Source organism: Microtus oregoni, unplaced genomic scaffold, assembly GCF_018167655.1.
Source record: "Microtus oregoni isolate MIOR12 unplaced genomic scaffold, Mior012 000012F_ref0000307, whole genome shotgun sequence".
NCBI classification, from domain to species: domain Eukaryota; kingdom Metazoa; phylum Chordata; class Mammalia; order Rodentia; family Cricetidae; genus Microtus; species Microtus oregoni.
The window spans coordinates 53,854,798-54,136,617 of record NW_024543071.1 but is presented as its reverse complement, the minus strand read 5'-3'; the positions used below and the strand labels follow the sequence as shown (position 1 = coordinate 54,136,617).

Genomic DNA, 281,820 nt, shown 5'->3' with positions numbered 1-281,820 from the left:
TCTTCCTGCCTCTGCCTCCTGCCTTTTGGGATTACAAGCATGCATCACCAAGCCCTACATTTTCTTCTTACTTCTGTTTATTTGTGTGCCCGAGAGCGCCACAGCAGGCCCGAGGAGGTCAGAGGGCAGCTTGCAGGAGCTGGTTCTTTTCTTCCACTATGCGAACCCCAGGGCAAACTCAGGTGGTCAGGCTTGGCCACAGGTACCTTTACTCCCTGAGCCATCTCACCAGCCTGGCTTTTTAGTTTTGAAGATGTTCCGGTAAACTTTCTTAAGCTTAATCTATAAAAAGACTAACAGCCTAATAGAAGACCAGGCAGAGTGACGGGGCAGGTGAGACAAAAAGGAAGTGCGAAACTCTCAGCACTGGAAAAAGAAATGTGAATTAAGGGCCTGGGCCTGGCTCAGAGGCAGGCCACTTGCTCAGCAAGCACAGGACTCTGGGTTCCTTCCTGGTACCATAAGCACACGAATGAATAACTAATTGAAATGCAAATTAAAATTGTCCATAGCATCATATGCCTATAGTTCCAGCATTTGGGAAGCTGAAACAGGGGGATAGTGAGTTTAAGGCTAGCCTGGGCTATAAGCAGGGCATAGTGTCAAAACAAAAAGACCCCAAGGTCCGTTATTCATTCCTCAGAACATTTGGGCACCTGCTATATTTTGCTAGGAATGCTGGGAATGGAACCAACTGCCTTGTATGTGCTTCACCAACATTCCACCGCGGAGCTACCCAGTCCCTTGGTACCCATCCTTTCTGAGACTGTACTCTCATATCTCGCTTCAGGGGATCAGAAAAGGGCCAGTCGCCACAGAGAGTCAACGGCTAACTTCCTGCATCCTTCACAGGTACGCACAAAGAGGGTTAGGCATCATCTCTAAGGCTGCAGCTAAGCTCAATACGAGAATGAACAGAACATGTGGGGCAGATGGCGTCCTCTCTCTCCCTCCCCACTTACGTGCTTGTAGAGGTCAGAGGTCAACTTCAGGAGCTGGCCACCTTCTTTTTGAAGACAGGGTCTCTTGCTGGCCAGGAGCTCACCAATGAGGCTAGGTTGGCTGGCTGGCAAGCCTGGGATCCTCTTCCTTCTCACGAGTGCTGGGGTTATATGAGCACACCACCACATCTGGCTCTCTGCCTTGGTGCTGGGGCTCGCGCACTGACACAGCCTGTCCTTTACAGAGGGAGCCATCGCCAAAGCCTCCAGATGGCAGTCACTAAGGGACCACATTCAATAAGTCAGAGGCCTACACAGGACACAGACACTGGCCTTTCTTCAGATGAGAGGGGCCTCCTCTTGCCTACCTGCCTTGACCCTGGAGAGTGACTGTCCTTGTCTTTGGATTCACACTGCAACATCTCCCTGCCTGACTCTCAAGCCCCTCAGAGGCAATTATGGCACCTGCATCTGGGTGTCTGGCGGTCTCAGCGAGTCACAGGCATGCACCAGCTGCACACCCACACTTATTGGCAAGCACGCATACACCAGCACCTCCATGCACCCACATCTCCTTTTAGGCTGGCCTCTTCCGACAGTCTAAGAAAGAGGGTAACTTGGTAGACACATTCTTCTGCACATGGCCTGAGAGTCCATGGTATCCAGGGGCCTGAGGTGAAGACCCTCCTGCTGTGGGGAGCAAGTCAATTGTGGTAAAATAAAGTCATAGGAGGGGACACTCTTGGCAACCAGTAAATCAAACTGAATGACAGGAAGCTGTGTTTACTAAAGGGAAGAGGCTTCAAGATCTGCAAGTAAATTCAAGATGAAACTGGGGGGGGGGGGGTTTGGAGAGATGGCTCAGAGATTAAGAGCACTGACTGTTCTTCCATAGGTCCTGAGTTCAATTCCCAGCAACCCACATGGTGGCTCCCAACCATCTATACTGACATCTGGTGCCCTCTTCTGGCCTGCAGGCATACATGGAGGCTGAACACTGTGTACATAGTAAATAAATAATTAAAAAAAAAAAAGATGAAACTGGGAGCCAGCCAGCTCAGGACAAGAAACCATTTCAAGATTCTATGATTTTGGCTAGGTATGGTGGTATATGCTCACCTGTAATCCCAGTACTCTGGAGGCAGAGGCAGGCTAATCTCTGAGTTCAAGACCAGCTTGATCTTCATAGAGAGTTGCAAGACCCTGCCTCAAAAATAAATTAATTAATTAAACTAAAAAATTAAAGACAATGAAATACAGCCATTTACTTATTTCTTTTCTGTTTTCAATTTGGGGCTTTTCTTCCCCTACAATGAGTACTTCATTTTACAATTTAAAATTCTGATAAAGAAGCTTGGCAGACCAAGCGTGTGACTCGAGAATTCCGAGAGGCGAGGCAGGAGAAGTGCTGCAAGCTGAAGGCCAGCCTGGGCTACATAAATAGAAACACTTTGTCTTTGACAAATAGCATAAGGCCAGCCTGAGCTACAGAAATAGAAACACTTTGTCTTTAATAGATAGCATAAGCTCAGGGCAGGACGCTGGCGATTAGTGCTGCCGAGGCTGGGTATAGACTGACCCTGAGCAGGAATCAGGGAGTGCATACTGCGTGCTAGAAACTCAACTCAGGAGGTCTCAGTGTGTCACATTGGGTGGGTTTGGAACTGCATTGGGACTCCCTGAGTTCCACACAGGGCTAGGGAGCCTTCTCACTCTCTGCAGGGTAAACACCCAGGTGGCTGGTTCCTTCAGCAGTCTGGTTGACCTTGGCCCCTGGGCTACTGACACCCCTTACACCCCCCACTCCCACAGGCCCCAGCTATCTGGCTTGGCCTACCTTCTCTCCCCCTCCCCCAGCACAGGTCGTCTGGATTCCCATTAAGTGGCTTGCAAGGGAAATGCATTTAAGGGACAAGGCAAACAGGTGTCTCTAATTTAACCTGGGTGGAGCGTGGTCTGGGCAGCTCCAGGCCACTCTCACTTCCACTGGCCACAGGGAACAGTCACCCCAGCTCTCACTTCCCTCTGTAGTGCTAGGGCTGGTCCCATTTTCTGGGGAAATGATTAGCTTATCTGGAGGCCAATTAGTTCCTGGCCAGCTCCCTCTCCCACAAGTTCTGTAGGGTCAAAGGGCCCGAGGCCTCAGTAAGGTTCAAGATACATCCTGGGGCGGAGAATGCTGCCAGTCCCATAGAGGCTTCAAGGAAACCAGGAAGCTAGGGTCATCAGTCTATCTGGGGGGGGGGTGGTCCTAAGAGATGAAACATGTGACCTCAAGGTTGGACTTTGGTGACTATTTACCAGCTGGGAAAGACTACAGCAATCTAGTCATAGTGAGAGGGACTCCCACCAACAGCACAGCTCACGCAGGCTGATCAGGAGCTGTGGTTACTCAACTGATGAATGGAAAAATTAAATGTGGTATGCCCATTCAGATGGAATTTTACTCAGCCATAAGAAGGACATGTACCACAACACACACAAACAATCACGTTATAGGGTCCCACTTACATGAAATGTCCAGAAGAGATAAATCCTTATTTTTCAGTTCAACACAAAATAGATTAGTGGCTGCCCAGGATTGGGATCTGGGGACTAGTGGCTGCCAGGGACTGGGAGTTGGGGGACTAGTAGCTTTTTGAATGGAAAAGATTTAGAGAGAACATTCTGGACTAGGATTTTGACAAGGATTATAGCACCCTGTTTGTATATCCCAAACCACTGGATTGTGTGTCTCCAAATGACTTCTTATGATATGAGTCACGTCATTGAAGGCTTGAAAACTGAGGCCTTACATTGATAGAATACTAATATACGGGCTGGAGAGATGGCTCAGAGGTTAAGAGCATTGCCTGCTCTTCCAAAGATCCTGAGTTCAATTCCCAGCAACCACATGGTGGCTCACAACCATCTGTAATGAAGCCTGGTGCCCTCTTCTGGCCTGCAGGCATACACACAGACAGAATATTGTATACATAATAAATAAATAAATATTAAAAAATATTTTAAAAAAAGAATACTAATATACAACAAAGATGAGCACAAAGAGCTAAGCGGAGCTGCATGGTAAGAAGTCTCACTGTCACCCCATTTGCCTCCAAGGAGGCTGACGCTGTAGCCTCTGTGTTGGGCCCTGCTGGCCCAGCATGGCAGGTGGACCAGAGCCTGCCCACTCTAGAGGGCCAGGACTAGTCTGGTTGGGCCCTACCTTCCCTTCAGGTCTCTAAAGCATAACTTCCCACAAAGACAGGAAGAGGAGACCAGAAGATGCTCGAGTGGAGGGAACAGAAGGAAGGAATGCTCAGAGTCAGGGTGTGGAGTGAGGCCCTGAAGGCAGGCATAGCAGAGCTCAGCAGATGTGCGGACACAGCCTGGGAAGAGGTCCAGGCCCTAGAGCAGCACCAGCTCACAAAGATGCCACCTGAAGCCAGTCATACAGGGGGCTGCTGTCACTCTGTTGAAATTCTCTGCTGGGCAGTGGTGGTGCACACCTTTAATCCCAGAAGCAGAGGCAGGAGGATCTCTGAGTTCAAGGCCAGCCTGGTCTACTGAGTGAGTTCCAGGACACCAGGGGTACACAGAGAAACACAATCTCAAAAAAAAAAAGGAATAAAAAGAAATCTCTCTCTCTCTCTCTCTCTCTCTCTCTCTCTCTCCTGTCTCTCCTGTCTCTCCCCAGTGGCTTGCTGTAATTTTCTGCCATTCCCTTTGCTCACTTCCCCGAATACTGAGACCTGTCACTGAGGCTCTGCAGAGGGGTCTTCCTTACCCACCCACTCTGCTCATCCCCCTCCAGTCCATTACCCTGTCTTGATTTTCTCCACAGATGTTAAAACTGCTACCTACAACTATGCCACCGTACCATGTTGGTGTGTATCCTCCATCTCTACCACTAAATTCCAAGGGCCTGTGGGTGATAACCTGCTCTCTGTAGAAGCCATAGCTCATCACTTTTTGTTTTATTTTGGTTATTACTTTTTAAAAAATGAGTGTCTACATGTGTGTATGTGCACTGTGTGTGTGTTTGGTGACCAGAGAGGCCAGAAGAGGGCGTCTTTGGAACTGAAATTACAAGAGCCCGTGAGCTATCAAATGGCTTCTGGGGCCCCTCTGACACTCCTAGCCTCTGCTCTATGTCTTCACATGTTTCTCTGGGACAGCAATCACTACTAACCTTCCCTTTGCTGGGTACTGGGGGGAAGGGCCAGAGGAAAGCAGAGTGGGGCCATTGACCTGAAGGTGGCCAGCAGGGAAGGGCATCTTCACAGGACAGTTGCACTCTCTGGCAGGAGCACTGGGGAACAGGAAAAGCCTCATGGATTCCAAGTTTCTTTCGCCACATTTATTGGCAGCCCTGGGTTGGTTATCCTTGTGACATCGTCACTGTCCTCGTTGGACCTGGTGACGTTGGCTAAACAAATACTACCTCCGCTGTTGACTCAAAACGTGTACAGCGGCTCAAAGTTCAAATTCAGGGGGACTCTGAGGATGTAGGGAAAGCACTGAGTACTGGGATTACAACATTCTTTATTATGGGATAGAGTTCCCTCAAAACTATGTCCCAGAGCCAAGTTCCCAAAAACCTCACACACTTAAATGGAAACCTACTGAGGGCTGCCAATGGAAAAGGAGGCTGGGGAGACTGACCATGGAGCGGTCAGTGGGGCCTATGAGAATTCCCTGTAGTTTGTATTAAGTGAGATAATTAGGGTTGAGATGTGGCTTGGCCTACTCTGTGTAAGACCTTGTCTTTCAGCCCTGGTACTGCAAAAAAAATAAATAACACAATACGAGGGCTGTGGCAGCTCACCTGCCTAGCATGCACTTATCAGCTTAACTTCTTTTCATTGTTCTCAAACTTGTTACTGCCAATGATAACCTTGAGCTTCCCGCTGGAGTCACAGATTCGCATCACCATACCTGCTTCATGTGATTCAGGGGATGGAGTCCAGGACTTTGTGCAAGCTAGACTGGTACTCTAACCCCGAGCTACATCCCTGGCTCTGGTTTGTTTGTTTCTTTAGATTTTTTTTTTTTAAATTACATGTGCGGGAGGGTATGTACACATAAATGCAGGTGCCTAAGGAAGCCAGAAGAGGGCCTCAGAGCTCCAGAAACTGGAGTTATCAATGTTTGTGATCCTCTCCACACTGGGCGCTGGGAACCAAACTTTGGTCCTAGACAAGAGCAGTGCTCACTCTTAGCAGCTGAGTCACTTTCTCCAACCCTGTTTTTGTTTGTTTGTTTTCCACAGGTTCATACTGTAGCCCAGGCTGACCTCCAATTCATACGTGATTCTTCTGTCGCAGTTTCCCAAGTGCTGGGATTATAGATGCGAGCCACCACAGAGGGCAAGCATCTGTCCTGGACAGCTGGCACAGTCTAAAACTAAGAATGTGGAACATAACCAGAAGAGCTTGAGAAAAGTTATTCTAGCTTTGCGCCCAGTTCCTGAGATATTTTCAGCGCTCAGGGAGTTTAGGTTAGGGCCGAAACTTCCCCGCCCCCCCCCCCCCCCCCGGGCGCGCGTACGTGGGGGTGGGGTAGGGTGTTGGGGGGTGTTCTTTAAGCTCTTTATTAATAGCCACCTCGGGAACTACAGTCCCTGGAGCAGAGTCTAGTGGGGACAGAGTTAAAGGAAAAGGAGGTTCCCATAGCATAAACCAGTTGCAGGCGGTTCTGACTCATTACCGTACCTCCCCTGGGCACAGGTACGCGAAGAGGCGCCTAGGCGCTCCTACTGACGAAGTCCCCGCCCCTGTTCCTGCCCCGCCCGGCCTGCAGGTGGCACCGGGGCCCACGGTCAAGGCCGTAGAGCCTTCCGGACAGACAGGGCACAGGGCCAATCCAGACAGACGCAAAGCAGGACGCCGAAAAGGGAGGAAGTGTCCTTGGGGAGGGGACCGGTTAGCGCTGGGGTTCTAGGGAGAGGAGGAAGGGCATTTAAGGTGAGTGTGACAGTCTGTGCGCGGTAAAGGAGCTTTAAGAAGGGAGCAGCAGGAGGTGTCTAGAGCCACAAGGGCAGACGCAGCAGATAGCAGTGCAGGGCCTAGACACCTGCCTTCTAGGGCGGAGAAGAGCGCCTTCTCCAGCAAGCCTCAACAACAATAATGATAGTGAGAATAATGCCGAAGAAAATAAGTTCTTCCCCCTTCACCACTTTAGGCCAGGTGGATGGAAGAAAGTGTTTCCAGATAGCACCTCGGTAGGTGCCCCCCGCATGTCACACTTGACATCTGCTTTCACTCCCAGAAACAGGTGTTCAGAGAAGGGTGTTTAAGAAGGCCCACGGCATGTGGGTGTGGGGTGTCCCGAAATGTCCTTTGGAGGCCGGTTCAGTTAAGTCACAGCAGAACTGTGTGGCCAAATGAAATACCCCGATTAGCTTCGAGTCACTTCACAGAAACTAATCAAAACCCGTGAAGTTACACACAACAATCTCCAGAACTCTTAAAACAATGGGGATGGGGGCGTGCTGAGACACAGCAACGGTTACCCACAGTTGGGGGCGGGATCAAAGGGGAACTTTCATTTTCTCTGCTGAACCTTTCCGTGGTAACACAGGGAAAGATGGAGGCAAACCAGTCTTCCATGACCAGGAGTGCTTTTCTTCAATTTTCCTTCTTCAGTGTATTTATAGAGCGGTTGTTATACGCCGGGCCTGAATCTGCAGCCTGGGAGGGCGCCCCACCTGGCGGGTAGAGCTCCCTGCCGGGGCTGGCCCGACTTCTCCCAGCCGCAGCGCACCCTGCAACCTTCGCCCCTAAGTGCTGCCAGGTGGTCCCTCCGCAGAGGCCACTCCGCACCAGGTTCCAATCACTTCTGGTCTGGCACCTATTAGTTGTAGGTGTCCAAAGAGTAATTCTATTCTATTGCTTTTTGCTGCTGAAAATCGAGGACTTTATACAGGACAGGCATGCACCACACCATAAGCCCAGATCCTAATTGTCCCATAGATGAGATTTTTTTTTTAACCCAGATGATTTTATTCCAGGTAACCTGAGTGTGTTGGCCTCTGGAGCCAATCTGCTCTAGGATGAGAAACATCTATCACTCAGGCTTGGGACTTGGGCTTCTTCACTCCGCGATGGCAAACTATTCCCCGCCAAGCTCCTGTCTTGTTTTTGTTTGTTTGGTGGGGGGTGGAGGGGAAGGTCGGGGCAAGAACTGCAGGCGTGTAGAGAAATTCATATGCCGATGCATATATGCCGCGAGTGTAAACCAAGCGTGATGCAAAGAACATTTATGGGCATGGCCCTATCTAATGAGTTAGCCCCTTTTGCAGAAGAAGAAACAGGGCTTCAAGGTTAAGGAATGCTGTCCTAGAACTGTTGTGGGCAACCGCGGGTGCTAGCCTCAGTTTCCTCACTGGACTCCTCCCCGTAGCCCCGCCCCGCCCAGGTCCCGCCCCGTCCCGCCCGCGCCGCAGCCCGGCCCAGCTCAGCCAATCACCCGTGGCGCGCGTCTGTACGCTTGGCCTCGCCCGCCCCGGCCAGGACTCCGCTCGCTCATTCCGCTGCCGGCGTCCGCAGACTCGGTAAGGCAGTGCTTGGGTAGCGATGTGGCATCGCCCTAGACCGGGCGCGGGTGTCATCTGTGGGAGCGCGGAGGGGGATACAGACTGTGTCCACGGGGTTCGCGGGAGCTGCGCGTTGGAGAGGCAGAGGGCACCCCCTCCCCCGCGAAATGACCGGTCTAGGGATCCCGAAGTGGGAGAAAGGATGCTTGGTCCCCGGACTGGGCAGGATGCCTTCGCCAGGGACGCGTGGTGGGGCCTCGGCTCCTCGTGTCCCTCTCCACGGTGGAGACTGCGCATGGGTTTGAGGTCCTCAGAGCACCCTGACGGATGCTCTGAATTAGGCATGACTTCTTGGTCCCTGTCCAGTATGGACGTCAAATCCCTTTACGTCCCATTCCACTCCCCACTCCATTGGTGGCTAGGAGCAAGTGTGGAAGCCAAGCTCTTTCCCAGTCCCATCCCACTCGCCACTCTGCAGGTGGATTGTTCCTGGGGGGTCCCCGAGGGTCGGGCGCGGCAGCAGGAAGGATGCTCGGCCTAGGAATTTGGCAGGTGGCCGGTGCCCCCTCCCCGCTTGGGTCCCCGCAGTGCAGCCGTCGGGACACGCCCTTGGCATTGAGACTCAAGTGTTGAGCACCCCTCCCTCTTGTTTAGCGCGGGGTTCAAGGGCAGGTGGGTGCCCAGAGATTGCCCAAGGTCGCGCAGGGACCGGAGCTTGGAGGGGGGCCACGTGACCAGGCCTGAGAGAACTTGGCCAGGGACAGCCCGACGTTGAGGTCTGGGCAGCCCCTAGAACCGCTTGGCTGTATTCTAACAGCTGATTCCTTTCGTTTTCTTCGTCTTCATATTGTGAATCCGAGTCTTGCTTTCTTTAATGCCACAGAAAACAGATGAATGCTCACTTTTTGAAGGAGTTAAAAAGTTCTTAGTGTGAACCAGGCTGGATATAGATCAAGCTGAGTACTCTCATCTCCGGGCTGACTCTCTCAGCTCCTTTCTGTTCCGTGCATTTAAATAGTTGTCCAAGGACACATTTTAGTTGGGAACTGCTAACTCTGGAAGTTTGTAAATAAAATTAAAGTGAGTTTAGAAGCCTTTCGGAACGTATTGAGTTACAGCGTTTTCTCGCACAGGCGTCTGGTTTCTGGTCATTCCTGATATTCAAGCGTGTTTATCTCTGTCAAAACCACAAGCCAAATGAGTAAAATACAGCTTTGGCCTTTCATTTGTGCCTGCAAGCATACATTCCCTCCCCCCATCTTTCTAGTCAGTCGACTAAGCTCAGTGAGGACGTAAATCTGACTGTGGTGTAGGGGACAGTGCAGAACAGTAGGTAGGATTGGGCACCAGCTGCATTCCGAGTCTCGCTGGCCTGGCTTTGTCACAGCATCAAGAGCCCTTTTGTTATGAGAATTAACTACGACACCTCGCTAGACTTAAATACTTGAATATTTTTCTTTTATCTATTTATTACTTTTTTTGAGATGGGGTCTGGCCTGGAACCCCTGTTCTCCTTCCTGCACACGCCCCCCTCCCAAGTGCTGTGATTTCAGGCGTGTATCACCACGCCCGGCTTTGAACTCCGTCTTAGTCTTAACCGTCTGTGGAATCAAACCCGGGTCAGGTTTTGTATCAAAATTGGCCGAAGCGGCTACTTGCACAAGACAAAACCTTTCGAGTTTGAGCTAGAAAGCCACCTGACTGCAGATGAGGGAGAGAAACGCCTCCCTCCCGCCGCCGCTGGGCTTGGCCAGGACCCAGTCGTCACCGAACGGGCAGGCATGGTTCTCCCGGGATTTTGGGGCGCTCGTTGGAGGTTACTCAACCCTGATTCCTCTTGCCCATTTTACCCATTCATAAAAGCAATGTAAGTTTTACGATTTTTTTTTTTTTGGCTTGGGTTTCTCTGAAACCCTTGGAGGCACAGTGTTTTCAGATTGTTTTGTTGCAAGCGACTTCTGTCGTCGGACAAAACGGGTCGGTGATTCCCAGGGCGGCGCGCGCCTGCTAGCTCCGGAAGGCCTGCGTGGGCTCGGCTGGTGGAACAGGATCCGAGCGCCCCGGACGCGCCAGCACGGGGGCGGGGCTCTCGTAACCTTTCCCCTACTTTTCTCAGCCGCCACGTGACCCCGCAGCGGTGGGGGAAGGGGCGGGGCGGGAAGCCGCGGTTGTTAATGCCCTTCCCTTCCCCAGCGCCTTGAACTTGCATTCTTGGTCTCCAGGCGCCCGGAGGCCCGGGACGCCCCCGTACTTTGACCGTTTGCAGGTTTTGTTTTGTCGGAAAATATGTTTAGTAACCCTGCATAGATGTTGACGGGTAGGCCAAAGTCCTGCAGCTGGTGGAAGCCTGCACTGAATTAAGTTAGAATAAATGGTAGTCCAAGGTGAATCGTTTTAAAGTGTGCTTAGCAGAAGTCCAGTCCCCTAAGGAGGGAGGGTCGCTTGAATCCGGGAGTTCAAGGACGGCCTGGGATCCTACAAAGATTCACCCCCAGCTCAGGGAAGAAGGAGGGGAGTTAAACCGGAGGCGCGCCTAGCAGGCTGAGAAAAGGATTACTACACACTCTTGAATTAATGCCAATTTAAGCTTTTATTGTAAGAACTTTTGTTGTCAGGAAAATAAGCCTGCTGCCAAACCTGACGACCTGAGTGAGTTCGATCTCTGAACTTGCAAGGTGAAAATTATCCCAACTTCCGCACACGTTCTGTAGTGTGTGGTGTGTGTGTAAGTATGCATATATATATATATGTACGTTCCACTGCCATAAGTAAATGTGAGATGCAATGCCAGCATATTGTGTTAAAAAAGCGGAAATAGGGATGCCGTGTGATCGCCGGCCTACCTACTTGGTAGCAGGTGCCGAGACCCCCCCTCCCCCCGTGAGCAGTTTCTTTAGGACTGTGATGCCTGTACACCCACCATCTAGCACTTGGGAAGGGGATAGGGGAGAGCAGGGCCAGTTACACGACCAGGGCGTTGGAGTCCTGAGTGGGATACACAAGAACTGGTTTCTGAGCCAAACCTAGGCTATGCAGAGTTTTTGTTGGTTTGTTTTGTTTTGTTCTGTTCTTAATTTCTTACCTAACACAAGGAGTAAGTTCCACTTGTTGATTTCAAATATTTGTTGTCTTTTGTACCCTTCACCTTGAGCCCCATACAAATATTGCGGCAGACATCGGGTCCCCGCGGGCCCTGGGCTAAGGCCAGCTTTGCCTTGTTTAGGTAATGTGGCAGCCTGGTTCTGGGAAGTGCCCACCTTTGCCCTTTTTGTGCGAGTTGTTCTGACCTTCAGGGATGTTTTTCCAAAGTTAATAACAGAGAGCAGGCTGCCTTTTGAGGGGCCCAACACCTGGGTAACTGCCACTTGGAAGGTTGGGAAACAGTGGCTGCTGCCCGTACCTCTGAGGAGTGGCAACCCATGCTGCACACAGACCCATTTAGATAAGGTGGATTGGCATGGTTGAAAACATCCGTAATCCCAGTGGGTGCTGAGGCAGGAAGATTGCCTTGAATTCTAGGGCTATATTGTGAGACCTTCTCTCAAAAAACAAAATGAAAACAAACAAACCCAAAATAGCAGAGCCAGGTTTAGTAGTCCATGCCTATAAGCCCAGCTCTTAGGAGGTGGAGGCAGAAAATTAGGACTTTAAGATTAGCCTCGGTGACATAACTATTTTGGGACTAGCCTGGACATCATAAAACCCTGTCTCTAAAACAAGGAAATAAAAAAATACTATGTTGTACAGTGGTGTTGGTGGCTTGTGACCCTTAGGAACACAGGAGTCCTCTTGCCTCTGTCCCCTTGTCCAAGTGTGACTGGAGCTGAGTCTGTTGCTTCTGTTTCTTGAGTCCCCCCAGAATTAGCTCTCCCTGCTGTCTTCTCGACCCTGACCCCGAGCAGCCATGCCGGTACTTACTGAGGGAAGGAAGTACAGAAGTTGGGATGCCTTTGTCCCCTGGACTGACTCAGCTATTGATATTACCTTAAGAGGGTGGGGGTCCTTTGGGAGTTTCACTGGTCATACCGCTAGAAGTCCATGCTTGGGAGGCAGGGGTCAGAGGAAGTGGTGGGGCCCCTGCCTTAGTTCACTTCCTCCATGTTGTTCCGCACCTGATCCAGCATCCTAACACTGTCCAAGGCTCCCTTTAGGGTTCCCTTGGCTTTGGGTAAAGCCATGAATAGAGAATTCAACACGCCTTGTTATGAAGCTCTGAAAGGACATTGAGTAACTCCCCACACCTCTACCCACCTTGAAACGGAGTCTGTGTAGTCCTGGCTAGCCTGAAACTCACTCTGTAGATCAGGCTGTCTGGCTGATCCTCTTACCTCCACCTCAGGCCTCTACGAAACTGATTGGTTTATTAAAGCATTCACCCTAGCTTCCCAGCAGCGGCCCCTGGCGTGCTCTTTGGAAGGTCCACTTCCCAGTTTGTTGAGCACAACCCATTCATTGTGTCCTGTGGGCCAGTGAAGGTATCTGAAAAGAAAGGAATGAACTGCCCAGGTTAGTCAGTCAGTCAGAAGAGAGGCTGAGGCGTTGGTGTATGTGGGGTGGGGTGGGGTGAAGAGCGAGGACAGACACTTCCTTGAAGGATTTGTGTTGACCGTACAAGCTCCTGCTGGAATGGAAGAATGTGGTGCTGAACGAAAGATCCGGCGCTAGCTGCACGCGGGCATCCTTCAGTGCGCGGGAGCTGGAGTGCTGTGTGGCTTGGTGTTAATACAGTGTACGAGAGGATGATGTCTGTCCCTGAGAGACAGATGTGGAAGTGAACCCACATCTGTGTTGTAACCGTTTTCTGAGCATGGCCCTTAGTGGTGACTGTCACGTCATACGTGCAGACCGAGACTGACCGGGACGAGGTAGGAGCACGCCCGGGTGTTCATCTCCTCTGTAGGAAGGCAGCGCCGATGCCTGCTCTCCTGCATCCCCTGACTCCCAGGAGATTCCAATAAGGAGTTAGACCTCAGTCTCAGCACTTGGGTGGCGCAAGCAGGCAGGTCTCCAAGTTTGACGCAGCTTTGTCTTCCAAGAGTGTGTCCTATGCACAATCTCGAACTTACCACAGAGAAACCCTGACTCGAAAAACCAAAAAAAAAAAAAAAAAAAAAAAAAAAGAAGAAGAAAGGATTTCTTTTATTTTGTTTTTGAGACAGGGTCATCCTTTGTAGTCCTACCTGGCCCGGAATTTGCTATGTAGGCCATGCCAATCTTGGAATTCACAAAGATCCACCTGCCTTTACGCCCCCAGTGCTGGGATTAAAGTGCACCACGACACATAATAGGGTTTTAATTTTTTTTATTACTTTTAAATTTATGAGTGCTGGTGCCTCTGGAGACATCGTCTCCCCTGGGGCTGGAGACAGATGCTTGTAAGATGCTTTCTGTGAGGACTGGAAGCCATGCTCGGGTCATCCGAGGAGCCGCGTGCACTCTCCCTGCCTTGTCCCCCAAGTGAAAACATTATACATCCCGTAGAAAGTGAACTTCGGAGGCTAAATTTGGCTCTTTCCCTGGGACTGATGAAGTGGAATGCCATCTTCTCTGTGACCCTGGGTGGTTTTAGTGCGACCCCGTGATTGCGAGGAAGACCACAGGCCTTCAGAGGCCATTGTAGTGCTGAGGTACAGCATCCAGTAGATTGAATTGACTCAACATGTCTTATTTTTCCTCCCCCCACCCTTTTTTGAGACTGGCTGCAAGGTTTGTTGGGTGTGTGTGTGTGGGATTCAGCACAGGGGAAGCTCTCAGGAGTGCAGATCCAGGGGACCACAGTTGATGATACATTTGCACCCCGAGCCATCGGGGATGAGCCACTTCTCAGCTTCAGTGTCTTCAGTCCATCTGCATTAAACTTGAAGACCCACTTCTTTGAGATGTGGTTCCTCTGGCAGCCAGGGAACTCAGAACTTGGCCCCTCGAAGGACCTCCGTCACACCTCTCTACTTGTAGTTTGATGAGCATGCACGTGCTGACCTAGGAAGTGTGAACCCCGGCCACTGTGCCCTGGGGACTTCTCAAAGGCACCACATACCTCTCTGGAGCTGAGGTTGGGGACCTCAGAGGCATGAATATCCACAAGAAACCTGCCTCGAGGGTCCCTTAGGGCAACGTATACACGACAGGCTTCTTCAGCTACCGGGAGGGCTGCTACCTGCAGCCATTGTGTGACAGACCCTCCATTCTTAATGACGTAGAGCCGAAGTCAGTGAAGGTCCTTAAGTATAGGCTTGTGCACAGAAGAGGAGCGGCACTCGGAAGGAAGCGAGACTAGACACATCTGCACATGGAGGGTTGCTGTGAGGCCCACTGCCATTTGCAGTATTTTTTTTTTTTTTGAGATTTCTCTTGTTGGAGGTGGTAGCACATGCTGTAATACCAGGACTATAAGCAAAGGAAAGAGGATCTCTGTGAGTTCAAAGCCAAGCAGCCAGGGCTACATAGTGAGAAGTTGTCTTTAGAAAAAAAAGATTAATTTTAGTTATGTATTTGTGTGTGGGGGAACCACTTGAGGGCAGTGGCCGCTGAGTCCGAAGAGAAGGTAGACTGCACTAGAGCTGGAATTAGGGGTTCGAGGTAACCCGTGTGGATGCTGGAAACTGAGCTCAGGTCTTCTGCAAGCAGCACAGATTCTTAACCCCTAAGCCATGTCTCCAGCCCTACCTAACAGCATTTTTTTTTTTTACCTGGAGGTGGCTCGTGGCGTGTGACCCCTACCCCTGTAAATCGGGACATTTGTAAATATAGCTTCTAGATGCTGGGATTTTCTGGGATTGCTATTAGACAGGTGTTTTGATTGTTGCTGTGTTCTGCATTGCTTGTATTGCAGCTGTCAGGGTGCTGAGGTGACGAACATGCATGGGAGGTGCAGAGCAGCCCCAGAGATTAGGGAACATTTGTGGGATACATACAATATCTTGGTATGAGGAGAGGTTCTGAGCTCCTTGAGCTGATAGATGCACTCCCCTCCCTGGCAGTCAGAGCTCACACGGGCGTTCTGTGCTGGCAAGACTGGATCTAGGTGCTGTGTTTCAGAACGAATGGGCTGTACTGTTAGCCTTGTCAACATGTGTTTCCCTTGTTATTAAACAAGTTTAACTGTTTTTTGTGGTGGGGCAGGTGTGCACATGTATGTGCATGTGTGCGTGTGCATGTGTGCACTTGTGTGCCACCTGTAGGTCAGAGGACAGCTTGGGGTAATTGGCTCCCTCCCTCTCCTGTGTGGGTCTCTTGAGGACTGAACTCATGTTGTTTGGTTTCTCCTGCTGAACCATCTCACCGGTTTCCTTTATTATTCTATCTGTCTGTCTATTTATTTTATTGAGACAGTGTCTCACGTAGCCTAGGCTGGCCGTGTAGCCAAGGATGCCTTTGAATTTATGATTCTCTTGTCTTCACCTCCCAAGTGCTGGAGTTAGAAGTGTTCATCATGTCCAGCTTGAATTTTTGCAGTGTATGACAGATGAGAGTGCTGTTGGTTTATTTTTTGAGAGATGTAGATTGAATGATGACTGAAAATTTACTTTTTTTACCATCCAGATACTAACCAGGCCTGACACTGCTTAGATTTTGAGATCAGACCTTTCAAAATGTCATGGCCATAACCCAAAATTCGTTTCCTAACCTGACCTGAACAGCCGAGTCCAGCCCGTCAGTGTGAGTGGCACATGGTGATATCAGTGTCTCACTGTGGGACGACACCTGTGGCCGCTTTAGAGCTTGCATACAGGAATGCTCAGCCATGAATTCAGGGTACAGCTTTTCCCAGTGAGGAGGACCCTTGCTGTGGTTCATCTCCGACCACACATGCCCCAAGGGAAAAAAGCTGTCATAATCTGGTAGCCAGAGTGACTGAGTTTGCAAGGTGAAGTCTCTGAAGCAGAGGGGGCTAGTGTCTTGGTCCGGAGCTGGAATCCGGTCTTCTGAGGCGCACCAAGTCGATGCCTTGGGCCCTGCTGTCTCTTCTGCATGTGCTCATTTCCACTCTTGTCCAGGCTCCCGCCAGACCAGTGGCTTCTTCCATCAGAGGACATAGCCTAAGGCCCTTACCAGGAGGGAGTTGTGCTGAACTCCCCGGCCTCAGGAACTGTGAGGCGCGTAAATCTTTATAAGATGTAAATCAGCTCTTCTGTTGCCGCCACTGAAATGTACTGAGACATTCCTTGGCTTTCCTTGTTCCCCAGATCCCCAGGAAGCACAAGGTGCACATGTCCCATTCATTCTAAGCCACTTCTTCTGGATATATCAGCCATGTGAGGGTTTAAGTCCTTTTTATTTTTGATGTGTGTGTGCGTGTACTCCAGAGGCGTGTACTCCAGAGGCGTGCACTCCAGAGGCATGTACTCCAGAGGCGTGCACTCCAGAGGCATGTACTCCAGAGGCGTGTACTCCAGAGGCGTGTACTCCAGAGGCGTGCACTCCAGAGGCATGTACTCCCACAGCCAGTGTTGTCTTCAGTTGTTCTTCAGCTGTTTTGAGGCAGTTTCTCTGTATAGCCCCGATGATTGGCCTAGAACTCACTCTGTAGCCCAGACTGGCCTCAAACTCACAGAGATCCGCCCGCCCGCCTCTGCCTCCTGAGTGCTGGGATTAAAGGTGTGCGCCACCGCGCTCAGCCTAAGTTGGAGCCATATCTGTTCAGTAGAGGGGAACATTCCCATGAGTTGCAGGTGATAAGAGACCCTACTGGCAGATCTTTGGGGCCTTCCAGGGACAAGGCTCAGGGCTCCTCAGCCTGGTGCTGTTCCTGGTGAGGGATGCCTGCCATGTTCCTAGACCTGGAATCCTGCTAAGCTGTCTCTTCCTGTGGGTAACCCTTTCTCTAAGGATTTCCAGCAGTTGTTTACTGCCAGGTGAGATGGACAGCTGCTGAGGGATTAGCTGGAGGCAGAGCTTGCTCTTCCGTGCCAGGTGAATTATGAAATTCTGGTGGGCAGCTAAGCCATACTGAGAGTTAGCCTGTTTGTAATAAGTGAGTTTTCCTGCTGGCTGCCACCTATCATTTTGGCTACAGCAGTGACATAAGTCGATGTGTGTTGCAACTGCAGGAATCTTAAACTGGTCTTTGCTGTCACCACTGTACCCTGGTAAGTAAGGACATGCCCATTGGCACCGGACCTGGACTAGATTCCTGCTCTGCTGTTGGCTGGCTGTGACCTTAAGTGAGCTTCTGCTGTCTAAGTCTTGTTTTCCTCATTAGTGAATGGGACCTCATGGGTTCATTTCTTAGAGTTAGTTAGAATTTAATGAGTGGATAGCAGTAAAACAAATTAATTAAAATATTTTATCAGGGGCCCTGGTGTTAGGGTCCATGCCTTTAATCCTACTTGGTAGGCAGAGTAAAGTTCATCTCTGCGAGTTCCAGGCAGGGCTACACAGACCCTGTCAAAATAAATAAATAAATAAATAAATAAATAAATAAAGCAACGGAAAAGACAGAGGCTGAGGCTATGGCTCAGTCAGTAAAGTGCTTGCTGAGTTCTGATCCCCAGTACCCACATAAAAAGCCAGGAGCAATGGTGCACATCTGTAATCCCAACACTGGAGACGCAGAGACAGGAAGATCCCTGGGGCTCACTGACTAGCCAGCCTGGTCAAATTAGTGCTCTGTGGGTTCAGTGAGAGACCCCATCTCAACCAATAAGGTGGAGAGTGATAGACACCCAGTTTGGACATGTGTGAACACACATGAACACACACACACAAATTAGGCATTGTTTGGTTTGTGCCATGTGGTTGGGCAAATGGATATCTCCCATTTTCTTTACTATGGAAAACATGAAATGAGCCTGCTTGCCATCTCTGACAGTGAACTGTGAGCCACCGACCTGCGTGTTGTCCTTTCTACCTGTCTACAAACCTATCTGGCTCCCCATCTGTGTGCTGCAGGGCCGTGTTGAAATACTCCCTGGAGCACAAAACCTATTTGCATAATTCAGTTGCTCGGAAGCCTGTCATCCCTGCGCAAGCCTTCCTGTTTGATTTATATGATGAACATGGTTTCCACATTGCAGTTTCTCTGGCATGTGCCAGTTTCTGGCGGTGTACTGGGCCTCTCGTGAACTTTCCCCTCCTTTCTTAGCTGGCTGCCTGCCTAAACCCTGCAGCCCCGGGGAACTACGGGGAGACGGGGATGCTAAGAGGGCTTGGTCTGGGAAGGGAAGTGGGTATTTTTTCTTAGGGTTGGCAGTTTGGTGGCATGGCCAGTGTTAGGGCTCGTGTGCTGACCTCAGAGGTGAAATGCTTTTGTTGTAGAGGTGTTGGCAATGGAGAGAGCGAGCCCAGTGGGCACATCCCACTAGCAAAGCACAGCGCCATTTATTTAGCCAAGGACTGGAGCGCCACTCCAAGCCACGTTATTAAAGTGAAGACAGGCTTAAGTCAGCAAGATGCCTCAGTGGGAAAAGTGCTTGCTGTGCATGCCTGGTGACACCAACCCCGGATCCCACGTACATGTAAGAGTAGAGAAGCGACACGGAGTTGTCCTCTGACCTCCACACACATCCATCGTGCACACACACACACTCACATAATAATAAACAAAACTTTGAGAATGAAGACAGTTTGTCAGTAGCAAGTGAGATGCAGTCTGCAGAGTCCTCAAGATTCAATCAAGAGCATTGAGTAAGATTGGTGTCTCTGAAAGCTTTCAGCGTCTTGGGAGATGATTAAACACAGCTTGGGAAGGGACGCCCTCTGCCAGGAAGCATGGGTGAGTGACCCAGTATGTCCTGAGGCATTGCCAAGGCTTTGGGAATGTGGAGTCAGTAGCTGGCCAAAACTGGGCCCTGTTGGAGGCATGTATTTAGCTAAGTGTGATGAAAGGTGAGAATGGGAATGACCCAAGAAGGGTTGAGGAGATGGATCAGTCAGTAAAGCGCTTGCCTTACAAGCATAAGGACCTGAGAAAGGTCAGGCATGGTAGTGCATGCTTGTAATCCCAGCTTTGGAGGGGTAGACGCAGGAGCATCTCTGGGGCTTGCCGTCAGCCAGCCTAGCCCAATCAGTGAAGCCCCAGGCTGGTGAGAAAATAGTGTGCAATGGCCCCTAAGGAACAATACCTGAGGTTGCATACACACACACTCACACACACTCCGAGGACAATCAGTAGTGGGTAAACGGTGGAGCCACTGGGTCTAGTGTAGATGGAGGTACAGAATTGCAAGCTTGGGGACAGATATACAGTAGACCTGCCGTGAGGTTGGTGGTTTTCCTGCATTTTGGTGTGCCAATAGCAGATTACAGTGAGGGGCTTAGTGACCTGCTACAGCCCTCCTTGGGGGTCCCTCCCCAGCAATGGGGCTGGTACATACATGGTGTTAGGCCTGAGTGTGGGGGCACTTACACGTTCCCAGGCAAGGAGGTTGGCAGGTGGGATGTGGGAGTGGCAATTACCACACTAACGCTGCCACTTGGGGCAGAGGCAAGATCCAGGCCTCGACACCCACTTCTCAGAAATACTGACACCAGATACCACAGCCTAGCCCTCTACCATCAGGATTTTTTGCTTTTGGCATGGTGGATGTGTCTCTGAACATCTTCCTGGCACCTGGGGGTTCTTGCTGCAGCAGCCACCTGCGGTTTGGCCTTAACCAGTTTGAGGACACAGGGCAAGAAGCCACCTTGTGTTAGGAACAGTCCCTGAGGGGACTTTACTTTGTACCGGCCAGACCTGTTTCTGGGGTGGAGCAGTCAGTGTGTTTACCTAGAGGGTGTGTTGCATTCAACTCCCCCCCCCCCACTCTAGTTTAGAATTCTAGTTCAAAGGCTAATGCTAGGTGTGGTGGCAGATACTGTGACCCCAGAGGACAGTCACAAGTTCAAGGCCAGCCTGGTTTAGACACCTTAGGTACAGAATTGTTTTTGCTGAACAACTTGGGAGGGACAGTGAGTGACCGAGGGGAGGTCCAAACCCTCTTTCCTTCCATCCATATATTTTTCTCTCTTATGCTTTCCTTCCCAGTATATGTTCTTGTGGCCCTCTTTGAACTTGGGACGCAGGTGCATGCCCTGCAGTGCAGTTACTTTCCCGTGGTCCTGTGTGTAAACCTTGTGCCCAGGGACACTAGCTCTCCACGCTGGGCTGCGATGGGTTAGAGCAGCCCCCTGTGGGCCAGCTCTTTGTATGTCCCCTCAAACCGCCAGGTTTGAGTGTGTGTGTGTGTGTGTGTGTGTGTGAGAGAGAGAGAGAGAGAGAGAGAGAACATGCAAAGCAGAGCTTCACAGGGCACTTGGGACAGCTCCGGGAGTGACTGTAGACACTAGATAATTGGGAGGGGCAATAAAAAGAAGGGTGTGGGCTGAGGGGCGCTGGTGGGCTGACATGCCTCTTTAAGTCCAGTCTGTATTTCTGGCCTTGAAGCAAGTGTGGATTGCAGAGATCTGATTAGGGACAGGGGTCTGGCTGGCTCCCAAGGTACAGACAGCCGAAGAAGACCCTCCCGTCAGTGGAGACAGAGGTCAGGGGCTAGAGGCCATAGCAGATAATGTGGTAGGCCAGGTTTGAGCCACTGTGACCTGAGGCGGGAAGAAGAAACTGGAAGTGTGGTCTAGTACTGGGAAATCCGTGATTTAGTGCACAGTGTATGGAGCCTGGCAGAGCCCCTCAGCCACCCTGGAGGCCTGCCATGCCCTCTTTGCAACAGCCTTTGGAAGGGAGGAGGAGGCTGCCCAATGCCAGTGGCCTATGTCCAGGCACAGCTGGCCTGCCAGATAGAATGGCTGGGCCAGCTGACCCTGAGGGCCATTCTTCTAGTACGTCAGGGTTCCCAGGTGCTCAGACACAAGGACACAGCCTTAGGACTCAGGCTAGGCAGGGTGTGACCACTGGAAGGGCTTCTGGGAAGGGAGAATAGGAGTCATGGCAGTGGGTGTCCTTAGTAACCAGGCAGAGAGCCATCTGAGGAACAGATTGGCTTTCTATTGGCAGAGGGACGTCAGAGCTGAATACACCTGGTGAAAGGAGATGAGGGGAGGGGCCAAGGGGTGGGTCAGTCAGGGAGAGGCCTGTCCCCAAGCCTAGCCTCTGAGACAAGAACACATTTCTAGAGAAAGAAGAGGAAGGGCTCCTGATGGGCCAAGAGCTTAAGCTCACTTCCTTATGAGGCCAGGGTGCAGCAGGGGAGTAGCCAGACTCCTGAGAGCTGGGATGGGGGCACAAGGGTCAGTATGGCAAAATTTTGGACCTCTTGTACACAAGTTCTCGCATGTACAAATACACACACACACACGGTATACATACACACACGGTGTATACACACACACAGTATGCATACACACGGTATATACATACACACAGTATACACACACAGTATATACACACAGTATACAGACACACAAACATACACATGGTATGCACATACACGGTATACGCACTGTATACATACACACATGGTGTATACACACACACACACACACACACACACACACACACACACGGTAGTAGGTAGCCGCCTGTGGCTGCTCAGACATGAATGTGGAAGAGATGCCCAGAGTTCCAGGGAAGATGTGTGACAGCAATGTCCTGTGTGCGTGAATGTCTGCATGTGTGTCATGTGTATGCAGTGCCCTTGGAACCTAGAAGATGGCATTGGATCCCCTGGAGTTGGAATGAACCACACAGCTTGGGTCCTCTACAAGAACTGTATATACCCTTAACTTAACGTCTCTCCACCCCTTTGATGTAGTCCTATTTTTATATATTTATTCTTATCCTTTTAGGTTGTGTGTGTGTGTGTGTGTGTGATTATGTGCCTATGAATGGAGGTGTCCCTCAGTTCAGAGATGTCCGTTCTCCTTGGAGCCAGATTACAGACAGTTCTGAGCCACCTGATGTGGGTGCTGGGAACAGAACTCTGGACCTCAGCAAGCACATGTATTTGTTCATAACCACCTCTCCATCCCCTGATGCTGTATTCTCGATTAAAAGAGCCAGATAGCCATAGGTCTTGTGTCAGCAAGCAGTGAGTTCATTGCAGGGGCAGGCGCAGAGGCAGGTTCCATACTGACCTGGATGTGCTGTGTTCTATGACTTTGAACATTTGAGGAAGGGTTAGGTTCTGGCCAAGCTCACGGGGCTTTGGGGACACTTCAAGGTCCTTGGGTTTATAAATGTTTTGCTTCCCTACTTGGGACGCGTATGCACCACTCCTTAGCCTCAAGCATCTAGTTGGTTTTCATCCTCCCGGCTGGTCTGGTCACCCCTCTACAACTGCTTTGGGCTGTTGGCATGTTGGATGGCTCTGCCAAGTGTCCCACAGACAAGTCCCCTCGCAGCCACTGTTGAGGGTGGACTTGCTTTTGGTGTTCTACAGAGAGCTATTCATTATCCCACAGTGACTTCACACAGGAGGTGAGGAGGACACAAGGGTGTCCACCACACAGCCATGCAGCAGAGGGTGTGAAAATGTCCCAACATAAATCGGAGAATTACGCATGCGCCACAGCACAGGAGTGGAGGTCAGAGGACAGCCTCAGGAGTTGGTTCTCTTATTCTATCATGTGGGTCCTGTGAATTGAACTTGAGCAGAAAGGCTTGGCAGCAAGCTCCTTTGCCCATTTAGCAATTTTGTTGGTCTAGAATTTTTTTCCTTTTTATTTATTTATTTATTGTAACTTGATTATTGTGGATAGTAATGTCCTATTGAAAGTCAACACCTGAAACACCCTGTCTACAGTTACTTTCCCTCTGAGGAGAAAGGTTGTGTTTCCAGGGACACCAGGAATACTGGCTCAATCAGGGATGATGGAGGGACACCCTGCCCCCGCCCCCAGGTTGATTAGCAGAACTATGATGACTGGATTGGGACTCTCTGTGACTGCTGTTTCTGGGGTGACAAAGCCTCCCAAAGACATCTGTGCCCACCTCTAAAGTAGGGAGCTGCAGGTGGCAGTCTGCCAGGTGTGGGTGTGGTCTCTTGCCCAGGAGGAGGATGGCAGGACTAGCTTGCAGCCTGTGAAGGAACTGGTATCGGCTCAAGACCAAGTTCTTAGCACAAAGGAGATTTATTTGTGCCAGAGGGACAAAGGGCAGGAAATAAGAGACAAAGCCAGGAGACAGGGCAAGGGAGAAGGGGAAGGGGTATTTATCCGGAGGATGGAGGACGGGGCACACAAAGGACTGCCTCCGGATAGAGGGGAGACAGATGTGGCCCATAGAGAGATGACAGTTTATAAAGTTCAAAGGCGAAACCCTGTGTTAGGATGAGGTGTTTAGTTTTGATTGGGTGTGGTTAATTAGGGAAGCTGCAAGGGGGCTTATGATAGTTGGACCTTGGTAGTCAGCTTCAGGAGAAGGAAGTAGCCAGGTATGTGACTAGGCCTTGGTGGCTGGCTGTAGAAGTGTAACCTAATGTATTTTAGCAAGGCAAGGGAATTGGGGAGAAGGGCGAGGCCTGGCAGCACCATGTTTGCCATGCCCAAGCCAGCTAGAGTCCCTTCAGCCTGACCAAAAGATGTAGTTCAGTCTTGCCAGATCTCAGAGTGGTGTGTGTAACAAAACGTTCTCTGGAGTGACACAACACACAGGTGTATTCTCTCCCAGATCGGGATCCCACAACAGACCACCAAAATCTAACTCGGTAGGCCAGTGGCTTTATTGATGTTACCTGAGGAGCAGAAATGACTCAAAGACAGCTGTATCACCGAGGCCCACCCCAGCATGGGTGACAGCTCACAGGCTGGAGAGTGACCATTCTAGGTGCCTTAGTTGGTCTAAACCTCTTCCAGTAAGCTTCGGTGGTTTCTGTTTCTTCCAGTCAGCTGGTCTGGTCTCAGAGTCTTCTTTGTAGCTTGGCTCCTCTGAGTCTTTGGAACAGCTTTGTTCTGTTAGCTCAGAGGGACTCTCAGCTTTTATTGCTTACTCTGGCAGGGAGGAGCCTACTGCATCTCGTCAGTTTCAGGGACTTCCTGAAAGCATTGTGAGTTCTTTCCTTCCTGCTTAAGGAGCTCTTCTGCAGGATGGAATGTTTTGGAGGAAACTGTTACAAGTGGGTGTGTGATGGGGGTGGGGTCTTTAGTTGCAGCAGCTGACTTCCCATCTCCCTGGCTGCTTGCTTCATCCTCCAGTCTCCATTTCATCTGCAGGAGTCTACTGTGTAGTACATGGATGGGGCAGGGGCACTCGACTACTTAGAACCCATGAGAGCTCTGGCACAGCTGCGTTAGATACATTAAGAGTTGTGGGGAAAGCCGGACGGTGGTGGCACACACTTTTAATCCCAGTACTCGGGAGATACAGCCTAGTGAATCTCTGTGAGTTTGAGGCCAGTCTGGTCTACAAGGTGAGCTCCAAAATAGCCAGGACTGTTACACAGAGAAACCCTGTCTCAACCCTCCCCTCCTCCCCCCAAAAAAAGTTGTGGGGAGATCTCAGACGTGCAGAAAAATCAACAGAAATGACTTGTGTGTGGTCATTGCCTGCTTTCCCAAGGTTTCCCAAGGAACCTTTGCCCTCCCCTCCCCATCCCAATCCTAGGTCCCATGAAATCTACACGTGTGTGTGTGCACGTGTGTAGTATGTGTATTTATGTTTCGTGTGTTTTGTGTACATGTAGGTAAGAGGTCAACCTTGGTTATCACAATTCCTTATACCACCCACCTTACTGTTTTTGAGGCAGGGTCTCTCTTTGGCCTGGGCAGATGCCTCAGGAGGCAGGCTGACCAGTGAGCCCAAGGGATCCTCCTGTCTTTGCCTCCCAACAAGTGTGCTCCACCATGCCTGGCTTTTAATGTAGCTGGAACTCAGGTTTTTATGTTTGTGCTGCGGCACTTTCCTGACTGAGCTGTCTGCAGATATTTGGTGTCTACTCTGCCACGTTAGATGATTTCTGAAAAAAAAGAAAAGAAAAAAGAACTTCCTTAGTGCTGGAGGGTGGTGTTCCTGGTGGGAACTGTGATGGGGTGGGCTTCTAAAGCCATCTCATTCCTTCCTGATGTCCCCAGTCCTGTGGCATCAAATGCTTGGGTGTTAAACAGCATTTGTGTTCTATGAAAGGACATTTTTTTCTTTCTTTATTTTCTTTCTTCATGAACGTTCATAGTATGCTCATATGTATGCATGTGTATATGCATTCATATGTGTGCATGTGCATATGGAGGTCAGAGGTCAACTACAAATATTATTTCTTAGCAACTGTCTACTTTTTTCACTTAAAAAGTTTAATTTATTATTACTGTATGTGTATGATGTGTGTGTGAGAGAGAGAGAGAGAATGGGGTAGCATGCATACTATAGTGAGTGTGTGGTAGGCAGCGGACAGCTTTTGAAAGTCAGTTCTTTCCTTTCACCTTTTTTCTTTAATTAAAAGAAATTAGGGGTGTGTGTATGTGTGTATATACATCACATGAATGCAGTGCCCACAGAGGCCACAAGAGGGAATAAGAGATCCTGGAACCAGAGTTATAGGTGGTTGTGAGCTGCTTAAAGTGGGTGCTGGGACCTGAACTTGGGTCTTCTGGAAGAACAGCAAGTACTCTTGATTACTGAATTATCTTTCCAGCCTCTGAGATAGTATTTTTAAATAACAGCCTCATTGAGATGTGTTCTAGCTAGTTTTATGTCAGCTTGACACAGACTGCTGAACCTTGCCAAGACAATGTAAAGTAGTCTTTCAAAATTTCCTGCTTCTAAAAATGATCTGTCAAATATTCTGGGCCTGTAGCTGAAAGTGGATGCCCCAGTGTTTCAGAGAAATGTTGGGTGACTGTCCAGACACCAAGCTGTCTCTGTTATTTCTTACATTTTTCGGAAGTTGCTTGCTTGCACTTCCTGTTTACTTAGGAATATTATTTTCCTTCTCAGGTCTTTGATGGGGTTGAAGACTAGATAGTCACAGTTACTATTCTCTCATATCTTAACTAAGAACACGTCAGGTACTAGGCTCAGATTTTTCAGGATAGGACAGCTATTGGAGTAATCTCTGTAATTTGTCATTTACCTATAATCTGGACATTTAGTATGTTTCCTACCTCACAACTTGTTGCTTATAGTTCCATTTTTGTTTATGTTATTACTCCTCCTTCCTCCTGGACAATATGTGATAATCGTTCTTATTGTGTATAGTTTTATATTAAGTTTAGAACCTTTTTATCTAGACAAAAAGGAAAGTGTAGTGGGTATTTGCTCCACCCATGACCTTGGGCTATCTAGCCTGAATGAAGGTACTTCTTGTCTGTTGATGTGACCTCTCAGAAGGAAGGAGGGAGGGGGCCACTCTACCTCTTGGTGAAGACCGGGTCAGGCAGGTCAGGCAGCTGTGAGGGGTTCCCAGCTTTCCAAGGACTCTGCAACTGGATTTACCATATTCTGTATTTGTGGGTGTATTTCTCCCCTTTCATATCTAAATAAATCCTTGATACACCTTAAACAGATGCACATGGATTTCTTTTTAACCCAGTTTAGAGTCATCCAAAAGGAAAGGACCTCAATGAGAAAATGCCTCCATTAGAGCCATCTGTAAGGCGTTTTCTTATTAGTGATTGATGGGGGAGTGTCTACCTCCTTGTGGATGGTAACAGCCCTGGGCTGGTGACCCTGGATCTATAAGAAGATAGGTCGAGCAAGCAATAGGGATCAAGCCAATAAGCAGCATCCCTCCATGGCCCATGCATCAGCTCCTGCCTCCAGGTTCCTTTCCTGATTGAGTTCTAGTCTGGGCTTCTTTTGGTGTTGTGATATAGAAGTGTAACCAAATAAATCCTCTCCTCCCTAACTTATTTGATAATGGTATTCCATCACAGTAATAGTGACCCTGACTAAGACAATCTGTAACTCACATCAGCAGTTCACCCATCTAAAGTCTGTTTTGGAGATTTTTAATTTACTCACAGCAGTGTGCCACTATCTGTCATTCTGCTTGGCTTGGGAACATTCTTATCAGCCCTAAAGAAACACTCCTTCTTAGCCTTCTCCTTTCCAAGTTCTCTCAGTCCCTGGCAGCTCCAAGCTTTCTATTATTTTTATTTATTTACTTATTTATTTAATTATTTTTGAGACAGGGTTTTTCTGTGTAAAAGCCCTTGCTGTTCTGGAACTCGCTCTGTAAACCAGACTGGCTTTGAACTCAGAGATCTTCCTGCCTCCTGAGTGCTGGGATTAAAGGCATGTGCCATCACTGCCGGGCCGATCTTTCTATTTCTATAGATTTTCCTGTTCTCGATATTTTGTGTAAATGAAATAAGATGACATTTGACTTTCTGGCTTCATGTTGTGCCCTTGCCTTTTTCTCCCAAAGGAGACAGGATCTCATGTAGCTCAGGCTGACTTCTAGCTTACTCTCAAGCCAAAGATGATTTCAACATCTGATCCTCCTGCCGCCCCGGCTCAAGTGCTGGGATGGCAGGCATGTGCCACTGTGCCTGGTTTACGTGGCGCTGGGGTTGGAACCCTGGGCCTTGTGTATGTGAGGTGAACCTTTGTCCCCCTGAGCCATGTCCCCAGACCCTGACGTCATGGTTTCATCTGTGTCATTGCGTGTGTTGGTGCCACTTTCCTTCTTAGGGCCATGTCATGTTCTGGTGTGTGAGTATGTCACAATGTACCTACGTTCTTCCTCCTGTGGAGGGGCCTGGCTGTCATCTCCTCACCTGATGTGGAACCTGCATGTTTCTGTCTATCACGAACATGGCCACTGTGAGCACGCCTGTATAGGTTTAATGTGGACTTGTTTGAGTTGTCTTGGCCAAGGAGAGGAGTTTCTGGGTTCCACGGTTTGGGCATTTATGCTTTGTTTTTTTGGTATATGATCTTTTTGTGTAGCCCAGGCTGGCCTTGAACACACCACCTTGAAGGACCCTTTTGGTGAAAAGATCAGGCCGTCTTCTAACCTGACCCCTTCACGGTTCTACAGCGCAGTGGGGGAAGCCCCTGACTTCTCAGTGTCTTCGCCAGCACCTGTCAATCACTGAATTCCAGCTGTTCCTGGGAGTGGAATGTGCTGGGATTTGATTTGTACTTCCTGGTGGCTTCTGGGAATGGCCTGAGACTGCAATAGCCTATGAAGCCAGCATGGAGGCTGAGACTGACTCATGAACTCTGCCACCAATGCCTGCTTAATGGTTTGACTCAGTGAGGCTGCCTTTGTGAATTGTTTATGCACACCTAAAAAAGCAATAGGGCTGCTTGCTGCCTTGAACCTGTCAGGCCAGATGTGGCCTTCTTTAAGTTAGCAGTTTTTGTCTGTTTGTGACAGGATTTTACATAGACCAGGCTGGTAACTCACTGTGTAGCCAAGGATAACCTTGAACTCCCTATCCTCTTGCCTCTACCTTCCTAGGGCTGAGTTTATAGTCTTGTGCCACCACACCTGGCGGGCTCAGGTGGCTCTGAACATTAAACTCGGGTCACGTGACAGGGACGTTTCATCCTGGAAAGGCCACCATAAGTATTCCCAGGCCTCGTGATTGTCCTGAGACTAGGTTTGGTTTCTGGGCAAATGTGTGGTTCATGACTTTGGATAGAACTGACTGCAGCACTGTGTTTAACCTGCAGTTAACAGCCCCCTCGTGGGCTGAGGAGATGACTCAGTGGGTGAAGAGCGTGCTGAGCAAGCTTGAGGACCTGACTTTGAGCCCCAACATTCATGTAAAATGCTGAGTATAGCAGCGTAGGCCAGTAATTCCAGCTCCGGGGTTGGCAAACGGTGCGAACAGGATACAAGGACTCGGGGATCGCTCCACCTAGCCAGTCTACACTCTCCTCGTTCAGTGAGAGACCCCGCCTCCAGGCAGTAAAGTTGAAAACAGTGGAGGAAGATAGCTGGTGTTGAACTCAGGCCTTGATGCGCAGACAAGGGTACAAACACCCGGGAACATGTGTACTCTCACGTACGCACAACAGGAAAGTCCCCTGATACTTTATTGAGTTTGTTTTTGTTTTTGCAACAAGGACTATCTGTGGCCCAGCCTGGAATTCACCGTTTAACCCAGGCTGGCTTTGAACTTGAAACAATACACCTGACTCACCTTTGAGGTCGCATAAACGATTGGCAGGGCGACCAGTCACAGAATCTGTTTGCCTGGATTGATGCCTGTGATGTGGGCTTCAGGTCTTGTGATAGCTGCGGATATGGGAAGCTTGGCCTGGTGCTGGCTCTGTCGTCAGGAGGGTGCCTGGCTAGCATGCCCTGCCTTCTTCCCTGGCAGTGGATAAAGCAGGCATGTTACAGATATCTGTGATCCCAGCACTTTAGAAGTAGATGGAGGAGGATCTGAAGATCAAGGGAATCCCAAATGCCAGCCTCCTCACCCTGACCGGAGCTGCCTTCCGTGCCTCACCCGGGCTGTGTGTCTCTGAACAAGCATGGGTGGGTAGTCTTGTCGCTTTCTCAGGTGGGGTCGGTGCCCTCCCACGCAGGATGTAAAGGCTCTGGGACTTCTCTTGGGCTCTAAGTTTTGCCCCCTCACCCTTTTGGAGGTCAGAGCAGAGCTCAAAGGCCAGCTTCCAGCTGTGTTGCCCGCCAGCACCATCCTCATTCCTCCCACTTCCCCTGGCTGCTCCACCTAGGTGTCCTTGGTGACACTGTGACATTTCCAGCACAGCAGGTCCACAGGTGAGTTGTCAGCTGCCTGCTCCCCCTCCCACCCCAGGAAGTTGCTCCGTAGAGCACATAGTTCAAGGCTGGAGGGCCCCTTTATCATCATGTCCAACCTATAGGATTCAGGCCTGTTGAGTTGATTATCGTCTTCATCTTTGATGGCACCACTCCGGGCCAGGGCTGTCTGCTTGTTTCCAGAGTGGCATGCTGAGCTTCAGGGTCTCTTGTCTGGCATCTCTTTCTGCACCCTAACTGCTGTGCAGGCATTGGTTGCTCTTTGCCTCCTCTCTGTACCACAAGAGGGCAGAGGGACCAGTTCCCATTTCTTACCAGGGTCTAGGGCCTCACTTCACTGGTATATGGGAGGCAGCCAGCAAATGTTTGTTGAATGAACAAATGATTCACAATTGACAGGGTTTAAATCTACAACTTGGGCTGCTAGATCAAACTGGCCTCTAGCCTGTGGCAATCCTTCTGCCTTATCCTCCTTAGGTCCATGCTACCACACCGAGCTTTGGTTGGTATCTTTGAACTATAGTGACATGTATTGATTTAAAAAGGTTTTTTGCATTGCTGGGGATAGAACCCAGGGCCTCAAACAGGTTAGACAAATGCTTTACCATTGAGTGACACCCCCAATTCTGCTTGTTAATGTCATGTAGCCCAGGCTAGCTTCTAACTTTCAGTATAGCCGAGGATAATTCTGAGCTCCTGATCCTCTTGCCTCCACCTCGAGTGCTGGAATTCCAGGCAAGGACTACCACAGGTAGTATTGGATGTCATGCCCAGGGCATGTGCGAGCTCAGTGGGCACTCCTCCACCTGAGCTACAGCCCTAGAATCCTGTTTGTTGTTGTTGTTGTTTTTTAAAAAAATACACATATTTGAGCTGGAGCGATGGCTCAGTAGTTAAAGAGCACTGGCTGCTCTTCCAAAGGACCCAGGTCCAATTCCCAGCACTCAATGACAGCTCACAACTGTCTGTAACTCCAGTTCCAGGGGATCCAACACTCTCATACAAGCAAACCAATATACGTGAAATAAAAATAAATACATCATTTAAAAATATACATATTTAACATTCGGGGATTTTGTCTGAGTGTTTTGCCTGCATGCATGTATGTGCACCATATGCATGCCATGCCCAGGGAGGCAGAGAGGGTGGAGGATCCTCTGGAGCTGGAGTTACAGATGGCTGTGAGCTACCGTTTATTAAAGTGCTAGGAACCAAACCCAGGTCCTCTGTGAGAACTGCAAGTGCTCTTAACCGCCGAATCCTCTCTCCAGTCCTGAAAGCTTGACAGGTTTATCCGGCCTTGTGGGCTTGTGGAAAGTTACTATATGATAAGAACACCCCCATAAATTAGATTTTATTATTTATATATATAAATATATTTACCTTTATATATATACTTACATATATATATATATGTATATATATACTTACATATATATATATATATGTAAGTATATATATATAGTGCTTTGTAACTAACGGCTTTGGGAAATGGGTTGCACACCTTCAGAAGAGGGGACTTCTCAGGCAGCTGCTGGGGGAGTGAGAGAACCAGGAAGGCAAGAGGTGACTCTTCTGTTGAGTGGGAGTGGGTTGGCTTAGACAGAAGAAGAGAGGGAAAGAGCATATTGTAGTTCCCTTTTGTTTGTTGTTTATGTGTATTAACCTGTTCCGTGTGTTAATGTACATGTGAGTGCAGTACCCGCAGAGGCCAGATGAGGGCCTCAGCTCTCCTGGAGCTGGACTTACAGGTGGCAGTGAGCTGCTTGACTTGGATTCTGGGAATGGGACTCTGGTTCTCTGCAAGAGTGGGAACACTCTTCCAGTCAGCTCTTCTCTCTTTTTTTTTTTTTTTTGTGCTGGTACTCTAACTTGGGCTTTACACATGCTAGTCACTCAGACATAGCCTAGAGATTTTTTATTTTTAAAAATATTTATTTATTTATTATATATTCAATATTCTGTCAGTGTGTATGCCTGAAGGCCAGAAGAGGGCACCAGACGTCATTACAGATGGTTGTGAGCGACCATGTGGTTGCTGGGAACCGAACTCAGGACCTTTGGAAGAGCAGGCAATGTTCCTAACCACTGAGCCATCTCTCCAGGCCTCCTAGAGATTTTTTAAGATTTCCTATAATGAGTGGGGCTGGACAGACTAGCACAGAAGAGGCCATGTTTTGTGCAGGTATGACGAAGGCCCCATACATGGGTGCCTAAGGCAAGTTTGACTTTAGGAATGACCTCAGCGGATCAGGATTAGTTAAGGTCTGTGTAGCTTGTGGGATGATGATGGAGTTGTTATTTTTTTCTTAAGTTTCTTGTTTGTTTTGTTTTGTTTTTGTTCTCATTACTTTGAGACAGGGTTTCTCTGTGTTTTTCTGTGTAGCCCTGGCTGTCTTGGAACTTCCTCATCCTCAGCGATCCACTTGCCTCTGCCTCCTGAGAGCTGAGATTAAAGGCGTGCTCCACCATAGCCCAGTGTAGAAAGTATTTTTATTTATTCTGTATGTTGGGAGAGAGCATGCACTGCACAGTGTGTGAGAAAGCCAGAGGACAACTTTGTGGAACTGGTCCCCTCCTTTCATCTTTGCTTGTGTTCTGGGGTTGAGTTTATCTTGCCAGTCTGGAGGGAAGGGCTTTTCCAGCCCAGTCATCTCATCTCCTGTCGCGAGGTCTTTGTGGCCTTCTCTGACGTTGGGGGTGCAGTAGTCAGGCCCGAAGGTCAGGGTTCAGGGCTGCGGGGACTCGTTTGTTGCTGCTCCTGGAGTTCTCATGACAGCTTCTGGGATGGGCTGTAAGAAGAGTCATCTCCACAGTGCAGGTTGATACATGGCCACCAGTGTCCTTGTTGTGCTGGCTGAGGATGCCTTTGAGAGTGTGGTTCTGTGGGATGTGCAGAGGACATGGGGTGGTGGTAACATGGGCCCACACCGTCACCTTAAGGTTGTACAGAGCTGGACAGGTGAGAAGCGTGGAATGAGGGACAGCAATGGAGATGTATATGAGTCTCTTAAGTCACAGGGTTAAATCTGGATGCTCCATCTGCTGGAGGCGCTGGTTTCTGCTGTCAGGCCTCTCTAAGCCATTTCTGTCCCTGCTCCAGGTACTCAAAGATGGCAGAAGCTCATCAAGCTGTGGCCTTCCAGTTCACTGTCACCCCCGATGGCATCGACCTCCGCCTGAGCCATGAAGCTCTCAAACAGATATGCTTGTCGGGACTGCATTCCTGGAAGAAGAAGTTCATCCGATTCAAGGTTGGTTGGCTGTCCCCTGCAGTGGTTACTGGGACTCAGGGTTGGTTGGCTGTCTTCTGCAGTGCTTGCTAGGGCTCAGGGTTGGTTGGCTGTCCTCTGCAGTGTTTGCTGGGACTCAGATCTGCCTGCCTCTGCTTCCCGAATGCTGGGGTTGAAGGCACATATCACCATGACTAGCTTATTTACTTATTTTTAACTTTTTTAGATAGGGTCTCATTCTAGCCCAAGATGGCCTTGAAATTACAACAGTCATCCTGCCTCAGGCTCCAAAGTGCTGGATTGACGGGGGTAGCAGCACACAGACCTCTGAGAGTCCTGGCTTTTGTGAGACAGGATCTCATGTAATCAGGATGGCCTCAAACAGAATGTGTAATGAGGGATAATTGTGAATTCTTGATCCTTCTACCTCTACCTCCTGAGTGTGGAGATCACAAGTGTGATTTATTTTTCTTTTTAAAAAAGAGATTTATTTTAATTATATGTATCCTTTATTATGGAATACACCTAATTAAAAATAATAATCTGGGTATGGGAGAGTGTATGTTAGTTGCAGGTAACTGGAGAGACCAGAGGCATTGGATCCCCTGGAGCTGGAGTTACAGGTGGTTGCCTGACATGGGTGTTGGGGATTGAACTCAGGTCTTCTATAAGAGCGAGTGTTCTTAACCACAGAGCTGTCTCTAGCTCCAAGAAGGGTTTTTCTTCTTTGTTTGTTTGCCTGTGTGTATATAGTGTGTGTGTATATGTGTGTGTGTGTGTATAGGCCTGACCTTTACATTGGGTGTCTTCCTCTATAACTCTCTACTTTATATATTGAGACTGATCATGAGCTCACTGATCCTGGGTAGTCTAGAGCCTGGTTGATCTAGAGACTGGCTAGTCTATAACCTGGCTGGTCTAGAACCTGGGTAGTATAGAGCCTGGCTGGTCTAGAACCTAACTGGTCTAGAACCTGGGTAGTCTAGAGCCTGGTTGGTCTAGAACCTGGCTGGTCCAGAACCTGGGTAGTATAGAGCCTGGCTGGTCTAGCCAGCTTGCCTCTGGAGTGCTGGGTTACACGTGGGTGCCATTCCTGCCTGGCTTTTGCATTGATTCTAGAGATCTAAACACTGGTCCTTCCTCCAGCTTGTGTGGCAGGTGCTTTACCCCTGAGCTGTCTCTCCAGCCTTGTTTTGCTTTTCTGAGATAGAATCTGACCCTGTAACCCAGGCTGGTCTGTAACTTCAGGCAGTTTTCCTTTCTTTGCCTCTCAAGTTCTGGGAAGACATGTGAGTCCTCACACTGCTTGGAGAATTGCTGTTGTTGAGTTAGGGTCTCACTTGATAGCCCTGGCTACCCTGGAGCTCACTATGGAGACTAGGCTAGACTCAAACTCACAGAGCTCTGTCTGCTTCTGCTTCCCAAGTACTTGGGCTAAATGTGTGTATCTATTAAGAATTAATTTATTATGCTGGGCATGGTGTTCCAGTGCCCTAATCCCAGTACTCAGGAGGCAGAGGCCAGCCTGGTCTACATAGTGAGTTCCAGGACAGCTGGAGCTATGTAGAAAGACCCTGTTTTAAAAGACAAAACACGGAAACAGAAACAAGATAGAATTAATTTGCTGGAAGTTTCAAACAGTCAGCAAAGCAGAGAGAAGGCAGCACTCTCCGCCATGCTTCTCCCGGCTTCCAGAGCTGGCAAAGGCTGGCCAGCTTTGGTCCACACAAGCCTTCTCCCCCAACCTCTCTTCCTTAGACAGAGTTTTGAGTTACCTGGGTGAGATTGCAGCCCTGCCTGATGACCTGAGTTTGACCCAAAGTTCTACCAGCTAGAAAGAGAACTGATTGTCACACACTGTCTTCTGATTTCCACCTTTGCAACATGGTGTCCTTGCATCCACTCATGCACAGTGGATCAATACAGCAGAAATTTTACTTTAAACTTTGTTTTGCTGCCTGGAGGGCTGGAGGCTGAGGAGTTGGCTGACTTCTCTGTAACTCCTGGGTGTCTCAATCAGAGGGCAGGGCATGGAGGCTCATTAAAGAGCAACCTCCAGGATTCCGGAGCACCTACCCAAGCTCAGACAACAACTCCTCCGGCTGTGAGTGTCCCCTGGGGTCACTCTGTCAGTTTGCTTTTGCAATCCCTTCTAGTGTATAATCTCTCCATCTCAGCAACCAGGAAAGCAGCATCAGAAAGGCCCAGAGCAGGGCTGGAGACATGGCTCAGTGGTTGGATAGGGCAAAGGGAATTTTGGAGCTGGGGTCCCTGACTGCCAGATAGTGGCAGACTGGGAGTGGGACCTCATGGTGCCCAGGCTGTCACCATATGGGGATCTGTATGGTAAGTCAGGCCTAGTGTTCCTGCCGACCCTGAGTCCCTCTTGGGGAATCTCCCAGGGTGCATTTGGACTCAGAAGTTGGGAAAGAAGAAGCTGCATGAAGATGAGGCAGTTGTGGCTCCAGGAAGAGTCTCAGCTACTGGGCACTTGGTCCTTGGTAGCCTGCGTGCCATACCTTCTCCCTGCTGCCTGCTGTTCCAGCTGCCCGTTGCCACAGGGCTACTGCAGAGCGCAATGGTGGCCTCAGGAGAGTGGTGCTTACAGCCTGTGTGTCTTTCCAGAATGGCATCATCACTGGTGTGTTCCCGGCGAGTCCCTCCAGCTGGCTTATCGTGGTGGTGGGTGTGATATCATCCATGCATGCCAAAGTGGACCCCTCCCTGGGCATGATCGCAAAGATCAACCAGACCCTGGACACCACGTGAGTAACCGCCTCTCCCCGACCCCCTCCCCACCTCAATATTAGGAAGATGACAGTCCCCTGTTGACTGCCCTGCTTTGGACTCTCCACAAGGCCATTGCTGCCCGGCCACATGGGTTCTCTTCTTTTTCCTGACCTGGTAGTGAAGTCCCTTGGAAGGGTGACCTGTAGACCCGGCCGCCCTCCTCGGGATAGTAGGCTAAGAATGGCCAAGGCCTGAGCCACCTGTGGCAGTCGATGGAGCCAGTGGTGACCTCAGAGGGCTCAGAAGATGGCTCCCAGTGTCTATTCCACTGAAGTTAGTCTGTCCAGTGATCTGGTCCCCTGAACTGACTGCCATTGGCCAACACTTCAGCCTTTGGCCCCTTCAGAGTGGCTTAGATTTCCCAAGGAGGTCCATTTTACCTTGGTTTGGAATTTAGTTTATTATGGGAACTTGAAAGTTGTTGGCATCCTGTTTGGGGACAAGGCCTGAGGTTTTTCTTTCCTTTTTTAATTTTTTTAAGACAGGGTCTCACTGTATAGCTCCAGCTGGCCTAACTCTGTAGACTGGGCTCGAACTCACAGAGATCTACCTGTTGTTGCCTCCTGAGTGCTGGGATTAAAAGTGTGTCCCACGAAACCCAACTTTTAAAAAAGATTTATTTCTTTATATTTATGTATATGAGTGTTTTGTCTCTATGCATGTATGTATGCGTACCTTATGTGCCTGGTACCCTCTGAGGCCAGAGGAAGCTGTTGGATCCCTTAAAACTGGAGTCAGAAACAGTTGTGAGCTGCTTGATATAGAAACTGGACTCAGGTCATCTGTAGGAGCAACAAGTGCTCTTAATCACTGAACCATTTCTCTAGCCACGGAATACTTTTCTTACGGGGTCCTTTGTAGCTGGGGTCTCCTGCTAGATGCTGGACCTGCTCTAGAAGGTATCTAGGGAACTGGGATGGCATGGAGCCTTGGGCCTAATGCATGCTAGGTTCACTCTTACCACTGAACCATACCCCAGCCTCGGGTCACCTCTGGTGGCAGTTCTTCCATGCAAGTCCCTGGCAGCATCTAGGATGGAGGATGTTAGAGTCTCTCAGTGTAGAGTGCCAGGGCACAGGACACCATGGCTCGGTTTCCTTTGCATTGTGACCCCTGCATTTGAACATTTTCTTTTTCTTTTCTGAGACGGGGTCTCAAGTATCCCAGGCTGGTCTCGAGGTGCTATGTCGTATAAGATGACCTTGAACTCTTGATGAACTTCACCCTCCTGCCTCTCCTGGGACTACAGGCATGTACACTGGGTTCAAGCAAGTGGTTTCAGAATTGTCCCTAATTGTCCTGTGCCGCATGTCCTTCACAGCATGTCCTCAGTGGGCTTATAACTGAGAAGCAATATGCGCCAGGTCCTTGCTATGCACTTGGCCTTGTTTTCTAGCCAGGAGTTGCGAAGGGTCCCTACAGTGTTTAGGGTCAGGGCTAAGCTCAGCTGGGAACGTTGAGTTCAGTGCCTTTGGAGGCCAGTTGAGGGCCCTGGGCCCCCTGGAGCTGAGGTTACAGGTTGTTGTGAGCCACTCAACCACGTACGCTGGGAACAGACCTCTGGAAGAGCAGCAAACCCTCCAACCACTGAGCCATGTCTCCAGCCCTGCTCTGAGCCTTTCTGATGCTGCTTTCCTGGTTGCTGAGATGGAGAGATTATACACTAGAAAGGATTGCAAATGCAAACTGACAGAGTGGCCCCAGGGGACACTCACAGCCGGAGGAGTTGGTGTCTGGGCTTGGGTAGGTGCTCCGGAATCCTGGAGGTTGCTCTTTAATGAGCCTCCATGCCCTGCCCTCTGATTGAGACACCCAGGAGTTACAGAGAAGTCAGCCAACTCCTCAGCCTCCAGCCCTCCAGGCAGCATTGGTTATGCCTTTGTAAGCAACCGCAGGAGACCAGATAAAAATGCCTGTTCAGGCCTCCTGCCAAGGGCCTTGTCTGCCTGGGGCCCTGAAGATCCAGCAGGGGCTAGGTTACCAGAAGCAGCTGGTGGATCTGGTCACCGGAGACTGGACTTGTGCAGTCCTACAGGTCCTGAGAGGTGAGGGAAGCCCGCCAACAGCTCAGCGTGCTGCTCTGGGTGCTGAGCTGGCTGCCTAGTTGAAGGTAGCTGCGGGGCTAACAGTTTTGCTTTGCTGTTAACTTGAGCTGTGCCCCAAAGCCGGATTGCACACAGCCGTGCCAGCTACTAAAACCTCGTTTAATCTCAGTGTTTATAAGATTTGTTCCTTTGTCTCTCAGAATCTATTTTCGCAAACTGGGTCATCCCTGGCCCAAATTTAGAAAAGCCAGGTGAAAGGTCAGAGTCCTGCAGCCTGAAGGGTTGTTCTGGAACCATCTTCCCATTGAGGACTGAGCTCTTGTACCCCTAGGCTGCATTTCTGTTTGCTTTGATCTGAAAAGATCGAAGAGATTAAAGACACAGCTAAACTTTGGATGGTTTTTAAGACAGGATCTCTCTGTGTAGTCCTGGATATCCCAAAACTTGCTGTGTAGACCAGGCTAGCTTTGTGAACTCACGGAGATCTGCCTGCCTCTGCGTGTGACACCACACCCAGCTTGGATTAGCTTTTTAATTTTATTCTATGTGTATGTGTGTTTAGCCTACATGTGTGTCTGTGTACCTGGTACTTCGGAGGTCAGAAGAAACCTCAGATCCAGGTGGTTGTGAGCCTCTATGTGGGTGTTGGAAATCGAACCCCAGGTCCTCTGCAAGAGCAGCCAATGCTCTTAACTGATGAGCCGTCTCTCCAGCCCTTTGAATGCTGGGTTTGACCAACTGTGGGAAAATACATTTCAGAGCCGGGCGGTGGTGGCGCACGCCTTTAATCCCAGCATTCGGGAGGCAGAGGCAGGCGGATCTCTGTGAGTTCGAGGCCAGCCTGGTCTACAAGAGCTAGTTCCAGGACAGGAACCAAAAGCTACGGAGAAACCCTGTCTCGAAAAATCAAAAAAAAAAAATATATATATATATACATTTCAGAGCATAAGTGTTTTACCTGAGAAGAAACTTGTCTCTGTCACTTACATGACGTTAAGTTATTGTTTTCCAGTATCAGAACATATATGGTTATGTATACTATTGTTTTGATCATAGACTATCTTTTATTCATCCCTTGACGACAGTTCTGTACATGTCAACAGTATATCTTGACTATACGCATGCCAACTCTCCACACCCACTCTTATATTAAATCCACCAAGTCTAAATAGTGCCCCTGCTGGAGTGTGGCCCGATCCAGCTGGCTTGGCCTGGGTCCACAGCCTCAGCAGAGAGTGTTTCTCAGCTCTCCTCCCCATCCTGCTCTTGCGTCCTTTCTACCTCTTCTTCCTTGATGTCTCTTGAGCCTCGCAGAGGAGGGTGCTAGTTTTTACTTTGCCACTATTTCTCCATTTCCAAAACAACTGCAATAATCCCACAAAATAGCTGCATTTTTGTCTTGGTTTTTCTTTCATAATCAGTGACTTTGTTTTCTTAAGTATTTAAAATCTTTTAAGTTTTCTAGGTTTATTTATTTATTTATTTTTTTTTTTGGTTTATTTATTTTTATGTAGGTTTTTTTTGTTTGATTTGGTTTGATTTGATATGGTTTTGTTTTTAAGACAAGGTCTCACTTTGTAGACCAGGCTGATCTTAAACTCACAGAGATCCACCTGCCTCTGCCTCCAGGATGCTGGGACATTTGAGTTTCTTATGAATAAAACATCTAAAATTATATTTGAGGACGGGGGTGTAGCTCAGGGTTTGAGCCCCTGCCTAGCAAGCATGAAGCCCTGAGTTCAGTTGCAGGCACAGCAGATCCAAGCAAACACAAACAAGGTACGTTTGAGGGGTGGGGAAAGCTTTATAATCTGAAGAAATTGGGCCAGGGTCTTTGTGAGCATCATTTAGCAGTCCCCACCCCCTTGAAGCAGTTGTCATGGTGAGCAGGTCTCTGCCCACAGTGCCCTCTAAGGCTGCAGAAAGTGGTGTTGTTCAGGATGGCTCAAGTCACTATCCGGTCTCTGGCTTTTTCTGTGGGGATGAAAAGCTCACTGCGTTGCCCAGGCTGGTCTCTGGCCTCTGCCTGCACAAGAGAGGCCACTCTGCTGCACCCAGCCAAGGCTGGCCCATTTTGATAGGGACAGAGAATGGCACAAGCACTAGGAGAGTTGCTGGGTCCCTCAGGCTTCCTTCTCTAATGAGCCCAGCTCTGCTTGAAGGTGCTGCAGCCTGCTCTCTGCTGTCCCCGGGAAGGCACTTGGTCCCACTGCATGGTGGTGGTAGCTGTAGCCACCTTCCCACGCTGCCGCTCTAGCTACGTATCTGGTTCATCCCCACAGTGGCCGCATGTCAAGTCAGACGAAGAACATGGTGAGCGGCATCCTCTTCGGCACCGGGCTCTGGGTAGCGGTCATCGTGACTATGCGCTACTCACTGAAGGTGCTGCTCTCCTACCACGGCTGGATGTTCGCAGAGCACGGCAAAATGGGCAGAAGCACCAGGATCTGGATGGTAACTATCGGTCACTAGCTAGAGTGACGTCATCAGAGGAGGCCCCTTGCCTGGTTAGCACTCTGCTCTGCTCTTTGATGTGTGACCTGTCCCCAGCCTCTGGCTGTGGGAGAGCTGTGGCACACTCGGGTGGAGCCCAGGGCTGCTTGCTAATGGTTTCTGGGAGTTCTGCCATCTCTCTGTTCACCTGCTTAGCCTGTAGTTCAGGATGGTTACTGAACCAAAGTGCCACCCACCAGGTCTTTGTAGCCTTGGGCCGTTTTGTAGTCAAGACACTTTTGCTGGCCAGATCACATGATTCACTCTAACCCTTCAGTGTTCTCCATTTCACCCTGACTCTAAGGCCAGGAACCCTCATTTAAGGAAGAGGGTTATTGCCATATGCACAAGCCTTGTCAAATTTTAACTAGTTACGGAGATTTTTTTGTTTTGTTTATAGTTATTGTTTTTTGAGACAAGGTCTCACATCACTCTGGCTGGCCTTGAATTTACTCTGTACCTGGGATAACCTTGAGTTTCTGGTTCTCCTGCCTCCAGCTCAGGCAGCGCCACTATGTCTGGTTTTTACGAGATGCCAGTGATCAAACCCAGAGCTTCATGCGTAGCTTAACTCAGTGAGCTGTCTACCCACTGAGCCATATTTGAAGCTCCAGCTCATTTTTATAAGCTCAGTTTTCTGGGGTGGGGGTGGAGGGTGGCTGTCCAAAGTGGAGATCACTCCTGGGGCTTCCCTCTTTGGCATCAACACCCCCTTCTGCAGTGTGGCCATCACGTGTGCCCCCACCCACAGACGGTCACCACTCTCAGCTTCTTGTCTTCAGTTCTGTTTTTTGGTTTTGTTTTGTTTTTGTTTTATAAAGAAACTAATTTTCTGCTCCCAAGGTTTGTAAATGATTTTAATGAGTCTGGTCCTAGTAAAATTGTCTTTTGAATTGCTTATCCCCGGGGGTCCTTCTTGGTGAAGGGGAAGGAATGGGTCAGCTTGACCTTGACCTACAGGCCAGCACACTCCTCCCATCATCCCCACTTGTGATCTTCTCCTTCAGAGTCCCCTTGCTACCCACCACACACTCAACTCTTTCCCAAACCAGCTTCCACCTTGTCTGTGAGTTTTCTAATGCCTTGAGTAGCAGAACTTAAGTCCTAGATATAGATGGTGTCTGGCGGGCTTAAGCAGTCCTCGTGGCTGATTTTAAACTGAGTCCCAGCACTCCTGAGTGCTGAGAGTCATCACTGTCTACACCTTGAACCCTTAGAGATGTTCTGGTTTTGGTCAGGAGCAGACAGTGGCCTTCTCTACCTGGCCTGCATCGGACTGTAGGAAGTGGCTCCCTCTCCGTGTTGCTTCATCTGATGGACAGGGACACACTGCCTACCCTGGGGATGACTTGAGGGTGGACACCTCAGCTGGCATTACTTCCTATATCCAGAGCTTGCACCAGCCTCAAACCATGAACCTCCCAGGAGGAGGCTGACAGCCGCCTGCAGAGGTGTTGTCAGCTCCAGGGTTCCTGGCCATGGGTGACGGTTGGCAGCCATACCCAAAGCCTCTGTCAGACCTAATTTTGGTTCAGCCCAGTGTTTACTATTTTGGTTTGCCGAGGTCTAATGGTGTAAGTCAGGGAATGGCCCCACCATAAGCACTCAGCCAGTTGTGTGCAGGTGAACCCTGACTTTGACTCTAATATCTGCGTCATCTGTGAAATGTAACTTGTATCTTCAGGCTATGGTCAAGGTCTTCTCAGGCCGAAAGCCCATGCTGTACAGCTTCCAGACATCTCTGCCGCGCCTGCCTGTCCCAGCCGTCAAAGACACCGTGAGCCGGGTAGGTGTGTCTCACCTTTGTGCTGAGATGCCTGAGTCCTTTAGAGCCATTCATCTGGCTAATTGTAACTGTGAATACACTCCTTCCTCTTTATTAGTGGGCGGAGTCTCTGCTGCAGGGTTCCTGTGATAATGCTACCCCACCTCAGAGTGCTTGCCCTGGCTGGACAAGGATTCTGCCATGAGCTATAGCTCCAGCCCTTTGATGTGTAGTTTTTGCATACAAGGTCTTGCTGGGTAACCAACCCACACTGGCTTTGAACATTTTCTTTTTTTATATATAGTTAACTTTATTTATTTATTTATTTGTTTATTTATTTATTGCATGCCAATCCCAGTTCCTCCTTCCTCTTCTCCTCCCACTCCCCCGTTCGTTCCCCCACCTTACTCTTCCCTCCCCCCCCACCTCACCCCCCATCCACTCCTCAGAGCCGGTAAGGCCTTCCTGTTTAGTCAAGTCTGTCCCATCACTTTGTTGAGGCAGGACCAAAGCCCTCGAACATTTTAAGTTTTTTTTTTACTCTTTATGTATAAGTGTTTGACTTTGTGTAGATGTGTACACTGATGCACGCAGTGCCCGCCATATGTATGCAATGCAGTGCTCAAGGAGACCAGAAGAGAACGTTGGATTCCCTGGAACTGGGGTTAAAAACAGTCGTGAGCCATCAAGTGGGTGCTGGCAATAGAACCTGGGTCCTCTGCAGTGCTCTTACCTGCTGAGCTATTCCTCCAGCCCCATGACCTTGGTCCTCTTGCCTTAGCCTCTTGATGCCGACATGGTAGACATATTTTACCATCCATAGCTTGATGTTGTTTTTCTGTCATGGATTAATTGCATCTTAAGTATTTAAAAGGTGCCATATCCCACCTACTGGGGGACGTTTACTTTTGAGTAATGCCTTTATTGAGATGCAGTTTAGGACTGGATGAGCCCCTGTTTAATGTGCGTGCTTCAGGAATTTGAGTGCATCCATTATTTTAAATTGTGGCAAATACATACAAAAGCCACATTTATAATATTTTTTAAAGGCTGGGCATGGTGGTATATGCTATTAATCCCAGCACTCAAGAGGCAGAAGTAAGCAGATCTCTCTGAGTTTGAAGTCCACCTGGTCCACAAAGCTAGTTCTAGACCAGCCAGGGCTACACAGTGAAACCCTGTCTCAAAAAAAAAAAAAAAGAAAGAAAAAAACAAGAGGAGGAAATGAGTTGACGAGATAGTTTTCAATCAGTAAACTGATGCTTGCAACCTTGCAAGCAAAGTCCTAAATTTGATTCATCAGAACCTACAGAAAAATGCCAGGTTTGTGGCACACACTTGTAATCCCTGTCCTGGGGAGTGGAGACAGGAGGATCCCTGTGGCTCAGGGCCCAGCCAGGCTGCTGAAAAACCTGTTTCCAAGGGGTGGGTGGTGTTTGTAAGGATGGCTTCTGAGGGCATGCACCCTCCAAATACCTCTGTTCATGTATGTATCTGTGCATGTGCTTGCATGTGCGCATGCACACACACACATTTTAACTGTTTTCAAGTATAAGTTTATTAAAACTAATTACATCTAGGGCATTGTGCAATTGTGGCCACCATGATTTGTCAGGCTGTTCTGTTGCCTCAAGCAGAAGCCATAGCCATTAGGCAATAACTCCCACGCTCCCTGCCTGTCTGCCAACCTCTGCTCTACTTTCTGTTTCTAGTTCTGCCGAGTCAGGGATTGTGACATGAATGGAGTTACGTAATGGGTGACTCTTGTGGGTTTCCCCACACACACTAGCGTTTATTTTTCTTTGAGGCAGGATCTTACTCTGTAGCCCAGGGTAGCCTTAAACTTGTAATTCTCCTGTCTTAACTTCCCAAAGCAGGATGATTGTAAGACTGACCCTGACCCAGCACGGCTGTGCTGCTTCCCTTTCTGTGGCTGATAACGTTCATTGTGTGGGTAGATGGTGCGGGCTGTGTCGTAAGCAGGAAAGCTGGGACTGTCCATGCACATGTTTTCATGTGGGTGCGGTTGCTGCTTCTGGATGGCAGGTTCCGTGGATGGGACTTTGTGTGGCAGAGAAGCAGAGAGTGACTGTATTGAGCCTGATCTGCTGTTTAGTGGCCACACCTTGGTGTGTTCCGTGGGAGAACACCCATGCTTCGTGCCTTCTGCCTACTTTTCAGAACTGTAAATCAAAAACATACTGGCTTCGGGGAATTACACCTGCCTGCCTGCTACGGTGCAGCGCTCGCCCCAGAGTGTATAGAGCCTCCTCCCCGTTTCCAGATGGATCTCACATTGCTCAGACTGGTCTGGAACCCCTAGAATTTCCTATGTAGCTGAGGATGACCTTAAACTTCGATTCCTCTGCCTCCCGCACCTGAGCGCTGGGACAGCAGGCTAATCCTACAATACTCAGTTCTCTGCAGTGCTGGGGACAGAATCCAGGGCTTTGTGTGTGCAAGGCAAGTGATCTGCCCGCAGAGCCCTGGGAGAGTGCGGCCTTTCTGTTTCAGTGCCCAAGTTGTACTTGGAGTAAGCTTCAGAGGAGCAGCTGGCCCTGCTGAGAAATGGCCCCGCCCCTCATTGTGCAAAGCAGGCCCTAGGGAACACGGCTGTCCCCAGGCTGGTGTTTGTTTTGAGACAAGGTCTCACTATGTAGCCTGGTTGGCCTGGAACTTTTCAGGTAGACCAGTTAAGCCTCTTCTGCCTCCAAAGTGCTGAGATTGCATGTGTCCTACGTCACACCCAGCTCCAGACCTGGTTTCCTTTCTTGACAAATCAGATTTGATGGCAGTTCCACTTCCTGGAACTCACTCAGGTATAGGTGTGAGCTTTCGGGGTTCTTAGAAAACCCAGACATGGGGGCACATGCCTGTCATTCTAGCCCTTGGGAGATAGAGGAAGGAGGAGGATCAGGAGTTCAAGGCCAGCCTCAGCTACCTAGTGAGTTTGAGTCCAAATTAGACTACATGAGACCCTGTCTCAAAAAAAGAAAAAGAAGCCGGGCGGTGGTGGCGCACGCCTTTAATCCCAGCACTGGGGAGGCAGAGGCAGGCGGATCTCTGTGAGTTCGAGGCCAGCCTGGTCTACAAGAGCTAGTTCCAGGACAGGAACAAAAGCTATGGAGAAACCCTGTCTCGAAAAATCCAAAAAAAAAAAAAAAAAAAAAAAGGAAAGAAAAAGACTGTGTGTGAAGTACCCTGTGTGTTTTACCTCGAAACATGTTCAAGGTTTGTGTCTGTCAGTCTGTCTGAACTGAGCATCTAGACTCTGGAACCATGGTCCTGTTTCTGCTCTGCCTGGACACCTGTCTGACCCTCACTGGGCCCGCAGGGCTGTCCTCCCCATCTCAGGGCACCATCATTGAAATAACGGCCAAATAATGGTTGGGAGATGTCTTGATGTCTCCTCCATGAGGGAGAAGTTACCTGGATTTCCGTTCATCTGCAGCAATGTTTAGCCCTGCAAGGGTTGTCTTGTCTGTAGAGAGGGGAGACCGACTCAGGGAAGCTTTCCCAGCCTTTTCTGCCTTGTGTGACTCTCCTGAGGTGTGAAGTGGTCCATGGCTCAGGGGTGGGTGTCTCACTCAGACCGTGTTCTCTCAACTCCAGTACTTGGAATCTGTGAGGCCGCTGATGAAGGAAGGAGACTTCCAACGCATGACAGTGCTGGCCGAGGATTTCGCTGTCAATCTTGGACCCAAATTGCAGTGGTATTTGAAGCTAAAATCCTGGTGGGCCACAAATTATGTAAGTATTTCTGCATATAAATCTTTTCTCATGGATCTTTTCTCAGTGAGCTGTTTCAGTGTGGAAGTTCCCGTTTGGGTACCAGGGCTCACGGAGTATGACGGTAGCTGAGGGCAGCCATACTCATCCCTGAGAACTGTGCACAGAGCTGCTGGCTGCCTTTCCCTCGCACTGAGGATTCTGAGTAGCCTTTGCAGCCCCCTCAGGGCAGGGCTGCTCTGCCCTTGAGCCTCCAGTCCTCACCTGGCAGGTCACAAAAGGCTGTTCCTCCCATAGTGGCCCCGCCACCTCGCCTCTTTCTCTGGTACCTTTTACATCCCAGAGTACCCTTCTGAGTTCCTGGTCAGGGTTCAGATGATGCTGACAGTGGCAACTGTCTGCTGGGAACAGCTGTATGCTGTTGGGCGGGGCAAGAGGGCCTGTTAGGGGTGTGAAACCAAGAGGGGGAGGCCACATGTAAAGAATAACTTTTCGTGGGAGGCAAAGGATTGAAAATAACATCTAGTGAGCCAGACGCAGTGGTACACACCTATAATCCCAGCACTCAGAAGGCAACGGCAGGAGGATTGTGGACTCACACAGTGACTGCACAGTGAGACCTTATCTCAAGAAAAGCTCTTAAATTTAAAAAGTATCTATTTTTATTTATGTATAGGTGCGTAGGTGAATTTATATGTATTACATGCATGTAGTTGCCCGTGGAAACTAGAGGACATTGGATCCCCTGGAACTGGAGTTTTAGGTGGTTTTGAGCTACCCAACATGGGGTCTGAGAGCCAAACTTGGGTTCTCTGCAAGATCAGAACACACTTTTAACTACCAAGCCATCTCTCTAGTCCCTCAAACAAAACTGTAAGGGCTGGAAAGGACACGCAGCTGAGTGCTTGATAATGGTGCACTATGCCCTGGGTTCAGTTCCCAGCACTGCGTCTGTTTTGGTGGCACACACTATTCCCAGGGCTTCAGAGTGAGGCAGGAAGATCAAAGTCCAAGGTCATCTGTGGTTATATAGAGTTCAGGGAGAGCCTGAAATGCACGAGACCCTGCTTCTGGGCTGGGCGGTGGTGGCACAGGCCTTTAATCCCAGCACTCGGGAGGCAGAGGCAGGTGGATCTCTGTGAGTTCGAGACCAGCCTGGTCTACAGAGCTAGTTCCAGGACAGGCTCCAAAGCCACAGAGAAACCCTGTCTCGAAAAACAAACAAACAAAAAAAACCCAAAACAACAACAACAAAAACAAGAGGCCGTAGAGATGACTCAGCAGTTAAGAGCACTTGTTCTTGCAGAAGACCTGAGTTTGATTCCTAGCACCCACATGATAACTCAACAATCATCTATAACCCCAGTGCCAGGGGATCCAACATCCTCTTCTGACCTCAGTAGGTACCAGGCACACACATGCTGCACAGAACATATATGCAGGCAAACACACACATGAAAAAATCCTAGCTGGGTACGGTGGTGCATGCCTTTAATTTCAGTACTCAGAGCCGGGTGGTGGTGGTGCACGCCTTTAATCCCAGCACTCAGGAGGCAGAGGCAGGCGGATCTCTGGGAGTTCGAGGCCAGCCTGGTCTATAAGAGCTAGTTCCAGGACAGGAACCAAAAAGCTACAGAGAAACCCTGTCTCGAAAAAAAAATTCGAGTACTCAGGAGGCAGAGGCAGATGGATCTCTGAGTTCAAGGCCAGCCTGGTCTACAGAGGGAGTTCCAGGACAGCCAGGGTTACATGTCTCAAAAAAGAAAAAAACAATGTAAAAACCACAAATAATAAATAGACAAAAACAAACAGAGAAAGTAGGCAAAAAGAAGCAGAGAAAAGGATCAGACAGAACCAGGCGCTGAGCCTGGGAGGGCAGGACTCCACAAGACTCCCAGGCCATAAGGGGCTGTCATGTTCTGGTTTTAATCATAGGCCAGCTGGACTGCAGCACACCTAGACTCTTGTGTGTGCCCTTTCCCAGGTGTGCACCCCAACACAATGCTCAGCATGGATCGCGAATGGGCATTTGCTGGGTGGCGTTGCAATGGGCACTCTGGAGAGTAAAGACAACACAGGCTGCCTCTGACTTATTGCTGTGGCTCTGGAACGTACCCAGACATCAGGAAGGGGAAGATCAGTCATTGGGGAGATTTGGGGTCATCTGTGTTATTTTATTTCTGCAGTGCTGGGGATGGGACCCGAGGCCTGGGTCAGACAAGCGTGTAGCACTGCACCCCACTTTCAGCCAGGGCACTTTAGCGGTTATGCATTCGGTCTCATGTGGCTCCCAGGCTAGCCTGAAACTTGCTGTGTAGCAGTCTTGAACTGGCTATAGCCTGGAACTCCCCATCCCCCTGCCTGTGTGTGCATCAGTGTCCAGTCCTGTGCCCAGTTCTGTGCAGCGCTAGGGAGCAAGCATTCTAGCAGTTGAACTGCGTCCCCAGCCCGGACCCTTTTTTTCTTTTTAAGTGACTGTGAAATGATGATCTACTGTCTAGCCAGGTCTCCCCTTAAGACCAGTGTGTTTCTCAACTCCGTGTGTCCTCTCTGCTTAAGACAGCTTTGTTTTGGAGCCTGTCATATGCCGGAATCTTCCAGAAAGTTGTACTTCTAGAGCAGGCTGGTCCAGGGAAGGCAGCTTCATGGCTTCTGCTCAGCACTGTCTTGTTTGTGTTTGCTCCGTAGGTGAGCGACTGGTGGGAAGAGTATATCTACCTGCGGGGCCGAGGGCCGCTAATGGTCAACAGCAACTACTACGCTATGGTGAGTGGGTCTTCTGTCCCGCTGCAGCCCAGGTGCCTTCATCGTGCTGGACAGAGCTGCTAGCCGCCTGGGAAAGCTTGGGGTGGATTCCTCTCCTCTTGCTCCTGCCTCTGTTGTCTATTGTCCATGACTTCATGTTGTGTGAAGATCCCACCCGGGGCCCATGTGTTAGATCCCCCTGTGCCTGTGGGATCCCTGCTCTCTACCCAACAGTATGGACACCTTTGTATTGCAAAGCACATTCACAGCAAATAGCACTTGCTTAGTAAGCCCTGTTTGGCCTTGAACCCGGTAGAAAAGATGTACACCACCATGCCCAGCAAAATCCTGCTGACATTTAATAGCCCCAGAACAGATGGAAGCTGGAGTTGTAGTAGAACAGTAACAAATTTAGAGCCTGTGGGACCAGCACTGGGGAGCTGGAGGCAGGGGATCAGGAGTTCAGGGTCATCCTTGGCTACGTATGGAGTTCAAGGCCTTCCTTGGGGCTAGAAAGATGGCAGGTTCAGAGCACTAGATGCTCTTCCAAAGGACCCAGGTTTGATTCCCAGCATACATGTCAGGTGGTTCAGGCCATCTGTAATTCCAGTTGCAGGGGATCTGATGTCCTCTTCTGTTCTCTCTGGGCACCTGCACACACGTACACTTAACCACACAGATATAAAGAAAAAAATTCTGCCAAAACTCACAAATGGACCTGAAACAATAACAAAACTGTCCAAATATGAGAAAAATCAAATAACAATTTATTAAGTTATAAAGTCAGGCATAGTGACACATACCTTTAATCTTCGCTCTCAGGAACCTGAGCGCATAATATAACCTGGTCTCCAAAAACCAGAACCTAAAGCAAATATAGAAAGTGAGGCTGTTATGGTAACTGAGCGGGGCTGTAGGAACACCTTGGTGTCATGGAGGCCTCCACCATGTGTACAAATCACCATGCCATCCCCATGAGCATTCTCTGCTGTCACCCCCTCCCAGGAGATGCTGTACTTCACCCCAACCCACATTCAGGCAGCAAGAGCCGGCAACACTATCCACGCCATGCTGCTGTATCGTCGCAAGCTGGACCGGGAGGAGCTCAAGCCCGTATGTAAACTTTCCTTCAGATCTTTAGAGAGGTGGCTCAGGTGACAAACTGCTAGTGACGCCCAGCCAGATGCTTTGGTGTACTGGTTGGAATCCCAGCACTGGGACCAGAGACAGGCAGATAACTGGGGCTCACTAACAGGCCTAATCAGTGAGAGACTTGAGATGGCTGAGTGCTTGTGTTCAGTTCCTGGGGGATGAGAGGCGTGCTGGTGAACTGCTCAAGAGAACCGTTTCTTTCATAACCTCTGGTGGCTTAAGTGTTTGTCTGTACCCTGGCACAGCTCAGCAGGTCCCTCAGGTGCTACCCCAAGGGACAGCTGGAGATGATGAAGTCAGACTGGGCAGTATGCACAGGAAATAGGCAGCATTTTAATCATTTAAAGTTTTCCTGTGGGATTTTTGCCTTTTGGTTTTAAACACATTTTTATTACAGATTCGTCTTCTGGGAAACACGATTCCGCTCTGCTCTGCCCAGTGGGAGCGACTCTTCAACACCTCCCGTATACCCGGGGAGGAGACAGGTTGGTGGTGCTCACCAGGGCTCCCCCGGGACCCAGAGTTAGTCATTCTGCTGCTCAGAACCAGGAAACATTAGGGAACATTGGGGTAGGATAATCTGCAGGGTGTCGGGGAGGAGGATCCTCAGGATGTGGGGGCAGGAGGATCTGCAGGGTGTACCCTGAGAGCTTGTTTCTGAATGCTCCTCCTCTTGGAATCCCTTTCTCTTTTTGTCGTTGGTCATGGTTTGGGAACAGGATCTCATGTGTTCCAGGATGGACTAAAACAATATATAGTAGAGGATGACCTTGAGTTTCTGCTCCTCTTGCTCCCACTGGGATTACAGGCATGTGCCACCGTGTCTGCAGTATGTTGTGTAGGAATGGAACCGTGGGTTTCATATACACTAGTCAAGAGCACTACCAACTGAACGCCAGCTCCAGCCTGGGTTTCCTTTGTCTTTACTAGGTCTAGACAGTGGGTCAGTTCCAGATTTTAATATTTCTTCAGTTCAGAGTTCCATTCATGGGCATTTTCCCCAGACCTGCTGGAATATTCCCTTGGACATCTTCCTCTGGCCCAGATGCTGGGTTTACTGTAAAATACTCATGACTAAGGAGCTGGATCCTGGCCCAGATTCTTGCTTTTGGCCTCCTGGCCTGGGAAGCATGGTTATATAATCTGCCTTCTAACCTATGACATCTTGGAAAAGAGGGAGAATGGATACAGCTGGTCCCATGCAGGCCTGCAGGGGTCAAGTGTACAGTATTGGTCACCTTATAACATTGTGACGAAATACCTGAGCAAAAACCACTTAGGGGAGAAAAGATTTAGTCTGCCTCATGGTTCCAGAGGCTGTAGTCCATTGTTTCTGGGCGGTGGAAGAGCAAAGCATCATGGGATGCAGGGACATGTGAGGGAGCAGAGCACTTACCTTCTGTCAGCCAGGACACGGAGCAGGAGAAGGGGCCTGGAGTCAAGGATGCCCTTCAGGGCTTGCAAAATGACTCAGCATGGAAGTGTGCCTGTCCCCAAGCCTGGTACTTGTGGTGGAAGGAGAGAACCTCCTCCCACAGGCTGTCCTCTGCCCTCTCCATGCGTACCGTGGCACGCCTGTCCTCACATGTTTGCATCCCCACACAGGATAAATGAGTAAATGTAATTTTTAAAAATTTGAAAGACCCTCTAAAGATGCATGCCACAGAGGACGTCTTGAGTTGGTTCTTTTCTTCACTGTGTTGGGGTCAAGCTAGGCAGCAAATGCTTTTACCTCGCTGGCCCTGCCATGGTCTTTAATAGTAGTGATCATGAATATTAAAATCCCAGCATTCAGAAGGCTGAGGCAGGTGGATCTCTGAGTCCAGCCTGGCCTACACAGTAAGTTCTAGGTCAGCTAAGACTACTTATGAAACCCTGTCTCAAAAACAGAAACAATAATTTATTAAAATGGGCTGTGCCTAGTGGGGTCATATACGCCACATGCTAGTGTCCAGGGCCCTTGCTACTTAGTTGTTCTTCTTTTGAGAGAGGGTCTCGTATTCTAGAACACCCCCATGTAGACCAGGCTGGCCTTCCATTCACGGAGATCCACCTGCCTCTGCCTCCTTAGTGCTGGGATTGAAGGTGTGCACTGCCATAACCAGCCTTTTTGTTGTTAATCCTTTTTAAGTTTCTTCATTGTGTTTGTGCGTATGATTGTGGGAGGGTCACAGCCACACTGCAGTGCTCATGCGCAGCTCAGTGACAGTACCATGGGGCTGACTCACAACTTCGGCATTTACATGGGTTCTGGAGATCAAACCCACATCACCAGGATTGTGCTGCAAGGGATTTTACCCACAAGTCATCTCCCTGCCACCCCACCCCACCCCCGCCTTTTTTTTTTTTTTTGAGACAGGGTCTTATGTAGCCGAGGCTAGCTTCTAACTTGATATGTAGCTAAGACTGGCCTTGGACTACCGATTCTCCCAGGTGGAACACCATCATGCCTGGCTGAAATTTTTCATTGTTTTAAGATTTTTGCTTTTTATTTTTATGTGTCTGTCTCTTTAAATGTATGTGTGAGGTGGCCAGAAGAGGGCACCAGATGCCCTGGAGCTGGAGATATAGGAGGTTGTGAGCCACCTGATGTGGGTATTGTGAACTGATCTCTGGTCCTGTGGAAGAGCAGCAAGTGCTCTTAACCACTGAGCCATCCCTCCATCCCCTGAAACAGCTTTCATGCTGGAAATGTCCACTTTCTTCATCAGAACATTTTCCAGGGTGTCTCTTAAAGAACCACGTGGCCTGGGTGCTTTGGACTCGTGAGCTCTGTGGGAACCGGGTGTTCATTCATAGGGGAGACTGCTGTATTATTTCCCGCTGTCATAAAATACCTGTCCAGCAGCCTATAGAAGCAGGTGTATGGGGCTGGCGGTTCTGGAGACATCGAGTCCATCCCTATCTCAGGGGAGCACAGCAGCAGCAGGCACTGGAGCTAAGAGCTCACGTCCCTCTCCACCCACCGGAAGCACAGGCCACACACTGGGAAGGGTAGGAAGGCTGTGCCCATCCCAAAGGACACTCTAATCCTTCCCAGGTAGCCACCAACAGGGAACCAAGTAGTCAAATGCCCGTGACTTTGGGAAACATCGTTCAAACCACCGTGCCTGTCAGCCTTGTTTCATAGATGAGGAAACTGAGACGGAGGATTGGTTTGGTCAAAGATTGACTCAGTTTGGAATCAAGGACCACACACCTGTGATCCTAGCACTCAGGGGGTAGAGGCCGGAGGATCGGGAGTCCAGGGTCGTCGTTGGCTATCTGTATAGGGAGTTGGAGTCCAGCCTGGGCTACATGAGATCCTCTCTCAAAAAGCCAAACGCTCAGCTCTGAGACTCCCACCAAGGCCTTCTGACTTGCTGTCTCTCCCTTTGTGTCCTCCACCTCAGACACCATCCAGCACATCAAGGACAGCCGGCACATTGTCGTGTACCACAGGGGCCGCTACTTCAAAGTCTGGCTCTACCATGATGGGAGGCTGCTGAGGCCCCGAGAACTGGAGCAACAGATGCAGCACATCCTGGATGACCCCTCAGAGCCGCAGCCCGGGGAAGCCAAGCTGGCCGCCCTCACAGCTGCAGACAGGTGCGTGGCCTTGCAAACCCTTCATGGGTCTGGGTTCCACAGTGCTCCGAGGAGCTCTTGCTGAACAGGGTCCATCCCACGGATACCGGCAGTAGCACCAAAGCAGCCAGAGCACTGTCACGGTGTCACGTCTCACTCCTGGATGTGAGTCACACAGGCAGTGGGATTCAGCACGTGACAGCAGGTCTGTAGCGGTAGGGAATAACACAAGGGCGCTTGGTGTAGCCTTTTGCGTGGGGCTATGGACATACTTGTTAAGGGCCTCAGACTTGATGTATGGCTGAAGCTGGTCTTAAAACTAGGGTCCTCCTGCCTCCACTTCCTACCTGCTTGGATAAAGTCCTGTACCACCAACATCCAGCTAACTTCCTTTATTTCTTGATTTCTCTTTCTGAGGCAAGTGCTCCACCACTGAGCGAGCCCCCAGCCAGGGACTTGCTTTGTATGTTGTACGTGTGTGAGTAGTGTATGTGCGTGCAGGGGATCTTTAGCTATTGCTCTCCGTCTTTTATTTATTTATTTATTTATTTATTTGAGACAAGGTTGCTCCCAGAACCTGGAGTTCACCGATTGGCTATTCTGACAAATCAATGTGCTCTAGGGATCCTCTTGGCTCCACCTCCTCAGTTCTAGGACATGGCAAATGGCCACAGATCCTTAGGCTTCTGAGCTGGCTCCCCCTACCCCTCTTCAGTGAGTGTGTCTTCAAGGCCAGCTCCAAGAGATCCAAGGTGTGAGAAAGAGAAACTGCCGTGTGCCCTGCCTTGTACAGAGTAAGGAGCAGTGGAACAAGAAAGTGGGGAGGGGATTTGACTCTCTGAAGCCAAAAGTAGCGGACATTTCACAAAAGACCGCCTTCCACAGAGCCCCAGAGCTGCTCTGAAGCTGCTGCTGCAGCAGCCAAGGCTAGGGGCCAAACACTTTAATCAGGAGTTGCTCCGGGCACTCAGGAGAAACAGGACTGTGCTGCTTGGCGTTGGGAGCCTGGGACTAAGAAACCTGTTTCATCTCTTGCCTTGAGGGCTAGGGTGCCCTGGGGACATGTGGCATTTGTGGGTGTTAACACACCAATACTTGCCAGAGTGTGGGGTGGAGGCAGGCAATGGAGCTATAGCAGAAGACCTGGAGGCTAAGGACCAAGTGAGGGACCTAGGAACAATGAGAGGAAGCTCCTGCAGGGGTCTTTGAAGGGACATGGGCCTTACACCAATATCAACAGTGCGGTGGGCACAGGATGGTCATCTTGGTAGTATCATGTGATCTGGGTTCAGGGCCAGAAGGTTTCACTTCTTTCCTGCTCCAAAGTAGTTGTGGCCTGTTCTCTGAGCCTCAGGTTTCCTCATCTGAAAGATGGGTTTATAGTGCTGAAGATATCAGTGGACTCATGTCTTCAGAGAGGCTCAAGGCAGAGGCTGGTTCAAGGGCTAGGTCCTTCAGCATTTTTTGTGGCTTCTGCAGGACAGGGAAGGACACCCCTCCCTGGCAGCCGCAGACACAGGCTGGACTACATTCTGAGCATTTATTGTTGATTTAATTAAATTCCCACGGCTAGTCAACTTCTTTGGTATCTGTGCATGTGTGCGTGTGAGTGCGTGTGCGTGCGTGTGTGCGCGCGTGTATGCATGCATGCACATGCTCAAGTATGCACACTTTGGGTGTTGTTCTTCAAGCATTAGCCATCCAAATTGATTTTGGAGACAGAGTTTTTCACCAGCCTGGAGTTTGTCAGTTTGGGTGGCCTGGCTGGCCAGTGAACCCTGAGGAGTGTGACTTTGTCTCCCTAGGCCTGGGATTGTGAGCATGTACTGCCTCACCTGGCTCTTTTACATGGGCTCTGGGGATGAAATTTAGGTTCTCATGCCAACAAGCAAGCACGGCTGTCCACTGACTGAGCCATCTGCCTGCCCAGGGCAACTTTCTTTAGATCCATTTATTTCTTGCCACAGAGTGCCCTGGGCAAAGTGTCGGCAGACCTATTTTGCACGTGGGAAAAATAAGCAGTCCCTGGACGCGGTGGAAAAGGCGGCATTCTTCGTGACATTGGACGAATTGGAGCAGGGTTACAGGGAAGAGGACCCGGAGGCATCCATAGACAGCTACGCCAAGTCTCTACTGCACGGCAAATGTTTTGACAGGTACCCTCTCCCTTTTATCTTCAAGGTTGCTGGGGAATTGTGAGATGTCTCAGGTACGCTTTGGAGCAGCTTCCCCATGTCTGAACCCACCACAAAAGTTGTCCTGTGAAGGCTCTGCTTGCTTCCCTCAGCACACTCGCCCATCCACAGACCAGGCCAGAAGGAGTTGAGATCCCTTCCTTTGCTCGCCCCACCACTCTTCTTAACTGTGCATCACTGGGCTCTCACAGTGCAGAGCGGGGTCAGTCCCGGGAGCTGGCACTGGCCTTGGTTGTTGTTGTGCAGCTGCTGGGGTTCTCCTTCCTGGATCTCCTTTCCAGAGCTGTAAAGTGAGGAGGCGCCTCCCAGGCCTGGCTGGAAGGGGCACGTGCTAGTCCGTGTTATAGTAGTCAGTGCCACTCTGGTCCCAGGACACACATGTTGCATTTTATCTCTGGTACAAGAAGAGATGAATGACTGTGTCCTTTGTGTCCCTTTATTGTCACCTTCCTGGGGTGTAGAAACCTGGAGAACTCACTGTCAGGGGCGGGGAGAAGTCATTGGTCCATGCAGAAACACATATACAGCTTTTGGAGTTTGGTGTCTATGTAAGTCTGGAAGCCATGATCATGCTTTCTTCTGTAGGTGGTTTGACAAGTCCCTCACATTTGTTGTCTTCAAAAACAGCAAGATAGGCATGAACGCAGAGCATTCCTGGGCAGACGCGCCCATCGTGGGCCATCTGTGGGAGGTGAGCCACGCCCTTCTTACCTGTTGCATTGGGGAGCCCAGCCCAGACCCACTTGAACTTGGCTGTATTTGTCTGATTTTCTCTGTATCAGTTACATTTCTTGTCTGTGACCAAATAACCTGAGAAAGGGGGGAAGAGGTTTCTTTCAGCTTAGGCTTTGACGGGACCGGCCCAGTGTGGCAGTGGAATGTGGGGGCTGCTCGCACGCTTCCCAGGGCACCAGGAAGAGCAAGGCCTGCTCCCAGTGATGTCCTCCTCCTAGAGTCCAGAGCATCCAAAGTAGTGCTGCCGGCTGGGGAGCAAGAGTTAAAACACACGAGCCCGTGGGGGACTTCTTACATTCAAACCACAGCACTTAGTTCTTTACTGGTGTTGGTATCATGCAGGAAGTTACAGGCATTTGAGTCTTGGTTTCCTGGAACTTAATGTTCCTTGGGTATAGGCACATGTGATGTCTCTTCATGGAACCAAAACCACACAGTGACTCGGCTCACACAGCTTGGGTTTCTGAAATAACACACTTACTGGTAGACTTCCTGGTTTTCCCACTTACTCTAGTTTGAGGGCAAACAGAAAGACACGTGTGAGTGTGAGATGCAGCACACGCTACACGCTAGGCCGGTATTCCACACCAAGTCTATAGTCCCAGCCAGGTCTCACTAAATTAAACATGTTAGACTTGAACTCACTCAGTTGCCTAGGCTCAGACCTGGAATCCTCCTGCCTCAACCTGTTGAGTATCAGAGATTTATAGGCATTACCACCAGGCCTGACTTAAAGTTTTGGCTTATAAAATGGCAGTGTACAAGTGGCCAGAGAGATGCTAGCAAGGTAAAGCACTTGCCATGAAGGCCTGGTGATCTGAGTTCAGTCTCTGAACAGGAAGGTAGAAGCTGAATGGGTCATGCATGCACTCACACACATCGGAATAATTAAATTAATAATTGAGTGAAAAATTTTAAGGAGATGTATCTTATTGAAAACTTTTGTTTCCTTATTTTTGGTTTTGAGACAGGGTTTCTCTGTAATACAGCCATTATTGTCTTGAAATTCACTTTGTAGACCAGACTGGACTCAAACTCACAGTCTCTGCCTTTCACGTGCTGGGATTAAAAGCATGTACCACCACATCCCAGCTTTTTTTTTTTTAACTTTTTGATGATTTATTTATTTTTATTTTATGTGCATTGGTGTTTTGCCTAAATGTGTGTCTATGTGAGGGTGTCAGGTCCCCTGGAACTGGAGTTATAGATGGTTGTGAGCTGCATGTGGGTGCCTAGAACTGAACCCATGTCCTTTGGAAGAGCAGCCAGTGCTCTTAAACTGTTGAGCCTTCTCTCTAGCCCCAACTAGAAACATTTGTTTATTTTTTTTTTTTTTTTTTTTTTTTTTTTGGTTTTTCGAGACAGGGTTTCTCTGTGGCTTTGGAGCCTGTCCTGGAACTAGCTCTGTAGACCAGGCTGGTCTCGAACTCACAGAGATCCGCCTGCCTCTGCCTCCCGAGTGCTGGGATTAAAGGCGTGCGCCACCACCGCCCGGCGAAACATTTGTTTATTAAAATTACTAAAATCCCTTTAGGGTTACTTGAAGGCCACCACGTCTCTCCCCTGCCCTCTCTCCCAACGCAGCTTTCAGAAACACAGAGGGGGTGTGGGGTACATAACTGGCCCCCTAGAGCCCAGGAGACTGAGGTACGAGGGTCAAGCTTGAGGCCAGTTTGAACTACAAAACAGAGAGGCAGAGAAAAAGAAAAGGAGATTGTCCTTGGGACCAGGGTGCAGGTCTGACATTTCTGCATTGGCTCCCCAGTCAAGTGTCTGTGTCTCAGCAATCAGAAGCACTCTAATGCTGGCACAACTCCCAACAAAGCTTAAATTTTTAGATTTCAGACTAGAGATGTTCTCTCCCTCTCCCTTCCTCTCTCAAGAGTCTCACCAATCCATGGCAATCCTCCTGCCTCAGCCTCCAGAGTGCTGCTGGGAGTACAGCTGTGCACTGCCACACCCAGCTAAGACTTTGTGCCTTAGTTTCTTCTTGCAGTGCTGTACCCAGGATTTCTTTCCCGTGGTGCAAAATCAGCTGCAGAGTGCATGCTGTGTCTTCCTGCTCGTGCACGTGCTCTGCCCTCCTTCTGGAGGAGGAAGGTTTTGTCCCCACCAGGCCCTGATGCCAGCAGAAGTGTGGACTCTGTCAACCCAGAAGGACAGATGCCTCACCTACATTAGCCCCCCCCCCCATGTCCCTGGGAAGTCCTGCACAGCCCAACAGAGGCTGTGCCCATCAGAATATCCCAGGAACACATGCACAGAGCTGTTGTTGGGTCACGGAGATCTCTGGGACCTAGGCAGCTTGCATAAGAGGATAAATGGTGGCATATGCCTGTAATTCCAGCACTCAAGAGGCTGAGACAGGAGGATTACTGAAAACTTGAAGGCAATCAGAGCCACATAGTAAAACAGACAAACAAAACCCCAAAAGCATGGGAATAAAGAGATAAAGAAAGAGAAGTCGAAAAGATAGCCACATAGTCTCTCTGATTTTTAAGGTTTAGTGTGTATATGTGCATATGAGTGCAGTATATGCAGCAGCCAAAAGGGGGCAGCAGATCCGTTGGAGCTGGAGTTACAGATGGCTGTGAGCTGGAGACCAGACCCTAAACTTCTGTCAGAGTAGTGAGCACAGAGGGCACTCTGGGCTGAGTCATCTCCAACCCTCGGGCTAATACTTTAAAGTAAGTCTGATCAAGATAAGGTTAAGGAAGGAAACTCTTAGGCCAAGGATACTAGTAGAATCAGCATTTAGTTTTCTGTCCACGTAATGGAGTGACTAAGGCTCTTAAATGGAGCCCAGGAGCCTGGGAGAGTGCTGGGGACCCGGCTCTCATCCTGAAGGCACAGGGCCACATTGCCACAGGGCTGGTTCTGAGATGTGAAGCAGCATCCAGGGAAATGCCTACGCTTCTCCCGTATTACAGAGGACACCCAAAGGCTGTGCAGGTGGACACTGGAGATGCTGAGGCCGTGACCTGCCGTGTGGTTTAGTGCCACAGTTTTACCCTCCCAGGGCCTGGACTCTAGCTGTCTGGGAGCTTCCTGGTCTCTGCTGTTTTGGGTTTTTAAGATTTATTTTGTGCGGGTTGAACTGAAATGGGCACCCACCACCCACCCAGCTGGTGGGCACTGGGGGAGGTGCTGCCCTTGCTCCCAAGACTGGTCCCAGGTGTGTTCTGTGCTGGGCATGGAGGAGACACTATACTCACTAGGGTTTTCTCTTCCTTTTCTGCTTCTTTCTCCTCAGTATGTCATGGCCACTGACATCTTCCAGTTGTGTTATGCAGAGGATGGACATTGTAGGGGAGACACCAACCCCAACATCCCCAAGCCCACCAGGCTACAGTGGGAGATCCCAGGAGAGGTACGTCCGCTGATCCAGAGACCATCATTCACCTGGGTGGAAGTGCTCAGTCTTCCCATGGTGCTCTTGACGCGGTCCTGAGCTCTGTTGACAGAGAGAAAGCTGTTTGCCGAGAGTATGGGAAGGGCCTGGGCTGCTGAGGGAAATGGGGCTTCAGTTTCCGACTCTGTTTGGATTCCAGCTGTGAAGTCACTGAGCTTTTGTGACTTCCTTAAAGACAGAGATAAAAACATAAGTCACAGGCCGGGCAATGGTGGCACACGCCTTTAATCCCAGTACTCGGGAGGCAGAGGCAGGCGGATCTCTGTGAGTTCGAGACCAGCCTGGTCTACAGAGCTAGTGCCAGGACAGGCTCCAAAGCCACAGAGAAACCCTGTCTCGAAAAACCAAAAAAAAAAAAAAAAAAAAAAAAAAACATAAGTCACAGCTGGGCAGTGGTAATGCAGATCTTTAATCCCAGCACTCAGGAGGCAGAGGCAGGTGGATCTATGTGAGTTCGAGGCTAGCCTGAGCTACAAAATGAGTTCCAGGATAGCCAGGGCTAAACAGAGAAACCCTGTCTTGAAACAGCAACAACAACAAAAACCCTAAGTCATATTGACTTGAAATCCTCTAAGTGGTTTGGGTTTTTTTTTGTTTTGTTTTTGAGAAAGAGTCTCATGTAGCCCAGGCTAGATTGGAGCTTGCTGTGTCCCTGGGGACAGCCTTGAACTTCTGATGCTTCTACTTTTAACCACTCGCGTGCTGGGCTGGCAGGTGTTGACTACACCCTGGGTTTTCTGGCTGTAGGGATGGCACCCTGGACTTTGTACAAGCTAGGCAAGCTCTCTACCTACTGAGCTACGCCCCCCCAGATGTTTATAATTTTTAAAACTTAAAACATTATTGGCTCCCCATATGTACTTTGGGGCTGTGTAAAGGTGGCCTACTTCTGTCATCCCAGCCCCTGTGCTGAGGCAGGAAAACTGCTATGACCTTGTCTCAGAAAACAACATAAGATTCTGAGATGTGGTTTATGCCTGTGAAATTTTATAAGTGTAAGTAATATTATTTTTTAAAGGACAATAAAGGATTTTTTTATAGGAGCCCTGCGAAGAAGGGATGTTATGGTGGGAATTTCTGGGTCCCGAGAAGTACTTTTTTTATGTAGTAAAGTTCTAGATCCAGCGTTCTGAGGTCCCAGGGCAATATGGGATCCATGGAAAAACATGACCTCTGCGGAGAGCCTGGCCTAGGGCTGGAACTGACTAGGCCATGGATTGCTCACTGGGTCTCTTCAATACACTGTATGTTAGAGGTATTGGATTCTTGGCAGAATTGAGAAGACGATGCGGGTATTTCCCAGGTGCCACACAGTTTGGCTACTCAGCATCCCTACCAGGGTGGTCTGTCTCTGAAGCTTCCTGGTAAATCACCATATTCCTGTTTACACAGGGTCACCTGCGTGGCATAGGTTGTGTAGGTTTAGACAGCCGTGCAGTGTCATGTGTCCCCTGTCACAGCATCAGACAGCTGACACTGCTCTAAATAGTTCGTGGCCTCCACCTGCTAACCCCCTCCTGACCTCTGGCAAACACTGATCCCTTTATTGTCCTTTAAAAAATAGTATTATTTCACACATGGAAACAATGTATTCTGATTATATCTATTCCTCCCTCCTCCCTCCAACTCCCCCCTGCGTCCTCCCTGACACATCTCCCTCTCAATTTCATGATGTCTTTATAAGTTTTACTTTTAATTATGCGTGTGCATGCCCTTGTGGGTATATGTATGTGTGTAGAGCCACAAGTAGTTGTGAGTCACCTGATAAGGATGCTGGGAACGGAACTCGAGTCCTCTGCAGAAGCAGTACACATTGCTGAGCCACCTCTCCAGATTCTCTACAAAATAATAACTACAATCCACTGAGTCCACTGATGCTCCCAGTGTGCTCATGGGTATGGGCTGGCCACCGAAGCAGGGAACCTCTCATTGGTCTCACTCCTAAGGAAAAATGACATCACCATCCCCAGCAGCCATGGGTGCCAATAAAGCCTCAACTCAGGCTGGGGCTGCATGAGCCTCTCCCTGCTCCTTGCTGCAGCGTTAACTGGCTGGATCTTGTGCAGGCAGCCACAGCTGCTGTGAGCTCGTGAGTATACCAGTCCTGTTGCAGCCAGAAGACATGTTTTCATGTCCCCCTTTCCCAGAATATCTTCCTCAAAATGACTTGCTTTGTGCAGCAGGCCTACAATTGTTGAAGCTCCCTTGAGTCTCAGGTGGGAAGCCTTTCCCTGTGGAGACCCCAATGGCAAATCAAAGTATGGTCCCACCAATGTCTGAGTTTGTTGGGCTTGCTCATGGAGCCTGGGTGAGTGTTGCTTCCAGGAGCCTATGACCCCAAGAGCAGCTGTGCCAGAAGACGGTCTGACTCAGCTTGCATGATGGCTACCCCATCGCCCCTCACATGGAGTTCTGCTTTCTGGTACCCTTCCATTACCCACATAGCCTAGCATCTTCCAGGGTGACAAGGCTACTTGTGGTTGGGGCAGAATCACATACAAATGACTACTAGAAATGTGAGGGCAATTTGACTATGACATTTGTCACCTAAGTGACCTCCAGTGTTAATTCATCTGATCTGACTGGCTAGGCATGTGTCCCCTTCCTTCATTGCTACTCCTGTTAGCCCCTCCTGAAGCTGCCCACCTCGTCAAAGAAAACCTTCCCCTTAAAGAGTAGGGCCATCATCCTATCAAGGGCACAGAGTAGCTGCCCTCTCTTGCCAGACCCTCCAAACAAGTACCTGGGCATGGGAGAGGGGTTGCCTTGGAAGTTTCTTCCACATAATGCTAGTTGCTCTGATGATGTTGCCTGTCGTGTGTGAAGGACTGTTCTGCACTCTACAGCATTCTCATGCGCCACAGGGGCTGTGGTTTCTGACTGGGTTTCCCCACTGCTCCTGGGGTGAGGTAGAGATGCTGTGCTTTGACTCACAGGGCTTCCAGGTCGCCTTTCCAGAAACAGAATGTGCAATGCACATTTGCAAACTCGGTTCTGTCCTGCCCCGCCCTGTTCTGTTGTGCTTCCCCACTGAGTGGAGCCTCCTCTCCCTGCAGTGTCAGGAGGTCATAGAGACTTCCCTGAGCAGCGCCAGCCTTTTGGCAAATGACGTGGACCTGCATTCCTTCCCATTTGACACCTTTGGCAAAGGGTTGATCAAGAAGTGCCGGACGAGCCCCGATGCCTTCATCCAGCTGGCACTGCAGCTGGCACACTACAGGGTAAGAGAGGATCTGAGCTCATCATGGGCACTCGGGGTTCTCACACACACACACACACATCTGGGCGGTTTCCCTAGTGGGCAGAGGAGGTAGAAAGCCCAGAATGAAGAGCACCTGACACCAAACACCAGCACCTCCCACCCAGGTCTCTTGAGGTACTGAGGCATGGAATGTCACACTGCTGATCACCCTTGGTTTATAGTGACATCCCGCTCAGCATTAGCTTCTGTCATAGACAAGACAGAGTTTGAGACGTCCACACATGAACAGTAAAACCTTAGAGTAGGCTCAGCAGCTTAGAGGACTTGGGTTCAATAGAAGCACTCATACGTCAGCTCACATCATCTGTAACTCCAGTCCTCAGGGATCTAGTGTCCTCTTCTGGCCTCTGGACACCAGGCACATACGTGTTGCTCAGATGTACATGCAGGCAACACACCCAAACACATAACGATTAAATTTTGAATAAAGGGTCGGGGGTGGGGCAGATTCCCTCCTCCTTCCGGCCCCACTCCTGGCCACTTGTCCCTGTAGGCGAAGATGGTCACTGCAGCCTGTCAGCCCTGAACTGTGTTCCCTTCCTTCCTAGGACATGGGCAAGTTCTGCCTCACGTACGAGGCCTCCATGACTCGGCTCTTCCGAGAGGGTAGGACAGAGACTGTGCGCTCCTGCACCACAGAGTCCTGCAACTTCGTCATGGCTATGATGGACCCCACGAAAACGGTAAGGTCATGACGGCTGAACACAGCATGGTGCGTGCTTTCTCGGAAGACCCTAGAAGCTGACCATGAGGCTCTCTATCCCTTCTGTATGTGCCCTTCCATCCGTCTCCCTTCTCCCTCTACCCTCCTTTCCCTGTCTCTCCCCAGCGCCTCATGCAAAGAAACAAAGTATTTAAGAAGCTCAGTGGGGACATGTACAAAGAGAGTATTGTCCACTGAGCTTTTGGGAATAAGATTATTTGTCCTGAGAACCTTCACATGAGGATGGGCACAGCACAGGAACAGGAAACAGACATCCATCACTGGTGTCAGTGGACTTTGACTCTGGGATCTTCCGAGCCTGTTGCTCGCTCTGCCAGGCAAAGCTGGGACTTCCTTGCTCTACCTCTTAGGAGCCCTGTAGTAGCCTTATGAGAATGAAGAAATAGACGCTGGACTGAGATGAATTCAGTCTACTGCTGGCCCCAGCTAGCACATGGCCACATTCACATCTATGCCCAGTTCCCCAAGCTCCTGGATAGGTGCTTGCCACCAGCAGACAATAGGCTACAAGAGAGCTCCAACTAGGACTCTCTTTCCTCTAGAAAAACTCTAGGGTTAGTGCCTTGACATACCTCCGTGTGAAGGGCACATGTTGCTCAGATGATGTTGTAATGTCCAGAAGAACCTTAAAGCAGTGTATGTGTATGTGATTGTGGTGTGTGTGTGGTGTGCATATGTGAGTGTAAACGGAGGCCAGAAGTCAGTGTTAGTGTCTTCCTCCTCATTCTCAGCCTCTTATTTTGAGATGAGGTCTCTCACTGAGTCTGGAGAGACTGCTATTCTGGCTAGACTGGCTGGTCAGCAAGCCCTGAGGAACGAGCTTCGGTCCTTGTGCTTTTGTGCAGCAAGCACACGTCTTCAGTTCCCTGAAGCATCCTATTCGGGTCACATTGAAGCCCTCACAGTACCATTTTAGCAGAATTGCCAAGGAGGGTGACAAAATAAACTGAGGGACAGCTGGGCTTTGGCTACCTCACGGGGGTGTGTACACAGCAGACACCCACACAGGGTGCCCCGGCAGCATCTGGGAAGGGATAATGGGCTGGTGGAGCTCTGTCACGACATCCTGGTCACGGAACCCTGGCACATCCCACAGCCTTTTACAGACCACTGAAGAGAAAGTGGTCTGGCGCACAACAGAACCATGCAAAGCATATCCTTGTCCTGTTGACCCTTAGGCGGAGCAGAGGCTCAAGCTGTTCAAGATAGCTTGCGAGAAGCACCAGCACCTGTACCGCCTCGCCATGACCGGTGCCGGCATCGACCGTCACCTCTTCTGCCTCTATGTGGTGTCCAAGTATCTGGCAGTTGACTCTCCTTTCTTGAAGGAGGTAAGCGCCTGCCCCGGGCTGCACACTCGGCCTGCTTGCCGGAAACATCTGAGTATTGCTCCAGCCTTGCGCATCAGCATGGGTGAAAGGGCAATAGGCCTGTGGAGATGCAAGCTGCAACTTTGGCACCATGTTTCTTCAGCAGCTTGGAAAGGCTGATGTGGGCCCTCCTCGCAGCAGCAACAGGAGCTGAGTGCTGGTGAAATATGGGAAATAATCAGGAAGAGATGAGCACTGAATGTCTGTCAACTTTGTTCCCTGTGCACTCATGTGAGCAAGGGTGCATGCGGAAGCCAGATCGGCTATCTCTAGCATCACCCTCCACCTTACTCCCTTGAGAACTGAACCTCCAGGGTCAGCTCACCAATTTTTTGGCAAGACTGGCAGCCAGCAGTACCATATAGTACCGTTTCTGCCCACACCCAGGACTGGGGTTGCTGGTATCCGTTCTGCTCCATTTGTTGTTGTTGTTGTTTTCTCCATGATGCTAGGGATCTGAACTCGGGTCTTCATGCTTGCACAGGAAACATTCTTACCCACTGAGCCATTTCCCCAGCCCCTCAGTTTTGTTCTTATTGTTTTGTGTGTATGACTATTCTACCCATATGTATATCTGTGTACTGTGCTTAGTGGAGGGCATTGGGTCCCCTGGAGCTGAAGTTACACATGGTTGTTAGTTGTACAGATGTGGGTGCTAAGGACAGAGGTCCTCTGGGAAAGCAGCCAGGGCTCTTAACCAATGAGCCATCTCTCCAACCATCTTTTTTTGGGTTGAGGCAGGATCTCACTATATAGCTCTGGCTACCTTGGAACTCAGTATAAAGACCAGGCAACCCTTGAGCTCACAGAGATGCACCTGCCTCTGCCTCCCAGGTGCTGGGATTAAAGTTGTGTATTACCACACCTGGCTTCATCTTTGTTCTTAATATTTGTGAGTTTAAAATTTTTTTTATTCTTTTTTTATAATTTATTTATTTTTATTTTATCAGCATTGGTGTTTTGCCTGCATGTATGTCTATCTGAGGGTGTCAGATCTTGGAGTTACAGACAGCTGTTAACTGCCATGTGGGTGGTAGGAATTGAACCCGGGTCCTCTGGAAGAGCAGTCAGCACTCTTAACCACAGAGCCATCTCTCCAGCCCCCAGTTTAAAATTTTTTTAAAGTTTGAGATAGGCTCACCATATTGGCCAATATGTTCGCAAATTCCTGTGTTCAGATGATTCTCCTGCCTCAGCATCCTAAGGTAGCCAGGACTAAAGTCATGTGCCGCTACACCCAAATTTTTAAAACTTAGCGTTTTTGTTGTTGTTGTTGGAATTGTTTTTGGGAGGTTGTTGGTTTTTTTGTTTTGAGACAGCATCTCTACGGCCTCAAACACATATGTAGCCAAGGCAGCCTGGACTGAAGACCTCTTTGTCTTCACCTCCTAAGAGCTAGAATTATTGGTGTTCAGCCTGGTTTTCCTGTTCTGTTGAGACAGGATCTCACTTTGTAGCCTAGGCTAGCCTTAAATAGCAATCTTCCTGCCTCAGCCTCCTGAATGTTGGGATTACAGGTATGTATCACCATACTGACTTTGAATAGTGACTGAACAACCAGCTTGGAAAGTCTGTAAGTGGGCTCACAGAAGCTGTCCCAGATCCCACTGACGGTCCTCCACCTCCCGAATGAGAGGTGGTTTGGTCAACGGGAGTGGCTTCCTGCTCACACCCTTCAGGGTCTTTCCTTGTCTCCCTGTTAGGGGTCCTCAGGCAATAAAAAGGAGGGGTGTTCTATACTGCTTTCTGCTGCTGTCTTTAAGTGTCACTCTGAGCACTTGCCACTTGGGGAGGAATGAGTTTATCTGGCTACATTTTTAGGTCACAGCCCATCATGAGGGAAGTCAGGGCTGGAATTTAGCAGAAAGCATGTAGGAACGCTCCTTGCTGGCTTGGGCACAGACTCACATCTAGTTAGCCTTCTCTAAAAATAAAATGTTACATTTATGAGTGTTTTGCCTGTGTATACATATGTCTGTGCATCACGTGTGTTATAGACAGTTGTGAATAACCATGTGGGTGCTAGCAGTCAAATGTGGGTCCTCTGCAAGATCCATGTCTCCTGCCCTCTCCAACTAGATTCTTTGTACAGCTCAAGATACCCTGTCCAGGGAACAGAGCCACCTCCAATGAGCTGGACCTTCCCGCATTAGTTAAGACAGTCTTTCACAGACATGTCCACAAATCAGCTTGACAAAGTTACTTAGTTGAGAATGCTTTATGTCCGTCCCCCCAGGTGATTCTTGGCTATGTCAAGTTGACAGTCACTGCTCACTAGGAGAAGGGGGTGGGAAAGTGTCATTCGGACATTTCTTGCTTTGTCGCAGGTTTTGTCTGAGCCGTGGAGGTTATCCACAAGTCAGACTCCTCAGCAGCAGGTGGAGCTGTTTGACTTTGAGAAAAATCCTGAGTATGTGTCTTGTGGAGGTGGCTTTGGGCCGGTAAGTATAGCCAAGCGCACTCACTAACTTCAAACCCATCCCATTTCCTCAGATCCACTTACTACATAGTCTCAGCTGGCCTTGACCCCACTACGTCAGCCTCTCCAGTGCTGGGATCCAGCAGTGAGGCCCCACTGCTGCCCAGTTTATATTGAGAACATGAAGTCCCCATGCACGTGATCTCATTTCCTAGTGATGACACTGACCTCTGTCTCTGCAGGTTGCTGATGATGGCTATGGTGTTTCATACATTATCGTGGGAGAGAATTTCATCCACTTCCACATTTCTTCCAAGTTCTCTAGCCCTGAGACAGTGAGTATACTGGGAACTCCTTTTCCAGAAATGGGTTAATTTTCGTTTTGGAAGGAGCACATCTTTACAGAAACATTCAGTTGAGGTGTCAACATTTATTAGCTTATTTTCATATAGATAAATTTCACTCATTTGAAAAGCATAAGTTTATTTCGTTTACCTACTTTCATTGGTTAGCAGTGGTCTTAAGTCTTCGTGTATGTGTATGTATGTGTTTCTGTCATTCTCTTTATTTTAAACTCTGTGAACAAGTTCTGGGCTCACATGAACTTGACGCTGTCTGAGGGAGCCCCTGGGAACCTGTTTGATGTCTCTGTAGCATCAGCCATTATGCAGTCAATGCTACAAAAGCTTCTAGTCTGCCAAGCCCCACCAGACACAGAGTTCTTGAGAATATGGTTCAGGAAGCCAGGCATGAGGTGCACACCTATAATCCTAGGAATCCTGTACTCTGAGGAAGCTGAGGCATGAGGGTTGAGAGTCAAAGATAGCCTGGGATATAGAACAGTGACAGGGAGGCCTCAGATCTCATCCATCTGCCCACATAGCAAGTCACCTATGGGCTGTCCCCCTCTGAATGCTCAGGCTGCTTTCCTCACCCTTTCTGTCATTCCCTTAGAGCTCAGAGAGTGGGATGACAGGAGGCTGGACTAATCCAGGGACGGATGATAATGGGAGACTCTCTGCATTCCTTTTTAGTGCCCCCCCCCCCGTGTGTGTGTGTGTGTGTGTGTGTGCATGCATGCGCATGGGTACAGAGAGCACTGGGTATCTATCCTTATCTTTATTCCCTGGAGACGGTCTCTCTATGAACTTGGAGCTACTGTTTGGGCCCAGGCTGTTTGATCAGCAGGTTTCCACAAATCTTGCTGCCTCTGCCCTCATCCCTGGCTGGTTAAGGCCATGCATTGCTTTTACATGGGTGCTGGGGACCCAAACTCAGGTCCTCAGGTTTGCACAAGCATTTTGTCCTCTGAGCCATCCCCCAGCTTCTTTCATTTGACCTTTAAAGACTTGATGCAGTCCATGCTCCTGCCTCAGCCTCAGCTGCTGACATGGTGTTCTGCTCTGTTTCCTTCAGGACTCACACCGCTTTGGGAAACACTTGAAAGACGCCATGGTGGACATTATCACCTTGTTTGGCCTCTCCACCAATTCCAAAAAGTAACCTCCTGAGCCATATGGAAGGAAGACAGACTCTTGTGATACAAACCAAATGAAGAATAGGTGTTGCTCCTGATTGTAGGACAGGCAGAAAATTGCTCTCCTAAGACTCAGTTTTCCTTCCAGAAGGTTTACCGCCTGTCTCCCTAGAACAACAGTAGGCCCCACTGTGAAGTGTGACCCTACTACATCCAGAGATGCCCTGGCTCCTGGAATACTGGGCACAGTCCCCTCAAGTCTTTTGAATCAGCTCCTACTGGATGAAGAGATTAAAATGCTGGTGAATTCCTGGATTATTAGGGTTGTAGCTTCACATGTGTTAGAGGTGACAAGACTTCCTTGGGGGTAACTTATAAATATCTGGGTCTGGAGGGTGCCTGACTCCACCCAGGCAGTGCAAAGGTCACCTTGTCTTCGGAGCCAGTGGACGTAACAGCTAACACACACGTAATGCACTAATGGAATGCTTGGGCCTGGGCCATCATCCCTTTGGGAGTCCACATTTCCAGGAAGGAGGACACCACCTCGTCAATGTCACCATCCTCACACGTCTTCAAAACCCAGTGCCTTAAAGTCGCAAGCCCCTTGGTAAGCGGGGCATTAGAGACTTATTTGTCAAGTCTTTGGGTGGATATGTGAGGATGTGGCTTCCCCTCACGGTTTCCTACATAGGGACGCCTGCCCCTAAGTAAGCACTTCCCCTACCCCAGAAGACCAGGTCCTTCCCTGGTGAGGCAGCAGTGCTGGAGTCTCATTGAGCAGCAGAATAGGCATGCGTCAGCAGCGGGGAGCAAGGGTTCAGGAATCAAACTCTATAGTTGGAGACCAGCTGGAGAATGTGGCTTGGTATATTTGGCAGCTGGTGGCAAGGAGAGTAGGACCCTGGTCACTGACACAGGCAACCAGAAGACACACACCCTAGACATCAATGGGATCACCTTCTAATCCCACCCAGTCAGAGAGGAGACTTGCTCTCAGTTCCATAGAAGATGAGATCGTTTTGGCAACAGACTCAGGGGTCTTGAGCGATGGGTGCTTTGTACCCAAATGCCATCCCTCAGTGGGAGTGCCTTTCTGAAAGCGCCTGATGGCCTGCAAGGCAATTCCATACCAAGTCTCTTTGGACTTTCGTAAACAGAAGCATAACGGATCCCCCCACATCCATACCCTGTCCTGACAAGCTTAGCTACCGGTGTTTTAAATCATGTATTTATTTTTCTGATCACTTCCAATGTGCCCTCTTGCCTGGATGAATTCCTGCCTCTGTGCTAGCAGTAACACAAAAGTCAGGGTGACCAGCCGTGCCAAGAGGTGCAAGCAGAACCGCTTATACATGTCTTACGAATATGTGTGTATAGATTTTGTAATCTAAAAAAATTACACCTAAGAGGGCCAAAGATTTTTTCCTCTTAAAAATGGAACAAAAGGCAGCATAAATACAAAAGCAGAAGCAAGCAGTAGGTCAGAGCCTCCTAAGCTCTGCTGTTCCTGACCACTGACCAACCTTTGTTAGCCCAGGAGCCCTGCTGGTGCCCAAGTGTGACATTCCTCTCTCAGGTTTCCAGTCCTTGCTGCTCCTGAGCAGTTACCAATGCAATTTTCTGTTCCTTATAGGGTGGGCTTTCACTGCGCGCTGAAAGGAGGCAAGACTATGATGTATTTAATTTAATGCGGAACAAAACATAGTCTTACCTACCGCAGCCAAGGTTTGAATTCGGTATCCTAATCTGTCCATTGCCTGTAAATACCATATGCTGTCTGGATATAAATCTTAGAAATGCATGTGTGAATGGAAGTAGCTGACCATTAATAAAACATTAACCCTGTCTACTCCAGCATTTGTCCCTGTCTCCGGTGTCATACTAATCAGCGAGGGTTATATGACAAGTAGTGGCCTCCGAGCAGGCAGTGCGGGGGATACCACTGTGCATATACAGACAGATGGGGGAGGGAGGGAGGGAGGGAGGGAGGGAGGAGGGAGGGAGGGAGGAAGACATAATAGGTAGATAGATAGATATTGATAGATGATAGATAGATAGATAGGCTGGAAGGTGACTTAGAGGTTAAGAGCACTTGCTGTTCTTGCAGGAGACCCAAACTCGCTTTGCAGCATGCATATGGTGGCTTACAACTACCTGTAACTCCAGTTCCAGGGAATTAGGCACCCTTTTCTGGCCTCCTCAATCACTACATTCACATGTATATGTGTGTGCCCACACATACACACTCCCACCCTCTCTAATAATAATAATAATCTTGGGAGAGAGATGAGATATCAAGCTAGGAGGCACTCTTAGCACTGCTTACTGCTTCAAATTCCCTATATGCCAGTCAAGCTTTTAACCCCAACTCTTGGGAGGCAGAGACAGACAGATCTCTGAGTGCCTGGCCAGCCCTGGGCTACCTAGTGAGAACCTGATTAAAATCAAAAACTGGTGGAAATAATGTAAATACTCAAATACAAAATTCTCAAAAGAAAAATATAAAAAAAAGGAACACCACTTTGGGGGCCTCAGTTTCTCCACTGGGGGCAGGACTGATTGATCCCTGGAGAATGGGTCCCTCCAGCCTCCATTCAAGCACACAGAAAGGTCCTGCCCACCAGCCTCAACCCAGGCCTCGCCCATCATGCTCAGGCCCCGCCCACCACGGGGCAGAGCCCGCCCTCCACGACAAGGCCCCGCCTACCACTACCCAGGCTCCTGTCAGCTTGGCCGAGGCCCCACCCACCACAGTCCTGGCCCCGCCCCGTCCCTAACGGTCAACGGCCCGCACAACCTGTCAGGGTAGAGGCCCGCTGGGCGGCCGCGTCGTGTCGCTGCTCTCGGGTCCCCACGACCATGGAGGACGCTCTGCTCGGAGCCATGACGGGCCCTGAAGACGAGCTGGGCGCCGAGCTGTTCGGGCCGGAGCGTGGGTTCACGGACGGGCTGGCGCTGAGCCCCGCGACGGGTGCGGCCGAGCGGGAGGAGCTGCCAGTGCTGGCCGACGCCTACCTGGGCGCCACCGAGCCTGGGGAACAGCTGCTGCGCGCGCTCAGCCCCTCGCCGGGCGCCGAGGTACCGGCCGCCCTGCTCGGCGACTTCCCGGGGCTGCCCGAGCTCCGCACCCCAGACGACGCCGCGCCGCCGCCCGCCTACAGCGTGCACGTGCTGTCGTCGTTACTTCCCGGGGCCCGCGGGCCCGCGCTGTTGCCGTTGAGCGCAGGAGTGCGCGTGATCCCAGTAAGCGCCGGCAGGGGACGCCGTCGCACCGTCTCTCCGCGTGCATTACCCGCCCACCCGCCCCCCTCCCTCGGGGTCTTGTCCCAGACCGCAAGTTCACTGAGAGTCTGCGCGTCCCCGGGTGACACCTGAGTACTCCTCAGTCTCCCTGCCCAGCCTGTTCCCCTTCCGGAACACACACCTGCTTAGCATCACATAGCCAGGGATCAGTCATTCATTCCTGGTCGGTCAGACTTGTGTGTCGCCCCCCCCCCCCAACCCCCGTCCCCGCCCTCACCCGGATGGTGTTAGGGATGGAACCCAGGGTCTTTTGCGTACTCAGCAGATTGTCTTCAGCCTAGTCCTAAAAGTCTGGGTTTGTTTTATTTTATACACGCTTGCTCACACCAAAGACTTTAATTTATTGATGAGTTCACTAATTGATGATTTTTCCACCTTTGTAAAATAAGGGACAGTTCTTCAAACCTATGTAATGGCGTCTGAATGAATGCTACTTCTCAGTCAGCTACTGTTCCTTGAAATTGCTAAGTGGCTGAGAATGACCTTGAACCTGAGTCTCCCCGCCTCTACCTCCTGAGTGCCCAACCACACCCAGTTTATACAATGCTGGGGATCAAACCCAGGGCCTTGTTCAAGCTAGTCAAGCACCCATCCAACTGAGCCACATCCCCAGCCCTTCTTAAAGGAAGCCCAGTACACGTGTTAACCTCCAAGGAACCCAGCTTGGGAAACTGGGTTCCTCATCCAGTCAAGTGTGTCAGGTCTAGAGTAAGCTTTCATGGAATAGTTTTTGAATCTCTGCGGAGATGACAGGAGCCTGGCTTTGTACAGCATAAGTCACAGTAGCTGGAGCTCAGGGTCCAAAACTGCTGTTCCCTGCTTAATTTAAAATTCTCCACAGGAACTTTAGCCCAGCCTTATCCTGAGGCAGAGGCCTCCCCAAGTTTCCTATGTTTCCAGATGCCAGCAGTTCCATTTACCCTAGTGGGAGCTCACCAGGCACCTTGTCTGATGGCCCTCCCCTAAGTGGAACAGGGAAGAAGGTGTGCCACTGTTGAAGACATGCTCTCTTTTAGTGTAATTCAGGTGCTGTAGATTATTGGATGACAAAACACTCTACTTTTTGAAATTTTAGATTTTTAAAAAAATGTGTTTGTCTACATGTGGACATACTGTATTCATGCAGTGCCCACAGAGGCAGAAGACAGTGTCAGATCCCCTGAAGCTGGAGATACCCACAGTTGTGAACCATCTGGTGGGTGCTGGGAACTGAACCCAGATCCTCTTCAAGAGCAACAATTGCTCTTAACTGACGAGCCATCTCTTAAGTCTCTCTTTGAACGTGTTGAGACTATTTTCTGATTCATTATTTTAAAAGAAGATAGGACATAGGTATATTTATCCTTTAAACAAATAGAATTGTTGTTTCTATTCTAGTAACTATTCATAGTAAATCACTAACATCTTTTTGGTAGATCTTTTGGTTTGTTTGTGGTTTTTTGAGGCAGTTTCTTGTAGCCCAGGCTGGCCCTGAGCTTTGTGTACGTGCACATGATCTTGGATTCCTGCTCCCCCACGTGTCTAGCTCAAAGGGCTAGGAGTCCAGGCTTAGGCCAGCTTACATGGATCTTTCTATGGGAATCTCTTTCCTACATGTTCATGCATTTAAGTTTAGTCTACTGTGGAACAAACGGTTCTGATATTTAGTGCTAATGAAGAGACCAGCAATTGTGTTTGTGGGTCCAGGGAAGGTATTTCAGTGAGACTCCAGCAAACTACTCCTGGCAAGTTCCTAAGGCAGCAAGCACGCCCCCCCCAAAAAAAAGAAGTGTAAGTAACCTGCATTTTCATAAAGTTTGAAATGTCTGAGGAAGGCTGTCACTCAAAATCTAGCTGCACTTGGTTGTCTTCTTGAGTCTGATCTAAATTTTGTAACCATTGGGACCTTTCAGCTTTTAAATCCCATTGCTTCTTAGTAAATGTAATTTTGTCATGTTTATTTTATAATTAGATTTATTCATTTGTGTGTGGCTGCATGTGCCACAGTACGCATGTTGAGGTCAGAGAATAGCTTCCAGGAATTGATTTTCTCTACCGTATGTGCCCTGGGGATCAAACTCAGGTCTTCAGGCTTGGTGCAGGTGCTCTTACGTACTGAGCCATCCTGCTGGCCCTGTTTATTTCTTTTTGATGCAGGCTCTCAGTATGTCTCTAACACTAGTCCTCTTCACACCCCATGACCGATGGCTCTCCTCAGAGGCCTTCTTCTGGGGCTGCTCTGATGCTTTACCCCCTTCCTTCCTCACAGGACAACGGTTCTGGTGCTGAGAACCAGGGAAGTCTTTGCTCTGAGGCTGACCCACAGCTCTGACTTCAGTGTTCTGTGCCCTGCCACTGTAGCATGTATCCCTGCACTCGCTGATGTCACCTCGCTTTTCCAGGTTGAAATCAAGGAAGCAGGTAGCAATGTGCCAGGCAGCAACCCCGAAGATGCGGCTTTCCAGACCCCTCTGACTCAAGAATCCTGCTGCAAGTTTCCATCATCCCAGGAGGCAGAGGAAGCTTCCAGCTGCCCCCGGAAGAAAGACTCCAGTCCCATGGTAAGATCCCCGTGGGCCCTGTCACTGACTTGCTAAGTCAATGCTCTTTGTTCATCTACAACGTGAGTCAACTTGAAACCTCCATCTTTCACCTTTCTCCCCCAAGATTCTCATCTCTGCCCCACCTCAGAAAATGAAGTAACGATTGGGACACTGCTGTGCCCCACAGGGGAGTCACCAAAGTCACACTGTCCATGTAAAGTACAGAGTTAGGAAATGAAGTAGGGATAGTCTAGGGACAGCCTAAGTAAGCTTGCAGGATTGGTTGGCCCAAGTCTGTGCTTCTATAGCCTTCCTGCCTGCCTCCAGGTTGCCAGTGACAATAGTGTATAGGGTGTGGAGACTGTGTGTTGTCATTTCCTTCTCCTGCAGCTCTGCAGGCAGCCCTTCTATGCCTGTCTTAGCCATAGGTGGTGTGCGTTGTACTTCTGGAACTGCTCAGGGCATGTGACAGAATCACCAGTGCTTCAGCCGAGCTTGGGCTACACAAGTAGTGCACCCTCAGAGCCTTCAGCAGCTCCTTATGAGGCCTGGTTGAAGACACAGAGGAAATAAAGTCAATGGGCATAAAAACTACCTGTTAGATAACAGCCTGGATCTGTGGCAAGAGGGAACAACCAGCAAATTAAAGCTAATTCTAAGCCGGGCGGTGGTGGCGCACGCCTTTAATCCCAGCACTCGGGAGGCAGAGGCAGGCGGATCTCTGTGAGTTTGAGGCCAGCCTGGTCTACAAGAGCTAGTTCCAGGACAGGAACCAAAAGCTACGGAGAAACCCTGTTTCGAAAAATCAAAAAAAAAAAAAAAAAAAAAGCTAATTCTACAGATGTACTCAGCCCCCAAGGGTCTCAGAGGTGGGAAACTGGGATCCGGGAAAAAGCTCAGTCCCTGTTCATAAGGCTGTGGATTGAAGGCCATCAGAAAGGAATCCCTCTCCACAGGCACATGGTCCTCCAGAGGATACAGTAGAAACCTGTGAGTGTGTAGACATGGCACAGGAATACATGGGGTGGGGCTAGAGAGCAGCAGTTAGTGTAGAGGAAGACATAGAGAACATACCACCTTCTCCCCCTCCCCCCCCCCCCCCCCCGCCCCACATTTAGACCTGCCAGGGGCGAGTCTTCTCAGATTTCCTCTGTTCCTGCTCCAAACTGGAGTCACTTAACCGTCTTCACCATGTGGTTCTAGGTGATCTGTCAGCTGAAAGGAGGTGCCCAGATGCTCTGCATAGACAACTGTGGTGCCAGGGAGCTCAAGGCACTCCATCTGCTTCCTCAGTATGACGACCAGAGCAATTTCCCACAGTCAGGTACCACAGCACACAGGCTGCCCTGGCTCACCCTAGAGGTGGTGAAGAATGGGGTAGTGAATGAGTGTTAGTCTTTGTGTCTAAGAAGGTGAGGAGGCCTAGGAGGAGGCTGTCCCTAGCTGGCCGGCCAATCTAGGCTGCTGACCAAGAGTCCAGTGGACCAGTGAGAGACCCTGCCTCAGAAAAAGACAAACTGGTGGATGGCTACTGCAGGACAGTCCTCCAGCCTCCACAGGCCAGTGCACACACAAGCACCACAGCCCCACACAGACATGCGCAAGCACACACACACACACACACACACACACACACACACACACACACTGACAGTAAAACAGGCCAGTCATGTATTAAACGAGTGCTTGGGCAAACCAGGACAATATCAGTCAGAGAACGGAACACAATCGATCACCATAGCCTAATCTGTCTAGAGCACATTAAATGACTCTCGGTCTTATCTGGCTCCTCCACTGCCTTGCCTTCTAGCAAGTGACAGCTCTCATCATGATGGTTCTGCTTCATTCCTCCACTCAGGGCAGAGGTGGCTCACCTGAAACGTTATCAGCCTACCCGATGGCTCGAGGCTGGGCCACTCACATGTGCTTTAAATGACTGGTGTTTTAATGGAAACAGTCTGTGTGATCAGTAAGGGCCAGCGATCTGTTTCTCTGCTTTCATCATCAGACGTGCCAAGGACTCTCCAGTGACCTGATAGTCACCCAGCCAATTCCTCACACTGACTCCAGAATTAACAAATGACCCCCAAAGGACTCATCCACACACTTTAAAGCTGATGAATGGCTAGAGAAAGATTAAATGATGTGGTCTTGCGCCTGTGTGTAACCAAGCCTGGCCTTGGCAGTGAGCTTCTCTGGGTAAACTCAGGGATCCAAACTGCTATGACAGAAGGTAACCTTCCAACAGTCTCAAGTCAACCAGTCTCTGTAGCCCAGGGCAAAGAGAAGTCTAACACTGTCTCCATACTCCCTCCTTGATCCAAAATGGATCCAATCCACTAGGTTTCCATTGGAAATGTAAAATGCCTCAAGGTGTCCAGTGAATCTACTGTGTCATGTAAGGACATCTTGGCACATGGTTTTGGAAACTGGGTGCTAACATCTTTTCAGTACAGTAGACCTCTGCAATGCTCAGGCTAAACAGGTTTATGATTTTAAAAAAACAGCAAAAAAAATATAAGTTTAAAAATTACAATAACACAAAAGCGTCTATAGAAAAAAAAATCACAAAACCCAGGAATAGTGATGCACATGTGTGACCCAGCCCTGGAAGGTAGAGACAGGAGGACCAAGCTCAAGGATTACATGCATGGTGAGTTGAGTCTGGGCTATATGAGACCCTGACTAAAAGCAAGGGGCAGGAGAGACAGCTTAGCAGTCGAGAGCACTTGCTGCTCATCTGGAGACCCCAGTTCACACCCACTACTCTGGCTCACACACTGCCTATAATCCTGCACTCAGGGAGCTGACACCCTCTTCAGGCTTCTGCACATTGGCATACATACACACACACACACACACACACACACACACATGCATAAATAAAAAATTAAAAACAAAAGGAATAAGATCAGGATAAGCCTTGCCTGTCCATGGTAGACCCACACCTTTGGATGCTTGCTGCCATTTCATGTCAATTTTTTTCTCACAGATCTCCCTAAGCCAATGACAACTTTAGTGGGAAGACTTCTGCCAGTACCAGCAAAATTAAATCTCATCACACAGGTGAGTCATTTAGTACAAAACACACTCGATGTCGTCTCCTGGCATTTTCCTGGCTGCACTTATTTACCTCAGGTTATACAGTTTACAGTGAGAGCCAGCGCTCATGGCACATGCCTATAATTTCAGAAGTTGGGAAGTGGAGATGGGAAGATCAGGAGTTCAAGGTCATCCTCATCTACATAGCAAGTTCTAGAACAGCCAGGGTCACATAGAGCCTTGTCTTAAGAACAACGTCAAATCAATAATAAAATAGTTACTATGTATTTGTCTCTTCATACCTGTGTCAGACACTAAGATGGAAGATCAGTAGTAGGGACATGAGGGACTACAAGGGCAATGGTTGGTCACAGCATTAGCCAGGAGTCCCTTATGCTCCCAATGGCTGGCCCTCCACCTGAACAAACGCAAGCTCAGAGAGTTGTGCTAGCAAAATGTGGGGAGGGAATATAGGATGCCTATAGAATATGAGTGTTCGCAGCTGGGGATGTTTTTGGTCAGGTAGGAAAGGTGTGGGTATAGGGATGGAGTCCAGCTACAAAGTCTAAAAGATAAACAATATTTGCCAGTGAGATTTAAGATATCCAGGTCTCTCTGTTGTTCTGAGAATGTAGTACTTTTGGAATACTTCTAGTCTGGGGACATTTGTAACTGATTTTATTTCCAACTACTTGTTTGTGGACACAAAGTGTTCCAATGACAGTGTCACCAGCCTCCAAGTGGCAACTGTATGCACTACTCCCTAGCTTGTCTTTGCTGGCCCCAGGCCCCACCCCACCCTGACTGTTTTCATCATCCCTATGGTCAGACACTTTGTATCCTGGGGTCCTGGGCCTGGGTCTAGGAATAGCTGTGAGATGGTCTCAGCCTGTGGGCTCAATGTCAGTAGACTTGCTGTGGTTATGAGACCTGGATATGGGATTGTGATATCCACCTGTAGGGGCTGCTACTGACACTTCACACACACACTGAAGAGACCGTTCTTGCTTTTGCCTCTATCCAGGTTGATAATGGAGCTCTCCCATCGACTGTCAGTGGAGCTGCCTTCCCCTCAGGACCCACTATGCAAGGGCCACCCAAAATAGCTCTGGCTGGGTAAGGATTAAAATTGGAAGCCACTCCCTTTAATGCAAGCATCCAGGATGTTGTTGTATAAGATGCACTCCTGCTGCACTCTAGAATTACCTTTGCTGAAGGATCAGTGGTCATCTCCCCTTCCCAGCAGGGTCACTGATCACCTGTGGGTACATCAGTGGTGACTCCTGGCCTCCCCTCCACTGTCTGCTGTCCTGTGCATGGTCCGTGGTCCCCTGGCTGTTGTAGCTCTCTCATGGTTTTTCCTGCACTTGGGTAGTGCCACGCTGTTTCTTGAAGGCTGTCGTTGATACAGTTCACACACGGGCAGCTGCTTATGTGATCATCTTTGCTCCATCATTTCACAGAGCAAGAAGGGGCCTCTCACTGGGCAGAGGGTCTCTTCCTCTTTTGGGCACACTCTGAAATGGGAGTTGGTTTGTATAATGAGTATAATGGTTTGCAGGGCAGGTTTTGTTTTGTTTTAGCTTTTGAGACAGGGTCTCTCTATAGTTCTGGCTATCCTGGAACTCACTATGTAGATTATGCTGGCCTGGAACTCATAGGTCTACCTGCCTCTGCCTCCAAGTGCTGGGAGTGACAGCCTCATGCAGCTCAAACTGACCTAAAACCTGCTATGAAGCAAAGATTGGCCTTGAACTCCTGATCTTTCTGCCTCCCTTTCCTGAGAGTTGGAGTGAAGTCTGTACTCCTCTTCTTTCACATGTTAGGGCACAGGGCCATTTGGAGAGTGGAGCTTACAGCGCTGGCTTGTGAGGCACCAGCTTGTCTGAGTCACTTACTTTCTTGAGTTTCTGCTCACCTGGTCACCTTATACTCTGTGGCTGCTTTCTCTTGTGGATTTCATCAGTGGGGCATTTAGATGAAGGAATTCTGGGAAGTTTAGGTGTGAATGAGCTTCCCCCAGAGTATGGCTTCAATTCTCCCTGGAGCTGTGGATCCCAAATTGGAGTCTCCAGTTCCAGGGTCTGCTGCCTATGGAGGGAACATGGAACAGGACATCCCAGGCATGTCCTCGAACACTATTTTACCTTTCCATAAGCACCAGGGCAGGATGACACGGGAAATACTGCCGTCAGCCACTCCGGAACAATGTAGATGTAGAGGTGGCTGCTGGCGTGCACCAGAAGTGGCAGGTGCTTCACTGACAAAAGGGGAGCACCATATTCAAGTGGTGGCTGTCCGTGAGGTTTCCCAGGCAACAATGGGAGTAGACTGATGGCTGATGATGCCAGTACCTTGTACAAGAATCCCTAGATGATTGGGGTGTAGGAGCCTGAGATCAGGGAGAGTGCCATGCCCAATTTCTCTTTGCTGCTACTTAAGTTGCTATGTCAACTTGACTTGACAGGTCAGGGCTGTTGGCAAAGAGGAGCAGTGTTGCCGAAAAGGAAAAACCACACTCTGGGAAGAAGGTGTGATACTTGGTGTTCCCCTCACTGCTGTCCCAGGGAGAGTGGAGGAGAGCAGAGGGCAGGGAGTGAGATGATGGACGGACGGCGTGTCTTCCAGGAAATAGTGCTGATTTGCCAGGTCAATGGCTTTACTAGTTTCTTTCTTCTGTGTTAGTAGACACCACACCCCACCTCTAATTCTGATTTTCTTATGAAAAGTCCAAAGAAAGTCCCTAAACTGAGTCACCTGTCTTTGTATGCGTGTCCTTATCTCAGGCTGCCTGTGCCTTTCCCTCACAGATACTGTGACTGCTTCGCCAGTGGGGACTTCTGCAACAGCTGCAGCTGCAACAACCTACGCCATGAGCTCGAGCGCTTCAAAGCCATTAAGGTAATGCACTTGACAGAGCTTTACCCGTGTTGTCAGCGAACAGTCTCCAGAGTCCAATTCAGACAAAAGCATAGACAGATGCAGTGACCTGGGTGAGATATAGTGATACCCAGCAACCGGGGTGCTTCAGGGCTGCAGCAGAGTCTGGGATGCTTTGACTCATGAGCAGAGTCTATCTTGGCTCAGGGATCATAATTCTGGGTAGCTCCGTGGAAGGAGGTACAGTGTATTATCACCTGTGGGTGGGAAGCACTTGGTTGAGCCTCATAGACTAAGCTTTCTGTACTGGTATATTATTTGTGTTTTAAGAAATAAAGCTTGCCTGAAGATCAGAGGGCAAAGCAGCCACACTACTCAACCATACAGGCCAGGGAGTGGTAGCACACCCTTAATCCCAGGACTTGGGAGACAGAGGAAGAGGGATCTCTGTTAGATCAAGGCCACCTTGGGCTACACAAGATTGAATCTGTCTTAAAGAGAAACAGCTCATTTGGGATCACACGCTTTTAATCCCAACACTAAGGAGGTGGAGACAGGAGCTATATGGCTGGGCAGAGCGAGGAATATAAAGGGGAAGAGAAAGAAATTCAGTAGCATATGGAGTCTGAGGTTGGTGGAGAGCTTTGCAGGATTGCCCCTTTGTTTGTCTGAGACTTGGTAGCAGTAAGATCTCTCTAGGGCTTGGCTGCTTTGCTTTTCTGATCTTCAAGTTGAACCCCAATATCCATCTCTGGGTTTTTAGTAATCGTTCTACAATTTTCATCCCTCTAGCTTCAGGTACAAAAGGATTGAGACTTTCTCAAGGGGCAATGAAGCTGCTGGCTGACTGCAGGATCCTGCTGCGTATATGCCTTCCTGTGTGCACAAGGACCAGGGAATGGGAGGGATAGCTAGGCTGGGTCTGGCATCTTCTCCAGGGAGACACTTCCAGCTGAGGCCTGAGGGTATCCTGTTCAAGGAAACAAAACTGAACCTTGGTCAGCCTGTCTGGTTTGGTTTCCCTAGAACAACAATCCCCCTCTTGAGTTGCAGATATATCACTTAGAGCTGTCATAGCAATTCCGATATGGTCAGACTCAGAGGACAAAAGAAAATGGCCACACCCTGAGCTTTAGGGCACCAACTGTTGCTTTTTATTTAGCAGGGAGTGTACTCTGTTACTGTGAGATCAGGGCTCGCGTGTGCCAGGGATGGGAGCATGGCTTATGCAGCTAGCTGCTTGAGAAACGATCAGCAGACACTCTGTGGCTACATATTTGCCTAGATGTCACCCAGCTGATGGAAATGAGAGGAAATCCTCACAGACATTTGCCAAGCAAGTTCTTAGCAGCTTCATTCATAACAGACAAAAGCTGCTCCCAAGCCCTCAGCCCATCAGTGGTGGGATGGAGCAACTGCCAGCTGGATGAACAGAATGTCACTCACCACAGGAAAAGACCAATGGTTCCCTCCACTGGAAGGAGTCATGTTGGCCTCACCCTTTTTCTGAGCCATGTACACACCACCTACCTAACACCCCTTAAGCTCCCAAGTTTGTCAACAGAGTGAAATGAGAGACAACATTCATTACAGAGAAAGATGGCTAGGTGTTGGTGTGAGTTGTTCTATGCCATGACCTCACCTGCCTCAAGCAAAGATGTGAGGCATGCTGGGAAAGTGTTTTTACCATGTACTATTCTTATAGTACGTAGGCGTGGCTCTCAAATGCAGAGAAAGGGTTCAGTGCTTCTAGAGCCCTGCTGCACCTCAGTTCTGTGTGTGGCATGGCCGCACAGAAGCCTTGAGACCTCTGGCGTGCCTTGAGGACACAGCTCCCTCAGTGACTTCCCCAGTGTGGCCTTCCCTTTTGTGGAGCCTTACTTCTGGGTTCCACACATTTCCTGATGGTTCCCATGTTCTCTCTTAGGCGTGTCTTGATAGAAATCCCGAAGCTTTTCAACCGAAAATGGGGAAAGGCCGGCTGGGCGTGTCTAAGCTGCGACACAGCAAAGGGTGTAGCTGTAAGCGCTCGGGCTGCCTGAAGAACTACTGCGAGTGCTATGAGGCGAGTGGGCTTCCCATCCTTCCTTCCCAAGGGGAACGGGAGGTGCTGTCAGCTTGATGGGGTCTAGAGTCACCTGGGAAACAGGCCTCTGGCCATACATGTGGGAATTATTTTGAAGTGGGAAGAAAGACCTGGCCATTGTGGGTGGCACCACTCCCTGGCTGGGGTCCTGGACTGTGTAAGTGGAGAGAGGGAGCTGAGCAGCAGCAGCAGCATCCATCACTCTTTGCTTCCTGATTGTGGATCCCATGTGAGCAGCTGCTTCAGGCTCCTATGGTCTTGACTCCCTCCCCTGCTGGATGGTACCCAGGAACTGTGTGCTGAAGAAAGCCCTTTCTCCTTCCAGTTGCTTTTGTTCAGGGTATTTTTATCACAGCAACAGGAAACAAAACTATGACACAATTCTGTTTTTATAGGCAGGTCTCCTAGTTCAGGCTGGCCTGGAACGCAGTCCCTAGCCAAAGATGGTGACCTTGAATGTATCATCCTACAGCCTCCACCTCTAGAGTACTTGCTTTATGGCCATTCTTTAATGCTGCCATGCCTGCTTCCCTCGCTGGTGAACAGCCTCTAGTATTAATCTGAACTAATCTGACCAAGCAGATGGGTGAAGGTAGATGTGAGTGCTGGGTGGCTTGCGGGAGGGGGTACCCTGGTTTCAACAAAGTATTTTCTATCATCAGGCCAAAATCATGTGTTCTTCGATTTGCAAATGCATTGCTTGCAAAAACTATGAAGAAAGCCCAGAGCGAAAACTGCTGATGAGCACACCCCACTATATGGAGGCTGGGGACTTTGAAGGTAACCACCATCTGTCCCCAGCCAAGTTCTCAGGACCTCTAAAACTGAGAAAAAATAGGTAGGTGCTCTGAACAATTAGACTGGAAGTTCTGAGGGAGGCTTAGAAACCACATCTGCATTGGCTGGAGCTCGCAGTGCACACATAACACACACACTGGGCTTCCTTCTTATCTTGGCCTTTCTTTCCCTTTGCCCTGTCTGTGTATTCCTGTTTATACTTACAGGCTCTGCCCAGGCTGTTCACAGGAGTAGTGGTATTCTGATGTCTCTGAATGAGGTCAGAGTCTTGCTCAATCTGTCAACAAATGCTGGGTCCTACCTGTCCCTTCCATATTCCCTTCCTCTTCTCTTTCCTTGTCTCTGTCCATTTTCCAGGCTAAGGATAGAACCTAGGACCCAGGACTTTCTTCTTGAGCTGTGCCAAGCTCACTACTGACCTTTTACTGTGGGCAGCAGTACAGATGTGTTTTGGACACATGCTGAACTCTTAGCGGTAGGGACTGTGGTTGGATGTCTTCCCTTGGGTAGTTTTGAAGCCACACTAATCTTAGTCTCCCAAGGGCTGAGACATCATTTGATCATATATTAGACTTGATTTTCCTATTTAAAAATATTATTCCCAGGGGTTGGGAAGGGTCACTCTATAGGTAAAGGCCTGCTATGCAATCATGAGGACCTAAGTTCAAATCCTAGCTCCCATATAAAAAAATCAGGCTTGATGGCCTATGCTGGTAATCTCAGTACGGGGGTGGGGGGTGGGGATGAAGACACGGTTCCTGACTCATTGACTAGCGAGGCAAGCCAATCGCTGAACTTTATTTAGGTCAATCAGTGAAAGACTCCATTCTTGAAAATCAGGTGGACCTTCTGGGGAGACCATGCAATAGTAAAGCCTTGCTGTGTAAACTGAGAGTGAAGTCTGCGTGGTTGTGGCAGGTGCCTGTAATCCCAATGTATGGGAGGCAAAAACAAAGGATCCCTGACTCAATAATATATATTCGTCTCAAAATATAAAGTCAAGGAATGATCAAGAAAGATACACAGTGTCAACCTCTGGCCTCCACACATGCATGCAATTACACCCATTCATACAAATGCACCATACACTACACATGTACACACATGAACGCACACCCCAAAACCTAAACAACCAAAGGAAGAGCATTCCTTTAAGTGCTGTGCAGGTGGTCATCCAGGTATCACAAATGAGCCAACTTCATTCTGCAAAGCCAAACTCAGGCTTATTTGGTTAAAGATGTGAGATGCACTCTCACCAAGCCTGCATCCTCTGTGATGCTCTCTGCATCATGGGACCAGCCTCCTTTGAGGTTGCTTGAGGGTGTCAGTGTTAGCCCTGCTCATAGGTGGTTGGGTAAGTCTCCCTGCTCTAGAGCTCAAAGAAGAAATGGCCATCCCTAAACAGTCAGCGCAGACCAGGCCAGGACTCTTCAGGGTGTCCAGGGTGAGGTGAACTCATGGTATGCTCACAGATGTGACAGGGGAGTCTCAGAGTCACACAGCACTTTGCAGCTCGTAATGCCCTGCAGACCCCCAGCCTGGCTGTCACACTGTCAGCTCTCCTCTGCTGACTAATGCCGGGGGCTGAGGGCATCTGTACACTATCTGGAAGTCTGACATCACCAAGCCCTGTGTGACCTGTGACTTTGCCACTGAAGCACATGAGCCTCTAGGTCTGTCAGTGGCCTTCACACTGAGACATTTATACTCTGCCAGGGTCCCTATGCTGCTCTCCCAAGCCCGACCCTCACACCTTCTTTTATTTAGTTATTTGCTTCTGGTGTGTTAAAACAACTTATCTCCCTCTAGCCCAAGTGGGGACACAGGCCTGGGCCAGTGGGCTCAGCACAAACAGAGCCCCTTTTATTAGCAGAAAAGCACATGGCACCTTTTTAAAAGATATCTTTTGGCAATTGTATGCTTGTATGGAATGCATTGTAATCATAGTCTTCCTTTGGCTCTCTTTTCCCCACCCCATCCTTGTGACCCTCTTCTTCCGAACTAGTCCTCCTCCTCACTTATATTTTTGATTGTGTGTGTGTGTGTGTGTGTGTGTGTGTGTGTGTGTGTGTGTGAGAGAGAGAGAGAGAGAGAGAGAGAGAGAGAGATTGATTCACTTGTTTTGTGTTTAGTTAGGGCTTCTCACCTGTGTGGAGGGTGTAGCTATTTACTAGGTATGGACCATTTACTACTGGCTACATCCCTGAAGAAAATGTCCCTTTCCCCCAGCAGCCATTAACTGCCAGTTACTCCTCAGAGAGGTCTGGGGCCTCATGAGCCCATCCCCTATCCATGCTGGGATATTGAAAGACAGTACTGTGCAGGATCTTCTGAGATGTTTCCTGGGCCTTGAAGGGGAGGTGGTTTGGGTGTCCCTTCTAGAGACCATTGATCCTTGAACTAGAGTGATTGGGCACTGCCAGGCTGGATGGTAAAGACGCTGAGTGGCTGTGTCTCTCCTCAGGCAGACCTTCTCCTGTATCTCCTGGGAAGTAGTGGAGGCCACATGTGCCTGCCTGCTGGCCCAGGGCGAGGAGGCAGAGCAAGAGCACTGCTCTCCAAGCTTGGCCGAGCAGATGGTCCTGGAGGAGTTCGGAAGGTGCCTGTCACAGATTCTCCACATCGAGTTCAAGTCCAAGGGGCTGAAAATTGAGTAGAGTGCAAGCTGGTAAAGGGGATGCCTGTGGCAAGCCTCAGCTTTGGGGAGTTTGCACCTAGGAAGGTGGTACCACGGGAGGGGCATGAGGCCCCTGTAATATGGCCAGGCCAGCCAACTGTGAGGTCTGAGCCATCCCACTGTGTTGGATCAGCCAGCCTGCTCAAGCCACCCTGAAGTACAGGCAGGCAGATTTGTCCTGGGGGCTGGACACTGGCCCTCTGGGGACCCCCTGCCCTGCGTAAGAAGAGTGGCTTTCTGATTGTTGTTATGTGTTCGCTTTTCAAATCGCTTAGTAGTTTCCCCATTCAAGTTGTTATGAGCCTTTAAGTCTCCAAAGAGCAAGGCTCTGCAGGTACCCCAAGTCACAGATCAGGTGACCAGCAGGGGTCTTCCAGGCCAGGCCTGTGACAGAGAGTTTGGTAAGGGGGTCAGGTGGGAGCTAATTTTTCTGAATTTCTGCTTGAATTGAGAAAGCAGTCTCCTGTCCAACCCTCATCTCCACAATTACTATTACATTGTGCCCAGCAAAACAGTCGCAGTGACCAGCTTGCAGACACCAGCAGGTGAGGTGGGCGATTGTGCCCATGCTTCGCATTCTGTTGTGAGAGTGAACTTTTCCAGATTCCCAGTTGGACCTAGGTTAGTAGTTGAAAATAAAAAAAATTCTCTCTAGACTCCACTGAGACCTTGTCTCTTCATGAGTCTGCGTTCCCTAACAACACTGCTGCTTCATCACTTTGAGAGGCTTAAACCTGGGCATAGCTGGGCGGTGGTGGCACACACCTTTAATTAATCCCAGCACTCAGGAAGGCAGAGGCAGGTGGATCTCTGTGAGTTAGAGGCCAGCCTGGTCTACAGAGCTAGTTCTAGGACAGCCAGAGATACACAGAGAAACCCAGTCTCAAAAAACCAAAAAAAAAAAAAAAAAAAAAAAAAAGAAAGAAAGAAAGAAAGAAATGAAAAGAAGCACCTAGGTACAGACAAGACAGTGGTAGAGGTTGTCTGGGGAGCCAGGAGTTCACTGACAAGAGGGAAAAATGACTGGAGAAGGCTCCACCAGTAAAGTACTTGCTGTGTAAGCTGGAGGACTTGAGTTCAATTCCCAGAACCCATGTTTAAAAACAAACATCCCCCACCCACCCAGCCCACAGCCCACTCCTGCTACAGCCACATAAAAAACAAACAAAGCAAAGCCAGACACAGGCTTGTAATCCCAGCACTGGGGAAGTAGAGACAGGAGTCTCCCTGGGGCTCACTGGTCAGCCATAGCTTAATTGACAAATTCCAGGCAGAAGACACCCTGGCTAAAAAGGCAGCTCCTGAGCTAAAAAGATGCACAGACACACCATGGGGAAAAGATCTAGAGTCAGAAGATGATGCAGAAGAGGGGGTGTAGACAGCTGTGCACTGCTGACCCAGAGACCGGGCTGTCATGGGAATGGCTTCAGGAACCCTCTCCTGGAGGCCTCAGACCAATGGCCTTGCAGGAACCTAGGGCTCAGGAGGCTCTGATGAGTTGGCCAGCTCCTCAGAACTAGAGCAACAGCTTTTTATTAGGGTGCCCCCACCACTGGAGCCAGAAGAGAAGGCTGCATCGTGACAAGATGGCCTCATAAACTCCTGGACCATGTACCAGGATTGCCAGACATTAGGAGGCACTAAGGTAAGGAGGGCTAAGGTGAGGCAAGGCTGGCATAGCTGCAGCTACTGATCTGGAGAATTAGGAGTGGGGCACATTATATCACAGCCCTAGACTGGAGGGAGCAAAGCTAGAAAGATGCCACATAGGACAGGCTTCAGGCTGGGGGCTGACTGGAGCAGCCCAGACGTCATCCTTCTGGGGACTCTTCTGGAGAATAATGTGGCTTGCAGACCCCCTGACAGTGGGCAGGGCCAGCTAGTCTGTCTTGTGTAAGCCTCAGGGTCCAGGTGCTGGCTCAAGTCAGAGTTAAGTGTGAAAGAGGAAGAGTGAGGGGAGCTTGAGAAATGGCTTCTCTCCCAGAGGACATGAGGATAACTCCCAACCACCTGTAGCTCCAGCTCCAGGGCTTCTGGCCTCCAGGGGCATCTGCACACACATGTACATGCTACACACACAGAGAGAATTTTTTTTTTAAAGAGGAAGAGTGAAAACAGGAGGGAAAAGGGTGGGGTAAGGGTTTAGTTCTGGCAGACAATCTTTGCAGCTGTGGCACCTGGACTGGAAGTGGGAGTTGGGTCTGAAACACAGGAGTATATGAGAAGGAGTGGTTAAACCTGGGGACAGCATGTCTGGCATCAGGTAGTGTCTCTTGCAGAAACAGCAAAGTAAGGGTTGCCTTGACCATGAGGTTGGAGTCATCCTTGATTTGGAGCCTCTACGGTCTCCTCTCATCTCTGTGCTGCAAAGGGTACACATAGACAGCCATGTAGACCAGTGCTGACCACCTGTCCTATAGCCAGGAGACACAGAAGGGAAGGCTCAGCTCAGCCTAGCACATGGGTACCGGGCTCTCCTGTCACCTGTGCTCATCTCTGATCTTCTGGTATCTGCTTTCTGCTTAGAGCCAGTTCTCCTCCTGATTCCATAGCCACCATTCCAGGGTGGGGTTGTACCCATTTGTGCCTTTGTTCATGTTTTTAAAGCACACTGGTGAGGATCTAGAGAGATGGCTCAGCAGGTAGACATCTACTGCCAAGCCCGATTATCTGAGTTCAATACCCAAGGTGTGTGTACGTGTGCGTGTGAACATGAGCACACAGATATAATAAATAACCATACTAAGGTAATGGGCTGCAGCACAGAAGACCCAAACAGTCCCAGATACTTGCTAGTCTTTATTGTCACTCCAAACAAAACATCACAGCATCACAGCAGAGAACAGAGGGTTTGCTTGAGGAGTTAGCAGAAGATTCTGCCTAGAGTGACATGGCACAGGTGCTGGTGGGTGTTGTCTCAGGACTGCTCTAGATCTTCTGAGGAGGCGGCCAAAGGGAGGCCAGGCAGGCTGTCGAGGGCCCCAGCCTCTGAATAAGGAAGAATAGCAGTCAGGTAGTTAGTTTGAGAGATAATCTCATGCTAGTACCCATGGAGAGGGGCGAGTTCCCATGGGGACCCTGAACTGGGGATAGCATCCATGTGTCTAACCTCTGTCTGAAGGACTTCCCACTCTTCAAAGAGGGTAGGCATTGGAGTTGTGAAGCTAGTGTCTAACAATACTTTCTGTGTTACAAGATCAAAGCCAACTGGAGGCGGTGATGGCACACACCTTTAATAATCCCTGTACTTGGGAGGCAGAGGCAGGCGAATCTCTGTGAGTTCAAGGCCAGCCTGGTCCACAAGAGCTAGTTCCAGGACAGGCTGAGAAGCTACAGAGAAACCCTGTCTTGAAAAGCCAAAAAACAAACAAACAAAAGCCCAACTGGAAACCCCTGGCAGAGCCAAGGTGCCTCTGCAGAAGCAGTCACCCAGAAATCTGCAGAAAGCCCTAGGAGCTCCCTAGAGGTCTGGGGACCTAGAGTTGAGACTAAGGCTATCAGCTCTCTCACTCCCCCTGCCTGGTTGATTGTTGATTGGTTTTACTTTTTGAAAGACTTCATAGTGCGTGTGTGTGTGTGTGTGTGTGTGTGTGTGTGTGTATGGAGTAGTAGTAGTAGTAGCACATCTTGTGAAACTGGAGTTATGGGTGATTGTAAGCCACCTGACATAGGTACTTGGAACTGACTGAACTGGGGTCCTTTGGAAAACAGCAAGTACTCTCAGGTTCTGAGCAATGTTTCCAAGTGCCACCCCTGCCCCCCCAACCCCTATAGGTTTTATTCTCCTGGCCTTCAGTTTCCTTTGGAAGGGCAGTAGCATGGCCGAATGCTGAGTACGGAAAGAGCTCCCAGAGCCAACCTGCCAAGCACTGTGCTGACAGAATATGGCTTCTCAAGGGCTCGCAGAAAGAACCTGGCCCTGAAAAGCACTATGCCGAAAATAGGGGCCCCCAAAGCTCCACTCCCTTCTCAGTAGTGACATCAGCCTGTTGACCCAGCACAGGACGTTTGAGTGCAATGTACTTGAGTCCTAACATAGGATGTTTACCTGTGGCATTCCATGAAACCCATTCTCATTTTTTTCCTGCCAGGGATGGGTATGCCATGCAGCCCAAGATACAATTTTAGATGGAAAATACTCCCATACCTTTAAGGTGCAGGAAAGTCAGAAACTCCATTATGGTGCGCACAATGTTGCTCTCAGGCAGGGGCCCATCAATGCTGCCTAGACAATGGAGAAGAACAGTGTTCATGGCCTTTTTTTCTTACCACCCTTGTATCACCCATCTGAGGCCAAGGAGGCTGGCTGAAAGCCGGGGGGCATCCCAGGCCATCCAGGGCCTCTCTTGAGAAGTGCAGGGGCCGTGGACCAGCTCTTCCAGAGGCCTCCGTGGTCAGCTCCCTTGTTGGAGCTGCATGCCCCATGACTTTGCTCCCCAGTCTTGGCAGTTGAGAGGTGTGTGAGGCCGCAGGCTCCCAGGTTCTACCCGGCCAGGACCAGCCTCAGGCTGTAACTGGAGGCAGGATAGTGGTAGGTGTAACCGCCGTACCCCACGTGCACATGGGAATCCCAGGAATGACGGGGTGCACATGCAGGGACTCGGGCCTTACCTGGTCTCCCTTCCTCCACTTCCAGTTGTAGCTCCCGCTTGCCTGTGAGGCCATGCTTGTCGCTAAATGATCTGTGGTTGTCAATGGCATCTGTTCACAGACCAGAGAGGGAGAGCCTGCTGTCACTGTGGCTTATCAGCCAGGGGAAGACCACACATGGCTGGCCCAGCAGCATAAAGCCAGTGTGTTGGGGGGCCCAGAAGAGGGAAGCAATGTCTCCAGGGTCCCTGGGTGAGAGTGGTGATCACAGGGAACTGTGCTGATGGCAAGGAGGGTGGGCACAGAGCAGGTGTCTGCAGACAAACAGGTGCCAGGTGCACCTGGGAACCCCAGAGTTGCTGGTTGGTCCCAGAGACAGGAGCTGGCTCCTAGGACAATACCTCCCAGACCGATAACAGAATCTGGGTCTCTTCATCCCTGGAAACTAGAGACTGGAGATGTCTAAAACATGCCCGGATTGTTATTTTCAAAGCCACTCGGTGGGAGTGGGGTGCAGAGAACTGTGGGTGCGGCAGAGCTCCCTAAGAGACAAGGTTGTAGTACAGGAAAGAAATGGCAGCTAATGAGTATTGAGAGATGGCACCCAGAGGCTGGAGGGGGCGACTTAGGAGACAAAATAGGTGACATGGATGAGACTCGGGGCTTCTGGCCACTTAGCCCACCTGCCAAACTAGACAAAAAGACCAGAGAGTTCTTTTCAACAGAGTCAGAGTTCAGGGCTAAGTTCATGGAGTAACTAAATTACCTCGTCTCGGAGCTCCTCCCTGAAGCATTAGCATCCCAGCAGCTCTGGCCTTCAAAATCTGCCACACCTCAGTGGCATCGAAAGTACCTGACACCTGGCTAGTACACAGCATGGATGGCTGCATGAACTTAGCAGTGAGAAAAGTTTTCTATTCTGACTCAAAGTCTTCCTGATAACATTTTTAATATTCTAAAGCCATGGGTCAGTGCCAAGTTCATACCTGTGAGGACCCTGGGAACCAGTCTGTAGGCCACTCCACAGATTGTTGGAGAGCTTCTCAACAATCAGGTGACTACGTGGATCCTGCACAGGGCCCCAGGTAGGTTTGGTCAACCCTATGCCTTGTTTCTCAAAGGATGACCACACACATCTGCAGTATGAACATGTGGCCTCATGCAAACTCGGGCTGGGAAGCACCAGCCCTGCTCCACTGTCCCTTTCACTCTGGTGGACTGGGGATTGGAGTGGATGGGTGGATATTTTGTCTCTTCCCGTGTGTCAGGGGATAGTGAATGGGTACTCAAGATGGACAGGCATCTCCAAGACAGCTGTGCATGTAAATTTGAAAGCCACAACCGCCAAACAACTAACCAGGCAGCTCTCTGAAGGGAACCAGTATCTTCCAACCCAGTCCCCTCCCTTGTCCCCTGGTGATTCCACAGTCCCAAGCAAAATCCCTGTCTCTAGTGGTTACAGGTAACAACACTCACACCACACAGAAATATCAAACTCAGGCCAAGCTTCAACCTCCATCCACCACAGGGTGACAGCATTGGGATGTGATTAATGGATCATTGACACACTTGGGTGATCTGCCCCACCCCACTCCACACAAAGTCCTCCGACTCTAACCCTCTCCAGCCGTGAATGCAGAGAAAGTACTAGTGACACAGAGTGGGACCTGTGCCGGAAGGGACAAGGCTAGTGTTAGTGTAAGCTGCGGGGGTGACAGTGGGGCTGGGACTGGGGAACAGATTTGAGCAAGAAAGAAGCCAGCTCAGGTGGGCCTCCAGGTGGCTCGCTGGCTACTTCAGTTTGTCAGAGTTCCCTTACTGGAGCATAGAGGGCAGCTTCCTTCCGGATGCCGGAAAGTGGAGAGGGTATTAGTGAGACCCAGGGGTCCAGAGAAGGGGTCCAATCAGAACTCCAAGGAGACCTGGAAGACTCACCCAGAAAATTTGAATAAAGCCCCTCGGAGGAGCAAGTCAGTAGAAGAAACTTTTAAAGGAACAGGGGCTGAGGTTAAGTGTGCAGAGCAGTGACAGGTGGTCCCTGGCTGCTCAGGAGGTGTCGGGTGCTGAGTGGGGGCAGTGCAGCTTTCAGAAGTGGAAGGGAAAGGAGGTTCAGACCAGAGCAGGCTCGGAGGCTCTGCCCAGATGAGGCAAAGAGGCTAGGCATTTGGGTTCCCAGGAGGCTGGTGTGGATGACATCAGGAGACCCCAGGAATGAGCTCATCTGCTATGAGTAAGAAGAGTGGAGGCCTGGAGGGGTAAAGCCTTTCAGGGAATGGGAGAGCCCCCCCTTTCCACCACAGCAGGTGTTTTAAGTCGCAGCGGGTTAGGCTAATGGAAACCCACAGTTCCCACAGCCACATGGGAATTCATCTGAGAGTAAACTGGCTATGAGAACAGTGCCTGGCTCCCGGAGCCACACCAGGAGCCATGCAGCCTCAGCAACCCAGCCCAACCACTCACGTGGGCCCAGAAGGTAGCCAGCGCTGTTCAGTGTCCAGCCTCTCTTCTCCTTTGCCTAAAACAGGATGACACAGGTCAGACAGCCTAGGTCCCAGAGCTCAGGAGCAGCATAATCTGTGCATTGTTCTTCAGCCCAGACCAGCACAACACAGAAGCCTGGGCATCCAGGCTGCCAGGGTGACCTTTGGCCTGAGCACACCACTGCATGCACTAATTCCAGGTCCCTTGATGTTCAACCAGAGTAAGGCTCAGCTGAGAAGCCAGGCGACACTTAGTCCTGAGCAGTCTTAGGGCTGAGGGCTGTGCCTCCAGCACTCCCAATCTCCAGGGGAGGTTAGTCTATTTACCGCAGGCTTTGTCCAACAAGTGGGAGACTTTTCCTCGCTGTTTTGTTAAGACAGCACCACTTGTAGCCCAAGTTGGCCTAAAATTCACTAAGTAGGGGAGGCTGTCCTTGAACTTTTGATCTTCCTAAATGCTGGGATTACAAGCCTAGGTCTCTACACCTGGCTAAGAATAGAACCATTTTGAGCCTGTTAGTGTCCAGCTGGTCCTCAGTCCTACTCCTGGGACCCTCCCCACCCTCCAGCAGCTGCAGGGACTCGTCACCCCCCCACTCCCACTCCTGTTGTGGGAGAGAATGAACCATCATTTGCTCCAGGCTGATCCTCTCTGACCCCCTTAGTCCTCAGCACTTACCGGCATCCCAAGCGCCAGAGTTGCTGACAGGGTCGCCAACAGGAGCCAACCTAGCAGGAGGGCGCTGCCTCTGGCCATCTGGAAGAGAAGTGGAGGAGTTGACACCATCTGAGCAGCCCAGCACACGCACATGTCTGGGGGCCACTCGGACTGCGGACAGGAATGCCTTCGGGGTGGGAGAGGCAGGGTGACAACAGGGACAGAGCGGTGAGAAGGGCAAGGACTGGGCGGCCAGTTACCCGAGGTTCGGGTCTGATGCACGCACCTCAGTGGGCGCAGGTACCTTGAGCAGCAGTGGGAACCGGGTGTGGCTGGTCGACGCAGGTCGGGCGTGTCTCGGTCCGGGAGTGGCGTGGCAGACGGGCGAGTCGCTCACCGCATGGCGCAGCGGCGTGAGAAAGCGCGAAGATCCCTCGACGACGTGTCCGCATCAGGAGCAGCGCTGCCGCCGCTATTTATGCCCCGCGGGAGCTGCCGCGTCACTGGCTCAGCGCCGCCTCCTGCGAGTCCCAAGGGCCGCAGTGACAGGAACCCGCTCCTAGGGAGCAAGAGAGGACCACCCCCAGTCCCAGACCATCAGCCGGGCGATCTCTGAATCACAGAGCCCCTCCCCAGTGTTCCACCCCGGTGCTCAAACAAGAGTGACTCTTACACCCCATTTTGAGGCCGGTGAAGAGCCTTACACTCTTTCCCAGGGCTAGGGCTGGAAGGTCCACCCCACAGCCCAAGCGTGACCCGCCACAGTCGGGGCACCTCCTAAGAAACCAAGTCCCCAGGTCCTGCTCCCCACCGGAATGTGACTTCAGCTTCCCCAACCTGTGCCCAGCGACCTCCACTCCTGTTTCACTGGGGCAGGGGCCAGTCATTCAGGGGTGAGGGCAGAGTGGAGGGTGACTGACCACTACACACCCTCCCTCCTGCACCCCAGCATGCTCCTTGGAGCCCACTATTCTGAGCACCCCGTTGAGTGGGCTCTGTTGTAGCTGCGGTTGAGTTCTGCAGAGCCCAGAGTGGAGGGAGCTCCAGGTCAGATTCCTGCTAAGAAGCAGGCAGGGGGCCAGAGCTGCCCTCACCCCAGGGGTTTATCCACCTGTGCAGGCAAGCACACAGGCATGGCCACACACCCTGCAATCACACCTCAGACAGACACAGGGGTAGCAACTCCAGACTCCCAAAATGTGAGATATTTCAAGCAGGTGCAGCCCTATGATGAACGGCACAGCCCTTACGGTCACCTGGCTCAGAAATGGACTCCCCCCCCCCCCCCTCGCATTGTCAGCCAGGTCCCAAGAAGCCTGTAAGCTCAAGAAAGGAGGGTTCTGCTTAACACGAATCCTTTGCTGGAGCAACCAGCAAAGTGTTCACATGAAATAGGTTCACTAGGAATAGCCTGGGGGTGAGGCCTCAGTCCTGAATCCCCTCTCCCTACAATCCCACCTGAGACCCTGGCTGAGCAGAATATGGGGCAAATGGTGTTTGCCAATTCCACATTTCATGTGTCTCCACACTAAGGAGGCTGTGCAGACTCGGGACACCTGTGGAGGGATCGGCTGACCCACATGGACAGGAAGGCCATTAAGTGCAGGAACAGCCTGAATCGGCATGCCTGGGCATGTGTGGCAAGGCACACATGTGGAAGTCAAGGGACAACTTTATACAAATTTGTTCTATCATGTTTACATGTTCTGGATCTCCAGGCTTGTAATGAGAGCGTTTGCCCACTAAGACATCTGGCTGGCTCTCCTTTTAACAAAATGATCCTTTTGTTTTCAGTCACCCTTTGTTTTACAAATGTTCAAAACCAGTAGGCAGACATTACCCTCTGCCCACATCTCCCAAGGTCTCCAGGGAAATCCAACCTCAGGCACACTAGGGTCTGAACACCAGCGAAGGGAGAGGGGTGTGCCTCTCACATTGGCCTCTGAAGGCAGAGTCCCAGTGTGTCTCCCTTGATCAGAAGCTGCTTTGGTAGAGGAGAAGCAGAGTGAGCAAGTGTCTGCCCCAGAACCAATGAGACACAGTGACATCAGCCTGCAGCTCAGCTACCCAGACTAAGGCAGAATGGTGTCTTGAGCCTACAAGCTCAAGGCCAGCCTGAGCAATGCAGTCAGATCCCAACTCAAAAAGTTAAAGAGAGAGAGAGAGAGAGAGAGAGAGAGAGAGAGAGAGAGAAGCCAAGACCACCCACTGGCCATCTCTCCTGTGTGCCTCACAGGGAAACCAGACACCGCCTTAGCAAACACTTGAGTGTCGTGAGTTCATTTCAGGAGGTTTGCAGCAAGGGTGGGGTGGTGTGCACCTGTAACTCAGCATTGGAGTCATAAGGTCATTCTCCACTATACTGGGAGCTTGAGGCCAGCTTGAAATAAATGAGGCCCTGTATTTAAAAAAAAAGAAAAAAAGAAAAAGGAAAAAAAGAAGAAAGGAAGGAAGCTATGTGGAAGACTTGGGCCAGGCTCAAGGCTCACCCTTCGATGCCACTCCCTCCAGGGTGTTTCCACCATTGGGGTGGCCCCCGCTGTCACTGCTCCCCATTTTGGTTGGGTAATGGGTTTCTGTCCAGCTCTTAGACTGTGGCTGGAACCTGCCGGGGAAACACTGGGAGGTGGGAACAGAACAGGGCTGTGGCTTCCCACATCCCTGACAGTCTTGCTCCTACAAATGAGGGCAGGGTGTAGGATAACAGGTCCCCGCTTCCTGGTACATGCTGTGCTGGAACCCACGGCCCCAGTCTAATGGGCTCCTCACGCAGCAATGACCCAATGGAGTCATTGTCAACTCGTCATCTTCAAGGCGGCCCAGCTTGTGGCTAGCAAAATGGGTCACCATTAGAGTAATGGGCACGAAACACAAAGCGTCATTTTCCCACCTGCAAGTCCAGACTTTCTCAGAAGCTGCCGCTGCCACCAAGAAAAAACCCCCAAACCTGAACACCAGAAAGAGGTGGGGGCTCAAGGGCAGTGCCCCACATGGGACTGTGTCAGTAGTGCCCTGCACTGCAGCTGTGGCTCTGAAATCAGAGGGGCCTGCCCCCAGGAGGGTTCCAATCTGGTGCAGACCTAAACATACAACCGCTCTCCAAATAACAACTCAGTCATCATGAGACGTGAATTCAGCTAGACCTAGCTGACGGGCGGGTCTGTCCAGCCAGAGAGGCAGGCACCGCACATCCAAGTGGAGGACTGCAGTGGGCACACCTCTTCCCAGTCTTCCTCTTCCTCCTGCCTGGAATGTGAACCTGTGGGCTGGTGGAAAGCAACCATTTGGGAGCCCAAGGTGATGCCAGACTGAAGGAGCTGTGGTTGCGGGTACCTGAAACAAGGTTCTGTTGCTGTCCACCTCTAGACAAAGCCCACTTTTTATTTCGAGCCCATGCTATCTGGAGTTTTACAGTGGATGCATTTGGAGCTCCTGTGATCAACATCTCTCACAAACACTCCCCAGAAGTCTGACGGATAAATGAACACACACACAAATGAAGAGCAAGCTGTCGTGGGTTCTGGCCATGCTGAGAGGTGGACTCAGGAAAGGAGAGGCTGGGAGGTGCCCCCAGACCGATAAGCACCCCCACACCCCACTGTGATCTCACTATGATTAGAAAAGCAACCAAGGGAATGGCTGAGTGATCTAAACTGACCGACTTACACCCTGAAGATGTCCCTGCCCTTGACTCTCTCTTCCCACGGTTTCTACGGTTCAGGAGTAGACCACAGCCTTAGAATCTCCCAGTGAGGGACTGGGGGTGTGGCTCAGTGGTAGAGTGTCTATCAGGCATCCACAAGCCACATAAATAAAACGTGAAAACAAAACAAAACAAAAATATCATCTTGGGAAAGATTTAACTAAAGTGACATGTCAGCAGACAGGAGTGTGTCATCCTGTGAGTGAGTCTCTGTATTCAGTTGCCGGAGTAACGCTATTACATAGCTTCAAACTATACATGAGAGTTTGCTAACGTCCTCTCCTCAGGCTTATGTTGAAGGCCTGAGGTCTGGCATGCAATCTGAGAAGGGGGAAAGCTTGGGACTATCTGAGAATATTTTGTTTATGTTTTTGTTTTTTAATAATTCATACTGTGGTACTGAGGATTTTTTGTTGAAGAGTTCTATTATTCTAAAGTTTTTGCATTTTTATTTATATTTTTATGTGTATAGGGTTTTTGCCTGAGTGTATGTGGCAAATACATGCAGTGCCTACAGAGGCCAGAAGGTGGAGTCACAGGTGAGTGTGAGCAGCCACAGGGATGCTGGGAATCAAACCTGGGTCCTCTGGAAGTATAGCCCGTGTTCTTAACAGCTGAGCATCTCTTTAGCCTCCAACCGTTTTTCTACCTAAATTCTGGAGTTTTAATTATTTAATTTAATTCATTATTAATGGGGTGCATGTGTGTGCGCGCATGTGTGTGAGTGCATACATGTGTGTGCTAATGTGTACAGGTGTGTACAGGTGAGTGTGCATGCGGAGGTCTGTGGTGCTCCCCAGGAGCTGTCCACCTTTGTTTTATTTTGTTTTGTCTTGAGACTTGGTCTCACTTGCAAATTCGACTCTGCTGACCAGACCCTGATCCCCAAGGTCACCTGGCTGCCCCCCAGTGGTGGGGTTACAAGTGTGCACCATTTGTGCCCAGGAATTTACACAGCTGTTGGGGATGGAATGCTGGCCGCGCAAGGCAGCTGCTTCACTGACTGCATCCTCTCCCCAGCCCCTATTAGTATACATTAATTATGCATACTAATGAGCTTCATTATGACATGTTCATACACGCATATAATGTAGTTGATTATATTTTCCTCCCATTAGAGAATTCTGTCTTTAAAAAGCTTCTGGAAGATGGCGTGCCCACTTTTAAATTTTAAACACCTAGGGCACCCAGCCATGGCAGGGGCGAGCGGTGATGTCCTTTGTGTGGCCTGTGAGGTTCTGGATAGGCATTATGAGGTTGAAAGGAGAGGGCACGGGACATGGGAGGGCCTGGTGAGCCCTGTGTCAGCTTCAGGTGGGACTTCAAGGGCAACACCACTTTCTTGTGAAAACCCACCCGGCACAGTTGCCTCACACAGTGAGGGTTCACTTGCCTCCCTGCCAGCAGGGAGCCCTGAGAGCTGAGCTGCCCTCCCTGGGAACTGCAGAGATGGCCAGATGCAGGCCTCCTCCTGGCAGTCTGGGATTCCACCTGCATCCTGAGGTGACTCACCCAGCTCAGCCTGGAGGAAAGAGCTGCCGATAACCAGGCCACTGCCCACGGTGGGGGTTGAGGGACCAGGTGACTCATCACTAGCCCTGGTCCACTGTATCTGTTTCCTGGCCCTGCGTCAGACAGGCCCACAGCACTGTCAGACCAGATGGGCTCATCTGACTTTTGGGATGTGAGGTCTCTGGAGGGCCGACAGGCTGTGGGGGACGGCTCACCTCTGCCTGAGCTCTGTGGAAGACTCTTCTGCGGTCTTGCTTTGGTCTCCTTCTAAGGGACCCAGCACACTTCAAAGAACTTCAAAGACCCGTATCACCAGCCCTCATTCAGAGTGTGGCCTCCATTTCCTTGAGCCCCAATGTCTGTTCCGCCACTGCCATCCAAAGATGCCAGCTGCCAGACTCTAAGGGCAGCTTCCAGTGGCTGCTTTTATTTTGGCACCCACTTCATTTTCTCCCAGTGGGGTCTCTGGGGTTCCTACCTTGTCTCTTGGTGTCCCTGCATGTCCAGAACCTCAAGGCCTGAGTCACAGCTTCCTATGGGGACAGCAGCATCTGCCTCCTCCCAGCGGGGTTTCGTGAATAGACACTCAGACTAGAGTCACAGCGGGCCCTGTGGGTCTGTGTGACTGGGAAAGAGACCTCTACTGAGGCAGTCCCTGTGTTCATCTGCCCAGTCCTTCTCAGGGACCGCGTCTGCTCACACCTCCCCAGCTCCATGCTCTGACCCTCCTCCTGTCTACAACCATGCCTGGTCCATAGACGGCCATGCCAGTTTCCTAGGGCGGAGGGTGCTATGGGATGTGGAGTTTCCAGTGTCAGATCCAAGGCAATCTAGGACACTATTGGGTAACCTTCTCCACCTACACCGGCCGCTCACGCCTCCCCTCAGCTTGGGAAATGTGCCTTACCAAGTCTCTCTCACAGGACGCTCCTCCCCACCCACTGATCCCACCCTGAGCACCCCAAGTCTCTCTTTCTCAGTCCTTCCTGCTACACAGCACACTGTTCATCTCCCTCCCCACTCCCTGAATGGCTCAGGCACGGTCAGGCATCTACAAGCAGAAAATGTGTCTCTAAACTAGAAATTCAGATAAACAATTTAAAATTTTTTCTTAATTTTTGAAGATGTATTTATTTTCTTTTCATGTGCAATGTGTTCTGCTTGGGTGTGTATACATACACTACATGTTTGCAGTGCCCATGGAGGCCAGAAAAGGGCATGGGGTCCCCTGGAACTGAAGTCACAAACAGTTGGGAGCCACCATGTGGGTAATGGGAATTGAATTCAGGTCCTCTGCAGGAGCCATCTCTCCAGCCCCTAAAAATCAACTTATTCAAGTTCACAAAACACCCTTGTGAGGGTCGGAGGACAGTTTTCAAGAGTTGGTTCTCTCCTCCCACCCAGGAATTGAACTCAGGTCACCAGAGTTGGCAGCAAATGCCTTTCCCTGTTGGGATCTCACCAGCTCAGCAAATGAGAATTTTTGAGCATATATCCCATGCAACACTCGGGACATATGGTCCGAAAGAGGAAGTTCTGGTGATCTGAAGTCTACATGGAACTGGATACCCTACATTTCTGCCTGTCCCCAGGGGAACTCAAAGTTGAACTCTGGGACTCGGGTTAAGAGCACTGACTGCTCTTGCAGAAGACCCAAGTTCAATTCCCGGCACCCACACGGCTGTCTGTGACTCCAGCTCCAGAGGATTCGATGCTCTCTTCTGGCCTCTATGACCACTGTGCAGGTGGGCCACAGATGTAAGGGTAGGCAAAGCATCCATACATGTAAACAAATAAATTAGTTTATTAAGAATAAAAAACCCTGAGCTCTCAAGCCAGGTGTGATGGCCCAGGCATGGTGCTGTGCCCTGATTTTTTTGTTTTGTTTTGTTTTTCAAGTCAGGGTTTCTCTTTGTAACCCTGGCTGTCCTAGAACTCACTCTCTAGACTAGACCAGGCTAGCCTCAAACTCACAGAGATCTGCCTGTCTCTGCCTCCTAAGTACTGGGATTAAAGGTGTGGGCCATCACCACCTGGCACCTTTGATACTTTTGTTTTGTTTTGTTTTTTGAGACAGGGTTTCTCTGTATAACAGTCCTAGCTGTCCTGGAACTCACACTGTAGACCAGGCTGGCCTCGAACTCATAGAGATCTGCCTGTTTCTGCCTCCCAAGTGCTGGAATCTTTAATTCCATCACCAGCCCACTCACCTTTGATACTTTTAAAGAGGAGGAAATAGACGGAATTCTATGAGTTTAAGGCCAGTCTGATTTACATGACAAGTCTGATGCCAGTCAGGGCTCCTTAATGAGACCCTAAGAAAAGGCAAACCAAGCAGCTGATGAACATAGCCAACTAAGCCACGAGCACACGTTAGTAGGAGCCACAGAAAATGGCAGGTCCTGTTGCGATCCTTAAAAAAAAAATAAATCTGGTAGAAAAAAAATGGATATAAGCATTGATTAAGAGCAAATCCAGTCGACGGGCTCTTGGTGCTTAGGGACTCACCCCTGTGATGTACAAACAACCGCATGCATTGTGACCTGGGTGGGGGAATTAAATTCCCAACCCTGTTATTCTATTTGAAGAGTCCAACTGAACTCAACAAGGAAAGGACGTGGCCAATTACTGTCCCCAGGGGCAGCTTTTTCCGGGGAGTCCAGCTGTCCTGCAAGCTGCCCGGATGGCAGCCCCTGCCTGACAGCTGGTCTTGGCCTGCACCATTGCCAGGGAAACTCTGGTGGATGTGGGCAGGAGAGTGCGGAGGAGGTGTCTCAGGAAATGACGCTCAGGAACAGCTGTCAAACCAGCCCAGATACCCAGGGCCGCTGTCCCGGTCCCCGCTCAGCACCCAGGAGGGAACCAGGCAAAGTTCTCCTCACAGAATCCCACTGTTTAGTGAAACTGATTGTCCCCAGACTGTGTGGCAAGCGCTGGGAGCCCATATCTGCCACCCAATGCCTCACCGTCGGGGGTCACTTTAGCTTTTGAGTCAAATAGTTTGTGTGATTTGGTGCTGGCTGGAGACGCGGAACACCACAAGGACAGTCTTCAGGGCCAGCTTTTTCATTCTCCTCCTTGTGGTTGCTTGGGCTTCCTCACCAAGTCAGAGGAAGCGAACGGAGGCCGTCCAAAAGCCAGGCCTGATGAAGGCATCGCTTCTCTTCTGCTGTGTTGGGCAAAGCAGCCGTAGGCTCAGCCTGGGTGTCGGTGTGTACGGTGAGGCCTCTTCTCACAGCAACACTTCAGGTCCCTTTTAGCTTCTGAAACACATAGCTGACCCCACCCTTATTTTGCCTGGGGACCTCAGGAGCTGTTCTCCGCATTGATCAGGTTCACACGTTTTTTCCAGCATTCAAGGCTCTCCCATTCGAGTCAGAACCCATCTTCCTACCCCTCTAGATGCTTTGATCTTCTCACCCCTCAACCCTTGGTCTGCACCCTGAGAAACATCTGTCTTTCTCACCATGGGACTGGAACTAATGCCATCGTATTGACTGGATCACTTTCTTTAAACCAATCACATGACCAAGAGAAGGGTAGATATTGTCAGGGCCAGAGCTGGGATCGGTACTGAGTGCCACAGGGGGTGCTTCCAGGAGGAAGCTGCTCGCCCTGGCTTACACGCATCTAGGAAGGAAGTGAAGATGAGTGGAGAGATGGGCTGGGGGACCAGAGCCTTCGGCTCCGTGCTCTGTGAAGCAATGGAACAGCAAGAGGGCCCGTGGATGTGGTGCATACCTGGGTACCCAGTGGCCTACAGAGACAGGCTGGCTGGTGCTTCAGGGATAAAGTCCAGCATCGCCAGTGCCCACAGGTGCATAATGTGAGCGGCATCTGGTCTGACTCGAAGAATGGGGTGTGTATTTCAGGGTCCGACAGCCAGAGCAAGGCTGGAGCCTCAGTGGTGTTCCCAGCCCTAATGAGGTGTTCCTACAAAGATGAAAGGCCAGCCTGGGCCGTGCAGCCTGCCAGACTCCAGGAGAGTGGCTTTCATGTCCCATCCTCTTTAATCTGGGGAGCAGCTCACAATGGGCCTAAGTGACAGGCTGGGTCTGTCTCTCCGGGCTCCATCTGCCCTGCATGGCCTCGGTTCCTCCTGTGCTTCTTCTGAGGAAGGGGTTGTAGATATTCCTCATCCACCCTTGGGTGACTCATACCCTTTTCTCGCCGCTTTCTCCCTGGTTCTTTAGAACCTTCAAGACCAGGCAACTGCCCTTAACTGCCCTTAGTCCATGGAGCCTCAGAAGGAAGGTCATGTGCCAGCCGGGACACTTAGGGGCCTTCACGCCCCCTGAACACATTGTAGGGGTCACACTACCTACCTTTAGTTGTAGTTTCAGACTAGAAAGTGGGGCCCAGGGAGACACCAGCCATCTCAAAGCCACACCCTGTACAGAGAATAGTCTTGGCCCCATTGGGGAAAGGTTAACTTGAGACTCAAGGATAGGAGGAAGACCTGGGCTAGGCTGAGATCCCGCCCTGTCCTCAGTGTGGATCAAAGGGAAGCTGCGCTGGGGGAAGGCCTGGGGGCTGGTTGGCATTTTCGGAAGGAACCCTGGGTTTCTGCACAGGAGACAGACTTGATTCCAGGTGAGAAGCAGACTTGGTCTAGTTTAGCTGAGTGAACGCAGACAACTTCAGAAGATGCTACCCACATGTATACGTGATGTGTGTGAGGTCTTGGAGGCGCAGTCCCTAGGCCCAGCTATTGCTCTCTATGGGAGAGAGCAGTCCGTGGGCTGAAGCCCTCGACACTCACAAACCCCTGAATCCAGAATGTCTTCATAGTCTCGTGCACTGGGCACTTGTTCCTCAGTTGCTACTGCCACTTTGGAAGGTTCTAGGAACTCTGAGAGGTGGGTTCCAGGTGGGAGGAGACAGACCAGCAGGGGCAGGCTTTTAGGGGACACCTGGCCCTGGTTCTGGCTTCGATTTCTGCTCCATGGTCCACCCACGCCCTGTTGCCTCCCTGCTGTGCTAGACTGAACCCTTTGGACCCCTGAGGCAAACAAGCCCTTCTTCCCTCCAGATGTGTATGCCGGCATTTGTCACATCTCACTGCCGTGATGAGTACTCAGATTCCACTCCTGTCTCCTTCAGCAGTTTATAGGGTCCCTACCCATCCGGGCCTACAAGGAAACTGGCTCTAAGGCAGGTCCCCAAAGTCACAGATCCAAGTCCACCCTGAATAAAGTCCCCTGAGACAGGGACCTTAAGAATGTCTCACACGACTGTGTGCCTGGTGCCCACAGAGGCTAGAAGGGGACATCGGAACTCCTGGAACTGGAGTCACAGATGGGTGGAAGCTACCATGTTGGTGTGGGAACTTCTCTGTGAGAACAGCCAGTGTTCTTAGCTGCTGAACCATCTCTCCCGCCCACAGTCTTTTGTTCCTTTGGACCCATCGTCTTCCAAATGGGTGAGCTTCGTGTCCTCCGGAGCTGAGAGACTTTCTGTCAATTGATGAGTGGCCGCACCCCACCTCAGCCCATCAGAAGACAAGCTGCAGATCACAGACCGGCACTTAAACTCTTAGCTGTGACAAGGGGAGAATTAAATAGCATTTAGCGCCCCTCTGAGAGCAGCAATGGAGTCAGCTGCTGGCATTTTTGGCCTATTAACCAAGAAGAGATTTTGAATTGCCTCCAGAAATCCCCTTTCCCAAGCCACGGTGTTCTTTAAAAGCAGAGTAGGATGCCCCAGCGAAGCAGGAGGAAGAGAGCTGGGTACCAGCTGTGGGGGCCCGTGGGCTGTGGGAAGCCTGGAGCTTCCGTCCTGCAGGCCAGGAGGCCCCACAGGCTGGGCTGGCTGAAGTAGAGAAGGCCACCTCGGTCACTGGTGAAGGTCAGGCTGTCAAAGGACACAATGTGGCCCACCTGTTCATAGTAGGTGTCCATGAAGAGCACAGGAGGTCAGTCCATAGAGTCCAGGAGGGTGGGCTCTGCCTGCTCACAGGCAGGCAGCAGTTGCTCATAGACAGATGTGTAACTGGCTCAGCAGGACCTGGTGGGCAGTGCTGGCCTCAAGAGCCACAGTCTGTTAACAGCTGCAGAGGCTGGTCTGTCTCCGGGGAGGAAAGACTGAGTTGTCTAAGGAAGTGTATTTCCAGAGCAGAAGAGATGGCTCAGTGGGTAAAGGTCCTGGCACCAAACCTGACGACGGGAGTTCGATCACCCAGAGCCACATGGTGGAAGGAGAGAATCGGCTCTGATCTCCACATATGTGCCATGGCATGTGTGTACACATACACACTACACACATGTGCCTACCCATGCCATTGCTCTCACACACGTGTTATGTGTCTGTGCACACTCAGTATTAGCAGACACGCGCCTGCACGCGCATCCCGTTCTTAGACTACACACATCACGATCGTGTGCACTTGGTCGTTTGGCCCAGTGATGTGAGGGTTGCCAGTTGGAAAACTGCAGTTCCGCAGGGGTGTGCTGTGCTGTGCTGTGCTGCATGCCCCTGACCCCTTCCTGCACGCCAGGGTGCTGTGCTGGACACCTCCCTGCATGCCAGAGTGCTGAGGGCTCAGCCTCCCTGAAACCACTGCTGATGCCCATCTGCCGCGGGGCCTGCCTCTCCCCCCTCCCCCGCCCCCGGGCCCAGCTGCTCAGGTAAGCTCTATCCTAGCTGGACTTCAGAGGGAATTAAGGACAACTCTGGTGAGAGACAGCAGGGCCATGTGTGTGAGCTGCAGGCTGAAGGATGCTACAGGCTGGGGACTGAGTGCCACGGGGTCCCCTGGACAGAGGGATGGGTTCAGTTTTCTCTGGTCTCTGTTTCTGCTGTTGGACGTGGGGGTGAGAATTAGGGAAACCGCAGTTGTGTGAACGGCCAGGTCACTCCAGGCTAAACCTGTTGTAGTTGGAGGTGACTTGGGAATTAATTTATGCATGGAACTAGCAGTGAACTGGTGTTCTCGCTCTCTCCATTGTTTTTTTGTTTTTTTTTAATTTTTAAAATTATATTCATTTTCTTATTTTAAATATTTTTTAACTTTGTAATTGGCTTTACATTTATTTATTTTATTTTATGTGTTCTGCCTGAATGTATGTATAGCTGTGCCCTGTGTGCAATGCCTCAGAGGTCAGCAGAGAGCGTCAGATCCCCTGGAACTGTAGTTAGAGATGGTTGTGAACTGCAGCGCCGGTGCTGGGAATTGAACCGGGTTCTTTGGAAGAGCAGCCAGTGCTCTTAGCCACTCACTCCCCTCTCTAGACCATTTATTTATTTGTGCATGCTTGTGCTGCTTGTGGGAGTTGGTTCTCCTTGCAGCATGTGGGCTTGGGATGGAAATCAGGTCATCACGCTTGGTGCAAGTGTTCCTTCCCGCCTACTGAGGATCTTAGGATGTACCGCCATAAGGAAACAGAAAGTGACCTCACACCTCGGCTCTGTGGGCACCAGGACAGCCCAGAGCAGATAATAGGGACAGATCAACCCCACACCACGGCCATGACAGTGACCTAGAAATAGACAAGACTCTGAGGAGCTGGGGAACACCAACGGAGGGTCACAGTGTCCTCCTGGTTCTCCTGACAACTGTGGGACAGCTCATGGAACCATCAAAGCCCATTCCCAATAGCAAGAGACGCAGCCACCCCCGCCAGCCACTGATGACTGTGGTACTCCCCGAGCCTGACCGAGCCCCGCCAGCCACATCAGTGTCACAGAGATTTTGGAAACCGAGCTTTGTAATTTGTAAAAAGATTTCTTTTGTCAAACTGCTTTTGGGAGGATTTGTAAAGAATCAAGTTTTGAGTATAAATATCACCTGGTCAGAGTTTCCAGTAGCTCAGGCTAGCTTCCAACTTGCTCTGTAGCTAAGGATGGCCCTCAGAGGCCAGGAACTTTAGAAACAATAAGTTTCTAAACACAGGTCATTTGTTTTTTTTTTTTTGAACTGAACAAATTTGGTTCCTCCAACAAAGCAAGTCTTTCTTCTTTTCTTCTCACCCTCCCATAGTGTTTTCTTGAAAACAAAAATAAAAACAGTGGTCCCTCAAGACATCACCCACTGCCCCGCTGCTAAACCTGATGACCTGAATTCAATCCTCATAACCCACATGGTAGAAGGAGAGAATTGGTTCCCACACATGTACCATGGCATCTCCAGTTTCCACACATGTACCATGGCATCTCCAGTTCCCACACATGTGCCATGGCATGTGTCTGTATTTTCTCCAAATAAATAATTAAAATTTGTATTGGAAGAAAAGACAGGTTAGTTAACTCTAAGAATCACAAGAAGAAAACAGCAAATCCATGATTGTCCAATTAAAGCAAGCTGTATTTTGGGGCACACCTGGGACTGGCCGGCTGGCTGTCTCATCCTAAGCTGGGATTGGAGAGAGCAGTCCCTGACAGCCTTTGAAGCCCTTTTTACAGGAGAGATAAGGAGTTCACGGGTGAGTCGGCTGCTACACCGTTAGACATAATGAAAGGGAAGGAACACGGGTAAGTGGGGTCGTGTGAATGGGGTCACAAGCTTAATGTGCATCAAGAAACATTTTGCAGTTTACATCAGACCTAAGAACAGGAACTGGATTATAACAGTTATATAAGAGAGCAGTAGGGAGGACTGCATCCGTAGGTGAGAGCTCACCTGAGGTCCTCTGGCAGAGGACTGTAACACTCTCCTCTGACCACTGAGAACCCTCCCCGAACACATGTGTAAGAGCTTACACACGCACCCCAAACACACACACACCCCAAACACACCACACACCCCAAACACACCACACACACATACCCCAAATGCACACCACACACACTACCCCAAACACACACACACCCCAAACACAACCACACACACACATACTCCAAATGCACACCACACACACTACCCCAAACACACACCACACACACTACCCCAAACAGACACACACACATACCAAACACACCACACACACACCAAACACACACCACACATACTACCCCGAACACACGTCATCACACACACACTAAACACACACCACACACACACACACACACACATCCCAGACACATCACACACACACATACCAAACACACCAAACACACACAAATATACGTAAATGAAAATAAAATAAATCTAAAATCTAAGGGTCTTTGATAGACCCCAGGTGAGGAAGACAAAATTGAGAGGGGCCTGGGCACTGGATAGAAGTGGGGTTCTCAGCTTCACAGCAGGACCCAAGCTGAGGACAGCAGTGCCCACCTACTGACCATTCTGGAAACCGAATTTGCTCTAATAAGGAAGCGTGGTTTGATTCTGTGGTGTTTATAGCTAACCAAGTCTCAGGAGATTTTAAATAAAGATCATTTCCTCACCAGCAATGAGTTAGGACCTAGGCTTCCCTTCAAGCCAGACTGCTCCGCATTCTCTCTAAAACAGTGCACACAGCCCGGGGTGCCACCGCAGGCCCCTCTGAACAGCCTGGGGTGCTGCCGCAGGCACCTCTAAACATCCTGGGTTACCACCACAGGCCCCTCTAAACAGCCTGGGGTACCACCACAGGCCCCTCTGAACAGCTCGGGGTGCCGCCAGGCCCCTCTGAATAGCATGGGGTGCCGTCGCAGGCCCCTCTGAACAGCATGGGGTACCACTGCAGGCCCCTACCCAGTACCTGACAGGGGAGGCAAGAGGTTTGTGAATTCAAAGCTAGCCTAGCCTACGTTTGAGACATCATTTCAAACTTCTTATTTTTTCGAGATTTATTTTGTTTTATTTTGTGGGTATTGGCTTTTTGCCTGCATGTATGTCTGTGCACCGCGTGCATGGCTGGTACCCTTGGAAGCCAGAAGGGCAACAGGGGGACTTAAGACTAGAATTACAGACAGTTGTGAGCTGCCATGTGGGTGCTGGGAATTGAACCCTGGTCCTCTGGAAGAACAGTTAATGTTCTTACCTACTGAGCCATCTCTCCAGTCCCCCTGCCCATCTCAAGCTTAATTAAGTAAAATAAAAACAGAGTTAGGTGTTGTAGTGCCTGCTTGTGACCCCAACACTCAGGAGGCTTGCCAGTTCAAGGCCAGTCCAAACTACATATAAAGACCCCATGTCAAGAAAGGGGGTTGGAAGGAGATGGCTCGGGGGGTAAGAGGGTTTGTTGTGCTGTCATGAGGACCTAAGTTCAAATCCTCAATAGTCACAGAAAAAGCTTGTCATGGGAACTGGGGGGGTGGCTCCGTGGGTAGGAACACTTGTTCTTGCCGAGCCCGGGTTCAATTCCCAGCTGCCACAAGGTGGTTCACAGCCATTTCTAGCTCCAATCCAAGGGATCTGATGCCCTCTTCTGACATCCAGGGACACCCGGCGTACATGTGCACATATATGCATGCAGGCAAAACATCCATGCACATTTAACAAAAAAAGCCGGACAGAGCTGTATTCGGGCCTTTAACCCCAGTAGCATGGGGATTGGAGGAGGATTGCTGGGGCTTGCTGCCTGCTAGCCAAGTTCAGCGAGACCTTGACTCAAAGGAACAGGTGGAGAGTGGTGGAGCAGAACACACAGACAAGGCGTGCGTGCGTGCACACACACACATCCGTGTGCTGGCTCACTCTGGTAATCCTTTTCTTTTCTTTTTCTTCTTCTTTTTTTTTTTGAGATAAGGTTTTTCTGTGGCTTTGGAGCCTGTCCTCGAACTCACGCTGTAGACCAGGCTGGCCTCGAACTCACAGAGACCCACCTGCCTCTGCTTCCCGAGTGCTGGGATTAAAGACGTGCGCCACCACCGCCCAGCCCACTCTGGTGATCTTAACAGCGAGGAAGTAGAGACCAAAGGATCAGGAGTTTAAAGCCAGCCTCAGCTACACAGGGAGTCCCAGCCTTAGTTACATGAGATCTTGTCTCAAAATATAAAATTAATATTAAAGGGAAATAAGGCAAAATTGGCTCACAGTGTGAGGAAGGTCCCTCACGCCATCACAGACGGCAGGACAGCAGCGGCATTTGCACGTTTGGACTTGGCTGGTGTGTGTGTGCCTGAGTGCGTGGTTCTGTGTGTAAGGCAGAAGTCTGTGCGTGCTCCTGCGTACCTGTGAGAGCCCCTGTAACGTCACTCTGTGCACAGTGTGTGTGGGCTGTGCTGGCTGTGTGCACCTGCTGGGTGGCTCCAATGACCCTGACCTCATGTCACTCCCTCTGCCCCCTGCCATCCTTTCGATAAGGACCCTGGGTGGTGGCACCCTGCTCACTGTCCCAGCTAGGGCACTTGTTTCCCTGCACAGTGTCCTGGCCCTTGCCTCCGACTCCATCCATGCCCCGTCCTCCTCTCCTGTCTCAGCCACGCTGACAGCTGGGTGACCCCAGCCGCTGTACAGACAGTGCCTGCAAATCAGATTTGATTTATTAGGTTATTGCTGCCCTTTACCAAGCGCGTCACTGTGCCTGGCAGCCTTCTTGATTGAATGACCCACCAGAAATGAGCTTTTCTTAAAGTAGAAGTCCTCCAGCCCCCCGGGGAAGGGACAGAGTGGACTCCAGAGCGTGCACCCTGTTCTGCTCAACAAAGAATGCTGCCCTTCCCATGGGCCACACTGCCCACTTGGTCATGCGTGGTGGGTGAGACAAGGTAGGTCCCTTGGGCTCAGGACACAACACAGAGGAGTCGAGGCCTCCCTGGGAGTGGCCCCCACAGCCCTGGCTCCTCTTGGGCAGTTCCCACTTTCCCTGTCAGAGAGCTGGGTCTCTGGAGAGCTGAGCCGAGGAGCTAAGCCTGCCAGTAGCTGGGAGTGGGTCCTAACTGGGAGGGATACTGAGGATCTGTGAACGGCCTGCAGGGATCCAGAGGCACTGGGAGGAGAGCCATTCAGGTGTTTGGGGGCTCCAGGCTCTGAGATGGCCCTGGTCACGACTTGCAGAGCCTTGCCCCATCAAGCCAGCCCAAGGAAGGGGTTGTGGAGGTTTGAATGAGAATAGCCCCTGCCTTAGTCTCTGTCCTACTGCTGTGAAGAGACACCATGGCCATAGCAACCCTTATTATTTTTTTAACATTTAACTGGGGGCTTGCTTAGAGATTTTATAGGTAAGGCCATCAAACAGGCAGGGAGCATGGTGTCAAGGAGGCAAGTGTGATGCTGGAGAAGCAGCTGAGAGAGCTACATCCTGATCTGCCGAGAGAGAGACAGAGAGACAGAGAGAGAGAGAGAGCGCACCTTGGTCTCACAGGGATTTTGAAATCTCAAATTTTGAAATCACCCCCAGTTACACACATCCTCCAACAAGGTCACATGTCCTAATCCTTCTAATCCATTCAAATGGTTCCACTCCCTGGTGACTAAGCATTCAAGTATCTGAGTCTATGAGGCCATTTTTATTCAAACCACCATATTCAAAACAGCCCCTGTAGGTTCATATGCTTGAACACTTGCTCCCTGGTTGGTGGAACTTCTGGAAGAAGATCAGGAGGTGTGGCCTTGTTGGAGTAGATGTGTCACTGGGAGTGGTATTGAGAGCCATTCCCAGGTGCGCTCTCTGCTTTCCACTTGGATCCAGATGTGCGTGCTCAGCTGCTCCTGGGCCGTGGCTTTGCTCTGTCATCAGGACTCTAACCTCTGAGACCGTGAGCCCCATTATGTGCTGTCTTTTCTGAGTTGCTTTGTCACGCATTGGAACGGGAGCTAGGGCGGAAGTTGGTGCGGGGAGTCGCTGTGACAGGCCTGACCACAGTGTTGTCTGGAGGACTGTGGAGACGCGGAGACTTAGGACTAAGGAAGTAGTTGAATGCTGTTCGTGGGGCTCAATGGGACACCCTCGCGGGAACTTGGGAGACAGCAGGGCCCAGAGCAGTGTGGACCCTCGAGGCCCTGCTAACGTGTCAGCCGGGAACAGTATTAGAAAGTGGACTGGAGCCCATACTCAGGACATTTTGGCAAAGAATAGGTCTAGCCTCTGCCCTTGTCCTAAGAATCTGCCCGAGGCAAAGTTGAAAAGAAATTGGACTAATTTCTTTGTCAGAGGAGAGTTCAGACAGCCTGATAGCAAGGCTGCTGTGAGGTATTAGAGATCACTCTCATGTGGTCTACAGTGGAAAAGAGCAGGTGGGGAGGGGGAGATGCAGACGTCCGGGTTGGAGAGAAAGAGCACAGGGAATAGTAATGATGGAGCCAAGGCCGCGCTGAGAGGGCAGGGGCGAGGAGAGGCCTGGGCTGCCCTGGGAGGGGGCGGGGCTCAGAGCAAGACTTCTCACACATACTCTTACATAGACGTGCACGCGCATGTGCACACACACACACACACACACACACACAGCTAAGCTTCTAACTTGTGGAAAAGAAACCTAAGGAATTTTCTGCTCCTAAAAAAGCCACAGGGCTATCTGCTTGGTTCTTCCAAGTTTCACTGCCAAATCCGGTTAAACCCTGGCAACCTTAAAAAACAAAAACAAAACAAAACCACAATAGAGCTCAGAAGGCTATCAGCAGGCTTGCTCCTTCTCCTGCAGGTAGAAGTCCCACCCAGATGCAGCATTCCCAGGCCTGCAGGCATGCTGGAAACCCATTGGTTGTCACAGCTGGTAACCAGCATTACTAGAGGAGGGTAGACCATCGCTGCCCCCTGCCCTCCAAACTCATCTGCACATATCAATCATGCAGCCGCCAAGAGCCTCCTGCAGGGGCCTGGGACATGCAGGCTCTAGAGGAGTGAGGGTAGACAGGCCTCAGTGCGGGGTCTCTGGGGCTTGTAGCTAGCTCGTCTCTGTATTTTTCTTCTAAAAACTGTGACTCCCCACAGCCAAAGGGTGAAAGGCAATCAGCGTCCTCTGATCCAGCCTACAGAGCTTTCTGAAACCTCATAGGGACATCCTTCTAACCCCACCCTAGGCCTCTGAGCATCCTGTTTCCTCTCTGGGATACCCTTCCAGAGGCCAGTCTTTGGTCTGGTGGCCCCAACACATTAGTTTAGTCTGCAACAAAAATGCCAGAAACTAAGTAGCGTAGGGCTACTTACTACTGAAGGATGAAGTCAAAGTGAGACCTGGCTTTATTCTGAGTCTGCTTCTCCTAGCCTCTCTCTGCATGTTCACTGGCTTGGCCTCTTCTCTGTGGGAGTTGAGGAGAAGGGAGACGACAGCTGTGGCATCATCTCTCAGAAGGGTACTCATCCTGCCAACCCAGGGCCCCACCCTCAAGGCCTCAACTAGCCCAAGGCCTCACCTCTAACATCAGCACTGAGGCTCAGGGCAATGCCCCCTGACGCCCTCCCTGCTCTGACCCCCATCTCCCAGCCTGAGCTCAGCCACTCTTACGCAATCCACGTGGGCTCTATGCTGGGTGTCAGTCTCCTGAAATCATTCTGGGGCCACACGTGGGCCTGCTGGAGGGCAGGTCAGAGCTCACAGCCTCATCAGGAGGCCAACTGGCAGCCCCAGATCTTCCGGGAAAAGGGGTGAAGGGAGAAGCCAGGGATGTGCCCACCCCACGCCTCTCCTGTCTGCAGAGAACAGACTCACCGCTCGCTCTCCAACAAAGGACAGAACCGTCCTCGCAGCGGTGCATAATGGTCTGATTTGTGCTGAAATTATCGGTAATTTGGGCCATTAAGACTGAGTGGTGGCTGGGTTGCTGAACACCGAAGACCAGACCGCAACGTGCCAGGTGCTGTGGCTGCTGTCATATTCGGGCTTTTGCTTTTGTTTCTTCCTATATACCATCTCTGAGATGTGAGCCTCCTCCGCCATAGCCCCACACTCTGTTTTTGTGATTCTGGGAGTTCCAGGGCAGGGCTGGTGGTCGCGCTGAAAGGTGAGACCTGACAGAGACCAGGACAGGACCCCGGTGCCCAGGAGAAGGCTCTGCTCGTTTCATTTGCATTTTTATGTCTTTATTCCCCTCTCCGCGGATAATTTTAATAACGGAAAGTGTTCCAGGCAAGTGGAGATTTATATTTAAATTCGCACTGGCGTCACCTAACAAGATTTGAGCCTCACTTGCAACTATTAAAAACACATTTCAATACCATTTTCCAGAATTATAAACTCGAGCTGAGAAAATTCCAGAGACCTGGCCCTCCCGAGAGTCAGCCAGACTGCCAAGGGAAGTGGCATGGCCCATGCCTCTATTTCATACACACAAAGGGTTCAGGGTGTGATGAGGCCACGGAACCAGCCCGCACGAGCCCTGTATAGCTACCTCCTGACCTGGCTTCAGATTCTCACCTTGTCTGCTGGGGGGCCACATGGGAAGCAGCCATCGGATACCTTTTTTCGGCAGTGTGTTGCAGGCCATGTAGTTACTGTCACAACTTTTGTCTCCCACTAGCGTGTACACAGCCACAGACAGCACAGGTTTGCACAAGTAAGGCGTGTGCCAATAAGACTTGTTGAGGAAAGGCAACCTGCGGGCCTGAGTTGGCTCACGACAGCTCCTGTCCCGCAGACTCCCCCTCTTCACTGCTTTGGCTCTTCAGCATGCCCCTGGGTCCTGACTTGGTTTCTCCTTGTGCTGTGCCTTGCCTTCTCTGCTTAGGCAGCTCCCTCTCTCTCTTCCTGTCTCCCCCACTCCTACTGTCCTTACTCTTACCCACCCACATGCCCACACCCTCTTGCCTCTGACTTTTCTACTTCTAGCTTCTAGTGTCCAAATTTTATATAAAGACCGGGTGATTCTTCTGACCATAACATGTTCCCAAGTGGCCCCTGCGTAGAGGTGAGAGCAGACAAGTGGTTTGGGGTCACCTTCACCTGACAGCCAGTGGGAGCGACTGATTGTCTTGGAGGAGGGGGTGAGGTCTGGCTGTAAAAGACCATTGCGTACCTGGACCCGAATGACCTCTGATGTTAACACACACACACACACACACACCCTCCGCACACAGCTGCCACAGCCCGGTGCCTGCTCAGGCCCAGCAGCTGGGGCTAGCAGGGGTGCCAAGCCCCCTTATTCCACAGTCCCCTGGCCTGCTCCTGGGATCCAGCCTTTCTCTGGGGAGGGTTTCCACGGTAACACCCATTGTTCTTGGCATAGGGTGGTTTGGGGTCAGGTCTTCTGATGGGCACCAAGGGGTTCGAACGTTCAGCCTTTTGAAGAATAGCAAACAGTGTCTGGGCCCAGCCCTGTATGTGGCCAGCTGTGGCTGCCTCTCTGCAGCCTAAGCCCAGTCCTTTAGCCTGCTGGCTCTAGATCCTGCCAGTTTTGAAGCCTGAGGAAGAGAGTAGGGGATCCAGATGGGAGGTGAGGCCCTATGATGAGCCCACCCACTGGGCTGTTTAAGGGGGAGCTGGAGTGTTCACACCTCCATTTGGCTGTTCTCAGTGCAGCCAGGGGCATATCTAAGCTCACAGCTCTTTAGCAATACCGCCCCCACTGGCCATGCTGGGGACTGCAGCCCTTTGCTGGGTATGGCTAGGGAGAGGGGGAGGTCTGGGTTTGTGGGCTCATTTCCTGTGGCTGCTGTGGCAACACCATGGACGGGGTGGCATAAGACAGCGGACTCTTATTCTCTCAGAAGTCCCAAATGTCCGGGTGTCAGGTGTAGATTACCCTGAAGCTGGGCTGGGGAGCTTGTCCTGCCTCCCCCAGCCACTCTGAGGATGCCTGGCCTGGCCTGGAACTCACTCCATAGACCAGACTGACTGGCCTCAAACCCAGAGATCTGCCTGGCTCTCCTCTTGAGTGCTGGGATTAAAGGCATGTGCCATGTGCCACCACGGCCTGTCTGCTTATGGCTACTTTTTCACCTTTCTTTCTTTCTTTCTTTCTTTCTTCCTTCCTTCCTTCCTTCCTTCCTTCTGAAAGACCCTACAGACCCCCTCCTCAAAACCCGCAGCTAGCATGCTCCCGGGGGAACGTCCTGTTTGCTTTAAAAAAAAATTCTCCGGATCAGCAGGCAGCAGCCAGCCTGCTCTCATAAGAACATCCCATGTGCTTGAGAGAGCAGGATGTCTATGAGATAGGAAGACTGCAAGGCAGGATGTCAATAAGATAGGACATCAACAAAAACAGGTTGACTGCAAAACAGGATATCTATAAGATAGGCCAGGCATCCATGCTGAGAGAGGAAACCATTCATGCCCCTGCCTCATTCCGATCGACCGATAACCACGCTTTTGCTTCTGTAAACTTGCTTTTTGCTCTCCCCTATAAAAAGCTCGCCCTCCAGTTGGCAGGTGCGCAAGTCCTCCGAAAGACTTTGCCGCCCACAGGTACCTGTGTTTACTCAATAAACCTCTTGCTAATTGCATCCTGTGGCCTGGTCTCGGAGTGTCCTGGTTCTGGGGTCTTCATCAGAGAGGAAAGGTCCTCTCTGAGGGTCTTTCACTTCCTTCCTTCCTTTTTTTCTTTCTCTTTTATTTTTCGAGACGTGGTTTCTCTGTGTAAACATCCTAGCTGCCCTGCAACTTGCTTTGTAGGCCAGGCTGGCCTTGAACTGAGAGACCCACCTGCCTCTGCCTCCCAAGTACTGGGATTAAAGGGAATTAAAGGTGTGTGCCACCACCACCTGGATACTTATGGTTACTTTCTAATCCCTGCCTGTCCTCCCTGTGACTGTCCTTATCACAAAGTCACAAAGGGACTTCCTTCCAGAGAAGAATACCAGCCATTGTATTAGGACAGCCTAACCACTCCAACCAAAGGGACCCCCACCTTGACTAACCACCTTCACAAAAACTCTGTTTCCATACGAGGACCCTGAGATGGTGAATTCTTCCAGTGTGATTTGATTTGGAGTCACCTAGGAGACACATCTCTGGGCATATCTACAAGTGCATTGCCAGAAGCTTCAGCCAATGAGGGAAAGCCCATCTTTACTTTGTCAGACAGGGTCTCTCATTGGGCCTGAAGGTGCCAGAAGTTTAGCCGTTCTCTAGAGTATCAGCCGATGAACTCCAGCGGTCCTCCTGCCTCCCCACCCTGCCCATGCTAGGATTACACTCCCAGTGTTTTTGCGCAGGGTCTGGGGATCCAACCGAGTTCTTCGTGCTTGTGCCAGGCACCCAGGAACTGTACCAACCAAGCCATCTGTTAGCCCCACCCCCTTTTGTCGATCTAGGGGTTGAACTTGGGATGTCGCACCAGCTAGGCAAGTCCTTCATTACTGAGCTGTGGTGCCAGCCCCTCAGAATCAGAAAGTCTTTCCTTCGGGTCACCCGCTCTCCAGCATGGAACCCACCCTACCCAACCCACCACCCTTTTTTTTCTAGTGGGGGCCAAATGAGATGCTGTGCAGGACCAGCCCCACAGTGGCTGCACCCTTCAGAGGCCGCCCAGGGGAGGCAAACCCGGCAGTTTTCCTTTAAACTGCCCGCAGCATCGCCAGCCCTGGGAGTCTTTGGGCCATCCGGCTTGGAGGGAGGCTGTGGTGTCCTTCTGTTCTGTCTGAAGAATGAGTCACACACTAGCTGTCACAGGAGAGGTGAATGGGGGCACACTGCAGAAAACAGGGTGAAGGTCTGTGCCGGTCGGGCAACTGCTGCCTTGGGCCTGGAAGTATTTTGTACACTGGTGTCTCTGGTTCTCGTTCTTGCTCCCCGTGGCTTCCTCCCATCGGAAGCTGTGCTTCTGGGCTGACATTTGGGACTGGTCACTGCATGTGTTTCCCCAAACTATAGTACCTCCTCAGCCTCCAGGGTCCTCACCTGTGGCATACCCTGTCCCCAACACATGATACCCAAAAATGTCACCAGCAAATTGCTACATTTGTCCAGGTGCAGAATCTAACCCTAGACCAAGTAATGAGGACCTGGCTGTGAACAGGGTGTCTCCTACCCAGTCCCACCTCAGCCTCTCACAGCACCTAAGGCTGGGATCACAGAAGATACAGGTGGCTCCCCTTATGTCTGTGGATCAGAGCACCTCAGAGCCGGGGGGTGTCCTCCTGGAGGGGTCAGTTGCCCTGCCCTGCTTTGGGGAAAATGCATCTTAGTTCAGGTCAGAATGCACAGTAGAGAGGGAACCTGGTCTCCCGAGAGTGTCCTTGGCACTGTCTCCAGCCATTGGTCTGGCAGAGCATCCCTCATCTGGGCACAGCATGGCACTGGCAGCAGACAACTCTATCCCCTGGATTTGGAGCAGCCTGTTTGGTTTTTGGTTTTTTATTTTATGTGCATTGGTGGTTTTGCTTGCACGTAATGTCTGTGTGTGTGTGAGGCGGGGGGGGGGGGGTACCAGATCTCCTGGAACTAGAGTTATAGGCAGTTGTGAGTTGCCATGTTTTTTTTTCATTTTTCTTTATTTCTTTTATTTTAATAGCTTCCCCAAGAATGCTGCGAGAACAAAGCCAGTTGTCTGGGGACTCCTTGTCCCCAACTGTGAGACACAGCCTGATACAACGTGTCTGGACCTGAATGCCACTGCAAGGTGACTTAGTGAAGAGCCATCTGTCTCTGGAACTGCTTTTTCTCCCTCCTAGCAGCCCAGCCAGGTCCTGAAGTGACTTTATACCTTGGCCTGGCAGGGCGGGGGGACCCGGGCTGGCAGAGGTGGGATGCAGCTGGCACAGCATGGGCGGTGGGTCCACAAAGACGCAAGGCTTTTCCTTGTTACCTCTGTCCCCCAGTTCCCCAAACTGACGTCAACTTGCCCTTCACCCCTGTGGTGGAACTGGTTTCAGTAACTATGGCTCTTCAGAATTTCTCGGAGCAGAATTTGGCCAGACCAAGGCTTGAGCTGTGGTCCCCATCATCAGACGAATGCCCTCTTTCGGCAGCATGAGCAGCCACAAGGATGGCTATGACATATGTAGATGATTCCGCCCCCATGCCCTCTGCTGTCCTAGGTTCTGGGGAGCCCTGGGCCAGGAGGGAGCAGGAGAGGTTGGCTGGGAGAAAACATTAATCCCCAGCCCCTGTATTAGGGAGCAGGAGAGGTTGGCTGGAAGAAGGCATGAATCCCCAGCCCCTGTATTAGGCTGCTGTGCCTGGAAGTCACTTGAAAATCCATTTGATAAAAATACATTTTTTCATCTCAACTCAAAAACCCATCTCCACCGCAATGGTGGGAAAAGTGTGGCTACCAATGGGCTATGACAACACAAAGCATCGCTATCACCCCAGGGCACCTAAGGCTGACTAATTCTTCTGCCCCCTCCTGAATGCTAGGCTTACAGCTCCTATCACCACATCTGGTTTCTAAGGTGCTGAGGACGGAACCCAGGGCTTTGTATGGGCGAAGCAGGTGCACTATCAACCGAACTGCATTCCCAGCCTGTTCATTTAGTAACAGGGTCTCTGTCACACACTGGTCTTGAACTTACTCTGTAGCCAAGACTGGCCTTGGACTCCCGATCCGCTTGCCTCCTCTCCCAAGTGCTGGCCTTGCAGGTGAGCGCCACTGTGCTCAATGGCTACTGCCTTTGAGTGACGGTCCAGCATGTCTGGACCCTGTTTCAGGACAGACCGACGATACCACACTCTTCCTTTCTCCCCTTGTGTGGTTAGGACGCCACCTCCACCCACCAAGCATCCATCTTTGTGGCATGATCACTGAGGTCCTCACATGCAGGGAAAGGATCCAGCTGCAATTTGAACAGATGTGGGGTTTAAGGTACACCCACCAGAAGTGTGTGGGGAGAGGACACCCCCAAGAGGAGAGCTGCCAGCAAAAAATGAATCTAGATGGCAAGGCCAGGGTTCAGGTCATATAGGACCCTGGGAAGCTATGGTGAATTGGAGGTATGAAGTTCCATTGAGCACCCAGTGGTCACTGGACTGAAATTTAAGAGGTGTGGAACTTTGTGACACGAGCCAGGATGTCACAGGGGGCCCAGAGTGCGGCATGCAGCTGTCCCATAGGGCCCTCGGGCTGCAACAAGGATGGCGGCGATGGGGGGGATAGCTCAGGAGTGGCCCTTGCTGGAGCAGGGCTGTCACTGGAGGCTGTCAGTCACTGGAGGACACCCCCTCCCCAGAGCAAGCTGAAGAAAAGTGCAGCTGCCTCTGCGAGGTTCTCTTAATGGGCTTAATGCTGCTGAGCTCTGAGGCCAGCCATTGCGCGCGTCCCACGCACAGCTTTGAGGAAGAAGAGAAAGGAGGGTGAACAATGGCTCTCGTCCTCTCCAGCAGAGGAAATAAAGTAGTAGGAAAATAACAGAAATTATTGTGCAACTTTGCTCACCTTTCATTTTTTATACGCCTGCTTTCACGAGTCCCAACAATGTGCCAGGGTCCTGATTAATTTCCGGATAGCGGGACCTTTCTGTGCTCGCTCTAACAAGCCTCTGAGTAATTAGCGTAATGCCATCCCCTGCTCAAATTGCTCCGCTAATGAGGCTGACTGGCAACAGCAGCATTAGCGGTTAGTCACAGGCCTTGGAAGGCCCCCAGTCTCCTTCAGCTTCCTGGGGGAGGGGTGTCACATCTGTTTGCAAATGTGGTTCATGGTCCTCAGGAGAGGGATCCCTGTGCTCTGCGGGGGGGGGGGGGGGAGGGGGGGGATATCAGCAATCAGGGTCTCTTCACAGAGGTGACAACGGAGACCATGCCCTGTGTGCCCTAATTTGCTTTCTGTGGCTCTGATAAAACTCTGGCCAAAAGCAGCTTGGGGAGGAAAGGATTTATTTGGCTTACAGGTTAGAGTCAGCCATCCTGGATTCAGGGAAGCCACACCAGAGACCTGAAGGCAGGAACTGGAGCAGAGACAGTAGAGAAATGCTGCTTTCTGACTTGCTCCCAGGCTAATAGTCAGCTAGGATTTATTTTATATTATTTTATTTTATTGTACTTTATTTTGAGATAGGGGCCTCACTACACAGCCCTGGCTTAGAACTCACAGAGATCTGTCTGCCCCGCCTCCTCTGCTGAGATTAAAGGTGTGTGCTAACATGCCCTGCTTAGCAACCTTTCTTATAAGGCCGAGGCCCACCTACATAGGGACCTACACGGTGGACTGGGCCCTTCTATGTCAGTCAGCCTCAGAGACCTGCCCGTGGGTCAGTCTGAGGGAGGCAATTCTTTAGCTGAGGGCCAGTGTCTCTAGTTTGAAACAATAGAACAAAGCCAGAACAATGTGGGTCTTGAAATTGACTCTAGGGCCCTTAGCACAGGTCAGGACTTGCCTCTCAGTCCAGCCCAGACCCCAGCGGAGGAAATATCATACTAGAGAAAGTGGGTCAAATAGCCAGTTCCCTAGTTCACCAAGAAGCTTTACCCCTGATTCTAGCGTGGAACCCAGGGCCTTGGACATGGTAGGCAAGTGCCTCCACCCCTTTGTTGAAGCAGGTCTCTCGGTGTCTCAGCTGGCCTCAGACCCTGAGTGCTGGGTTCACAGGTGTGTTCCCATGCCTGACTCGCTATCCATTTTGAACAGAACAGAAGAACAAACATCTCTGTTTGTAAAAATGGAAGCTGTGCTAGTGGTTCAGTAGGTAGAGCACCTGCGTGGCTGTGGTTCAGTGGGTAGAGAGCCCGCGTGGCTGTGGTTCAGTGGGTAGAGAGCCCGCGTGGCTGTGGTTCAGTGGGTAGAGAGCCCGCGTGGCTGTGGTTCAGTGGGTAGAGAGCCTGCATGGCTGTAGTTCCGTGGGTGGAGAGCCCGCGTGGCTGTGGTTCAGTGGGTAGAGAGCCTGCATGGCTGTAGTTCCGTGGGTGGAGAGCCTGCCCAGCATGAAAGAAGCCTGACTCCTATCCCCTGTTCTGCACAAACTGGTGTGGTGCACTCAATAGATGGAAGCAGGAAAATCAGGAACTCAAGGTCATCCTCTGCTATGGGGTAAGTTTGAGGCCAGCCTTGGCTACATGAATTCTATCTCAAAAACAATAAAGCAAATTTTTGAAAATGGGTTAATTTAAGATATAAGAGCTAGCTGGGAATATGCCTGAGCCATTGGCCAAACAGTGTTGTAATTAAAATAGTTTGTGTGTGATTATTCTGGTGTGGGAGGCTGGGAAGCAAAAATGCAGTCTCTGTCTACAGAGCACCTCCTTAGAGGAGGGGGCTCGTTTTCCATTGATCTCTTCACCTGAGAGCAGAGAAGTCTGAGGACAGCAGCTGCAAAGTTGAAGCTGGGTGATCTCTGTCCTTGTTTTGGTTTTTTTTTTTTTTTTTTTTTTTTTTTTTTTGAGACAGGATTTCTCTACGTAGCCCTGTTTGTCTTGGAACTTACTCCAGGCTGGCCTCAAAGTCAGAGACATGCCTGCCTCTTGGTTGCTGGTCTCTGTTCCTTTCAATCTGCAAGAGTTCCTTAAAGAGGAGGTCAGGTCCTGACTGTCTTCCAGGGTGGTCCTCTGGGTGCTGAGGAGCAAACCCAGAGCTTTGAGGATGCTCTGTCAGCCCTCTGCAAACCGAGCCACGGCCTCAGATTGTGCTCCCTCTTCTCGGGCCCTCAGCATCTGTCTGCCCGCATGTGCCTCCATAACTGGCTTGTTTTGGTTTCTGAGACAAGAGCTAGATATGCACCCAGACTGGCCTGGAGTTCTGGATCCTCCTGCCTCTGCCTCTCTAGTGCTGGGACTTCAGGTGCATGCTGCCATGCCAGGCAGGTGGGAGGGAGCTGTGGTTGTGTCGCCCCTGAGTCTATGACACTGTTTAAACTATCTTCCATAGTGACACTTTGTGTCTGCCCTGAGGGGTTTGAGCATGTTCAAGAGGCAGTCAGCAAGCTTAGGTCATGATGGCCTGGTTTCCATGGCTCTGTATTGCAAATAAAGCAAATGTCAGTGTCCCTTTTGGGGAATCATCTCCTAAGCTAGAAAACAAGACCTCCTCCCATCCCAAATGCCCCCTTCCTCTCACCACATGCAACCCTGTTAAGGATGGGCACTGTCCAGCACCGAGCACCCGGCTGCTGCCCTTGCCTCTGCTGAGATCCCACCCCTCCTACTGTCTCTCGGAAGGTTCTGGCTGTTCCGAATGTCCTTCTCCCTTGTCTGTTTGTCCTATAGCTCGCTCCTCCAGACAGTGTCTAATGGGCTGAGTTTATCTTGTCTGTTGAGGTGGTGGCCACGTGTGCTTGTCCCACAAGGCAGACGCTCAAATTATTCTCTTTAAAAGCTGCATAAAACTCCCTGGCAGCCAGCACTCCCTCGATGGCAGCATTCTATCTCATGCTTGGGTCCACACGGAGCCAAACTGCTGTGAGATCAGCTCTGAAGTACCAGGCCTTCGTAGCGCGGCCACTTTTAAAGTCAATATGTCACCAAGGAACATAGGCTGCCTTTGAGGGTTCTTAGCTGCATAGATAAAAGTGTAAAGCAGACATTTGGGGACCGTTTCAGGAGCATTTGAGAGGCTGGAAAGGCAAGCTGGCGTCTCCAGAGCTGCGGGCTGGAGGGAAAACCACACTCTTTGAATCAGAAAACAGTTGGCAGACCCAGCCCTGGAAATCTGAGAACTCTTCCTGGGACAGGGATAGGGTGAGGGATGGGGAGAGAGGGAGGGAGCGGGAAGAGACAGACAGACAGAAGGACTGACTGACTGAGCCCTGAGGTTCTGAATATGCGTGTGACAGCTCATTAAGGGACTAACTATTCTTCCTGTCTAAGCAAATGTGAGTGACCTGCCTGGGAACAAGTTTCAGATTGTTCCAGATAGCATATTCCAACATGACCACAGTTGTGAAAGCAACAAAGAAAGCCATAGATAACACACTTTGTAAATACATGAGAGTGTATCAAGCAGGGAGCTTCCGGCAAAGCAGGGGTGGATCGCTGCCAGGGGCCTAGACACGGATGCCATTCTCAGCATTTGGCTTGGCAGAAGGACTTGCCTGCTTGTCACAAGTATTAGGTACACATAGACATGGACGGTGGTGAATGGCTATTAGACAGGCTGCAGGGGCTAATTCTCACTCACTCTGCATGGCCTGCCCATCTGTCTCTGTCTCTCAGCGGCTGGAGCTTGGGTAGCAGGCTATCTTGAGATGTCTGGGTGCTAGGAATCAACTTCAGGTCCTCTGCAAGAGCAGCACTTAGCTCTTAACTGCTGCAGCGTCTCTCTGGCTCCCAGATCAAGGAGACGACAGGAGATTGTCCTGCTTAGGTGTTTGTTTTTGTCAACTTGTGACACCTGTGAAGAGCGGACCTCACCTAAGAAATTGCTTCTGTCTATAAAACGTTCTTCTAATTGTTGATTGATGTGGGAGGGCCCAGCTTTACCCACAGTGCTGTAAGAAAGTGGGTGGAGCAAGCCCTGGAGAGTGAACCAGTGAGCCACCTTCCTACATGGCTTCTGCTTCTGTTCCTGCCTCCAGCGATGGACTGTTACCTGGATGTGTAAGCAGATGCAAACCTTTCTTCCTTAAGTTACTTTTGGTCAGGGTTTTACCACAGAAGAGCGGGCGTGCACTGTTATTAACTAATTCCAATCTTGGGAGACGATTTAGAGCACAGTCTCTGCCTGAAGCCGGAGAGCAGGCTAAAAGGAATGGAAGAAAAATAAGGGACTGCTGAGATGCCTCAGTTGGTGAGGCGCCTGCCTCAGAGGCTTAGAGACCTGAATTCAATCCCAGGCCCTGCATAAGAGAGCCTGGTGCAGCTGCACACATCTGTAACCCTGGAGAGATGCAGCTCCTCAGAGCTCACCAATCAGCCAGTCTAGCTCAGTCAGCAAGGGCTGGATTCAGTGAGACTCTGTCTCAAATCAAGGTGGAGAAGCCGGGCAGAGGTGGTGCTTGCTTTTAAACCCAGCACTTGGGAGGCAGAGGCAGGTGGATCTCTGAGTTTGAGGCTATCCTGGTCTACAGAGTGAGTTCCAGGACAGCCAGGGCTACACAGAGAAACCCTGTCTTGAAAAACAAAGAGAAAAGGTGGAGAACGCGGTGGAGAGACCCACATCACATCTGGCCTCCCAGTGCGTGTGGGGGCACATGCGCACACACATTACATACTGGAAAAAAAAATTAAAGAAAAGAAATAAGTCCAGGGCCTGTGGCTGGCTCAGTGCTGAAGAGCTGCTCATGCAGAGGACCCTGAGTTTGATGGCGAGCGCACACGTGGCGATTCACAGCTTCGGGTGGGGGGTGCGGGTGTAGGAGGGTAGGGGGGTAAGGGGTCCACCACCTGTTGGCCTCAGCAGGCACTGCTGTCATTCACACAAATCTCTCATACACACATGATTTAAAACAATAATAAAATATTGGTTTTTTTACAGAATTGGAACAGGTTTGATCCTAAAAATCTAAAAACCAGGCTTATTAACTGCAAAACCCCCCAACTTCAGGAAAAGCCAGGGAAATATGGCCAAAGGATGGCTGTTGTCCCTCCCCTGGACCTATTCTGTGAGGATCAAGGGACACGCCTGAAGTACGTTATGCATAGGCCTTCGTGGCTCCCCACAGGAAAACCAAATGAAATACGAAAAACAAAACAAAAAAAAAAGTGAACCCAGCCCTGAGCATCAGAGGAGTAGAGACTTGGTCAGTTTGGCCCCTGTGCCCATGGCACACCCTTGAGGGAAGTAAGTGCCTGGGCCCACGCAGGCTACTAGAACGCTTGCCCGGTTCAAAAAGGCAGGAGCTCTGGAAGGCAAGGCAAGGAGGCGTCTCCAAGTGACCTTCAATTTCCTAGTGACTTCCAACCCTTCACTTCGGGGTGTTCCGTGTCCCTCCTTGCTACACGCTGGTGTGTGTGTGTGTGTGTAGGGGGGAGGGTGGGGAAATCAGCCAGGAAACATGGAGATGGGCTAGCCTCGAAGGCATGGTGAGTGTCTGCACAGCACACCTATTCACACAGACGGGAAACCCACTGCTTGGGGTCCGAACAGCAGAGGCCACAGACACCGGATGGTAGGAAGCCTTCCTGCAGGGAGAAAAGATGGTATAGAAAAATCCCTTACCTCAGCAAAAGGTCACTGGAGGGAGGAAAGAAGCCTGCACTATTTCTCCATACACTGAGACTTTCAAAAGTCCCACAGTACAAGAAATAACGCGAGATGCTTGTAACACAGCCTCGCTTCTGGGCTGACATTTTCTGGCCGGCCAGCTGGTCCCGTGACATCTGTAAAAGGCTTCAGACCATGCAGACTCAGCCACTGGATCCCGGGAAAGGGTATGAAAGGAACGCGAGGAGGAATGCAGCTCGGCGGTCGGGCACTTATGTACGAGGCTCTGGATTTGATTCACAGTAACACACATGTCTCTAATTCCAAAACAATGTTTTTTCCCCAGACAGGGTTTCTCAATGTTTCAGCTCTGACTGTCCTAGGTCTCACGTTGTAGACCAGGATGGCCTCGAACTCACCAAAATCTGCCTGCTTCTGCCTTTTGAGTCCTGGGATTAAAGGCGTAAACCATAACCACTCAGTTAATTTTTTTAGATTTACGTTTTAGAGATTTGAGAGATTCGCCTGCATGCGTGTACGTGCACCGTAGGCACGTCTGGTGCTTGTGGAGATCAGAAAATGGGGCCGGATCTCCTGGAACTGGAGTTGGGGTAATTGTGAGCCTCCATGTGTGGGTGCTTGGAATTGCACCTGGGTCCTCTGCAAGAGCATCGAGTACCCTTAACCGCTGAGCCATCTCTCCATCCCTGCGTGTGTGCGTGCTGTCTTTTGTCCTGATACTCCACTGAATCCATCTTAGTTCCTAGCAGCTTTGTGTAGAATGTCTAGGGCTCTTCAGACAGGCAATTTACTAGGCTGACTGCCTTAATACGACTTCCCGGCTGGATCCATTCCTCCTGGATGCTTTGAGGGTCTAATTTGATGTTTTATTTTCTCTTCATTCTCTTTTTTTTTTTAACGTGTTATGCACTTGCTAAAAGCTTCCTCATTAAAAACCAAAAGCACGACTATCACAGATCATTCCCCAGACCACACAGGACAAGCGTATGTGGTGTGTAGCATGTGTTTGCCTGTGTTGGGACAGATGATGCGCAGGTATGTGGGCATACGTGTACACGGGAGGTCTGAGGTTGATGCCAAGGGCCTTGTTCAATCACTCTGCCTCCTTATTCATAAAAGCAAGGCCTCAGTTAAATGCTGAACTCACTAACTGACCCTTCTAGCTGGCCGGCTTGCTCTGGGGAGCCGCGCCTTTGACTTCCGAGGCTGGAATTACAGGCAAGCATTTATGTAGTATTTCCGTCTGGCATTTATGCAGCTTCTGAGGACCTGAACGCTGGTCCTCCCCATCCACCGAGGTCTCCAACTCCCCAGTTCTCCCTTTGTAAGCTCGGTGCCTGTTGTTTTTCACGTCTAACTGCTCGGGCTGCACCCCTGCTGTGTTTCGGACTCTACAGAACAGGTTTTGTAAGCTTTATCCTGGAGTGTGATGTGGGTTGAAGGCTTGGACTGGGCTTGAACTGGACGGCCTCTGGGCTTTGACTCTTCCCTTTGCTCTACGCAGACAGAAACCGCAGATGTCAGGGAGTCAGCGCTTTTGTATGGTTAGTATTTGACAACAAAGACAGGCGAGCAGCCTCGAGTGGCGCCCCCTAGTGTTAGAACTCTTGGGAGTTACAGTTTTTCTGCAGGTCCGGGAAAGGGATTTCTTGATCTTTGGCAGCAGCTAGCATTGCAGCTATAGTGTGGTTTTCCCTCTGTGGGCGCTGAACAGCTTCTTCTCCTTCAGCTCCGACCCTCGAGTCTTTCTCTGCTTAAGTCTCCCCTTGTTCCTGTCCTGACGACTTCTTTAAATTGTTTGAGCACTGATTCTTCTGCTGCCAAGCAGCTGGCCCCCTTGCTGCTTCTGCACCTCGGCCTGTCTACCCCTGCGGCTATCACCGACTGCTCTGTTGCGCTGGCAGGCAACATTTTCCTTGCTACTAAAAGTGTAAGCCCCTCAGGCTGGGCAGTGAGGGTGCACACCTTTAAGTCCAGTACTCGGGAGGTAGAGGCAGGTGCATTGCTGTGAATTCGAGTCCAGCCTGGTTTCCACATCCTGGGAATCTCCACCCTGGAAATCTCTGCCCGCAAAGAAGTTCTAAGTAAACTCCATTTCTGCTCGGTTCTCTGCTACATCTTGCCTGAGCAGAGGCAGCCACCCTCCTGGTTTTCTCTCACCCGTGCAATCTCTTGTGTGAGGATTTTTTGTACTGTGGGACTTTGTGGTATTCCCTGGCTCCCGACTGCTAGGAAGCCTTTCCTATCTGAGCTGTAATGCTTGCATTTCTACTGTGACTTGGACAGGCTCTCCTGGTGCCTAAGTTACCCTTCCTGGTCTGGGCTACACTGGGACCCTCCCCCTCCCCAGTCCACCCCCAACAGACTCACCTTCTGGCTCACTGATCACTCAGCAACCCACCCGCCAGTGAGAATTAGATAAGTTTCCCCTTCGGTCGTTGTAAACATTTCCCCGAGTCCAGGGAAGTGACTGTTGAGTGTCCAGCACCACTCTACTCTTGGGGGTGGAGGTACCCCCAGCCATGGTCTTTAAGGCTACAGCTGGCCCTCTTCACCTGACCCCATCTGCCCACCCTTGGAGCTGCAATCCTGCAGCTTCCTTAGCCAAACCAGACTACTATGCCCCTTCCTGCCCTCTTCTCCACCTTCCTCCTGGAGCTACCCATCACCCCACAGCTCCTTTAGGCCCTCATGGCTTTTGTGACCCTATTCTCCAACGCTTTCCTGTGGATGAGACCCCTTTCCTAGAGCTCGGTCTTAGCCCTTGACCTCTACGAAAGCCCTGGTACCAGGCTCCGAGTCTCTCTGCTGGCTTAGCCAGGTTAAGCTCTGCCCCCCGTTGAGTGTGGTGATGACCCACTGATTGGCTTGGTCTTCATTCAGTCCTTCCTGAGTTCTGGGGACACCCACGACTTCAGTGACATTTTCTTTCTCTCTCATCCATGGGAACATGTCTCCCAGACCCTCTTGTTTCCCTGTAGGATGCCTCTTAGAAAACCTCCATCCTCTCCACATGACACCCCACCTGAAGGACACTAAATTTATTCACTTTTGCAATCAAATTTTGCCTTAAGATAGTCAATCCACAGGGCCACCTAACAGTACCCTAGATCTTAATATCATTCATTGCCTTTTTTTTTTTTTAATAAATACTGTTGGTAATGGGGAAATGGGAAGAGTTTCCCAATTCCTATTTTTCTTTTCCCTACTCTAAGCCTTGTTTGTTTTGGTCTGGTCCCCCCCAGCCCCCCTCACACACATAGGATAAATGTCCTGCCTTTTACATTACCATTGATGGATCTATAAGTTTATTGCAAAGTGGGAGCCAGGAGCAGGACTTATCAGGAGGGGAAGAGAGCAAGGAGTAGGAGAGCTGTTAGGTGCACACACCCAGCACACACTCTCCACTGACTGGTGCATCTCTTAGCTCCCTCCTGCATCCCTCTCTCTATATATAGAACTAAAAAATTCTACCTCTAAGCATTCTTTGTTCCCATCTTACTGGATTCAGGTTTTACACAGATTCAGGCGTCCTTGTGGTATTAGTGGCATCAGATGGTTGTTTTGTGCTGTTCCATTTCAATTAAAAGATGACTCTGGACCCATGCATGATCGTTTAAAGGCTTCCTCTAAAATCTCTATCCCGTATCAGGCGAGTCACCTGACTATGTGACAGAGAAAGGAGAGCAGCAGAAAATAAAGGACTGACTATTCCCAGTGGGAACGGTTGCCGCTCTTCTCATGCTCATTTGGTTTTGGTTTCGCTCTCAAACTTTTGTTAAGGTATAAATCTTACCTCAAGATTTGTAAGCATACCGGGTGTGGTTAAAATCTAAAACATCTCAAACACTAAGTTAACTTAAAGTCTGAAACACTGGGGTTGGCAGTCAAAAATGCTCTCTCTGAGCACTGCCACCAGCCCCTAAGTCTAAACGTTCACAAAACTTTGATCCTCAGTTACACTCAGGTTTACTGCTGCGTACCTGCCAGGTGTTCCTTTTTCCAAAATTAGGAGTGCTACCTGGTGAAGAACCCTTGCCAGTTCTTGCCACAGGGTTTAGAGTGGCTTGGCAATCAAGTGCTTCAGGTCCCATGCTTTCCACAGTCCTGGGTATAACGGCTGCTGTCGCCACTGGAGCAGAGAGAATGACTTCTTTCCTAGCTATTTACCACCAGTTTCCCCTAACTTCATCCAGGATCTCCAGTGGGTGGCTCAGACCATCCTTATTCTCCAGGGCCAAATAAACTCACTGGCCACTGTAATACTACAAATCCACAAGGGTTAGATTTACTAACTTCAGACAGAGGTGGTTTTTGTCCCTTCCTTAGGGAAAAATGTGCTTTTATGTCAACCAGTTGGGTACAGTAAAAAATAAGAACTGACTACTCCAGATGGATCTCCAAAACCATAAGAAACAGCTTGATGCCTCTGGCTAGTGGATCATTGACAATCCAATAGGGAATTTTAACCCCCTTTCTCCTCCTTTTCTTAATCCTACTAGTCACATCCTGCCTTATACATTTATTGTCTAGATTTCTTCAACAACAGGTCCAAAAGATTTCTAACCAGACTTTTTAAAATTAACACAATTTTTATTCTTTGCAAATTTCACATCCTGAACCCCAATCCCAAACAGTTTCCAGTCCTTCCATGCCCATTGTCTACCCTTGTAACCTTCCCCCAAAAGAAAATTTTTAAAAAGAGAAAAATAATAAAAGAAAAAACCAAAAACCCACTCAGCCCCATGTCTTTCCCGCCCATCACATTCATTTGTCAGGGTGGCCTTGGGAGCTGTTACGGGGAGGTCCTCCCACTCCTCCAGCCTATCGCTGCTGAGATACCAGTCCATTGGGGCGTGGTCTCTCTCCCTTTAAAAAAGTGGCCACTTCCCTCTCCTCTCTCTCTCTCTTCACTTCCTGCTCCGCTGGTAACTAGACTCCCTTCCTGGTTGCGCAGAGGGCTGACGGTGATCTGTAAGTTTTTTCCCCTTTAAATAAATACCACCCTATTAATCATAATTCCAAACTGGTGTGGCATTGTTTATGACTTACACCTTCAGGGAGCGGCGGTCGTCACGAAGTATATAGACCCTTTTGTCCAAACAGCTTTACTTGCAAACGCTCATTGCAATGAGCTGTTGGTCTGGTTCAAGGCCGCTGGCTTCTGGCACTCATCAATACTGGACCCTCACTGTTGCTCTGAGTCTTCGAGATCTTGCAGATTTGGTTATGCCGGAACGTGCTCCAGCAGGTCACAGATGAGGTAGATGTTGGGATGGCCATCTCAAAGCCTGTGGTGTGGGCCTGCGTGATAGCCAAGTTGGTCAGTGTGCCATCCACTGGGATACCCCCACCTGCCAGCCAGGTGAGGGTCAGGGCCAGCTCTCCCTGGCCTATATGCATTCGGGACCAGGTCTCCTGCATGGATGGTGAGGGATGAAGCCAGTTCTTCTGTATGCAGGGCTGGCTCTCCCATTTCAGAGGCCAGTGAGGGGAGGACAGTTTTCCCAGGGCCGTTGAGGGTCTCAGAGGGAGTTCTCTCGGGACACTTGGGCCAGTTCTGTCAGGGATGGGGCAGCATTTCCATTGAGCCTGCAAGGGGCAGGACCAGCTCCCAGGGGCTCAGGTCACCAGGGCCAGCTCTGCCATGGCCCCTGGTAGTAACACAGGCCATGGACATCATTATAGGCCCTGGCTGTGGTTGGGCCACAGACCCAGACTTGGCCCTTGGCAGCAGTCCAGGCCATCACATGGTGGCAGTGTAGGCCAACCATAGGGTCTGTTCCTCATTGCCAAGGCATCTCCTACTTCACTTCTCTCCAGAGCACATGGACACTCTGCTTCTCCTCTCCCGAGTCTCCATCACAGACCTGCCCATCCGGGTTGCTTGTTGTCGGGCAGACTATCTAACTTTTAATCAGTTGCTATTACAAGATTACTGGCCCCTAGTACAGACCCAGAGGCCAGTAGCTCCCAATAATAGCCCGATGGTGAAAGCCAAGTTCTTCCAAAGGATTTCAATGTCCCCGTTCAACAGGAAGTAGTCTAATGAAAGCATTGCCCCCTCCCAGCCCGATTATTTATTAATAAAAAAGGAGGGACATAAGCCCCTTGAAGCACGTGAGTGGCTAGGTCCCTCCCCTGAGGACCTCCCACCACCAGGTTCCACTGACAGAATGCTCTAATGCATAGAGTAAAAAGCCCAAACTCAGAACTTGAAATCCCACCAATCTCTCCCCAATCTCTCTGGATTTAAAATCCCACCAATCCACACCCTGGAAATCTCCACCCTGGAAAGTTCTTCCCCTCAAGAAACTCTGTCTTCCTCTCAATTCTCTTCTGCTTCTCACCCCAGAAGAGGTAGCCACTCTCTTGGATTTTTCTTGTCCATTAACTCTCTTGTGTGAGGTTTGTTGTTGAAATAGGAGCAGCGGGCTGCGCCCCCGGCACCCGGCTGCCCACATGGCTAGCTCTAGCTTATGCCCCGAAATAATTACACCACTTGGCCCATTATATCTAGCCTTTTCTCGGCTAACTCTTGCAGCTGGACTAGCCCATTTCTAATAATCTGTGTAGCCCATGAGCTGGCTTACCAGGAATGATCTTAACCTGCGTCTGCCTGGAGTGGGAGAACCATGGCGACTCCTTGACTCAGCTCCTTTCTCCCAGCATTCTGTTCTGTTTACTCCACCCACCTAAGGGTTGGCCTATCAAGGGGCCTAGGCAGTTTCTTTATTAATAAGAAATCACTCGCACATCATTTCCCCTTTTTCTGTTTAAACAAAAAAGAAAGGCTTTAACTTTAACATAGTAAAATTACATATAACAAAATAGTTATCAAGTAAGAATTACAGTTACAATATTTATTATCTACTTTATCTTTTATCATAACTAAGGAAAACTACAACTATGTATCCATTCTTCAACTCCATCAAAGACTCCAGAAGGATATAATATTACCTAAGCAAACAAGAAGTAAGTAGCTTCTAAAATTCTAGAAATGACAGAGACATCTCGTTGTCTGGACAGTCACCCAAAGTTCTTTTGTACTGTTGGGGCATCCATCTTCAGCCTTCAGGCCCATAGTATCCAGCAGACATTTTTATCAAGCAGGAAATTTCAAAGACAGTTCAGTCACTTTTTGCTTTATCCTGCAGAATGTCTTGCAGACTCTTTTATGAGTCAGGAACCCCGAAAGACCATCTCACCTTTAGGCAAATTCAGCAGCCCTCTCTCTGTGGGTTCTTTGTGTCCAGGTTATGCATCAGTCCAGGCAAGAGCAGTTTCTTGCCCAAATGGCTATCAAACTCCATAACGAGCCTCTTTAATGCCCATCTTCCTCTTGAAGTAGATTGGTGTCGCCAGGAGCAGACATGTCTCATTGTCATGAAAAGTCCCAAGTTATTAAAATATTTTAAATGCCATATTCTGCAGCCTTTGAGAGATATGAAGAATGCCTATCTGAAATATATCTTTATATATTTAGAAAATCTAAGTAACATGACTACAAACTTGACTATTATTTATGATTATCCATCAACAACCTATATTTCCTAATTATATATTACATTTTAAAAATGAACTACACAATTACAACACTTTATTCAAGATCAGAAATACATATACATATAACAATATTGACCTTAAAATCCACACCAATGCAAATTATTCATACCTATATCATTTCCCCCTTTAAATGTAAAAGAACATTTATAAACAATATTTTGAGAACATGGGCGTAGTTTTTTCTCTCCAAACTGCTTTCTGCTGAATGGGGGCGCTGTTAATCAGATCATTTAGGGTGTAACCTGTGTGCCAGGTTTATCTCAGTTGGCAGTTGAGTGAAGTAATTTTTAGAGGGTGTTCACAGGAACTTTTCGGGAGGTCGTGGTCTATCATACCATATTAGGATAAATGTAATCCACAGGGTCTGGTCCTCTGTGAAAACAAAAGAAGACCCTCTCCAAAGCATCATATCCTTAGACCCAAATTTTGAAATCATAATACCCTTATATCCATTCTGGTTTACCTTGGCAGCCCATGTAATGAAATGTCTGTCTGTACTTAGCTCCTTCACAGTCAAAATTTTTAAAGAAAACACAATGTACATAATCCAAACTCTCTGTGAATTTCCCATTTTTACGTGGCTTATTTTTCTTTATTTTTTTAATCTACAACGATCTGTACTCTGTCTCTTTAAAGACTTTACCTTTTTTTTTTTAAACCATTAATTTTATTCTTTATATTTTTTTCTTTTCTCTCTCAAGCTTACATACATTCATCCAACAGTGTGGTCTTTTATGTCTGAATCTGTTTTATTGTGAATCTGTAACATTTTTTTACTATCCAGGAGCATTTCTTAAAATGTTAAGCAGTTCTTAAAAACTTAAGTTGCGCCACATAGGGGTAATATGGTACTACCTGTTTCCTGCAGTCTAAACCTTAACTGCGCTATTATTATGGTAATTATGGCAGTTCCTGCCTGAGGTCAGCACAGTTCAGCATGGAGCAGCCACTCCTGCCTCAGATCCATTTGGTGCCCCTGAGCTGAGCACAGTTCCAGGCACACAGCAAGTCCACATTGGCGCTGCAGTCAGCAGTTTAACTCTGAGACTGAGCGTGCAGCACAGAAACTCTTTTCATCCAAGTTACAGCAAAAATCTGACACACAGAGCACTGTACAGTCTGAAAACACGTCTCTTCCGCCATGCTCTTCCGTCTGCCTAAGCCTGATTCTGCCATCTGCCCAAGCGGGAACACAAACATCCAGTCCCATAAAATCCATTGCAATGCTTTAAAGCCAGAGTTCACCTGGCAGCACAGCCCCAAGAAGCCGTGCTTTAAAATGACACAGCGTTTTTTCTGTTGCTGATGCCGAATCAGGAAATCTCTCTACAGCACGCCACCAACAAAGAGCAAAACTCTGTGTTAAACTCTGTTTTTTCTCTGTTTAAAATTAAGCTCTCTCAGGTTTTTAAGTGGATTTAGCCCCACATTGGGCGCCACTCTGTTGAAATAGGAGCAGCGGGCTGCGCCCCCAGCCGCTCACATGGCTAGCTCTAGCTTATGCCCCGAAATAATTACACTGCTTGGCCCATTATATCTAGCCTTTTCTCGGCTAACTCTTGCACCTGGACTAGCCCATTTCTAATAATCTGTGTAGCCCATGAGCTGGCTTACCAGGAATGATCTTAACCTGCGTCTGCCTGGAGTGGGAGAACCATGGCGACTCCTTGACTCAGCTTCTTTCTCCCAGCATTCTGTTCTGTTTACTCTACCCACCTAAGGGTTGGCCTATCAAGGGGCCAAGGCAGTTTCTTTATTAATAAGAAATCACTCCCACATCAGTTTGTTATGTGGTATTCCTTGGCTCCTGAGAGAAACCTGTGTTTTGCAGGTGTCTCCTGGCTCACCAAGGGTTGTGAGGAAGTGGGCCGTTTGTTTGTCTCAGCCGCCTGGCTAGCTTACACCTGAAATAACCACACAGAAACTGTATTAATTAAAACACTGCTTGGCCATTAGCTCTAACTTCTTATTGGCTGTTACATATTAGTTTAACCCATCTCCATTAATCTGTGTATCACCACGTGGCAGTGGCTTACTGGAGATTCTAACTACGTCCGTCTCAGAGGATCCATAGCTTCTCCCTGACTCTTTCTTCCTCCCAGCATTCAGTTGTTTTCCTCGCCTAAGTCCTGTCCTATGAAAAGGCCAAGGCAGTTTTTTATTCACTAACCAATGAAAGCAACACATGAACAGAAGCTCTTACACCAACTAAGGGAGCCAAGCACCTGCAATGTAGCATACAAGGCTCATCAAGGTACCAACCACAGAATTGTCTTTTTAGCACCAAACATGGCAGTCCTCTTGCTAGGCCACTAGAGGAAGTGTCAGCTCCACCACTGCTTGTGATGACAAAGGCCCATCATAGTTAAAACATGGAAGACAGGTGTACTCACGTCCATGCCCCTTTATCACCAACCCTCTTGCTATGGCTTGAGCGGCAAGACTCTCCAAAACTCACATAAGAGCTGAATTCCCAGGTGAGGATGAAGTGGGGGGGCTTGATCTGACTCTTGTGTCTAGAGATGAGGCCTCAGGGAAACAATGAGGATCCGATAAGGTCACCAGGGTGAGTCTTGTTAGATGAGAGGGAATCCAGGAAGCACACACACACACTCCTGTCTCTCTCACAGGATGCCTGGCTGGGGCTGCGTGGACTCAGCTAACAGTCACTGTCTTGGACCAGAACCACAGCCAAGTTACACCTTGGTATAAGAAGACCTGTAGCACTGCTATTGGCAGCAGAAAAACAAACACCACCTCCTTCTTGTGAGTAAAGTTTTTATTTATGGCACTATAAAATGGTTTGCCCCATTCTACGCCTTTATGACGGTGGGCCTGTGCACTCTGGGTCTCCGTTCACACAACACTGAGGTTCAGGGACACTGCAGCACTCAGAGTGTACTCCTGTTGACTGGGGGGAGAATTCTAGGATGTGACTGCTTTGTCATCCACCTATTTTTTGGCCATGCTGTCATGATGTGAACATGGAAATCACTGAATTCTAAGTCAGTCTGCATAACCAGAAAGCCATGACCACAAAAGCCAAAACAGAAACAACACATGCTCAGCAGCTTCCCAAATGGTGCATCACTTCTAGTAGTGACAGAGGCCCAACGCTTCGTGCTCTCACCAGCACCTGCTTGCTTTCCTGGAGATGTTTCATTATTTGTGTGAAAATTTGCCCATGTAGACCAGATCACAGCCCCTGCAGCTGAAGTTACAAGCATTTGTGAGTGTGGATGCTGGGAACTGAACTTGGATTCTCTGGAAGAGCAACATGTACTTTCTATTTTTTTCCCCCCAAGTTTGTTGTTGGGACAATCTTTTTTTTATACAGATGTGTCTGTCCTGCCTCATCTGCTTAAGGCATCTTCTGATTAGTTTAATAGAGCTGAACAGCGAAGAGCTAGGAGGAGAGGATAGGCAGGACTTCTGGGGACAGATAGGAACCCTGGGGAAAGAATCTGAACCGGGAGATTCGCCAGATGTGAAAGAAGTCGGATGTAAGGTACTGAAGAGAAGTAACGAGCCACATGGCAGAATGTAGTTTAATATGTATGAGTTAATTTTAAGTTTCAAAAGTTAGTTGACAACAAAGCCTAAGTTAAGGTCAAGCTTTCATAATTCATAAAAAGTCTCTGTGTCATTATTTGGGAGGTGGCAGTCCAAAGAAAGTCCGACAAGTTTTAGATGTTTGCCTACTCCTTACGTGTGGCAGGTATGTGTCTGGCATTCATGGAGGCCAGGAGACGGAGTTGGATCTGCTACAACTTGGGCTATAGATAGCTGTAAGCTTTATGGCCTGCCAGATGACTACTGGGAATGGACCTTGAATCCTTTTGAAGAGCAGCACTCTTATCCAGTCATCCCTCCAGCATTTCTTTCTTTCCTTCTGCCTTTTGAGATTGAAACCTTAAGTCCCTCCAGTAGGTCAGCCTCCTCTTTGTACTTTAGGCATCTAGCTGGGTGAGAATCACTTGTGTAGAACGTCTATGGACTGTTCTTGAACACTTGATTTCTGGCTGGAGATGTTGTTTGTGGAACCTTAAGTGGGGTGGCTAGCTGGAGGCGGGCTGTTGCCGGTGGGTCTTTCATGCCAGGGTTCCTGCCAGAATTCTGTTTTCCACCTACCAGAGAGAGCAGAGCTTCATAACACCATTTTCCTGGATTCAGCTGTCTTCTGTTAATGGGATGAACCTGTCCAAATCCTAGGCCACAGCTCCCTCCTCCACTGAGCTCGTTTTATTAACAAAGTTACCTCATTCTTTTGTGTGGATAGGTGATTTGCCTACATGTACATAGTATACTAAATGTGTGCTGGTCCCCACTGAGGCAGAGAGTGTTGAATTCCCTATGATTAGAATTACAGAGTTGTGGGGTGAAGTTGCTGGGAATTGAACCCAGTTCTTCTGGAAGAGTAGCCAGTCCTCTTAACCACTGAGCTATCTCTTTAGTCAGAGCTCCCGAGCTGCTTCTTGCCAGGTAGTTATAACTTACACCAGGACAGGCAATATTGGCCCTCTCCTGTTAATGGGCCCATCTCTGAGTCTTTGCCCAATGTAAAGTTGAGTATTCCATCTGACTTCTACTTTTCCTTGTTCAAACTTCATTATGTTTAGAGCTGATGTGTTATACGGTAAGAAAACAGTGCTTCCTTCACTCATAAGCATCATCTTTATGTGCCTCACTGTCTTGTCTGCATGTATGTGCATGTGTATGCAGTGCCCACAGAGGTCAGAACAGAGTGTTGCATTCTCTGAAACTTGAACTACACACAGGTGGTTGTGAGTGGCCTGACATGGAGGCTAGAATTGAACCTGTGTCCTTTTCAAGAACAGTCATGGCTCTTACCTGTAAGTCATGGCTCTAACCTTGTCCAGTTTTACTTGCAAGTTCAAGTGTTATACCAAGGTTGGCACACAGGCTGTAGCAGACACCAACACAGGACAATCAAATACATCTGACTGTAGAAATTTAGAACAGCAGGAATACAGCAGAAAGCCAAGAGGAGGCAGTGCTGTTTTAGCTCAGTAGTGACTGCACCTTCACCATTATCAGGTACCATTCCACTAGATTCTATGCGTGCACACCCTTTACCCCCAACAAAGAAACAAGCCGCACTATCATCTATGGCCAAAGTCAGCAGCAATTCTCAAGGTTGTCTCTAGAGTCCATGCCCTTGCCTGTGTTGACACCTGTCTGAGATACCTGCAGAATTCAGGAACATGAGGCATGTGCCTGGCCGAGGGATGAGAAATGAGTAACGGCATTGCCATCACCCCTGCTTCTGCCTTTAACGCAGTGTCTATGGGCCAGCAACTTGAGTCCAATACTTTCTCTACCTGTGGGGTATTCAACCCTTTTAGGGGTTGCACACGAGATATCCTGCACATATTTACATTACAATACAAAGTAGCAATGAAAATAACTTTATGGTGTGTAGTAGTTGTCACCACATGAGGAACTGTATTAAAGGCTATAGCACCAGGAAGGTTGAGAGCCACTGCCTTAGACCCAGATGGTGGAAGGAGAAAACCAATTCCCCCAAGCTGTCATTTGAGTTTCACACATGCATGGTGGCACATGAGCAACCCCACACACGTGACAGTCTAGGTAGCCCACAGCGACTTTGAACTGGCAATCCTGCTTCAGCCTCTTGGGTGCTGCAAATATAAGCATGCTTCATTTAGCCAGTTCAATATTTATTATTTATTTATTTATTTATTATGTATATAATATTCTGTCTGTGTATATGTCTGCAGGCCAGAAGAGGGCACCAGACCCTATTACAGATGGTTGTGAGCCACCATGTGGTTGCCAGGAATTGAACTCAGGACCTTTGGAAGAGCAGGCAATGCTCTTAACCACTAAGTCATCTCTCAGCCCCCTAGTTCAATATTTCTTAAAAGCTTCAGAGAAACCCTGTCTCAAAAACACCAAAAAAAAAAAAAAAAAAACAATAAAAACAAAACACAACCAAAAACCAGAAACTAAAACTACTCCAGGTATTTTGAGTATGTGTGAGCTGACAGACACACAGTGCTATGATGTGCATGTGAAGATCAGAGGGCAGCTGAAGAGCTCCTTCTCCCTTTAGCCTGGCCTGATGGCAGCACCATTACTCCCAGCAGATTAAAGGCAGAGGTGTTAGGATTTCTGTGAGTTCAAGGCCAGCTTGATCTATAGCAAGTTCTAGGACAGTCAGGACGACATGGAGACAGGGTCTCAAAAAAAAACCAAAAACCAAAAACAAACAACAAAAACAAAAACTAGACTTATCTCTCCCCCTGCAACCATGTGAGTTCCGGAGACTGACTATGGATTGTTCAACTAGGGGCACTCTTTAAAACAGCTATAGAGCCGGGCGGTGGTGGCACACGCCTTTAATCCCAGCACTTGGGAGGGAGAGGCAGGTGGATCTGTGAGTTTGAGGCCAGCCTGGTCTACAAGAGCTAGTTCCAGGACAAACCCTCATTAATGCTATCTGCTGGTAATCCCAGCAAGCAGGGCAGGGAGTGAGGAGACACATGGAGAGCTGACAAGCCAGAGGACCAGGCAGAGGATCTCAGGATGGCAGCTGGTGGCTACTCTCTTAGTAAAAATGTTCTGAGCACTCATATGTCAGGCACTGATGGTTGCAGGTGTGTGTGGGGGTCACAACAGCGGCTGAGTTTCTCCAGGAACTGGCATACCCAAGAGTCAAGGACAGGAGAATGCTAGGTCTCTGGGCACAACCTGAAAAAGGCACAGAGGAACTCTCTAGAAACAAAGCATCAGGCTTTATTTTGTTATTACTTTTAATACAGGTATTGTACTGCAGACATCTGTTAGTCTTGCGATTCATACGGCCAATACACAGAAATGAAAGGAGCAGGAACTCATCTCAAGCCTGGCTGGCACCCTCCAACCCAACATACCTGTCCCTTCTACCCTCACAGCCTTTCCCCAAGACAAGCAAGCCTAAGTTCTTCCCCAAAGACAACACCCAAGTGTTCCTTCCCCCAGAGGACGGTGGGATGGAAAAGCCAGCCCAATCCACAACAAGGAGGCAGTGTGGGCTGACAAAGGGCCAAACCCTGGCTGTGGCAAGCAAGGCTCATCACCAGGAGAGACAGGAGCATGCCATCCGCCAGCAATGTGAGGTCCTGGGCCACACAGGTCAACCATCCCTGAGACGAGCAGAAGGAGCCCTGTCCTCTGGTGGCACCAGGTTCCAGAGGAGAGCAGTCTCCCCCAAAGGAGCTGTGACTGAAGGGTCCTGGGTGGGCACACACAGGCCACTGAGCCCCTCACCACCAGTCCCAGGGCCTCCTGCTGCCCACTGAGCCTGGTGACCAGACCTGCCTCGGCCACCTGAGGCAGTCCCTGCACTGTCTACAGTGAGAAGCGAGTAAGGAGTAAGGCATTGGACACTTGACTCTTTTCTTTCCACACGCGATGTCATATAGGCACGCTGCTTGGGATGCTGGTTCTAAAAAACTTGTTGGCCATTTTTCAGAATATCCTTTTGGTTTTAAATACTGGTCAGGAAAATCAAATGATGTAAAAATATGTGAATAATTTTCTATTAAAGAAATGAAAAACTGATCTGCATCTAAAAGTGCAAGAGGTGAGGTGACTGAGCCCTTTCACCAGATGCCACGGCAGTGCACAGGCCATTGCTTCAGCTGTTGGAGGAGGCTGGGATGTGTTTATGCTGACACAGAAAATTATAAATTACACTGAATTAGTATCCATAATCACTATATACACACAAACCAGTTCTAAAATCCACTGGTTTACGAGTGAAAACCTCACAAGGTACAGTAAAACAAGAAACATGCTTGGATGCCAGGCTGTGATTCTGTTAAAGCCAGCCAGCTTGATGGACACATTCTACTCCGTCACCAGCATGAGCATTTCCAGGGACTCACCTCTGGGACTGGAGCAGTACAGATGCAGACCACTCTGAAATGGCCACCAGTGATGCTTGCTGACAAGGGATATTTTGGTGAATGGGTTAAAAGGCGGATGATCTACCAAAACAAAAAACAAAAACACCGCCCCCCCAAAGAAACAGCCCAACCACAGTCATGTGTACTCCAATATTCTAGTGTTTCACCTGTAGAAAGAAACGCTCTGAGCAAACAAGACCGTAACAGAACATATGGCTTTACAAGAACGTCAATTCATCAACTAAGCTGTAGCAATAAATACTTGATCTCCACCAAGACTCACGCATTCGATCCGCCTGCAACAATACCAACAACAGTTACCAATCAAAAGCGGGTTATAAAAGAACACCAAGTATTATTCAAAATCACTTTGTAAGTCAGAACAACCAAAATAACGAGGGCTTTTCCATCACAGCTCTGTGCCAACCTGGAAGAAAAATGAATTCAGAATTTTGTTTAAGGTGGAAAATGTATGAAAACTGCCTAATACTTTGGTCACACTAATAATTGTCAAATAGTTATGTTTCGAATACAATAGATCTGTGTAGTCACTTTATAAAACTATTCTTACAACCATCTGAACTATGTATCACTACTATTATTACATGGGCGGCAAGATCTGATGTCACAGGCTACCCATTATTTAGATCAATACAATATAAACATACGCAAAAATTCTTGGTATTTCTCAATGTGCAATATTTTTACACTTCTGAATTTCTCTGTACAATGTCTTAGAATCTAGAATATAAAGGTTGCTGGTCCTGATCCCTTGCAGAGTGCAGCAGTGGCGGCTTGGGAGCTCTGGGGAACCCCTCCAGAGCCCCTGGTGGTGGTGGCCTGCGGTCCTCAGTCAGCAGCAGCAGTCACTCATCATACAGGGCCATTAACTGACGTGTCGGTTGGCATGCTTGGCTGGTCAGTCCTACAGAGAAGGAGACAGACACCTGAGGCACTTGAAGCTGAGCAGGTCAGCTCTGCCCACCCTCCACAGGGCACATGGCTGCCAATGGAGACAGCAGCAGGCGTGTGGAAGCTCCTGACTCAGCTGCTCAGAACTGCACGCAGGTGTGCGTGCACGCAACAGTTAGCTTTCCCACTGCTGGGCTTAGCTGTGTGCTTCAGCAACTCTGCTCTGTCCTACAGAGGCGCAAATCGACTTCCAGCTGGAAAGCAGAGCTCTGCTACCGGGAAACGGAAAGGAAAAGGTGTGTGAAGAGGACAACTGTGGAGAACAAAGGGGTACAGCCAGACCCTGGCTCCCAGAGAGCAGAAGCAGCAGAGACATCAAGGGGCCGACGAAAGCAGATATAGGTCTTCTGTCAAAACTACAACCTGAGGCATTTATTTGGAGAGGCTCAGCCAGGCTGTAGCTGGAAGCACACAAGCGCTTTTTCAACTGGACTGCTTTCCCCACTGGAGACCTGCCAGCTGTAACAGGACCCAGAAGGTGCTCCCCAATATTGTACTCTAATTACACATGATGGTGCCTTGAGAATTGTGACTGCACCTTCACAGTTCACAAGCTGTGTGTTTTAAAACACGTTCCTTAAACTCAGTCCTGTATTCTCCTCAGCAGAAGGGGGGGACAATAATGTCTGCCCCAAGGCTTTGTAAGGATGATGTGTGCAGAACACTAGCACACCAGCTGAGACAAGACTGAGAAGCTCCCCCAGTCCAGCTCACTGCCACTGCTCACAGACCAGTACCCCTACTTCCTGCATGCAACCCTGCAGCTTCCCCTTGAGCATGTTCTTTCGGCTATGAGATACCTGCCTACTCACACCAGCGAGTTCTGTTCTGACAAGGGCTGGGTGAGGAAGGGCAGAAGGTCAAATGTAGATACAAGCAGTGCCGGGTCTTCTACTGGCTTGCCCTAACGTTTTGCAGCTCACCCTGCAGACTGAAGGGCAGGGCCTTTCATGCCATATAACAGCTAGAGAGAGCCAGGTGGTGGTGGCACACACCTTTAATCCCAGCACTTGGGAGGCAGTGGCAGGCAGATCTCAGCGAGTTTGAGGTCAGCCTGGTCTACATGAGTTCTGGGACAGCCAGGATTGTTAGACAGAGAAACCCTGCCTCAAAAAAAGCAAACCAACCAACCAGACAAACAAAAGAAACAGCCAGAAAAGAACCTAAATGGGTGCCCTTTGGCAAATAAGTCACCAATGTAGAGCCAAAAAGCATACTCCTGTATGACTTCTTTCAGAGACATCCTGCCTGTTCAATAGCCTCAACTCAGGAAATCAACAGGCAGAAATTAGGGGCTGATGCAACCATTTAAAGACACTTGCACACCCAGGAAAAGGGGAACTTCCCCAAATAGCTAGAATCCTAGCTGGTGCCTTTTCTTTCCAAGCCTTCCCAAAAGCAACCTGCTCACACAGTACTTACAATTAATTTTGTAGGCAAAAAGACATTTTTAAAAATCATAGTACATACTTCATTTTGTCTAGAATTTCTATGAGCAGACAAACAGGGTGGAGGGTTGCCATGAATAGGGACTTCCAGACCAGAAGTATTGAGCGCCCTCTGCTGGTTTCTGCCCACTGGTTCTGCAGAGTGCAGCCTACTGGGGAGTCTGGCCAGGGGAAAGTACAACGCCTCTGCAATTGCTTTAAAGGTCACTTTATTCCTTCCAGAAGGAATACACATCTTTTATATAAATATATATATATAAATATATTTTATCAGAGAAGTGAGCTCTGAGAGGTGCTGAACAAAGTTTCTTGCTGTCCAGGGCACATCCTCATTCATCTTCTGACGTAGGCTCCTGCGAATCCGTGGCCACCTGGCTCTACCTGCGAGGCCGAGTGTGTGGGCGTGGGCCCTCTGCAGCTGAGGCTTTGGCTTGGCCTATCCCTTCAGACCACTGGCTCAGTCTAAGCAAAAGGTGACTAGAAAGAAAACACCACATCCAAATCACATGGCTCTGGCAGTGGGGCTGTTGTGCTTAAGATATGCCCACCCACAGGTTATCAACCCTCCAGGGATTGATCTCATAGGGTCTCCCCTTCTAGGGCTTGAAGTATTTAGCAGTACATAGCAAAGGACCTCAGACAAGTCCCCTGTTGTTACAAGTGTGACTGTGGGGTGGGAAATGAGGCAGTTAGGCCTGTTCCCCTCACAGGATCACTAAGGACTTCAATCCTGAAGGGCTCAACAACATTCACAGCATAGCCTCAGTTGAGTTAGGCAATTAAGGTTGTCTAAGCAATCATTCCTCCCCAGACCTTCCTGCACAGGCAGCATATCACCCAGGCTTGAGCCAGGGACTCTGGTTGCTAGCTGCAGAGATAAATGTTGGGGCACCTGACTACTTCAGATCTGAGAAATGCCACTGCATCTAGCACACTGCTAAAGCTTGGGTACAGCTGCAAAAACCTTTCAAGCCCCCACCCTCAAGTGTTGATTCCCTTCTACCTTCCAGGAGATGTCAAGCAGAGGCAAGGTAGAACCTTCAGAAGGTGCAGGCAGGTGGAGTGGTTGGTTACCTTTGCTCAGGACTACTGCTGGGGGTCCGAGGAGCTGCGCATTTGGCTTCTGCTGGTTCGGGGCTCTCTTCTGCATCTTTGCAAGCAGCATCTTGAGAGGTAGACAGTTTCTCTTCCTCACTACAAGAGAGAGGAAGCAGGCGTATCACATACCAGGCACGATGCCCAGGGCCAGAGGATGAGGTCACATGCAAATGGCTCTGAAGTCATGACTGCCATGGAGGCAAGCCCTGGGGCTGAGCATGCTCAGGGAGGAAGGATCACAGAAATGCAGACAGTGACTAGGGAACCACGAGAGGAAAAGGCCACACACAGTTGGGAACTGAGAGGGATAATGTAATGTGGCTGGTGTCTGAGAAAGAGCGGTCCGTGTCACCGTACATACCGGTAGGACTTCAACACTCTGAGGCCAAGTGTGCAAAACAGAAAAAGAAACGTACAAGAGTTTCAGAATACTCCTAGAAATGAGGAATTGGGGAAACATGTCCACGACTGCACATGGCACCCCGCAGATTCGGTGGAGGTGTGAAGAGAACCTGTTTGAAGGAACAGGAGCCTTTAGTTCCACCATGCACTCAAAGGCCACACCCACCACTCGCACGTGCTCCTGGCTTGCAGTCTTGACTCAGACAAGAGGTACCTTGCTAAGCCAGGTGGAAAGCCTTCTGCTGCCCTCCAACAGCGCATACCTAGAGCAGACACTAGGAAGGAACAAGGAGCCAAAGAGTCGAAGCAGCAGCGAATGGAAGTCAGAGTTGCCTGTGGGCAGTTCTTGATGGAGAAGACACATTTCTGACTTTGAGCTGGAAGCTTAGCTGTGTCCTGCTCTACCTGGATTCACACTGCACCTAATTCAAAGAGATTCTGAAAGGAAGGCAAGTCTTCCTCAGATCCGAGCCTTGGCTTGGACTTGCACATGAGACCCCCAACTTCAGGGTAGTTTACCAGGTCATTCAGGAAACTAATCACAACCTACAGATCTGGTGCAGGTCTGATCCCCAGGCTTTCCACAGTGCTGGGGGTGGAGCCAGGGCAACAGCATGCTAATCGTACACTATACCACCAAGTTACAATCCAGTCCCTCGAAATTTCTTTGTCAACTCACTTTTCTTATCCCTCTTCTACTCCTTCCACTTCCTCTATGGCAACTACTCTCTTGCACCTAACCATTACTATGTGTTTATTCCAAGTCTATTTCTCTGAATCCTGCACATCTGAAGGGTCACGTGTTCCTGGGCGCACTATGTCCACAGTGAGCACCCACCTCTCTGTGGCTCCCTACAGTTACAAGCAACCAAATCTCACTCTACCTCCATGCCTCAGACTGTCAGGAACATTAACCACCAGCACTGATATTTCTTAGGGTGGTATAACCAGGAAAAGAAAATCGTGGGCCATCGTTTATTGGCAAAGAACCCTCTCTTACAAACATGCCTTCCCCACTAACAATGCATGGTCCCCAACCTAAGTTTCTTTCTAATCTCCTGAAATCTTAGAAGAAGTGGGTTGTGCTGCCTGGTCTCATCTCTACAGTGACTCAGAATGGTTCACTTTTTCAGTCTTTTTGGTTTACTTGCCTGCAAACTGCGTCTTTTGCTCGTATTCTGGTTTGGTTTCTTCTGCCCACCCCACCCACTTCTTTCTCTGTGACAGGTCTCACTATGTAGCCCAGATTAATCTCAAAATATCTAGTTAGACGTGGCTCAGTTGGAAGAGTGCTCACCTAGCATGCACCAAGCCTAAGGGATCTGAGAGGTGGAGTCACGAAGATCACAAATGCAACATTATCCTCCTAGTGAGTTCAGGCCAGTCTAGGCTGTATAGAACTTTAGAAAACATTCTCTCCATGTAGCCCACACAGGCCTGGGATGTCAGCAGTCATTGACCGGCACTGGCGGTAAGTGGGATTACCAACCCCAGCTGCCCGACCTGTTCTTATAAGCATACAGGGATTCCTTGAATACTAAATTCTAAACTCTTGTTTACGCACTACACATTTCTGTTCTAATCTGCTCCTCCTAATCACTGACTAGAGATTTTTTTTTCTGACTAGAGATTTTTAACATCAATGTGATCACATTAATTCATTATGCACTACAGTTTCTAGTTTTGTTTTTATTTTTAATTATTTTTACTTATGTGTATGAATATTTTACCTGCATGTAAATCTGAGTGTGCCTGGCATCCAGAGGCCAGGTGTCAAATCTGGAACTGGAGTTACAGATAGTTGTTAAGTCTCCATGTGGGTGCTGGGAATAAAATCTACCCTTTGGAAGAGCAGCTAGTGCTCTTAACCTCGGAGCCATCTCTCCAGCCTCGTTTTCATTACTTCTTTATGGTTTATTTTAATTACGAGTAGGTGTGCTTGTGTATGAATACACTTCGTACCCTATGAAGCCAGAGGTATCAGATCCCCTGGAGCTTGAGTCATAGATGGCTAGAAGCCGTCTACTGGAAACTGAACACAGGTCCCCTGAAGAGCAGAAAATGTCCTTAACCAATGAGTCATCTCTCTCCAGCCACCCTTGTTTTAAAAAGAAGTACTTTTCTGTCCACAGGTCAGAAGAATACTCTATCTTTGTCTCTGTTAACTCCCATGAGAATATGGGCACACCATCAGGCTCTAGTGCCTGGCTCCTCACCTGCAAAATGTGGAAGGAGTCACAATTACACCTCACAGAGTTTCTGAGAGGAAAGAGCTGCTACAAGCAGAACACACACAAAGGGTCTAGAGAGTGAGTACTGGCACTGAGGGATATGTGTGTACACATTTTCTTACGTATGGGCTTTAGACACTATCCAGCAGGACGGTAACCCAGCCGATTTTCTTGCCTGAATTTCCCAAGTGCTGAGGGATGACAAGTATGTGCGACTATGTACAGTTGGTTTCTTTTATGTGGGTGTGGCATATAACTTTGTGTGCATTTGCCCATGTATGCATGCTTGGAGGTCAGAGGTTGATATTACATATCTTTTTCAACTGCTCCTCACATTATTTGAGCCATCATCTCTCCGTGAATTTGAAGTTCACTATTTAACCTGATGGCCAGCAAGCGTCCAGGGTCTGTCTGTCGTCTCAATGTTGGGATTACATTTGCACACACCTGGTTTAACCTTTTACACGGGTGTAAGCTACAGTACTCTTATATGGGTAAAACTAAAGTACTCATCTTATATAGCAAACACTTTACCCGCAGGGCAGCTCCACAGCCCCATCAGCTTGTATTCTTTTTTTAATCCCCCTGCAGTTGCTTTACAATGTACTTAGGGCACACTGGACTTGACTTTTTCAGGGGAATCGACTTTCTTTCACCTTTACTTTTTAAAATGGTGCTGGGAATGAACATGGCCAAGTATGAACATGACATGTATATGCCAGGCAAAGATTCTACTGCCGAGCAAGCCTGCCCTCTTTATCTCCATCATCATATTGTACGTCCCTCAGTACAATAACATCACAGTTTCAATGCCCTTGTCTTTGCAGTATGACCAGATAGGTAGCAGGCAGATCTTCTAACTGTACCTCTTTCGCCACCCAGGCAAGCTAGGAACCTTGAATCTCTCCCTACATTTTAACAGTATTCAGAACAAACTCCACCTAAGAACTCTTACTGAACTTGAAAACTAAATTTGCCCTGGCGGATGTCTCTGTAGCACTTAGCTGTCCCAGGATGGTGTGTAATATTTTCACTTGCTTAGGTCGCCTTCAAACTTCTCTACAAAATCTTCATTAAAATAATTCTTAAATGAAAATGAACTTCATGGTTCTGTGTGTTTGTGTTTAGTTTTGTTATAGCATTTTTTTTGTCTTACTATTGTCTGATTTGCATTTTTTGGGTTTGGTTTTAGAGAGAGAATATGAAGTTTGGGTGGGCAGGAAGGTGAGGAGGGATTTAGAAGTTGGGGAGGGCAAGATTATAATATATTGTATAATTTTTTTAAATAAAAAAATCCTAAATGGAAATATTGATGTGTTTTGTAAATGGTGTGTACCAGCATCCCCAGCTTAAGGCTTAAGGTCTTGACCATTTTCCTCACCAGTTGTGCTGAACTTGTATTAACTTGGCTGACTCACTGTCACCTCTGCAAACCAGCAGCTTTCACCACTTCCCTCACAATCTCTCTCCCCATTTCCAGCCTTTCTTTCCAGGAGAACCTACACAGGTAGTGACCAGAGACAGCTCCTCTCTCCCCTCCTGACTCCAAAGTAGATGTACCAGATACTGATACTTCTCTTATTCTTATAAGTTAATGGAATCCACCTTTCTGTTATGGTGATTCAGAGTATTAACCATATATCAAGTGTAGAACCTTATTTTAAAAAAAAAAAGTCAACTTTTTTTTTTATCTGATGTATGGATTTTCCTGATATCCAACATCCTTGAATTTTAGGATAAACCCTTGCACTTAGTTTGCTTGAAAGTAAATGCTCTATTTTGTGACTTGTTTTGTGGTTTTGGAGAGGCTTCATTGCCATCATGAATTGATCTGGGTAAGTTTGACATTTTCTACTTTCTGTAACTTAGGCTGGTACATGCACGCCTGAGTGGCACCGCAGTTGATCCTGGCCAGCAGGCTGGCACTCCGGTGTGCTTTGCTTCTTGCTTTTCCCCACATATCTACAAATCTCAGTAGATCCTTTATTCACCTTTAAATGTGAGTTCTCTCTCTTGCTGACACCAGGCTCTTTCTATAGCCTATCTGCTCTTTCCTGGTTGTGGCTTATCTTTTCATTTCAGTGTGTCTTTGGTAATATTAAAAATTAAATAAATTCACTAATATTTTCCTTTATGATTAAAAAAACATTTCATTCCTAAACAGCCCAAAACATTTTCTGTCTGAAGGCTCATGATCATTTCACTCCTAGTCATAATGAGGCGAGGCCTGATTATTTTTTTTCTCAAGGGAGCAATAATTTTTTTATTAGTCTGCAGTTTTCCTCACTGGAGTGTATGTCATTCCAGCTTATCAGGCCAGCTTTTAGGCCGAGGAAGGCCCTCTTGTTCGTATTTGGTCATCATCGCTTTATTAACCAGTCTTAGGATGACCTACCATGGATGACTCCTTTCCACTAAGTGATCCTGGGTCTCTTTCTGCACTTCTTTAGAAACAGCACAACTTCTGTGAAACTGTCCGTGCGATGATGGGATTTGACTGATTTTTAAACATCATTTGTTGAGAAATGTCAAGGGTATCTTTCCATTAATAAACCTTACACATCTGTATTTATTTCAAGTCTTTATTAAAGGTTCCAATAAGATTTTAAACTATTTTCCCTTAAAATTTATATTCTTATTGATGAGATCTCATATTTTATTAAAACACACACACATCAATTGCCTGGTTTACAAGACAAACTGAGTTTTTTTATGTATCCAAAAAAAATTAATTCCCAATTTTTCTCCTCAGATTTAATCAGAATGTTCTACGTACAAAGTCATCTATGAACAATGACCATTTCATCTACCTCATGTCTTTACACCTTTTATTTTTACACTGTATTCACAAAGACATCAACATAGTATTGAGGAAAAGCAGACGTTAAGACATGCCAGCTCTTGGCTGTAATATTCTGCTATCGGTAGTAACTACATATCACTTCAATGTGACCTCATGCTGATGTTATACAGTCTGGTAATTTAAATACACTGTGGAGAGGGCTAGAGAGGTTAAGAGCAATGGCTGCTCTTCCAGAGGACTTATGTTTGATTCTCACTACTCACATGGTGGCTTACAACCACCTACAGCTTCAGTCTCAGGGAACCTGACACCCCCTTCTGGCCTCTGTGGGCACTGAACATGTGGTGAAGACATACATGCAGGCAAAATAATCATACACATAAAATAAAACGGGAAAAACAAATAAGCTGGATTTTGTTTGCTATTTTATTATTATTATTATTATTATTATTATTATTATTATGTGTGTATGCGAGGTAGGTATATCTGTGTGTCTTAGAGGACAACTTTCAGGGATCTGTTCTCTCTTACCATGAGCCCCAGGGACTAAAACAAGTCACTAGTCTTGCATAACAAATGCTTCACTTGCTGAGCCATTTCGCTTGTGTGCTGTGTACAAGTGTGCACCTGTATGCGTATGTGAACATATGTGAGCATGCACGCATATCAAAGCCATAGCTCAACCCTGAGGTCACGCCTCAGAAGCCATTCACTTTGTTTTCTTAAGCCCCTCACATTGGGACTTGGGGTCCAACAAGTAGTCTAGGAGGGCAGGACAGTGAGCTCTAGGGTTCGTTCCTTCTGTTTTTGCCTCCCTGAGTGTGTGTCACCATACCCAACTTTTTATTTGCATACTCAGGATTAAACTCTTATTCTTGCAAGGCAAGGCCTTTACCAACTGAGCTGCCTCTCCATCCCCTATTTGCAAGTTTTTAATGGAAGAGTGTTGATTGCATATGACACACATGGGATTATCTTACAATATATTTCTCTCATTTGTGGTTTTGTTTTCTGGTGCCCTCGTTAGGGAGTGAGAAAGACTTTAAGCACTGCCTTAAGCTGCAGGCCAAATCTTGATGGAAGTGTTTCTGTTACTCTCTACAATTTCCAGATTTAAATTTCTATTACTATTGCTTTTCTGTTCCATGAATTGTAAAAGTAAATCTGCTATTTTCTAATCAGGTCTGGTGTTGTTAGCACTAACCTCTTGCTGCAGAATTACAATGAATGCATTATATCTAGAGAATACAATCTATCTACATTCTACTGAGCCTTGGATAGACAGGTGGGCTCTGCAGCCTCTGCCCATGTCAGTTTAGCAAAGCTGAACGCTATCAATCTGCTAGACTCTGAAGACACACACACAAGAGGAAAAATGCACTTTAGGGGCCTAAACTTCTCCATCTCTTGTTTAACACTGATGGAGATGTTAGAAAGATAGAAAGCTAGCCTTTAAATACTCATTTGAATCTAGAAATGTTTATGTCTGATTTCTTCCCCCCTTCCTCCCAACAAGCTGTCACCATAGGAGCCCCAGGCTCGGTTACCTTTTGAAGACGGCAGTCTCTGTCTTGGCGTCTACAGTGAGGCTGAGTGTTTCCTTCATGCCGCCATTCATCACGGTCTCAGTTACCTTGTCTGTACTCTCAGCATCCTCTTCCCCGTCTGAGCTCGCTTCCATGGCCACACTGCCTGGTGCTGAAAGTGCAGAGTGGAAGGTCACATCCATCAAACCTACTGCGGAGCTGATGCCCTTTTCTATGAAGACTCCTGTGCCTTAGTCCTGCCTACTGCTTCAAGATATTGTAAGTGGCATTTTCACCTAGCTAAATTCTTGATGGGCACCAATGCTTAGAAAGGTCCATGGAGGTGGCTCACAGGTTTCCTCAATGAAGGGCTGGCAAGTTCCAAAGAGCCTTCCTAGCTCTATGTCCACATGGTCCCAGTTTCCTCCCAGCAGATCCCTAGGTCTCCTAGGTCTACTCTACAACACAGTACAATATGCCTAGGGATCTTTCCTTTGCTCTACAATAGGAAGCCACATAGTATGTTGGTCATGAGCTTGGACTTGTCAGATTTCTGGATCTGAACTCAGTGCCCCCCACCCCCACTCTCAATCTGTGCAACCCTAGACAGGAGACTATTCTGTGCCTCTAGCTTCTTACCCATCAAACCAGCTATAATGGTATTTTAAATGTTAAGTTGCCACAGTTTAGAAAGAGTGTCTCAATTGAGTAACTCTCTCATCAGGTGAATCTGTGGGCATGTCTGTGGGGGTTCTATGGATGTTAACTGATGTAGGAGGACACAGCCAACTGGGGGCCAAGTTTTCCACTGTGTACAAGTGAAGAAAGTTGATTGAGGATGATAGCAGAAGCTGGTTGGTATTTATGCTCTCTGCTCCTGCCGATGGATGCAATATGGCCAGCTGCTTGAGTTCCAAAATGATAGACTATAACCTGAAATTATAAGTCAAATGGGGCTTTTCCTTTTCTATGTTTTTTTTTTGTCAGATATTTTATCACAGCAACAGAAATAAAACTTTAATACCAGATCAATGAAGTTGGGACAGAATTTTTGTGGGCTCAATTATTAGGAGTGATAACGCTCCCACCAGCAACCTTTTCTGGTTCTGGGGCCTCTGCTCACTGCCTCTTTCTTCTCCCAGAAACTTATTGCTTCGCTTCTTCCTGAGACTCTTGCCTCCAAACACACTCACTCCCTGTCACATGCTCTGCTGATACCACACTCACAAATGGCTCTTCATCAGTCTGCAAACAGTTCAGGGTCAACACAAGGAATACAGGTGAACATTCTGAGCAATGGAGACAGCTCCCTAGGGTTCAGACATATAGACCACTTCATTTTCTCATATGGGAAGGAAAAACCAATCCTAGAGGCTAAACCAAGTTCTTACCCCTACATGTCTCAGCAAAACCCTGGGGGTCTTCAGGAATAGGATAGAGGCATGGTATCTAGCCTGGTCTTCTCCACTCTGGGGATTACGCTTCCTCTGGCTTTAGATACCTATCTTTAACACTGACAAGACTGACAGCTGGAATCCAACTTCTTTTAGATTCCCTGTTTTGTGATTCTGTCACAATAGTTTCTTCTCCTATGTTGATCTATGGACATCAGAGCCACACTATCTTATTTTCCTGCCTCCTTTCAGGCTGAGCCCAAGCCTAGTCTGGTTTCTTCTACCTGCTGTGAGCATGTCTGCACACTGCACTTACCCTCTGGCTGAGTGGTCAAGGCAGCTGCACCAGGTATCAAGGGATCCATAGGTTCAGTGCTGGTTTCCATTTCCACAGGAGAATTACTCCTTAAAGACTCCTTTGTGCTTTCAGAAAAGAGAAAATTCAGATGTCAGCAGTGGGAACAGACCTCAGTTACACAAAATGTAACATGAAATCAACACTTAATGTTTAAAAGCTATTCAGAAATGAGGTCTCTGTCACCATGTAAAACAAACATCGGGGCGGCAGTGACACACATCTGCACTAATTTATAGCACTAGACTGGTGGTGAGTGAGAAACAAGCTCACACACAGGGAAGTCAGGCTCTGCCTTATAGCTGTGCCGTTCCACAGGTGTTGGTCAGGGACTGGCTCTTATTCCCCTCATGTGGAACTTATGGTGCATATGGAACTCCACACAGCTGAGGAAGTGCCAGCTTCCATTCTGCCCTGCTAAACACCCTGGGTATCTGATGAAAAACCTCCCTTTCGGGCAGTGGTGGCGCACACCTTTAATCCCAGCACTCAGGAGGTAGAGGCAGGCAGATCTCTGTGACTTTGAGGCCAGCCTGGTGTGCACCACAAAGAAACCCTGTTTTGGAGAAACAATTAACAACAAAAACCCCAAACCAAAAACCCTTCCCTTTCTGTTTTGCAGTGGTGCACAATCACATGCCCCAATCACACGCTGCATACCGACTCTTACCCTGTTTGAGGCACCACAGAATATGCACAGTAAATGCACACCATCTACTTCACTCTGGAAAGGCTCTAAGACAGCACACACTTGCTCACCTCAGAGAGGATGTGAACTCTGAAAAAGAAGCCCAGCCTGTCTCTTTAGTCGGCATTGGCTCCTCTGTGCTCCAGACATCAGATCCCACTGAGTCTAAGGGGGCACCATGGGTGGTTTCCATGGGGACGTCAAAGTTGGCTGACCAGGTGGGCGCTGAAACGAAGGGAGGATTAGCATTTGGAGAAGTCAGTCCTTGAGTTTGACAAGAGACTCTCTTTCTAAGGCTGAGTGTGGTAGGGTGTGTCTGTCATTTCAGACACTTGGGAAACTGAGCTAGGAGAACTGTTTAAGACCAGGCAGGCCTTGGGGATCCTCAAAATGGAAATTATTTTTCAAAACCAGGTTAGCAGATGAGAAGAAAGTAGTTGTTACGGAAGAAAAATTAACATGGTGCCACTGAGGATGGGGCTAGCACACTCACTAGAGTGCAAGGTGACCCTTGTGACTTTTCATCGAGCAATTTGATTTCTAGGAATATTTTCCAATAGAAATATTATACAAAGCTATAAAGTACATACGAAAATTCTACCTAACAATTATTTTTTTTCTGCTCACCACATACAAAGTTCTGTTACTAATTCATAGGGTCGAGAGCTCTACTTCACAGTTCAGACTACAGGGGAAGGAATTCTGAATTCTTAGGATGTGTGACAGTCCTTCCCAGGGTAACTCCCCAGACCTAACAGCAGAAACTTCTCAAAACTCTGCAAACAACCCAGGAGAACAGTAGGCAGAGAGGTAGGTGTTTGAGCATCCACACATACATGTGGCACACACATTAAGAGTGTGGTGTCTCATCTCTACTGATAAAAAAGAAGCCTTTCCCAAACAGCAAGAAAATAAGAGGGCTGGAGAGATGGCTCAGAGGTTAAGAGCACTGACTGCTCCTCCAGAGGTCCTCAGTTCAATTCCCAGCAACCACATGGTGGCTCACAGCCATCTATAATGAGATCTGGCGCCCTCTTCTGGCCTGCTGGCATACATGGAAGGAATGTTGTATACATAATAAATAAATAAATCTAAAAAGAATTTAAAAAAAAAAAAGAAAAAGAAAATAGAAGGCTTCTGCTCTGCAGTGCTCAAGTAAACACAAATGTCATCCAGACATTCCCCTCAACATACAGCAGAGGCATGTTGTTTAAGTCAAACCATCTCACTTCCTTCTGAGACCATATGTCCATTATTCTCCACCCTCCTCAACACCAATTCCTTTCTTTTAAACCTTTTTTTCTTCCCAGTTTCTCTTTGGCTTTTTGAGACAGGTTCTGTAGCTCAAGCTGGCCTCAAACTTGCTGAGTAGATGGGAGTGACCCTGAACTCATGATTCTCTTGCACCTCCCAAGTGCTGAGATTACAGGCATGTGTCACCATTTCCAGTGATTCTGGAAATCTCTTTAGGTTTAAAAAAAAAAAAAAAAACACCCTCTATCAGCTACAACAGGGAATGAATTTTAAGGCACTGCTAAGTGGACGGCGTACACCAGTCCTAACTGACAGGGCTGTAATGGCTCCGAATGCATGAGACATCTAGACTACCTAGATCCAAACATCTCCAAGAATTAAGACTAAGGGCAATGGACTGCTTGGTGGGGACAGATGAAAAGGCACCAGTGACCTGCTACTCAACAGTGTGAATGTGCGAAGTCCCAGGGGCAAAGTCTAAGAGAAAGCAGCCCTGAAGATGCTCCCCTTCCTTCTGCTATTTCCCTACGACATCTTGGTTATCTAGTCCAGTTCTCTCATTGCTCCTTTGAGTTCTGCCTGTCAGAAGCTCAGCAGTTCCCCACAAATTTCAGAAGGCAATTCTTGGGGACAGGAGAATGGCTCAGTACAAATATTCTTGCAGAGGACCTAAAGCTCAGTTCCTAACACCTATATAGGGTGGCTCATAACTACCTCTAATTCCAGCCTGTAATCTCTAAGAGATCCCACAGCTCTGGACTTCTGACTCATGTGCACAGACCCACAAATAATACATGCATAGACATAACTAAAAACAAATACATTTCTAAAAGTCAACTCTTGGAATCACTACCCCATCCTGTTCCTGAGCCACACTCAACAGTTTGTGGCATTCTGCTTTCTTGCTGGCTGTTTTCCCTTTCAAATGACCTTGTCAGTGGCCCCAAAGCCCTGCCTGTTGCAGATCTCTAGGCACCCTGCTCAGGAGTGCTAACTACTTCCAGGAGCACCAAGCAGAGGGCAAAGACTGTGGCAATTCATCATTACTGGCCTGATACCTGGCACACAAAACCATGTGCATTTGAACCCAAGGGCAGGGAAGCTTAGGCCCTGTGTCTGAGGACACAGACCTTCCTGACTGGAGAATGAGGAGGCTGCTTTCAGATCAGAGCTTTGTAGGAATTTGTGGATGATGCTTAAAGGCATGTTTGGTTGTGAGGCTTCACAAAGAACCAAGGACATAAATGCTGCTTTGGGTGACAGGGAACTGGTCAGGCTTTGGGAAAGTCTTCAATCATATCATATAATACCCACTCCATCCATTTTTTTTTGTTTTTTTTCCGAGACTGGAGCACAATCAACTTTTCTAGTTTGTAAGCAGGAGGGCACAAATGTGGACCAGCTGAACAAGGCTAAGGTTTGGACTTTCACAAATAAACTGTGAAGAAATGTTAAAAATTGAGCTTAATTTGTCTCTAGTGGTGCATTTCATTGATGACTCCATATTATTTCTTCATTTCTGTAGCCTGTCTCTGTTATTTTTAAACACGCACACATACACACTTTTAATTATGTGTGTGCAGGGTGTCTTTGTGTATAGGTGCCCATGGCAGGCATCAGATCCCATGGAGTTTGAGGCAGTTGTGAATGACCTGAAGTCAGCACTGCGAACTGAACTCAGGTCCTTGGCAATGGCAGCATGTGCTCACAATCACTGAGCCACCTCTCCAGCCCCAGTCTGTGGCTTTACCACTGCTGCTACAGTATCAAGCCCTGGAACTGGAGGGGAAGGGAGGGGCGGACGGACATGTTCTCTAGCTAGACTTGTGAAGACGATGTTCAACCATCCCCAAGTATATATAACTTGTCCTGCCCTAGGAAAGATCTAGAAATGCAAGCCTGTAATGACACAGTGGTGGGAACAATGCTTTTACCTCAACTGTGCTTCAGAGGCCATCTCAAATGCCACAGGCCATTCTTTTGCCAATTTTCAAAGACAGGCAATTTCTCTCCACACATCCCCCATTTTTTGTTTTGTTTTGGTTTTTGAGATAGGGATTCTCTATAGTTTTAGTTGTCCTGGAAATAACTCACTCTGTAGAGCAGTAGAGCCTCAAACTCACAGAGATAAAACCAGGCAATTTCAAGCACTAGAACTAACTCAAAAGGTCAGGGTGACTCACGCTCGTTCAGGTCCACCTCCATCTTGTCCTCTGTGTTTGCACTGCTGGACTCAAACAGGTCTTGTTTGGCCCCGTCTTCCTCTTCCGAGTCTGTACTTTCTTCGCTGTCTGTACTGCCGGAGCTACAAAACAACACTGCAATATTTAAGCTATTTAATCAGCAACCAGCCATGTCCAAGAAAACATTAAAAGGACATCTTCAGTGTGAAGACACACTGCACTTCAGCTGATCTGTGCCTACGCCATCTCACAAAGGGAAGGCTCTGTATGTGCCAAGGGTATTAAGTATCTTTCCAGAACCTTTGTTCTGTTTTTTTTTTTTTTTGAGACAGGGTTCCTCTTTGTAGCCCTGGCTGGCCTCGAACTTAAGAGGTCCACCTGCTTCTGCCTCCTGAGTGCTGGGATCTTTTCTTCTCATCATCTTCTATATACTATCTTAGGATGCTGTAAAAAAATTTTTTTTAATTGGGAAAAAAAAGATGTCTGAGTTCCTGATGTGACATCTTACAGGCAGCGTATTCCCCACCAGCTGTGGCAGTACATGTATTCTTTCCCAGCATATGTGAAACTGAGGCAAGAAGTTGCTTTTGGTCATGGTATTTTATCACAGCAAGAGAAACCCAACTAAAACAGAAATTGTACCAGAGAATGGAGTACTGCTGTGACATACCTCACCATATTTTGAAGAGAATTACAGAAGGATTTTAGAACATTGAGCTGGAAAAGTTGTTGAGTGCTAGGGTTTAATAGGCTATTCTGTGTGAGTCTGAAAGAATGTTGAGAGCAATGCAGAATGATGGAGGCCTGGCCTGTGAAGCCTAGAAGTAAGCAAAGACTGTATCTAGGGCATTCGATATTTTGTATTAAAAATCAGTAAATCAGTGGTTTTGGTCAACTGGGGCTCAAGAACTGGCTTTGAATAAGAAAAGACCAGAACCGCAAAACCTTTGTTTTGCTTTGCTGGGACAATTAATATGAATCCAACATAACAGAATCAAAATCTTCTGGGAAGTTCTTCTGTATGGATTTAAGAACCAACTTGTAAACAGTTATGAAAAACCACCTCTTAGGATTCTGTACAGCACTGTTCATACTATATGCTCCCCAACCTTTTCCTTAATTATGGTTCTTTGTATCATTCAAAGATCATTTAGGTTGTCATTGGCACTTAAGCTGTTCATTATCTCTTATTTTCAGTCTTTTGGATTGTCTGTCTAATCTCTACTGACATCAACACTCATTCCTGCCATAGTTTATACCTTTTCTTGAGCATTGGGAAATTTATGACAATGATCTTCTCAAAAAGAAACTTCTAGCTTCCTCTGTTGCTTTTGTTGTAGTTCAGATTCTACTCTAATCTTTATACCAGATTACTTGGCTTTAATTTGCTCATTTTCTATTTTCTTAATGTATAAACCAAGGCCACTGATGTGAGATACTTTTAATTTAATGTAGCCAATTATTTCCCACATTCTCCTATACTGACACTTTATTTTCCTTCAATTTGAAAAACCATGAAGTCCCCTCACCCACCTTCCAGTTTCATTATGTATCCGAGGGCTGGCCTAGAGCTCACTCACAATTTTGCACTAGTTCCCAAGTGTTAAGGTAACAGGCATGTGCCTCCATATCCAGTTCCTACAGACAATTTAACTCTTCTATCAGAAGCTTTCAGAATTTTCTCAGACTTGCTTTTATGGTCTGGATGTGGTCTTTTGTTGTGTTCTTTTCCTTGGCAGAATATCTATTTTATAAAGGTGCAAGTAGTACATGCTGGAAGATGGTGTGGTTCAAGCAGTCTAATTAGCAGGCATGAATTTTGTCTATTTCATTAATTACCAAGAGGGGTGCTGAATGATCTGCCTGCAACTCAATTTGTTCACCACGCTTTGCATTTGCAGTTCTATCCATTTTTGTCTGTTTAATTTGAAACTGTGTTATTTGGTAAAAAGCAGTTTAAGATTGTTACGTCCTCTTAATGAACTGACCTCCTTGACTTTTTGGAGGAGGGAAGGAAGAAGGCAGAGAGCAAGCACATGTGTGTATGCATGCATTCGTGTGTGTAGAGAACAGAGGCTGACATAGGGGTCTCAGCAGTTCACTTTATTTTATTTTTTTTTTTTAAATATTTATTTTTTCATGTATACAATATTCTGTCTGTGTGTATGCCTGCAGGCCAGAAGAGGGCACCAGACTTCATTACAGATGGTTGTGAGCCACCATGTGGTTGCTGGGAATTGAACTCAGGACCTTTGGAAGAGCAGGCAATGCTCTTAACCTCTGAGCCATCTCTCCAGCCCCACTTTATTTTTTAAAAAGAATTTTCTCACTGAACTCAGAGAAGGTGGCTGATTGGCTAAACATTACTTGTTGGACAGAGATGGTTCAGTGGGTAAAAGTGCTGTGTGTCAAGCCTGATGAATGGAATCTGATCCCAGGACCCAAACACTCAAAGGAAAAAACTGGATCCTGAAAGATGCCTCCGACTTGTACCCATGCATGTGCTAAGGAACACATGTGTAAGCACACACGTGCACAACCTAAATACATAGATTAAATAAAAGTTCTTCACTAGCTACCTGCAAAGGAGACCCAAGTTAAAAGGAGGGGGGCACAGAGTCACAGTGCATGCTTCCTACGTAAAGAGATTTTTAGGATAGCTTTACCTGCCATGTTCTTGGAAAAACAGAGGCGGGCTGGCCCATCCTCTTGTTATTTTTTGCTTGTCTATTTACTTAATGTGTATGTGTATTTTGTTTGCATGTATTTCTGGGCCAAAAGAGGCCAGAGAGGGCAATGGATCCCTTGGAACTGGAGTTATATAGGTGGCTATGAGCTGTCATATGGGTCCTGGGAATCGAACTGATGTCGTCTGTGCTCTTCACCACCACTGGGTCATCTTCTCCAGTGGTCTGTCCATTCTTAAGAGCATTTCTCTGGACGAAACAAAGCACTGGCCTTGGGTTCAGCTTACATTGGTGGCGCCATGTGCAAATCTCTTGCTGTGAGACGCTACGGCTCACCTGGACCTCCTCTGGGATTCTGGAGTAAATGCAATGTGTTTCTCTTCCCAGATATCTTCCTCATCAGAGCCGCCATCGTCAAACTGCTGTATCCGTTCTTTACAACATGCTTCAAACAGGGCAATATTTCCCTGCAGAAAAAAAAAAAAAAGGTAAGCAAAATAGAAAATACAACTAAAATCAGAACTACTAAAGCCAGAACTGTTTTCTCTCCCAAATTACCAGTAAAAACTGTTTTTTTCCCCATTTGCTTTTTGCAAAAAGGTGCCATCACATATAACCAAATAAAGTATAAAAATAAAATGCTAGCTTCTATGTAAATAATATAAAAATTCCCAACAAAGACTGGACTTTAAACTGCATGTAAAAGGTCTGGATACACTCTCCTCATGAGTTTTCTTATATTTCATGAGCCAACCCATTTCATTCTGAGCTTCCTTTTTGCTCCAGAGATAAGTCTTCAATATGGCCAACAAGGAAAAGGCCTGGATCCCTCCCGCCTGCTGCTACCAGCCCAGGAAGCCATGAGGAGCTGCTGATAAAAGTACTTTCTCATGATACTCAACCTAAAATCAAGACAGCACCATTAAAATGCCACAAATGTCCTATCTATAGAGAAACCTGGCAGAGACTGATATTGATCCAATCTAAGTTCTTTTCTTACAAAAGAGATGGGAAACCAAGGTCAAATGTCTATGGTGGAATCACAAGTGACCAGGGTCCCATTAGCTTAGTCACAGGTTGTAAATTACTGCTTGCAGGTTCAGGCAGACATCATGACCAGGTGACACTAACACACCTGGGATGTAGGATCCCAGAGTACAAAGGGGCCTTGGGCACAGGGCAAACAGTCAGTGCAGCAGCACATCCCTTACAACAGGAAACTTTCATACTTACACTTTCATTTGTATTGAGAGTAAAGTTGATGTCTGACACTCGATCAAAAGAAACACTGTAAAGAAAGTATAAGAATTGCTAATCACCCATAGGTGGCTATAAACAATGCTCTGAAATTCTCAGAATTTGAAGTACTTAAATTATTATTGTAGTCCCCATCAGTAATACACCCACCTACCTTGCTGTGTTCAACTGTGCCCTCCCTGGTACTAATGAATGGATACAGAGGACAGCTGGGATGGGAGCCTGTTGAGATGAGGCTGTGAGCTCCCTGACAGCCTTTCTACAATGTATTTCTATTTTCTGTGCCAATTATAGTTCCAGGGATCATACCAAGAAAACCAAGAAAAAAAACTTCCTAATAACCATGTCCAAACACTAAAAAGCACAAAAACACTATCAAACATGAAACATAGGGCAATCCTGTCATCGTGTCTCCATGACAGTGAGGGGTAAATGCAGTCATAATGAGCTACATGACTGTCAGCGGTGGGACAATGTCATCAATCTTCAAAGCTCAGTTCTAACCAGTCACCAGCCCAAGCACCATATTCTGAAAGAGAATGCCAATTCTCAACCAGTAACACTTAGAAGAGTCCAGATGGAAAATCCAAGATGTCGAGCAGGGATGGGGTGAGGATGGTGTGTGTGCATGTGTGTATTTTGACTCTGCAATAGATTGCTAACATGGCAAATGTATAAATGCCTTATGCAGTGTTTGTTCTTGTTCATTCTGGACAGAAATCAGTCAATGTGGAGGGCAGCTGGATGCCTCAGTGCCTGCTGTTTGCAGTAGAGCCTCTGCTCCACAGTGCCAGAAGTATGCTGTCAAAAGACTTTAGCTTCCCAGACTGCAAACTCAAAAAAAAAAAAAAAAGCCTATAATGGTTAAAGTCCAACACTTACTGTAAACTACTATTATGTGTCACAGTGGACTCAGTGAGAGTCACTGCCTGAGATCTAATCACAGTGGCTTAAATTTTTCCTTCACCCCTGTTCTCAATAACCCATGATCCTCATGTTGGGATGCCAATCTCCTGTACATTTCCATCCACTGCTTTGCCACAGTTTCTAATTCCCTCTCTGCCTTTGACCCTGAACACAAAACAATGGTTAGAGTGCTTTGCTCTTGGAAAATAACCCAAACATCCTTACAGGGACTCCCCCAGAGCAGAAAGCACATGTAAGCAGGGTTGATCTACTGCCCTGGTCATCTGCTGGAATGCAGTACTCAACAATAAACTATACAATGAGTGATACCTGTGAGCAGATAGCAAACATGGAAAGGAATTACTGAATTACTTGCAGTAATGCCATTGCATATGCTAAAAAGAGCAGAACAGTGGCTGGGGTCTTTATAAAAAGGGTAAGTGGAGGGCAAGGGCAGGCACCTATGGTACCAGATGCTTAGAAAGCTGAGGCAGGAAGATGCTTGAGCTCACAGCTTCAACACCAGTAAGGGGCAAAGCAGTAAGACTCATCTCAAAAACAAAGATCACTTGCCCCTGACCCTGCAGGGTTCCTTGGAGTGTGTCCCTTAGCTATTGAACTAATTACCCAGGTACAAAATTGTATGCTGCAAATAAACAGGGTGGACCTCCCAACTCAGGGATTTACAGAATCCAAGAAGTCAGGAGATTGGCAACACTTCACAAAAAGCTTGTGTCACCAAGGAAACAGGAGAATATACTCACTTGCCAATGTCGTCTTGATCTGCAAACTTCTCATCGTTGAAGCCAAACTGGTCAATAAAATTGGACGTCATTTGTTGCATCTGATAATCAGAAAAGGCCTGGCAATCCCAGGACCAGTGACAGTGACATCATGATTCTAATGACATTCTATACATTATTTGCCCATTTGTGTTCCAGAAACCACTTTAATTCACACAGCCATGTGGCTTTAAAAGTTGGTGTGTTTTTCTTTAAAAAAAAGAAAAATCAAATAATTTCAGACACATTTTACCCCAAAAGGGGGAATTTTGAAATGTGATACACAAATTGCTCGATTACACATCATAAAGAAATACTTAAGTGATCTCACTAAAAAGTGACTATTATAAATAGTCTCTGGACAGATAACAGATAACTGGGTAACCTTAGTGTGAAGAGGTGAGAGACACGTAAGTCTGAAATTATCAGAAGTACCATCATCTCCAAACACAACCAACAGCACCCTAAACTGTAACACACCACCCACAATTTCCCACCCTCCCCTGGTCCCCACCATATCCCTACTCCCATCCACCATAGCAAAAACAGCATCAAAGGAAGAAAGACTGATGGACATAATCACGACCCTACGAATGAAATGCTGGTCTAAGTCTTGGAGGCTGGGGACAGTCTGAGATAAGGAACACTTACTTCTTCTATACAACCTACCTGAGAAATGGGGCAAGAAGTTTTAACCTCATTAGAAATTGTTCAGAAAAGCCTGGAATACTGCAATGTCTACAGAAGAGGCAATTCTATTCCATCAGGCTCAGGGGAGTCTTCCCAATTGGAAAATGGGGGAATCTTATACTGGGGCCCAATCCAAGTGCTGACAGTCTACTGACGACATCAGGAAACATGCCCTCGCTACACAAAGACACCAAGTGCAGCCTCACCTCCTCCCTCTCATCCAGACAATGAATACAGGACCACAGGGTCACCCTATGAGTACCACATGTGGTCAAGGACAGAACCAGAAGTGGGACCCATGTAACAGCACAGAGGGCTTTTAAGGTGACTGGCTGCAAAGGAACAATTGATTGATTTCTCCTTGGTTCTTTACCTCAGCAGAGCCCACAGACCCCACCCTCCACTGCACAAATACATCTGTCATTCATCTTGACCACACTAACTCTTATAGCAGGGAATTATGGCATGGATAATCTAAATTGTATGTAATTTAAAAGTAAACATCATGTTTGGCTTTGGAAGTAATATTTTGCTCAGGTGTGAAAACAAAACAAAAACAAGGAAAACCTAACCAACCCAAGACTCACTTTCCTCTCAAGCAAGACAATACCCTCCCCAATCAGGCTCCTAGAGATGGCATGACATGAGTTCGTGGGTATATGGGGACAGTGAGCAGCTGGCTACAAGGCAGGCATTCACAGTGTACCCAAAGAGGTGGTGTGGCAGGACTGTACTGGGTAAGGTCTGGAGAGCAGCTGAAGTAGTCACGGGAAGTTGATTAGAGCAGAAGAAAAGGAAAAAGTTCTAGAACTCTGGGGAACAAAGTAAAATGGGACAGCCACATCAGCAAAAGAAAACCAGGTCCTCTGACTTGGAGCCTCATTGCTTATGAGGCAAAACAGATGCTTGATACTTCCCAGGTGTATAAAGGACCCATGGGTTATCTGTTGAGCAAACAACATAAGATGGGCTATAGATTTATCTAGACTAGAATTTCAGAGCAAGGCAAGGGTCCCTCCTAGATGCTCTGTTTAATGTATTTATTGGTTTTCTTCAAACTCTTCATGCCACTTGTAATACAATTCTTTTGGATATAACTAAGAAGAAATGTTCCTCGAAGTTCAACACTTCACCAGTAAATATATAACAGCAAATACACTGCAAATGTATGTATACATACATGTACATACACAGATACATTCACATGTACCCACATATACTTTTTACTTGTCAATCCTATGCACCTAGACAGAGCTATGGCAACTGACAGAAGACGGGATCAGAGACTTCTCTGTTCTCGGTCTAGCACAGCTTCTGAGAAAAGAAAAGGACTTCCTGTCTGTATTGGCTTTCTACACTACTGCTATAGAAGCCAACAAGGCCAAAGTGAAGGGCTGTACAGTCTACATGCAAGAGTGCTAAAAATTCACATGTCCCAGCCTGGAAAGCAACACACATGGCTATAATAACATTAAGGAGTACTGTCAAGTACTGCCATCCTGGAGAGGGTGGGGACAGATCTCTAACAGTACTGCCATACTGAGTGCTGAAACTGCTCTGAACTGAGTCTGACTTATCCCAAGCCTGCATGTGACATGGGGTGCTAGAGGTGTCAGCTTACTTCTGACACCTGTCCATCCAGAACAGAGGAAGAGCTTGTTTCCTCCTCACCTCTGGGAAGCAAAGTTGGGGCACACTAGGAACCCAGAAAGTACTAGAGCAAAACAAAACTAACAGAGACACACACATTACAAGACACTGGCTCACTGCTCAGGCCCACATCTGTGACGGGGTACCTTGTAAATGACTGTCCTGCATTCTGCACACTTAGGGGCTCTGAGAAGGAAGCCCAACTTTAAACAGGAAAGAGAAATTTAGCAACCTGTTATCTACAGATAGACATTCTGCTGACAGTGGAGACTATGACAGTGCTGATGTTAGGTTAACCTAGTCCCTCTTTCTCCAGAAACACACTTATATCAGATTAATTTCAAAACAGTCCACGATTGGTTCATATTTAAGTATGCAAAAAAGAGCCACTGCAATAGAGTAACCAGCGATTACTTCCTATATAGAGAGGTTACAGGCAAGGAATAGAGCCCCTAAGCTGAGGGTCCTGGCCAGGGCTATGTCAGGAAACCCCAGTTTTATAACTGAACTGAATGAGAAAACATCCCAAAACAGACATGGCTCTAGAACCAGGTATTAAAATAAATGAGACAATCCACTTTCTACATGCCTAGAAAAAACGTCTAGATTGGATCCATACTGTAAGTTTAGGCATATGCAAAGTCTTCAGTTTGATTTAGAGTAGAGAGAGGATATGTATAACAAAGTTTACCAACATAGTTAGGAAGATATTCAAAGCATCCTTTTTCTCTTTATGTATTTTTAAAATTACTTAGTGTGTGTGCATGTGGAGGTCAAAGTCCTCTGACTCGTCAGTTCAGTTCTCTCCTTCCACCATGTGGGTTCTGGGAATCAAACTCAGCTCTGCAGACTTAGCAGCATCTCAATGGCTGAGCCACCTCACAGGCCCAGGCATCTTTTTCTTAATACTAGATTTCAACAAGTACAAACCACCTTCATAGGTCTCAACCAGGCTTTGTTCTAGAGTTATAGCAATGCATCTGGGCTCATGCCTGGTCAAGCTGATTGTCTGAATATTCTATGGTATAAGTGGGACAGTACTGGGCACTGACAACAACACAGAGCTGCTTGTAGCACAGTTTGTTGTGCTGGGCTCCTAGGTAGTCAGAGCTTCTTAAAAAAGCAAGAAGTGTGCTTTCCAAGAAAACACTGCTTCTCCACTAACTTTAGGGGAATGGCTGCAAACCAAAGCTAGTGTCAAGAAACATAGTGAGACCAGCAAGCACTAAATTTTCATCTTTCTGTCTGGGAAAGACTAAACTTCTTCAGCATCAAAAGCAAGCCAATTGCTCAGTTGCAATACTGGAATGTGATGGGCATGCAACTTGGAAGCAAAAAACAGCTATGCAAGAGAATTAGAAGCTTCATACTGCGCTGAGACTGAGAAAGAAGCCAAGCACCTGCCAGTAAAAAGTGGTGGTGAACAGAATTGTGGAGCTGGCCATCTACTTCTATTTTGAACTCTTAAACTCAACCCCTAGTAGAAACACAAAACCAACTGTTAGATTTCTAAGAATAACCAAAAGTATGATACGTTAGTACATATCAATATCAAAATCCTGTTTTTGCCAGAAAAATTAAATGTAGTTAACACATGGAGACAAGTTGGGGGCAGGAGTGTCAAGAATGATTCGTATTAAAAACTTCATTTAGATGCTACACAACACAAACTGCGCTGAGGGAGGATTATCTAGATTCTGTTTACTGTCGCTCTTAACCAAGGTCTCTGCCATGAATGTAAGTGACAATGCAGTGCCATTAAGGTCTACACAGTGAGCATGTGAAGTGACCTGCTATTTTACTTGTTGCATGTAGTGCTCATTCCTCATTCTCACCCAGGAACACAACAGTATAAGCCCATCTGGCAAGTCCCCAGCTCTCCCTGTTTAAATCATTTTTGCCTAATTGGTAGCAACCCCAAACCACATTCTAACACAGTGACAGATGCTGACTCCCAAGGGCAGCTAAACTATGCATTAAGATAAAAATAAATAGCAAAGCTTTAGGTGTGACTCACTTGCTGCAAAGAGGAATCCTGTGAGAAACCCGTGTCTTTAAAGTCAATTTCATCATCACTGGATGAATGAATATGGCAGGTTGTAACCTATATGCATAAAAATGTAAAAAACTATTTAACATAGAAAAGTGGTGGACATTTTTATCAGCATTTTTTATGGAAAAAAATATCACATTCAATTTTTGTTTCGATGTACTAAAAACCAAAAAACCCCAGAAATAGCAGTCAGGTTGTCAAGCACACCCAGTCAATGTAGAGTCCACTCTCTGGCTGCACACCCAGCTGGCTGGTGGTTCCACTCCTCAGGACTAGCATCCCCAGGAATCACACAGGAAGGATGAATTATTCCATTCAAGGGGGAAGGCAGAAGTAATACTACAGTGTGCAGATGAACTAGCACATATGTCAGGCCTGTGGGTAAAACACCACCCTAGGGGTCACTCATGAGTCACTACAGAGATCAGTTTATAGATAATCATTTCACTTCAGTCTTGACTTTTCTACCTATACCAAAATAAAAAACCAACAACAAAAAAAAACCACTAGTCACAAATGCTCGTTAAGTCAACAGTCCCCTGACTAATAAAAGACCCTCTGAAAATGTGACCTCCCTGCCCCATAGAGAGTAGTAAACTCTCAAAAACTAAGAAAAACACCAACATGAACTATTCACCATTCATGGCCAAGTGATGCTTGCTAATCAGAAATGTGCTGAAAGAGGTTAAGGTAAGCACAGATCTAGCACTGCACTGAAAATAGCCCTCACTGTTAGCACCTATGAGAATGAACAGTCAGTGAAATTCTACAAGTGTTATACTTTTGAAGGTCACTTACATTGAACTCTCTAGAATTCTTTATATTGTTTTACTATCTAGTCTAGGCTTGCTTCAGGATCAGATCTACCTGCTTCACTCAGCCTCCCAAGTGGTAGGACTACAGGCATGTGTTCCATGCCTGTTCTTCTGTGCTTTTAATTTGAGTATTCTAGGTAGAGGTAAGATGTAAGTGTTCTTCTGCCAAATTTAAGGCAACTTCATAGCCTGCCATTAGCAAACCAGTACACACCATGCCAGGTCAATGTGTATTTGGGGCATAACCAAAGTAGAGGGCAGAGAAACAGGACAATTTGAAGTTAGCTGCCATGAATAAAGAGAGCTGAAACTTAGCTGCTTCCAGGAGCTTTGTCTAAGTTCAACTATGGTACAAAGAAACCTTAGGCCAGTGATTCTCAACCAATGGGTCACAACTCGTTGAGGACATAAATATTTACATTATGATAACAGTATCAAAATTTCAATTATGAAGTAGCAATAAAATAATTTTATGGTTGGGAGTCACCACAACATGGGGAAATATATTAATGGGTCACAGCTGAAAGAAGCTGAAAACCACTGCCATAGGCTTTCCCCCCATAAAAATAAGAGTAAATCATACCATTAAACAAAGAGGACACTTTTGTGGGGCAACTAGAAAGAAACAGATATGTGGCTCCTTTGAAGCACTTTCCTCCAGGGAAGTGTTTATAATGTCCCCACTTTGGAGTCGGGCTCTCATTATGTAAGCTAGGCAGGCCTTGAACTCAGGAGTCTTTTGCCTCAACTAACATTATTGAGGTGTATTACTACACTCAGTTTACAAGGTCTTCTCCAAAGACAGTTTAGCTAATTATTAACAGCACAATGCATGCAGACCTTCAGCTGTGAGTTAGTGGAGGGTGTGACTCTGAGGTCATCCATACCATAATTTAATTTCACTTAATCTGAAAGAATTAATAAGCAAACTAAAGAGAAGGTTTCATTGCCTCATAGGGGATCAGAATTCCAACCACTCACCACCAGCTATGTGTAGACTGAGTTCCTGATCTATATCACACAGCCCTTCTGAGGCATCTGAAGTTCAGAAATGCCACCTTCACTTCTTCAGCTAAAACCCTAGACTGTTCACAGCTGCCCAGCCACCCTCACAATGTAAACCTGATCAACCACTCTTCACCAAACCTACCACCAGCTACTGAGTGGGTTAATGAATGATGCCAGTGAAGCAGCTTACCCTGCAGTCTGTGTTCAGCCCAGAAGTCACAGAGAGCTTCCAAAAGTGTACATAGATTTAAGTTACTTTTTACTTCTAAACCAAGTGGTTTCTCATCTTAATACAAAGTCAAGGCCTCACTGCTTGTCTTCACTTCCACCCTTGTTTGCTCTGTCACAACAGCTACAGCAGACTCTATACTCACCCCTGCACACAACTACAGTCTCTCCTCTGGGGTCTTTGCACTTTGCTTCCCTCTCTTTGGCTATATTAATGTAGCTGTAATAAATTTTTCCTTGAGCAGTGTTTTAAAAAATTTATTATGTACGTACATGCGCGCATGTTACAAGGGCCATAACACATGTATAGAGGCCAGAGGACAACTGTTTAGTCAATTCTGTCCTTCCATATTTACAAGGGTTCTAGAGATGGAACTCAGGTCTCCAAGGCTTCCTTGCCTGCTGAGCATCTCACCAGTCATTTGACAACCTATATCCGAACCTTCCCAACTTGCTTCCTGGCACTAGCTCCTCAGCACTATGACACAGAACAGGTCATTCAACAAAGTGCTGCTTCCAAAGTGTTTCTCCCCTACTTGATAAGTACTAGTATCTTCAATGATTGGCACTGCAGGCACTTGAATGTCTACAATAACCAACACTAGCAAGTCATTAAATGACACTCTTGCCAAGGTCGCCATGTCAGTGAATGACAGCTGCTGCAGGACTGAAAAGGCAGCTCCCAAGGTAGCACACTCTTTCACAATAGCAGTCAGCATTGCTAATGTGTCAAGAGAATGAGCAATGGACTGACCGTACCCCAAGACTCCAAAGGAACGAACACCCTAAGCAGGAGGAGAATGCTGAGTGAGGAGCTCATCAGCAAGAGGTGCCACCATAAGTTCCTTACTAGGGACTCTCGGCACCTGCCAGCTCCAGGGCTGGGGACATTCTTGCCTTCACCCTAGCTAGTAGCTACATAGGCAACAAATTCACACAAGTGTGTGCCTATCACTCCACACCACCTCTAGGCCCTGTCTGTCAATGCTGAGAAAGAAACAGCATTGCTTCTAAAATACTCTCTTTGCTTGAGGGATAAGCAAAAACTGAGACAAATCCAACTTCTCAAAGTTAGTACAAAACATTTTCTAGTTTTCATTTTTATCTAAGTCCTTGCCAATTTTTAGAATTCACAATTCTTTTTATCTAACTAAAACATGAAATCTTAAAGTTGGGTATGGTGATGCATGCTTATAATCCAAACATTTGAAAGGCTGAGGTAGAATGATTAGAGTTTAAGGCCAGCATGGGCTACAAAATGAAACACTGCAAAAACAAAACCAACCCAACAACCCAGCCCAATCACCCCAAGTTTAACATTCCAGCTCCCTCACATGAACACCAGCAGCACAGGACCAACTACACATATACTTTGGCTTCATTCTAAATGAAGGGCCTGAAAGACTGGAGATTTCTCCATCTCGGAGCCAAGTTAGAATACTGCAGTGGACATCACAGGAGCCAAGGCCCACACAGCTTACACTGATACAGTGGGGGCAGTAGGACAAGTGTGGTAGCAGCTATCCTTATGTGAACAAGAAAATATTAAAATATGCCAAAGCAACATACCAACATAATGACTTCAGCTATGAATACTCCTCAACAGTGTAGAGATTTATGAGCCACAAAAGCAACAAGGTAAGTAGCAAATCTAGTCATCTACTTGGTGAACTCAATTAATACCCAAATGACATCTCCAACAGTGAATGTGCTTTTACTAAGGCCACACACTACATTCACAGGCACTGTCACTTACTCAAGGATAAACAAGGCCCACAGTATTTACCAAATTATATTTATAACAGTATTCTACAGTAGCCTACTGCCCCCCTAGAACATGTACCTAACCCTACCAAAGTAAACTGAATATAGTCTGGGCTGGAATATAACCTGAAGGAAGGAAGTAAAACCTCTTTGGTGACTAGACTAATCCTTAAAAATCTTTAAGAAAGAAAAGGCCTTAAGCCAACCCAAAAATGCCAGCGCAGCAAATTCTTGGGAGAGAGGCTAATCCAACAGGACATCAGCATGCTTTGGTATTCTTTTATTAATTCATTATTTTTGTGTGTTTGGATGGTACACACAGGACATACACGTGGAAGTCAACTTATGGGGAGTTTATTCTCTGCATCCACTGTGTAAGTTCTGGGAATCAAACCCTGGCAGCTTTATCCATGGAGCCTCCTCACTGGCTTCTTTGAAGGCTTCTCCCAAGGTCATCTTACTGTTTAATACCTCTGTGGTTTAGGTATGATAACATCTAAAGGAGAATGGAACTGTACTTTGAGTGAAAGATGGTGCTCATATCAGCTTTCTCTCAATGTGGAATGGCTGTAAATGTCCACCACTCAGTATTTATAAAATCTCTGCATGCTCGTGAATGAGCTGAGGAAAGTGTAGGCAGCAATGACACCCTTCTTTACTACAGTCTGCTCTCAAACAAATCTGCTGCAGTTACCCAAGATTACAGTTGTTTTTCTTTCTTTTTGGGGATGGAAGTGGTGGCGAAATAGGAGGGAGATGCTTCTTGTAGTCTAGGCCTCAGTCTTGCAAAGTAGCTAAGGCTGGCCCTAAACAACTTGTGGGGTTTTTCTGTTTTTGCACCTGTGTTTCTGTATGTGCAGTGCATGTCTATGTGTGGGTACTGTGGAGGTCAGAGGTTAGGACCTGGAGCTCACCATTTCCATCAGGCTGGGATCCTCCTGACTCTCCCCTGATGCTGGGTTATAGGTATGTGCTGCCATGCCCAGGTCCTGGGGATTGAATGCAGATCCTCATGTTCCCACACCAAGTGCTCTATATAATGAGTCATCTGCTAGCCCTAGCCTTGAACTTGCAATCCTCCTGTGGATTATAGGTATGAACTGATGTCCCACAGAAAAAGTTTTTTTTTTTTTTTAAAGCTCAGTAACAGGCTTTAAGTGGACATTTTTGACTTCCATCTTTTTTAAAATTCAATCACAGACTAGGCAGAGCTACATCATAAGACTCTGTCTCAAAAAAGAAACAAAGTCAATCACAGGTGGATAATTTTAAAACTGTCTGAATCAAAATACTCCTTTATATACAAAAAACAAAGGACATCTTGGTAGATGCATCACTACAGTATGATTGAAGTGGGAACCCAACTGGAATAAAACATCACAACACTGAGGACAGTGCCACTCTTCACAGCAGCCAACTACTAGCTGGGGTGGTTTCAAACCAAGTCTCAATTGTTTTAACCAACTGACTAGCACAGAGAGGCCGAAACCACCCAGATATGTAATCGTTTTATAAAAAACTGCCCATCCTGCTGGCCAGCACTGTTGAGTGTGGGTTTGTCTTTCATGCAATGGCGCACATACGGGAGCCCTCAGACCTACTGTAACCACATATTTCCACAAAGCTTCCTTATACAGTCATCTCTTTTCTTTTCGTTACTTACTAATTCTGTATCAACCCCACCTTAAAAAGTCATTACTTGGGACTGGAGAGAGGGCTCAGTGGTTAAGAGCACTGGCTGCTCTTCTAAGGACCTGGGTTCAATTCCCATCAACCACATGGCAGTTCACAACTCTCTGTAACTCCAGTTCCAGGGGATCTAACACTTTCACACCAATGCACATGAAATAAAGTTAAATAAATATATATAAAAGCCATTACTCCACTATTCCAGTCAATGGAGAAGCAAAGGTCTATGCAGAGGGACACAGGATGACCCACTGACTCTGTAGCTCTTATCTGAAGAGCTGCCTCCTGCTACAGAACTAATTTGTTAATGATTGAGTATTATTTTAAGAAACTCAAGGAACAGTGGCTAGTGCTGAACATTACTTCTCAGTCAGGCCACCACCTGATCACCAGGTGCCACATCTGCAAAAACTATAACAAAACAATACTCACCTTAAAACTTAATATTTTAAAAAAAATTCCAAAGTCCAATATAATTTTAAAAAATTATCAATGCCATTATCCCCTGGCTGAAAATACCAATTCAGTTCACCATTCTAAAGCTGAAGTTCCCGAGTCATCTATAAATCTCTCTTCCAAAATGGTCATAAAGTGGGAATAAACTTAATTCTGTAACAAGTAGGAGCATCCATAGGAGTTGGGGTTCTAAGCACTCAGTAGCAACATGAGGCCCAATGTACAAAGCCACAGAACAAGAGAAAGGCAGAAGATGGTGCTGAGGTGCTTAGGGACAGAACCCAGGTGAGACAAGACACTAATATGGACTGTAGTGGACATGGGTGGCTTTTTAGTACCTTTTTGCCATGCAAGGCAGGTCACTAGGAGATGACTGAACAAATCAAGAATGCTGTGAATACTATCTACTTTCTGCAAAGCGTTACAAGCTTATCTTTGGCCCACATTCCAAGTAACCAAGCAATGGTTGAGAGCACCAAAACCCCAGAGATGTAACCTTGTGAAACCTACTAGATCTACCGTGTTCCTCTTGTTCGTCTCTCCCAAGGAGCTCGTGCAGAATGTCTCCCATCGCTCCCTGACTTCATCGGGAAGATCTTCAGAGTGAAAAAGGAAAAAAAAAAAGCATTATCATACAGTGACCCACAGGGACAAGAGTGCACAGTCTCGAGGAGTAGCTGCATGAATAGCATGTGGGGGAGTCCAATCAGCGGAAGTCCTGGGTATGGCCAGCCTAGTGGTCCAACAGACCCAGTATACAGATTTGAGCCCCAACAACCAGCCCCATCTCACCAACAATGCAGGCCTGATCTGGGTAAGAGTCGAGACTTAGCAATTACTAACAATGCTTTGCTGAAATGAAACATGGAATTGTATCTTCAAACAACTCTTCTGAAAGAGGATAGGTCTTTGGGGTGGGGTCAGAGTAAGAACTGTATGTGGTTAAGTTTAAGAAGCCTACAAATATCAGCTTCTGTCCTCTACCGGGATCCTGAGACAAATACCAGGCTGATGAAGGAATGATACGCAGAACCCTGCTGGATGCTAAGATTGCACTTGTACTGTCTCCTACATGTTAGCTTCATAAACAAAACATGAAGGGATGCTCCACAGCCTAATCCTGCTTTCTAGAGAAACTTTAAAAGAATGACTTGCAATGGTTTTCTGAAAAAATGAAGGCATGACTACACATCTTAGAGGCCTAACTATAGAAAGGTGATCGATCACCTACAGTTCTGGTTTAAGCAACCATACACAGGTGCACACTTAATGCAGGCAACTTCCAAGAAGGAACAAGAACAAATGGTCATCTCTCCTTGATAAGGATACAAACCATGAGGAAGGGCGTGCACTTCAAGAAGCAAAATTATAGGAGGCCCAGTCTCAGTTTTTCTGTTACTGGGTAAGAACTAGGCTTTCAGTGCACACTCAACAGAGCACCACTTTTTACCAACACTTTTATCAGTTTCTTGCTTCAAAGAAGTTTCAGAACTAACTATATCCTCTGGGAGAGAGGCCTGCAGGTCAGGGCATTTGGTACTCTCATTCTGGCAGAAATGGATTTGAGCTCTGAACCCTATATGGAAGGCACACAAGTCACCTTGGGCTAAATAAATTTAAATGCTGGTAGAAAAAGAACCCGTAAGGAGCCAAAAATTCTCATTTTGCATAGAAGAAATGCTGACAGTGCTTTAGTTTCTCAAAAAAAGGAATTTAATTCACAGGTAACAACAGGAGGGAGGATGGGTTAGATTCTGGATGCAAGAGAGATGGTTCAGTGCTTAAAAGCATTTGTTACTTTTCCAGGGAACCTAGGTTCTGTTCCCAGCACCCATTCGGTGGCTCACAACCATCCATAAAGTCAAGCTGCAGGAGATCCAACGCTCTTCTTCTGACCAGGTACAAATGTGGTGTATATACATGCACATAAGCAAAACACTAATATATACGGGGGATATATTTCTTCTGAAGTATAGGAAGAAAAAGGAAGAACTACCATAGCTTGAGTGCTTCTACTCCAATACAGAAACAAGGAACCAGATCAGAGACTGGAGGGATGGCTTAGGGGTTAAGAGAACTGGCTACTCTTCTAGAGAACCTGGGTTTGATCCCAGGCAACTCACAACCACCTATAATTCCAGTTCCAGAAGAAATCTGAAAACCTTTTCAGACCTCCACAGATACTGAATGCACATGGTGTACAAACACATATGGAGGCAAAATGCCCATACACATACAATAAATAACCCCCACCCAAGACAGGGTCTCATTACGTCGCTATTTGGGAACTGACTGCACAGACCAGGCTGGACTCAAACTCAGAGATCTGCCTGCCTCTGCCCCCCAAGTGCTGGGATTAAAGGCATCTACTACGTCTGGTGAATAGATTAATCTTTAAAAACAGAACAAAAAGCCAGGCCACCAACAGAGATCTGTAACAGGAAGTGACTCCAGCATGCTGTTTGGTTTCTAAATGGACAGCAGCAATCAGAGCAGCAGTATAGCTGAGAACCACATGGTTCAAACATTCTCAAGAGCCACAGTGAGATAGTCAAACAATCTCTAAAATGTAAAGAAACTTCAATCTTTGTTTCCCAAAGTGTAAATGTAAAGTGTTCCCAGCACTTTAACCCCTCGCCCCTCTGATCTCACACAAATGTAAAGAGAATTGTTTAAATGACTTACCTTTGATAAGCTGCTGTACTAACGCACTGTTCGGACCCTTGTCAGTGCTATGCACAATACAATTAGCTATCCTTGTGAGGTGTCCCATGTAACCATGCCGTCGTCCTCCCTCAGCCCTGACAAGAGGAAAGAACAAATACTCAGACTGAGAGGATGACATTCAGCAGCTTCTCAAGTGGAAAGTACATACATAACGCAAGGCAGAGCAGCATGCTAACAGGACCAGCAACAACCACTGTCATAGACAGTATCAGGAGCAAACATTCACCAATGCCCCACACCACTAGAATTTTCCGTTACATTTTGGTAAAATTCTGAATTTTAGACTTTAGTCAGATTATAAAAAAAACTGAGGTCAGAATTTTGTTGACTTTTCTCCACCAAAAGACATCAAATTTTATTTGTGCTGACAGACAAATCATAACTACTAATGGTATTTCTCAACTTGAGACAGTGGCTTATCTGAGAACTTGGACGAGGTAAGAAAAGCAGTGCCCTTGCACTTGCTGAAGGCCACATAGAACAGAGGCCAGTAAAATCAGTCCTCAATGTTTTCTTCTGCAAAGATCTACTCTTTCCAACCACATTCATTTTACACTAAGACTATCTTTTTAATATCCATGACTTACAAAATAAAAGATTTTTGTTGGAGACAGCAGGGCAGAGCTTAAAAGGAGAAAATCCTTTCAGGAGCACTAAAAGATGACAACATCTTGGAGGCCCGCCTGGAAAATACAACACCTACTGGGTAAACTTCAGGGCGTGCATGGAATTTGAGGCTCACACTGAGCTACAAAGGCTGCCTTTGGCTTCACAGTAAGTTCCAGAGACTCTAGTGTCCCCAAAGACAACTTCTTAACCCTCCCATACAACCTTAAGGCCACAGGTAAGTAAAAAACCAAAAGACTATTTGCAAAGTTTTGGACATAGTGAAGCAGTACAGAAAACTCTTAGGACCCCAAGCTTATGTGGCTGTTGTTGATTCACCTGGCCTTCAGAACATAGGCCCATAGAAAGAGAAGAGTATACAGGATACTTATGTACTAGTCCAATGAGGCAGGAAGAGAGAGACTAGTAGGTGGGAGGTCACAGAGGACACAGAACCAGAGGTATCCAGCAGACCTCACATAGGTCCCCTAAAGGAGCTCCATTTGGAATAACGTGCCTGCTAATCAAAACCCCTTGCCACAGTCACATATGCTAGCACTAGTTTCCGAAATGGCCACATCAAAACCCATCCATGCTTCTTAGTGTTTACTAACCACAAAAAACAACAAAAGCAATCTGATTCCTGCCCTGAGTCACTTAGCTCCTTCAGAAGCTGAATACAGATCTAAACAGTGATGACTTTAACAGTATAAACTATTGAGAATCTTAGCTGGTAGAATGAAGCTTAGCTTGCACTAAAATACTGGGTTTAATCACTTGCACCTCATAAAACCAGACATGGGCACATGGTTGTAATCCTAGCACTGGAGAAGAAGCAGGACCAGAGGTCCAAGGTTACCCACAGCTCAACCTCAACAATGACATTGGTGCCAGCCCCACCCCACCCCCAAAGGAAGGGGATGTGGGAAAACAATGTATCTGTGGTGAATGGATAAATAAATAAATAACGATGGTGGATCATTCTATGTTCTGACTGCAGTGGTGGTTATATACAGGCTTCATATAGCACTCATACTTCCTGAGATTGGTCATCTAGGAAAGGTATATCCTGACAAATGAGAAACAGATTTAAATATAACTCAGAAGGAAACACAATCACATTCATAAACACACTGGTTAAGCAAGACAATGCCTATAAAGAACAGTAAAGCCAGATGGTCACCTCCTCCCCACCCACTAAACCTACGGAAAACAAAAGCTGAACTGAAACCATAAAACCACTAGAACAAAAGACAAATACAACACTGGTCTGGGCAGAGATATTTTGGAAAATACCCCAAAACACGAATAATATAAGCAACAAAAAGCAAATGGGATCACCTCAAACTATGAAGAAACTATAGTAAGTAGAAGGTATTCCACACAAGAGGTTAGTGGAACTGAGAGCATTTCCACAGTGGAGCACAGCCAGGAGAACACAGAAAGGCCAACAGCAAACCTCTCCTCATTCTACCTAAATAATGCTTATGATATAGTCATTCCTCAAGAGAAGACATACAAATGGCCCAGAGATACACAAAAAGATGCGGTATCACTAATTAACAGGAACACACAAACCATTGCTAATGATCAGAACTCCCTTTTCCTACCCTGGCACACATATAAACCACCACCTAGTTAATGCCATCTATAAGCTAGGTGTCACTTATACAAACACACCCAGCATCATACAGCAGCACACCCTGAAAGTACTTTCCAAACCTACCCTCTACTGCCTGTTTCAGAATCTGGGGATGATGTAAAAACTCCTAGGGCATTGAAAAGAGTACCTGCTAGCCACTACTGTTCTTGCTACTACCACCAGTACCACCACCACCACCACCACGATGACTACAGCCACCACCGTATTGACATTTTATGTAAGAAAGTTGTGGGTAGGGTCAACTAATGCTTCACCAAATCTTGACAACGAAGAAAATATTAAACACTGTTCCCCTTTAGGTGTATCCCTGCAGTGATGCTTTACTCTGAGAGCAAGTACATAGAATGCTCTGTCCTGAGGGGGTAATCACTGCACACCAGGGGAGAGTCGATTTTTGACTGCTTTTATTCAACTCAATACTATTCTTAGAAAGCCTTCCAAAACAGCAGAGTTCTAAGAACTGACCAAAGGTTAGTAGAATAGTATCTGTTAGGATATAACTTTATTTTCACTTTCTCTAACTAGCAAAGGGGAGATGGTAACATTTTCTGTAATATAAATCAAATTGTACTGCTTTCAGAAACAAGTGACTTACTGTTTCTTCTCATTTGCATCCCAGGCTTCAAGGATTCGCTCTATTAATTGACATTTTTGGAAAAGCTAAATAAAAAAGAATACTCCAATTACTTCAATTATTCAATAATGGTTAAAGCATTAAAATACTAAAGCAAACCAAGCTTGTTGGCTCCGCCTTTAAGACCAGCATCCTGGATATAGAGGTAGACAGATCTCTGTGAGTTCAAGGCCAGCCTGATCTAAACAGTGAGACCCTGTCTTTAAAAACAAAAAAATAGGGCTGGAGAGATGGCTCAGAGGTTAAGAGCATTGCCTGCTCTTCCAAAGGTCCTGAGTTCAATTCCCAGCAACCACATGGTGGCTCACAACCATCTGTATTGAGGTCTGGTGCCCTCTTCTGGCCTGCAGGCATACACACAGACAGAATATTGTATACATAATAAATAAATAAATATTTAAAAAAAAAACAAAAAACAAAAAAATAAATTACATAAAAATAAAACTGTCTGTGGTTCTTAGTTACAGGAACATCCGAATGCAATATGGTATGGCTTACTCCAAATCCCCTAATGGACCTGGCCACACAGGGAACTAGATAACTTGTTGCTAAGGGTGTTGCCACAGTAAGCAGTGAACCTGAGGCAAAGTGAAGATTTGTTAACTAAAGAAAGCTGGTCAGCAGCATAGGGCCCAACCAAAAGTCAGACAATGAAAGTATGCTCTGGCAATCTAGCACAGAACTAACACAGTGATCTATTTTTCTGTTGTTTGCTTTATTTTACTAGGGATGGGGGAGGCAGTTAAGACAGGGTCTCATGTAGGGCAGGCTGATCTTGAACTCACTGATTCTGTATTTATCTTGTAAGTGCTATATTTATACACATACACAACCATCCCTGGCTTAAGTCACTTTTAAATGTGGGCAACGTAACTTGAACGTATCTGAATGCTTGTGCAATATTGAGAACTTATGTCCTACCAAAACTCTAGCAGTCAAAGAGAAGCAGCTGTGAACTGCAAACTTCAATGAGCAAGGGCACTTGTCTACTCTAGTCATCTGGCTACTCAGCCAGCCTTTCTGCCTTCCAGGTCTGGGAATAAAAACATGAGAACTAGATTAGATAAAGTCATAGGAATGTAGAACTCTGAAGACTGACCCAGAAAAATCACTGAGAAATATGAATTTTATACAAGAGACTCCTGACTCCCAAGTCAGGTATCACTGTGCACAGTTATAACCCCATCTCTTGGGAGCCTGAGGCAGAAAGTTCACGAGTCCAAGATCAGTCTGGTCTACACAGCAAGATCCCTCTGTCCCTTGCCCATAAAACAAAAGAGACCCTAAAAACATTACTCAACATTGACTAAAACTCATTTTGCCAAACTTTTAGGCACTTATTCAGCACCAATAGTTAAATTCTGGTGTGCCAAAGTAGTGTAAAAGCATTCTCAGCAGTACTTAATTATCTGCGGTTCTTTTAACACCCTCAAGGTTTGTTCAAACTTCTAATAGTTGCCAGGAAAGAAGGCCTACAATTCATTTAGCAGTGTTATGTCCAGGAAGTGATTAACAAAATAACTGGTCAACGTGCAATGAGCATGTGGCAGCTAAACCTTACGACATGGAAGCTACTCAATCTTTAACTGTGGTTAATTTCACACCCTGGAAAACAACAGTAACAAGGAAATAATGCTTACATGCTTCAACAACAAATTGTCTCCAGTGGAGTCTTGATCAGTAATGGTGCCATTTTCTGCATTCTCAAAAGGACTGGCAAGAATGAGCGCAACACAAATTTCCACTTGAGTATGTAGAAAGTTATTCCATGTGTACTTGAAGAACATGTCCTACAAAATAAAAGTGCAGTCTTTTCAGTAAGCTCAATGCTGAAGCCACCACTTTAAACATACAGACAGCAGTAATTCTTTCAGGGTGGGGAGACGCTCAGTCAGTTAAAGTGGTTGCTGAGTTAAGTGGAGGATCTGACTTTGGATCCCCAGTACCTACTTAAAAGCTGGGCATAGTGGCATACACGTCTGCAATCCATCCAGTGCTGGGAAAGTGAATACAGGTAGAGCTAACTGACGAGCTTCAGAGTCAATGAGTCTCTCTGTCTCAAAAGACAAGGTAGAAGGCTACCAAGGTGACTTAGTAGGTAAAGGTGCTTGTCACCAAGACTGACTTTACCTGAATTTCACTCTGGGAACCCACGTTCCCACATGATGAAAGGAGAGAACCGACTCCTAAAGCGTGTAGTCTGACCTCGATATGGGATCCACGTTAAAAAGAACAAATGGTTTAATATTTAAAGGGGAGGTTTCAAATACTACTTCATAGTCCATATAACTATCTGTTCATTCAAAATGCTTGAATTTGCATAGACTATATTAGACAGTAGAGGAAAGTTTCAGGAACATGAAGAAAAAATGAGCATAGCCTTCTCAAAGAGAAAGTGTTAAAGTGATACAAACATCCAGCTCAACCATTCCCAGGCTCTTCACTGTGCGGCTCCAGGTAGAATTACCACTGCTTCTTCAAACCACCAGGCATGCAGTAAGCTTTGTTTTGCACATTCATGAACTGAATTAAGGTTCATTTTTAAATGAAGAAATGTGATGCAGAGCATTATTTTTATTGAAAAAAGGTCTAGATTAACCTAACAACAGCACTGTCATAGTCTCCACTGTCAGCAGAATGTCTATCTGTAGATAACAGGTTGCTAAATTTCTCTTTCCTGTTTAAAGTTGGGCTTCCTTCTCAGAGCCCCTAAATGTGCAGAATGCAGGACAGTCATTTACAAGGTACCCCGTCACAGATGTGGGCCTGAGCAGAGAGCCAGTGTCTTGTAATGTGTGTGTCTCTGTTAGTTTTGTTTTGCTCTAGTACTTTCTGGGTTCCTAGTGTGCCCCAACTTTGCTTCCCAGAGGTGAGGAGGAAACAAGCTCTTCCTCTGTTCTGGATGGACAGGTGTCAGAAGTAAGCTGACACCTCTAGCACCTCATATCACATGCAGGCTTGGGATAAGTCAGACTCAGTTCAGAGCAGTTTCAGTGCTCAGGGTGGCAGTATTAGACAGTGAGTTCACACCTATGTCAATTTATAAGACTTAGGCATTATCAAGGGTGACTTCATGAGGCAGAATCTCACCAATATGACACCAATGCTGTTCAGTTCCATCAGATCCCCATTTATACTGCTGGTATTGGTTTGAAGCAGGCTGGATATCAACCTAATCACATTCAACCGAGTGTTCCCAACAGGAGGGTCCAGTATACCCCATGTAGTCTTCATTACACTTTTCTGAGGAAGAAAAAGATTTAAATTAAATTCAGTTAAATGAATAAATAAAAAGTCCATGTGCTGACACGGAAGGCCAGCTAACATCATACCATTTTTGTGTGAGAGAAATCTAACTTTTAGGCAGAATCTTAACAAGAAGTCAGAAACAAGTACATATGGTAAAAGGGGAGTGTCTGCCCTGAGAAGTAGGATGAATGGTTTGTTCTTGTCTACAAAGGGAGTGTCAGTGATATGAAATCACAAGACAGAAGCAGATGCTGTGTGTTCTGTCAGGAAAGAGTGACAAACTAAAATGCCATGCTCTCCCTGAAGGTTCTACACACGTCCTCCACTTCACCTATTTCCAGAACCCACATAGTAGAATGGAAGGAGATAAAAGGCTCCTACAAGTTGTCCTCTAATTTACACAAACTTCTTAAAAAAACAAAACAACACCAAAACATAGTACGTAATGCTAATTAGGGTAAGTCTCTTATTTCCAAGGTTCTCAGATTGCCGAAACCAAGATTTTATCCTTGGCTACTCTCTTCTGCTGGCCCATGCCTTACAGTTCTACTCCATGGAACTCGGGAGACTTTCGAAAAAGCTTCATGGTGCTTAGGGGTGATTACCTGCTTAGCATGAATAGACTACATTCAATCCTTCGTGCAGCGAGCAAGTTCATTAATCAATTAAGCTTCTGTAAAAAATTCCTGAATCTACTCATACACTTTATCAGAGTGAAGTCTCACTCACTGCTAGAGTGAAAGAGACTCAGTTATGAATTGGGGCCATTGAGTCAGGTGCCTCTTTGTTCACTTAGGGAGAAGCTGAGTGGACCACCAAAGACAAAGCAAGGGTCCTCATCACACCTCTCCTATCCTCTTCCTCCATTTTTCATTGGTGATGCTCTCTCTTCTAGATCTTTTTCTTACTCTGGCTCTGCCAAGAAGGATGCCACTGGCTGCTAAACACTGAAAAAAGTTCCCTAGGGTGAATGAGCTGAATGAAGATGCAGAGCTCTGGCTGCAATGGGCCCAACAGGACCTTGACCACAGAGAGAACTGCTAACTACTCACAACAGACATGAGTGAAGCTAACCAGACACTTGGGATTTGGACTTAAGGTATCTTGTTACCCCTCCCTCAAAAGGTTAAGCAGAAAACAATGTGGTCAACTAAACAAAAATGGTCCTCACAGGCTCATATATTTGAATTCTTGGTCTCCAGGAAGTGGTCATCAGGATTAGAAGGTATGCCCTTGTTGGAAGAAGCTTGTTAATGGGGATGGGATTGGAGGTTTCAAAAGTCCATGGCAGGGCCAGTCTCTCCCTCTCTGCCTGAAGATCAGGATGTAGCTCTCAGCTACTGCTCCAGCACCATGCCCCTTACCCTCATGATGATAATGGACTAAGATTCTAAATTGGTAATCAAGATCCAACTAATGTTTCCTTTTATAAGAGTTGCCTTGGTCATGGTCTTTTTCACAGCAACAGTACAGTAACTAAGTAACAAGACCTCATATAGAAGTGACCAATCTATATACTAAATTCTCAATGACTCATACCAACGTATACACTACAGATGGCACTGGATCCAAATGACAGGGTAAATGAAAAGGACCATGGAAGACCCAGATGCTAGAAGAATCACAGTAGGAGCAGTGTGATTCCTACTATGCCTCTTTGGCACGTCTCCTGAAGTTCCACTGTGTTCAGGTTTGCATACAGATGCTCCTCATAGAAAAGCAACACCCTGCACCAGGTCCTTTCTAAGTTGTATACCAAGATCTCGGTGGACTGTATCTCAATTAAAACTTTATCTGTCTACACTGTCCCCAAGATCATACAAAATACATTTCAAAAATCAGGCCAGGAAAGGCTGACTTTACCTCAAAAGCCTAAAAAGACTGTGCTACATATAGGAACATGTTTACTTTAACTGATATATAGGTTCTCAAGGAGGTACAAAACAAAAATGTGAGTTTACTAACTAGATGTTTTTAATTCTGATTTCCCCTCATTTAGAAATGCATATGGATAAAAGTCAATTTAAAAATTAGCTTACAGGAGGCACATAAGGCTCAGGCAAGATGATAGCAAATTCAAGGCCAGCCTGAAATATATAGCAAAACCCTTCCCCCGACTCAAAAAAAGAAAAAAAAATCAACCAGCAAAAAAAAATAGTTCAGAGGCAGCAAAACATAATAGTTTTTTACCTTTAAAAGTATTATGCAGGCTGAGGAGATGGCTCAGCGGCTGAAGCACGTTCCTCCTAGTATGAGTTCTATTTCTAGAACCCAGAGATTCGAGTGGCATCTGGTACATGCATACACATACTTTTAAAAACATAGTGTGTCACACTAATTATAATTATGGTCGTCACTTATTTCCAAGGTTCTCAGACACTCTAGTGACTGCCTAAACCAAACCCATGGCTGCCAGCAACACTTATGACAGCAACCCTACCTTGGGTGGTTCGAGAAGAAGTTCATGGAAAGATCCAAGTCTTCCTCGGATGGCTTCTAGAACACTCTTGTTAACTGAACAAGTTGAGTGGCCCATGCCTGGTGGGCAGATCTCTATATGGCCTTCAAACCTGGAAAACAAATCAAGGTAACTATTGTAATTCAGAATAATTCACGAGAGTTCTCCATGTCAACTCTGCAGGAACACACTTCAAAAATCTGTGACTATATTATGGTGATGTCAGAGAAGAGGCCGAGAAACGGAGAGAAATAATACTCATGAGATTAGCCACCATGTCCTTAGAACATAAAGGAGTTAAGGTATTAGGTGAGATATTATGCCATATCTCCAGATTCCCCTGAACCATTTGTCTCCTGTCACTGCCATACTGAAAGGTAGGTCTCTATTAGATGAAAAAATGTGGAATCAAATGGAGGGCTGACCCAAGTCACAGGACACAGTGCATTACCTGCCAGCTGGAAATGTTAATAATAAGCAGGCCCCTACTTATTCCCTTGAGCATTTTAGATAAACAACACTGATTTCTATTCTGGTGGTTTAATTTACTCTACATAAAAATTAGTCTTCAATCATTACACTTGTTTCTTAGGGGGAAAAAAAAAAGTCCTAGGTCTCTAGACTTGAGGTGGGAAGAATTTCAACCACCAGCCTCTGGCACCAGGTAGCTGCTCACCATTATAGTGAGTACAAGGTAGCAAAATGGAGGAGGGAGGATAGGTGAGGGAGAAGGGACAAAGAATGATTCATGTGCTGAGGAAAGGCAAATCTGGAAAGATAAGGGCAGTAAAGAACAGGCTGAGGTAGATGCCCTGCTTGCCAGGACTTGTTTCATGAACCTGATAAGCTATGGGGGTCATGCTGACGTCTGTGGCTATTGTCGCCATGGAGGGCCCTGTGGATGCCCGGAGCCTGGGCCACTATCTGTGACCAAGAGATGTACACTCACAGGGGCCATGATCAAGATTCCTTTGCTGCCACTCAGCACCATGGTGATATCTGGCCTGGATTGCTGCCAGGGGCCATGTCTAGGTCTATGGCCCTGCTGCAACTAGGCTGAGTTGATGTTTATGGCTCCTGAGGGCTATGCAGAGGTCCACAGTCTGGACCTACACCTGAGGCAATGATATTCTTAGAGGTTCAAGTTGCTGCCGGGGCCAAATAAACCTGGGTGGCCCATGCTGTCACTCAGGGCCATGGTGTCATCCAGTCCCAAACTGTGGTCATCCATGGGCTATGTTTGGGTCCATGGTCCTATCACAGCCAGGATCTGTGTCAATGTCCATGGCTCCTGTTACCATCAAAGACTGAGTGGATACCCTGGATCCACCAGGGGAAATGTTGGCGTTTGAAGGCCACGCTGCCATTTGGACCATGTTGATCAGAGCAATCTGCAATGCCAACTAGGGTTGCAGTAACACCCAGGCCCAGGCTGTTGTGGAGGACTATGTTTGGGTCCATGGTCCTACTGCAGCCTGAGTCTGTGCTGTCTGAGGCCTGTGTTGCCACCAAGGGCCACACTGATATCTAGAATCTGGACGCACACCTCAAGCCATGTGTGGGTGTGAGAATTTGAGGGCCACGCTGCCATTGGGTCCATAGAAGAGCTAACCCTGTGGACTGAGATGCAGGTGATCTAGCATTGTGAATGCCTGTGGGAGATAGGGCCCTTCATCTATGGTAGAGTAGGCGAGGGAAAGATGACCTCCCCGGCCCCACATTGCCTGTGGATGGGTAGGAGAGCTGGCCCTGAGGTCATCATTGGTATTGTCCTCCCCTGGCAGAAGCACTAAGAAAAACAGGCCCTATACCTCACCTAGGTAGCACAAATGAGCTGATCCTATTGGCTGGAATGCAGGTGAGTGAGCCTGGGGGAACATGGGAGCAGGAAGACTGACCCTGCCTATTTCTCATCTGCAATATAGTGGCATGGGCGAGGGGGCAAAAAAGAAAGCCCTCCCTCCCCTTGCCCCCTGCAACAACTGAGAGACCTGGTCGCAGAGCCACAAGAGTGGGAGAACTGGCCTTGTCTCCCACCAGCTACAACACATGGGAGAGTGGGCACAGCATCTCACTGGGCAGTACACTAGAGCTGAAAGAGCTGACCCTGTTGGTCAGGGAACAAGTCAGCTGAGCCTGTGGGTGTAAGAGCAGATGAGCTGCCCCTGCCCCCTCTCTAAATACCATGGTATGGCAAAGGTAAAGGAAATAAGCTGGACCCTCTCCTTGCTGTCTGCTACATTAGGTGAGCTAGCTTGGGTGGTGACAATGAGGGAAAACTAGCAGGCTGACCAACCCAGCTACCACCCAGGCCCAGAATCAGGACTATGAGGGAACCCACACCAATACCTATCCACCTCATCTATGAACTGCTAGAGCATGTGAAGGGGATGAACCTACAAATCCAAAGCGTCAGAAAAGCTGATAGGCACTGAAGAAACTTATGGAATTTGCCTTCAATGTGACAAGGCTAGCCATTTGGGCAAGAAACTGTTCTTGCCTTGGCTGCTTGATGGTATGCTGTATATAATGGACATGCAAGACTCACCAAAAAAAAAAAAAAATGACATCTGAACTTGCCAAAAGAAGGTGGCAAGTTCTTCAGGGTTCCCACTTCATGAAAGAGTCTGCCAAACATTCTGCAGAATATAAAGTGATTGACAAAACAATATAAGATTTCAAATTTCCTGCTTCATGGAAAAACCTGCCTAGATACTATGGGTGTGTAGGGTGAGGATGGATGTCCCAACGTTACAGAAGAACTTTGGGTGATTGTCCAGGCAGTTAAATGTCTCTGTCAATTCTATCAAGTCTAGAATTTTGGAAGTTGCTTACAATGCACTTCCTTTTTACTCAGGTAATATTATATCCTTCTGGGGTCTTTGATGGAGTTGAAGACACATAGTTAAGAGTTTTGAAAAAAGATAAAATAGATACAAATATTGTAACTGTAATTCTTGCTTGATAACTTTTGCCACATGCAATTTTACTAAGCTAAAGTTAAAACCTTCCTTTTTACTTAGACAAAAAAGGGAGGTGATGTGGGATTTCCCTCTGTAGTGCATATGTTTTATTACCATTGGTTAATAAAGAGGCTATTTTGGCCTATGGCAGGGCAGAATACAGCTAGGCATGAAAACTAAACTGAATGCTGGGATAAAGAAGGAGAAGTCTGGCAGACAACAAGTAGCTACCAAAGGAGAAAAACGCAGGAACCTTACCAGTAGTCCACAGCTTCATGGCGATATACAGATTAATAGAAATGGATTAATTTAAGATGCAAGAGCTAGCTAGGAATATGCCTGAGCTATTGGCCAAACAGTGCTATAATTAATATAGTTTCTGTGTGATTATTTGGGTCTGGGCAGCCAGGAAGTGCAATATCCACTTACACAAAGATACAGGATCTCCATGCCACAGGGTAACAATAGGATATTCAAGGGGAGTCTCAGTGAGGGGCCAGTATGAAGGATGTAACAAAAGCCAGAGGCCTTGAACCAGACCAGTGAGTCATTAAAATGAACACTTACAAGACAAATGAACTAAGGTATATTGTATGACTCATTGTGTCATACTACAGCTTCCATGCTGAGATTTTTATTTGTTTTGTTTTACTTTTAAATTTTGTTTTTGGGGTGAGGTTGCAAGGGCAGAGGGCAGAGACAAGAGGATAGGGAGATGCGTGGGGTCAGGATGCAAAATGTAAAATCCACAAAGAATCAATAAAAAGTTTAAAAATAATGAAGTGAGACTCCCCTTTTCAGCTGGTATTGTGATTACAAGGGGACAGCAGTTCTCAAGTGGGGGAGAAGATAAGCCAGGAATGGAAGGAGGGCCTAGATAGATCAATGTAAAATGGGGGTATGAAGTAAAATTGAAAGTGTTATGTAGACTGCCTGAATCAACAACTGACCTCTCCAATTATCAGTTAATTACCGATTGTTAACCAAGAAATGCTAGACAATGTCCCCTTCTGGCATAGCAGTGAGGAGCCCATCAGCAGACCAAGGGCTGCACACCTCCTGGTACAGCTAGAAACCAGAGCCATCTCACTGCAGTAATGATTGCTAGAAAACACACCACTTGTGCTCCCCTTAGCTCTGAATGCAGATTTCAGAAACACAATTCCTGGAGAAAGGGGAAGAACGATCCCTCTGACTGCTAGCTCCTTCAGAGAAATACCACCTTAATCCTCACAACCTGTGGAAACTTTATTTGGGAAAAAGACCTCTGAAGATACAATTAAGGACTTTGAGATGAAAGATGAATCTGGATTGTGCAGATGGACCCACGGGGCTATCACAAGGATCTCAGAGAACAGGAGACTGATAGACAGACAGACAGAGGACAAGATGAGGACCAATGAAACAGTGGTCACAAGCCACAGAGTTGCCAAAAGTCAGCAGAAACTGAAGAGGCAGGGAACCATTATGTCTCTGTGCCTCTGGGAATGTGGCACTGCCAACACTGCAGTTTGGCATTGAGGACTATTGTTCTAGGACCCAGCTCCTGCGATGATGGGCTGCAATCCAATATGGGGTAATATAATTACCAAACTTATTGATGTGGTCCTAACTATACATCTGTCATTTTTCACTTCATAGGAAAAGTGGCTTTCTTGGCACTGATGACTATAAAGGTGAACATGCTCTACAGCCTGCAGTGCTAAATACTCAGCCATGATTGATTTATTTAAAGTAATCAAGCATATTCATCTCACTATGGAAACTTTGCTTTTACCTTTAATAGTGAAATTATATGTATAGCAAGGACTATTTAAACAACAAAACAAAACAGAAAAAATTGAAAGCCAGGTGGTGGTGGCACACACCTTTAATTCCAGCTCTCAGGAAAAACAAATAGGAGGATCTCCATGAGTTTGAGGCCAGCCTGGTCTACAGAGCAAGTTCCAGAACAGTTACACCAACACAGAGAAATCCTGCCTCGAAAAATCACAAGAGAGAGAGAAACTTAAGCCTTGCCATCGATAAATGTTTGCTCTTCACATTTAAAGTACTGAGTGAAAATATCTTTGGTCAAAAGAGACTATGAGCAACAAAAGTTTAAGAAATTTGACTGTAAACCACTAAATTGTGGCTTTGTTTATGGACACAGAAAAAAATGGGACTTTCAGAAGTATGCAATCATGGGACCAGAGATGTAATTTGGAGGAGTGCCTGCCTAGCATGGAGAAAGTCCTGAGTTCACTCCCCAGCACCACTGGTACAAGTCTGTAATCCACTCCGGATTAGTGATCAATGGGGTAGGACCCTGCCCTTTGTAAATAGGGACACCACTTATACAGGGTGCTATAAGAAACCAGGCTCAGCAAGCCATGGAGAACAAGCCAGTAAGCAGCATCCCTCCATGACCTCTGCATCAGCTCCTGTCTCCAGTCACCTAGTCTGAATTCCTACCTTGGCTTTCCTCAAATGGACTGTGATTCAGGATATGTAAGACAAATAAACATTTCCTTCCCCAAGCTGTTTTTAGTCAGTATTTAACACAGCTAAAATCAGCCTAAGACAGACTCCCATATTGTATTGGCTTTGAAGACAATGGTCATGGAGAACAGCTGAGGCTTGCCACAATGTAAAAGGTCAGAAATACTGAAGGGAAGCGAGGAGAGGCCACTGGTACAGCTTATCTGCAGCAGAGACAGGAGAATACTAGAAACACCAGGACTATGAACCATCTGCCAAAGACAGTGGGAAGTTAGTTAAGTTCTGGAGTCGGATTAAGCCTATCAAACAAACTTTGTACATTACAGACAGCAGAGCTGGAGAATTACAGACAGTTGAGCTGATATTGGGCTGTTTATACTGCTGGATTTGAGTTTGCTGTGATCTGTTTATAATCATACCTCAGGTATTTTCTACTGGAATAAGAAAAAAATCTAACTTAATTTGGGTTTTTCAGGAGCATCTACGAGTTGGATTGTGTTTTTTGTTTTTTTAATAATTATTCTTTTCTTATATTTATTTATTGTGTATACGATATTCTGTCAGTGTATATGTCTACAGGCCAGAAGAGGGCACCAGACCTCATTACAGATGGTTATAAACCACCATGTGGTTGCCGGGAATTGAACTGAGGACCTTTGGAAGAGCAGGCAATGCTCTTAACCACTGAGCCATCTCTCCAGCCCTGGATTGTGTTTTTGTATTGTTATACTCTTATTAACATGTGCTCTCAAAGGATAAAAAAAAAGCTCAAACAGACAAGTTATAGATTTATCGAACTACCTCCATCCTATTGGTTGTGGGCGTGTTTCTGAGGCTTTTACTTGACTGCTAACTGAGAGGACCTAATCCACTGTGGAAGCAACCAGGCTGATGGGCCTAGGCTTGAGAAGAAAGCTAGCTGAACATGAAACACGGTTCTGGAAACACGGTTTCTATTTCAAGCTCCAGCCTGAGTTCCTGCCTTGGCTCCTCTCAATTATAGCCTGTAAAATTAAATAAACCCTTTCCTCACCAAGTTGGTTGGTCACATTTGTTACAGCAACAGAATTCAAGCTAAAAACAATGGTTATGATTTGGTGATAGGTCTAAGAAAACTGCCTGAGTCAAAGCTTTCCTTCTGGAACGTCTACAGTTTTAGGATTAATTTCTGGGTCTATAATACATTTCAAGAAAGGTTTTCTATAATCCAGAAGTGAAAACATTTTTTGCATCAAGAAGTCAAATATACTACACCACAGGCATTTATTAAAACTTTACCCACTGCACTGCCTCCACATTCACTATCAGTATTTGGTGTGTGCATGCGCATGTGTGCAAACATACACCTGTTCTAGGGATCTGGGCACCTACTCTTTTTCCACTGTCCTGCTGTCTGTGGCTTTGCAGCAGGTTCTGAAATCACAGTAAGAGCTGTTCAACTGCATTTCTTTGAAATGATTGTTCTGGCTATTGTCTTCGCTTTGGGATTTCCACAAAGTTTAGAATTAGTTTGTTTTCTATTACAACTTTTGTTTAGATTTTGAATGGTATTGTCTCATCTGTAAGTCATTTTATAGAGCACTGACAATACTGAAGTATTCACATTGATTTAGGTCATAATACCTTATATTTTGCTAGATTAAACAATTTCTTTTCTATATAATGAATATATTTTTATTCCAAATTCTAATTGTTCATTACCAGTATGCATAAATACAACTAAATTTTAAGTATTGTATTGACTTTATATCCTGGACTCTTGCTGCATATTAGTTACAAGATTTCTTTTTGCCTTAAAAAAGCACCTGACATATTACTTAAGATTTGCTCAAAGACAATCCTGTGATCTATGGCCAGGCAATTTTATATTATTCTTTCCTATCTAGATGCCATTTTCTTCTTCTGCCTTAATATACAGGCTATAATCCTCGCAAAAGATTTGCTAATGTACATGAAAGAATTTAAAGAAATGACAGTAGGGTTTTCTTTGTTTATGTGGTAATTTTTGAGAGACAAATGAGTCTTGTAGTTATTTCATTGTAACATATTATGCTTTGAGCATATTATTTGATTGCTACATATTTTGTTTTAGGGGGAGCAAACAAACATGTGTGGTTGGGTGCCTCTGCATGAGCATGGAGAACAGAGGGTATCTGGTGTCCTGCTCTATCACTCTTCACATTCCTTCATTGGACCTGCCTGAAGCAAATTTGCTCTTGGTGGCCTGTCATTACTGTTGGGTTCTTAGTCAATAGGAAGTGTTTGTAGTTAACTCTTCCAACTTCATCATGGTCCTTTCTGTTGTTTTGCGAGATTCTCTCAAATGTGGAGCTATGGTAAATGTTGAGGGTTCTTCATTTCCCATTTTATCTCTTGCACAATCTCCCATCCCTTTAGTGAAGCTTTCCATCTTTTCTGTTTGTATACTGCCCACTTTTCCATTGCTCTAACATGATAATGGTTGGTGTAGAAAGTCCTTTTGTATGTGTGTTGCTTTTATTGGTTAATGAAAAAAAAAGCTGCTTTTGGCAACTAGCTTAGCAGAGTGGAGTAGGAGGGGAAAACTAAACTGAATGCAGGGAGAAACAAGGCAATGTTGGGAAGCCCTGCTAGAGACAGACGCAGGAACTTAACCTGGTAAGCCACAGTCTCATGGCAACACACAGATTAATAGAAATGGGTTAAATTAAGATGTAAGAGTTAGCGAATAAGAAGTTAGAGCTAATGGGCCAAGCAGTGATTTAATTAATACAGTTTCTGTGTGATTATTTCAGGAGTCTGGGCGGCCGGGAAACAAACAAGCGGCCTCCTATAATGTCTCTGCTGAATGGTGCACAATGTGTAGACAACTGCATCCACAGAAAACCTAAGAGAGCTTGGGAAGTAATTCTAGACACAAAATAACAGCCTTAAGCACAGCTTCTTGATAGCAGCACTTTCTTGGGTGGGCTCTGCTTGCTAGAAGCAAGCATTCTCATTTAAGAGAGGCTTCCTGACTCAGCTTTAGCTACAAAGTGTTGCAGCTCTTTTAAGAGGTCCTGCCATGAAACACTAAAATGGTGTTAATGAAAAGCTGACTGCATACTTTTTGGTGGTGGCAGGGACCTTGAAACGCCATAGAGTTGTGGCAATAAACACGGCTCAAGCCTGTACCTCTGCCATGAGGCTAGACTATCAGAAAAAAGCTAAGGAATGGGCTTGATCCAGCTGTCAAAGCCACGGATTTACTCCTAGCAATATCGCTTAGCAAATTAAAGACTCATTTGGTCAGAAAAAGATATATATATATATATATGTATATATATATATATATATATATATATATATATATATATATATATATATATATATATAAAGATAGATTCAAAGATGAAGAAAACCTCTAAACAGTTTACTGTGTGTTTAAAAATATATGTAGGATTGGGGGGGGAAAAGGATAAAATCCTTAAGAGAAAAAGAGAGTGGTTGGGTGTGGTGGTAAACACCTTTAATAAACACTTGGGAGGAAGAGGCAGACAGATCTCTGTGAGTTCAAGGTGTGGTGGCACACACCTTTAATCCCAACACTTGGCGGCAGAGGCAGGTGTTTCTCTGTGAGTTCAAGGACAACCTGGTCGACCGAGTGAATTTCAGTACAACCAAAGATACAAAGAGAAACCACATCTCAAAAAGCCAAAAATTAAAATAAAAATAGAGGTTAAAATAAAGCCATATAAAGATGAAAAATACACAGAGAGCCTGTATATTGTATGTTACTATGTTGTCTTTAAATTGTTTGCTGACTCAGGAAGGAACAAAAGTTGCTAAAAGACATCTGATTATAAATGCTGCTGGATTAATCCAACACATATATTTTGAAAATGCTTTGACTTTAAAATTTAAGTAAAAAGATATGTTACTTTGGAGAATAGGTTTTAATGGAGAAGGGTTAAATTAAGATGTAAGAGTTAGTCAGTAAGAAACTAGAGCTAATGGGCCAAATAGTGTTTTAATTAATACAGTTTCTGTGTGATTACTTCGGGTGTAAGCTAGCCGGGCGGCCGGGAACCAACAAGAGACCCTTCATACTACAAGGTTTTGCTTTTGTTTCCACAGGAAATGAGGTACTGTAGATTCATTCTGCTTTAAGAAAAATCAGGTTTGACCAAGGAAGACCCCCCTGAGAAATCTCTGATAGGAGGAAGAGCCCAGAAGTCTGAGTTCTACATCCAGAACAATTCAAAGACTACTGCCTCCGATAATCAAGCCTCACAGGATACTCCAGTCAGAACTTGATCATAATTCTAATTTTTTTTTTGGGTCCCCATAAGATTATCAGTGCCCTCAATCAGCAAGAAGTAGCCTGAAAAACTATGTTCAAATTCCCAAAAAATGAATTATGGATGTTTGCATTTGTTTAGAATGTTGGTTATCAAGCTGTTATGGATAATGGTCAGTAGAAAAGCTAAACAATGGAGACTGGATTCAGAGTTCCTGTTTAAAAGGGACAATGGTCTGTACCTTGTCACTTGTATTTTAAATAAACGCTGATTGGCCAGTAAACAGGCCAGAAGTAGAGGTGGGGCAAAAAGTCTGGGAAGAGGAAAGTTTTAGTCTGCAGTCTTCACCCAGACACAGAGCAAGCAAGATGTGATTGCCTTGCCAAAAATGGTACCAAGCCACGTGGCTAACACAGACAAGAATTAGGGGCTAATATCAGTTATAAGAGTGAATAAGAAGCATGAGCTACTAGGCCAACCAGTTTATGATTAATGTAGACCTCTGTGAGTTTATTTGGGACTAAACAGCTGTGGGACCTGGTAGGAGAGAAACCTCAGTCAACAATGGTGTTTATACTAAATTCCCTTTTTCTGACAGCATAACATTTTTGAGCTGCTTCCTGTTACTGTCCTTTTCCTTCTAAGTTATTGTGGTTCTTTCCTCATATTTATTCCTGGTGTCTTACTATTCCTGGCAGATAGGTACATCTTGTGTGGTATTTACAGAGTAGATGTGCATCTTTATACCCTAGCCCTTTAATGTTGAGTTTGACTTGATCTGGTCAACAGCTGAGTGAGGTAGTGCTTAGGCTCTGTTGTTATGCTTGCCTTCAGTGCTCCAGTTTCTAGATACTTTGCTTGTATGGTTAGGGCTTGTGTGCCAAATTTTTCTCTACATATTCTGTATGCATGGCTTAGATTGTCCCTGTAAGCCTGCTCCTCCTGGGCCTTGCAGAAATTTACACGTAAGCACGCACATGTGTGTACACACACACACACACACACACACACACACACACACACTACTTACTTTACAAAAACATAATTAAACTACTGTGTCAACAACATGAAAAAAACTAGAAGAGGATGCAGCTAAGATGCATAGGTTAGGAGCTATAGGGTGCACTGAGACCTTATTTTTTGAGCTCTGTAAAACAACCTGGAATCTATTCCAGTTTTTGGACTGTGAATTCTCACATCACTACCTTTCTTGGATATAATACAGCAGCAGGCTTCCCACCATGGATTTTTACTTGTACTTCTTGGCCTTTGGTGAAAGGACAGCAGAAGGTAGAGGGCACAGTTCTTCCTCTTCTCTCACACTCCATTAAGCCTTTCATCTCAGATCCTGCCTTCACAGATGAACTGCCTGGCAATCTGATCTTCTTCACAGGTAACGCTGTCTTCTTAGCCAGACACTTCTGAAACTTAATCCTTTTTTTCCCCAGGTCTCAGAAATCTCACCAAGATCAAGTGATAATCCAAGATCTAACTATATTTTAAAAGTTTGGTCTTGCTCAATGTTCAAGATAAAAGCTCCTTCCTAGAAGCTTTGTCTGCTTCTCCTTTTATTGCATTCTGGACTACTCTTTTAAAATGGCACTGTGTGTTTTCCCTCTTACATCTGCTAAAAATGTCATGTCTACTATTCCTCAGGTCTTTCTTTTTCAAGTCAGAGTTGTCCTATAAGCCTCACAGTACTACTCAGTATGACATTAAACCATAGAGAAGGCAGGTAGGCCCTGAGGCATGAGCTGAAAGATAGCTGGGCAGAACTGGGCATACCTTACTAAGCTGCTTACATTATTTAAAATATGAACTTCTGGGGAAGAAGGAGCAAGGTAAATTACAGATTCTCCAAATTATAACAGACTCAAAAGCACTGTTGCCAAACTACCTTCCATTACTACTGAGATGAAGCAGGTCAGTGGCAGGAGTTAGGCATTTAGAAAGTGGGGCTAGTAAGGCTGCCTTCACTATCGCCCCCAGAGACCTATATTTTATCACAAAGAAGAAAAACAGAAGTCCTGGCTGGCTGAAGGCTTTGCCTGCCAGCTGAGGATGCCACTCTTCTCTCCATGTTATCTGCTACACTGAAAGGGCCCAGTAACAACAGGAAAAACAATGCAACCTCTGCATATTCCTACAACACTTAATCCAGTGGCTTATTGAAAAACATTCCACATTCATGAATATGACACAGAACCTTTTCCCTTAAAGCCTCATGCTGACTGCTCATCTAACCTCTGGTGTGCAATACCCTCACAATGAGCCCCATAAAACAACAGAAGTTAGTATGAGAATGGGGATTCAGAAATGAAAGAGTCCCTCCCTTTATTAGCACCTGCCAATTGGACACCCCCTCCTCCATCTTTATAAACACACAGCCAACAGCTGTCTGGGCTACTGTCCATGTTTGGGGTTTGCTCACTTCACATTCATTTTGGTGGCATATAAACTACAGCAAACAAAAGCTGTACCAAAAACATACTGATCAAACCATACTGTTGAACTAAATCTCTGAACAGGTGACATTCACATGAATGACATTAATGTCCCTACAGCAGTAATATTCAGCACCTGAACTTCAAAAGGCATGCTACTATAGCTCACCTGGCAAGAATTAATCTTAGTTTTTAAGACATCTAAAAGTAAAACAGGATGGATGATTTAGTGAGATAAAAGGCAAGCTTACGTTGGTCGTCGAGTCTCAAGTAATGTCAGTAAAATCTGGATTGCACTGACTATGGCTGATTCATTCTTCTCCTTGTGAAAAATATTTGATAGAAGCTGCTCTATAATTTCTTGCCTAGGGAAAGAAATCAATAGTCAAGCACTGATTGCAATGTCATTTAACAGTAACAACTGAAAATTTGCAACACAATCCCTATAAGCACTCATCTACACACAGGCATGTTTGCTTTCTACTTTAAGTGTCAAACCTACAGCAATTCCTCTTACATATGAAGTTTATCCCTTTGTAAGAGGATAAGGGAGGACCTGTTTGCCTTTGCCAACCTGGCTAAAAAGCAACAAATATTTCAAGGCTAGGTATAATATACTCAAAGCAGGGTGGGGGCAGAGGTGACAGCTCATGGTGATGAAAACAGTAAGAGTTAGAACTCAACACATCCATAAAAGGAAAAGTTTTCCAAATGGCAAATTAGAACCCACTCATGTTTGGCCACACAGGTATGGCTGCTGTGTGATTACCAAAAATCCAAAACAGGTAAAATGGACTTTTACTCTACAGTTCTCAAATGATAAGTCGGTAGAAACAGCACTAAAAGTGTATGAAATACTGCTTTGAGAAGTCACAGAAGCCTAAGGACAGACTAGAGCAGTGGTTCTCAACCTTCCCAATACTGAAATCCTTTAATATAGTTCCTCATGTTGTGTTGACTCCCCAACCATAAACTTATTTTCATTGCTACTTCATAACTGTAATTTTGCTACTGTTATGAATTGTAATTTAAATATTTACAACCTCTGTGAGAGGGTCATTAGACCCCACCCCCATGGGCGTTGCGACCCATAGGTTGAGAGCCACTATGGACTACAGGTTTGGAGCTGTGGTGTGGAAACTGTGTTCTTCAATGGTGGTTTTCCAGCTGGAATAACACTGATGCCTGTCTATCATGCTCAAACAATGCAGGGCTCTCACCACACTTTTAGAACCATTGGCATCTACTTGAAGGCAATGGCAAATTGGCATCAACCATCTCATGCTATATCAACTGGGAATTCTGTCAGATCAGGAGAATTCTGATGGACAAAACAATGAAATAAGCAGCAAAAGCTTATGATTTAACAACACAGCACTGGTGCCATATCCAAACACACTGTCCATAACTCAAACACCAGCAGCAGGCACAGGACAGAACTTGCCACACAGGATAAGGGGATGTCTTTCAACCTCTGGATTAGGGGCGCTTTCTGACAGAGACATGTTCCTTTATTTAAACACAATAGTAATACCAAGCATCAGTAAAATTCCTGATGTGTGAAGCCTTCTAGATCATTCATCCACATCTTTGGAACAAAGGTTGGTACTCACTGAGTTTTGTTTTTCATATGGATGACCACAGAAAGACATCTATAAAACTGACTCAAGTTAACAAAACTTCTGAGTTCATTACTACCCATAATTAAGATACATAGTCTAGATCAAATCGAACTATTTTAAAGAATTTGAAAATTTCCAGAGATAATACTGGCTAGAATGCTTTTAATTCAGGCCCAAACTTCCTCTTAAACTTCATGTCCACTAACTCAAGATTTCTTTCTTGGTACTCCTCTCAAATACTCTTCCACTTAGGCTCATTCAAAGGCATCCTTGTGTACCTTTCACTCACGACATACATACACAGTGGTACCAGACCTTTGGATTACTCAGCATTCTAATAGAGGCAATTTTCTTTATATGTCTCACCAAAAGACTGGCTCTCTGATATCACTATGATAAACTATGTGATCATTAAAAAGCGACAATGTGGTGGATTGAATGAAAATGAACCCCAGAGGCTCACAGCGAGTGGCACTATTTGAAAAGATTAGAGGTGTGGCCTTGCTGGAGTTAGTATTTAACTGGGGCTGGGTTCTGAGCTTGTCTAAGCCAGGTCCAGAGGCTCACTCTCTCTTCCTGCTGCCTATCTGGATGAAGAGCTCTCGGCTACCATGTCTGCCTGTGTGCCGCCATGTTCCCTGGCATGAGGAGAATAGATTAAACCTCTGAAACTGTAAGTAAACCCCAATTAAATTTTTTAATTATAAATTAAATTTATAATTTAATTTCTCTTTTATAATAGTTGCCATGGTCATGATGTCACTTCACTGCTATAGAGCACTGGCTAAGACAATACATTTTTATATACTGTTATTGAATGTATTAACCAAATATGTGGAGTGGGGGACTATAGTTAATGGAGGTTTTCTAAGCTCTAGCAGCCTTCTATTACTGTATTTTCTCAATCCATAAACAATAAAAGAGCAAGAAGCTAGAAACTGCCAAAGAATAAAAGATATCCTAAAGGGGGTGGGGCAGCACTCATCTCCTCATCTCCCTTTGCTTCCTGACTGTATGCAAAATAACCAACTGTCTCATACTTCATACATTCATACTAAAGCCATGATGGACTTTACTGTCAAACTGCGAGCCAAATTAAACTCTTCATTCCTTAAGACAGGGAAGTGGGAAGGAGAAGGAGAGAGGAGAAAAAAATCCACCATAATGCACATTAGGTTTTAGAAGAACAGAGTGATACCACAGGCCACTAACTCACCTGGTCCATGTGTCTGAGGGAATTCACTCCAACATGTATTGATATAAATAAATATATATATTCTTAATATATTGACTGTATACTTCTCTTGATTTCAGAAGCTCGAGGGAACTAAAGTCCAGCTTTAAGGTTAGAAGTAAGCATATACACAGGCTCTGGTGGCCCTACAGAGCTCAGATCTCACTGCTGACCAGGTCATAAGGGAGACCTAATCACCCACTACATGTGGCCACCAACCAACAGTTAGAAGATAGCTTACTGATTCTGACATGTTCTAACTATAAATGCCACCTCCCAAGACTTCATATTTAAAAATCATTAAAATTATATTGCTTTTGCTGTGTTTCTATTGGACCAGCAGCTTTGTAAATCATATGAAATTTTGCTGATATTCAAAAGAGGAAAAGATTTTGGTTTTATTTGTTTGAGATACAGTCTCACTATGTAGCCCTGTGACCTAGAGCGCAGAAATTGGCCTGCCTATTCCTCCTGAGTGCTGGGTTTGAGGGCTGCCACACCCAGCCAAACATTCAGATTTTTTTTTTTTTCGAGACAGGGTTTCTCTGTAGCTTTGGAGCCTGTCCTGGGACTCCCTTTGTAGACCAGGCTGGCCTCGAACTCACAGAGATCCGCCTGCCTCTGCCTCTGGGATTACAGGCGTGCGCCACCACCGCCCGGCTCAGAATTTTTTTTTAAATAGATTTTTATTGAGCTTCACATTTTTCTCTGCTCCCCTCCCTGCCTCTTCCCTCTCCTTCAGCCCTCCCCCAAGGTCCCCATGCTCCCAATTTACTCGGGAGATCTTGTCTCTTTCTACTTCCCATGTATGTCTGTCTCTCTTAGGGTCCTCATTATTGTTTAGGTTCTCTGGGATTATGATTTGTGAGCTGGTTTTCTTTGCTTTATGTTTAAAACCACTTATGAGTGAGTACATGTGATAACTGTCTTTCCGGGTCTGGGTTACCTCACTCAAAATAATGTTTTCTAGCTCTATTCATTTGTCTGCAAAATTCAAGATGTCATTTTTTTTCTCTTCAGGAAAATGTGGTACATTTACACAATGGAGTACTACACAGCAGAAAAAAATGACATCTTGAATTTTGCAGAATTTTGAACTTACTCAAATGGCAGTTTACACAGCTCAGCTTACTGAGCACCACAACTGGTAGTATCTGGATGTTAAAAGATCTTCTGTGTTTGAAAGGAGTACATACATAAAGAGACATAACACCAAGAATTACTGTGCATGTACCATTTCCCTTGGCAACAATTCTGGAAATAAAAATCAGCTTTGACACAGACTACAGCGAGCTGTTTTGTCTCTGGTTTGGCCCTCCCCTGTCTTACAGACACTTTGGCAAAAGATACAGAAGAGCTTCTTTGTACTGGAGAACTACTAAGGGACATATAACACCATGACAGACAAGCCAAGAGCAATAGACCAAAGGAGACCACCACTGCGTCTAATGCTACCTGTGCACTCTTCAGCTACTCCTTCCAAAGGTGAGCCTGATTTTCCATAACACCACTTTAACAGTGTGGACATTAGTCAAAGATATACCCATGGTAACAACCAACGTTAATTCTGAAAATGTGAGAATCCTGGAAATCAAAACAGCAGCCAGTACCTGAGGGACCTTCCCCTCAACATGAGCTTAAACAAGGTAACTACTCAGGCAACCTGAGTCATCTGCAAAGACACAGTGGTCTAAGATCTTCAGACGAAACCAACAACTTAAATGGGTCAAATGCAAACATATAGAAGATTCTATTTAAAAACAAAAAAAACAAATCCCTCCAAGTTATAACGTGACTGTTTCACGTCAGGATGGCTCTGTAAACTCAGCTTTGTGGGCACAGAGAAGTTGAAAGTCCACATATACATGCCACTTGGTCCCCTTCTCACTCTTTCCATCTCAGTGTCTCCCATGGTAGAAGAAAGAAAGCAGGCTTTCCTTCTTTGCATAGGATTTCCATGACACGATGCCCACAAAGGAGCACCTCACTTACCAGTCACTCACAAAGTAACACATCAAACAGCATCAATGAGAAAAGTAAAAACCAAACGGTAAACATACTTTTCTAGAGTGGCAAGCAGGGGATCTGGTTCTGTACTGTTCTGAACTTGTAACATCTGGTCTCTGCTCAGGCGAACAATTTCACAAAGTGATTGTGAGGCATTTGAATGCCGCTAAAGGAAAAAGGTACAATTTTAGCTATAAAACTTGTTAGAAGTTATTACAGTAAAAAGTGAAGGGAGAAATTTCTTCAGAGGTAACACAAGTTAAAATCATCCATAAGCTTCAATAAGCAATGTCGTCCCAAAGAAAAGGACGAAGCATTTGACTGCCAGGCTGATGAGCTTCCCTTCCACAACTGCACAGTGTAGATCACCATACAGACAAATGTCTTTGACTACGTGCCTGAAAAAAGATATCCCACAAACAATACCTTTATTAGCACAGACAGATACACACACTACCTCAAATATTAAAAGCAAACAAAACAAAAAGAACTAATATAGTTTTGTGGACCATAGAAGGTGTAATGTCCATCTACCTTTCTGGGAAGCTCTAGCCTAGCATTCATGTCCTGTGGGAACAGTAACATTCCAGAACACTACCCTCCTGAAGAGATGATACATACCGGGAATCCACACCCACAGACTAGAATCAGAACCTAACATGTTTTCCCTTCCACCCCATATGTGTATTGTTTTTTTGAGACAAGGTTTCAAGATGTAGCTTAGGCTGGCCTCCAACTTGTGCAACTTTCCTGCTTTAACCTTCCATCTGCTGGGATTTTAAGCAGGAGTCACTAAGCTAATCATGCTTTGTCCTTCTCAAAAAAATGTGTTGTAGGCTGGAGAGATTGCTCAATAGTTAAGAGCATTAACTGCTCTTCAGAGGACCCAGGTTTAATTCCCACCACCCACTTCAAGGCTCACAATCGTTGATAACTCCAAAGGGACACCCTCTTTAGGCACCAGGTATGCCTGTAGTATACATACATACATGCAGGTAAAACATTCACAAAGATAACATAAAAAGAAATAAATCTAAAAACATTATTTTTTAAAAAAAGTGTCAGGTTAAGCATAGTGGGGCAGAACCAGAGTATAGTAACCAAGAATAGTTTCCTACAAAACTAAACACGTACTTAACAAAAGAGCAGCAAAGGGGCTATCTTCCCAAAGAAATAAAAAAGGCAGGCAAAACACCCATACAGAGAAAATTAAATAAAAAGTTTAAAGAACTGAGCTTCTCCTTCACGGTTTCTGTTGGACTCTACAGACAAATGTAGCCCTGTAAGAACTAAATTCTGCTCAAGAAACACAGCTTATTTTGGGAAACTACCCCCTACAAAGTGGCCAACTTTGCCTATGTCAACTGGCACTGGCATGATTCTAGAACATGGGGACTGAGCTCCTGGAACTACTGAACTCCTAACCAGAGAAGAAATTAGTACCCTTCTAGACAGTTCTTCCTTAGCATCCAGTATACACAAGCCCTGGAATGTATAAATAATACCAACTCTGGTAACAACAGTAGCTACTGCAATGGAGCATATATTCCACAATCCCAAGGGGGATGGGCAGAGAAGTTAAGAATGTATCTTAGATCTGCCCTAGGCATAAAAAAACTTTTTTAGATTCATTTTTAATTTAAGTGCACCATGTATGTGCCCGGTGCTTATAGAAACCAGAAGAAGGAGTGGATCCCATGGAACTGAGTTAGTTATGAGTTGGCAGGTGGATGTTGGGAACTGAAGCCAGGTCTTCTGCAAGAGCAACAAGTGCTTAACTACTGAGCCATTGCTCCAGACCTATGAAAAAAATGTAAGCAGACTATAAAAGAGGGTAAATCCACCTCCACAGAAAATCCATTTGTGAGTAACAAATATCCTCTGGATAAAAGCCCAGCTTTCTCTGTCCTGCTCATCCATGCTGTTCATTCCCCATTCTAACCACCAATCTAGAAACATGTGTAGAGGACCTAAAGCCTCAATCACACTCTGAACCACCCTAACACCCACTCCTCCATGGACATGAAGTAAAGCCATACAGAGCTGTCCTGCCTGTAGATAATGGTTGACTTTGGATAATCTCACATAGCCTAGCGTGATACTTGAAGAGAGTGATGATTCAGACCTAAGGGACACACACCCTGACCACTCAGGACAGGGTTCAATGTGTAATGGCTAACTCAAAAGTTTCAGAATCACTGCCATTTTTGTGTCTAATCTCCAGCACCAGGAGAGAAAGTGAAGAGATGGAGGCAGGACACACGGTATATCGGTCTGTAGCCTCTATACTCAAGTTGAACCTATTTGAGGCTTCAAGGTCAGGACTAGGACTACAAAGTCATTGCTAGGCTTAGAGGTGACCCAGACCTTGTTGTGATGCTTGCAAAGCTTTAGCCAAGATGCAGATGTGGCCCCATCACCTAAGATAAAAAGTAGGTATAAAACAAAAATAAATGTGGATGCAGATTTATCACAGAGCAGGCTTAGCATGACCATAACTCTTAGAAGGAGATAGTGTTCTCCTGCTGCTCACAATGCAGGAACACCATCACCTCTCATTCCCATTCACAGACACACATGTATGTTCTGTGGCCAATCAACAGTTTTTCAATGAAAAAATAAAGTCATAAGAGAACTTACATCTTCTTCTTGCGATGGATGAACTATTTCCACAAGCCTCTGGATAATTCTCTCCTCATTTAGCCACTGAAAAACACATGGTAGAAGTGATCATAGCAACGAGTGGCTCCTGCTCAAGCCCCAGTGAAGATAAACATACTGGAAATAGCCACCATACTTCAAGTAGAATTTACAGGTTTCTCTGGACTTTGAACACTACAGAAAATTAAAAAGTCTCTCAAGGAAAATGTAGTGAATGTATCATTTTAAGAGTGACCACAAGCACAATCCCAAGTCCCAACAATCACACACTTAGACTCTATACTTAATAGTGGTGCTGCCTGGATATTCAGTATGTACAGCATTTACTTTGGCTACTAGGAGCCTTGGGCAGATGGGCTACATACTATCTCAAAGAGAGTGTCAGCTCTGAAGGTCAGATGAATGAAAAATAACACTTAGTATCAAGCCTCTGGGTTAAAAGAATTGTTGTCGAATATTTGTTTATATGATAAAGATATGTCTCTGCCTTAGGAGCTTTCTGGCTGGTTTACTAGTTAAATGGCCAACAGCTAGGCAGGAGAGAATAGGCGGGATTTCCAGGTAAAGAGAGAGAAACTAGGAGGAGGAATCTAGGCGTGCCATTTCACAAGCAGACTAGGAGCAAACTGGATGTACCGTACTAAGAAGAGATTACTGAGTCACGTGGCAGAATGTAGACTAAAAAAAAATAGGTTAATTAAACTGTAAGAGTTAATTAAGAATAAGCCTAAGCTAAGGCTAAGCTTTCCATAATTAATAAGTCTCTGGGTCATTATTTGTAGACTGGCAGTCCAAAGATAGTCCAAGAAGAAAGCTTACTACAAAGAACCCAGGATGAAAGGGGGCTTTCTGATACCCAAAGCAAACCCACTACAGAAATACTAGGGCCAGGTTGGGGCATCCTAGAAGTAGAGAGATGGTCATCTGCCTGTCTCACAGGTAGAGCTGCTGGAACCATAACAATCTCTTTGTAACCTCTACATAGGATGCAGTGATCGGAGATACAGAAGGGATCAGAGTGATTCATAACTAACTAAATGAATGAATGAATGGATAATAAATAAATGAATAAGAGGATAGATAAGTAAGTAAAGGATAAACGGGCAGGCTTAAAATTAGTGCTCTAAAGGAGCGAAGCACCATAAAATATAAGGCGGTTGAAAAGTCACTTGACTTACAAAGGTTGAAGACAACAGAAAATGAAGTTGAGGCCAAGAAACCAAATATGATGTGCTAAAAGTAGAGATAAAACCCTGCTGCTGTCTCTAGCTCCTTACAGGGAACATATCCAAGGGCAATGCAAACAAGTACTAATGGGAAGGGTTATGGATGAAGCCACTCAATTGCTATGTTTTATTATAGTTAATTGTTGTGTGTGTATGTGTGTGATATAGCACATGTGTGGCGGTCAGAGGACATTGTGTGGGAATGCGTTCTCTTCCTCAATCATGTGGATTTTGGGGATAGAACTCAAATTGTCAGGTTTGGCAGCTGGTGCCTTTACCCACTGAGCCATCTTGATAGCCTTTAAGATCTAGGCATGAGATAAAAAAACTTCCCACAGTATTACCTGAGGCCACACTCTGACAGCAATACCCTGAAGTATATGCTCCTGATCAGAGGTACGTGTATGTAAGTTCAGTCTTCACCATCTAAGTATCTACATTCCGAGCCCACTTCTGGATCTTCAAGATTTTAAGGAAACTTCCCCCTAACCTGCTCTCCTCTTACTGACCACATGCTCTCCCCAAAAGCTTAACTTTTTGGAAACAGACCCTAAAAATTTCAACTTAGAAGTAGCCAGAGGAATAGAGCCATTAGAGCAAATCACACTTTATAAACCTCCTCCTGAACTAATTCATATAAAAGTGACCATTATCCTCCTTGTTCTAACAGTCTTTCCCAGAATTTTGAACCCCTTTTGAAAAAAGATTCTACAGAAACACACAAAAGTAGCAAGGTGCCTCCATTCGAAGCCTTGACCTCCAAGTTTCAGAGAACCTGCTTGCAGAACTTAGCTGGGTGACCTGGGTCACCTTGCAGATATAGCCCTGATCTACCAAATAAAGCAAGAATGCCTGGACATCTTGGCAGTGTGTGCCCTGTAGTAGACAACCCCAGGTAGACCTTCCTTTCACAGACCCTCAAGTCGTTTTGGTTCCTTAGGTCTTTAAAACTAGAATTTCCAAGAAACTCATTTTCAATGGGATACAGTTTTTATTTCTTTTGGCCCAGGTTGGCTAGAACTTAAAATCCTCCTGCTTCATAATATAGAGTGTTGATATTATAGACATGTGCAACTACATCAGACTGGGATCCAGAGAGAATAGTGCTAGAAGGCAAGGAAAACTGGGGTGAGGAACACAACTGAGGGACCAGGGGAAGCCTTATTTTCAGATTATTCAAACCTCCCTCAAGTCCGGTTTCACCTACGACATCTATCTACTCAAGATGCACAAATCCTAAAATTACCACCTTTCTGAACTTAAAGTGGGCCCTTTCCACGTACCACCATTTCCTTGTTTGACCCTCATGTAGGAGGCAGGTTTGTCACACTCTTAGAAAGCCTTGTCCTGTTTACATCCAGACCCAGCTTTATGATAAATCCTCAATACACTCACCATCCACATAACAAACCAACCGGCAAAGGGCAATTAACACTGCATCTGATAGACCCAGGGGCGTATGCATCCTGAGGCCTGGTCCAGTAAAATCTGAATCTCAGCTTGCTGAGGTTGCACATACCTTTAATTCCAGCACTTGGGAAGCAGAGATTGGCTAATCTCTGTGAGTTTGAAACTAGCCTGGTCTAAATAATGAGTTCCAGGACAGCCAGGGTTACACATACTGGTCTCAAATCAAGAAATAAAAATCAGTATCTTTTCTGTGTTGGGACAACTCCCTCCCTGCCTCATCCCCAGGTCTTCTTATCCTGTAAGATTTTCCTAGCAAACAGGAGCCCAGAGACCCAAATAACAGCATTCCCAAGCCCAACCCCCAGCAGTTCAGATCTCTACTCACATTCAGAACATCTTGCCTGGGCTGTGGAGGCTCAATACATGTCAAGAGCCTGAGCAACAAATCCATGATAGCAGAAGTTCCTATGTGCTTTATAACGAGGTCCACAAAATCACGCTTCTTTTTCAAGAAATCCACAATCTAGAGGAAAACAAATTAATCTGAAAGATGCATAACTTGAGGCATACAATCTAGAGTGACCAACATTCTCCAAATCCTACCAGTTAGCTTAAGGACAGGGAGGCACTGAGTTAGCAAGCAGATGTCAAATGGATTAATAATAACAATATTCAAAGCCCTTAAATAAAGTCATCTTCCAAATCAGCATGCATCCCCACTACAAATAAAGCTAACAGAACCTTTGCCTTTTCTTTATTTTCCTTGTTCACTATCCAAGAAGGAGGCATTTAAAAAACTCACAACCTTACAAACAGTCAAAAAAAACATACTATGTGGGGCTAGAGATGGCTCAGCAATAAAGAGCACTGGCTTCACTTTCAGAAGTCACAATAACCTGTAACTCTAGTTCCAGAAGATCCAATACCCTTTTCTGGCCTTTATGGGCACCAGGCATAAACACGTACACATACATGTAGACAAAGCAAACATACACATAAAATAAAACTTAAAATATATATACTACTTTATAATTTACATATAAAGCAATCCCATTAAACTTAAATTTAAAATGTGGAATATTCAAAAAGATTTCTGTTTCTAAGTAGCTAGCTCGCCTGGTCCACAGGTGATTTAGGCTGCACTGACACATGTCTGACTAACAACAGGAGACTAGGAAGAGGGGGCTGTGCTGAAGGGAGATGAATTAGGGATAGAAATCATGATTCTATCCTGCAGTTTCCACAGTAGCCATTAGAAACCTACCACATATGCTAAGGGCACTTCACAAACTGGCAGTTTTTGTCACAAAATTTCACTAAATCCTGGAAGGTGGAATTCATTGTTCTAGATGAAGAATCCTAGGCTCAGACCTGCTACATATCTCCGAGAACTAAAAGGTGGCTGCCCTGGAATTTAAACTCAGATCTGCATGCTGCAAGAGTCCCAAGCCTTCTACAAACATGCACAAAGAAGCTTATCAGCCAGAACAGGTAGGACTACAACCCCAAGTAATTTCAAAATGAGTCATTGCACTGTTTGTCTAGACAATGATGCCAAGTAATCATCTCTTCGAGAACTGGCCACTCACAGCTGAGTCCTATAAAAGTCTTTGAAAGGAAAGGTGAGAAAAACAGAAGTTACCAAAAAACAATTCCATGCATGGCAGAAACAGTGGTCCTGGAGCCTACACGTATAAACCTTAGCTGCTGCCATGAATAGTATAGCAAGGACCACATGGCCTGTACTTTAGACATTGGTGTTGAAGGCTAAACTATTCACTGCAGCCAACAATTGGACACTCTGCTCTCTGCTCTAAAAGCTAAAATAGTCTCTGGTTAAGCCACATGAATCTGGACTTTTGTTACCCTTGCAGTGCCTAAGTCTCAATACTATCAAGCAACAGGAAACACAATTCTCAAGTGTGACCTTTTTGGCAACTACACAAACAATGCTGTTATCATCCAAGGAATCCTAGCTGGAAAAACAAGAAGCAACCAGATGAAGGGACTCTTCGCCTGGGGATTCTACTGGCATACACCATCACTGCCAGACAAATAACAGAATTAAGTCCCAGTGTCAATACACAAAGCCTCAGAAAGCCTTCCACATATTTTAATGTTTTACCTTATAAACACCAAAAATCATACATAGCTACCAACCTGGATCCCAATAGCAGATATGAGGAGAAAAACATAACAAAGTATGTCTTAATAATGGAGGTAGCCATCTCTGACCTAACTATGCCAGGATGATATGACGACTTGCAATGCATGTGGAAAGGGCAGAATGGAAGACAATCTATACTACTTAGACTATGACTTGGGGGTTATGACTCAAAGTAAAAGATCTTTCTCATACACACTTGGGACAGTGGCCCTAATCAAATAAGAACCTTACTTGAACACAAATTCTAAACCCTTCTAAAATAAAATATGAACCTAGCCTCAGCAGAGGACAGAATACCCAGCAGGCTCAAAATAGTTTCAGTCCTTTCACGTACGCTGATAGCAAGACCAAGTAACTGGAAACTGTTGTCTACCACGAAGAAAGCCAACTCTGACTGAATTGACCATGTTCATCTCTGCTTGATGCAACTGATAATCTTGTCAGCTTGCACTAAGCATCTGCTGCTTTAGCTATTTCGTGAAAGTGAGCTCTTGGGCCTTTACAGAAACTTCCACTATGGCAATGTTCTCCAATTTCGGCAAACATCAGATGTGCCAAAAGTCCTCACTGTCAGATTCCATCTAATTCTATAGGTTTGGGGTAGGAATCAAGAACATACACTGCTTTAAAAAAAAAAAAAATCCCAGGTGATGCTGTCATCACTGGCCCAAAAGCCAGACTTGGCTAACCACTTTTTTGGGAAATGACATTTCCACACATACAACATGTGAACTGGAAGAAAAAAAAAAAAAACCAGAAGGGTCAAGGTAGAGGTACCTGTACAAACAGGGAGGTGTGAACCCTGACCCAGTGCTACAGACTTGGCATCCAGATATCTAAGTGAAATAAATGACCACCGTGTGCAAAGCACTGGTCGATTTTCAGGAAACAACAAAGCAAAGCAACTGCTGAACCCAGGGGGGGCATTAGCTGTGTACTCAGATTCAATCTGCTCCCCTCACAATGATATTTCTGATTATTTGTCCAGGAAAGAAATCAAAGTATGCTTACAGCTGAGGCCCTTCAATGCATATGACAGATGAAAAATACTACTTAATGTGTAAACCAGGGCTGCTTAAACTGCTAAAGACCTAAAAGGCATTCTCTTATTGAAACTGGACCTCAGGCAAATGCAGAAACTACAGCAAATCCCTCAAGTCAGGGATGCACAGCCCAGATACTTACCTTTGGAAAACAGTATTTACCTGTTCTGGTTTTCTGCTGATAAGAATACTTAGCACCTTGCTGAAGAAACTGGCAAGTAGTGGATTCAGGGGGGACTCATTTAGGAGGAAGCTATACAATTTCAATAGCAAGGACTCATCTTCCCCCAGTCTATCATTCATCTGGGAAACATCAGAAGTGAGCAACTCACACGATATATTTGGATACCTAGAAGAATAGAACATTGTGTTATCATCTAATGGTAACAGTTCATCACATCAAGCATAGCACACATCAGGAAGGTCCCCTAAAATTCTGTCAAAACATCAAAATCATCTACTAGGAATTAAAAGCACCTTCAAACCATTCCATTCAACCTCTTAAGTTAAAATGAATTTTCTAATTTGCCTTTAACCAAGTTTTAGTAAGATATGTTTTTGTTGCATTACAACTTTGGTGCATGCACGGCACTTAAGAACCAAGACGTCACACTGTAACATCAGAAATATCTCACTGAAGGTACAGTGTCTTGACAGCCATCACATCCCATGTGGACAGAGAAGTGGAAGCTCAGAGAGACAAGTTAGGATCTGCCAGTTTCCAGGAAACTGTATTACACACAGATGTGGTGATGACTGCAGGTACCTGAGCAGGTCACTGGTCAGCTCAACTCAGGTGGGTTACAAGAGTATGATAAAGTTCTGAAAAGTTATCAAATGTTCAGTCTCATCCCATCTAAGGAAAACACCTATCATGGTATACTGACTAAGACAAACAGGACACCAGCCTGCAGTACTGGAGGATGAGAGAAGAGCATTATACAAACCTACACTTTCTACAAGAGCCTTCCAGGACCTTACGAAGCTAGGGACAGGCAAGAAACCAGTCCACTGTCATTCTTCACTATGATCTCACTTGGTAGGCCACATGCCCACAGGAAGCAGCTGGCATTTGCTCTGCATTTATTTCCTCATGGTTTTAGAAAAAACTGCAACCTCAATCATGTTCATCTCCAACAGTCAGACCATTTACTCTGAAAACCAAGCAGTAGACCTATGTTCCCCATGCTCGAATGACCCTTTCCAATGGTTACAAGAGACTCATCACTATATAGGATAATAGTTCCCTTCTCTGCTCTAATACATTAATTAACACATTCTTCCATCAACCAACCAGGAGCAACAGCCCAAAGCTAGTCATAGGAATGGCAAGCTCAAAGGCTGACCAAATCAAGGAGACAAACTAGCAGAGTGACTATATGAGAGCTGACAGAGGGAAAGACTGTGGTCTGGAGAGTATGACACATGTAGAGGTATCCAAGGAAAGCAAGGGACCATTGCACCTGAAAGGATCTGGGATGAAACGGGATAAACAGCATGAGTCCCCAAAGGAAGCGATGTGAGAGGAAGACAGAGTTGCAGGTGTGAAAGCATGCAGACTGTAGTTCTCAACAATGTCTTCTAGGAGGTTCTGCTCCATTAGTCTCCCCAACACTATAACACAGGCATTCACCAATGCCACAGCAGACTTCTCTACTGTAACCACCACGTAGTAACAGGAAAACACAGCGGCTGTATCTGCAGCTATGGAATTCATACTAGGATCACTTCCTACCTCATCCACTTTCCAAGGTGTATTGGCCCTTTTCCTTAGTTTGTAGGCTTTGAAACATAATGAGGAAGAGCTGGCATTGCAAAGGTGGCTAATGAGTGACAGTAACTTGCATTACTCTCTATTTTCTAGGACAATGGTTCTCAACCTTCCTAAAACCGCGACCCTTTAATACAGTTCCTCATGCTATGGTGGTGAGCCCCCAACCATAACATTATTTTTGTTGCTACTTCATAACTGTAATTTTGCTACTATTATGAATCATAATGTAAATGTCTGTGTTTTCTAATGGTCTTAAACCCCCATGAAAGCACTGTTTAACCTCCAAAGGGGTCAGGATCCACAGGATGAGAACCACTGTTCTAGGATAAACTGCAGAAATTTTGCTAATTCCTCCCACCTGCTGTAGTACAGAGCACTCCTTTGGCTGGCATGGCTTCCTCTTACTGCACCATTCCTGATAGTGTACACATAAACCACCACTTCTATTTAGGAAAACAAATAAAACACTCCTTTAGCTACCATGTGCTCTCAATGCTAGAATAACTTCAAGGAGATGTCTTGCTTTGTCTTCCAATCTTCTTCAGAGCCATTTCATCCAGGCTCTCAGGACCTGATTCAACAGGGTTAATATGGCCACACTGTAATTCCCTTAGCAGCAGTCTCTGATCATGGTTCCTCTTTTGTCCTTGAAGCCTGTCTTCAGCAGCTTTTTGAGCGGAGGCCTCTACCTGTTTTCTTCTTGTCCTGGCCACTCCTCAATTCCTGTGTGGAACCCTAATTCAGTTAACAGCCTCCTCCATCAGTTTCTGAGCCTGCCTCCCATCAGCTCCAAGGGCAACCTCTGTCAGTTTCATGCCATCATATGGTACCCATCCCCCTGCTGTGAGTCCCTGTCTCTACTCCATACCAACCAGACATCTCAAACTTGACAGCTATTCCACTCTAATCTACCTGGAGTAAAACACTCAATATCCCTTCCTTCCTAATCCTTCCTTCTTCTGACCTCACACCAAGGAAGCTTCTTCAGTTCTTAGTTCATTTTATGTCTAGATGCTAAAACCTGCTCCCCCAAAAGGATATTGACATCTTTCTCTGCAGATTGCTACTCGCTTCTTAACTGACCTTCCCTTTCTACTCCGGTCTCCCAGTGCCTAGAGCCCCAGAGTGGGGCAGTACTAGCAGACAAGGACAACTATCAGGCAATATCCATCACTTACTGCTCAAAACCTTGGGAGGCTTGTTTTGGAGGGTGCTCTGATTTCACCCCAGACCTTCTTTCTTCCTCCTCACCTCCATTCATGAGGCTGCCTTATTCTTAGGATATAACAAACACTCATGCACATTAGGGCTTCCACACTTTTGGTCTGGCTGTTCCTTGTCAAGCACTTGCAAAGACAATGTCTTCAGTTCCTACATAGCTCAAAATGAAGCTTCCTTCCTCTAGAATCCTTCCACCAACCAACTTCAGGTGTTCTGTCCTAGCCTGCTTTCTTCTCCAGAGGGCTTCTCTGACAAACTATGGTTTTACTTCTTACTCTGGATTGCCCTGACCACAATAATCAATCTTAATCCTCAAAATGCTTCAGATTCTTTCCAAAAGGTTCTCTATGCTAATACAGGTGTTCAGGTCACCCAAAGTATATTTCACACCAATGTTGGCTTGAGCTGGGCCAGAGGCATAGTAGAGAGTTCTGCTCCACCCAACTCAACCCCTGATCCTCCAAATGACACCATCTAGCACATCTAGGAGACTGTCTGAGAGAGGTCGCTTGCTCTAACAACTTTAAAGGTAACACAGCAGCACAAAGAAGCAGCATCACTGCCAAGCTTTCAGATCCAAGCAGAAAGGCAGCATGGAGCCTTTCCTCTCAGTAAATAAGCAATTCATAAAAGGTATGGCATTAGAACAACATCACCCAGAGAAATATGAGGGTCAACCTAAAAAAGGAAACTACTTGTCTACTCACAGCTTCCATAAAGAGAGGGCCATACCACTCCAAGATTGCTTGATTGAAGGCCCATTATCCTGGACACATTACCACACCATTTCCAACTCTGATCTGGATAAGACCCATCTAACGTACATGTCAGCTTACTGTGGCAGGAATTCCAAAGCAGCAAGGTGTTTAGGGCAATAAAAACACACTAGTATTTTTATGCTATACATATTTTCCTTTATAAGATACTGGTCTCCACTGAATGCTATGGTCTCTACTGATGGCTGAGTGTCAATCTTAAAGGCTGGCAGAGAACAGAGCCTCCTTGAGAACCTAAATCACCAATAACTTTAAAGGTATCAAGTATTTTTTTTTTTTTTTTGCTGACAACATAATGATATCTGAAGAAAGTTATTCTGAGGCAGGAATCCTGTTCCTTCCATATGATGTCTTTAATGAATCACAATAGAGGTTTATTTTTGAAGGGATTCTTATTTCAGTGTGGGAGATGGGGCTACTTCAATGTTGGATATGAAAAATAACTGCAAGCTCAATATTAACGTGCTCATTAAGTGCTTGGTGTTCCCAGAAGTGTAAAAAGAAGTATTACAAGTGGCAGCATTAAAGGATTCTCATTTACTGTATCATGCTGTTTGTAAACAGATTCAATTAACCAGCCACGAGTAGATAAATCCACTTTATTTATTATGAGATTCCCTGCTTGAATACAGCTTCACTGCTGTTTGCCAAAACCCACTCCTAATGCTCAAGCAATGGAAGGCTGACCTTACTATATGAGCAATACTCTTCAAACTCAAGCTCTGACTAGGCCTCTAGGCAATCCTGGCTTGTTATCTGCAAAGTGAAGAAGATACTTACTTGAATGCCTTACTAGTATAAGAAGTTTACTTGTCACTTAAAAAGCATGGCGTACTTCTGGCTGAGATTAACATTGAAATGCCTGTGATTCACTGAAGCTAGCCCCAGAATGGACTGTGTGCCCCCATTAAGCCTGTAGGTCTTGACCTCTCAATGGCTATAGTGGCTCTAGGGAATTCATAGACAACAAGAATAATCATTTTCTACTCCAGCCTAAGGCAAAGATGCCATTTTCTTACTTGTATCTGATCTTCTCATCCATGTCTTGAGGTGGCTCTTCTATAATGAATGAGACTAAGTCTTCGAGACATTCTGCTTTTAACAGAAACTCTATGAGCTTGCGGTTCTGTGCTTTACACTCCTGTAAGACGTCCTCCTCATCCATTAGCTCCTTCAATGTTACATCTTCTCTCTCTAGAAGTGTGTCTATATGGGATGATGAGTGAAGATCAAATTTCCAAAACATGCTGGTCTAAACAAAACAGAGAGTATTTAATAAAATTTCAGCTTTACTTACTGATTTCCCAGAAACCAAATTTCAGTTCAGTTTGGTCTACAATGTCAATTTGGCATTAACACAAAATTAAAGCAGTTTCATACTGAACCTACAAAATGATTTCCTTTTTTTTTGTTTTGTTTTTTTGTTTGTTGAGACAGAGTATCTTTGTGTATCCTTCCTTGGCTGTCCTGGAACTCACTCCATAGACCAGCCTGTCCTTGAATTTACAGAGATCCACCTCCCTCTGTCTCCCAACTGCTGGGATTAAAGGCGTACACCAGCACTGACCAGCACAAAATGATTTCTTAATGAGTAACACTGACAGAATCATTTTAGCCCCTTTTCAAAAAAAAAAAAATAAAGAATTTATTTATTAGCTTTCTTTTTAAACTTTCTACAAATGTTTTATTTAATTTTCTTGTTTTATATGTGCATGACCTGCAATGGAGTGGCAATGGAAGCCAGAAGAGGGCGTTAGATCCTTTAAAACTGGAGGCATTTGTGAGCCACCAAATAGGTGCTGGGACTCAAAATTAGGTACCAAATGTTCTTAACCTGTGAGCTCTGTCTCCATCCCAGAAAATAATAATAATAATAATAATTGTTTTGTTTTGCTTTGTTTTTTCGAGACAGGGTTTTACTATAGCTTTGGAGCCTGTCCTGGAACTAGCTCTTGTAGCCCAGGCTGGCCTTGAACTCACAGATTCACCTGCCTCTGCCAGGAGTGCTGGGATTAAAGGCATGTGCCACCACAGCCCAGCTACAATAGTGTTTCTGCCTATATGTATGAGGGTGTTGGATCCCCTAGAGCAGGAGTAACAGACAGTTGTAAGCTGCCATGTGAGTGCTAGGAATTGAACCTGGGTCCTCTGGAAGAGCAGTCAGTGCTCTTAACTGCTGAGCCATCTCTCCAGCCCCATCCAGAAAATATTTTTAGCTGGTTAAAGTGTTGAAAATGCTGAATGAAAAACCTTGATTTTTAATTTTTTTTTTTGTTGTTGTTCTTCAAGACAGGGTTTCTCTGTGTAACAGCCCTGACTGTCCTGGATCTCACTCTGTAGACAAGGCTGGCCTTGAATTCACAAAGATTCGCCTGCCTCTGCCTCCCAAGTGTTGGGGTTAAAGGCGTGCGCCACCATCACCTGGCTTAAAATAATTTTTAACCTACAAAAGCAAATCATCCAAGCTCAGCTGGCACATACCCATAATTCTAGTGAGGCAGGAAGATAAGTTCTAGGCTAGTGTGGGCCACACAACAAGAAGCTGTCAAAAAAAAAAAGGGCTGGAGAGATGGCTCAGTGATAAGAGCATTGCCTGCTCTTCCAAAGGTCCTGAGTTCAATTCCCAGCAACCACATGGTGGCTCACAACCATCTGTAATGAGGTCTGGTGCCCTCTTCTGGCCTGCAGGCATACATGTAGACAAAATATTGTATACATAATAAATAAATAAATATTTAAAAAAAAACCTACAACACAAAAAGAAGTAGTTCATTCATACTTTAAGAATTTTAAGAATTCAATGTTTGGGTGTGGCAGCCTGCACTTTTGATTCCATCACTCGGGAGGTGGAGGCTCTGTGTGTTTAACTAGCCTGGTCTACACAGCTATCACGAGGATTACATAGAGAGGCCTTGTCTATAAAACAAAACCAGCCTGGTCTACAGAGCAAGTTTTAGAACAGCCAGGTCTACACAGAAAAACCGTGTCTCGAAAAAACAAATAAACAAAAACAATACCAAGGGAGGGCAAGTTGGCCCAGCAGGTAAAGGTGCTTGCTGACAAGCCTAAAGACCTGAGTCTGATCCCCAAGCCCCACAGGGTGAAAAGACAACTTTACTAAGTTGTCTTCTGATCTCCATAAGCATGCTGCCCATTAATTTTAAAACTTTCAAGCAAAAAAAAAAAAATTCATGCTCAAAATTTTAGCGCTTGGTAAGTTGAGAATTAGTGAATGCTTATGTCCAGTCTGGGCTAGCACAGCAAAACTGTCTCAAAACACAACAACAAAAAACTTGAAAATGGCAGAAAGCAACTCTTTTGAGGAATGAAGAATACATTCTTCACAGAACTGCCATCTTCAGCAACAAGTAACAATTAATGAGGACTACTCAGAATAAAGTAGTCGGTGAGTTCATTAATAGTTAAAAGCCTGAGGTCATCAAATGCAAGAATGAGCTAAACTTTAGAACTTATTAAATTTAACTATTTAATTAATTATTAAAGAATTTGACAAACTTACTATCCTAAGTCACTATGAGAAACAACTAACAGTCAACCTCCCACAGCATTTAATGGATAGTCTTTCCTCAACTTGGTCTCCAGGCCCACCACCACGAAATGATTGTTCTTCAAGTCACAGTAACAAACTACAGTCACTCAGCACAAGCTTCAGTAGCAGCAGAGCCTCAAAAGCCAGAGACTTCTTTGAGAGTGACAAGGCACAAAGTCGCATGTTCCCAAAACAAAAGCTCTCCATAGCTACAGCTACAGCTTCGAAACCCACCACTCAACTGCATCCACTTAAAACTACCAGAAAAGGTCATTAATACCTACATGTTCTTACAAGCAAAAGGAAAAGGAAAGGAAGGTCCTATCTATGGAAGGCGGATCTCTTTTTTTTTTTAACTATGTATCTTACTAAATTCATCCATACTCAAAGCTCTCCTGAACATTTACCTCAAAATCATTTCTTTGAAAGTAGAAAAAAATAGCCAGTCGTTGATCACACACCTTTAATCCCAGGACTCGGGAGACAGAGGCAGGCAGATCTCTGAGTTTGAGGTCAGCCTGGTCTACAGAAGGTGAGTTCAAAAGCGGCCAGAGAAACTTTGTCTAGAAAAAACAAAATCAAATAATGAAATAAAAATACAAATAAGAGAAATAATAGGGGCAAACTTTATTCACACCCTTAATCACAGTGACTGATCCCAAGAATGAGAAGCTAAAAAGCAAGCTGTGCACAGTGGGTTGTTCAGAAGTTTCCACTTCACAGAACAGATAGTCAGCACTGAGCCTGACTGCCCAGCATGCAACCTCGTTAAGAAAGTTCAAGAATTCTTAGGGAACAAGTTTCAGAAAGCCATACTGTCAAGTATCAAGTGTTACCAAAGTCATCCCCTCAGTTTATAATGCCTTAGCATGCTCTCAAGGACACATGACTATGTGTCCACAATCTTAAGCAGAAAGAAGAGTGAGAGCCAAGGAAGGACAAACAGCAGCTGTTCAGTTCACATGACCCACATTCACACACCTCACTTGAGAGGGATACCTGGGGGACAGGATGGGACACAACAACACAACACAAAGACACAGACCAACAACACAGTTCTACTGAGAAGAAACAAGGCAGAGATCACCAGTGTAGACCCACCTTTTCCTATGTACACAACATGAATAAAAAAAATCTAGAGAAATGCACTTCCAAAGACAAACTGCAACAGACACACAGCAAGTGATCTTCCTCATCTATGATGGGAGGAAGGAAGGGACCTACAGTAGACCCCTGGTAGATAGCAGAAGATATTTAAGCAACTGCCTAATTTAAATACATTGCTGAACTAGCTCTGATTAGGAAGTCAAGGCAAAGATGGCAACAATCAACAAAAGATATACAGAAACAGAGGAAGGTAAAAGCCTAGAGGCAAAAAGTAGACAGAATAAGAAAAGCTGTACTTATTTGGGAGCTGGGTGGCAGGTCTCCCAAAAGTAAAGGAGTTAAAAAAGAAAAATTGCAGTCCAGGCTTACTAATCCCCTAGCCCAAATCTGTATTTCTGAAGTACTTATCTAAAATGTAAGCTATTTTAAATATGAAATTTAACACTGAGAAAACATTTTAGCATCTATTATAAGATGATTGATTGTTTTCACCACACTGGTTAGTACAGAACGTGGAAATAAGTACTTCTACAGTGAATTTTCTTTATATTACAAATGTATTTATTTTATTATTTATATTGCAAAATTATTTGTATTTCAGCCAGGCATAGTAGCCTGAAACTATAATCTCAGTACTTAGGAAACTGAGGTTAAAAGACTCTAAGCTTGAGTCTAGCCTGGGCTACATAGAAGGATCTTGTCTTAAAAAACTAACAAGCTAAGATTTGCCAAAACAAAAACAGACAAACAAAAAACAAAAAAAAAACCCCAAAACAAAAACACCATATACATACAAAAAACCCACAAAAACAACAACAACAACAAAAAAAACCACACACACATACAAAACTGGAGTCAGAATTAACAACAATAAAACAAAAAAATACTAGTGGTGGGAGCGAGAACAGGGTTGAGAGTCTCATATAGCCCAAAGTGTCTCAAACTCACTATGTTGCTAAAGCTGGACTTCAACTGATCCTCATGCTTCTGCCTTAAAAATGTTAGGGTTACACATATGCACTATCACGTCTAGACCTAATTAAGTGTTTGCAGTAGACATAAACGTATTTAAAATACACACTTCAGCTGATTGGCACTTAGCTTCTGGATAAGCAGGAATTCAATCTCACCTAGGAAGCTAGCCAACAAGGTGACAGGTTTGTTGAGAGACCAAGGTATCTATCTCCCTTTACCTAGGCTTCTTTTACAAATTGAGTTATGTGAAAGGAGGGAATCTCCACTGAGAAAATGCCCCCATAAGATCTGGCTGTAGAACCTGATGGAGGTTAATCAAGGCCTTCTGCAGAATTGCAAATCTTTTTATAGATGCATTTTAAAATTAATCTCAATCATGTATTCATATATGTACATGTATGCATAAATGCATAAGTATATAGGTAATCATATATATATATATACATACATTTATATCACCTGTAAATCCACATTTTGATACTAAGTCCTGTTCCTATTAAACAACTTAACTCATTAAAAAAAAAAAAAGATCTGGCTGTAGAAGCATTTTCTTAATTAGTGGTTGATGGGGGAAGGGCCAATCAATTGTGGGTGGTGGCATCCCTGAGCTGGTGGTCCTAGATTCAATAAGCAGGCCAGTAAGCAGCACCCTTCTATGCCTCTGCATCAGTTCCTGCCTCCAGGTACTTGTCCTGATTTCCTTTGATAATGAATACAATATGAAGTGTAAGCCCAATAAACTATTTCCTCTTGCTTTTGGTCATTGTGTTCCATCACAGCAGTAGTAGCCCTAACTAAAACACCCTGGGAACCTCTTCAGTGTCAGTGAGTATCCACAGAGACCTGGATTCTATTGCCAGCTGCAGGGCTGCTGGAGTTTGCAATCCTGAGACCTCATCTCAGCACTTTAGCTTCAGCAGCTCATTACATTAAATGATTGTGGGAGTTGAGCAGCTGGCACCTACTACAAACAGAAGCTACTATTCAATCAACAAGCCAAAATGTCACCTGGGAGCTTCCTAAGCTTTCATGGGCAAGGAATCACCGAGGAGTCTTGTTAAAATGCACCCTGTTTTCTGATTCAGGAAAGAACAGTTCCAGTTTGAGACTCTGCACTATCTACCCGATGCCATGAGTGTAAGCTAGTGCTGATCAATTGTTATTCAAAGTAACAATTAAGGATCAGTTTAACCTATATTTTCAAAAACTGTAGTTTGAATGTTTGAATACAAAACCATGAAAAGCATACTAACATGAACATGGAACTGTGCCATAGGATAATGCTTCTATATGCTGGGAATATATATTGCTCTTATTGGTTGATAATAAAAGCTGCCTATAGTGAGGCACAATATAGCCAGGAAGAAAAGTCAAACTGAATACAGAGACACAGAAAGACAGAGTGATGTGAAGAAGGATGTGAGACAGTCACCCGAGAAGCAAAATGCCAGCAGACCGCTAAAAGCCATGGCCATGTAACAATACACAGATTAATAGAAATGGGTTAACTTAAATGCAGGAGGTAGTTAGTAGTAAGTCTGAACTATAGGCCAAACATTCTGCAATTAATATTAAGCCTCTGAGTGATTATTTAGAAATGGCTGCAGGACAGGACGAGACAGAGAAACCTATGCTCTTAGTCCCAACAGGACATAGGAGTAACACATTATATTACTTCTCAAACAATGACATCAAATGATAAAAGACATAATAGCAGAAGCTACTAGTTTCTCTGAAAACAGAAACTGCTGAAGGTTGCCCTAGAATTAACTATGCATGCAAGAATAACAAGAACCATAACAACATCAAATTCAGAACCACATCATCATCCAAAGTGGTCTGCTTCAACTTAGCATTCATCTCTGCCGGGAATGGGTTCTGCAAAGCTCCTAGTCCATACCCTGCCCTGGGTCAGCTACACCCATGAGTGGTTAGATGAGAGGCAAAAAAAATCCTCAAAGACTCCAAAAACAACTCAAGATGATACGCCAACAGAGGAGCATTAAAGGAAGCCCTGAGTACAAGGCTCTGTGAGACTACACAGTGCTATGGAACCTTTGTACACTATAAATAAATATGCACTACTCTCTTTGGTTAATAAAGAGCTGCCTAGCCTAGACCTGGGCAGGAGAGAATGGGTGGGAGAGTCAAACTAGAAGAATACTGAGAAGTGCAGAGATGCAGAGAAGTTACCACACAGTCAGAGTAAGCAAGACATGTCCTAGTCTTGTCTAAATGCCACGAGTATTGGGACAGCATATAGACTAACAGAAATAGGTTAATTTAAGTCATAAATTAGTGATTTAAGTGCTAGTTATTAATAAGCCTGAGCTATCCGCCAAGCATTTACAATTAAGTTTTTGTGTGGTTAGTCGAGAATACTGCCATGTCAAGAAAACTCCACTTACAACACAGTAACAAGCCAGTCCAGCCAAAACTGTCTATGTATCATTTAAGAAGCTTCACACAATTTCAAGTCCAAAGGGAAAACCAGAGCAAATTCACTGGGCTTGCAGTAAACACTGCCAGGACAACACACCAACAGTACAGAAATAGGAGCAGCTGCTTCTGTCCAAGTAACAAATGGGAAAAGCCTCAGCAAACAAAATGTGTCTGAAACTTTTTAATATTATTTCAAGAATGTTATGAAGGGAATATTTTAAAACACCAATTAAATGTATTCAAAAGCATGGAAGCACACAATGCCCCAATTTCAAACCCATTCTTATATATCCCAAGTCTCCTTGATGCCAAGTGACCTACCTACTACAAACACCATGTGAGCCACATCTAAGCGTAAAATTTTTAGTAGCCACATCAGAAAAATAAGGTCTGCCTGCTAAACAAGCATAAAGACCTGAGTTGGATCCACAAGGCCAATGGTATGTGCTTATAATCCCAGCACTGAGAGACTAGAAAAGGTGACTCCATGGGGCTTGCCAGTCAGCCAACCTAGCCTAATCAGCAAGAAACCCTGCCCCTAAACAAGGTGATTCTTGGGGAAAGACACCTGAGACTGTCCTCACACAAGCATATATATGCACACACAAAAGTAAAGTGAAAAGCCTATGGAAATTCAATGTGTACTTTACACCTATAGCACATATAATTTGGGCTTCTCAATTTAAAGTTCTCAAGATCCACATGTTACCTACTCTACTGTGCTATGCAACAATGAGACTAAGCCTCAGTTAAGATTGTTGCAGTTGCCGTGAGGTGGAGGTGCACACCTCTGATCCCAACACTCGGGAGGCAGAGGCAAATGGATCTATGAGTTTTAAGGCCAGCCTGGCCTACAGAGTGAGATCCAGGTCAGGACTTCACAACACAGTGAAACCCTGTCTTGAAAAACCAAAAAGCAAATAAACAAAAAAGGCTGTTGCAGTGACTGACCAAAATTCCCCTTGTAGTACTGAAATACTCCCTCCAATCTTTCCAAAGCCAAAGTTAGTGAATTTTTTCCACATAAAGTCAATGGAGGCAAAGCACAATAGGGTACACCTGTAATCCTGGCACTTAGAAGGTAGAGGCAGGAGGATCGGCAATCTTAGCTACATGACATTAGAGGCAATACAATGGTGGTTTGTAGTAGCAGGCCTCTTGTTCGTCACAACTGCCCAGAACCTAAATAATCACACAGAAACTGGGCTGGAGAGATGGCTCAGTGGTTAAGAACACTGACTGTTCCTCCAGAGGTCCTGAGTTCAATTCCCAGCAACCACATGGTGGCTCACAGCCACCTAAAATGAGATTTGGTGCCCTATTCTGGCCTGTAGGCAGACATGGAAACTAACACTGTCTACTAAATAAATAAATATAAAAAAAAAATCACACAGAAACTATATTAATTAAATTACTGCTTGGCCCATTAGCTCTAGCTTACTCTTACATCTTAATTAATTTAACCTATCTCCATTAATCTATGTATCGCCATGTGGCAGTGGCTTACTGGGTAAATTTCCCAGTGTCTGTCTCTGGTGGCAGCTCCATGGCTTCCCCTCTAACTCTGCCTCCTTTCTCCCAGCATTCAGTTTAGTTTTCCCTGCTTACCTAAGTTCTGCCCTATCAATAGGCCAACGCAGTTTCTTTATTCACCAATGGTAATCACAGCATACAGAGGGGAATCCACATCAGTGATTTTTTGCTGTTTGTTCATGAGACAAGAGTCTGGAGACATAGGCCAGGCTAACTTCAAACTCCATATTATCCTACTTTTACCTCCTGAGAGCCCAATTACAGGAAGTAACAAAAGGCATTTCCTTGGAGAAGGCAGAAATCGTAGCTTGTTGCTATTATTGGCTCCAACATGATTTCTTCAGAGGTGTCAAAAGCAATCAGCTTTGTCATATCCAGGTATCCCAGAACATTGTTAATATCCCTTCCTCCTTTTTTTTTTTTTTTGAAAAAGGAAATGAATTAAACCCATGAAATTTCTTAAATGCTAATTTGTACTGTATCAATACAGGAGTAATCCAAACGGTGTCAAATGATTGAAAATTACAAGACACAGAGAAAGCCTTAACAAAGGAAGCAAAACCTCCAAATTTGTTTCACAGCAAGGATACCTGGACATGGAACTCCATTATATAAGTAAGCCTCAAAGGAATGGGACCAGGCATGGTGATATAGGCCTATAACCCCACTCAGGAGGTCAAGGTTAAGATCAAGGACAGCTTGAAATACAGAGTGAGACCCTGTCTCAAGAAGAAGGGAGGCTAGAGGATAAGTGTCTAGGAGAGAAATGAGGCACTCCAGATGTAACTGCAAAGATAGAGACAGGAGACCCACAAAGCTTCAACAACCTCACAGCAGGAAAGCAGGTCAAGCAGGCCAGGAGGACCAAAAGGCAGAAAAAGAAAGGACAATGCCAGGCCAGACCTTGAAGGGTTCAGTATGAATCCATAACATGTTCAGGTTTGCTGTAGAACCAAAGAGATCAATTATTGATTATGTATACAACATTCTGCCTCCATGTATACCCACATGCCAGAAGAGGGCACCAGATCTCCTTACAGATGGTTGTGAGCCACCATGTGGTAGCTGGGAATTGAACTCAGGATCTCTGAAAGAGCGGTCAGTGCTCTTAACCACTGAGCCATCTCTCCAGCCCCGAGATCAATGAGTTTTAACTAAGAAAAACTGACATCTCATCATCAACAGCAGGGACCACACAAAGTACTTTTCTGGCTTTCAGCAACATTAGTGAATGGGAGTGAACACACTGAAGCTGAGTAAGTATTCACTCTGCAGAGGATGTACCACTACAGAGAGGGAGGAGAACAGAGTTATAACCAAAAGGGATCCAGAGAAGATTCTGCAATGGCTCAACTTCGAAAAAGCAAAACTTAAAAGTTTCTCCTTATTACCATGCCTCCTTCATTGCTAAAAATTCTACCTCATCAAAACCTAGTTTCCCCTTTTCATTCCTGACTGCATTTTGGTATCGATGACAGACTTAATGCTCACCTGTGGAATTCTTAGCCACCTGAGAAACACAATGCTCAAAAAGCAGATGCTTGCCTTTAATCCCAGCACTCGGGAGGCAGAGGCAGGTGGATCTCTGTGAGTTCGAGACCAGCCTGGTCTACAAGAGCTAGTTCCAGGACAGGCTCCAAAACCACAGAGAAACCCTGTCTCGAAAAACCACACACACACACACACACACACACAAAAAAAAAAAAGCAGATGCTTCTACATAACATGGTCCAAATGTGCCGCTGCAATGCTGAGAACAACGCAGCAGAAAGTCTCATCATCCAGGTCACTTTTATACTAAAAATGTCAAAGCCCAGAAGCTGGAGAGATGACTTAGCAGTTAAGAACACTGGCTGTTCTTTTAGAAAACTTGGAGTCATTTTCCAGCACCCACATGGGGGCTCACAACTGTCTGTAATTCTAATTACATCAAACCCAAAGGTTTTGATGCCCTCTTCTGGTCTATGCAGTTACCAGGTATACATGGTTGATGTGGGAGTGTCATATATCAATCTGTTGATTTCATTGGTTAAGCAATAAAGAAACTGCTTGGCCCTGATAGGTTAAAACAGAGGTGGGAGGAGCAAACAGAACAGAATACTGGGAGGAAGAGGAAGTGAGCTCAGAGACGCCATGCTCCTCTCTCCAGGGGAGATGCAATAGCTCTGCTCTCTGAGGCACACGCGATGAAGCTCTGACCCAGGATGGACGTAGGCTAGAATCTTCCCGGTAAGCACACCTAGCGGTGCTACACAGATGATTAGAAATGGGCTGAATTAATATGTGAGAATTAGCTTAGAAGAGGCTAGATAGAAATGGGCCAAGCAGTGTTTAAATGAATACAGTTTGTGTGTTGTTATTTCGGGGCATGAGCTAGCCAGGCGGCCGGGGTGCTGGGGACGCAGCACCGCCGCTCCTATTACTACAGAATGGCGCCTAGACATGTGGACAACTGAATCCACTGAAAGCCTGAGAAAGCTTGGGGAAGAGTAAAGCATGTTTTCTTGGTAGCAACAATTTCTCGGGTCTACTCTGCTTGCTAGAGGCAAGCAAGCGCTCTCATCTAAGAGAGGCTTCCTGACTCAGCTTTAGCTGCAAAACCCTACAGCTCTTAAGAGGTCCTGCCACGAAACTCTTAAATGGTGTTGATGAAAAGCTGAACGCATGCTTTTCAGTTTTCAGCCGTAGCAGGAAAAAAGTTGTGCTGTTTTAAAAATGCCGGCTTTCTGGGCCGTCCTGCCAGGGCAAACTCTGACTGTTTGAGGCAGGAGGGCCGACTACTAAGAGAGGACTTGAGTGTTGTCTGTTGCAGCTCGCTTGCTGGCCGGGACCTTGAAACGCCATAGAGTTGTGGCTATAAACATGGCTACAGCCTGTATCTCCGCCATGAGGCTGGAAAGCTAAGGAATGGACTGGACCTAGCTGGCAAAGCCACAGCTTTAGTCCTACCAATATTGCTTGGTAAATTAAAGACTCCTGTGGTCAGAAAAAGAGAGATATACAGTAAAGAGAGATTCAAAGACAAAGAAAATTTCTAAATGATTTACAGTGTGTTAAAAATATTTGCAAGGGGGGCTGGAGAGATGGCTCAGAGGTTAAGAGCATTGCCTGCTCTTCCAAAGGTCCTGAGTTCAATTCCCAGCAACCACATGGTGGCTCACAACCATCTGTAATGGGGTCTGGTGCCCTCTTCTGGCCTGTGGTCATACACACAGACAGAATATTGTATACATAATTAATAAATAAATAAATAAATAAATAAGTAAGTAAATGAATGCAAGGTAAAAGTTCTTAAAAGTAAAAAACAAAAAACAAAGAAAGTAGTTGGGTGCGGTAGTACACACCTTTAATCCCAACACTTGGGAGGCAGAGGGAGATTGACCTCTGTGACTTCAAGGTGTGGTAGCACACGCCTCTAATCCCAGTGCCTAGAAGGCAGAGACAAACAGATCTCTGTGAGTTCAAGGTATAGTAGCAGTACACCTTTAATCCCAATGCCTGAGAGGCAGAGATAGGCAGCTCTCTGAGAGTTCAAGGACAGCCTGGTCTACAGAGTTATTCCAGGTCAAAGATACAGAGAACCTGTCTCAAAAGCAAAAAATAAAAGTAACACAAGTTATATGATGAAAGACCTAATTAACAACGCCTCCATTCAGCAGGAAGCAGTTTGGAGAGAAATAACTGTGCCCATATTCCCAAAAATTGTTTATAAATGTTCCTTTACATTTAAAGGGGGATATGATATAGGTATAATTTGCATTAGTATAGATTTTGCTTTATTGATAGAGATTTAAGGTCAATTTTGTTATATGTATATGTATTTCTGATCTTTATTAAGGCATTGTGATTGTGTAGTTCATTATTAAAATGTAATGTATATAGTAAGTTAATAGATAACCGTAATAGTCAAGTTTGTAGTCATGTTAGTTAAGATTTTCTAGATGTGCATAGATATATTTTAGATAGGCATTCTTCATATTTTTCAAAGATTATAGAATATGGCATTTTAAATGTTTTAATAACTTAGGGTTTTTCATGACAATGAGACACTCTGCTCCTGGCAGCACCAATCTACTTCAAGAGGAAGATGGGCATTGAAGAGGATCCTTATGGAGTTTGATAGCCATTTGGGCAAGAAACTGCTCTTGCCTGGACTATTGCATAAACTGGAAACAGAGAACCCGCAGAGAGAGGACTACTGAACTTGCCTAAAGGTGAGATGATCTTTAGGGGTTCCTGATTCATGAAGGAGTCTGCAAGACATTCTGCAGGACACAACAGATAGTGACTGAACTGACTTTGAATTTTCCTGCTTCATGGAAATGTCTGCTGGATACCATGGGCCTGAAGGCTGAAAATTGATGCCCCAATGGTACAGAGGAACTTTGGGTGACTGTACAGGCAGCGAGATGTCTCTGTCATTTCTAGAGTTTTGACAATTGCTTACTTTTTGTTTGCTTAGGTAATATTGTATTCTTCTGGAGTCTTTGATGGAGTTGAAGAATAGATAGATAGTTATAGTTTTCCATTGTTATGATAAAAGATAAAATAGATATAAATATTCTAACTGTAATTCTTGCTTGATAATTGTTTTGTTATATGTAATTTTGCTATGTTAAAGTTAAAGCCTTCCCTTTTTTGTTTAAACAGAAAAAGGGGAAGTGATGTGTGAGTATCATATATCAATCTGTTGATTTCATTGGTTAAGCAACAAAGAAACTGCTTGGCCCTGATAGGTTAAAACAGAGGTGGGAGGAGTAAACAGAACAGAATACTGGGAGGAAGAGGAAGTGAGCTCAGAGACGCCATGCTCCCCTCTCCAGGGGAGATGCAATAGCTCTGCTCTCTGAGGCACACGCGATGAAGCTCTGACCCAGGATGGACGTAGGCTAGAATCTTCCCGTTAAGCACACCTAGCGGTGCTACACAGATGATTAAAAATGGGCTGAATTAATATGTGAGAATTAGCTTAGAAGAGGCTAGATAGAAATGGGCCAAGCAGTGTTTAAATGAATACAGTTTGTGTATTGTTATTTCGGGGCATGAGCTAGCCAGGCGGCCGGGGTGCTGGGGACGCAGCACCGCCGCTCCTATTACTACACATGGGGTGTACAAACATACATGCACGTAAAATCAACATACATATAAAATAATAAAATAGTCTGAGGAATGGGTGGCTGAATAAATGGTTCAGCAGTTAAGAGCACTTGTTGCTTTTCTAGGCAACCTGGGCTCAATTTCCATCACACATGGGGTTCACAATCATTCTTAACTAAAATCTAAAATCCCAGGGGATCCAATGCCTTCTTCTGACCTCCTCAAACACCTGGCACATACATACATCACACACAAAATAAAAATAAAATCCTTTTTTTTTTTTAAGGATTACAAAGTTTGGCATGTTAGAGCACAACCAAGAAAAATCCACTCACTTTTTGTCAACTAATTCAAGTATTTTAAATACTGCAGTTTGTTCCTCTATAAATAAGCATGTTCAATTTGAATGAACAGCCATCATTTCTTCTAAGGGGTCCTGTCTAAGAAGCATATCCATTGGCAATTTTGTCATTCTCAGAACATCACAAACTAAGATGGCATGGTGTCACTGGGCAATATTCTCTCTATCTATCTATATCTATATCTATATACACACACATATACACACACATGTATGTATATGAATGTATATATCATATTCATGGTCTGGTGGTGTTAGAAATACCATTAAGCAACTATAACTAGACATGAAAATCTGTTTGTTTTATACAATTTCAAAAGTAATGGTTAAATGTATGTAAAGAATGGCTTATTCAAGGAATAGGAGGCTCTTGGCTTTGTTTTAAAGTGAGGCTTGAATGGAAAGGAAAAGGGTAAGTAAAGCAATAACAAATTAGGAGCAAGGTTCTCCCAGAAGCTTGAGAGAAAAAAGGAACAAAGACCTAGAAAAATGGTATGTCTATTCTGGAGGGAAGGAAAGCTGCACATGCCAGAAGAGGGGTGGACACAAGCTGGAGAGGAAGAAATGAAAAGCTTCCACCAAAACATTCAAGGCTCTCCAAACCTCTAATCCACCAAGCAGGACTCCTGGCATCAATAGATGATAAACCAAGCAGGAGAAAGGAAGCACCATGCACCCAGACAACAAGAGGCACAGTGGTAACTAGTAGGGCTATTCTTTCAAACAACAAATGAGTGTGCAGTGGCTTAGTGGGGTAAAAGCACTTGCTGTCTACCAAGCCCGACAACCTGAATTTGATTCCTGGAACTCGAACGGTAGGCAGAGAGAACTGACTGCAGCTACATACCCCCCTGTGAATATCTGCAAGGGCAGCTTCCATTCTGAAAGAAGGCTGCACTACATGATAATCACAGTGCCTATCAAAACTGTTTTGATGTAAATAGTACAAGTTATAGATACACACTGATGACATGGAACCCCAGAAAGTAAAAACAGGAAGGTTCTGCAGCTTCTCACAGGCTTAATGGCATTGGTCCCATATAACCCTTCTCTCCTATGGCAACATTAGTGAAACATAAAGGCATAAAGACTAGGAAATGATATGGGAGGAGGTGGAAATTTTTAATAAAAATAATAAAAAAAAATAGGAAATGACAGGAAATGAATGAAAAGACAGAAAACAGAGAAACATTTGGGAAGTCTAGTATTCAAACTGGTTTTAGTATAACATGCTCATAGAGTTTTCTTTCTTCTCTTATTGGGGGTAGGGTGGGAAATGAACCTAGGGTCTTTGGCATGCTAGATAAGCACTCTACCACTGAACTATATATTCCAAGACCTACTTCTTCTTTTTTTCCAAAACGGGATTTCTCCATAGCTTTTGGTTCCTGTCCTGGAACTAGCTCTTGTAGACCAGGCTGGCCTCGAACTCAGAGATCCACCTGCCTTTGCCTCCCAAGTGCTGGGATTAAAGGCGTGCGCCACCACTGCCTGGCTCCAAGCCCTACTTCTTAAAAATCTATCTTCATTTATGTGCATCATGTACCTGAAGTCCCTGTGGAGGCCAGGAAAGATCTCAAAGTGTGCTTCACAAAACAAGGCAAATACACAGGAAACCAGAAGCCAAAATGCCACACAAAAAAGCGGAAGGCACAGTATCCAGAGGAAGGCAAAAGGCAAGGGGTTCTAGACAGAATGTATCACAATGAAAAGGGCAGACAGGCTGCTGGATGTATCTGACTATGCTGAAAAATTCTGCAAATAGGTCAGAGCTTTTAGGAATCATTAGCCTAAGTATACCTACATTTAATACTGATCACAGTTAAGAGGTGTGTTTTAACTGTTGGAAGATGAAGGGAGAAGGAGGTATGCACGCAATAGAGCCAACCCCCTTGTCATAGCCAAAGTGGAATGGACTTGAAATATACATACACGAGACAATGAAGACACCAGAGGTGAACAGAGTTAGTTAAGCAAGCAGATCCAAGTCCGTGGGGAATGAGAAAGGTGAAAAGAAGACTGTTACTGTTTCTGTCACAAATCCAATGCTTTTTGAGGTTTTAGCCTAATAGTCTTCGTGAAACAGCCATAGGTAGAATATTTCTCAAATCACCTAAAACAACCTGCTGTGCATGCTATAACTCAACATGGTACAGTTACATCTACAGTTTAAAAACAAAACAACAACAAGCCGGGCGATGGTGGCGCACGCCTTTAATCCCAGCACTCGGGAGGCAGAGGCAGGTGGATCTCTGTGAGTTCGAGACCAGCCTGGTCTACAGAGCTAGTTCCAGGACAGGCTCCAAAGCCACAGAGAAACCCTGTCTTGAAAAACAAAAAAAAACAAAAAAAAACAAAAAAAAAAAAAAACAACAACAACAACAAAAAACGGACAAAATGATGCATGAGATGTAAAAGAGGTTTAGTAGTACAAATTTATTGAAAAGTTAATTCAAACTATGGCCATCCTCCTACTGGACATGTTTAAGCTGTCACAGGTGTTTTCACAGGTGAGGTACATATTCTTCTTGTAGGCATATGTCATTAGTTCATGACTTGTTCTACCACAAAGTAATGGCTATGGAGATTATGACAGCTGTTGGTGTCATGGTGATGTTTCCTGCTGCCTTCAACCCACAATTACACAGCAAGTGATCCGGGGACCTCATACTCCAAAGTCATTCCCTAGCTACGTTCATCGGGAGAGGTAAGCTGTTCTAAAAGCTTTCTGTGTAATATTATAAGTTACATGAGAAGTGTGTCTGCCAAATAAAAACACAATAGATTAATTTTCTAAGCTCAAATCACAGTGAAGTAATGTTTTTAGATCCCAACACAAGAGCAAAGGAAGTTTCCACTTTTGAAAAGCCATCTGACTGTTACAGTAAGGAGCTCTCACTCACTTCAGTCTTCAGTTGAGAATTTACAATGTAACGACAACTGACAGCATCAAAAGATCCTAGAACTCAATACACACCATCCAAATACTGACTAAGCACACTTCAACTGAAGTCAGCTGCAACAACACTTGTCTACGTAAAAGGGCACTCTGAGGCCATGAGATGCTGAGGGCACTTACCACCAACCTGACAGTCAGTCCTATCCCCAGGTACACACACACAATTTCAAAGATGAAATATGTAATGTCACTAATCAACATTAACAAGAGAGACACAGATTGATATGAGATAGCTGAGAGGGCAGTTCTGACTTTGAGAACTATTAGGTGAAGTATTACACCCTAGAAAAAGAAATCAGTTCCCTCCATAGATAAATTTGTATCAGAGAAAACAAAACACAACTGTTACATTTTTAATCTCATCAATGGAAGTCTAAACATTTATCCCTTTTGTCATAAGGATCTGCCTAACATTCTTTTTGGCATTCTGGCTTTGTCTGCAAAACCACAACTATTTTCTAACTGGTCTGTTATAACGTAAGTTTACTCTACATACACCTCCTGAGTAGTTGCATTCTAAGAATTCTCTTTAGCCACCTGCCAATGACTCCAGGACCACTAGAAACATCTAACTTTTCTTATGTTTCCTCATCCCAGTATAGGACAGTATTTTGGTGAGCAGAAATGATAAAGAAAAAAAGACTAGCTTGGCAGTGGAGGCACAAACCTTTAATCCCAGCACTTGGGAGGCAGAGGCAGGTGGAACTCTATGAGTTCGAGGCCAGTCTGGTCTACAGAGCAAGTTCCAGGACTAGCTAGCTCTATTGCTGAGAAACACTGTTTCAAAAAACCAGAAAGAAAGAGAAAAAAAAAAGACTAACAAAAGGAAAGAAATCATTCTAAGGACTGCCAAAGCTAAGGACTCTCTGTTAACAAAGAAAAAGAAAAACAGAAGACAATGAAAAACTATCAGAAATAATCTCTCCAGAAATACTTCTGAAATATTACAGCCTACCACAAATTACTAATGAATTTTGTTAGTCAAAAAGTACTAACTAGGGGATGGAGAGATGGCTCAGTGTGCTCTTTTAGAGAACTGAGGCTCAGTTCCCAGAACAAACAGCATTTCACAAGCATCTATAACTACAGTTCCAGCAGATCCAATGCCCTCTTCTGCCCTTTTAAGGCACCATACATACATTATAGTTCACATACATACATGTCTGTAAAACATGTATATTTTAAAATATTTTGGGGCTGGAGAAATGGCTCAGTGGTTAAGAGCATTGCCTGCTCTTCCAAAGGTCCTGAGTTCAATTCCCAGCAACCACATGGTGGCTCACAACCACCTGTAATGAGGTCTGGTGCCCTCTTCTGGCCTGCAGGCATGCACACAAACAGAATATTGTATACATAATAAGTAAATAAATAAATATATTTTAAAAGTACAAACCATATAAAACAGAATTCACAACTATTCGCTCAGAAAATACTTAAAAACCAACTTAAAAAACAAACAAACATTATACTAATTTAATGAAATACTCTAAGAATTCACAAAGCAGTGAGCACAGTCCCAGCACATGAGAGAAGAATAATAACTAAGAGTTTGAGGCAAGAACAAGAAAGAGACCTTGTTTCAAAAAACCCAAAAGAAATTAAATGCAGATTAAGCAAAGAGAGGAGAGGCTAAAGGAATCCATACAGAAAAGTGTCCACACAGAAGTCACAGGACAATAACATACAGACACAACTGGAGAAAATGGCAAGAGAACAAATGTCATTAGGGAAATGCAGGGGCTACCTCCTTCTTGGGGAGAGGGTGGAGTTGGCAGGTCACAGGCAAAGCATCAGTCTGTATGCTTTGGGATCAATCTGCTAGCAATCAGAATCAAAGGGCATCACAGCTCCACGGCTGTAATAGAGATGAATGGGGCAATATAGTTCCAAGAGTCAAAAGGCCTTGGGAGACAATGCCAACCAGAAGATACAAAAGGAAGCCATCAAAGAGTAGTCAGCAGAAAATCTGAAATGTAGATGAGAAGCTCAGTCTGAGACACAATGGTCCCCTGTGGAATTTCCTATTAAATGCCAACTGAGCCAAAGTCAACTATGTATATAAAGCCAATCTCTGATCTTCAATCAAAAGTGCCAGTAAAGAGTTAGGGCAATTGGGACTCAAAAAATGCAAGGTATCTGGCTAAAGCCAATGATACAAAATAAACTGTTCCCCCACCCCACCAATCCTCCAAGAGTCAGGCAGTCTAGGCCTAAGGTCTCATGCTCTTCCTCTGCACACCACTTCCAGCTTGCAAGGCCTAGCTGCTCCTTGGTGACTAGCTCAATCCCCACTGGAAACAGATAACCCATTGAGCTCTACACATAAACCAAAGCCAGCTACACTGGCTGCTGTTTAACTTCCAAAAGACATAGTACAACACAGTTCCCAGTGCAGATGGACTATCTAGACCGGCTGCCCCAGCTCTACATTCAAAAAGGAACATATAACTGCTTTCCCATGGGCAAGAATTCCAGGAAGAAAACACTGATGATCTTAACAGTCTTACCTTTCAAACCAAGGTTTAAAACTAAAAAAAATGTTTTCTTCTGTGTGGCTCCTTGCCCATTACAGGTTATCCTGGTGACAGCTATCTTCCAATTTACCGCATTAGCAGATTAGCAGAAATAAGAGAGGATACTGCATCAAATAGAGTGTTCCTGCAAAAACAAAAACAAAACAGATAATCGCATGTGTTGTGTTTTGGTCTGATGACAGCTACCCTTAAAAATAATACTGGCTCAAGGTCTTGATGCCCTCAGAGCTGTACCTCAGATAATTAAAAAGCCCAAATTGGAGCTTTTCTATGTGAACACAGAAAAAAGAGATAATCCTATACTCCAATTTTTATTACACACTGAAGAAGAACCTAGAGATAAATACAGACACCACAACAGCACTGGGAGGATGAACCATGTCCTTGCTGTCTATGAAATGACACTCGCACAGAAGGCTGACTACAAAAGCACTACACTTTAATAAGATACAAAGCAAAAGACTGGGAAGATGACTCAGCAGTTTAGGGCACTAGCTGCTCTTGCAGAGGATACCCTGGTTTGATCCCCAATACGTACACAGTGACACACAACTGTCTGTAACTCCAATTCTAGGGGATCTGCCGAACTCTTTGACCTTTTCACACACCACACACAGTGCATACATACTGGCAAAATACTCATACACATAAAATTGTGCATGTACATATGTGTGTCTATGTAAAAGACACTAGACACAACTTAGAAGAGTCTCCTTCATATGCCCTGATATGTCTAAATGAGAATTTACTAGATTCTGTACAGGGCATTGTCACTGATGTGTCTGCCAAGCCATAGTTTCTAATGTCAACTAAGCAAACTGTGGGGAAAAAAATGAACATTATCTATACAAAGTACTTGTTACCTACCTAATACTACAGAAAAAAGACAACCTGGGGACTCCACACTTATTATTAATGCAGTCTATAAGGCCCTTACAAAAAACATTCCTTACTTAATGCCTTGTTTCAGTTAAACTTGCACCACACTGTGAGCAATACTTCCTTCTCAAGACAAATGGACATTATGCTGAATGCATGTTAAAACAAAATGAACTGACAAAAACGTTAACAAACCCAAGTTTAAAAAAAATGAGAAGGAAGAATAATGCTAAAACCAAAGCATGTCACCATTTAAATGCTTTCTGAGCATACACTCAGGAAAGCATTGCTGATCGTCTAGATTCCGCATGCACCAGTATGCCCTGCTAGAGTCCTTAGGCCAAACTTAATATGGTAGTATAAAAATTGCATTACTGCCGGGCGGTGGTGGCACACACCTTTAATCCCAGCACTCAGAGGCAGGCGGATCTCTGTGAGTTCGAGGCCAGCCTGGTCTACAAGAGCTAGTTCCAAAAGCTACGGAGAAACCCTGTCTCGAAATCCAAAAAAAAAAAAAAATTGCATTACTGCTAGGAGTGTAGCTCAGTACAATGCTTGCCTAGCACATATGAGTACCCTGATTCAATCTTCAGTACTGTGTGTGTGTGTGTGTGTGTGTGTGTGTATGTTTGTGTAGACATAGAGCCTGTCTCCACTAAAGGTTAAGCCTATCATTCTCTGTTAAGGTTCCAGACAGCCCTTTGCTATGCGTGGTAGCACACCCTTTAATCCCAGTACTCAGAAGACAGAGGCGGATGGAGCTAAGTGAGTTTATGGCCAGCCTGGTCTACGTGTTGAGTTCAGGACTGTCAGGGAGCTGGGGGATGGGGGTGGGAGCATATGACGCAGAGACCCTGTCTCAAAAAAGCAACAAAAACTACGTTAAGACACTCTTCAAATCTTCAAAATGCATATATATACAAAAATTGGCACTAAATTTGTCTATTTCCAGGTCCCTCAAGCTAATCTGCAATCAATTCTAAATTCCATCAATAACCACCTATTCTGTCCATTTGCAAGCAAAATACCAGGTCCACTCTTAACAGGTTCCCAGCAGTATCATCAACACAGTGCCTATAGTCCTTCCTATTTAAACACCAGAAGCAACAGTGAGATGGTTCAACACACTGTGAATCCAGACTGAGCTAAAATGTCTATAGATGTTGGGGCATCATCTATCCCTTCGAGAAAGAACTTTTGTTCAAGGGCCTATGGATTTTCATTTAGACTATGTCTTTGTTTTGCTTCCTGTTGCTATAATTTAAAACAAAAACAAACAAAAAAAACACAAAAATACCCTGAACAAAAGCAACTGGAAGGAGAAAGGGCTTTCTTCGGCACACAGTTCCTGGGTACCATCCAGCAGGGGGAGGGAGTCAAGACCACAGGAGCCTGAAGCAGCTGCTCACATGGGATCCACAATCAGGAAGCAGAGAGTGATGGATGCTGCTGCTGCTGCTCAGCTCCTTCTCTCCACTTACACAGTCCAGGACCCCAGCCAGGGAGCGGTGCCACCCACAATGGCCAGGTCTTTCGTCCCACTTCAAAATAATCCTCACATGTATGGCCAGAGACCGGTTTCCCAGGTGACTCTAGATTCTGTCAAGATGACAGTTAACATCACAAATTGATTAAGGGAAACTCTGGGTGTGTGTTTAATACCAAGAAAATCCGTATATTTAAAAATGTTAGAATAGTAAGAAATACAGAAGAACAGAACTGTGTGCCAGAACAGTACTGAGACTGTTGGGTAAAGAGAAATAATCAATGTGCACTGAAAATAGATCTACAAAACGGCAGTAAAAGAATGTCTTTTTTTTTGTTCATGTCTACTCCCTAAAGCACAATCTACAAGCAAAAAGACAGCAAAATCAGGAGTGCTAGAAACAGAATATTGATCAAATAATATTATACTGAGATCCTACATCTCATCCTTTCCTTCCATACTAGCAGATAACCATAAGCTAAAAGACCATTCTTTGAATTGAGACAGCCTACCTCAGTCACAATGAAAATTAAAAGAGCTACAGAACCAATGCCAGGCCAAGGAAGGTCACACCCCATCATGGGGTGGGGAGAGAACAAAACATGACTTAAAATTTTACTGGAGCTCACTAACCAAGTGAGCAGGACTAGTGATCACTATAATGTCCAACTAATAAGCCCTGCCTAACACTGAAGCTGCTGCCCATCAGCCACTCTCATCTGTTAACCTTAAAATAAAAGTTCAGGGTTTGGTGTCCCAGGAGTGGGATGCTCAATGGTTAAAAGCCCAAGTTTGGTTCCCAATATCCATGTTAAACAGTTCCCAACTGCCTCTAACTCTAACCTCCAGGGGATCTGACAACTACTTCTTCTGTTCTCTAGGGGCACTTATATTCTTATGTGCACATACCGAAATACTCCATCACACACATGCAAATAAAAGCAAAATAAAATGTTTAATAACAGGAAGATCCGTTTAAGCTGTTCAAGAAATTTCAAAATAACTAAATTAGCTTTCTCTGCATGTATTCAGGTGTGCTGCTGAAGATGAAACCTAGGTCTCAAGTATTTCCCATACAAGCTCTATAGGAAGTGACCCTCCAGCCTCTCCTTAACTCCTTCAAAGACTATTTGCTGAGTTTATTCTCTTGCACAACACTGAAAGTACACAAGTAAGGAACTGATGAACCACAGTAACCTCAATGGCAATGCCTATGCTTCAAGTCAGAGTCACACGCAATTGAAACCAAGTCTCCCATCATCTAAATACATTTTATAAAACTTGTTTTCAGCATTTCTGTCTTTCATTTCAGTTTTGAATGCTGGGTATAGATTTTTGGTGTAATGATAACTAGATGAGGTCAACTTGTCTCAATACTGTTGATGATCTTAACCAGTTAAGATGGCAGTAAGATTTCTTCACTGTAGAGTACCCATTTTCTCTAGTGACTCATCAGTATGTAATCTGCAAGAAGATATGAATAAATGACACTCTTGGAGCATTCACTCGAAGAGTTTCAGGACTCACTGAAAGCCTAGCATGAAGAATATCACAGTAAACAGAAAATTGCAAAAGAAAACAGAACGATACAAATATACAATGTACACTTAAAAAGTCACTGCTGTTCCAGGACAGGCCCCAAAGCTACAGAGAAACCCTGTCTCAAAAAACAAACAAACAAACAAACAAAAAAGTTATTGCTGCCTCCAGAAAGATCAAGATAATGGCTCACTAAACACCAAGTGCCACTGGGGGTGGGGGTTCAAAATTTAAAGACCCAGAGCAGAAACTAAAAACTGAATAGAAAAGTTTTAAGATAATGAGAACAGAAAACAAGGAAAGAAATTAGAGAGTTCCTGAAGGAGACTAGCAGAAGAAACTGAAATCACTGGAAGTTCATGAGCCAGCCAGGAAGAGTAGCCTGGAGCTTTCACAAATAATCAAAAAGATAAGAAGCTTTGGGTTTCCTCAAAGTCACACTAGAAAGCTAAAGAACTGTGGAAGTTGGGTGAAGGAGGAGAGGAAGTGAGCTTAGTGGGAAGCATCTGATAGGTACAAAGCAGCCCCTAAAATACTCACCCATACTCATTAGGATGGTTACAATTTAAAAAATAAATAAACTCAAACAGTCTGTGAGGATGTGGATAAATTCAAACCTTCATGCACTGCAGAGAGAAATGGAAAATACTATAGGGACTGTGAAAAATAATCTGTTGGTTCCTTAAAGTAATTAAAAATACTTACAAAACAAACCATATAAGAAAAAAAAATTACCAGATAACCCCGCATTTCCACTTCAGGTTCTATACAAAAGAATGTATAGGGCTGGGGATTTAACTTGGCTAATAGAGTGTTTGCCTAACACCACGATATCCTTGGTTATCTCCAGTATCGCATAAACAGTGTATTGGTGCCTTCCTGCAATATCATCATCACTTAAGGGGGGGAGGGAATCAGAAGTTCCTGATTATCTGAGCTACATAGCAAGGTTAGCCTAGCCTTCATGAGTGCCTCCGTGGGGGGAAAAAAAAGGAAGGGAGGGTGGGAAGGGACTGGAACGATGGCTCATCAGTTAAGAGCACTAATTCTTCTTCCAACAAATTCAGATTCAACTCCCAGCAGACACTCAGTGGCTCAAAACTATCTGTTAACTACGGTACCAAAGATTTGGCCTCCTTAGGCATCAGGTGGTGCAGATATACAGTCTAGAAAAACATCCACACGCATAAAACTAAATTCATAAAAGAAAAAGGGAGCTCTGAACCAGTCTCAATGGTACATCTGTACAACCAGGTTCACAGCCACATTATTCCCAACAGCTAACATGTTGTGCAAACTAAGAGGCCATCAACAGCCAAATACAAAAATTATATTCAGCTGTAAAAGAAAAGAAAGGGGCTGGAGATATGGTTCAGCAGTTAAGAACACTGGTTTTTCTTCCAGAGGACCCAGGTTCAGTGCCTACCATTTAAGTGATGGCTTAGAACTGTCTGTAACTCCAGTTCCAGGGAATTTCATGCCCTCTTCTAGATTCTGTGGGCATTAGGAACATACCTGGTGTACAGACTACATGCAGAAAAAACACCCCCCCCCACATAAAACATAAAATATTTTGAGGGGATCATGGGGGTACATTCCTTTAATCTCAGAACTTGGGAGACAACAGGAGGATCTCTGCAAGTTATAGGCAGCCTAGTCTATGTATCAAGTTCCAGACCAACAGGGCTACATAATGAGATGATCTGCAGCAGCTATGTAGGGCTTGGTGCACGGATGAGAAACAATGCCACCAAGCTGGTGTCCTCTCGTCCTTGATGTCAGCCCTGCAGTCAACACGAAGCCATGGCAGCTGAACACTGGCCTGCTGTGATGAGTCCACCAAGCCTGCAATATCTATAGAATAACTAAAATAAATGCAGATGCTTTTAAAAAGTGGTCTCACAAAATTAGAAGATGGCAGAGTAGAGTTTGACAAAGAATGGTAAGATAGTGAAGGGTACAGGAGCAATATGGAGCGCGCTCAATCACACTGGACAACGAACATGTCATTACTAAATAAGACTGACACTCAGCCCTTGAACTGGCTCGCAGCATGGAGCCACCACTACTGTTGCTGAAAGAAGAGCACAGGACCATGGTGCTGCCCACAGGTTGCATGCACAATGGTTGTGCCAGGTGAGCCTATGGGTGGCCAGCATTGAGGACAGGGAGATGTGTGATGCCCTGTCTAACAAAATGACTCTGGGCAACAGCAGGATACCCAAGACAACGCTCAATGATTATTCAGTATTTATTGTGCTTCAGAAACCAGAAATCATTTTTTTTGTTGTTGTTCTTTTGTCTTTTGTTTTGTTTTTCGAGACAGGGTTTCTCTTACAGCTTTGGAGCCTGTCCTGGAACTAGCTCTTGTAGACCAAGCTGGTCTCGAACTCACAGAGATCCACCTGCCTCTGCCTCCTGAGTGCTGGGATTTAAGGCATGTGCCACTACCGCCCAGCTGAAACCAGAAATCTTAAACCAGACCAATGACTCCTTGCAATGAGTATCTGCATGTGAAGCTCTGGACAAACATGATGGAGACATGGAAAAGATGGAGGAATGGAACAGCATGTGCGGAACTAGAGACGAAATGGTGGTGACACGTGTGGGAAAAGGCTGCTGTTGGACCAGGGATGGGGGTGGATGTAGCCTGATGGGAAAGGTGGTATGCAGCAGCTTGAAGTTCACACAGGCTCTACCTCTTAACAAGCTGCCCAGTCACAGGGTCGCCCTGCCTCTGAGCAATATATGGATGTCTGAGATGGAGAACAACTTATTTTCTGGATTGGAACAATCCTGAAAGACAGTGCTGCCCCCAGAGACCATGTTTGTATCTGTGCTGCTCCCAGAGGCCATGTCTATGATCTGTGTTGAGCCCCAGACCATGATGACGCTCGAGGTCCATGTCGATGTCCATGGTCTGTGCTGCTGCCAGAGTATCCGTGGTCCTGCTGCAGCTGGGCCTGTATTACTACCAAAGGCCATGTAGATGTCTGTGATCTGTATTATTGCCTGAAATCATGTTGATATCTGTGAGCTGTGCTGTTGATGGAGGCCATGTTGATGTCCGTGTGAATGTCTTGTGTTCCTGAAGGAGGCGATGTTGGTATCTGTGGTCAGTGCTGCTGCTGGTGATCATGATGGTGTCCGTGGTCTGTGCTGCAACCAGAGGCCTTTTGAATGTCCATGGTCCATGTTACCACCAAAGGCTATGTTGATGGCCATGGTCTATGCTGTCGCCATATAGAGGTTCGTTGTCTGTGCTGTCATCAGAATCCACATGAAAGTCCATGATCCATGCTGCCACTGACTATAAAGGATAAGGAAGCTTCTTTTGCAGTGGTTTAAATGAATGCAGACTCACAGTTGAGAATGTGAGAAACACAAGGCTTCTACAACAACCTCTCTCCACCCACCAAAAAAAGGCTGTATAGACAGGAAGCCATTGAAAAGAACTCTTAAAAATTGTAGCAATCCTGAAGTGTAGCTCTTCACAACTGATGGCTTCTGATGTATGTGTGGAGTGGGGGAAATGGACTCATTTTTCAAGGGGCTGGCCACTAGGAGTTTTAACTGAGTATATGGGCAACACAAACTGGAATTAGTGTATTTTTTTCTTTATTTCTTTTCTTCTTTTTGGGGTGGTGCACGGGGGGAGGGGGAGGTTGAATCTGGAAAGCCTGGGAAGTGAATATAATTGAGGTGCATTATGTGAAATTTGAAAATAATCAATAAAAATATTATGTTGAGGGGAGCAGGAGGGAACAGCACAGGGGAGAAAAGGTGACACATGCTACAACTCCACAAACCAATGACTTGTAGAAGTCACAAAAAAGACAAAAGTATCCTTTGGCAAAGTTAATCTTGCTAATTTGTGACGTGCCCTAGTCCCCTCCCACCTTGAGTTTCTTTCTTTGGCTCCTGGATAAAGACTTTGAGGACAGTCTCATGGCTTTTACTATAGACCATTGAGATTTTCTGCTGCTATTAAGTTACTCTATCTCTTTACTGCCTTATTTAGAAATTAAAGTTACCATGGATATGAATGATAGGCACAAGCAGTACACCTAGGGGCAAGTACTGTCTGCAGCTTCAGGTAATATTGGACCACACCCCCAAAGGAAGGGCTTTGACAGTTAAAATTGGTATGAAAGGAGAATGGCAATGGCCAGGAGCCTACAGGGAGGAGGAAGAATGGCAAGTTAGATCTAGAGGATATAAGTCACACAGATGGTCAGCAATGATGATCAAGCATTATAAATGAATGCACCACCAATCAATAGTACACTCATAAACAGGCTATGGTGGTGAACACCTTTAATCCCAGTACTGGAGATGTGAAGAGGGAGATGAATCTCTTTTGAGTTTAAGGCCAGCCTGGTCTACATAGTGAGTTTCCAGGCCAGCCATGGCTATAGGTTCACCTTATCTTAAAGGCAGTTGAGACACTATATGCTAATTTCTGTTAAATGTATATTATTTTTTTAAGAAAAAAAAAAAGACAATGAAGCAGGTCCTAGAAGCACACCTCTGAATAAAAATGAGGGCATGAGCACTCTTAGGCATTGTTGAGGAGAAAGGTTTGATGGTAGCTCTGAGGGAGAGTTCAGCCAAAGGCACCTGGAACGGCCCAGGCTGAACTGGGCCATGGAGGGTGGGAGAGAAAGAGAAGAGAAAGAGAGGAGGATAGGAGAAGGGAAGTGAGGAGAAAGGAGAGGAGGCAAGGAGACCAAAGAGAATGCATGGCCAAATGGCTGGTTTATAAAAGAATGAGAAGCTGGGGAAAGGAAAGCCCAGTCCCTTCCCCCATTTTGCTCTCAACTTCTTTGATAAAGCCTTGTTATGGAGCAAGCAGCTACCTTAGTAGTATGCAGATAACTACGGTTCAACAAGGTCAGTATCCTTATAGGAAGAGCACCAGAAGAATATTTGCTTTCTGAGGAAAAGCCAAGTAAGGACACACCAAAATATAGTGTCTGTAGATCAGAAGGGGGCTCTCAACTGAAATCTGCATTGTCTAAAACTCAGATCTTGACTTACAGTCTGCAGAACTATAAATAAATCCCTGTTCTTTAAATGCTCAGGCCATAGCATTCTGTTATAGCAACCTGTTCTAACAAAAACAAGGGGAAAACTATTTCCAACTCAGAAGCACATCCCTAAAGTACCATTCAAGTGTACACAGGGGGGTCAGACAAATGGTTCAGCTAAGACTATGTACACTTTCTTGCAAAAGACCTGATTTGGTTCTCAACACCCACATGAGGTTCACTGCTACCTGTACCTCCAGTTCCAGGGATCCAATTTCCTTTTCTAGCACTAGCATGACTATGGTGCACATAAACTCATGCAGGGAAACACATGCACAAGGACATAAATTTTAAAAAATAAAGATTGCGGAGTTTCCCCCCCTTTAATGTGCATTGGTGTTTTGCCTGCATGGATGTCTGTATGAGAGTGTCAGATCTTCTAGAACTGGAGTTATAGTCACAAACTGCCATGTGAGTGCTGGGACTTGAACTAGAGTTCTCTGGAAGAGCAATCAGTGTTCTTAACCACTGAACCATTGTTCCAGCCCCCAACATTGTGGGTTTCTTTTTTTTTTTTTTAAGAGTACACAGAAGCCAGGCAGCAGTGGCACAGGCCTTTAATTCCAGCAGAGTTCAAGGTCAGCTTGGTCTACAAACTGAATTCTAGGAAAGCTAGGGGTACACAGAAAAACTCTTATCTTGAAAAACAAAGCAAGAGGGGGAAAGAGGAGGAGGAGGAGGAGAATGGAGGGAGGGAGGAAGGGAACATAGAAAGCTGGACTTGATGGTGCTCACCTTTAATCCCAGTATCCAGGAGGCAGAGGCAGGTGGATCTCTTGAGCCTGGTCTACACAGCAAGTTTCAGGACAAAGAAACCCTGTCTTGAAAAACGAACAAAAAGAGTACAAAGAGGGCTGGGATGTAGCTCAGTAGTGAAGAGCTTACCTATTATGCAAACAGCTCTACATTCCCCTCCCAAGAGTTGAGTACATAGAAGCTAAAGAAATAAAGCAAGACAAGCCTCAAGAGGTTTGCTTATTTTCCCAGAAAAACAACTGCAGACTATGTTCCTCAAAAGGAGAGGGAGCAACAAGAGACAACAAAGACTCCAGGGATATAATCACCCATGCATGAAAGACAAACAACAACAACAAAAAAAAAAAAAAAAAAAAAAAAACACCTTCCAGGTTAGGACAGAGGAAGAACAGCAAGACCTCAGTGCACAAGCAAGTTAAATAAGAAGTCTAGACTGCAGAATGAGAAGTTCCTCAGAAAGGAAAATGGGGTAGAGTACCTGAGAATACAACAGAATCTAATGTCAAATCACTGACAAGTGCATTAAAAAGACCCATTTCCATGGAATGTGCAAAGGTCATTTAAGAGAAATATAAATATATCACTTAACAATTATAAATAATATGACAATCACAACTGTCCTACTTAGTTAAAAACAATCTAGGGAGAAAAGGGTTTAACTTACAGTCTATGACAAACCTGGAGGCTAGAAGTGAAACAGAGACCATGGAAGAATGCTGCTTACTGGCTTGCTCTACCAGCTTCCTTTCTCCTTTTCCCCCTTTATTTTTTTTTAATTTTTTTTAAAGATTTATTTATTTTGTATACAGTGTTCTGTCTGCATGTATGCCTGCAGGCCAGAAGAGGGTACCAAATTTCATTACAGATGGTTGTGAGCCACCATGTGGTTGCTGGGAATTGAACTCAGGACCTCTGGAAGAACAATCAGTGCTCTTAACCTCTGAGCCATCTCTCCAGCTCCTCCTCCCCTTTGATTTATTGAGACAGGATTTCTCTGTGTGTTTTCCCTGGCTGTCTTGGAACTCACTCTGTAGACCAGGCTGATCTCAACTCACAGAGATCCACTTGCCTTTGCCTCCTGAGTGCTAGGATTAAAGGTGTGTACCCACCACCACTCGGCTCAGCCTGCTGTCTTATACCACCCAAGGCCACATGCCCAGATGTGGCACTGTCTAGAAAATGCCACAAATATCGCTTAAAGGCCAATTAGATGGCAATTTTTCAAGAGATGTTGCTTCTTCCCAGATGACTCTACCTTGTATCAAGTACACAAAAAACTAATCAGCACAATGATAATGCTAAACACTGATTAAAAACAAAGTAAGTTCTACACTGGAAGAATGAGGAATACTGGCTGAGGAAACTGATACAACAAGAGGACTAAAAAAAGCTAACTCTTCTCCATTTTTCCATAAATGAGAAGCAGTGGAAACTACTCACAACTAAGATCTCAGGAGCTATATACCAAGCATGAACTCTTCAAACATGCCTGGTAGCTTTTCTTGTTTTCTCTTCTTTATAATAGGCTAAAGAGTCCAAAAGTACAAACTGTCTTCAAGAAGGGGAGTCTGGTAGCTAAGTTCTGCTATAGGCTATAAAATAAAGAAATGTAAAAATTTAACACATTTTGTAAATAAGCTCTTAATTCTGGACAGAGAAGAGACCCTGACTACTGAGGTCACAAAGGCATACCAGCTACTTTCTAGCAGTTATGATCAAAGATAAAGACACTTCATCTAACCTGAGCGCCCATTTCTTGATTGTAAAATAAAGATGGAATAAACAAATTCTATACTTTCTTCCTGGTTTAGCAACTCCTGAATCTAACATGACAACCAAAGCACAGTATCAGTATGACAACAATAGTAACAGGTATTGGGTAAATTGAAAACTTTAAAAGGAGGATACAGAAGAGAGAAAGAAGCAAACTGAAAATTGGGTGTGTGTTGTAGAATATTATTTTAAGGTGTATTACATCTGTTTATGCTTTGGAAGATGTTTAACAATGTAAAGGTGTGGTGCTTTTCTTTATGTTGCATTTGCTTTAGCTCTGTGAAGTTGTGTTACTGTGACTGTCTAAAACACCTGATTAGTCTAATAAAGAGCTGAACAGCCAATAGCAAGGCAGGAGAAAGGATAGGTGGGGCTGGCAGGCAGAGATGATAAATAGGAGAAATCTGGAGGAGGAGAAAGAGTAGGATAGAACAAGGAGAGGAAAAAGCGAGGGGCCAGCTACTGAGCCACACAGCCAGCCACAGAGTAAGAGTGAAAGTAAGATTAAGAAAGGAAAAAGTTCAGAGGCAAAAGGTAGATGGGATAATTTAAGATGAGAAAAGCTGGGTAGAAACAAAACAAGCTGAGGCCAGGCATTTATAAGTAATAATAAGCCTTCCTGTGTATGATTTATTTGGGAGTTGGGCTGCAGGTCTCTTCCACCACCAAAAAGGAAAGTCAAAATAGTCAAAGAGTAAAGAGTAGTGAAGGTAACAGCCAACTACATATGTGTGTATAGATTATCTGCTTTATGAAAGAACTAAATGAGCAGGATCGCTGGAGTGCCACTGACTAAAATGAAGAAATAACCTGGGCTTCAAAGGAGTGGCAAACATTAGGACAAGATTACTGAAGAAACAAGACAAGGGTTCTGATGCTAGCCTGGAAAGAACTGAACTGAGGGTAACCAAACTCTGACATAAGATCACTGAAAAAAGGTAACAAAGCTCCCTCTCTGCCACAACCCCCAAAAAAAGTCTGTCTAGGAAGGATGAACTGGAATCCACAAGAGTGATACAAGGCTCCCACCAAGAACACCAAAAATGATGGGGGTGGGGAATCTCCCTAAGGATCTGGTCTAGGAAATCAACGTTTTACATCAGAAAGCATAAAATGAGGAAGAAGCTCTCCTAGAGAGCCAGACTGCTGGGGAAAGGTAGTAAGAGCAAGGCCCCAGCAGCTGAGGGAGGCACTGCTTGCTGATTTTTTTTTTTTATTAAACTCTACATTTTTTTTCTCTTCTCCCCTCCCCTTCAACCCTCTCCCGTGGTCCCCATGTTCCCAATTTATTCAGGAGATCTTGTCTTTTTCTACTTCCCATGTAGATTAGATCCATGTATTTCCCTCTTAGGGTTCTCATTGTTGTCTAGATTCTCTGGGATAGTGATTTGTAGGCTGGTTTTCTTTGCTTTATGTTTAAAAACCACTTATGAGTGAGTACATATGATAATTGTCTTTCTGGGTCTGGGTTATGTCACTCAGTATGATGTTTTCTCTGCTAAACAGCACACAGTTGGGCCTGGTTTGATCCCAGCACTCAGGAGGCAGAAGTATCTCTCTTGAGTTGTAGTCAGACTGATCTACGTATCAGGTTCCAGCATAGCCAGGGTTACATAGTGAGACTCTATCTCCAAAAACAAACAATAACAATAATAATAACAGTCATGAAGTTTGGATGCCCATTAATAATAATAAAAGCCATGAAGTTTAGCTGCCCATTACTGGGTTATTATTCTCTCACAGCAAATGGATCCAAAGACCCATCCCTTAAAAATTAAGACAGCAAAGTTATTTACTATGCTTTCATTTTTATATGTCTGTCATTTCTTACAGGAACAATACTTTTCTCAATAGACAGAAAATTCTTCCTCTACCATAAATCTTACCTTCTGTCAGTATTACTAACTGTGATACGGCTAAAGAATGCAACATGGCATAGTCCTAACAACGTCAGGTAAAGTTTTAGTTTTAAGAGATGTAATTCAGAGATGGAGTGCATGCTTAGTATGATTAAAAGCCTTAGGTTCAATTTCAAAGACAGCTCATACCCCATAGAAAACTGGTTTAACCAAAAGCATAACAGAATCTTTCAACTGAACTGCATCTAAATGTATCTGCTTAATCACAAAGTCTGAGGAAACAGGATAAACACTCACCATTCACAAACACTTAAAGAGAATAGGAAAGGGATCATCCTAATCTGCCCTTTTATGGACATCAAATTTATTAAAATCAAATTATTTATTTGGGGGGGATTCCCTGTACTCTGTACTCATATAAATTTTAAAAATGCAGACTATACCTATTGATGTTAAGTCACAGGAGAAAACCAGAGCTGGTACATAACATCCAAGTAAATACTGTCTTTCTGTACAGTATCGGGCACAACAAAACTGTGCCAATACTACAAACAAGTGACAGCCTAGAGTCTAGACATACAAAAGCAAGACTCCACCCCTGCTATACCAAAAAAATCCTCAGGCCACCAGCTGAGAATTTTTTAATGTGGCTCAATGACCCTGCTGTGTACATTTCAAAACACTCAAGTCAGAAGGGACTGAAGACAATGAACTAATCCATCTACACAAAGGCTGGTTATCACTTGGCCATCATGTCTAAAATGCTGTAAATAAAAACTCATCTATAAAGTTTTTAATACAAACACCATCAAAACTGTTTGTGGTGACACACATGTAACTCCAGCACTCAGGAGGCTGAAACAGGACGAGCTCAAAGCCAGTCTTGGCTACACAGGACATTCACGGTCAACTTAGCTGCATAGCAAGAGCTTGTCTAATAAAAAGTAATTATAAAAACATCAGTAATTAGGAGACACATAAAACTTAAAACCTCTACATCTTCAGAAATATTTCCCAACAATATATACATACCTATAACTCTATCAGGTAACTTCAGAAACACCAACCACTAAGCCAGGAAAGGATACCAACACTTCAAAGCCATTAAGCAAAAAAAGCACACCAAGACTACCCTGTAAAGTACAAGCCACCCAAGGTAAGCATTCCCTACCACCTTAGGAAGGCCATATCAGTAGGTGATGTAAGCAAAGACCTTGGCACCTGACGGGATTACATCACTGTCTGGCTATGCTCACTAGCTGCACTCACATCACTTCAAACACAAGAAGCCAGCTTAGTCTAACCCACCATGAAAATACAGTCAAGTCATAAATTAGTAAACTAACATCCAAAATAAAGACCAGATGAGCACCTATGCCTGTTAGAGCCACAGTGGGTAAGGAATTGTGACGCAACCCAGTAGTCAGGCCACACCTCACCAACCCAACTGAGGGATTAAGATGACACTTCCTCAAGGCCACCAAAACATATAAGCAACCTCATGTTAAAGCTATAGAAGAATAAATTTCTTTCTTTTCTTTTTTAAGACAGTCTCACACGTAGTAGCCCAAGCTAACCTGAACTCACTACTTATATCAGGTTGGCCTCCAATTTACTGCCACCTGCCTGCCTCTGCCCTCCCAAGTGCTAGGATTATAGGCATGCACCAACATGCCCCATTTAAATGAACTAGTGCAGTTCATAACCTGATATTCTTCAATGAGTGGTGTCAGTATAATCAAAACCACATTCCTTTAAAATCCAGCAGGCAGATCTGGACCTAAGGTGGTACACATATTTAGTTCTGAACAAATCATTTCTTCTCTTTGTATTTGTCTTACCTACAAAATGGGAGACTTGAGACTAAATCATCACTTCTCAATCTTACAATTCAATCCTATGGATCTAATAAGGAAATATGGATAGGCCAATCTGATGGAGACAATTGCTTAACTGAGATTCCTTGTAAGTCTGTGGAGATAACAACCAAGATTACCAATCACAAGAAGCATGCTTTCTGAACCGCTGAGCCATTTCTCCAGATCCTCATTGTTTTTTTCGAGATAGAGTCTTCACACTGGTGAGATGGTTCAGAGGTTAAGAGTACTAGCTGCTCTTCTTGAGGGTCTGGGTTCAATTCCCAGCAACTGCACAATGGTTCACAACCTGTGACTCCAGATGTGAGATCCTCTTCGGAACTCCACAGATACCAGGCACACATGTGGTACATATACATACATGCAGACAAAACACATAAAATGAAAGAAATATATCATTTTGTTAAAAAAGGAAATATAAACAATATCAGGATATGAAGAAAAACAAGCCAATGAATAACACCAGTCTCAAATTTTTAAAAAGTTATTTACATAAATTTTAACTGAAAATGACAGAGACTGACTTTAAAGTTCCTCCAAGCCAGACTTGGTGATGTACACCTTTAACCTCAGCACTTGAGAGGCAGAAGCAGTCCAATCTCTGTGAGTCTAAGGCCAGCCTCATCTTTGTAGTGAGTTTCAGGGCAACATCGTGAATGAAACCTTGGCTTAAAAAGAAAAAAAAAGTTGCTAAATGCAATGTTCTCTGCTGTAAGACAGTCTGTTTGGGGGCTGGAGAGATGGCTCAGAGGTTAAGAGCATTGCCTGCTCTTCCAAAGGTCCTGAGTTCAATTCCCAGCAACCACATGGTGGCTCACAACCATCTGTAATGAGGCCTGGTGCCCTCTTCTGGCCTGCAGGCATACACACAGACAGAATATTGTATACATAACAAATGAATAAATATAAAAAAAAGACAGTCTGTTTGGTTGTGTCAAGTCTCTTACTTTAAAAGATAAATAAGCCCAACTGTGGGACTGGAGAAATTGCACAGCGATTAAGACATTGGCTGCTCTCCCAGAGGTCCTGAGTTCAGTTCCCAGCAACCACCTGGTGGTTTAAAACCATCTATAGTGGGATCTGATTCCCTCTTCTGGCATAAAGGTGTACATGCAAATAGAGCACCGATACACATAAAATAAATAAATCTTGGGCTGGACTAGTGGTGTAGTGCACACCTTTAATTCCAGTACTCAAAAGGCAGAGGTGGGCAGATCTCTGTGAGTTCAAGGTCAGCCTCATCTACATAACTAGTTCCAGAACAATTAATTCTGTTACACAGAGAAACCCTGTCTCGAAAAACCAAGAGAGCTCTTGAGAGAGTGAGATAGAGCGCAAGAGGGAGAGGGAGAGAGGAAGGGAGAGAGGAAAGGAGGGAGGGAGAGAGGAAAGGAGGGAGAGAGAGAGGAAAGGAGGAAGGAAGAGAGGAAAGGAGGGAGGGAGAAAAGGAGGGACGGAGGGAACAAACCAATCTTGCTTGCCTTGGATTTCCCATGTAACCAACATTTCCTAGTGACAAAATCAATCATGCAAAGAAGGCCCTGCTTTCCATCACAGTCTATACCAAACCAAACCTTCCCCTCACTATGCCTTTCCCAGCTCACTAAAACATGTCTCCAGTTGTGAGAGACAAACTTGGCTCCTCTCTGCCAGACACCCACCTGGAACCTAGTTCATTAAACTTTATAATTCTAACTTCATTCACCCTTCCTCCTCTCAATTTTCTGCCACTGCCTTGAAAATGAACACAGCCCCTAATTCAGTTCTACTTCTAACTTGGGTTCTTTCTTGGTCAGGGTTTCCTACTGCTCACATGTACAGTTTATGGTCTACACTTTCTCTGTGATACCCACATAGGGCTCTGAACATCTCAATCAAAAGCATTAACAGATACGTGGCATGAATGAGAAACATGCAATGGACTTCAAAGACTAAATAAGGGCCAAGTATATGGTTCCATGGCAGAGTGCTTGCCTGGCATGTTTGAATCCCTAGGCTCAATCCCCAACATAGCACCAAGATTAAATAAAACAGAAGTTAAAAGAAAAACTCACTTATTTCTATTGATTACATGTTAAAATGATTAATATTTTGCAGCTGGACAGTGGTGGCACACACCTTTAATTCCAGCACTCGGGAGGCAGGTGGCTCTTTGAGTTTGAGGGCAGCCTGGTCTACAGAGCAAGTTCCAGGACAGCCAGGGGTATGCAGAGAAACCTTGTCTTGGAAAAAAATGAAAGAGTTGGGCAGTGGTGGCATATGTCTTTAATCCCAGCACTTGGGAGGCAAGTGAATCTCAGTAAATTCAAGGGCCTCATCTATAAAGAGCATTCTAGGACAGTCAAAATTGTTACACAGAGAAATCCTGCTTCAAAAACACAAACAAGATATTTTTGGACATAGTGAGTTACATATACAAAATTCAAATGGCTGGGGATACAATGAAGTAGCAGAGCAAGACCTATACACACCACCCAATACATACACATACACACATACACATACACACACACACACACACACAAAATGTATCTATATTGCCCTACTTTTGTTTTTCTTTCCTTTTTTAAAATATTTACAATTATGTATACTATAGTCTATCTGTATGTATGTCTGCAGGCCAGAAGAGGGCACTAGACCTTATTACAGATGGTTGTGAGCCACCATGTGGTTGCTGGGAATTGAACTCAGGACCTTTGGAAAAGCAGGCAATGCTCTTAACCACTGAGTCATCGCTCCAGCCCTGTTTTTCATATATAGTAACAAGGAAATGTTAATGCACAGCTTGCACTGCCATTCTGAGAGTTTCTTGAACATTACACTGAGAGATTCAACCAGGCCCATAGCCACTTTCTTTTTTTTTCTTTTTAAGATTTCTTTATTATGTATGCAGTGTTCTGCCTGCAGGCCAGAAGAGGGCACCAGATCTCATTACAGATGGTTGTGAATCACCAAATGGTTGCTGGAAATTAAACTCAGGACCTCTGGAAGAGCAGCCAGTGCCCTTAATCTCTTAGTCACCTCTCTAGCCCCTATAGTCACTTTCTTTAACCAGGTATGGTCAAAGCAGAAAACACTGGATCTAACAAAAGAGTTATTCAGATACTTGCCAGATGAATTATGGCTAAAACTGGTATAATCTGTGCACATTCAATCAAAGATTGGGAAGCAGTGGCACTCGCCTTTAATCCCAGGACTCAGAAGGTCAAGGCCAGTGTATCTGAGTTTAAGGAGAGCCACGGCTACATAGTCAGATCCCATTTTCAATATAATTTAAAACAAAACAAAAAACTTTTGATTAAAGGCCAAACAATAAATTTTTAATTATTTCTCAGTTGAATAATATTCCTTTGTTTGTTTTGTTTTCTACCCCACCCCCCAAACAAGGTTGCTTTGTAGCCTTGGCTGTCCTGAAACTTGCCCAGAAATCTACCTCAAACTCAGAGATCTACCTGCCTCTGGAATTAAAGGCATTCAACCCCTCCACACACATACCCCCTAGCAAAATGAATATTCTTAAAAGTGGAATCAAACAAAAACATTTACAATTAGCCTTTGAATATAAACACACTACAGAGCTATCTACTTCTTTAATAGTAATCACCCTGTCACTGGTATTTCTAATTTTGACATAAAAATTCCCATTGGGATTCAGAGACTAAAGATTGGGTATTCAAAGTATAAAACCTTTAAAAGAATTTCAAAAGAAATTTAATATTTATTTATTATGTATAAAATATTCTGTCTGTGTGTATGCCTGCAGGCCAGAAGAGGGCACCAGACCCCATTACAGATGGTTGTGAGCCACCATGTGGTTGCTGAGAATTGAACCTTTGGAAGAGCAGGCAATGCTCTTAACCTCTGAGCCATCTCTCCAGCCCCTAAATTTCAAAATTTTGAAGAGAAAAAAAAAAATCACCCCTCAAATATTGGTCATTACAACTCAAAAAGATCCATGAGTCAATGCTAATAGGCAGTAACAGAAAACAAGTACAGCAAACTTGGTCGTCAAGTAATCAGAAACTAGAACACATGAAACTATCAGAGAGGGTATAATCCCCAAAATGACAGGACTGTCACCTTACAGAAGACACAAAGTTTTTCATATGGCCTTTAAAAAGATAAATTGAGGCTGAGAGATGGCTCAGCAGTTAAGAGCACTGGCTGCTCTTCTAGAGGACCCAAGTTCAGTTCCTAGTACCCACAAGGTAGTTAACTGTCTATAACTATAGTTCCAGAGGCTTCAACCCCTCTCCTCTGGCTTCCTTCTGCAGGCACTGCACACATTTGTGCAGGCAAAACAAATCTAGTTAGGTGGTGGCGGCACATGTCTTTAATTCACATCCCCAAGCTCCTGACCCACAGAGTTGGGTTGCTGTGATGGGGTAATTATTACAGCAGTGGATGGAGAACTGATAGTAAAAAGAGAGTTCTCTGTAAAGCAAAGGTCCATATGCACGCTTTGTCAAAAAGGCTATCCAGACAACCAATGAAACTATGAAGAAATATCTGTGAACTAGGTGCTGTCTGGAGAAGCTGAAGCTGGAGGATTATCTGGGACTTTTTAGGCTGACTGGTTATTGAATGACCCTGATTTAAAAGAAAAAGGGCCAGGCAATAGTGGCAGACACCTTTAATCCCAGCACTTGGGAGGCAGAAGCAGGCAGACTACAAAGCAAGTTCCAGGACAGCCAGGGCTGTTACACAAAGAAACCCTATCTCAAAAAAAGAAAATTGATATTGTCTGCAGAAATGATACCCAAGGTTCACATTCAGAAAAGGCTTGACCTCACTTATGCAATTTAAACTTCCTTATGGGGCTGGAGAGATGATGGCTCAGTGGTTAAGAACAGTTTGCTGCTCTTCCAGAGGACCTGAGCCTGAGTTCAATTCTCAATACCCACAATGAGTGACAAACAACTGCCTGTAAATCCAATTCCAGGGAATCCAATACTGTCTTCTCATCTCTGATATTACCCACACACGGAAGATGCACAAGTGCACAAGCACACATGCGCATGCACACATACACACGTGCACACAAAAATAAATAAAAAAAAAACTACCATACAACACAGCTACCAATGGCTGATTCAAAATGGGGAAAGGGAATGTCAGAACATAAGGCGTCTGCTCGGCTCCATGAATGCATTGAAAACAGAAAAAAGCACGCTTTAAGCAGTTCTAAGTCCATGTCTGCCAGCACTGCTTCTGAAGAGCTTCAGCATCTGTATCATGCTTTTTGTAGTCTTGACTGGCCTGGAACTCACAGAGATCTGCCCAGAGTGCTGGAATTAAAGACATGTGCCGCCACACCTGGCATGCACATGCTTTATTTACCAAACATACTCAAACATTTTCATTTGGGCTTCACAATCTAGTTATGTTTATGAATTTTCACACAGTACTGCCTAACCTAGTGTTACAATTAGGAAGACACTAGGTCAGCATTCAGAATGCCACTGCCTTTTTGCATGCTGCTACTTTCTGGTTCATTAGAAGCAAAGCTTACACTCCACGAGCAGCTACTATGGCAGTTACTGTGTTTCTACAGAACCTTGCATATGCAGGCAGCTCTTATACTTTCTCATGCTTGACTCTTGCACTTACTGAATAAAGCTCATTAATATTTTCCATGAATTCATTTATAGTTGAATACACTTACTGTAAGAAATAAACCAATTCAATCTCAATAGTGTAATGAATGTATATGACATAAAATTTGTTCTGGGGGTCTGGCTATAATGCCTAGGGCCCACAGCTACCCAGAGGGTCCAGAAGCTATCCAAAATGAAGCTAAAGGCACATAGAAAAACCTACTCTCATAAAACCAAAAATTAAAAAGAAAAATAAAAGAAATAGAGTTTAAAATATAGCCACACGAGGCTCAAGAGTTCAGAGGATAAACTGCAGGTGCTTGTTCTATCTGATGACAGAACTCAAGTTTTCAGGCATTGTGCATGGGGTTATCTGCTGAGCCATCTCACTTGCCTCAAAGGATCATTCCTAAGCTTGCACAACCACTCAGTGCAAACCAGTGACACGGAAACTTACTCATGTTCTGAAGATCTGAACAGGGCATGCGTTCATGAAGTGATGTCCAATAGGGATGAGTAGATGAACAAATGTGGGATAGAAACATACAGTAAGATATAACAGACTTAAGAAGGAAATAAGTTTTGAAATATACTACATTGTAAGTGAACCGTGGTGACATGAGGCTTCAAGCCAGTCACAAAGCACAACAGTATTCCACTCACATGTGGCACTCATAGCCAGTGGCGGTGGAGAGAATGGGGAGCTCAATGAGCACTCAGCTGCAGCTTGGAAAGGTGAAACTTCTGGAGCTGTATGGTGGTGATGGTTGCATAACACGTCAAAGTATTTAATCTCTTAGCAGTAAGTGAAGAGTTGAAGAAAACTGAAAACAATTTCTCCTACATTTGTAAGAAAAACAAGGGCACAGGAACTACTGTTCCCCAGAAAAGTAGAGAGGTAGTAAAGCAGATACAAAGGATCACAACTAACAAGCAGAGAAAGGTAAACAAATATGAATACTATATGAACCTATGGAGGCCTGGCATGCACAGCTTTGAGGATTAGAAACTCCAGGACAGTCCCTGTGATAGGGCACTTGGCCAGGTACTGAAAGTGAATACCCCTCTGCTTCTGCCAGAGGATGGGAGAGGAGCCACCTGAAATCTGTTTCTAGGGATACAGACTAACTAACAAACTAAGATCTAGTCCCAAGGATTACAAAGTAAGTCTCAGTGCCCTATAACTTACAAGATTTACTGAGGTTCCTTAACCCAGCACATCATGTCCACCTTTCAACAAAAACAAGCACAGAGCACACTACAAGGAAAAAACAACAACAACAACAACAACAACAACAAAAAAAAAACCCACAGGCCTGAACCTGCTTCAGAACCATAGTTAAGCATGAAAAAAAAGAAAGACCAGAGAAATGTTAAGTTCATGATTAATTTGTGAGGAATTTAGTAGAAAATGGTACACAGCATGCAGAAGCAGAGGAAGTGTCAGCAGGAGAAAGAAAACTCTGAAAACTAAAAAGAGCCAGCACTTGAATATTTTCACCCCTACTACCCCTAATGCTGGAGAATAGCTTGGGTTCTCAAACACTAAGTGATCGCTTCAGGACTGAGCTGTATCCCTAACCTTCATTATGGCTTTTTTCTTTTAAGATTTATTATTTATTACGTATACAGTGTTCCTCTGATGGCACACACCTTTAGTCCCAGTTCTCAGGTAGCAGGGGCAGGCAAATCTCTGTGACTTTGAGGCCAGCCCAGTGAATTCCAGGACTACACAGAGAAACCTTTTCTCAAGAAACCAAAACACTAAAAAGAAATATCAGTTAGGCAAGGTGCTGCACACCTAACACTCTGGAAATGGAGACAGAAGGATAAGAAAATGTCCAGGACAGGATCAGGTGGTTACCCCTGCTGGCATCTGTGATTCGCAGCATGGCTCCTGCTAGTATCAAAGCCTGGAAAAGTAGTGCTGGAAAGAGGCCAGCACAAGAATTCATAGAACCTGATGCTACAATCACAAATAAGCTCCATCACTAGCTCTGGTACCACTTTTGTTCCAGAGAGTCTTTTTCAAGTTTGTTAGCCAAGAAAAGGGGGGGGGGGGCCTTTCACTGGAAAGAAATATGATTTTGTATAGAAACTACAAAACTTAATTTAAAAACCAATCGCACGGGAGAGATAGTTCTGCTGGTAAAGTGCTTGCTAAACAAGTATGAGGCTGAGTTTGATATCCAGCACCCAGTGTCATAAAAGCTAGATGTGGTAACATGTGCCTATAAACCAAAGTGGACATGGGATCTCTGTGGTTCAGCGACCAGCTGATTTAACCTAATTGGCAAAATTCAAACCAAAAAAAACAAAAACAAACAAACAAACAAAAAACATGGTGGCCTGGCTTGGTGATACACATCTTTAATTCCAGCACTCAAGAGACAGAGGCAAGTGGATCCCTTTGAGTTCAAGGCCAGCCAGAGCTATAAAATAAGGCCCTGTCAAGGGTGTGTTGGGGGGGGGGGGGAGGAAACAGTCAAAGTTATAAAGTGAGACCCTGTCTCAATAAATAAATGAATGAATAAAATAAATGAATGAATAAATAAATAAAGCAAGGTAGGCAGCACCTGAGTAAAGAGACCATAAGTTGATAGCAATCTCCACACACAGATGCACATATATACATACAAATGAATGAAAGGAGAGGACCATCTATTCAGCTTTGTCATCTTATTGAGAAAGCAGGACTCCTCTTTCTGTCCTTCATAAAGACCTGCCTCATGTCTTATTCTTGAGTTGCACACACAGTCGTACTCTGGAGTGTTCTTGTGTTCTGTACATGGTCAGAGTCACACAGAGATTGAATTGTTTTGTTTTGTTGGTTTCTCTGTGTTAGCCCTGGTCATCCTGCAACTCACTCTGATTCTGCCCCAAGTGCTGGGATTAAAGGTGAGTGCTACCACAATCCAACGTCAGCCTTCTTTCTTACAGAATCCAGGACCCACCATCCTAAGGATGGCACTACCCACAATGGGTTGGGCCCTCTCCCATCAGTCACTAATTAAGAAAATGCCCTAGGGGCTGGAGAGATGGCTCAGCGGTTAAGAGCACTGGCTGCTCTTCCAAAGGTCCGGAGTTCAATTCCCAGCAACCATATGGTGGCTCACAACCATCTGTAACGAGATCTGGCGCCCTCTTCTAGCGTGCGGGCATACATGGAGGCAGAATGTTGTATACATAATAAATAAATCTTTAAAAAAAAAGAAAAAAGAAAATGCCCTATAGGTTTGCCTAGGGCCAATCAGTGGTAAAGTGCTAAAACCCAATGAAGACCCAAAGACTGGCAAGGCAGCTGGCATTCTTTCTTACCTACCAAATACATGGCATATGGAGACATGTCTGAAACATGCTACAGATCTACACTTAGGGAAGAGACTCCCAATAAAGAACCAGCAGACTTGAAGAACTGAACAGAATTTATTAAAAACCATAATGAGGGCTGGAGAGATGGCTCAATGGTTAAGAGCATGGGTTGCTCTTCCAGAGGTCCTGAGTTCAATTCCCAGCACCCACATGGTGGCTCACAACCACCTGTAATAGGATCTGGTGCCCTCTTCTGGCGTGTAGGCACACATGCAGAGGAACGCTGTATACATAATAAATAAATAAATCTTTAAAAAAACCAAAAACACACGCCTTTAATCCCAGCACTCGGGAGGCAGAGGCAGGCGGATCTCTGTGAGTTCGAGACCAGCCTGGTCTACAAGAGCTAGTTCCAGGACAGGCTCCAAAACCACAGAGAAACCTTGTCTCGAAAAACCAAAAAAAAAAAAAAAAAAAAAAACACCAAAAACATAATGAAGGTTAGGGATACAGCTCAGTCCTGGAGTGACCACTTAGTGTGTGAGAACCCAAGCTATTCTCCAGCATAGGGGGCAGTAGGGGTGAAAGTATTCAAATCGATCAAAAAAAAATTTTTTTTTTTTTGGCAGGGTATGATGGCACACATCCCAGCATTCAGGAGGCAGAGGCAGGTTCATCTCTGAGTTTGAGGCCAGCCTGGTCTATGAGCTCCAGATTGGCCAGGGTTACAGAGAAACCTCTCGAATAAAATCAAAAAGAAAAAGAAATTCAAGTTGGTCAATGAATAAAATTCAGGATAGACAATGCTGGATCATTAAGAACAAAGATGGAACTGAAAAAAAAGAAGCAAACCGTGACACAGATAGGACACAGAAAACATGAGAGAGCACGGGAAACTGGGCATATTTGCACAGCAGTTCACCCTGCACCAACAGGATCCAGTTTTGGCAGGAGCCTGTAATACCATTATTCGGGAGGCTGAGGAAGAAAGATCCAGTTTTAGGCTACTTTAACTACACAAAGAGACCTGTGTTGATGACAAAGGTCAAGTTTCACTGACCAGCAGAAGTAGTGTCCTAACAACCCCTAAACAGAAATGATGAACTGTCAACACAACAGACTCAATAGATCAAAGGAAATACAGGGCTGGGAGATGGTTCAAATGGTGAGCTGCTTATACAAGTATCAGGACACAAGTTCAAATACCCAGCAAGTGTCTATTTTATCCCACAGCTAAATATCTCTGGGGTTGGCAGGCCAATCAGTGAGCTTCAGATTCAGTGAAAAGATTTGTCTCACAATATAAGGTGCAGAAGCAACTGAGGAAGACATCCAAAGTCATCCTCCAGCCTTCACATACACACACATATATATGTATATGTGTATGTGTATAGTGCATGTATATAAAATGTATGTATGTACACACACACACACACGAAAAAGTGCCAGTTCTGATACATACTAAAACATGGGAGAGTCTCAAAATATGCTAAATGAAGAAACCAGTCACAAAAGATTATATACAACTACTCACAAGAATATCCAGACCACAGAGGAGATAATGAAAATATTCTTAATTTAGACTGTGGTGATTTTTACACAATTCTGTGGGATAATAAAGTCTATTAAATTATACAGTTTATAATGTATTTTTGCAGTTTGTGAGATAAGGTTTCATGTGGCCCAGACTGGTCTTGAAATCAATTAGTGAATAATGACCTTGAACGTGCTTAATCCTCCTGCTTCTACCTGCCAACATATTAAGTTAATGTTTATGGGTTTGAAGTTGTTATTTTTAAGACGCCTGAAATGTATAGCTCACCAAACTGGTAAATATAAAATGCTGTTACAATCCAAAGAGCCAGCAAGTAACATTCAAAGTTTGCACTACTTCCTAAAATTGAAGCTGGACATGTCCCAACAGCCTCAGCTCTCCAGTCTGTGCCCCGAGACACACTTTTGCAATTTTGTCAAAATTGTTGACAGCAGCTTTCTCTTCCTGGAAACAATCCTATTTTCCAACAACAGGACAAAGGATAAAATGCAACACATCCAATCAGAAACATAACACAGGCAAAGTGGAATGAGCTACAGTTGTGTACATGACTGAACACCCCTCCTTAGTTCCCTTCCTCAACTCTAATAGCAGTAATCACCCGTCTCTGTAGTCCACAACCCCTGTTAAAGAAAGCACTGTGGGGCTGGAGAGATGGCTCAGAGGTTAAGAGCATTGCCTGCTCTTCCAAAGGTCCTGAGTTCAATTCCCAGCAACCACATGGTGGCTCACAACCATCTGAAATGAGGTCTGGTGCCCTCTTCTGGCCTGCAGGCATACACACAGACAGAATATTGTATACATAATAAATAAATATTTTAAAAAAAAAAAAAAAAAAAAAGAAAGCACTGTGCTGTCAATTCTCAATGCAGACACACCCTCACAGAAGCCACTATGTGACTAACCTGTTCACATTCCAACTTCACCCTTTCACCTCTCTTCACACCCTATCCATCAACTCATTCTCACTTCCCTTTCCCTGGGGAGGACAGGGACAGTAAAGAGAATATCAACACGCTCCCATTGCCCATCCTACCCCCATTCCACTTTACCCTCTCCCACCAACGAGGAGCAAAGAGGGCCAGCTCTTCAGCCCAGGGCTAGTGCCTGCCCAAGACTTGGAGGGGGTGGAATGGGCCTGCAAAGAGTGTGGATGTTCCTGCTTCAAACTGTTCCTCCTGCACAGTAGTACTTCGTCAGGCACACTGTGGCTGTCTGATTGAAAATGACCCCACTGGCTGGTGTTTGAATACTTGCTCTCCAGCTGGAGGAACTGTTTGGGGAAAAGGTGTGGCTTTGGAGGAGGTGTGTCACTGGCAGTAGGTTTTGAGGTTTCAAAAAGACTCCAGCCATTCACAGTATGCTTCATCATGTGCAGATCTGGATATGAGCTCTCTACTGCTAGTGCCATGCTTCCCTGCCTGTGGTTATGCTCCCCATCAAGATGGTGATGGACTCCCCTCTCAGAAACTGGAAGCACCAAATAAACCCTTCTTTTCCTTAAGTTGCCTTGGTCATGTTGTTTTATCACACCAGTAGAAAAGTTAACTAACTCACACACTAAAGCACCAAAGGCGCACCCACATCCTGATTTACACATTTCAGTAAAGCCCTAGACATCCACGCCTTCTACCCCAGACAAGTCCCCAAGACACTTTCTGTCCATCCAGGTTTCTCACACTTCCTTATGGGAACTACTCATTAAGATCACTCATGACTTCTATGCCACCAAAGCCAGGAGAGATCTCTTAAGCTCTCATCACACTTGACCTTAAAAGCCACACATTTAAGGCAGGTTCCCACTAGCCTTCACAACAGCACTTTCCCTTGCCTGCAGTCACCACCCTTGCCTGGTTTCTCCTTCCATCAGTGTACTTGCACAACATGCCCTCAATGCCATCTAAACACAGAACATCACACTGTGAACCCAGCTCTTCCCTCTGAACTCTAAATATCCTTCCCTCTGAACTCTAAATATGCTGTGTGCTCTCTAAAAGTGTCCTAACTGAACAAGACCAAATCCACCTCCTAATGTTACCTTTATAACCTCCTACAGTCTTCCTCTTCCTGCAGCAGGCAAAAGTCCCTACCATCATCCTTCCTACTATCATCCTTTACTTTTCTTATTATCCATATCCAGTTGGCCAGCAAATCTCATCTGCTCTCACTCCAAGAAGGATCCAGACTCCAACCACTTCTCGATACCACTTCTTGGTCCCCTTCAGCCCAAGCTGCCATGACTGCTTTGCTGAATCACTGCCACGGACTTCTAAAGCCTCTCCTGCCAGCTGCACAGGGACAGCTATTCTTAACTTAGCTGCAGTGGGACCTTTCAGAAACAAGACCACATCATACCTTTGGCTCAAAACAGACCTATTTTACCACTCCCCTTAGGGCTCTTCCCTCCAACACAACAAGCATATTCTACTTAATAGCATCTCAGGCATGCTGAACTCTCTACCTATGTACATAACAATGCCCCCACGTACTGGCCTCTTGCCACCTTTCACCTAGGCAAAGGGCCCTTCTCAGGTAAAAAAGCACTGCCTTTCAGTCTGAAAAGGGCCTGCTCCTTTCCTCTTCTGCTGGCCCCTATCAGGATCCAGATGGCTACTATATCATTTACTATCTTCCTGAGACTAAAACCATGCAAGGCACGAGAATAGAAACATGGTTTGGCTCTGCTCATTACTAAGACAATAAGTACTCAAGTGTAGTAAAGGAGGAGCTGCTTGTTTGTTCCTGATCACTTAGACCTGAAATAACCATTTGTAAAACAAAATGGATCTGGAGAGCAATGTTAAAAGACAGACATCACAGAATAAAAGATTCAATTTATACAGTTTAGTGACATTCAAAAATTAAGTCACGTTACTTAAGGAGCCATTCACAAATGGCAACATAGAAGTAACGAGATAAAAGGCCTTGAGGAGGTTGGAAAGAAGGTGGTTATAGACGTCACACAGGACCAAAGGTAGTGACAATACTTTCTGAAACTGGCTAGTGCCAGTATAACTTAACAGTTCCAATGTTCCTTATTTGTACACACTCTCTGAATGAACTCACTAGACTTAAAATAAAAACTAAATATGAATGGGTACTGCAGGTTACAGCACACAAGTGAACCTAGCCTACCACTTGTCCTCAAAGCAAAACTCAACAGACACACAGCCACCTTTGCTAGTTAGCCACATTTTGACTGAGGCTGTTTTCCACACACAATAGCTAAAGAGCTGCAGAGACTAAATACTTGCCAACTGACCCTTCAAAGAAAATGTTTACCTATCTCAATAGAACTGTAAAATCATAATGTAAAATTTGTGAAGAAAATGAGCATAAAAACCAAAGACTGGTAGGGCGGTGGTGGTGCATGTCTTTAATCCCAGCACTTGGGAGGCAGAGACAAACACTGTATCATCATCTGCCAGCATGGACCTATCCTTCAAGGCACATGTGCTTATCCACAGCATGTCGAAAAGCATACAGCTCAGTGGTGGTTGCTCATGCCTTTAATCCCAGCACTCACAAGGCAGCAGCAGGCCAGCCTGGTCTACAAAGCAAGCTCCAGGACAGCCAGGGCTATATAGAGAAAGCCTGCCTTGAAAAAAGAAAAACATACAGAGCTGTTTTTATATGGTTCTGAGAGCCAGTAAGAAAGATTTTCATTTTATTATTTTTTTTTATTTGCATGTGTGTGCCTGTGTGCAGTTGTGCATATGAGCACAGTGCCTGCAGAGAGCAGAAGGTGTCACAATCTCCTGGAATGGGAGTTGCAGGTGAGCTGCCTGCTTGCAGGTTCTGGAAATGGAATTCCAATCCTCTCAAAAGAGCAGTACACACCCTTAAGCATGAGCTATCCCTTCTGCCCCAATATAGAGATTTTAAAGATAAATGTTTTAGAAATCATACTTCAAAATGGGTGATGGTGCACACCTTTAATCCCAGGACTCAAGAGGCAGAGGTAAGCGGATCTCTGTGAGTTCCAGGACAGTCAAGGCTACATATAAATATCCTCTCTCAGGGCAAAAGAAAAAATCATACTTCAAAAACCTCAAAGTTGGCAGGGCGATGGTAGTGCACGCCTTTAATCCCAGCACTCGTGAGGCAGAGGCAGGCGGATCTCTGTGAGTTTGAGACCAGCCTGGTCTACAGAGCTAGTTCCAGGACAGGCTCCAAAGCCACAGAGAAACAGAGAAAAGATATTACATTTATGTGTTTATCTACACGCAAAATAAACGTAACATAATCATAGTTTAAAGGGAAGAAACTTACAAATAAATATCCAAAATTTTCCTCAACAAAAATCCCCACCAGTCAGAACTTCTCCAGAGTCTCTGGTTGACTCTCACTGGCCTTGAAGAGCCGTTTCCTTACATAGCTCTACTGTCAGAATGAGAACAGTAACGAGAATGACATGAGTGTGACTACACTCAGGCACCGCACTGAAGTCAATACTATTCATTCACAGGTAGGGGACTAAAGAACAGTACTAGAGTCACAGTTGGAAAACTGCATGCACCAGAACGCAAGCCTTGTGCACTCTTGACCACAATACATTCTGAACTGAGGACAATGTCAAACCCTGCATGAGAAGTTAAGTACTGTAACACAAGGGCAGGTGCCAAATGCATAGGTGCTGAACCCTCCTGGAAGTTACATCAATGAGAAAGGCCTATAACTCGGCTGGCTATGTAAAAGGCTAAGGCAAGAGTATTACAAGTTTGAGACCAGCATGGGCTTCAAAGCAAGATCCTGCCTAAATGAATAAAAAGTATTTTAGAGCCAGGCTGTGGTGGCACACGCCTTTAATCCCAGCACTCGTGAGGCAGAGGCAGGCGGATCTCTGTGAGTTTGAGACCAGCCTGGTCTACAGAGCTAGTTCCAGGACAGGCTCCAAAACCACAGAGAAACCCTGTCTCGAAAAACAAAAAAAAACAAAAAAAAACAAAAAAAAAAAAAAAAAAGTATTTTAGTCCAGAATGTTATCTTCAAGAGAACACCTAATTGCTGCTTGGCTTTCTGGCCAAGACCAAGTACACTAAGCACTCCAAGTCCACACCAACTAGCTGTAAGGTGTAAGTAATCAAAAGCCTCCGTTGGGGTGAATCAGGCTCTGCCAAGCTCATGATGTACAGATGTCCCAGTTGGACATAAAAGTAGAAGCCTCTACGTACTTACCCAATTTGCCCTCTTAACTGCCACTCCAACTAGTATCCAGATGTCAGTCTCTAATCTCTCAAACCTGAAATAAACTGATCATTGTTCTAACTGGTTAATATCTCCCTTTCCAGTAAAGGGGAAAGGACTTTCTTAAAAACTAACCAAAGGTGCTTGTTCTGGCAGCACATATATCAAAACTGGAACAATAGAGTAACCGTTCTAGACCCTGTGAAGTATTCCACATTTTCCAGACTATGGCTCCAAATCCTGAGGCCATCAGAGTCAGCACAAGTTGAGGAAGAGGAAAGAAAGGAAGGTAATTCAGTGGTGTGTGGCCCAAGTCCTGCAAAAGGATGATTTTGGAGTTACTTGGTTGGGGAGGCCTTTGCAAAACTGGTACCCCAGGTAGTTGAAGCTAAGACCCTGGTCATAAAGGACATGACTAAAGTCTCAGTGAAAGAGAGGCTAAAAACGTTGAGAAAAGAATTACTAGAGCTCTTGAAACTGACAAAAAGATCCGAAAGTCAAGTTGGCAAAAGTGATGGCTACATTAGAGTCACTGTTAACAGTTGTGGAGAAAGGGCTCATTCCACCTAGAAAAGGAAGCTGATACCTGATGACTAAGGATAACCTCCAAATCTACTGCTCTGACATCAATTTTTATTTGATCTTGAAAGCCAGGAGAACATGTGGACATCTTGTCATAGGAAGGCTTGCTACCTACAGAAATCTGATCAACAACCTATCAGTTGTGATCAAGCTGACACTTGTGGAAATTGTCCTCTGAAATCTGTCACTTACTCAGTCAAGGATGCTGTTGTAAACAAAGAACTGAATCCAAAAGCAAAAATAACCAAAACCAAATCAAAGTCTATTTCACAAACTTCTACTAATCTATCTGATGATCCGGATTTTGATGAAGTTGCACTAATACTATAAGGAAATGAAAGACAGACAAAAATTGAAGAGAAGAAAGCAGTGCTGAAGAAAAGGATCTCAATGATCAAAATGCAAAGAGAGCCATTACCTACCAGATTACTAAAAATAGGGGACTTAGACCTAGGAGAAAAGAAAACTGACAGAAATCCCAGAGTAAATAGGGAAAAGTTCAGAAGAGCCAAAATTTGAAGATGAGGTGAGGTTCGTGAAGTTCATAGAAAGAGCAATGGTATGATGAACTATCTGGCATTTGCACTGGAGCTAAAAAGTGGCGCACGCCTTTAATCCCAGCACTCGGGAGGCAGAGGCAAGCGGATCTCTGGGAGTTCTAGACCAGCCTGGTCTACAGAGCTAGTTCCAGGACAGGCTCCAAAACCACAGAGAAACCCTGTCTTGAAAAACCAAAAAAAAAAAAAAAAAAAAAAAAAAAAAAAGCATTAAGTTGCCATAGCACACACTTCTAATCCCGGCACTCAGGAGGCAGCGGCAGGCTGATCTCGGAGAATTCGAGGCCAGCATGGTCTACAAAGAGAATTCCAGGACAGGTTCCAAAGCTATACAGAGAACCCCTACCCCCCCTCCAAAAAAAATAAAGGGGAAAAAGTGTACTAAGCTTAGGTAAAATTGCTACATAGTCTAGTTTTTTGCAATTATTTTAGATCAATGAAAGTATTTAAACTTTGAGGCCAACTTGGTCTACAGAATGAGTGCCAGAGCTACACGGAAAAATCCTGTCTTTTCTGCCTCCCACAAAAAAAAAAAAAAAAATATTTTAAACAACAAAAAAAGGCAAACCAAAGCTAAAAAAAAAAAAAAAAAACCTTCATATTACATTTTCTTTGTTGTGTAAGGAGAGGGACAGCAAGGGGCCAAGGCATGTGTTTGGAGATAAGAGGACAACTTGCTGAAGTTGGTTTTCTCCTTCCACTATGAGTCCTGAAGAGCAAACTCGGTGCAGCTTATCAGCAAGCACTTTACCATTAAGCCACCTCACCAGATCACTCCTCAGTCCCCATACTTCCAGCACCACCCATTACAGGTCTGTGCTTAAGGTGTTAAGCAAGAACCTACAGGAATTTGGCACGCTGAGGCAGGAGACTTTAACTTTATCTCAACTTAAAGGCTAACCTGGGTCACAGCACAAGGCACTGCATAAAAGGGGGGAAGGGCAAAACAGACAGGAAAGACAGGGGAAGGTAAAAAACAACATACAGAATCTGGGGGAAGACTTCATAGGTCTGGAAGCAGGGAGCTGAGTGACTCAAGCACTAAGTATCCATCTTGTTAACACACAGCTCTTCACCAGCATGGAAGGACCTTTTTAAAACACCCAAATCAAGAAGACCAGTCAAAGCAACATCTTGAAAAACAAAAATGCAACCATTTTTATTTTTTTCTTGGTAGCAGTGGGGATTCAAACCTAGGGCCAAAAGCATGCTAGCTAAGTCCTTTTAAAATATTTATGTGTATATGTGCATGAGCATATGTATGCTTGTATACCACATGTGTACAGGGGCCTGTGGAAATCAAAAGAGGACATCAGATCCTCAACTGGAGTTAAAGGCAATTGTGGATGCTACAAACCAAACCCAGGTCTTCTGCGAGAGCAGCCAGTGCTCTAAACCACTGAGCCACTAGAAAGTCTTGGTAAACTGCCCAGCAGGCTTTGAACTTGCTATCCTACCTCAACCTCCCCAAGTAGTTGGGTTACAAAACTATATACCAGGTCCTGTTTATTTGTTTATTTACAAGACATCTGGCAACCTAGGATATCCAAAGTTCAAACAAGTAAAAGTCAGTCCACCAATACCAGCCCTTTTTCCCTGAGGCTTCGACTTAGACCTTATCTGGCCACACCTCACTAATGTCAGAATACACTGTTGGGCTACTTTCTGCATCCTTAAAATCAATACAATATGATACTACGTAACAGATGTTATACTGTATTATTCAGGGAATGGAGGGGAAAATGAAGTCTTCCACATGTTCAATACAAATGCATCCAAAAGCTAGGACACAAGCCACTGCAAGCAGCACTCAGAGCATTGAAGTGGCAGACACTGAAGATCTCTAGGTGGCCACAGCAGAGCATATCTACATTCACATTTATTAGAGGGACTCGGTGAAGTGCTCCATACCTGTGGCAAATTCAAATTTTGCTTTTAAGAACTTTCTGGAATTTAATACACTTAATCCATGCTGTGTGAACCCACAGATGTGGAGCCCAAGGATACAGAGGGCTGAGTATATAATACTAACAAGCTTTGTTAACTGTCTTTGTAATTGTAAGCTCTAGACTGCAGATCCTTAAGGGCTGTTCATCAATGAATCTGAATCTCTAATACATTTCCAACAAAGAAAAGATTCAATTAGTACACCTGCTGATCAAAACCTCCTGGGGGGGGGGGGGGCTGAGGGCTGGAGAGATGGCTCACTGGTACAAAGCACTTACTACTCTTGTAGATGACCTGGGTTTAGTTCTCAACACGCACACAGTTGCTCACAAATGTCTGTAACTGCAGTTCTTTTAATATATATATATATATATATATATACACACACACACACATATATATACATATATACATATATATACATACATATACATACATACACACCTCCATGTGGTTGCTGGGAATTTAACTCAGGACCTTTGGAAGAGCAGGCAAAGCTCTTAACCATTGAGCCATCTCTCCAGCCCAATCAACTGCAGTTCTAAGGGATCCAATGTCCTCTGTGGGCACAGCATGCACATAATACATACATGCAGGCAAATACTCATACTAAAATAAAAAGAATCTAAAAATTATTTAGGAAGATTAGAAGTAGATTAAGGTGGGCATGGTAATTTACAACTATAATCTCAGCACTTGAAAGGCAGGGACAGAAGGATGTCAAGTTCAATGCTAGCCTGGGCTACATGGCAAGACCCTGTCTCTAAACAAGGAGGGGGTAATAAATGATGGGAACAGTACAGTGGTTGTTAAGAGTTGTGGGTGGGTTGACTGAAGTTCTCAACACAACCCACAGGCTCAGATTCAGGACAGAAGTCAGAAACCATCTCCATGCCTCCTGTCTTATAATATGTGCCAAGAGTACCATTTAGTGCTGAATTTATAGTTTTCCTAACACTCCTCACTTTAACCAGTCACATCATACCAACTTTAAGTACCTCCCTCTACTGCCACACCACATATCTCCAGGAAAAAAGACATTTCTCCACCTGCAGAGTCCAGGACACAGACAACTCCTTTACAACTGGGTATGGGTGCTAAAAGCAGAACATACCATATGTTCCCTCCCCTCCACCCTCAAAAGACAGAACTGAGTAAACTGATCCAGGTTTAACAACTCTAGGGAAAGGTTTTCATTTTAAAAAGAGGGGGTAGGGTTAGAGATCTAAAAACAAAACTGACAGCTGATCACAAGATGACGTCAAAAGATTTTTTAAAAAAATAAACTCAAGAATGGTATGTTATAAAAAAAAAGAAGAATGGTGTGTTATTTGGGGAAAATCTAACTTGCTAAGTTTTAAGCTCAATATGACAATGTATTTTCATGAGATAAAGGGGGAAACTTTCAAAGTGGTATTTGCAAAATACATAATTTTAAAGCTAACTCTTCAGGCATCTGACATGCTACACACCTTGTCTTCCTGCCACTAAATAACCTGGAGGGCAGGATCCAGGTACTGCGGACATAGCTCCCAACCCACAAAAGCCCTGGAACTCAGTCCATGAATCTCCACTCTACAACAGTGTAGGTTCTAAAAGGCAGTGGCACTCCAGTATCGTCTAGGAAGGTCTATGAAAGTACATTCTCGTGCCTGCAAGATGCCTCAGTGGTAAAGGGTGCTTTCCAAAGCCTGCTGACCTGAGTCTCATCCCTGGGACCCAAATAGTAGAAGGGAAGAACTGACTTGCACAAGCTGTCCTCAGGCACACATATGAGTGCTGCAGTATATGTGCACCTACAATTACACACTTGCAAACTCACACATATGTAATTTTTTTAAAAAAATTAAGCCTCACGCTGGCAGCGATGGTGCACATCTTTAATCACAGTACTTGGGAGGCAGAAGTAGGCGAATATCTGTGAGTTCAAGGCCAGCCTGGTCTACAGAGAGTTCCAGGACAGCCACAGCTACACAGAGAAACTCTCTCGAGAAAATAAACAAAGTCTCAACTTCTACCACAAATTTACAAAGGTGAAGTCTAACATCCATGGTTTAAAAATATTCCAAGTGCCGGGCGATGATGGCGCACGCCTTTAATCCCAGCACTCGGGAGGCAGAGGCAGGTGGATGATCTCTGTGAGTTCGAGACCAGCCTGGTCTACAGAGCTAGTTCCAGGACAGGCTCCAAAGCCACAGAGAAACCCTGTCTCGAAAAACCAAAATAAGTAAATAAACAAACAAACAAATATTCCAAGTGATTCTAGTGTATGTTAGTCTATCATAATGCCAGCACCACTGATATTTAGGGCTGGATAGGGAGGTGAGCTTACAATAATCTCTATACCACAGGTTTAACCTCTACCCTCTACAGCACAGTGGAGAGTAAGGCCAAAAACAATGCTTCCTGAGAGGACAAACAGTTGAAAGACCATCCTCACCTAGAGTAAATTTAAAAAGCAGATATGGAGTGAAACTAAGTGTAAAGCACTTGCCTACAGTAAATGAGGCCGTAGGTTCAATCCCCAGCACCACAAGCAACAGGGGGGAAAAAAAATCACTTTTACTGATTTTTTTCTCTTCTTGAAGGGAGGCGGTGGAGGTCTATTATATAACCCAGGACAATGGCCTTGAGCTCCAGCTCTTCCTGTCTCTGCCTCCCAACTGCTGGGATTAAAGGGGTTGCTCCTATGCCCAGTTTTACTAATTCTTCATCTCATTTGGAATACTATGGATAGATGTCAAAGCCTCATGCATCCTAGACAGGTACGTTACAGAGCTAGACCCTCAGCTACAAGGAAAGCTTTGAGGCAAAGAAATATACTTCAATTACCCTGATTTCTCAGTCCAGAATCTATACACGGTATTATCATGGGTCAACTAAAACAAAAGGAAAGTCACCTGAGATCTTGAGGAAGATGTAAAGCTGCTGAAAGTCAAAAGGTCTGGCCAGTATTTTCAAGAACATTTTAAGAAAAAGCAGCTCCTCAGCCTCCACAGCAGCTCAGATCTTGAGGCAAAGGAGCCAGGCAAGACTCCCTGACCTCTTCATAAAGTAAACTCAGTAAGCTGAGTTTTAGCTGAACAGACAGTTGGAAGAACTTCTTTATCATTTGCTCTTTTGAAGTGTAGTAAATGCAAAAATATAGATCAACATACACTGGTAATATCTGATATGAAATCTAAACTACCAACTACAAGGTCCAAGTTGATCATAGAAGTAAACTGAGTTATCAACCCCGACAAATACTGGTCTAAGGAAGACGTGCTTACTTGTAACAGCACATTTTTTTAGAGGAAACTCACAAAAGATTCATCTTAAAGCAGCTAAGTAAACCCCACTTGAAGTCATAATTCCACTGCTTCCTATTTTCTGAACAACTATAGAATATTCTTAAACACTCGGTTAATGCAAACTCCTTTTGTTTGTGTAGTCTGTGGCTGGTAGTTTTGATTACGTGCAGTTGGGAGGGGGTCTACTTATAATGGAGTATATCAAAACACTCTTCCCCTGTACATAAGCCAATCCATGTTACAAGTAACTATCACCATGGAGATAGAAAAAGCTGATTTCAGGTATGACTGAATGAGTCAAAGACACTGCTAAATATTTTAGACTCCCTGGCCAAATACAGTAAAGTGCAGACTAGGAGTCAAAGCACCCACAGCTACTCCCCAAGTTACATACTGAGCACACCTTATCCAAAGTGGTTGGGACTACAACTACTTCGGTTTCAGATTTGAGTCTTGGCACAGACTTTACCAGTTTTGCAGCCCTAATACAAACTGCTCACAATCTGAAAGTTTGATGCTAAAAAGCCACAGCATTTTGATGTGAGGTATGTTTAACCTGAACCTTTGCTGAAGCTCAAGACTGGATGTAGTCTTCCAATTGCAGCAACAAACCAGGAAAAACCTAAGAAATCATGAACTTATTGATTTGAGGCAACCACACAGAAGCATCAAAGGAACTGTGCTGTTTGTTTAAGCTCCTGGGGGTGTTTTCTATACATAAGTACTGATTTAGACAAAACACTCTCAAGTGTCATGACTCGCTGTTCCAGCACAAGTAGGTGATTTAATTAACTTTCACCTCCCTTCTAATGGAAAAACTTGAAATAACTTCCAGTTCAGTTTTTTTTTTTTTTTAGCCCACCTGAGTCTTCAGCACATGGCTTTCCTAACTGTACCTAAACCTTTAAAAGTTAATTTTAAACTAGGTGTGGTGGTATGTGCCTCTACTCACTCATAAAGCTTGTGAGGGAGAGGCAGGAAGATCAAGAATTTAAGGCTAAACTTAGCTGAACAGAAAGATCATGAACATCCTAAACTACAGGAGACCCAAAAAAACATAAAAAATTAATAAATAATGAGCCAGGTGTAGTGGTGCATGACTTTAATCCCATTACTCCAGAGGCAGAAGCAGTAAAGATCTCTAGCTACAGTGAGACCCTGCCTCAAAAATAAACAAAATTAAAAAATCAAGTTGACTTTGGTAATTATAATTATGGTCACTGCTGGACTGATTGGATGTGATAAGCTCGGTTCTAACTGCTTTCGGGGAACTTATTTACATATATCCTCAGTTACAGGTCTAACGTGCACATTGGTTGGGACAGAATTGTTTTCCCGGGTCACAGGGCAGCAAAGGTAAGAAATTTGCCCAAGGTCACGGGGCTAGAAAGTGGCAAAGAGAGATTTAATTTCCAAACTGTCCAAAAGAAAGTTCAACCACCACTGACACAACAGAGATCTTGCACCTTACTACTTCAAGGCACATTTTAGCCGTAGGCCATCTGAAGTCCCTTTCTCACCGGCTGCCCCGTCAGCAACATGACCTTGAGGGAAAAAAACCAAAGTAAACTTCACTTAAGAAAGTGAAACAGTACCCGTCTAACAAGTGCTCTGAGGGAAGGAAACCCGTCCAAGAGCCCTCCTCTCCGGGGCGGAAAGCAAAAAACATAAACAAAGCTCTGAGCCACCCTAAAGAGAACGCAGCGGGTAGGGGGGAAATGACAGCAGGTCACGCGGTGGAGAAGCCCCGGCACCGAGCTAATCAAATCACTCATTCGGTCCCACCTACAACTCCAAGTTCAAGTTCTGAAAAAGGAGAGGGGGAAAAAACCTCCAAGTTAACACTGAACCAAGCTTCTTTAAAAGGGAGATACTTGGAGCCACAAAAATAAGCCCTCACCCTAGCTCCAAAACACCAAGGAGTCCGAGTGCCCCCGGTCAGCGGAGGCTGAGGATTCACCGCGAAGGCCCCGGGAGACTCGGAACTGGTTTTTGTGTATTCCGATGACTCTGCGGCTAATGCCCAGAAACCCACAAAACTTGTTCCTCGGAGGACCAGAGTCCAACAAAGGCTTTCGCGAAGGTCTCCGACGAGTTGACAAGCTCCGGGAAACCTCGAGAAGTCGCTGGGAAGGCCCCGGCGCGGGAGCCCTGGAAGCTCGTCCCGGACCCCCGACTTGGCTGCGGCTCTCGTCGCCTCGCCCGGGCTCCCGCTTCGCCCAGCCCGGAGAGTCACCTCGGCGTCCAAAGTTCGCCGCCGACTCGGCGGGCTGCCAACGACAGGCTGACAGGAGCTGGCGACTCGGTCCCGGCCAGGGCTGGACGCCGCCTCCCGGGCCGCCAAAGCAGCCGATTCCGGGGGGGAGGGGAGAGGGGCCGGGGCGCTCCCTCCCCACGCCGCCCAGACCTGACCATCACCCCCGTCGGTCGGCCGCCCGCCCGCGCGGCCGGCGCACCCCGTGCCGCCACCCCCTCCCCCGAGTTACCTGGAGGCGCCCACGACCCGCAGCTAGTCACGCTCAGGCGGGAAAAGGGCTCACCGACACCATCAGCAAAGCGCCCAAAATGGCGGACGTATCAAGCAGGCCTGGAGTTACCCCCGCCCTCCCTCCGGCCGCCCCGCAGCCAATCTCGGGCAAGACTCCGCCCCCTTCCCGAAAATAATTGGCCTGACTCTCCCGCCCCCCACAACCTATTGGCCCTCCCAGCGGGGCCCTCGCCTCTACTCCGATTGGCTCGGGACCCTTGTCAGTCAAGCGCGAGAGGCGCATTTTTTTTCCCATGGTCTTGACGGATCCGGAACCTCTAGGACCCCGGTGTCTGAGAAACAAGTCAGAAATGGGGAGAAGCTTGGGCTGTGTTCCTATACGCCGTAGCAACAGCAGTGCCTCGCGTGACGGACGCTTCGGACCACCAATCCGCGTAGTCAGTGCATTTTAAAACAAATGAGCCAAACCAATCCCGGCTGTGTAGCTTTAGATACGAGGGAACCAATGGGATAGCACAATGACAACAGGCGGTGGGGCAACGGCCTCGGGGGAGGGAAATGGGGGGGGGGGGGGGAATACCGGTGATGACGTGAGTCACAACAAGACCTGTGGCGGAAGTCACTTGGAGTTGGGGAATTAGCTCAAATGGTAGAGCGCTCGCTTAGCATGTGAGAGGTAGTGGGATCGATGCCCACATTCTCCACTGTATAATTTTACAAAAGAGTGTTTGTTTAAATTAAACACTACAGACAGACTAAGGGACAATCCTAAAAATGGGATCAAAGTCGAGGTCTTCCTGAGACAAAACAGACTTAGAAAAAAATGCCAGGTTGTGATTTTTGTCAAAGAAAAGAATTTACACATGAATTTCTTCCAAATACTAGAGTATCACCAATTGAACCATACATTTGTCCCCCCTCAGAGCTAAGGTCCTGGACCTCGGGATCCCCACTTGCAAGCCTCCCCAATACCCCAGACTTCCCACTTTGATAGTTAATCACAGTTGTCATTTCTCCTAGGGCTATTTAAAAGGAGAAATTGAGCTCAGCCCACGTATTCATTCCTCTACCAACTGGCCCAAAGGGTTGTGACCTGCAAGCTCCTAAACCTGCTGCTTTGACTTCCCTGCCATAATGGCCAGTACCCTAGTACCATAAGGCCCAATGAACCCTTTCTCCCTAAAGATGCTTTTGTCAAAATGTTCTACCCCAGCAGGATAAGGTACTAAAGGGAAGGTACAAAGAAAAATGTACTAAGACGCTTCCCTTATGCCCCCCTATGAATAACATGCTCTATTCAGAGTAGACATGACAGAAGTTCAGGGGCACTGCAGCCTGGCCACCAAGGTCAACAAAGTCTCCCACTCTTGGAAGTCTTTCATGAAGCAGGCCTTCCCATGCCATTTGGAAAACAAGTGACCAAGATGATCGAACTGAAGGACAGACTGTCCTGGGAAGGTATTATATTGTAAGACAGGCCAGCGCTCCAGATCCCTAGGGTGTTGGTGGCAGGAAGAGGCAGGGTATCACAGAGACCCCCAGGATGGGGCTTTGGAGCTCACAGGTATTTGGAGACTGAGTAGCAGAGGAGGCTGAGTCACACAGGCCTGGAGTAACAGTGCTCACACCTCAACAGGGGCTACCTGCACATCTCTCTCAGCAGTAGCTATAGTGCTTCTGACTTGTTCAGGGATTCGCTGAGGCTGGGAGAGCATGTGCTGTGTCTCCTGAGAATCTTCTCTAGGCTACCTCTAGGCACCCATCCCCTGGGAGGAGGGACAGAGCCTACTACTCCCTGGACTGGAGGAGACAGGACCTGCATTCTTGGGCACTCAGGGCTTTTCCAGGTTCAGAATCTCTGAGCCTCCACCCTTTTACGTGGGGCCCAGCTGGCCTGAGCCCTCCACCTCACTCACCCTGGCTCTGACCTCCACTACCAGGGTAGTAAGAGAGGGATGTATAGTTACACAAACCCACCATGGCCTCCAGTCTTTCCAGAGAGTTATGGCTGGAGGCAGCCGCCAGAGTTTATTGCTAGAAGGTCCGCAACAGCATTACAGTCCCCATTCTACACACTAGCAGCACGACCAGAGATCTTTTGAACACCACAGGCCAAATAGGGGTTGGGTGACCATGGTCAGGTAAGGACTCCCAAGCTCTCAGAAGTGCAAGAGATAATATCTACCAGCCTGTCACGCCCACCACTCCAGGCAGTCCACAAAAGTTAACTAGAAGTCTTACCTGAGGCCATACAACTAGTGACAATATGTGTTAAAACTGAGACCTAGTGACAAAGAGTTAAGGAGGCAGAAAGCTCAGGGTAGGGCAACAGTTAAAGGGTGGGCCATGATTGGAAGGGGCAGCATCTGTGCTATCCTCGAAGGAAAAGCTCCGTTTCCTCACTGACCAAACCAAGCTCCCTACATCACCTAGGTGAGTCAGCCCCGCGGCCCACCAAACCAGCATCCCTTCATTCATCTGTAAGGAAAGCACCTCCTGGCATCTGTTCCGTGTTCCTTTCTCCCAGACTCTGGTGGGTTCCAGGGACGTGCACAAAACATTACAACTAAGAGATCCCCTGTCATCTCCCCCAGGCCAGGCAGGGAGGTTAGGCGTAGGTTGTCAGATGCTGCAGTGCACACATTCCTATTCTAGCCAGATGCACTGAAGTCAAAGAGGCCTTCCTGGGGAAGGAAGGACCTGATCCCGAAGCCCACCAGCCAGCCCTGTAGAGCCATGGACAGGCCCGAAGCAGGGGAAGACTTGTGAGCTTGCCTAGGACATGCTCGGCATCTGAAAACTTACAGGTTTGATGGATCCCCTCTTTCTCCCTCTCCTTTTTCCTCTCTCTCTCTCCTTTTCCACCCCTACCACCCCCACCACATCCCGTCCCCCAGCCCACTCTCCTCACCCTACTTCCTTCTGGAGCTTAATGGTTTACTTTTCTGTGCATTTTGAAGAACACACACATGTAGGCTTAGTTTTTTTTTTTAAATATTTATTTATTTATTATGTATACAATATTATGTCTGTGTGTATGTCTGCAGGCCAGAAGAGGGTACCAGACCCTATTACAGATGGTTGTGAGCCACCATGTGGTTGCTGGGAATTGAACTCAGGACCTTTGGAAGAGCAGGCAATGCTCTTAACCTCTGAGCCATCTCTCCAGCCCCCTAGGCTTAGTTTTTAAAGCATGACCGTTAGAAAGCATACTGGAATGAGCAAGTGACTGTCACTCCTTAAACTTCAGAAGTTTAAAAATACAGAGCTGCCTCATTTGAATTCACTGAGGTAACAATTTAAAAGCAAATGCTTCACAAAGGACATTTTAACATACCTGTCATATACTGCAATAAAAAGATAAGCTCTGCCTCTTTACAACTTTAAATTGGTTTAGGTTTAGTTCAAACAGAAGACACCCCAGTGTCTTTCTGTTCTCTTACCTTCCACTCTCTGCTGACACAGATTCGGGATGGAATGGGGGCCATTACTGCCCTGGCAGAGGACAAGGTCCAGAAGGACCTGGGCTGCTCTCCAGAAGCCTTGTGTCTAAGCTGTTGCTGGGTCAAATCAAGAAATCCTGAGGCACCAAAAGCTACGGAGAAACCCTGTCTCGAAAAATCAAAAATAAATAAATAAATCCTGAGACTCAAGAGGGGTAATAGGAGTCTCCTAGGGGATCTGAGTGGTCACCCCCTTAGCCTGGATGTTCTACCCTCTTTCCCTCTTGTTTTTATAGTGTTAGGGCTGGGGAGAAGCAGGACTTCCCTAAAAGGATGCCTGGTAGCTACCGAGTCTGAAGAGAGACCCTCTGAGCATTTGACCCCTCTGTGGCTACCATGCTTCCAGAAAAAGTTGAAAAGGAGATAGTTGGGTGAAAAGAGACTGTGCTTGGGATCGACACTCGACACTAGATCACAGGCCAGAAGCCAGTGAGGGTCTTGGAGGGTGAGACTTCACCCCATACCCATATTTATTTGTTTGTTTATTTATTTATTTATTTATTATGTATACAATATTCTGTATGTCTGCGGGCCAGAAGAGGGCACCAGACTTCATTACAGATGGTTGTGAGCCACCATGTCGTTCCTAGGAATTGAACTCAGGACCTTTGGAAGAGCAGGCAATGCTCTTAACCACTGAGCCATCTCTCCAGCCCCCCCTCCTTTTTTTTTTAAATATTTTTTAATTCTTTTTTCAAGGTTTATATATTTATTATGTATACAGTGTTCTGCCTGCATATACTCTTGCATGTAAGAAGAGGGCATCAGATCTCATTATGAAATGATTGTTGCTGGAACTGAACTCAGGACCTCTGAAAGAACAGCCAGCAGTCTTAATTGCTGAGCCATCTCTCCAGCTCCCCATTTGCATCTTTTGAGAAGAGTAAGCTGATTGGAACCTGAGCCCAACAAACTTCCAAAATGCCCAAGATCTGGTCACACAGATTCTGCTTAGCCATTCAAGATGGGCACTGCCTCGGTGGCTCAGGGTGGCTGTGGACACAGGACAGACCTTAGACACACTCTAATGGAGGAGGGATACTCAGATCTGCTGAAGGAGGGGCTGTTACCAATAGGAAACTCTTAAGGTCTCAGGGAGGTGTGAGTAAGATGTGGAGAGGTGGCTGTCACCAAAGAGCAGAGCAGTTGAACAGAGGGTAGAAGATGGCGGGTGAATAGCAACAATTCTGCTTCTCAATCACTTTGTGCCCAAGCCTCGGTTTCCTCGATATCAAAAGGGGAACACCTGACTGGGCTGCCACAAAGTTAAATAGCCAGGTGAATGTCACCCTTGTCTATACTACCCCAACTCCTTAAAAAAAAAAAAAAAAGCCCTCTTGGCTCAGGGTCAAGATGCCCCCTGGGGGGCGGAGCACAGCATCAGCCAGGGCCTGCCTTGGGGTTTTGAAATTTCTCTGATCTCTGGATGGACTGCCACATAGCTGCTTTCCTCCAAATTGTAACATCCCTTTTTGGAGCTCTGGAAGATTTGAAAAGAATAGGAAACTTAGAAACTCTCAAACCTCAGGAGGCTCCTGAATATGTCAGAATTCACAAGACCCCTCCCAAAGGTTATACAAGCGTATTGGCTGGGCAGAGGAGACTCTCCAATCATCGGGGGTGTGGTATTAGAGTCGGAGCCCTTGGTGAGGTGGGTTTCTCAGTGATAATTGCTTTTGAGTACCCCCACTGCTGTGAGCAACCCTAGCAAACTCACTGGTTTGCTAAGCAAGACAGGTGATGTGGTTCCTTTGGTCCTCACCAATTCCTTATCGGGAGTAAAGAGATGATATTCATGTCCTCCCAGGAAAATTCAAAGAATGGTGGGGGGGGGGGTGAGCTGTGGGTGGTGGTGGCACACGCCTTTAATCGCAGCACTTGGGAGACAGTGACAGTCAGATCTCTATGAGTTCGAGGCCAGCCTGGTCAACAGAATGAGTTCCGGGAGAGGCTCCAAAGCTAAAGAGAAACCCTGTCTTGAAAAAAAGGGGGCGGGGATCCCCACTACCTGAGGCTCCCAGTAAGCAGATTACTTAAATGCAGCACTGTCCATCAGCATGACCCTGCCTTGGTACCTAGTAGGTGATGATTGGACTGACTCCTGGCTTCCTCTAGCTGACCACATAAACAGGAAAAGGTCAGAGATAAGGCCTCTGAGCACCAGCCAACAACCTTAAGCATGCAATAACCCTATTTAGGGAATGGGATCCCTAACCATGCAATAGCTCCATATGTAGACGGTATTGCCCACAGTACTGGGGGAGGAAAAGGACAGCAGAAGGTGACTTGACCCTTTCTCTGTTCAGACAGGCTGCCAGGGCCAGCAGCCCAAGTTCTTCCTTTCCCACCCCTGGCCCGACCCTGGGCTGCATGCATAGATAGCAGAGGGAAAACGAGTATACTTGCAACACCCCATCCCCAGTGCAGGCATGGTCTCGAGTCAGCTGTCAGACAGACTAGGCTGGGAGCTGGACTCAGTGAGTGCTTTCGGGTGATTGGCCCAACCGAAAGGTGAGCAATTTGAGGGGCTTTGGCCTCACAGGCAACTTGGTGGCAAGAGATACAGCCTTTGGGCATGGGAGTTCAGATGCCACTCTGGCTGTGCCAGTCTTTGCAAACTTAGGCCTGTCCGTTACCTTTGAGTTTTATTAGGTCACAGCCTCTGTTCTATCAAGGACCAGCCCTGCCATAGGCCATCTCCTCTAACATTGTTGCACAGAACCCTTAAAAGGCTCACCAATAACAGGAGTCAGCACAGTCCATTCCCTACTACCCCTCTCTACAGAGATAGGCCTATACCCCCAGGCCAAGCTCATAGTAGTAGAACCAGCAAGTCAGACTGCCTTTGTCACAACCAAGCTGACTATTGTCCTAGGGACTCCTGATCTCAGTTACAGGCCAGGGGAGCAACTCTGGTATGTTCCAGTGAAACTGGGTGTCTGCAGTTCCCTAGGCCTTTTTCCTGCGAGTCTCCCTTCCCTGGGATGCTTTTACCCCTTTTTGCACTTCCAGTCCCCTAGGAGTAGCTCAAGGGTTCAATTTCAGTACTCTGTTGGGAGAGACCTTTGAGATTTTCTCTTTCAATTCACAGGAATTGCCACACCCAATACTGAGTATAGTCTTTCTCGGTCCTCTCTCCAACACCACAATTGAGATCAAACTTGAAGCTGATGTGACAGGACATTGCCCTTTGACCTTCAGGACACAATAGTCACCCACCCTCCTTATACTCCAAGTCACAGCTTATTTTATGACCTGTAACAGATAGAAGATCGCTCCCCAGGACAGGGACCAGGCCTCTCTGTATGTTTTTCAGCACCTCCCAGATGAAGATGCAAACAGACCTCAGATTTTGCTGCCTCAGTGCCTCTGCGAACAAAGGGTATTGTCTAAGACATGACCAGAACAACCACAGTCTGGCAGAGTGAAG

The 281,820-nt window shown here is 46.1% G+C and overlaps 4 protein-coding genes, 1 long non-coding RNA gene and 2 pseudogenes across 26 annotated transcripts; 3 read left to right on the top strand and 4 right to left on the bottom strand.

The window, feature by feature from the left end:
- Positions 1-8,394: 8,394 nt before the first annotated feature.
- Cpt1a (carnitine palmitoyltransferase 1A) lies at positions 8,395-70,976 on the top strand. Its single transcript, XM_041661202.1, has 19 exons — positions 8,395-8,478; positions 33,115-33,265; positions 35,870-36,009; positions 40,362-40,533; positions 42,257-42,358; positions 45,950-46,087; positions 48,755-48,832; positions 49,817-49,924; positions 50,361-50,448; positions 53,356-53,551; positions 55,498-55,686; positions 56,311-56,416; positions 59,714-59,830; positions 62,929-63,093; positions 63,683-63,817; positions 65,037-65,189; positions 67,556-67,669; positions 67,890-67,982; positions 69,064-70,976. Exons 2-19 carry the CDS (start codon positions 33,125-33,127, stop codon positions 69,148-69,150), a joined length of 2,322 nt encoding a protein of 773 aa, XP_041517136.1. The 5' UTR covers positions 8,395-8,478; positions 33,115-33,124; the 3' UTR covers positions 69,151-70,976.
- Positions 14,548-14,637, bottom strand: LOC121454835 (annotated as a pseudogene).
- A 1,010-nt stretch (positions 70,977-71,986) lies between the features above and the next one.
- On the top strand, positions 71,987-87,075 carry Tesmin (testis expressed metallothionein like protein). The gene is made up of 9 exons (XM_041661930.1): positions 71,987-72,370; positions 74,812-74,970; positions 76,156-76,276; positions 77,945-78,018; positions 79,019-79,110; positions 80,805-80,895; positions 82,802-82,939; positions 83,623-83,798; positions 86,223-87,075. Exons 1-9 carry the CDS (start codon positions 71,987-71,989, stop codon positions 86,413-86,415), a joined length of 1,428 nt encoding a protein of 475 aa, XP_041517864.1. The 3' UTR covers positions 86,416-87,075.
- Positions 87,076-89,221: 2,146 nt separating this feature from the next.
- On the bottom strand, positions 89,222-94,645 carry Gal (galanin and GMAP prepropeptide). Of its 2 annotated transcripts, none has more exons than XM_041662006.1 (6): positions 94,468-94,645; positions 94,185-94,262; positions 93,486-93,540; positions 91,047-91,136; positions 90,583-90,660; positions 89,222-89,423 (listed from the first exon to the last, which is right to left on the bottom strand). In XM_041662006.1, exons 2-6 carry the CDS (start codon positions 94,260-94,262, stop codon positions 89,353-89,355), a joined length of 372 nt encoding a protein of 123 aa, XP_041517940.1. In that variant the 5' UTR covers positions 94,468-94,645; the 3' UTR covers positions 89,222-89,352. The 2 variants fall into 2 exon arrangements, with proteins under 2 accessions (XP_041517940.1, XP_041517939.1); XM_041662005.1 differs by having other exon boundaries at positions 94,450-94,641.
- Positions 94,646-94,656: 11 nt separating this feature from the next.
- Positions 94,657-120,502, bottom strand: LOC121454594. Its single transcript, XR_005975281.1, has 3 exons — positions 120,431-120,502; positions 119,571-119,831; positions 94,657-94,722 (listed from the first exon to the last, which is right to left on the bottom strand). It is a non-coding gene; the product is annotated as an uncharacterized LOC121454594 (long non-coding RNA).
- A 19,912-nt stretch (positions 120,503-140,414) lies between these two features.
- On the bottom strand, positions 140,415-275,010 carry Ppp6r3 (protein phosphatase 6 regulatory subunit 3). Of its 21 annotated transcripts, none has more exons than XM_041660739.1 (25): positions 274,886-275,010; positions 235,084-235,234; positions 215,572-215,804; positions 210,944-211,130; positions 207,957-208,094; positions 204,915-204,980; positions 202,328-202,440; positions 197,663-197,776; positions 185,247-185,376; positions 182,648-182,800; positions 181,198-181,347; positions 179,519-179,583; positions 176,613-176,728; positions 174,438-174,523; positions 167,932-168,018; positions 163,557-163,654; positions 161,863-161,917; positions 160,966-161,096; positions 157,943-158,064; positions 154,577-154,730; positions 153,779-153,885; positions 152,090-152,240; positions 145,468-145,485; positions 145,083-145,202; positions 140,415-142,513 (listed from the first exon to the last, which is right to left on the bottom strand). In XM_041660739.1, exons 3-25 carry the CDS (start codon positions 215,796-215,798, stop codon positions 142,462-142,464), a joined length of 2,640 nt encoding a protein of 879 aa, XP_041516673.1. In that variant the 5' UTR covers positions 215,799-215,804; positions 235,084-235,234; positions 274,886-275,010; the 3' UTR covers positions 140,415-142,461. The 21 variants fall into 21 exon arrangements, with proteins under 21 accessions (XP_041516673.1, XP_041516676.1, XP_041516679.1 ...); XM_041660742.1 differs by having other exon boundaries at positions 163,557-163,636; XM_041660745.1 differs by having other exon boundaries at positions 163,557-163,603.
- LOC121454784 lies at positions 232,077-275,063 on the top strand (annotated as a pseudogene).
- Positions 275,064-281,820: the final 6,757 nt, after the last annotated feature.

Coding starts and splice junctions, on each gene's coding strand:
- Cpt1a (XM_041661202.1), top strand. CDS start 33,125: ATGGCAGAAGCTCATCAAGCTGTGGCCTTCCAGTTCACTGTCACCCCC. Junction 42,359..45,949: donor TCAAAGACACCGTGAGCCGG/GTAGGTGTGTCT, acceptor TCTCAACTCCAG/TACTTGGAATCTGTGAGGCC. Junction 63,094..63,682: donor TGCAGCTGGCACACTACAGG/GTAAGAGAGGAT, acceptor CTTCCTTCCTAG/GACATGGGCAAGTTCTGCCT.
- Ppp6r3 (XM_041660734.1), bottom strand. CDS start 215,798: ATGTTTTGGAAATTTGATCTTCACTCATCATCCCATATAGACACACTT. Junction 204,981..207,956: donor CCAGGCAAGATGTTCTGAAT/GTGAGTAGAGAT, acceptor TGTGTTTTTCAG/TGGCTAAATGAGGAGAGAAT. Junction 174,524..176,612: donor AGTACAGCAGCTTATCAAAG/GTAAGTCATTTA, acceptor TTCACTCTGAAG/ATCTTCCCGATGAAGTCAGG.
- Tesmin (XM_041661930.1), top strand. CDS start 71,987: ATGGAGGACGCTCTGCTCGGAGCCATGACGGGCCCTGAAGACGAGCTG. Junction 82,940..83,622: donor ACTACTGCGAGTGCTATGAG/GCGAGTGGGCTT, acceptor TTCTATCATCAG/GCCAAAATCATGTGTTCTTC. Junction 83,799..86,222: donor CTAAAACTGAGAAAAAATAG/GTAGGTGCTCTG, acceptor GTCTCTCCTCAG/GCAGACCTTCTCCTGTATCT.
- Gal (XM_041662006.1), bottom strand. CDS start 94,262: ATGGCCAGAGGCAGCGCCCTCCTGCTAGGTTGGCTCCTGTTGGCGACC. Junction 91,137..93,485: donor TGGCTACCTTCTGGGCCCAC/GTGAGTGGTTGG, acceptor GTCTGTGAACAG/ATGCCATTGACAACCACAGA. Junction 90,661..91,046: donor AGTGGAGGAAGGGAGACCAG/GTAAGGCCCGAG, acceptor TCCATTGTCTAG/GCAGCATTGATGGGCCCCTG.